We start from the raw sequence: 238,929 nt of genomic DNA on the forward strand, positions 1-238,929 counted from the left end.
AATTTGTCCAAGGCTACAAAACTGAGTGGGACTTAAAGCCAGATCTAGTCTAAATCTAGAGCTTCAAGCCTTTAATTACTTATTACACACTCTAATGGACCCTCAACTATTTCAAGGAGGAAGAAAGCTTCTGGAAGTAACTGATCAAAAGGTCAGCAGTTTTTCCTTGCCTCTTCCCTTCCCTCTCATACACTCTCTTGCCCTCCCCTACTTTCCTTCTGCCCTCTCCCCTCTCCAGTCCTCTCCTCTTCCTTTCTATAGGTCTCTCCTTCCCATCTTGCCACCTTCTCTTCGTTTCATTCACAAATATTTACCCAGTATTACTGTGCATTGTGCTAGTTACTTGGAACAAAATAGTGAGCAAACCAGATACAGTTCCTTCCTTCATGGAACTTAGAAGAACTTCCTTCTTGGTGGGGCCCAGGGAGTGAGGGATAGACATCCACTCCATTACACAAATGTAGGAATCACAGATTGAATTAAGAAGAAAAGGAACATGATATTATAGGGCTTAAGTTGTGGTCCTCTCCTGGTTGGATGGGTAGTGTCAGAGCTGGTTTCTGTGTGCACATGCTGTTTTCACTGAGATTTCAAGGATGAGGAGTGATTGCTGTGGGTAGAGGATGGGGAATGGGCAGAGAACAGTTTTTGTAAAGGAATTAAGGCAGGAAAACAGATGGCATGAACTGGGAAGGGCAGTGTGAATGGAGCAGAGGGGGATCAGTAGAAAACACTGAAGGCTGGAGAAGGAGCACAGCACCAGGTAAAGGCCAAGTTGAGAATTCTGGTCTTTATCCTAAGAGCCACAGAAATATATTAAATGGTTTTAAAGAGAGGAATGACATGATCCAATTTATGTTTATAAAAGATCATTCTGGCTGCAGGAGGATTATCAATTGTGTAGGAGAGTAGAGAGAATAGAAATAGAAGATCTGCTAGGAGTCGATTTCATGGTCCCAACAAGGGAAGCAAAGCAGGGTTGTCAGGCTGAGCACTACTGGCATTTGGGACTGGATGGGGGTGGGGGTGGGTCTCATGCCTTGCAGGATGTTTAGCAGCATCCCTGCCAGTAGCACCTCCACAGGTGTGACAATCAAAAATATCTATGGACATTGTCAAATGTCCCCTGGGGGACAAAATCACGCCCAGTTGAAAGCCACTGTTGAGTCCATGTGTTACAAATATCTTAAAGGTAAAAACCTGTAGACTTTGTTGATGGATTGATAAAGAGGGGTAGGAGAGAAGGAAGAATCCAGGATGGTCCTGGGTGTCTGATTATTACAGTCAGAGATGGTTGTGTCCTTTGCTGAGGTGGCATGAGGAAGGAGTGGAGCTCTGTGTTTCTGCCTTGAAGAATTTCTTTGCTGAAATGCGAGTGCCAAACATAGGCAGTGCTTAGTGCGAGTGCCAAACACAAAACTGGCTGACAAAATCCCACATTGCTGAGTCACAGGGAGAAGTGTCTTGGACAACAGTCAAGCTTTCTCCTCTAGTGCTTCTTAAGCTCTGGGCAATTTCTGTTGCTACTCCCTCACTAGTTGGCTTATTTGTATTTCCATCAAGCTCTCCATGCACCCCCCCCCCCAAAACACAATATACCTTTAACTACAACTTGAGCATTTTAAAGCCACCACTAGAGAAGAACGTGATGAGGCAAGTCCTGCCGCTGCTCCCAGAGTAAATGGTAGGTAGAGGATGTAAGGTGGGCAGGAAGTGTGGACTCTGGGAAACAAATACTAACCTTGGCTGCGATCAGCTATGACTCTGGGAATCTGAACTTGCCCTGTGCTAGAGAAAAGGAGGAACTGAACAGAATCAAATTGAAAAAGCAATCTTGTGGCTATCTTACTCCATGAAATCCCGACTGGGTTTTAGATGAAAACAGAGGTCTCCAGCTGGGTTTCTGGGAAATATCTGTGGCTGATATTCAGGAGAAGGTGCCCTGACCTCTGCACCATGCAGATCAGAGGAAGATGAGTGGCCTTTCTTTCTTAGTTGGGAAGGGGAAAGATAGACTATCCCAGAGAATGGACTGGAGAGATAAATAAGGAAAATGAGTTCCAGTTCTCACTGTGAAAGATTTACTGATATCGGTAGGGGCACAAAGCACAAACCTCACAGCATTCAAGAGAAAAAAGCTGAGAACTCTGGAGCCAGAAAGGGGTTAATCACAGCAGTATATCTTTCCGGTCACAGTGGTGCTGGCAGAATGTTGGGTGCTATTACCTGCTGTTACCATGACAGAGGCCTGAGTCCTTTAAAGCAGGGGACCCATGGCCAGAGCACCCCTTGCTGCATTTGTGGGTGGCACTATGTCACATGTGTTTGACAAACCATGTACTTAGTGAAAGACAAGATAATGTCAGAGGAAGACTTTGTAGCGGCTGATGAAAGGGGAAAACAGGGTTATTTTTAAGAAGTATGATAAAATACATTACAGTGTAACAAAAAGTTAGGTATTTATCCCTGTGGGTGGTACCTGGAGGTAGAGGGGCTTCACCGTGGAGGCTTGTGAGGTTGCTTGGGGCAATTTTGCAGAACTGGTATCTATGGACTCTAACACAGACATCATTTAAAGAATTCCAAGGGCCATTCATGGGCAAAAACAGGAGACAATTTGCATTGTGGCACAAATAGCATTTAAAATACACTTTAGGAGAGCATTTAGTACAAAAAATTTTGAAGACCGTGGTTTACCATCATTACATGTTCAGAATTTGAGTTTGAATAATCTCATCAAGTCTTAAGATCCTCTTCAAAAGCTTCAAGTCTCATCTGCATTAAATTCTCCATTGAAACTTCTCACAAAAGTAAAAGTTTTAAAGCACTAAAATCGGGCTTCCCTGGTAGTGCAGTTGTTATGAATCTGCCCGCCAATGCAGGAGACACGGGTTCGAGCCCTGGTCCGGGAAGATCCCACATGCTGTGGAGCAACTAAGCCCATGTGCCACAACTACTGAGCCTGCGCTCTAGAGCCTGCAAGCCACAACTACTCAAGCCCGAGTGCCACAACTACTGAAGCCCACACGCCTAGAGCCTGTGCTCCGCAATGAGAAGCCATTGCAATAAGTTCATGCACCGCGATGAAGAGCAACCCTCACTCACCACAACTAAAGAAAGCCTGCATGTAACAATGAAGACCTAACGCAGCCAAAAGTAAATAAATTAAAAAAAAATTTTTTTTAAAAAGCACTAAAATCCATCAGTACCTTCCATTTTATATCCTTTTATCTGACTTCCTTTCAATTTCCTTTGCCTTTAGGGTCTGTGTACTGTGTTCCCTTAGACTAGAGACAAAGAAATAATGCTTTCCAAAAAAACAACATGTACTGTGGCTATAAGTTTTTACTGGAAGAAACCTGACATGACCTGAGCATGTATAAAAACACCTCATTAATATCAATTTCTTATATATTAGATAGTATAAAATTATTCCAGTTGCATTCCTGAAAATTCACAGAAGAATGTTCTTATCAAGTAAGTGTATATGGGCAATAAAAACAGGTGATACTTAGAAGGAAGAAAACTATTTCTTACCACAAGGATCTCTAACTCTTTATCTTTAACCAGCAGAATCAGTTCAGTTTAGCTTCCTCAGGTTAATATTACTGACAATTACAGCTACAAAAACTACAACTACTGTGCCCTTTTACCTGTGGCTAACAGCAGTGTGTATCTAGATGTTCACATCTTATGCACACAAACACAAAGGCCTTGGAGATGGTTCACTGTAATGCAGAGCAGTACTACAGAGCTGTAGTTTCCTAGGACAGTAAATTTTCTTTCAACTTCTTTCTTCTGCCTTGCAAACTGGTTCATCTATACCATTTTTCTAGATTCCACATATAGGCATTAACATACGATATTTCTTTTTCTCTTTCTGACTTACTTCACTCTGTATGACAGTCTCTAGGTCCATCCATGTCTCTACAAATGACCCAATTTCGTTCCTTTTTATGGCTGAGTAATATTCCATTGTATATATGTACCACATCTTCTTTATCCATTTGTCTATCGATGGACATTTAGGTTGCTTCCATGTCCTGGCTATTGTAAATAGTGCTGCAATGAACATTGGGGTGCATGTGTCGTTTTAAACTATGGTTTTCTCAGGGTATATGCCCAGTAGTGAGATTGCTGGGTAATATGATAATTCTACTTTTAGTTTCTTAAGGAACCTCATATTGTTCACCATAGTGGCTGTATCAATTTACATTCCCACCAACAGTGCAAGAGGGTTCCCTTTTCTTCACACCCTCTTCAGCATTTGTTGTTTGTAGATTTTCTGATGATGCCCATTCTAACCAGTGTGTGGTGATACCTCATTGATTTGCATTTCTCTAATAATTAGTGATGTTGAGCAGCTTTTCATGTGCCTCTTGGCCATCTGTGTGTCTTCTTTGGAGAAATGTCTGTTTAGGTCTTCTGCCCATTTTTTGATTGGGTTGTTTGTTTCTTTAATATTGAGCTGCATGAGCTGTTTATATATTTTGGAGATTAATCCTTTGTCCCTTGATTCATTTGCAAATATTTTCTCCCATTCTGAGCATTGTCTTTTCGTCTTGTTTATAGTTTCCTTGGCTGTGCAAAAGCTTTTAAGTTTCACTAGGTCCCATTTGTTTATTTTTGTTTTTATTTCCATTACTCTAGGAAGTGGGTCAAAAAAGATCTTGCTGTGATTTATGTCAAAGAGTTTTCTTCCTATGTTTTCCTCTAAGAATTTGATAGTGTCCAGTCTTACATTTAGGTCTTTAATCTATTTTGAGTTTATTTTTGTGTATGGTGTTAAGGAGTGTTCTAATATCATTCTTTTACATGTAGCTGTCCAGTTTTCCCAGCAGCACTTATTGAAGAGACTGTCTTTTCTCCATTGTATATCCCTGTCTCCTTTGTCATAGATTAGGTAACCATAGGTGCATGAGTTTATCTCTGGGCTTTCTATCCTGCTCCATTGATCTATATTTCTGTTTTTGTGCCAGTACCATATTGTCTTGATTACTGTAGCTTTGTAGTATAGTCTGAAGTCAGGGAGTCTGATTCCTCCAGCTCCATTTTTTTCCCCTCAAGATTGCTTTGGCTATTCAGGTTCTTTTGTGTTCTTTTCTCTTCTCTAAATGTTTGATAGAATTCACCTGTGAAGCCATCTGGTCCTGGACTTTTGTTTGTTGGAAGATTTTTAATCACAGTTTCAATTTCATTACTTGTGATTGGTCTGTTCATATTTTCTATTTCTTCCTGGTTCAGTCTTGGAAGGTTGTACCTTTCTAAGAATATGTCCATTTTTTCCAGGTTGTCCATTTGATTGGCATAGAGTTGCTTGTAGTAGTCTCTTAGGATGCTTTGTATTTCTGTGATGTCTGTTGTAACTTCTCCTTTTTCATTTCTAATTTGATTGATTTGAGTCCTCTCCCTCTTTTTCTTGATGAGTCTGGCTAAAGGTTTATCAATTTTGTTTATCTTCTCAAAAAACCATCTTTTAGTTTTATTGATCTTTGCTATTGTTTTCTTAGTTTCTATTTCATTTATTTCTGCTCTGATCTTTATGATTTCTTTCCTTCTGCTAACTTTGGGTTTTGTTTGTTCTTCTTTCTCTAGTTCCTTTAGGTGTAAGTTTAGATTGTTTATTTGAGATTTTTCTTGTTTCTTGAGGTAGGATTGTATTGCTATAAACTTCCCTCATAGAGCTGCTTTTGCTGCATCCCATAGGTTATGGATTGTCGTGTTTTCATTGTCATTTGTCTCTAGGTATTTTTTGATTTCCTCTTTGATTTCTTCAGTGATCTCTTGGTTATTTAGCAATGTATTGTTTAGCCTCCATGTGTTTGTATTTTTTACGTTTTTTTCCCTGTAATTGCTTTCTAATCTCATAGCACTGTGGTCAGAAAAGATGCTTGATATGATTTCAATTTTCTTAAATTCACTGAGGCTTGATTTGTGACCTAAGATGTGATCTATCCTGGAGAATGTTCCGTGCACACTTAGAAGAAAGTGTAATCTGCTGTTTTTGGATGGAATGTCCTATAAATATCAATGAAATATATCTGGTCTATTGTGTCATTTAAAGCTTGTGTTTCCTTATTTTCTGTCTGGATGATCTGTCCATTGGTGTAAGTGAGGTGTTAAAGTCCCCCACTATTATGGTTATTATTGTTATTATATTATTATTACTATTGATTTCCTCTTTTATAGCTGTTAGCATTTGCCTTATGTATTGAGGTGCTCCTATGTTGGGTGCATATATATTTATAATTGTGATAGCTTCTTCTTGGATTGATCCCTTGATCATTATGTAGTGTCCTTCCTTGTCTCTTATAACATTCTTTATTTTAAAGTCTATTTTATCCAGCTTTCTTTTGATCTCCTTTTGCATGGAATATCTTTTTTCCATCCCCTCACTTTCAGTCTGAATGTGTCCCTAGGTCTGAAGTGGGTCTCTTATAGACAGCATATAGCTGGGTCCATTTGTATCCATTCAGTGAGCCTGTGTCCTTTGGTTGGAGCACTTAATCCATTCACAGTTAAGGTAATTATTGATATGTATGTTCCTATTACCATTTTCTTAATTGTTTGGGGTTTGTTTTTGTAGGTCCTTTTCTTCTCTTGTGTTTCCCAGTTAGAGAAGTTCCTTTAGCATTTGTTGTAGAGCTGGTTTGGTGGTGCTGAATTCTCTTAGCTTTTGCTTGTCTGTAAAGCTTTTGATTTCTCCATTGAATCTGAATGAGATGCTTGCTGGGTAGAGTAATCTTGATTCTAGACTCTTCCTTTCATCACTTTAAATATATCATGCTACTCCCTTCTGGCTTCTAGAGTTTCTGCTGAGAAATTAGCTGTTAACCTTATGGGAATTCCCATGTATGTTATTTGTCATTTTTCCCTTGTTGCTTTTAATAATTTTTCTTTTTTTATAAATTTATTTATATTTATTTTTGGCTGCCTTGTGTCTTCCTTGTTGGGTCTTCATTGCTGTGCACAGGCTTTCTCTAGTTGGGGTGAGCAGGGGCTACTCTTCATTGCAGTGCGCAGGCTTCTCATTGCAGTCGTTTCTCTTGTTGCAGAGCTTGGGCTGTAGGCACGCGGGCTTTGGTAGTTGTGGCATGCAGGCTCAGTAGTTGTGGCTCGCAGGCTCTAGAGCGCAGGCTCTAGTTGTGGCACACGGGCTTAGTTCCTCTGCGCATGTCAGATCTTCCCAGACCAGGGCTTGAACCCATGTCCCCTGCATTGGCAGGCAGATTCTCAACCACTGCACCACCAGGGAAGTCCCAATAATTTTTCCTTGTCTTTAATTTTTGTCAATTTGATTACTATGTGTCTCAGTGTGTTTCTCCTTGGGTTTATCCTGCCTGGGGCTCTTTGCACTTCCTGGACTTGGGTGGCTATTTCCTTGCCCATGTTAGGGAAGTTTTCGACTATAATCTCTTCAAATATTTTCTCGGGTCCTTTCTCTCTCTCTTCTCCTTCTGGGACCCCTATAATGTGAATGTTGGTGCATTTAATATTGTCCTAGAGGTCTCTTAGGTTGTCTTCATTTCTTTTCATTCTTTTTTCTTCATTCTGTTCTGTGGCAGTGAATTCCACCATTCTGTCTTCCAGGTCACTTATCCGTTCTTCTGCCTCAGTTATTCTGCTATTGATTCCTTCTAGTGTATTTTTCATTTCAGTTATTGTATTGTTTATCTCTGTTTGTTTGTTCTTTAATTTTTCTAGGTCTTGGTTAAACATTTCTTACATCTTCTCAATCTTTGCCTCCATTCTTTTTCTGAGCTCCTGGATCATCTTCACTATCATTGTTTTGAATTCTTTTTCTGGAAGGTTGCCTATCTTCACTTCATTTAGTTGTTTTCTGGAGTTTTATCTTGTTCCTTCATCTGGTACAAAGTCCTCTGCCTTTTCATTTTTTCTGTGTCTGTAAATGTGGTTTTCATTCCACAGGCTGCAGGATTGTAGTTCTTCTTGCTTCTGCTGTCTGCCCTCTGGTGGATGAGGCTATCTAAGAGGCTTGTGCAAGCTTCCTGATGGGAGGGACTGGTGGTGGGTAGAGCTGGCTGTTGCTCTGGTGGGCAGAGCTCAGTAAAACTTTAATCCACTTGTCTGCTGATGGGTGGGGCTGAGTTCTCTCCCTGTTGGTTGTTTGGCCTGAGGCGACCCAGCACTGGCGCCTACAGGCCCTTTGGTGGGGCTAATGGCGGACTCTGGGAGGGTTCAAAACAAGGTACTTCCCAGAACTTCTGCTGCCAGTGTCCTTGTCCCCTCGGTGAGCCACAGTTGCCCCCTGCCTCTGCAGGAGACCCTGCAACACTAGCAGGTAGGTCTGGTTCAGTCTCCTATGGCGTCACTGCTCCTTCCCCCTGGGTCTTGTTGCACACACTACTTTGTGTGTGCCCTCCAAGAGCGGAGTTTCTGTTTCCCCTAGACCTGTTGTAGTCCTGCAGTCAAATCCCGCTAACCTTGAAAGTCTGGGAATTGCTCCTCCTGTTGCCAGACCCCCAGGTTGGGAAACCTGACGTGGGGCTCAGAACCTTCACTCTAGTGGGTGGACTTCTGTGCTATAAGTGTTCTCCAGTCTGTGAGTCACCCACCCATCAGTTATGGGATTTGATTTTACTGTGATTGCGCCCCTCCTACCATCTCATCGTGGCTTCTCCTTTGTCTTTGGATGTGGGGTGTCTTTCTTGGTGAGTTCCAGTGTCTTCCTATTGATGACTGTTCAGCAGTTAGTTGTGATTCCGGTGCTCTCACAAGAGGGAGTGAGTTTCAACTTCTTTCTTTGAGGAATTAACATTTTACTTTATTGATTAGCTGGATCTTTCTAATCATTACAACAAAATGTTGCATTATTCATACTAATTAGGGGACGAGCCATTCCAAATAAAAGTTCTCAAATAATCCCTACACCTGGAATCACTAGTTTGGCCAATCAGAGGTTTTGCCTTGCTATGTTTAAATTCACAGGGTTAATTTGCATATCATTAATGTACTAAAGGCCTTCTAAACAGTTAATTTTCTAAAAAAGAGTTAAGTAAGACTCGTGTTTTAGCAAAAATGTGGTCTAATTTTTTTGTTTAGTATCTAATAATAACAAACATTTATTTAACATTCATTCTGTGCCAAGAACTAAGCATTTCTTATTTATTAACTAATTTAATGTTTCTTCAAACTCTGTAAGAGAGGCATTAAGTTTCTACCACCACATTTTACAGAAGAGGGAACTGTAAAATGTTCTTCTTTTTTCCATTGCACCAAGAGGGAAACACAGAGGGAACGTGCCCACATTCACATGGTTAATAAGGGGTTATTATAATTCATATGGTTTCATAATAAATTCATAAGTTAAATTATGAATTCATAAATTCGTATGTTAAAGCCCTAACCCTCAGTACATCAGAATGTGATCTTATTTGGAAAAAGGTTCATTGCAGTTGTAATTAGTTAAATTAAGAGGAGGTCATACTGGAGTAGGATGGGCCCATAATCCAATATGACCGGTGTCTTTATAAAGAGGGGAAATTTGGACACAGACATGCACCCAAGGAGAAGGGCATGTGAAGATGAAGGCCGCTATTTGTTGATACTTCTACACTCCATGGAGCACCAGATTGCCACCTAACCACCAGAAGCTAGAGGAGAGGCACAGAACCGATTCTCCCTCAGAGTCTTCAGAAGGAAACAACCCTGAGGCTTGTGCAACCTTGATCTGGGACTTACAGCCTCCAGAACTGTGAGAATAAATTTCCAGCGTTTAAGTCACTCAGTTTGTGGTATTTTGTTAATGGCAGCCCTAGCAAACTAATACAGGCATGGAGTCAGGATCAAACTCAGGCAGGAAGCCTCCAGGATGGGCATGCTTATCACCTCACTCTGCAGCTCCAAAAATAGAGCTAAGCAAAATAAAAACACTCCCTGCTCCTTCCTCCCCAAATAAACAGCACAGGAGGTACCAGCTTGGAAATCTATGCGACAAGTAAGACATTGACTACTCTTTTCAGATACACACAGTATCTGTTCTGTGTGCCCTGGAACCCCCTCTTTCCTGATTGAGGGGGCTGATGGAGTGAATGATCTGGCCAGACATTTTTCATAGACCTGCAGACTAAATTCACTAACCCACCTGCCTGACTCTAAGCATGTGCCCCTACTAGGGCTTCAAAATCCCCGTATTTAATAGATTTTTGAAAGCTGCATCATCATTCTGAGATTAGTAATATCCAGGTTTGTGCTGTTTCCTTTGGGTTAAAATTAAAAGGATGTGTCCTAAGGGTGACAGTAGAGACAGTGACCCTCCCCAGTAGTCATATTAAGTTAGTACAGACAGGAAAAGGAAATGGCTCTCCAGGTGGCTGGGCGACCTGGCCCTGGGCTATGGAAAGGAACCTTAGGAGAGCATGTTCTGGAACCTTGAGCAAGCACTGGCCCCGGGGGCCACAGGCTCTGAGGTAAGGGCAGCCTTTGGGTAGAGGGAGAGCTGCAACCAAGTCGGAGCCACGTGACTTGGGCCTGGGCATGGGTCCCTGCTGCCAGGGCACGGGGTGTGGGAGGTCAGGGTCTGGATCCGGTGTGGGCCCACGTGCCGGCAAACTGGAGACCACCATCCGTCGGGGTCAGGGAAAGGCTCTGAGGATTTTGAGCTTCATTTGTGCATTTTTTTTTTCCATTGCACCAAGAGAACACCAAGTCTTTACTACACGAATTCCTATGAAACAGCTCCAAGAAAAAACCCACACGTAAAAGAAAAAACAAAAACAAAACGAACAAAGCCACACACAGGGACGGGGTGGGGGAAGGCGAGTGGTGCCCCCCCTCTTCTGCGCCCGGGCCACTGGGGGCCGGTGAGGATCTGAGGGCCGCCGCACTTCCGCACTCGCTCGAGATGCTGAGCCGGGCCAGGGTCCCCCTCTGGCACCGCGGGGAGCCCTCCACGCCCTCATTATCTCTGGGTGACTTAGGGCCACCAAGCCTGCTCCCAATGCCCCAACGCTGTACGGCTGGGCTGGCTCGTCATGGGAGCACCTCTTGGCCAGCAGGCTGAACTTTGGTGCGACCGTCATCTGCGGTGTTTGAAGCTTTGCCCCAGCAAACCGGGAAGGCCGGCCCTGGGTCGGGGCTTACGGGGTGGGCGTCTAGCTACGATCTCCCACAAGGCGCGCGGGAGGCTGCGGCGGCGCGTTCCTTCTCGCGGAGAGTGGGGAAGCCAGCCTGGGCGCGGGGTCGGATCGCCCAGGAAGCCTTCTGCGCGCGGGTTGCTGGCACTTCTGGGAGAGACGGGGAGGGAGGGAGGGAGGAAGGGCGGGGCGACCGACCTTCGGAATCGCCTGCAAGAGCGGGCGCGAGCCGGGCCTGTGCTGCGCCGAGATGTCCGGAGGGTCAGCCAGGAGCCTGGGGAAGGGTGAGGCCTGCCTGCCGCGATTCGCGGCTACCCTCAGACGCGTGTCGGGGCCAGGGCCTGGGGGCTGGGCTGCTCCGGAGCGGAGCCACGCAGGAGGTCTTCCACCCGCGGGAAACTGACCAGGCCCGGGGGGGGCGGCGGGAGGCTGAGAGTTCCCGCTGCTGTTGGGGCTGTAACCGTCTCCGCTTCTCCCCGCAGGAAGCGCGCCCCCGGGGCAGGTCCCCGAGGGCCTGATTCGCGTCTACAGCATGAGGTTCTGCCCGTTCGCCAAGAGGACGCTCCTGGTCCTGAAGGCCAAGGGAATTGGGTGAGGATCGAGGCGCGGGCCGCTCCCGGAGCCAGCCAGGAACCAACGGCTGCGGGAAGAGCGGGCGGAAATCTTCGATAGGGTCTCCGCAGCTTCCTTTACTACAAAATACATCAGCCTTTTTTTTTTTGGGAGGGGGAGGACAGAGAAAGTTATGAACCCTATCCTCGGGGGGCGGGAGGAATGCCACAGACACCACCAGTCTAGGACATCCCGTTTAGATTAACCATTTTATGGATCAGAAAAGCTGAGGCTCCAGTAAAGTTAGTGGCATGCAGAGATCCCTCGAATGGTAATCACAGGCAGCTCTTTTAGCTCTGGCAGACCCCTGATTTCTGCTGTACTTCCTTCTCTATCACCCCGCTTCTTTCATGTCCTGTTTATATTGTTTGCTGTTATTCTGAGACTATAGTCCCTTCCTGAATAGTCGGTAATTTGCCCCCTTGAAGAGTCCAGACCTTGACCCTCCGCTGGACAGAGTGCTGAGTTAACTGTACTGTGAATATTCCTATAGATTGGGTTGTTGGTTGAGTGAAATAAAGTGTTTATGTCTAAAAATTCAGACTTTTGGGAAGCCTCACTGAAACTATTAAGGTGATTGACATATGGGTTATCCACAGGAAATATGCAAGTCATTGGCTTTTCCCTGAGCTGAATAGCCATTGAACCGCCTCCCTTCCAATGACCTTTGGAATCTGTTGAACAGACATTACCTGTAGTGTGGAAGTTTAAAACAAAGCCCCCATGACAAAGAAATTTTCCATGTATGTGCTTAGAATTTGTAAACTAATTTTAGTCTTCTTGGGGGAGAATTAAGCAGGCAATTCTTTTCTCTAAAAAAATAAGTAAGATATATTCTAAAGAAAAAAAACAAATTATCTTTGAATTAGTCATCACTTCAGTAGGATTTGCATCTTATTTTGGATGAAACAGATTGTGAACACATAGCAAAATATTCAACAGTAACATTTATCAAAACATTATTTTATCCAACTCTTGTAATGTTTACTGTATTAGTCAGGATTCTTTTATTGCATTTAAGAGATACCCATTTCAGTTGGATTGAAAAAAGACATATCTTCTGCTCATACAATTGAAAAGTCCAGGAGCAAGAGACAGCTGGATCTGGGGCCACAAAGTCCTGGGTTAGTGCCCTTCTGGAACTCTGGGTTGAAAACAACCATATCTTATTGGGACAGTTTCCCAAAGGAAAATTGCAGTGATTTTACATAAAAGTGTGTGTATGGAGGGTGAAGGGTGTAACAGCTGCCAGGCAGTGCGAACAACAGGGGTCTGCTATGTTTATGGATCAGTTTTGAGTCCCAGAAGGCTTTGATTAGAGAGGTACTAGATTTTACCACATGATAGAATTTACTAAAGCATGGATTTCTCTAAAAGGTGCATCTTCCGACTTGTTGCAGCAGATATGTTGCCTTGTTGGCTCACCATGCCAGGTTAGCAAAATGCATGTGTGTTCTGAGAACTTTCTTTATGACAAAAGCCCAGGATTTACCTTTTCTTTTCATACTATAAAATTTCAGAAATGTTGATAATTCCTTAGCAGGGAACGTCATTTTTCTTGCAGTGGCTTGTATCTGAAGTGTCCGGTAATCTGACAGCACATGAACCTTTTCGTACATACACACAGATACCAGTGTTCAATCTGGCTGTTCCTTTGTTTCCATGGGGGGAGGGATTGCATATTTAAATCCTCAGGATAATGCTGTTGTAGCTAGCTGCTGAGGTGGATGAGGAAATAGGAAACAAAAGGTGCTGAGTATATTATTTTTGAGTAGCTAATCTGTTCTGTTGAACACTCATCCAGTTTTGACAATGATATGGACCTGGCTTTAACAATTATATGAAACTTTCTTTTCTCTTATTTCCCCTAAAACCTCTTAGGCAAGATACAAGTTAGTTCTAAAAACAATCTTAGTATAGCCTGGACTTCACCTGTTTTTCACACTTAGTGTGATTTACCCATGAAACATTTTTTAAAAGTATCAAGGCATGGAGATTTAATCTGAAAGTTTATTTCGTGGATGGATTTTTTGGGTTCCCTAATATTCTTGAAAAAAGTGAGGAACTTTCTATTAAAATTAGCAAAGGAATTGAATTTTATCATGTTGATTCTCATACAATGGAGTGGTGGGGTGTGGAGAAACTCAATTAGTTGGCTCATATATTTTTACAATTAAGATACTTCTTAGTCCCAAATGGAGTATCTAATTGACAATCTTGAAGCATTTCCACTTATTTATTCAACAAATGTGTATTGAGTACCTATCTGAAAATGTTTATATTTCTTCATAGCATTTAAATCTACTTATAACTTTGCTGATTTACATGTTGGTTTATGAATATGACCAAGACACACAAGATCCCTGCTTTCATGGAGCTTACATTCTAGGGAGGTGACATAACAAACATAATTAAGTAAGCAAAGTAATTTCAGTTACATATTATCAGTACAATGAAGAAAGTAATTCAAGAAATATAAAAAAGGCCAGTGTGGGGTTTCCCTGGTGGCGCAGTGGTTGAGAGTCCGCCTGCCGATGCAGGGGACACGGGTTCGTGCCCCAGTCCGGGAAGATCCCACATGCCGCGGAGCGGCTAGGCCCGTGAGCCATGGCCGCTGAGCCTGCGCGTGTGGAGCCTGTGCTCCACAACGGGAGAGGCCACAGCAGTGAGAGGCCCGCGTACCGCAAAAAAAAAAAAAAGGCCAGTGTGGCCAGATCATAATGACCAAAGGAAAAGTCATAGGAAGCAGATGTGACAGGTAAGCAGGGGCCACATCAAGGGGTATAGAGTTTATCCTCATTGCAATGAGGAGCAAGCGAGGGGTTGTAAGTAAGCAGGAGGGTGGCCTCATCCAATTTACTTTTGTGTGTGGAGAATGGACCGTAGGGAGGTTACAGTGGAGGCAGAGGGGCTGGTGGGACTATTGTAGAGGTCCAGGTGGCAGATGACCTCCTAGATGAGGTGGCAGTGTTAAAGCTGAGAAGTGGATGAATCCAGAACGTGATTTGAAGGTCTAGCTGACAGGTCTTGCTGATCCATTTGATTTGAGGAAGAGGTGGCAGGGGGAAGGAATCAAGGCCAAGCTGACTCCGAAATTTCGGGTCTGACCAGCTAAGTGGATGATAAGACCAATGAGGCTTTATTCAGGAGTACAAGAAAAATGTTACTCTCTTCATTGTCTTCTATGTGTTTTTCAGGCATGAAGTCATTAACATCAACCTAAAAAATAAGCCTGAGTGGTTCTTCAAGAAGAATCCCTTCGGCCTGGTGCCAGTTCTGGAAAACAGTCAGGGTCAAGTGATCTACGAATCTGCCATCACTTGTGAGTACCTGGATGAAGCATATCCAGGAAAGAAGCTGTTGCCAGATGACCCCTATGAGAAAGCTTGCCAAAAGATGGTCTTTGAGTTGTTTTCTAAGGTGTGTGTTCAAGAAATTTCAGCTCCTATGTAACACCTTTGTTTTTTAAGCTAAATCACTGCTGTCACTGATGGTTCAGTGATTTGGGTGGGGAAGACAAACAGGATTATGCTCTTGTCCGCTTGGACATGTCCTACGAGCCCTTTCATGGTCCAGATCCTTTTTACTTCCCAAAGTTACACCTCTCCACTCTTCTCCTAACACTTTATATTCCTGTCATGCTGAATGATTTTATTTTTCCCAAACTTGCCACCTTCTTCTCAACTCTTGCTGGAAGACTCTTCCCCCTTCTCACTTTGCCTGGTTGTCTCCAACTCCTCTTTCCTGTACAGTCTGCGCTCCTGTATGTGCAGAACGTGAGGATGCTGAGGGCCCACTATACTATGCCATTTTATAAAGGACTTATGTATCAGTGGATTTTGGTATCTGCTGGGGGCCCTGGAACCAATCCTTCAAGGAACCAAGGGACAACAGCCTTTGCTCAGATACCTTTGTCTTCTAGAAGCTTGTCCGGGCTGGGTTAGTGCCCAGCTCTGTGTGCCCACGTGTGCTAACTTTCCCCTGTGGGGACTGCCACCTTCTTGCCTGTGTGTTGTACCAGGGCTGTGAGCTCCTTGAGGGTGAGGGCCGTGTCTCCATCACTGTTGGCCCACTGCCTAGGCTTGCGACCAGCCCTTCCTAGTTATGTGACGGTTAGCTAGTTGCTTATTAGTTTACCTCTGTGCCTCAGCTCATGTGTAAAATGAGTATAGTAATTGATCCCATCCCATTGATAAAAATCAGTTAATATAAAACACCTAGAGTCCAACAGATGGTAGATACTCAATGTTAGCTCTTGTTGTTCTAGCCACATTGTCTAGTTGTTGTGAGCATCTTCTGTGTGTTGGCAATAGCTCCTTGTGGACTAAGTAAATGGCATTCCTATAGGAGAACTGTCTGTGTCTTAATTAGCATCAAAGTTAAACATTTGCGTGAGTTCAAACAATTAGTATTAACACAGAAATGACCAACAGTAGACAATGCGAATAGCATGGTCAGGTTATATCTCTATAATTCTGTTACTTTTGTCAGGATATATCTCAGCACAGTAAGAAACATCGTATCTCTAGGGAAAGAAATGGTTAGAGAAATATCCAGAAGGTGAGACTTGTAGGGAGAATATTTTCTTAAAGGAGACATTGCAAAGGGAAGTCAATGGGGAAGGAAGAGGGAGTTGTCTGGCTTAGCAGAACGAGAGTGAAAGAATACTAGAGATGGTTGCCATCAAAGATGATGGACAGGGAATATGGCATTTACAAGAAAGATGCTGGAGAATTTTTAAAAATAGTAACGAGATTCATTGTACTGTCCAGAAAGAAAATGAGCTAACAGCTGGAGATGCCCACCATTACTTCCCTCACACTCAGGGAAGAGGTGGCCTTAAGCACTATTATGACACCACCCTCCTGGCCCCAGTTCAGCAAACCAGAAATGCCCCCACCTGCATCCACAGCCAAATCATCTTCTCTCCTGGGAACTTGGAAATGAGACACAGAGACCAAAACAATAAATGTTGAGGTTTTAGAGGTGTATGTATATATCATTGGAGACGGCAAATCAAAGTCACACAAAAAAAGAATTTTTAAGGAATCAGAAATTAAGAGCATTGCAAAGGGATTTGACATTTGGAAAATAACAAGGAGCAGACATTTAAGGAGAAGCAGAGATGAAAGACCAGGTAGGCCCAGATGGAAACGTGGAAGGAAGGGCTGCCTGCACACCTTCAGTTCCAGTGACGGCAAGCTGTACCCTGTGATGGATGGGCTTCCAGGACATTCTCCTGTATTTTTAAAAGTGCCTTTTTACTTCCACTGGACAAGTGGACTTTTGTCTCTTGCAGTGAGACAATACCAAAGACCGAGCATTAAAACACAAACACTTCCACCACAAGCATCAAAGCATCTGACAGGACACCTGTCAAGTCTTCAGGTCATCAACCACTTTGAACTGTCTTCTCATGCCCTCCCCAAGATAGAAATCAGGAAAATCCCCTTCCCAGCTCCCTTTGCAGCTGGGGCCAAGGTCTGGACCTAGACTCTTCCTCTCAGACACACACATGTTAGGGTTCAATTCAGAAATGAGCCATGTGGGGAAACAGGCTTGGTGTGGGGCACTGGTTCTACTGATGAGGGTGGCTGGTGGCAGAGCTCCTGGCTTTCAGGAGCTGCGGTGGTTGCCAGGTTGAATTCCAGAGTGGCATTGGTTACCTCAGAGTCCAACTTCTGGCAGTGGCACAGACTGTAGCATCTAGTGCTCGGTTCACTGGTGGTAGTGGGTGCTTCCCATCAGGTCAGTTCCCAGCATGATTCTGAAATGTTCCAGACGTGTTTGTTCAGCCTCTCAACAATTCTGTGAGCCACTCAGTGTCCTTTTAGGACATTTTTGACCCAAGCTCACCAATCGGCTTCTCTTATTTGCAGCTTATAAAATCCTGACCAGTACAGCATCTAAGGCCACAAAACTGTTTTTGAGATCAGTACCTGACCTCTGTGAGCAAAGGAATTGGTGTACTTTTGAAGTTTCTAGAACATCCTGACACTGGGTCTATGAGGGTTCTATGGCGCTTTTATATGGGGGGCTGGTATAGTTAGCGTCACACTGATAAACTAAGAAATTACTCTCTGTCTAGGTACCACCTTTGTTATTAAGCTTTCTTAGAAGGCAAAATAAGGAAGACTGCTCTGGCCTGAAAGAAGAATTGCATAAAGAATTCAGCAAGCTAGAGGAGGTAATTAATCCCTTCTCCTTGATTTTTATTGAAGTGATACATTGTATCTGCTGTCACCTTCTACTCTTTTCTTCATACTCCCATTTCCAAAATCACTTTAATTAGCAATAATACCAAATAGGAAATTTTAGTTTACAACAGATAGCAGCTGTAAGCTGTTGTGTTTAAGATACAAACCAAAACACCTAAAAATGGTTTGTCATGGGCTTGCTTTTAAAACATTTTATCGCACTGACATGAAAATATCACGGAAAAATTTCACCCACATTTCCAGTTTTTCACCTGTTATTTTTCCATGCTTGTTTTCAGTCCTTGAACATATATATTTTTTATATATATAAATTTATTTATTTTTGGCTGAGTCAGGTCTCTGCTGCTGTGCACGGGCTTTCTCTAGTTGCAGCGAGCAGGGGCTACTCTTCATTGCGGTGTGCGGGCTTCTCATTGCAGTGGTTTCTCTTGTTGCGGAGCACGGGCTCTAGGCACGCGGGCTCAGTAGTTGTGGCTCGTGGGCTGTAGAGCGCAGGCTCAGTAGTTGTGGCGCACGGACTTAGTTGCTCCGTGACATGTGGGATCTTCCCTTCCCGGACCAGGGCTTGAACCCGTGTCCCCTGCATTGGCAGGTGGATTCTTAACCACTTCACCACCACCCTTCACCCTGTGTATGACTCCTGTACAATTTATCCATTTTAGTCCTGATAGACAGTAAACATTTCCACTTTGGGGATGTAACAAATAGTGTTTCAGTGAACATTCTTATACCTATCTTTTGGTGAACATATGTTCACATTTCCAAGGAATATAATTACTGGATTATACAGTATGCATGAACTCAGCTTTAGTAGATACTGTTAAAACATGGTTGTACCAAATTATTGATACATTCCTATCAGCAGTAGATCCACACCCTTACTAAGTTTGTCTTGTTCATTTTAGCCATTCTGACGGATGTGAAGTGGTATGACATTTTGGGTTTAATTTGCATTTCCCTGATGACTAATGTAGTTGAGCACCTTTTCAAATGGTTATTGGCCATTTTGACCTCCTCTTTTGTGAAGTCCAAGTCTTGCCCAGTTTTCTGATGGGTTTTCTGCCTTTTTTCCTTTTGATTCCCAGGAGTTCTTTCTATATTCTGAATACCAGTCCTTTGTTGGATATATCTATTACAAAGATCATGCACTCTGTAGCTTGTTTTATTTTTCTCCATTTTCCAGTTTATTTTATTGACCGTTTTGCTTCATCCCAAACCAAGAGATTCTAAAGCTTAAACTAATCAGACAAAAAGCCAACTTGAATATGTCAGGGTTAAACCTGCTGCTCTCACTTTCTTAACTCTTGCCTTCATCATTTCTTTTGATGAATCTTACCAGATGCACAAATAACAAGTACTCTTATGCTGTTTAATGTTCAGGTTCTGACTAATAAGAAGACAACCTTCTTTGGTGGCAGTTCTCTTTCTATGATTGATTACCTCATCTGGCCCTGGTTTGAATGGCTGGTAGCCCTGGAGTTAAATGAGTAAGATATTTGAATATTTTGTGCTTAATTTAGGATAATGATAACTGAAATAGTATATACTAACCTTTTTTTATGAACAAAAATTAACATATCTCACTCAACTGGCATGAATGGGAGCAAGCACACAGGAGGAGACTTGGACGTGCCAGGGCATGTCCTATACCTACACTCACCATTTTTCATCCTTGGGGCCGGTAGGGGTGGGGAGTTCTGTGACATGTAGTAAAATGTTTTAAAAGTAATTACTCCTTCCCTCCTGGTTAAAAATCCATAAGGATGTGCATTTTCATAAGGATTTCAGGAAGGATTGTATGACCAATGCTACCTCCCATTTACCATCAAGAGTCCCACACTATTTTCCAAACTCAGTGTTTCAAAGTTTGGCAGCGACCTTGGCTTACTGCCAATTCTTCGAGCTTAGAGCTATTCAGGGTTACTTTTAGTCACAATCTGACCATAGAATAACAAATACATAACATTCTTGGTTGTCTTTCATGTTCTCACTTTAAAAAACTATCAGCCTCCGTTTGGACAAGTTCTCATGCTAACTGAGCAAGTCACTTCACTCTAGTCTTAGATTCCTCTTCACAAAACAAGGACCTCTACAATATCTTCCAAATCTCATATTCAACGATTACATGCATCTTAAATAAGTATTTTTAAAGAACTATTTTTAAAAGTTAGAGGAAAACAGTATGAAACTGCAGAGTGGTAATAATGATATATAGGAGAATTTGCAATGCCTTCCTACTTAGCCTTGCTCACACCTTCATTCTTTCCATCTCCCACAGGTATGTAAACCACACTCCAAATCTTAAGCTCTGGATGGAAGCCATGATGAAAGATCCTGCAGTATCATCCCTCTTCATTGATCCAAAAGCCTTTCGAGGTTTCTTAGATCTCTACTTGCAGAACAACCTCGAGGCCTGTGACTATGGGCTCTGAAGGGGACAGGATATATCGGATAATATATCGGTTCGCTAATATGAATAATAACATGCTTTTATTTTACCAAGTGCTCTCACGTCTCACTGGATCACCTTCTCTGATTTGACACTATGGCCTTACTGTGGGCTTTCCTCAAGTCCCTCCTGCAGAAATGTAAACACATTTCCTGTCTCAGGATGCTCAAAGGATGCTAAGGGTTCTATCACAGTCCATGCTGAAAACCTCTAAATCACCTCTAGTGAGAGCTGAACTTCAATCTGGATTTCTAACTGCCCATAGGACATTTCCACTTGGATACCGTGTTGTCATTTCAAGAGATGCCCTTTCAAGTTTGTCTTCTGGGTTCTAAGTTAAGAACCTTTCAATTCTCATTCTTTCCTTTCCATCACTGACTCAATTTTACACCTTTCTTCTTACTGTTGTTGCCACTGAAGTCCAGACCCACGTCACCTCAAAGCCAGGTGACTAGGTGGTCTCCTATTTGTTCTCCCAGTCTCCAGTCACTAACCCCTTCAAATCCTTCCTACCAAATCTTATGCTGGGCACACAGAAGGTGTCCCATATATGTAAGTGAATACTGGGAAGACCACCTCCATCAGTTCAGTATATAAGGCTGGATTTCATTCTACAGATGATTCAACTAAGATCCTGAGATTAAGTGAGGCCTTAAGACGCTGGCAGAAAGTTATGCGGAAACACACCCAGCACAGGGCTCTTATATCAGAACTAGGAGGCGGGCTGTCGACCTGCCCCAGTACAGTCTAGTTTCCTGTCCTTATTCTTAAACGTAAGAGCGCGTTAAGAGTCACCTAAGGCTCACCCCTGGATTTCCGATTCGGTAGGGTGGGCCGGGGAGTTCACATTTGAAATGAGTCTTCCGCCCCATGGTGATGCAGGCGACCAGGGGGCAGCACCCTGAGAGGCAGCTGAGAATTGGTTGACTTCACAAACGGCCTCCAGCCGTCCACCTCGGCCGCCACCAACGCCCAGGCTCCGGGCGGACCCATCTCTTCCGCCGTCCGCCTGCCCCACCCGGGGCAGGCTGCGGGCAGACTTCGGTCGGATGTAGACCAGGGGACTGAGGTGCCATGACCAGCCACTACCTGGCTTCCACTTTGGCCAGCCACAGACACCCAAGTGAGGACCCAAGACTCCGGGACCCAGGAGCCTGTAACGCGGCCGCCCATTGGCTCAGCTTGGCACTGCGAGGCCGGGGTACATACAAAGGCTTGGAAGATTGGCTGAAGCTCCGGGCGCTGCGGCCAATTGGCAGATAGGATCGCGTTCTAGGGGGCGGTTTCCGCCTGGGCCCCGCCTCTTCCTGCGGCTCTCTTTCTCCCCATCCGGTTCCGTCGGCCGCGCACCTGGAGGTGCCTCGGACTCGTCTCTCTTTTCACCTGCGCCGGGTGGGTTGTTGCTGCCTGCGTAGCATTTGAAGGGAAGAGGGGTTAGAGGTCAATTTTGAATTTTTCACGAATTTGGGAACCCAGAATAGGAGTGCCAACTTTTAATTTTGCGTAACCGTTTTAAAAGAAAGCTCAACTACTTCACCAAAGTTTCATCAGAGATTTTACCATCAAAAAAAAAAAAAAAAAAGCGCAAGGGCTATAATCTGAGAGTAAGGAACAGGTCTTTAAAGCGAATACCTTTAACTTAAAGGGGAAAAAAAAGTCATTAAATTGTTCTCGTTTTCTGATTTGACTGGAGACAAGTAAAGACGACCCCGTATCACTAATTGTCAGCCCTGCATTGGGCACCACTAATTTAGCTACATTATAGGGCACTGACAGACAGGGGCATTTGGTCCCCAGGAATGTTCTTTCTTGTCAGAACTATGGGTCTTCCCTGCAACATTCAAATAATAAAAATAATAGCTAACGGTTGCTACGTATTAAATGCTTCTCATCCATAGTCAGAATTACTTCAACCCAGACCATACAATGTGTTGGTACCATTAGCTCTGAATTAACAGATGAGAACATCAGGGCATAGAAAGTTGCTGTGATTTGTCCAGGGTCGACCAGTAAATGTTGAAGAGGTGATTTAAACCCAGCCTGAACTCTTTAACAGTCATTCAGACCATTCTTAAAATAAGCGTTTAAATATGCCCCTGCCTCAGACTCTTTATTCATCAACTTTTAAGTTTTGGAGATTGAGCTGAGAGAGGACTGTAGCCACTTTTTTGACACACCACTGTTGTTCCTGGGGTAGGACAGGAAGTGTTGATGTTCCTTTTCGAAACCCAAACAAATCGAAATTTGTTTGATTTTACAAGTGTTTCATTTTGGCTTATTTTAGGATCTTGAAAATCTGCCTTTGCTTATTCAAGTGTTATTATATAAGGTTGTTAATTTCTTTTCTTTGATCCCTTAAGCTATAAAATAGGGACAGGGAAGCAGAATCACGTACTTAAAAAGAAAGTCTCCTTTGACCCTGCTTTCCCCAGTGGGAAGATGCAGTTCCCCCACTGACAACTTTAGTAATCTTATTTAATGTCCCAAAGACATTAGAATACAGGATACTCTCTGATCCTAACTTCTTTGAAATAAGTCCTAAATCTAGACCCGTTTGAAAAAGAGCCTTTTTCCTCACTTGCCTAACTCTTTGAACTTGGTGAATAATAGTGGAACTCCCAGTAACACAATCTGTCATGTAAATTAGGCTTCTGAAATACTAAGAGGAATGTCCTCCAGGTTCTGCCACTATCAGAGATTGGTATGACAAAAAAAAAAATTTTTTTAATTGCAAAATGCACACCCCACTTCCTCTCCTCAAAACAGAGACTCAGGTAAATAAGAGTGAAGAGATTATTATTAATGTGGTGGCACTTTTTTCCTAGAAGGCTTAAGTCATCATCACCCAGGACTGAAGTTCTCCCCATTTTCAAAACAGATGCCGTCATATTTCAGGTAGCTGGAAACCAATTTGGAGTAGGTTTAATATAGCCTTATTACCATTTATTTCTTGAGTGACTCAGTATAATAGAGGTGTAAACATGATATACAAGGAACATTTGCAAAGAGGATTTCAAAGAGGTACTTACTGAGTTTTAGAGAGCAATAGGGTTAAGCTTAAAGGTCATAATTAAAATCTTTCTAGGGAAAGCATAGTGTTCAGTGGTAAGATTAAAAGCCACATTACTGAAAGGTAGCCTGCAGCATTCAACCCATTCAATTGGTATTAAACTGGTAACTGATGAAATAAGCATTCTGAGTTGAATTTTAATTCTAATGTGCTTGGCAAAGCCGAATTGCAGTGCACTTTATCTTTTTGGATATAAAATCAGAATGCACTATGCTATTAAAAATGTGTCCTTATTCACTAGTATTAATCATTAATTTTGAAGTACACTAAACTCTTACTATACTGAGGACGGCCACCTGAACAATTTCATTCGCTACATCAAAACCCTTCAAGTAGGTGCTTAGTGTTCTCATTTTACAGGTGAGGAAGTTGATGGTCAAAGAGGTTAGATAGCTTGCCTAAGTGCCAAAGCCAGGGTTTGAATATAGTGCCCAGTGAGAACTTTGACATAATATTGCTTCCATTCAGAGGAAGAACTTTCCATCCCTTTGTCCATTCTCCCCTGACTACATCAAATAGACTTGCATCATCTCAGAATGTGACTTCCCATATACAGGTATACAGCTGACCCTTGAACAACATGGGTTTGAACTGCAAGGGTCCACTTATGCATGGATTTTTTTCACTAAATATGTACCGCAGTACTATATGATCTGCAGTTGGTTGAATCTGCAGGTTCATAACCACGGATGCAGAGGGCTGACTGTAAAGTTATACTTGGATTTTCTTCTGTGTGGCGGACCAGCACCCTGAAACCCCTAGTTGTTAAGGGTCAGCCATACTTTTAATAAACAGTATTTTCCAACTCTCGGAGTTGCTTTTCTTGAAAAGGTGGGAATGAGGAGACACAACATGAAAGTACATTCTTTTCTGGCATGGTAGAAAGGTGGAGCCAGGAACCTTTTACTTTACAAATGGAATCCTTAGCTTAGCTATTGCTAATCCGGTCATTGTCAGTGTATACCAGGGATGGGCAAACTAAAGCCAGTGGGCTGAGTCTAGCCCACTGCTCATTATTGCACAGTTCAAGAACTAAGAATGGTTGCAAAAAAGCATCAAGTGAAGAATTATGATTTGTGACATGTGAAAATTACGTGGAACTCCTCAATGGTAAGAAATGTCCCTCCCGCCCTGATGCAGGATGCTCAGTAGTCGGGGAGGCTGTGCACGTGTGGGGGTCGGAGGTTAGTGGGAAACCTCTATATATTCGGCTAAATTTTGCTGTGAACCTAAAACTTCTCTAAAAAACAAAGCCTATTAAAATATATATGAAGTTCAAATTCAACGTTCATAAGTAATGTTTTATTGGAACACAGCCACACCCATTTATTTATATATTATCTACGGCTGTTTTCACCCTACAAGGATAGAGTTGAGTAGTTGAGACAAGATGGCTTGAGAAGCCTAAAACATTTACCGTCTTGGCCTTTACAGAAAAAGTTTTCCCATCTCTCGTATAGATGAAGATCCTGGTTAGAGTGCTGCCCCTGGAGTCAAACTTCCAGGCTTCATAGTACCCTTTGCACCTCTTACTAGATGTGAGGCTTTGGACAAGTGACCTAACCTTGCTAGCCTCAGTTTACCGAGGCAAGAATACAACCCTTATAGGACTCTTTTAAGGATTAAATGAGTTAATACACATAAAGCACCTAATCCATGTTAGTATAATTTATTTTGATTTTTGAGAATTTCACATTCCTCATACGGCCTTTCCTTTTAGAATCTGTTTATATTTTCTCTCAACTATTTGAAATATACTTTCTCTATGTGAGCGTTTTATTTGTCTGATCAGGAGGCAGCTCCTTGTCTACCAGAAGCTCTCACATGACATGGTTATGTTGATTGTTCCTATTTTACCCTCCAGTTTGTACTTTTTGATTAAAATTAGCTCCAGAAGAGTAGTTATCTTATTACTTCCTCTGTCTTCCAGATGCAGAACTGCCAGCATGGCAAGTCAAGAACCAGTTTGTCTTTTCCAATGCCAGGCTTCTTGGTGGCATATACGCATTTTCTTTCCAGAGGACATTTATTCATACATTTTGCCATTCCCCAGTTCTTAGAAAGTGACAACTTACCATATCTTACATAAAATCACTCTGAGTAACTTAGCAAAGAATGTAGTCGAGCGACTATTCTGAAGATTTTCAAAGATTCTTATTCAGCAGAAAAAAATGTAAACACAGTTAGCCAAGAATTTCTGGATAGGTTGGAATTCCAAAGACCAAAAGTTGCCCGTTCATAAGCTACATAATTAGGTTCTGGTACTTTAATAAAAGATATTTAGATTCAGCTAACATTTGTTGAGCAGCTATTATGTACTATATCTTTTTTGGGCTTCATGTCCTTTCCACACTGTTGCCAGCTTTAGAGGCCAAGTCAATGAGCCAGACTTCGGACTTTTAAAGTTCTTCAACCCTACTAAATGGTCACTTTGGGCAAATAATTTTCTTTTTCTTTTTTTTTTTTTTTTGGCCACGCTGCGCAGCTTGCGGGATCCTAGTTCCCTGACCAGGGTTAGAACCTGGGCCCCTGGCAGTGGAAGCACTGAGTCCTAACCACTGGACCACCAGGGCATTTCCTATTTTTCTGAGATTATTTTCTAACTTGTAAAATAGGAATAATAATAATAGCTGACTGAGTGGTTGTGGGAATCAAATAAGGTAACCCATGGAAATCATTTAGTCACTGTGAGTGAAACATAATACTTTTATTTCCTTCTTTACCTGTCAACCCCATAAAATGCATTTACAAGCAATTCCCATTTCAGCTCTATCCTGTAAAAATTAAAAGAATTGTATTTCCACCTGCTAAATTTTAGGATCTCAGCTTCTTAAGGTCAGAGCAAAAGATAGCTACCTCCTTTATCTCATGTAGATGGGCGTGCTATCCAAGTGGCCCCTGTATTGCTGGCTGTTCGCAATGTGTCCTTGGTAATTAAAAAGGGTCTTCTCTGAAATTTATACTGGGAGTTGGAAAGAGCTCACAAATTTGTCTTTGCCTCTAGGTATCTTGTTTCTGTTCATCACCAGTTTTTCATAGTTTGAGTAAAATCTCATAAATACGGCCAGAACTAGGGTGAGGCAATGAGGACACAAAATTTAAGGAGACACTTTTAGGGTCGTGCAAGATCTTAACACTAATACGTTTTTCTTCTTATCTGCTAGATCATGAAAAAGTTCGGCCTTATTTTGAAATAAAGTACTCATTATACACAGGGTATGGCCAATTGTCTTAGATAACACGAGAGGGAGGGTTTAGAATGGGAAAGAAAACGTTAGTGTTACCCTGGTCAATTTTTTATTAAACTCCTTTGAAATAAGTGGAGTTTAAATGCCCATTCTTCACGGATTCTTGATGCAGAGAAGAGACGGCACAGGTCGTTGTGAGTTCAAAGCAAGGTGTACTCTTCAGGTGTTTTTTGTTTGTTTTCTGTTGTTTGTTTTTTTTGCTTTTTGTTCTTTCCCCACTCCTGCTACGGCTTCCGAACCTGGGGCTATGTCTCTGCAGGTTGAATAATCCTAGCTGCCATCCTGGATCACTCCCCCTCTACCTCGCCAGTGACCTGTTGCTCCAAAGCTGAATATGGGGCAAGAGGGGAGAGCCGGAGCGCTGCTGTCCTTGGAGCCTGCAGTGGCGGCAGCAAGCCACACGGCCACAACTGTGAGTCTTGGTCGCTGCGCAGACTCCAGGAGAGCATGACTGACGATGCGGCCAGGACCTTGGGGAGAGGTGAGTCCTCTTGACAGCTGTCCGCGGGCTGGGGGCGCCCCGTGGCTGGATGTTGGCTCTGGTGAGGTGGCTGCCGGCCTTGGCCTCCAGACCAGCGTGGCGAGGAGGGACAGGGTTCCTCCGCACAAAAGGCATGTGCAAAAAAAAGGTGTCTTCTCTGGGACATGGGAGACGGAGCACCCGTGGCCCTCTTGGGGTCCTGGGGAGGCGAGTGAGCCCCTTTCCCCTCTGGGCTAATCCGCCTCCCTGTATCCCCCTCCGCCCGCAGGGAGCGCCCCCCCAGGGCCTGTCCCAGAGGGCCTGATCCGCCTCTACAGCATGAGGTTCTGCCCCTATGCGCACAGGACGCGCCTGGTCCTCCAGGCCAAAGGCATCAGGTGAGAAGCAGGTGCGCCCCCGTAGGCGCGTGGGAACGTCTGATATCTGGGGAGCCCTGGTCAGATTTCAGAGGCTCTCTGTGCCTTTCTTCTGAGGCAAAGTCAATAAGCGGTTAGCAAAGGACAGGTTCTTGAGAGTGCCATCCTGAAATGCAGAGACAGGCCTGTGCAGGAGACTTTTAGGGCAGCTCAGAGTAAACTGAATGATGGCTCAGTGAGCTGGTTCCTCCCCTAGAGCTTGTGAAGAAAGGCACCACGGAGGCTACCGGGGCCTTCTCTGACTGCTCTGTCCAGTGTAAACCCCACCCCACCCCAGGCGTCTTCAGGTCAATTCTGTTCTCTTCATTGCGCTTGCAATGTTTTCTTATTTGTTTATCCGTCTTTCCTTTACATCTCCCAGCCCCTCCCCCAACACACATAGAAACACACACTGACACACACACAAATGTAAGTTCTTGAAGGTAGGGACTTGTCTCTCCTATTCATGGGCCAGAAGAGAGCCTGGCACGTAGTAGGTGCTTAAAACTATTTTTTGAATGAATGAACAAATAGTTCCAAACAGTGAAATAGAAGGAACTGCTATCAAAGAGGTGTCCTGAGGTTTCCCACACACCTGATAAATAGGTACACACCCGTTCAGAAGGAATTTTGCAAGACGAGCTCCTGCAAAGGACATCTGGATTTGGAAGGCAGAGCAACTTTGCTGGAATGTGGACGGCTGGATGGACCAGCTCAAAGCCAAGGTGTTGAGAAGTGTTACTCCAGCCTCTTGACTCTGGCTTCGGAGAATCGGTAGTTCGGGAGTTTCGGATTCATGTTAAAGAGATGCAGAGACTAATACAGAGATGTTTTAAAGAAAATTATGTAATTCTGGTCTGTGGAGTTTCTACGGCTTATATTTCCAGGTTCTTCCTTCTTGCTCAATTCTACTTGGCCTTAAGGTTACTTTTTTTTTAAGAAAAATAACAATTGATGTTTTACCCCCAGTGATGAAGTGGCAGCTTAGGAACTGATGTAAATACTTCTTGGGGGCAGGGTTTCTCACCCTCGGCACTGTTGACATTCGGAGCTGGATAGTTCTTTGCTCTGTGTGTTTGGTGAGGGAGGAGCTGTCCTGTGCACTGCTGGATGTCTAACGGCATCCCTGGCCTCTATCCGTTAGATGGCAGTAGAATCCCCTCCCTCCAGTTGTGGCAAACGAAAAATGTCTCCAGATACCAGATTTGTACTTTCAAACTTTAAAATGTACTGAAATCTGTGGCGCCATGGTTAAGCTTGTGAGCTCTGAGTCAGACTGCCTGGCCTCCCATCTCGGCTGTACCACTTCTTAGTGGGTGATATTGGGCAGGAGATTCAACCACAGGGAGGCTTATTTCTCATAGGGGCTGTGTTAAATGTTTTCTTTGCCTCCCCTCCGTTGCTGCTCATCATGATTCCCCGATTCGCTGGGGAATCATGAGGAGCTAATGGGATAAGGCATCGAAAACATCCAGCACATCTTACTGCAGGAATGAAGACGATGTTGTTATGTATTTTTCTTTGTACAAACCTAAATTAAAAAAAAACTCATTGCAAATTTTAATTTTATAGATTGATTGCTTCTGCTTTCAAGATGAGTGTCTGCCTGCCTAAGCCTTTCATTTTTGTTCTGTCCTGTTTTCCCTTTGCTTTGCAAGACATGAAGTTATCAACATTAACCTGAGAAACAAGCCTGAATGGTACTTTACAAAGCACCCTTTTGGCAAAATTCCTGTCCTGGAGAACAGCAAATGTCAACTGATCTATGAATCTGTCATTGCTTGTGAGTACCTGGATGACGCTTATCCTGGAAGGAAGCTGTATCCATGTGACTCTTATGAGCGAGCTCGCCAAAAGATGTTATTGGACCTATTCTATAAGGTATATCCAATTTTTTTTTAAAGCCACTTACACTCTGTTTTACTTTGTATGTCTTTCCCAAACTCCAATCCATTTTAAAAGTCAAATCGTTGGTGAAATTGATATGTTTTAATACACATGTGTGCCTTAGGAGGATAACTGGTGTGGAATTATAGTAAAGCTGTGACCTCTGATATTAAAGGTTAAAGGCTTAGCCGATAGGTACTTTTCCATTTGAACTAGCAGTCTCAAGAGTTACGGTTATGGCATAGTTATGACTGTGTAACTTGAGACAGGAATATTGAAAGAATTGAAAACTGGTGATACTTTAAAGGAACCATTTCCAAGATCCCAGGTTAAAAAAAAAAAAAATTGGGATGTGAAAAAGGTAATGCACAGAAGGAGATTGGCCTTTATGGGGAACAAGAGTGCCAACCATCCAGGAAATGTGTAGAAGAGAGAAAAGGGGGCACCTGTTGATAGTGGGAGAGAATATGATGGAGAAATTTTACGACAGTTCTCTTTGAAAAGAAACAAAAATAACTCAATGATATTAATAGCTGATGTCTGTTGAGCACTTGGATGTGCCAAGCACTGTTCTAACTACCTTATAAAGGTTAACTCGTTTAATCCTCACCACTGCCCTTTAAAGTGGGTATTATTATTGCTCCATTCCTCAGATGAGAACATTGAGGCTTAGAGAGGGTAAGTGCCCTACCCAAGATTGTACAGCATGGAAATAGCTGACCAAGTAAGGAACACCGGAGAGCCCCCTCTAAAACACCTTGTTTACCAGGGTGCTGTGACAAGTGGATTCCTGAAACCACAGAGGTGGCCCTCAGAGGGAGCTGGGGAGCCTGGATGTGGGTGTTGGCCTGTTCAGCTGGAGTGACAAAGCTCTGGCTGCATTTTTAGGCAGAGCAGGAGCCCTCAGACTTCTCCACTAAGAACCTGTGTCCTCTGATCAGGTCCCACATTTGACCAAGGAGTGTCTGATAGCATCGAGATGTGGGAGAGAATGCGCTGATCTGAAGCTAGCCCTGCGTCAGGAGTTCTGCAACCTGGAAGAGGTACAAAACGGGTCCCCCTCCTAGCCAGATGCAGTGGAAGAAGTGATGCAGGTCCCCACCCTGGTCACCCTGGCACCCTCCACTTTCACAGATTTATTCTTTTCCTGCCAGACTTTGACAAGTTCAGTCACTAGGCATCTGATTTTAACTTGTGGGTACTTGCCCTCTGCTAACCTGCTCTGGAACTTTTCTTGAAAATCTGGCAAGGAGTGAGGGAGGGCATGTGATGAATTTCTTCCTTTCCCAGAATCACCACATTCCTTAAGTATCTCTGCACGGATCCTCTAGCTTCTGCCACTGAGTCCAAGGTCTATGTTGGTTAGAGATTGTGTTTGGCTGCTAGTAAAAGGGACCTAACCACTGTAAATTTGTCCTTTAAGGATTTATTCTTTCACACACACACACACACACACACACACACACACACACACACAGGTAAGGTAGTACAGGGCTGTTTTGATGCCTTCTTCATGAAGTTACCAGGGACTGAGGCCTTTTCTCTCTTCCTGTTCTGTTATTTTTGGTGCAAGGCTTGTATACTCAAAATAACAAGAGAGCTGCTAGAACTGCAGCCATCACATCCAAGTCCCAGGTCACAGAAAGGACAACAGAAAGGAAAAAAATGGCAAAAGGCCATACTACTTTAAAGGCTTTCCTGAAAGTCCTACCCCATGACTACTTAAATCTCATTGGCCAGAACTTAGTTGTAGAGTCATAAGTATCTGCAGGGGAGGCTGGGAAATTTAGTCTTTTAGCTGGGAACACCTTGCATAAAATCAGAGTTCTATAATCAAGAAAGAAGGGGAAAGTGTCTATGGGCAAGCAAGGAGCAACGACTGTTATCAGATCCTCCATTAATCTGGAAGTAATGGGGAATTCCCTGGTGGTCCAGTGGTCCAGTGGTTAGGACTCTGCACTCTCACTGCTGAGGGCCTGGGTTCAATCCCTGGTTGAGGAACTAAGATCCCACCAGCCCTGTGGCGAGGCCAAAAGAAAAAATCCAGCAGTAATAGGGCTACTTACCCTGTACATCTAGAATAACCTGGAAGGCGGTTCTTTGACTTCCTTTATCTTTGTTCCAGAAACTGATAAATTCCCCCTATGGGTGGGTTGTAATTCTTTTGGCAGCCAGAGAATGCTATTTTTATCCCCTAAAGGGAAGGCTGATTACTAATATGCTTCCATTTGACCTTTGTTAAGTGGAAGCAGTTCAGTTTATTTACAATGCCAGCTGCCTATCTTAGATTTATACAGTTGCAGTATTTCTGGATGATGAATCGTCATGTGTAAGAAATGTCAGCCTTGGGGCTTCCCTGGTGGCGCAGTGGTTGAGAGTCCGCCTGGTTCGTGCCCCGGTCCGGGAAGATCCCACATGCCGCGGAGCGGCTGGGCCCGTGAGCCATGGCCGCTGAGCCTGCGCGTCCGGAGCCTGTGCTCCGCAGCGGGAGAGGCCACAACAGTGAGAGGCCCGCGTACCGCACAAAAAAAAAAGAAAAGAAATGTCAGCCTTTGGTCCTGAGAACACAGACTGTGGTCTTGACTCCAAGGAGGCAACTAGGATGAGGTAGACTCTTGGATCCTAGACTTGGCTTTACTAGATTACAGAACCTTTGGTAAGGTTCTGGACCTCTCTGTGCCTTGGTTTCCACATTTATAGGGTGAGGGAGTGTTTTAAAACAGAGAGTTTCTGGGTTCTACAGAGGGACCACTGAGTAGGGGAGGTCTGGTGGGTGGTTCCAGGTCCTGCTTCAGCCACACCAGCCCTGCTCTTATCACCGGATTTAACAAGACATCCAATAAGCTCGAATTTGGAGAGGGAGGGGGACCTCTGCTTTCAAAAAGAAGCTTGAAAGCTCTTGCCCATAGAGAATGTTTAAGGTCTTTATTTCAAAGATCAGCTGAACTGATTTTATCATGTCTGGTTACCTTTTTACAGTTAATTGCTGGGCCAGGGAAAGGAGCTGGGAAACAAAACCCTTTAAACTCAGAGATAATTAAAAACACATTTTGAACTGTGTTCCTCCTACTCTGTGTTTGGATGATGGATGAAGTTTGAAAATTACAGATTGCTAAAGAAACGTATAATATTACGACGGAGGCACAGTCCTTTAGCTGGGTTCTTCCAGGGGAAGTGAACCTGTATTTTTGTGCCAGGCATGATGCTACAGGTGCTTTGAATACATCCTCTCATTTAATCTTGCCAACCCTGTCAGATCTAATAAATAGCATCAGTGAAAGCTACCTAAACCAGGGCTGGTTCAAGGACCACTGAGTATTCAGCATTGTTCTACCAGATTTGAATGTAGCTTTTGTCCCTAAAATGTTAGCAGGAATTATAACTACAACAAAGGCAGTATCAGAATCTGAAACATGCCCACTGAGCTTGAATTATTTGATTAATTCCTCTCAATACCAGTGTATTGACTCTAGGAGATTCTAGTGAAATTGAAACTTATCCGAATAATTCTAATAGAGATGGCCCCTCTCTATTAATAGAGATGACGTGTACAATTTTTTCCCATGGTTTTGTACAATCAGGATTTTCTGTGAGTTGAAAATATTTTAAATATCCTTGGGCTTTCTGAGTGATAAACAACTTAAGAGACCAGTGTATAATTTTCTGCCACGTTATCCTCAAGCAAACGGCTCAGTTTAACTTTTGCAGCCTTACACTGACATTTTCTTCTTTTGAAATAAATGCCCTGTTTGACTTTTAAATTTTTCTTTAAAAAAAAGTTTCATCGAAATTAAAGGCTTATTGTGCTTGTTATATAACCATATTTTTCTATGTCATTTTTACAATTCTTTGAGATACATTACTGCTGTTTTTCTTTCTAACCAGCAGGCTCCCCTCTTGCTTTCCTGTTCTGAACATTTTCCTGAGTTTTAAAAACTGCTGGGCTGCCCTTCTCTAACCACACGTTCTGTCTTCAAACCTATTTGCTAGTCTTTACTGAATCATTAATCTCAGCAGCGTAATTTTTTTAAGCTTTAGTTTTTTAATCTTTCTTACTGACTTTCATTTCAAAATAGCACCTGATCCCATCTTTCTTTTATCTTTGTGGATTGGAATGTTGGCAGAACCTCTCAGCTGTTCTTTTTTCGGGTGGCAGTGCCTTCATTCTAAATATTTTCATTATGGAAGTAGTCCAGTCAAGTCTAAGTTCAGTGAAGGACAGGATTCAGCCAGATTCCAGTCACTCCCCATCTCTTCCCAACCCTCCCAGTTATAGGCAACTACTAATTTACTTTCTTTCTCTATGGATTTACCTGTTTTGGACATTTCATATACATGGAATCATTTAACGTTAGCCTTCCATGTGCTTCTTTTACTCAGTGTAATGTTTTCAAGTTTCATCCTTTACTCCTTTTCATGGCTTAGTAGTATTTCGTTGTATGGATACACCAACCTTGTTTATCCACACATCAGTTGATGGATACTTGGGTTGTTTCCACTTTTTGGCTCTTATGAATAGTGTTGCTGTGAACATTCATTTATGAGATTTTGGCTCAGACATATGTTGTCAGTTCTCTTGGATTTGTTAGCTAATTCAGCATGTCCACCTACGTGCCATTTTTTGGTTGTAATCACCATTCCTCCACATTAGGGAACTGGTTATCTTCTAGTCACCGTGGCTACTTGAGCAGTTTTAGTGCTGCTAGTTTGGTAACTTAATTCATTGTCCAATTCTGACAGCTGCTTTTTAGGTAAACTAATATTTGCTGTATTTCTTTTAATAAACTTCCTCTATACCTTCTCCCACCATGTAAACAATAGAATAATAGTTCTTCTTGTTATTTAAAAATTAATTTTACTCATCTTTGATTATAAAGTAATACTTGTTCATTAGAGAAAGTTTGGAAAATACAGAAAAATATAGAAACTAAGAAAAGAAATTCATAATCCCACTACCCAGAAACAACCACTGTTATTATTTTTTCTCTCCTTTTCTTATGTATATTATTATGTAGTTGAAATTGTACTGTATATAGAACTTGGTTACCATTATGACATAAGAATTTTTCCCATATTTTAATAAACTCTATAAATGCTTATTTATGGGTATAAGGGTGTTTATTAGAGCAGCCTTATTTGTTATGGTGAAAAATTATAAACCTTAATGTACATTAGATAGGGAATGGTTAAATGAAGGCTTCCCTGTGGCGCAGTGGTTAAGAATCCGCCTGCCAATGCAGGGGCCACGGGTTCCAGCCCTGGTCCGGGAAGATACCACAAGCCGCGGAGCAACTAAGCCTGTGCGCCACAACTACTGAGCCTGCGCGCCTAGAGCCCGTGCTCTGCAACAAGAGAAGCCACCGCAATGAGAAGCCCGCGCACAGCAACAAAGACCTAACGCAGCCAAAAATAAAATAAATAAAATTTTAAAAATTTATATAAAAAAGGAATGAGGTAGATCCATGTGTACTGAGATGAAAAGATTGCCTAGAAATATTAAGTGAATTACACAGTAATACAAGTGATATGATCCAATTTTGTAGAAGAAAACAAAACTTAACTATATATGCATATATATATACATGTAAATAAACGCCTGGAAAAATGTCTGGAGAGACACACATCAGACTCCTACTGGTGACCGCTACTGGGAAGGGGATTAGCACTGGTGTGGGAAAGAAAAGTGGTTAAGAGCAGGGATCGGAAGGGAGAGTCTTTACCTTTTATGCTGCTTTCTGTGTTTGAATTTTTTTAAAATAATGAGAATGTATTTCTCTATTAGATGTGTAATTATTAAAGATGGAAAAAAATCACTTTTCATTCTGCATAATTTACCATATGTATAAGCCATAGTTATTTATCCAGCAACACTCATTAGAGTTATTTAGTTTGTTTCAGTTGCTTACTGATGTGAATGATGCTGCCAGGAACAGCAGCTTCTTTGCATAAAAATCCTTTTCTCTATTTTAGAATATGTCCTTAGGCTGCACTTCCAGGAGTGGAGTTACCAGATCAAAGGGTATGACCACTTTAGAGGCTGGAGCTGGATGTTGCTAAATTGCTTCCTCCAAGACATGTGCTGTATACCCCCCACCCTCAGTGTATGGAAAATGCCCTTTGTATCATCCCCTTTTCACTGTTGGGAGATTTCATTTAAAAAGATATTTGCCTGTTTTGAGAAACAATAGTTTCTCATCGTTGATTTAATGTATATTTCTTAGATTGCTAGTGAGGTGGTAGATTTTCCCCCAAAGTATTCCATCTCTTCGTGTTTTATTTATGAAAATGGTCTACTACCCATCTGTCAAGGTCTTACTGATTTTCCTTGTTGATTTATTTTTTTAGAGTTCCTTATATATAAAGGATATTGGCCTGTTTCTAAGGCACATTTTTTGGTTTTGTTTTAACTTTTTGTCTTTGTTTTGTACATATATAAATATAACATTATTGTTCTATAAGTCTTTCCTGTTGTGATTTCTTCTGATACTTTTATACATAGGACATCCTCTCCTCCTTCAGAGATTTGATATTCATTTATATTTTCATCCACCACCCATCACTTTAAAGATATTTGACTTGTCAAGACTTACCCAACTAGCTTTTCCCCCCTACTATCTTACAAATATATTTTGACAAAAGAATTAAGCCCGTGAAAAGGATTCCAGGATAGAATTTTCAGGGTGGTCCTTTGATCCCCCCAAATGTTGACAGGTTGCATTCCGAATCTTCACAGGGAGCACCAGGTCGTAAGTGGTGGTCAGTAGGAGCGGCGTGTTCTGCACAGACCCTACTTCTCAGGCTTCTTTCTAGAGAAGTGGCTTTATTTATACTCTAAGTTTGTTCTATACCCTTGGTTTGTTTTAAAGGGAATCAGTTCATCTTCGTTAGCTCAGCCTCAGCTATAGTATGTCAATGTAGCAGGGACCTGAAATTTGAAATCTTGAGAATCTCCCCCTTGTCTTATATGAACTTAAAAGATTTCTGCCCTGGAGTTGAGTACTTTGCTTCTGCTTCTGGATAAGGGCCTGCATTGCTGATGTACCAGCAAGTGGCTTTGTGTATTTTATTGGGGGAGGGGGGTCTGCTTCATTTTTTTTTTTAATAAATTGCTATTTTATTTTTAAAATTTATTATTTATTAATTTACTTATTTGTGGCTGCACTGGGTCTTTGTTGCTGCATGGGGGCTTTCTCTAGTTGCGGCGAGCAGGGGCTACTCTTCATTGCGGTGCGCGGGCTTCTCACTGCGGTGGCTTCTCTTGTTGCAGAGCACGGACTCTAGGCACGCGGGCTTCAGTAGTTGTGGCACGCGGGCTCAGTAGTTATGGTGCACGGGCTCAGTTGCTCCGCGGCATGTGGGATCTTCCCGGACCAGGGCTCGAACCCGTGTCCCCTGCATTGGCAGGCAGATTCTTAACCACTGTGCCACCAGGGAAGTCCCGGGTCTGCTTCTTAAGAACTATTTCCATCAAGAAAAACCTCTTTCTTTCTCCTCCAACCAGGACAGCAGCACCCGCTGAGAGCCACCAAGCTGTCCTGGTTAGAGGTCCGGGATTTGTCGGCTGTGGTGTAAATGACCACGTGCAGGGCAAGTGGCCAAGTCAAGGTCTAAAGTGCAGTTATTGAAGCTGCACTTGAGAGTCCAAGATTGTAGACTGAAGCTTTTTAGAATGCTTGGTTTGAGGAAGTCTGGGCTTTGCTTCTCTTTACAATCTTGCTCCTTAAAAAAATTTTGCAGATTTCCTTTTCCTCCTTGTTGAACCTCCTGGCGGGGAAGCCACGGCCAGTGAGCCTCACCACGATGGCCACGAGGGAGAGCCCTGCGCCGCGCACTTCTTCCTTCTACGTGCGCTCTAGCACGAACCTCCTTTCATCCACCTGGGGGAGCCCAAGAGGCCTTCGCAGTAGATGAGTGGCCCTTCCAGGCTTTTCAAGTTTGGGGTGGAAGTAGCGATACTCACGTCTCACCAAGCAGTCCCTCCCTCTTGATTTGCATGTTCACTCCTAACCCCTTGTCACATCTAAAAGCAAGAAAAGGATCTGTAGTCATTTTTCAGTGAAGTGGAGAACAGAAAAGTTTTAAAATTAGAGTTTTCTACTATTCCAGAGCATCAAATGGCTTTCCCTAAAATATCTCAATTCTTAACCTGAATTGAAGATGTGTGAACACTTTAAGGAAGCCTGAGGGCTTGAAGCTAGAGGCTCAGTTCCCTCCCCAGGCCATGCATGGCCTTGTGGGGATGTCTAGGGCCTTGGTGCAAAAGTGTCTTCTCTAAGCAGGCCATCTTGCCTTGCTTGACGATACCAAGGACAATAGTTCTGAGAGTGAGGGAGTCCATCATGAGAAAAGCTATTCAACATTAAGAATGGCCAATATCATTATATGTGGCAGGTGGGTGACAGGAATAACTCAAAACAGTTTTTTTAAATGACATTGGATATTAACATAAGCACTGCTAAGTGGGTCGAGATGTAACCACAGCTTCCTGTTTTGTTTCTGATGACAGAACACTTAGGAACGATAAGACATTGGACATTAAGACGGTCGGTTTATTTTTAATTCTGAGTATCTGAAAATTTGTCAGAGCAGATAATTGGCTGTGAACAGGGACTTAGTTTAAACTGAGAACACAGAAGAACTCTTTTGAGTCAAGTTGCCTGAAGACCTTCTTATCCATGGAATGAAATAGGAAGGAGAGAATTTTGAAAAGTTCCTTTGCCATGATTGTGTCACACTTCTTGGTTAGTTAGCTGCTCTGGCAGAGCCCCTGACAGAGAGACTGAGAAAGAGGAAAACTGAGGGGGAAGTTCTCACAGGGATGCTCAGAGCTGAGCCAGTCCTTGGATGTAGAGGGAAAGAGGCTTTCAGAGTTTGCTGATTCTAAGCTTTTTGCTGCTACATAAATTTTAAGAACAGGCAAAGAATTCACAAGAGACTTGGGGAAGCCTCTGTGATTAGAGTCATCATACATACATATCTGAAGTTGAATGACACAGGGTTGACGCTAGTCTGGGACTTAGGAGAATGATGTTTTTGTCTCAGCTCTGGCACTAACCAGAGAGCCCTCTTACTTCCCTGTGTTGGAGTTTCCTCCTCTGTAAGTGAGAGTCTCTTGTGCTTCCACGCAGGAGACAAGAATCAGCTCACCAGCATGTTTTCCTCTCCACTTGAACTGCCAGGAAACTCAAGTCAAATCCAAAGCTTTATTTATTAAAGAACTCTGCAGGAGCCTTGGCTTGATGTCTTGAGACCGTTTTCCTTCCTTATTTTGACCTTCTGTTCTAGCTTTTACTTTCCCTGATCTTAGCATGGTATTATTTTTCATATTTAATATTTTAGTGTACACGTTTTTGTACACTGCAACTCTAATCCTTTGTGTAATGAGCATAGTATAAATAAATGGAAAAATGGAAGGGGAGTCACACTAGAAGAATCCCAGTGGCCCTTCCAGTACTGAAGTTCTGTGATTCTAAGCAGACAAGTCATTTCACGTGTCCGGAAAGTCTCAGGTTTGCAGAGGAGGGAGCTCTCCTACTTAAGATCCTGAAGACCGTAATAAACCTCCAAGGAGGCCTGGCCAGGTTGTGCTCCTGGGTTACTGCAATGTGTCTGTAGGGGAGCCAGCACTTTGTGCTGGTTTATAGGAAGACTGCTTCTCTGTTGGGATTTTTAGACTTGCTCTGTATGAAATCTGGTGGAGAAATGCTTGTTTGAGGCAGGGCTCAAGAATCTACAGCTGTATCAAGAACTCCAAGGAATTTTAATGTCACACTTGGATTAAAGAAAGTCCGAGGGAACGTGTAAATGTATTTCAGGGGCGAGGGAGAGGCTGGCAGAAGATAATTGATGCCTCATTCATTTCATCCATATGCTTATCTTGACTTTTTATTGTACCAAGCACCTTGATAAGGCTTAAATTGCTTTATGAGTGTTTATATAAAAATTGATTGTACCTATAAGATCATATATATTCAAAGGCAGACTCCTACTCTGAGTAAATGAAAAACTTGAAAAATATATACTAAATAAACATCAATTACTAAGCAGCTATTCATTTTCAAAGTATCTCATCACTTTACCAAAGGACTCATCATGGGTTCTAGTAAATGTCCATATGTGGTCTGTTTCGACAAGGACTTTCTCAAGAGTACCTCTGCTATGTAAAGCAGAAGAGTTATATAGAAGTTCCAGAGTCCATCAGTTTAGATTCAGTTCTCGTTTGTGCCATGAAAGGCCAATAAGAAGCTGGAGGTATACGTTTCAAAGCCAGTGATAAAAGTTTGGGTGATTACTGTCTGTTCCTGAACATAAAGAAGGTTTGGGGCTTTCTGGAATCCATAAAAACTGAATAATTTGTTCCTTTCCCCTGTAAATCAGGACTTATTTACACATGACTGAAAATCGCCTCTGTTTTGAGTTTTCATTGGCCAGATTCTTCCGCTTTAGTACCATCTTGTGAGTTTCTTCGAACAAAGTGATGCCACCTAACATTTTTTCAGACTTTCAGGACACTAGTCAGGGGGGTCTCCTCTATGCCATACTGGGAGGTAATGAAGACATAGACTTTAGGGCACCAAGATTTGCTTTCTCCTCTGAGAAGGATGGCAGGTGGAGGATCCCATTGATCTTTTCTATTGGGGAAGGATTTGCTTTCTGTAGATGTAACCTCTGGGGGGGTCTCTGTGCTTTCTGATCACGAGAGCTCATGTATATTCATGCATGATTCCGTCACTCCTCACCATAACCTCTGAGGAGGGCACTAACATTACCACCATTATACAGATGAGAAAAATGAGGCTTGGAGGAGGAGGTGGGTAAGTTGCCCTGGGTTCCATGTTGAATGAGACGTAGAGCCCAAGGTAGGATCAGGTCTGCTGGTACCAGAGCTCATTCTTTTTTTTTTTTTGTACATTTATTTATTTATTTATTTTTGGCTGCATTGGGTCTTCGTTGCTGTGCATGGGCTTTCTATAGTTGCAGCGAGCCGGGGCTACTCTTCGTTGCGGCTTCTCATTGCGGTGGCTTCTCTTGTTGCGGAGCACGGCTCTAGGCACGCGGGATTCAGTAGTTGTGGCATGTGGGCTCAGTAGTTGTGGCTCACGGGCTTTAGAGCGCAGGCTCAGTAGTTGTGGAGCACAGGCTTAGTTGCTCTGCGGCATGTGGGATCTTCCTGGACCAGAGCTTGAACCCGTGTCCCCTGCATTGGCAGGCAGATTCTTAACCACTGCACTACCAGGGAAGTCCCCAGAACTCATTCTTAACTTCAGCCCTAGACTACATCATAGAGGCAACAAGCTGTCCTGGAGTACAAAGAATCAAGCCTGAGAAATAAGGACACAGTAATCTAGATCTACACCTACGGGGAAGTATTTAGTTGATTATGCTTTTCGTGGGTCAAAGAGAGTCTTTTGCTTGATTTAACTAGGTAACTAGCGTCATACGTTTCTCTGTGGGAAGACCTGGCCCAGCAAAACCTCTGCTAAGCACTGTTGCTTTTTAAATTCTCAAGTACCTTTCCCCCCCCACTGTCTTTGGCTATCTCTCCGTCAAGAGTTTATCTGTTTTCTTGATGATTCATCTATCCAGGTTGATTTGTCCCATTTGGGAATGCAAAATTTTATTTTAATGTAAAAAGTTGATAGTGTTGGGTGGCCAATCCATGTGAAGTTCAAAGAGCTCAAATAAACAAAGAAAATATGATAGAAAGAGAGTGTTGGGATTTGAGCGAGCCCATTAGATAGCCCTGCTCTTCCCTGCCTTAGTTTTGAATTGATTGAGAAACAAGGCAGAAGAGGAAGATGTGTGGAGACTGTGGTATCCCCTTTATTACAGATAAAGTGGACCCTGGAGAATGGGGTCACAACTGCAACAAGTGGGGTTCCTAATGTGGCCCCTCCCTCCCAGTAACAGGCAGTGATGGTCTCTAGGGGCAGGGCCCCCTCTCCAGGGGCTGAGCTCATCCCTGGAAAGCTTAGCACAGGGAGGAACCTGTTCTAGGCTGAGAAGGAGTGGCTGGGCTGGGCTGTCCTTCAAAATCCTCCAGTCAGATGAGCTGCACGAATGCCCCAGTGTTGAAAGGAGGGCAGGACTGAGCATGCCAGGAGTACGACCCTAAAGGAGGTGGAAGAAAACTCAGGAAAAGGGAAGACGCATTCACCTAACAAAATGGAAGGAGAATCAAAGTCTTGGTTCTCCTTCTTTGGGAATTAATTTGATATTTGTACTTAGTGTCTATAAATACATTAGTATATAGGTAAATTAACTTGCTTTTGCTCTGTTTAAACTTTCAGATTCTTGGCTATCAGAACACAGTCTTCTTCGGTGGTGACTGTATATCCATGATTGATTACCTCTTTTGGCCTTGGTTTGAGCGGCTGGATGTATATGGAATAGCTGAGTAAGACATTTAACTGTGTGGTTGTGGATTCCTAGGGTCGCCCTAGTGCTTGAAATGGTCTGTGTGCCATTTGTCCTTCTCTGGACATGTGACACATGTGAATGTGAAACACAGTCGGGTTTTAAACTATGTGTTTCCTTGTTCAAAATGCATCTGTGCTCTTATGCCACTAACTGTGGACCCAAACTTTACCCATATTTCTGCTGATAAGACTGTGTCCGAAAGCCTCCTGCCATGCTCCAGAGCCTGCTGTCCTCAACACCCACCCAGCACAGGCCGGTGGTGAACACAGAAGCAGGGGAAGGGTCTCAGTCACAGGGTTTTGGCACCTTGTCTGCAGCTTCCTCGGTGGCCCTGCACCTGGTCCTGCTGTGTCACCCAGCGGATCCTACACACCTTACTCCTCACACCTTTGTTCCCCAAGGAATCGTTCCCCAGATAGGCAGACCCTTCAAAAAATAAATGATTTTTAAAGTAATATATGCTTGATGTTATACAAACAAACAAAATGGCCAGCCATACGCCATGGGAGTGTAGGGATGTTTAAGGTAGAAGAAATGACCTGGTAGACTCAGGGAGGCTTCATAGGAGCCCTGGGCAGAACATGTGCTTTGTTCCCACGATGCTCACAGGAGAGGCTGAACTTGTGCTGGCTCTGCTCTCACGCCAGCCGGTTGCATGGTGGGTGCCGGCCACTCCGGTGTTTGGGAATCCAGTCCTGCAGAGGTAGAACCGCGTCTCCTTCATAATGCACACACTTGAGTCTTCCCAGGAGGCATCTCCTGTGCGTCTCACTTAGGGAAGTTCAGATATAACAAACTTGGATATTTAAAACTATGTCACACCATAAACTTTACAAAAACCTGTCCCTTCTGGGAACAGAGTGTTGAACCACATATTAGGAACCCTCACCTCTTCTCCTGGGTTTTACACTAACAAGTTTATTGCCTGGGCAAGTCACTTTACAGATCCTAGACCTAAACATCCTGATGGGTCTTTGAAAGGACCCAGTCAGCTCCATTATTTCAAGGTTTAATGATTGTTTTACTCATTGCTTTCCAAAAAAAGTGCTTTTGGAAACTACTTGTCTTTATTTTTTTCAAGCCTCCTAAAGTAAAATCTGAGAATGACAGAAGGACGTATCTTTCAGGGGGTTGTCTTTTTGTTGGCAAACAGTGAAGCTCAGATACCTTATTTCCCCAGAGCACTCAGTCCACAAGCATGTTAACCGCAGGGTTAAAAGCAACAACTTTTGCAATTCTAAAGCACACACAGCCATTCCAAGAATTAGATTTTCCTCCAGTAAGTGATTATGCTCAGTTGATAGTAAGGTAACTGAGATAACTTTATTGCCCCAGTAAATCCATTTCTTGTAGCTTGTAAGTCTAAAAAGTGATCCATGCCCCCTTTTGCCCTTTAGCCGTGCTAACGATTCTCTCCTGTCCTGCAGCTGTGTGAACCACACCCCCGCGCTCCGGCTCTGGATCGCAGCCATGAAGCAGGACCCCACAGTATGTGCTCTTCTCATAGATAAGAACATCTTCCTCGGCTTCTTGAATCTCTATTTTCAGAACAACCCCGATGCCTTTGACTATGGGCTAAGTTGCTGAGCCTTGCAGTCCACCCATTCACCACCCAGAATTCCCAAGCATGTCGTGATTCTGCACTAGCACTTGTTTGGGTGGGGCAGTCAATCTCTGTTCATTTTCTCTGAGGTTCCCAATAAACATGGAGACAGAATCATTTCTGATAATCATTTGTATGGCTCCTCTAGCCCACAGCGTCCAGTGATTCTCTAGAAATCTCAGTGCTAGATTGTCCAGGGACATTTTGAGAGCCTGTGTGCCTCCCAGTTCCACGGTTATCGACCCGGTTTGACCTCCAGGTTGTTGGTGTTGAGGTTCAAGGCCGCTCCATCACTGGTGCTTGTCACTACAGATGGCACACCCTCCACAACTTCCTGGGAAGAAAATGCTTGCAGTCCAAATACTCTCCCTTTGGCAAGTGAAAGCTGCAGTCCCTGTGGGTGTGCGCGAGTTTCATTCTCCCTCAAACTTTGGCTGTGGGCCCGGGAGGCACCGAGGGTCCTGTGACTGAAAGAATTCCAAAGCAGGAAATTAAACACCCATTATCACCCTGGACTACCGACGTCAGAATATCACCGGTGCTGTCAGGGCTCAGGATGGCTCACAAAATGTTCTATAGCCAACATCCTGCCTTAAAAAAGGACACACATCCCAAACCCAGTCAGAGGTAAAGGTCACTCTGTTGGATTTGCGTCACAGACGCTTTCAATTCATCCCAACACATGCCTCTGGTTGCCTGTTGTGTACCAAGCCTGGGCTGTGTGGGTGATAAAGATGACAAAGACAAAGGAGCCCCTGATCTCTCCAGTCATCTTGGTTGAGATTTTAAACGTAGAGCTTTTGGAGCTGCTTGTCTTGCAGTGGGAATGCTTCTCTTTTTTAAAAAATTATTTTTAATTGAAGTATAGTTGGTTTACAGTGTTGTGTTCATTTCAGGTGTACAGCAAAGTGATTCGGTTCTACATGTATATATTCTTTTTCAGATACTTTTCCATTATAGTTTATTACAAGATATTAAATATACTTCTCTGTTCTATACAGTAGCTTCTTGTTGTTTATCAGTTTTATACAGAGTAGTGTGTATCTGTTAATCCCAAACTCCTCCTTTCCCCTTTGGTAACCATAAGTTTGTTTTCTACGTCTGTGAGTCTGTTTGTGGGTTTTTTTGGTTTGTTTTTTTTAATTTTCCACGCCCCCTGCCTTGATTTGTGCCAAAATAAATGATGTTTCGCTTTTAAGATCAAAATCCATTAGTCCTTGATAATATGTAGGAAAACAATTGGCTTTGTACATTAACCTTGTATCCTGCAACCTTGCTATAGTTGTTTATTAGTTTCAGGAGCTTTTTTTTTTTCTTGAAGTATAGTTGATGTACAGTATTGTGTTAGTTTCAAGTGTAGAACAAATTGATTCTGTTTTATAAATATACATGTATATCCTTTTTCAGATTCTTTTCCTTTATAAGTTATTATAAGATATTGAATACAGTTCCCTGTGCTGTATGGTAGGTCCTTGTTGTTTATCTCTTTTATATAGAGTAGTGTCTGTTAATCCCAAACTCCTAATTTATCCCTTCTCCCCACTTTCCCCTTTGGTAACCATAAGTTTGTTTTCTACGTCTGTGAGTCTGTTTCTGTTTTGTAATTAAGTTCATTTGTACCATATTTTTAGATTCTACATATAAGTGGTATCATATGATATTTATCTTTGTCTGACTTCACTTAGTATGGTAATCTGTAGGTCCATCCATGTTGCTGCAAATGGCAATATTTCATTCTTTTTTATGGCTGAGTAATATTCCTGTGTGTGTGTGTGTGTGTGTGTGTGTGTGTGTGTGTGTGTGTGTATCTTCTTTATCCATTCCTCTGTTGATGGACACTTAGGTTGCTTCCATGTCTTGGCTATTATAAATAGTGCTGCTCTGAACATTGGGGTGCATGTATCTTTTCAAATTAGAGTTTTTGTTTTTCCAAGATAAATGCTCAGGAGTGGGGTTGCTGGATCATATGGTGACTCTATTTTTTTTTAAATTTATTTATTTTTGGCTGTGTTGGGTCTTTGTTGCTGCGTGCGGGCTTCCTCTATTTGTGGCGAGTGGGGGCTACTCTTTGTTGCAGTGCATGGGCTTCTCATTGTCGTGGCTTCTCTTGTTGCAGAGCATGGGCTCTAGGCGCGCAGGCTTCAGTACTTGTGGCACATGGGCTCAGTAGTTGTGTCTCATGGGCTCTAGAGCACAGGCTCAATAGTTGTGGCGCATGGGCTTAGTTGCTCCGTGGCATGTGGGCTCTTCCCGGACCAGGGATCAGACCCGTGTCCCTGCATTGGCAGGCGGATTCTCCACCACAGTGCCACCAGGGAAGCCCCTATTTTAGTTTTTGAAGGAACCTCCATTTGCTCTCCACAGTGGCTGCACCAGTTTACGGGAGTGCTTCTCTTGGCTGGATGTGGCACCTCGGCTGGCTCCGTCCAACAATGCCCACCACTGAAGATGATAAGGAGCCCCAAAGATGGCCAGGTGTGCCAGCAGGTGCCTTAGGAGTGGGACAGCTCTGTACAATGCCATTTTCTCTCAGGGTCTCAGGATCAGCCTGTGATCATTTGCTCTGTTCACGCGGGATCTTTTCCCAGCCTCCAGCCATGCTGAGACCAGGCAGCGGCAGGAGTGATGTTTGGACTTGTCAGTGCCCATGGAAGAGCTGTCTGCTGCTCCTGCCTCTGACTCAGCCCAAACCAGCCCCTCTCTCCCCATGTCTCAGCCTGGCCTGGCCTGGCCATCTGGTGCCTCTGGGTGGATTTTGACTCATGTAAATACTTACCAGTGTGACTCCGTGCCAGTTGGACAGAGCAAGCCTGCTTGGGGAAGTAGAGGGTCTGCCAGAACAGGCGCCACTTGGTGGGGCAGTCTCTGTACCATCTACTCAGGATGGGGCGCTCTGTTGCCATGGCACCCGAGCCAACAAAGAATGAGGTCTGCAAGTCACATTTCCCTAGGATCCTTGCTTGGCTTCTGTGGCCTCTCCTGGGACTCAGGGATTGATCATCTTTGCAGATGTAAATCCTGTGTGCTGGCCAGTGTTTGGCATGGGACTGAGACTGCTGTTGACTCAACAAATAAAGGCCTGTTTCTGGATGGCCAGAACCAAAGATGTTCTCTTCTGGGGCTCCACATGCTAATTCAGAAAGCTTGGAGAACCAGGAAATAAAGGATGGAGAAGAGTGTTCATGGAAAGTTTGCAGGCTGGCGGCCCACAGCCCAATTTGGGATTTGAAAGCCTTTCAGCCAGGCGTGCTCTGTGCAGTTGGCAAGGGTCACCTGCACTGCCTTACACTACTTCCTTATCTTTCCTTTATGTCACCTGTCAGCCACAGAGGAATTTGAATTGTCAACCTCTGGATGAAACTAGAAGCATTTAGCCTGGAGAAAAGAGGAAATTAAGTAAGGCCCCATGAGGAACTTTCAAAACAACTACTTCTTTTATGTGTGGGTGTTTAAAAAAATTACATCAGGGTTAACAAAAAATCAATGAAAGAGAAACAGGAGGTCTTCCATCATCCCATATCTCAGAGATAACCACTTTCAACAATTGGAGAATATCTTTTTTTTTTTTAAAAGGTCCTGGATGGCCAAGTCTTTTTTTTAAATTTATTTTTATTTTTTTAAATTTATTTATTTTTGGCTGAGTCGGGTCTTCGTTGCTGCGCGCGGGCTTTCTCTAGTTGCGGCGAGCAGGGGCTACTCTTCTTTGGGGTGCACGGGCTTCTCATTGCGGTGGTTTCTCTTGTTGCAGAGCACGGGCTCTAGGGCACACTTCAGTAGTTGCGGCACATGGGCTCAGTAGTTGTGGCGCATGGACTTAGTTGCTCCGTGGCATGTGGGATCTTCCCGGACCAGGGCTCGAACCCATGTCCCCTGCATTGGCAGGTGGACTCTCAACCACTGCGCCACCAGGGAAGCCCTTGGAGAATATCTTATAAAAGCATGTTCAACTATGGATTTAAGGTGAAATCTGTCCTCTATTAGAAAAAGAGAAAGATGGTTTAAACCACAGCATTGAAAGAGCCTCCTCGTCATAGATGATGATAACATCAGAACTGATGACTAGAGGCGGTCGTGTGGACCCCTTTCCTTGGTGGCTCTGGACTGGAGCGCATCTGGGCTGAGCCCAGTTACATCCTGGCACAGTGTGGGTGGGTTGGGATGGCCAGGACAGCTGGCAGTGGTTGTGATGGGTGCTGGGGATGCTGAGTAAATGGTACTTGAGTTCCCTTCTAGCTGTAAACTTCTCTGATCTCAGACAGCAGAGTGGCTGTGTTAGAGTGGATTAAACCTATCAACAAATGGTCAGGTCCAAGGTGGAGCATCTTCACTGCTGCAGGAACTGCCCTTGGGTACCTCCACATTGCTCCTTGGAGCTTTGGTGGTGAGGGCTGTGGTGGGGTGTCTCTTCTGTAACTTCTTACCTCACATCCCACCGGGTCCACATTTCCTTTGTCAAAGTCAATGATCATCTTGATGGAGGGGAGACATTGCTGCTCTGCCTTAGGCTCCCCTGTGGTTTATGTCAGCCTGGTTCCATTTATTATCAAAAGTCTACACAGACAATTAGACATCCAGCCCGAGGAGCTTCTCACTGATTAGCCTCCAGCCCCTTCCCCGCCTTACACACACACTGAGCACTGGGTCCACCCAGGAGCCCCATTTCCCGTTCATCCACCCCTGTGAGTCCCTGGAGGCCTGGGCATTTGGTCTTTGCGAACATTTTGCTCACATATGGCTTGTGCCAGAGCTCTTGAGCCTTTGCAAGTGCTGTTTCCTCCACTCTCGAATCTTCCTCAGAGGAGCCTCCTCGTGTTTTTCTTCAACCAGCTTTTTCTCTTGCAAAATTCAGATAAGAATTTTTCTTTGGGCAAAGAGGTGGTATACCATAGAGGATAAGAAGAGGGCTGTGTGGTCAGGTGTACCAGGTTCAGATTCTAGCTCTGCCGCTCATTAAATTCCATGGGCAAGATGCTTAATCACTCTGAGCCTTAGTTTCTTATCTGTAACATGGAACGACTAAGGACCTGTTTCATAGGGCCGTTGAAAAGTAATGGGGTCATCCATGTAAGGACTTAGCACCTTCCAGGGAAATGCTCAGTGAGTGGCCAACAACACTATAATCATGGCAACGCTTCTGAGGATGATTAGACATGAACTCTGCATTCATTCTCCCAACGCTTTGTGGAACAAGATGCCCTGCGTTGCACACAGCTTGATGCATGGTTTGGAGTTGTTTTCTGGTTGCTTCATGTGTGCAGGTTTAGACTCAAATGACCTGTGAACCCTTTGAAGCTGGGACTATTATTCCTTCCCCCACCCCCATTCCGTGCATCCCAAGCCTAGTTTAATATTGTGAATCTTGGAATCTTGCCATGTTGCTGATGATGGTAAAATAAATACCCTCTCCTGTGTTATGGAGGAGTACTCAGAATTCAGCTTCTCACGGGGCTTCCCTGGTGGCGCAGTGGTTGAGAGTCCACCTGCCGATGCAGGGGACACGGGTTCGTGCCCCGGTCCGGGAAGATCCCACATGCCACGGAGCGGCTGGGCCCGTGAGCCATGGCCGCTGAGCCAGCGCATCCGGAGCCTGTGCTCCGCAACGGGAGAGGCCACAACAGTGAGAGGCCCGCGTACTGCAAAAAAAAAAAAAAAAAAGAATTCAGCTTCTCTGCCCTCTCAGAGGATGTTATCATCTTACGAGGGTTAGTGTTAGGGATTTGAAATGCCTGCAGGCCTGCCCAGATACCAGGCAGCTTGGATGCTGCATGGAACACAAAACCACCCAGAACCGTGCTGCTCATGGAAAGGATGATTACACACATGCTCCCGACAAGAACTGTAGGATACGTTGCCCTGTCATTTCCTCCCAAAGATCCACCACAACCAAGAATCCCCTCGCAGACAGCAAGAGTCCCCAGCCCACTTAGTAGCAGACAGCCTTCCTCAGAGGGTGTGGTTGAACAGCAACGGTCAGCTCCCTGGCAGAGAGCAAGCAGGAGAGAGCCATTCACAGGCCTGTCAGCCAAGGAGGAAAAAGCAACTAAGGCAGGCTCTGTGCTGCCCACGCAGGGGAGTCTGAGCGTGGCACCCCTCTCCTGGCAGCGCAAGACTGGGGGCCTGGGAAGCAAGGATGTCTGTTAGCAGGGGTAGCCTTTGCTAAATCTGGGTGTATACTTCCAAAGCTGTGGAATATTTGGATTATACTCAGAGGTTTAGAAAATCTCTCAAAGGGGTGTGTGTGTGTGTGTGTGTGTGTGTGTGTGTGTGTGTGTGTGTGTGTGTTTCTGGGCATTTCTGCCAAAGGAGGAAAGTACCAGGATGAATACTGAGGAACCCTATAAATGATCAGAGCAGGAGGTATTTTAAAAATTCCATCCTGAAATAAGTGGTACTTGGCCATTCATGTGCTAAACAGAAAGAGTCCCTTTGGGGACTTTATCTGGGACACTGTTCTGATAATCTGCTGGCAGCAGGGGGTGGGGTACACACAGACTTCCCAGGTGCAGGGGCAGTGGGGGCTGCTAAGCCTGGAAGCTGGGGTAAGAGTTAGCTGGGGCTCTGCTGAGGAAGCACTGGAGGAAGCTCTAATCTAAAACTGGCTTTGGGTATGTGGAGGAGGGAAACTGGGGTAGAGTCAGAACAATAGAAAGCCTTCTGTTTACTGAGTGCTTGCCATATGTCAGGCAGTACTTTACATATACTAGTGATACCTCACAGCCTTTGAGGTAAGTGCTAATTACCCCCATTTTACAGATGGGTAAACTAAGGCTTAGAGATGCAGTAAAGTGCCCAGATGTCACATGGCAAGTAATAGGCAGAGCCGGGGTTTGAATGCAAGCAGTCGACTCCAGAGGCCCTGCTCTTAACCTCTGCACTCCTCTGCTCCACCCTCACACATACCCCTCTGCCTCCTGCCCTCCCCGGCCTTCCCCTTCTGCTTCCCTCTCTAGACTGGGAGCTCTCTCGAGGCAGGAACAGTGTCTCACTTGAACTTTGTTTTCCTAGCAGCTGGCACAGTGCCTGTCATATAGCAGTGACAGCCACTCAGTGTTTTGTGAAGGGGCAAATACGTGATTGGATGAAATAAGGGGTATATGGATGACATAGAAACCTGGACCCCTTCCAGGGAGCTCATTATTATGAGGCAGCCGTCACAGCAGTTTCCCCTATTTGCTGTCCAGAAGAGGCACCTGGTCTCCCGAGAAGCAGGGATGCCCTGCCTGGTACCCTCTCTCTGGCTCTATTGTTGCTATGGTAGCTGCTGATCTAAGCACTAGCTGTTCTGCAAAAGGACCAGGAAAGCAGAGGGGGCAGAGGGGCCAAGGAAAGATACCCCTTCCTATTCCCTCAAACTGGGGCCAGTGCTGAAGACTCCCTTTGGTTAGGTGTACAGACATTTCCTGAGCATTTGCCTGGCCCTAAGGTAGGTGTGGAGGTCCTGCAGGTCCCACACTGTGTGCTAAAGGAGCCCCCAGGGAAGACAGACTAATGTGTGATTGAGTGTGGCGGAGGAGGTACTAGAGGGACAGCCTCACTATCAGTGGGAGAACCACGAAGTAGGAGTTTGGCTGTAAGGGGCCCTCCTAAGAGCAAGGGTAGAGACCTCCCTCGTGGTCCAGTGGGTAAGACTCCACACTCCCAATGCAGGGGGCCCAGGTTCGATCCCTGATTGGGGAACTAGGTCCCACGTGCCACAACTAAGAAGTCTGCATGCCACAATGAAGACCCGGTGCAGCCAAAATAAAATAAATGAAAATAATAGATAAATAAATAAATATTAAAACATGGGAGAAATTTTTTTAAAAAAGAGCAAGGGTAATAATCGCTACCTTTTTTAAAAAAATAATTAATTAATTATTGGCTGTGTTGGGTCTTCATTGCTGTGCGCGGGCTTTCTCTAGTTGAGGCGAGCGGGGGCTACTCTTCCTTGTGGTGTGCGGGCTTCTCGTTGTGGTGACTTCTTTTGTTGCAGAGCACAGGCTTCTAGGCGCACAGGCTTCAGTAGTTGTAGCATGCAGACTCAGTAGTTGTGGCTCGCAGGCTCTAGGACGCAGGCTCAGTAGTTGTGGTGCACAGGCTTAGTTGCTCCGCGGCATGTGGGATCTTCCCGGACCAGGGCTCGAACCCATGTCCGCTGCACTGGCAGGCAGATTCTTAACCACTGCGCCACCAAGGAAGTTCCAACAACTGCTGTTTTTGTTGTTTATTATTCATCAAGCCCTAAGCTAAGTGCTTCACAGGTGCCCTTTACACTCAGTCTTCTCAATGGCTGTATGAGGTGGGCAGCATTATTCCCATTTTACAGGAGAAGAAACGAGGCAAAGCCATGACTCACAGAAATTATGTGACTTGCTAAGCAGGATGGTGGCACAGCTGGGATTTGAACACAGAGTCCAAGTTCTTAGCCCCTGTGCCATCTGCACTGTCTGGAATCTCAGTCTTATTGGTCTTTGCACGGTTTTGTCGTGGGAGAAGTCTGGGTCCCTCATGGGCAGAATTTCACACTGGGCTTCCAGTTTGAGTGGGCACATGGAGACGGGGCAGGGGGACCTCCCTTCCTTGTCTCTCTCTGGGTCACTGGACACTCAGGCTGAGCAATCTTGCTGCTTGAGGTCTTGTCTTGTCCTGGATGGGTGGGGCTTCAGTAGCTTCTATTCCTGGCTGATTACAAAATGCTGCAAGGAGGAAACAGATGTGTGGAGGGAGCTTCTTAGGAATCGTTCTGGTGGAAGCTGTGGCTATCAAGAGGGCCGAACGCCACCAACCTCCCTGGCCCTGAATCTGGCTCCGCTTAAGGTTTCTGCTGCTGCATCCGTTGGCCCTGATTCCTGGGGTGTCAGCAATCGCGGAGTATGTATGGGCTGATTCCTCATCTCTGGCTGGGAGATCTCGGGGCTGACCTGAAGTTCAACTCCTGGGGGGCTGACTCAGCACTAGCCATGCCTTTTGGGAGAGACCCAGGGCCAATATCTGCCTTTGGAGGCCCAGCCACTGTCCCAGGAGACTTTGGTCTAACACAGCTCAGTTCTCTGCAGGAATAGGTGAGCAATGAGGCCGGGGGTGGCTGTGTGAGTCATCTCTGGCCAGTTGGGAAGACAGGCCCAAGGGTGCCTTGTGAGAAGTGGCAGGAAGTGGGTCTTTGCTTTCTATTTCTATTTTAAACAAAGTTACCCTAAGAGAAACCTTACTGATCGGTGGGTTTTAAAGAAATAGAAAGGACTGAATTCTTCCCAACTCCCTACCCCGCCCCTGTCCTGAAAATCTCATCTCACACTTTTTTTTTAAGGTTTTCAACATATGTTTATTACATTGAAGCCTTCAGTGCTAGGATCAGGGGGTGACACAGGTCAACGGATGTGAGGATGCTGAGAACTCAGATGTCAGTCTCAGCTCTCTTAGGAGGAAAGAAGGAGGGGCAGCCTCCACCTGCCTAGGTCTCAGCACGTCTGAGCAGAAACCTCAAGTGTTCACAGCAGCCAGCAGCCGCAGCTCCAAAGCAGCTGTGTTGGTGCTGAGCTGAAGGGGTGGGTGGAAGACAGTCGCGGAAGTGCAGCTCAGCAGAGTTCCGGCCTTCTAAGTAGAGGGGCAACAGGAGGTGTTTCCCAGCCCAAATGAGAGGGAGGGGCCTGAGCTTCCCAGGGAACGGGCTGGGGCACAGCAGCTGTCCTCATGCCCCCTCCTCTGGGCCGGTCACCTTAACACTCCTCTTTGATGTGGTAGGTTGTGCCACCCCTGAGGCAGTGGGGCTTCCGGCAAGCCCTCTGGTGGGCCCTCCGAGAGCCAGCCTGGCTCTGGTCCCGGGGCCTTTGGGAACCAGAACCACAGCCTCCTGCGCAGGGAGGGCAAGGAGCAGAGCAGGAAACCAGGGAAGGAGTTGGGCCTTGGGGAGCGGGCATCAGAGAGCACTTGCAATCTCCTGAGATTGCCGCTTCTGCTGGGACATCACCTGGCTAGCCCGTGGAAGCCTAGAGGAAGACGTGTGGACCACTTATCCCGGAGGAGTCTGGAGCCCTCTCATCTTGCACTTTTATGACCTAACCTTTTCCCCTCGAAAAAAGAAGTAATACCTTTGAACACCTCTGAGGTTTATGTGGTTCCATTTTGCTGGGAGTTTGTTGTTGACAGTTTTATTTTCTGTTTTCTTTCCGGGGCTGTAGAGGAACACCAAAGGGATAGAAAATGCCACTCTCACCTCTAGAGCAGGGTTCTACATTGTGCAGGAGGAAATAAGCCAGCCCTGGGCTCAGATGAATTTAACACAGGCATTTGGTGACAGAACGACAATCGTGTTGATTAGATTTTCTTTGGGGAGGCTCTTCACATTTTCCTGTATATAAGGACAAAGTGTCTCACGTGAACTTTGTTTTCCTAGGAGCTGGCACAGTGCCTGACATATAGAAAGTGATAGCCACTCACCAAGTATTTTGTGAAGGGGCAAATACATGAATATGTGATTGGATGAATGACGGTATGAAGGGTGTATGCATGACACAGAAACTTACAGCTCAATCCCAAAGCTGGTCCGGCAGCTCACACACCCCTGTCGCCATGCAGGCCTCAGAGCCACATCGTTTCCCTTTCAATTACTTACCAGTCTTCATTGTTCTCTGGCTTATTTTGTGGCCATTGGTCTTGTCTTCCTAATAGATCCCGTTCACTGGGGACAAGAGCCCTCTCCTTGTCTTATATTTCTGTTCCCCACATAGCATCTGACCCAGGGTGGAACACAAGCTGTGTTGTTCAGTACTTGGTTAAAAATGGCTTTTCCTCACTCCAGAGTCATGATGATCGAATAAATCCCAGAATAAAGGGATTATTCTTATTGTTATGTTAAGATGCTTGGTGGTGAATCCATATATAGCCAGTTGGTGAGTACAGAATATAGCGATTACCAGGAGAGGATCACTTCAAAGCAGGTTTTACACACAGAGATGTTCACTGCAGTGTTGTTTAAACAGCAAAAAAAGTGGAGACACCTTAAGTGTCCCTCGGGGAAGGGTGGGTAAATTACGGTACATCTATCACACAGGGAGATAGCAAGCAGCTATTTTAAACAATAAGGTAGAGCCAAATGTTCCAAAAAGATGTCCAAGAAAAGTGAGATGGTATGGTGCAATTTATGTAAAAAAGAACTAAAGGGATGCAGCCACGCACGTGATACGTACATATATAGAAACATTTTGGAAGGAAAAACAAGATACTTCCTACTGATTAATGGGGGAATGGGCTGAGAATTCAGGAGTGGGAGCTTTTATCTGTTACTTAATTTTTCTGTGGTTGAATTTTTTTATCATGACTGTATTGGTTTTGTTTTTAAAAAGAACAGACACACAAGTTAGAAAAACAAGCTATCTTTGGATGGCAAGGAAAAATGTTAACTTTGAAAGATGTCCCTCCAGGGTAGAGGGAGGGGGCAAGTCCGGGGAGGGCAAAGTGGGGGGCCGTGGTGAGGTGAGCCGAAGGCCCACACTTCCGTTACTGCATGGCTCTTGGCTCTCTGCTTGTGGTCAAACCAAACAACTTTCCTGCTCTATCCCGTGAGGCGGAGACCAGACAGGGCATGAGGATGTTCTGAATCCCAGTCTGCCGAGTGACTTAAGTTAGAACTTCCAGGACAGTCATTCCCTGCTGCCACAGCTGCCACCAACCCCGCTCTGGAAGGGTGCTTGGTACACAGTACGTGCTACTTAAATGTTGCCTATGTCTACGGTGCTTTCCTGCCCTCACTCCATGGTTCTGGCTGAAATGCTTTGCCTGGTCAGTCCTGCTCATCTTTTAGAAACAGCATCTGGCAGCGCCCTACCGTGAGGCCTTCCCTAGTCCTCCAGTATCAGGGGTTCTTGGGCTTCCAGCATCACCTGGGAAACGCGGCAGAAAGCAGATTCCTGTTCCTGACTCCTAGAGATTCCACTGAAGTCTGCAGTGTGGCCCAGGAACCTGTGCCCCGGTGATACCCATGCGTGACCTGCTAGAAAGGAGCGCTCACCAGCTTTGCCTCCCCCATCCCCTCTCTGCTTCTCCTACCACTAGCGTTAAGTGTGGGTGTACTCACGGATGTCTGTGGTGTGGCAGGTGCCGCTTGGACCATAGATCCCAAGCAGGCTGGTCGGCTTCTACCAGGCCTTTCTCCCAACAGTTTTGCAGGTAAAGCAGTCCACTTGGGTTTTCTTTCACTTTCCATTTGGAAAGGAGGTGAAGAGCCATCCTCAGCCAGGGGTGTCATCAGTCACTTGGGGGCGCTTTAGAAATAGAGCCTTACCTGGTTGCCGTGTAGGTTCAAGGTGGGGTCTGGGCATTTGACCTAGCTCTCCATGGGATTCTGATGACACCCGTGATTACAAACAAACCAGTGCTGGCTGGTTTGATTACAAACCACGTTCTCAACCCAGGCTGTGCTTTTTTTTTTTGGTCATGCATCATGGCCTGCAGGATCTTAGTTCCTGAACGAGGGATTGAACTCGTGCCCCCCTGCAGTGGAAGTGCAGAGTACTAACCACTGGACTGCCAGGCTGTGCTTTGACAAGGCAGAGAGAGGGGCTGGGGCTTTTGAGGAGGAGGGGCCCTCGTTCAACCTAACCGACCTTGTGGCTTCAGGCCAGGCCTGCTCACTTCACTTGTCAAGAGGTGCAGCAAAAGTCCTGGGGCATTTGGTACAGCAAGTGAGCAGATGCTGGGTCATGTCAAGCATCCTCGGGAAGGAAAGAGATCCCTCGGAGAAAGTTGTCCTTACTGGAAAGGCCTAAGTGACCTAAAGGTCTAGAACTCTTCTGTTTAAAAGACATTCTCTTTTCTTCAAGCCAAAAGCTTCACATTACTCCCAGGGCCCACATTCTTTGCACACATCAGCTCTGTGAAATAAGGTTTTGTGTTGGAATCCACCCTATATAGCCTGCTTTCAAAGGCCCTTTCTGGAACTCTGCAGGCTGCCTCAAAGATGGGCCAGAAATATTCTGTTTTGCTATTTTTTAAATTTCCTGAAAGCATAAGAATAAAAAGGGAGTGAAAGCTTCCGTGTGTCAATAGGAAATCCACCCCCTCCTCAGCTCTGCCCTGGGAAGCTCACAGATTTCCTGAAGTTAAAAACAAACACTGTGACCAGTTTCTACTCCTTGCAAGAATTTAATTCTTCCTTTAACATAAATAAGGCAGCATGAAACACCAAGAGTCCCGCTGCTCTCTGCTTCAGATGCAGCTTTGGTGCATAAAAGATCCCCATTTCCCCGCTGAGTTGTTGTCTCTGTATAAACAAGAAGCCGGAAGGTAAGTTCTCAGTGAATTTTCTCCTGGAAGCAAAGGGGAAGCCGACGGAGACTCAGGCTTGGTCTTGGCTTCTGGAGGCTGCTCCTTGGTTGCTGGGGTCTCCTCAAAGCACATCAGATGAGGATGGGAAAGGAAAGGCATGGGTGACAATAAATAAGGAAATTCCCCCAAACTGCAAATGGGGCTTTGGGGTTACTGTTGGAGACCATGTGGGCCTGGGGAGGGGCAGACCCAGGTGCTGCCCAGTCTAACCCCAGCTCACATGGAAGGAAGCTTCCTACAGCTTCCTATGGGCTTCGATGCCCCATAACAGCTGAGCCTCCTACTGTGAATTAACCCTGTCAGGCAAACTGTCCGTCTTCTAGAACACTCTGAGGCTAGGTGAGAGCACTCCTGGGGTAGAGACAGGATCCTTTCTTCAGTTCATGGTGAGCCCAACACCCCTGAGGAATTGGGTACGTGTCTGGGAGGCACGGCCAGTTTCAACCATGGAAGGAGAGTGCTGGGGAAGGAGAAATCATTCTTGCTTCACCTTGGCCCTCTGCCAAGGTTACTGAGGCAATGCCAAGAGGGGAGCTCCCAAAGGGCAAGTGAAGCCATAATTGGAGGAGGGAGTGGCTTCCCAGTCCCTCTGAACCAGGCCTGGAGACCGAGGCCAGCTCTGACCGCCGGCTCTGGTGCCTGCCCAGGGGTCGCAGCCCAGCAGTGCCAAGGTGGCCTCTCTGAGGTCTGAGGGCTGTGCTTGTAGTCTGTCCTTACGTGTCCCAGTCAGCCAAGCCTCTGTCAGGCTCTTAGGGTGTTGGTCATCTGTGTGGCCAGGAAGGCCCATCCAGAAGGGAGGGCTCTGTGCAGTGAGGGAGCCCCACTGGAATGAACAGCCAAGGGGATTTTGGGGCCTGCATGTGGAGCTGGGTTTCCACAGCAATCTTGTTTCCAGGCACGCCCTGCTCTAGGATTGGAACCCTGAGGAAAACTCAGGGCCACAGCATCCCTCACCTCTCAGCTCTATGACCTTCTCTGAACTGGGCATCAGAGGCCAGACTGCAAACCAGACCCCAGGTAACAGGCTCTGCCCTTTGCCCCAGTGACCCTGTGCTCCTCTTTCTCTCTCATCGTCTATCTTCAGTGCCCCCCACCTCTCAACATACTGGTGGCCAGAGAGGCCAGCTGTGGAGAGAATAACGAGGGTGAGGGGCCCACATACCATGCTTGTACCCAGCGTAGTATGTGGCACCCACAGGGTTCAGGACATAGCATCCTGGGAGAAGGGGCAGAGAAAAGGGGGTGCACCCTGAGTGAGATGTGTAGCTGAAACAACGGCCAGCTTAAACTTCTGTCTGCCACCAAGTACCCACTTCTGTGTAACAGAGACATTAGCCACCTGGGGCCTTGAATATCTCTAGGGCTTTTCTCTAAATAGTATAAAAATGGCAGCCACAGCGGGGACCCCTACTGCACAGGCTGGGGATGGAACACTGCAAATTCCCACGCTGGTGCCCACTGCTTGGCTGCAGATGCCTGGGGGCAAGGGTTACTGGAAATCAGGGTGCAAGGTCTTAACACGGGTCCCTGTTAGCATTCCTGTAGATCTTTTGTTGATATTCAAGTAACGACTGGACCTGGGATATAAAAAGAATCACACCCAAATCGATGTTTGCATTGTGTGTAACTCAGCATCCACAGAGTTCTGTCATCATCTTGGCCATTGGTGGTGATCCAAAAGTAAGCTGCGAAGGATCAGTCCCCAAACCCAGACAACAGCTTCACCAGCAAGCCCCGATGGCATGAAAGCAAACCAGCTTTGGCTTGGAATTCTGTTTCCTCTGTGCTCTAGGGTCTGGCTCCCCCAGCAGGCTGAGCCACGGCGCCCTACAAAGCCTGTCGTTTTCCCAGGACAGGGCCTGCACATGGCCCCAGGGGTGTGGACATGTAGGATGCCTTGTGTCCTGGCCCTCTGGGTCGTGGATGCTCTACAAGATGACAGCTTTTGAGGGCAGGCTGCCATGGTCTGAGGGAATATGGAGGGAATACTCGCTAATGAGCGCTGGGGCATTCTTGAGCATCTCATAGAAGGAGTCCACTGTCTTCCGGTAGAGACTTCGCTGCAGGACGAAGGGCCGGAAGAGGTTGAGAGGCTCAGCCCTGCGTATGGCCTCAGGGAGCCCCATGGCCTCAGGCACCTTGCAATTGCCGATGAAAAAGTGATGGAGCTTCTTCTCCAGCAGGCTCTTCTCCAGGAAGCAGAGCAGCTCGTGCAGACGAGCATCGAGCTGCTCGGCCTTCCAGGCGGCTGGCCGCTGGGCAAGCAGGAGGTGTAGCAGGGCGGTCTTCAGGTGGTAGTTGCTGAGCCTGCTGGGGCCGGTCAGGCGGCTCTGTTTGGAGAGCAGGAAGGAGGCAATCTGCAAGCAGCTGAGGTGGCAGGCGCCCTCGGGCAGCGCCTTCGAGGTCATCCTAAGGAAGTGGCGCTCATAGACAGCGAAGGACAGGAGCCAATCTGTGCTGGATGGTGGGGTCCCCCCACAGGGCTCCCTGGTAAGATGGGAGACCAAGTACAGGTCGGAGTCATCATACTGGATCACAGGAATCAGGTTGAAGGGCATGAACTTCCCCGAGCGGAACCTGATCTTGAGGGACCCCGGGGTGTCCAGCTGGCCAAAGGCCAGGTCGAACTCGTACTTGTGGTTGATGCGGTGCCAGGCTCTGGTGAGGGCCGTCTGGAACCACTTCAGGACTCGCATCGTGTCCAGGTATGGGGAGTCTCCGACGCACAGCGGGTCTTTCGCCTCACTGCCTGGCCGCACCACGTTGTTCTTGCCGTGGAGGAGACACAGCATGTCTTCCCCGAGTTTGGTCTTGCCGCAGATACAGCCCAGTGTCTCGTCGTCGGCCCGGACCACCTTGATCTGGCCGTAGCCCTGGCGATCCAAGGGCACCGAGCGGCTGGAGCACCAGAGCTCTGGATGGAAGCGGTAGGGCTCCGGCGGCATGAAGGGCACAAAGAGGTCGCACAGCAGCGGCTTGTTCACCTGCCAGTTCTCATACATGCTGTCCACGCCGATGAAGTCCTCCACCTCCATGTCCGTGTCCCGGCTGCACAGGCTCCTCAGGGCTTCCAGCAAATCATCCACGAAGCCTTCCACAAACTCCCGGGTGCGGGGGGCGTCGGCCGGGGCCCCCCGGATGCAGCGTTCATAAAAGTGGTCGAGCGTGGCCTTGCTGGGCAGGGTGAGACCCCGGAGGGGGGCGCCCTCCAGGCCGGGCAGCTCGTCCTCGTCGGCACCCAGGCACTCGGGCGAGGGCGCGTCCTGGTGGTCCTGCCGCCACACCTCGATCACCAGGAAGAGGATCATGCAGAGGGTGCTCCACAGGTCCCAGGCGGCGCGGCTCTCGTTCTGCTGCTGGCCCTCCTCCGCTACGCGCTCCAGCGCCTCCTTCTCGGCCTCCTTCTCGGCCGCCAGCCGCGCCACCTCCTCCTCCAGGCGCAGCTGCTCCAGCTGCAGCTTCTCCTGGTGCGCCTGCATCTGGCGGATGATCTCCTCCTCGTTCTCGGGGACCGTGGCGTTCTCTCGCGGGAACAGCAGCGGGTGGTTGATGATGGCCGTCACCACCACCAGGCACACCCGGAAGAGCCCCAGCGCCATGGCTGCAGCTTTCCTGGGAACAGGGAGAGAGAGGCCGACGGTCACACTGGGCTCCCCTCGGTGCCGCTTCTTCCCTCGTGGTTCCCTCCCACTAACCTCCGCCCCGCCGAGCTGGTGGACGGACGCCTTACGGTTCTTCCCCGTCCCCACGCCCAGCCTAGCCTCAGGAACAAGAACCCCGAAGTCGCACAGCAGCGATCCTGGCTACGCAGCCGCAGTGGTGGACCTGTTTCGGTCCGCCCAGACAGCCCTCTTTCTGGCAGCAGCTCCCCACTTTCCCTGGGAACCAAACCTTTTCTACTCCCAGTCCTTATGGTCTGGGTGGGGATGAACCCACCCCCTGCTCAAGGGCTGAGCATGTAACCCAGGCCCACGGCTACTTCATGGTCCTCCTCACCAGCCACAGTGGTTGTGTCAGGGTGAGCTTATGACCCTATGCTGGCCACTGGGAGACAGAGGTAGGATTTGTTGGGACCGGTGGGGAGAAAGACTCACCCTGTTGCCTAGGGTTGCTGAGGGAACAGAGTACACCTGCTGGTGGCTCTCTGGCTGCCTCAAAGAGGGGATGAGAAAGATGCCAACATGGAGGAAAGCATATGCCCTGGACCCAGCTGTGCCTGAACCCATTACCTCTGGACTTCGTAGTCATATAAATCAATACATTCTATCTCTCTCTTTTTTTTTTTTTGGTCGCACCACGTGGCTTGTGGGATCTCGGTTCCCCAACCAGGGATTGAACCTGAGCCGTGGCACTGAAAGCCCACCAGGTCGGTCACCAGAGAACTCCCAATACATTCCCTTTTTATTTAAGTCAGCTTGAGTTGTTTTCCAACACTTGAAACCAAAATAGTCCTGTATAAGACATCCCCCCACCCAGTGAATGCCTTCCAGTGAATGCCTGCCTCAGTACGGTATAGCCTAGTGGTTAAGAACAGGAGGGTTGGGTTCCAAAGCCAGCCCTGTCACTCACTGGGTAGCTGTGTGACCTCGGGCATGTTAACTCACCCCTCTGAGCCCCAGTTTCCTTACTGTACAAAAGGAAAGCCAGAGCACCCAGAGGGTCATCGTGTTGATGGATGTGTTGATCCATGCAAACTGCCTACACAGCACAGTGAATGGTGCACAGCATACGTTCATTGAACAGTAAGTGAAGCAGTCTTGAGCCCTTATCTTTCCCCACTGTAAACCTCTCCTTCTGATCTGGAAGGCTCCACCCCAAATTCAGATATTGATCTCCTGGCTACTCCTGGGTCTTTTCCCAGAACAGTCTAGGAGACAACCAGAGTGACTGAATCATTGGCTTTCCTCTCGCGAGTCATCTGAACTTTAAATTTGACTTCTTAATTGTGAAAGGAAACACACCATTCCTCCAGGATAAATGGATTTTAGCTCTCAGGTGACTTCTGGGGAAGGACTAACCTCTTACAACACAGTACTTGCTATTCAGACTGCAGCTGCAGCATCTTCTGGGAGTTGGTTGGAAGTGCAGAATCTCGGGGCTTCCCTGGTAGCACAGCGGTTAAGAATCCGCCTGCCAGTGCAGGGGACACGGGTTCAAGCCCTAGTCCGGGAAGATCCCACATGCCGTGGAGCAACTAAGCCCGTGTGCCACAACTACTGAGCCTGCGCTCTACAGTCTGTGTGCCACAACTACTGAGGCCGCATGCCACAACTACTGAAGCCCGTGTGCCTAGAGCCCGTGCTCCGCAACAAGAGAAGCCACCGCAATGAGAAACCTGCGCGCCGCAACAAAGAGTAGTCCCTGCTCGCCACAACTAGAGAAAGCCAGCGCGCAGCAACAAAGACCCAACGCAGCCAAAATAGATAGACAAATAAATAAATTTATTAAAAAAAAGAAGTGCAGAATCTCTGCCCCACCCCAGACCTATTGAACCAGAATCTGCATTTTAATACCATCCACATTAAAGTCTGAGAAGCAGACTCACATGGTAAGTCTTATATTATACCCTCTTCTCCCTGGCTGGAATCTTGGGAAGTAACAGCTGGCCTTTTCCACATTTGCCCCACTTGCTTCCTGCCGGGGACCTCAGCTAGGAGAGCAAATGGCCAAAGGAGGTCATTGTTGGAGAACCAAGAGCCCACCCCCCCAATATATGCCAATACACCCCATTCCCTGACCTTGAATTTGCACCCTGAAAGCCACCTGTTCTGGTTCTTACCCTAATGGTGCCAAGAGGCAGGTATCTGTCATTAGGTAAGAGCACCTCTGTGGGTTCTACCCAGCAGTGCCAGGATGTACTGGTTTGGCCAGAAAGTTTGTTCAGGTTTTTCCAACGTTACGGAAAAACCCAAACGAACTCTCTGGCCAACCCAATAGATGTTGCCACACTTGGGCAAAGCCTGCTGCTCAGATGTGATCCCACCCTGTCAGTGAGAACCAAAAGGCTTGGCAGGGAGGAGGGAGGTCCAGCAGCAGCAGAGTTCAGTGTGCAGACACATTCAGGCCTCTGAGGTGAACTCTGAAGCCCTTATGTATTTCTACTAGAGGAGGAAATGGAGGACAGGAGAAAGTGGAGGAAGTCTCAGAGTGGAAGGGAGGTGGGGTGAGGAAAAAGAACGGGGGCAGCCTGCCAGCTTCTCTTCCCCAAGACAAGAAGCGGCTTGCTGGATAATTGAAGAAAGAGGTCAGCCCCAGATTGTACATTAGACAAATATCAGTGGACAGTTTGGCCAGGGTGGTCCAAGATAAAACTGTAAGGCCGGCTGATAAACGTGGATCAGAGTTTTAGGATAAAGGTATGGAGTACTAATAGTAGAATACTAGGCAGCAGCCAGTTAGGAGATAATTTGGGGGTTTTGAGGCCCTTCCGGGCCTCTGTACTATAGGCAGCCACATTTGGGCACAGCGGGCCCTGACAAGTCACAGCAAAAGTCTTTGGCAGCATCTGATTCCAGAGGTCAGTTTCCACACCAGCTCAGGGTAGGATGCTACCAGCTGGGAAGGGGTGCCGTCACCACGTCCTGTGACTGGGAAGTCCCCCTCCTCTCTACCTAACAGCTTCCACAGGGCTACCTGTATATGTCCTCATGTCTGCTGGAAGATGATGGGCTGTACTGGGGCAGGCAAGGTTCAAAACTAACCAAATGGAGCAATTGACACAGTGCATGAGGGGCTAAGAGGATGGACTCTGGAGGAGACAGACCGACTTAGCACCCAGCATGTGTACCTACTGGATATGTGACCTTGGACAAATCATTCAACTTCTCAGAACCTCAGTGTCATCATCTGTAAAATGGGAATAATTATACCTGCTGTTGTAAAGGAGATAATGCATAGAAAGCACTCAGCAAAATGCTTGCCCCTGAGCAAGTTTTCTTATAAAAGGGTAGCTGTGATGGGATGGGAATAGCAGATGAACTTGCCTGCAGGGGTTTGCGATGCAGTGGGCCACAGAGATGCCCCTACAAGGGACTCGGGCAGGAAGCAGGCAGCCACAGGAACACTGCAACAGCAGGGTTACCAACAAGACTCAACAGGAGCACAAGGGAAACAGGAAGGAGCCCAGGCTGTAGAAGCAGACAGGTCCAGGTTTGAACCGCGACCGCTCCTTGCTCAGGGGTCTTGGGTGAGTCACTTGGCTTCCCTGGGGCTCCACTGCTGTACCTGTGAGAGGGCGCTAACAGCAGGCCCTCCTTCATAGGAAGGGGAGGCTAAGCGAGACCATCCATCTCAGGTGCTGAGCACAGTGCCCGGCATAGGGTCAGCACCTTACAATACCAGCTCCTTCCCCCTTGGCGTCCATGGGCCTATTTTCTCACCTGTCAAGCACACCAGCCCTGCCCAACTCCCATGGGCCTGGAGGAACACATGCTCAAAAGTGCTCTGAAAGCACAAAATGTTCCCCTGGGACCGCTGTTCCTTGGCACGCCACTCCTTCCACCCTGCCCCCAAGCAAATGGGGAGAAGCCTTCGGAGCCTTGGGTCCTCCTGGAGGTGGAGTTCTCTCTGACTCACTCCCAGCTTGAACCGCCTCCACCCTCCCGTGGATGGGATGGGATCCCAGCTGTCATTTTGCTCCTGGTACCCTCTGTGCAGGCTGGCTCTGCCTGCGGCACCTAAGTGATGGCGAACAGGGCAGCGGCTGCTCAGTGCCCACGATGTGGGGCTGGGTTAGAAGCCTCCACTACTTCCCCTCCCCAAACCGAGTCACAAGAACCCTGCCCTAGGGGCTGCGGGGTCAGAAGAATGAGGGGAGAGAATCTGGACGTTTGGACTTTTGGAGACCACAGGGACAGGACAGTAGCTGAGAGCCTCTCACAAAACCGTGGATAGATGCATGCACGCGTACACACGCACACACACACGCACACACACTACTCACCAAAGGGCCCCTTTCCCCCAATTTCAAGTATGTCCACCTCTGCCTTGGCCCAAAGCTCTCACCTCTACAAGGCTGCCCCATACATGCAGTCTGAGACATCCAGTTGGGTTTGGCTTTGAAAACAAACCTGGGCCACTTGGAGGGCTTTTGTTGGTCTGCTTGGCCGGAAGCAGGCAGGAAACCTTCTGAGTTCCTCTCCACCCCTGCCCCGGCCCACAGAGCGTAGTGGCCCATGCAAGTCACGGCTAAACTTAGCCTGGCAAAGGGCCAGGGTCACAGGGCTGCAGGTGGTGGGCCCAGACCAATGGGTTACTCAGGCCCTTACTCTGAGCTTGGCCGGAAGCCCCAGACCCTGGGGGAGAAATCCAAGATGGCCCCTCCCTTCCACGGGTCCCTCATTGCCACGGCCCCCAGACCCCTATAGCACACCCACCACAGTTTAATCCAATAAATGCCACTGAGAGCTGGCTAACAGTGGGACTTCTCTGGCGGTTCAGTGGTTAAGACCCTGCGCTCTCAGTGCAGAGGGCACAGGTTCCATCCCTGGTCAGGGAACTAAAATCCCACATGCCACACAGCGCGGCCGGAAAAAAAAAAAAAAAGTTGGCTAATAGTGATACACTAACGTTTATCAAGCCCTCACTAGGATGTGCTGGCACTGCACACAGCGAGCCCTGTAACCTTCTAGGTGGTGGGTGTCACTCCTGTTTCACAGGTGGGTTAACCATAACCCAGGAGAAGTAATTTTCTAGCCCCACAACTAGAAAAGGCAAAGCTGGGCTGAGAAAGCCTGCTCTGACTGCCTCCGCCAAAGCCCAAGTTCTGTCCACTGTGTTATGTCTACAGAGCACCTAAAGTGTGCACGGAACACGCTGGGTGCCACAGGGCCCACGAAGATGAGCTGCCATGATCCTCAGCAGTAGAAACACCACAATCCACGTGGGAGGCAGACGGCCACCAAGTACCCTCACAGGACAGAACGAGCAATCGGCTACAACATCGCAGAGTTTCATTGCCGTTCTTTTGGGGACCCCTCCTTGTCTGTAGACCTTCCCTGTGCCCATCTGCTTGGCTCCACATCCATGCCCCTTCCTTCCAGACAATTCTTACAACAAACTGAGACCAGTAGGAGCCTGTGTCCAGGCCCACAACGTGTTCATCAACACCCCTCTGTCCTGTCACCCACCAGCCCCCTCCCGGGGCTGGCTGACCGTGGCCTCAGCAGCGGAGGTGCCCTTCCCAGCAGCCCGGCAGCCCCCCTGGGACAGTAGTTCTCCAAATGTGGTCGCGGTTCAGCATCACCAATATCACCTGGGGACTTGTTAGACGAGCAAATTTTCAGGTGCCGTCCCAGACCTGCTAATCAGAAATTCCAGGGGCGGGGCCAGCACCTCCAGGTGGTTCTAATGCCCACTCCAGCTTGCAAAACACCCCTTCCCACACCAGGCAGGCCTCCAGGGAGGAGGGGGGTGGGGCTCCAGTGACACTGCAGCCCAGATCCTGGCGCTCGCCAAGGGTTTGCCCCATGCCCAGACTGTCAGATGCAATTAGCTCTGCTAATTACCACAGCTAAAGTAGCTCAGGCCCTGGCGTCATCTTCAGAGCCGAAAGGAGAGGTGATGTGTCCTTACGAAATGGAATAAGGAGGTGCGCTGATGGCAGGGGAGGGCACTTGTAGCCCAGGCCCCGTTGGGTGACTTGAGTCCCTTTCTCATTGCTTAGGTTCTGGGCCTCCTGAGAAAGAAGGGGCTAAGGGAGACCCAAACCGTTGATAAGTTTGGGCTGAACCCCTCCCGTGTGCTTGGCCTTGTGCTGGAGTTTCACAGTCCTGGCTAATGACATACATGTTGTTTGGGGGAAATAAATCCACAAATTTAAGAAAGTCAGAGTTTACAGTGGTACTAATCTAAGCCCCATTTTACCAAGGCGTAACGAGGAGACACACTTGACTGAGAGATGGGTGAAGGTGGAAGTGGTCCAGGCAGGCTGGACATCATGCTGTAGACCCTCACAGACAGGAGAGGTTTAGTGAAAGGTGATGATGTTTTCATTAACAGCTGATAGGAAGCTAATTACTCTGCGTGTGTTTTGTCATTTAATTTTCAGAACACCGGTTAGGTAGTTGCAACACCCCTACCTTGTGAAGAGACTGATGGTCAGGGAGGTGCACTGGGTGGCCTCTAAGATTCCCTGGACTGCAGTTTGAGACGGAGTCTGCCCCCTTCTCTGTTCCACCTCCATCCCCCAGGGGCTGATGGGAAACTGAGTGAGCCCTGCCACCTCCCTGGCATCACTGTCAGTGGCAACCACCAAAATCATCAGGTTGACTGTCCCCCAAGTCTCCCAGGCCTTGGAGACACAGGACTGTAAGAAAAGAGAGATTGAGGGGACTTCCTGGAGGTCCAGGGGTTAAGACTCCGCGCTTCCAACGCAGGGGGCGTGGTTTCCATCCCTGGTTGGGGAACTAAGATCCCACATGCCACGCAGACAAAAAAAAAAAAAAAAGAAGAAGAAGGAAAAGAAAAGAGAGGTTGAATGCAGAGCACAGAGTTTGACCCTGAGTCTTGGTTTGGAGTGTGGGCCCCAGGAGCAGTTCGTCTGAGCCCTGGTGAGGCGCCCCTCCTGTGGTCCCGCCTGTCTCATCCCCGATTCCACACTTCTCTCTGGCAGAGCCCAGGCCGCGTGCTGGAGTCTGACCAGCTTTCCTGCTGTTGAACAACACCCGCCGTTCAGGCCCAGCTCAGGGACCCCTCCTCCAGGGGACCTGCCCTTCTCCAAACTCCTGCGGGTCAGGCCGCCTTCCTGCTCTTTACTGCGTTGGTTTACCCATGGGTCCCTGCCTTCCCACCCACGGTGCCAGCAGGGGCCCCCTCGAGGCACCAGGCATGAGGCTGGACACCTGCAGGCGCCCAGTGTGTCAGTGGGAGTTGGCTTATCCCATACTTGGGAGGAGACGGCCGGCTGTGCGAGTGATGGGTCTCCACACACTCCTTCCTCGTAGCCTCAGGGCCAGGGGACAGACAGGCTCGGCACAGACGGTTCCAGAAGGGCAGCTCTGCAGCCACTGTCTGCCACCCTTACAGGATGGGGCTTCCCTGCTGGAGAGGAGAGAGGCCCAGCTGGGGCAAGGCCAGAGAGCCACTCTCTTCATCTGCATCCCACACAGTGATGGGGGAGGCAGTTTAGGGGGGTGGGAGCGGGACGGCCTCAGGCGTGGGCAGAGAGGGAGGGGCGGGCAAGGAGAGGAAGTGAGGAAGGAGGAAGGAAGGGGACCAACAAAAATTAATTGAGCAAGTGGGTAGAAAGGGTGTGGTTCTGGGCCCCCAGGGCCTCCTCTTCTCAGTGCCTTTGCAGTGACCTCCTCCATCACCTTCCACCCCTCCCACTGGGCAGGACCTCTGTCATGGCCTCCAGCCTGTGTCACCTTCCTGGGACCTGCCACCCTCAGGGCCACTGGGCTCCTTCCCTTATCTCCTTTCCCCTTCCTGGGGGCAGGAGTGGCGGTGGGAGACATGCCTGGAGTAGGGGCGTGGAGAGGGGACACTTCCCCACCACAGATGAGCTTGGCTGCCGATGCCAGACAACTGGGCCGAACAGCCCTTCTCTAGGGGGAGCTACCGTACTGCGGTTCTGTGCACCCAAAATGGCATAATCTTTTTTGTTTCCCCCAAGAGAAGCCAGAAATCTGGATTTTATCAAAAATCCCAAGTTTACAATGTCTTCTACTCTTTCAAAAATTCTTTAAAACTCAGGTGAGCCAAATAAAATATGTCAGTGGGCCACCCAGAGCCTGCTGCCCCTCACCCGCCTCCTCTCCCTGCCCACTGCTGCCCCCCACTCCCCACCAAGCATCCCTCAAGGCGGCCCGTGACCCCGGGGCTTGCCTCACTCTTCCCCCTCATACCACCACCTGCTAGCACCCCTGCATCCAGGACTCCCCAAAATACCCCTCTGGCTTGACTTTTCACCCCAAGTCCAGGGCTGACTCTAACCCAGTGTCTCCCAGTCGGCCCTGGCGGCCACCTTCAGAATAATCCTAACCAGCCTGTGCTAGGGGCTTATACGTGCCTTCCCCACAGCCTCTCTAGGGACTAGAAGGAAAGAGAGAGACTGTGTGGCCTAATGGGTGTGCACCAAGGCCTGTGGTCCCTAGGACTGAGAGCTGGACCCCCACCAGCCCTCCCTAACCTGGGGAAACCCCAAGGGTCAAGACTGGGCCCTGATGGAGGTTGGGGAGCAGGGCAGAATGAGGGGGAGAGCAGAGACCCCGCCCCCATGCCAGAGAGGTGGACCTACTGATGGGCCCGTGGGAAAGTGCACACTGCGAGGAGAGTGGCCTTTCCACTGACATGAGCTCTGCTGTCGCCGCACGTGGCCACACTGGCCAGACTCACAGAGGATACCCAGTCATACCCGCCAAAGTGTGAAGTTTCCTCGAGGCCCACTCTCGGAAGAGGGAGGCGTTTCCAAAAAAGTCACCAGGATGCCAAACCCATCCTCTGGACTGGGGTCATGCAGCCAGCCAGCCCAGGTGCAGGAAGGACAGTGGGCTGGACTCCAGCCACGTGGGTGGGAGAGCCCACATCCTTCCTGTTTCCGCTCCTCTATCATAGCCCATGCATGTCCCTTGGTGGGCAAGGGATGGAAAAGGCAGGGAAGCCATCAATCTCCCAGGAAGGACAGGGCATCCTTCCTCCAAGCCATGCTGCCTGACTTCCCCACAGCAGAGGCCCTGACCCACAGGGAGTCATGGAAAATCACAGCATCTTAGGACAGACAGACAGACTGCGGCCTGGGGTCTCAGAGGCTAAGGGATGACAAGGAGGCCTGCAGGTCACAGAGATAAGGAAAGGCTCCCCTGGCAGCCCTGAGTCAGGGCACACACCTCCCCCGCTCTCATCCATATTCCCCAGGGCTCCTCTGGCAGTCACTGCAGTGGGTTGAATGGCAGCCCTCAAAAAGACAAGTCCACGTGCTAATACCTGGACCCTGCGGATGGGACTTTATTTGGAAGAAGGATCTTTACGGATGTAGTTAAATGAAGGCTCTTGAGATGAGACAGTTCTGGATTACCCTAAATTCAAAGACAAGTGTCCTTATAAAGAGACAGAAAAGGAGAGAACAGACAAAGAGGAGAAGGTGATGGAAGACAGAGGCAGAGGATGGAGTGATACTCCACAGCCCAGGAAGGTCTGGAGCCACAAGAAGCTGGGACAGGCAAGAGAGGATTCTTCCTTAGAGCGTTTGGAGGGAGTGTGGTCCTTCGAGTACCCTGATTTCAGACTTTTGGCCTCCCGAGCTATGAGATAGTACATTCCTGTTGTTTTAAGCCACCGCATTTATGGTCTTTGGTTATGGCAGCCCCAGGAGGCCAATGCAGTCTCAAAGCACAATGCACCCCCCTCCCCTCCCAGTTTGGCCACTGACATTCCCATTTCTGCTGGGCACCTCCAACCTCCCCAGCTGCCGCAGCCATCGCTGTGCACCAAAGCCTGGGGCTTCCACACCAATGGGACTCTCCCTTCTGGCCTGGTGTGGTCCTTTGGAATCAGCTCCTCTAAGCTCTCCCTAATTCCCAGACACCTCAGGTAGCCCTGGCCCTGGAGGTTTCCCTGCCCCACTTCAGGGAGTTCTTGTGTCCATGAGACACAGGCCTGAGCTTTAGTTCAGTCTGATGTTCAGGGCCTGGTCTCAACCAGCCTCAGGGGACCTCTCAGGTCACTCCCCTCCTGCCCAGGCCGCTTCAGATTATCTACTGTCTTCTGAACACCTCCTGGACTTACTTTCCCACCATTCCCTGCAATGTCCACGCCTAACCCTACCCAATGGTCCTCACAGCCAGCCCATTTCAGAAACTGCTTCCAAGATTCTTCCAGATCCCTCCTGAGGAATCCCTTCTGAGACAAATCCTTTCTTGAAAGGGATAGAAGAACAAGGGGAGGGAGACGGCCTATTTATTAAGCCCCTCCGAGTGCAGGCTAGTGTCTGGTGCCTCGTGTAGATGGTGTCTCCATAGATGCGCCCCTAGCAGGGACCCAACAAACACTTGCTCCTCAAGCCTTTATTCTTAGCTCATTTCACCTGTGCAGCCCCATTTCCCAGGCAGGAGCCCAAGGTGATGAGAGGTTGAGCAATTGCTCAAGGTCACACATGTAGGAAGAGAGCAGAGGAGAGCCAGACACCATGCCAGGCCCAAGGCTCCAGACCCTGCTGTCTGCCCGGTGGACCCCAGGCTATTCTTTCATCACAGCAAGCTGCTTGCCTGAGATCTGGTCTTATCCCACTGCCTTCCTTGGTTGGGCTCCTCTTGGGTCAAGGTGGGCCTGTTTGCCTTGACGCTCTGCAGAGCGCCTGGCAGAGACCAAATGCAGGGCTGCCTGCTTAGTGTGCTAAGGACAGGGCGGGTGACCTTGGGGACCCACCAGCTCACACACTGCACGTGGGAGACACCCGCTTTCTAAAGACGGCCTCTATAAACGCCTCCATTCTTAGGAAGGATGCATTTCCTACAGCAAGCGTGCACCCAAGGGCCTCCCTTGAACCCCAATTCCCTCATCAGGTTTCTAGACCTGAAATCACAGGGTGCGTTTTAACAATACGAGCGCAGTGCTAACCATTTCCCACAGCGAAGCCGCCCTCACGACTGTCAGACGTTGGCGTGGCTTGAACTAGTATTTCTTGTAAGTTCCCCTCTGCCCATGGGCCCCATGTCACTCACAAGAGCGGCTGCCCAGAGGGAAGAGGCACACCCACCTCAGGGCAGCCAGGCCAGGGCTCCCACACTTGTCCGCTGTCTCGCCCTTCACCCTGCGTTTTCTACACCCCAGGCCTCCAAGCACAGCAGCAAACACTCAGGACAAACCCCACTTTTGCTGCAGCAGGGGGCAGGGGAAGCAGGCTCCCAACGACGCCGCCAGCAAACTCGGCAAACTCGCGGGCTTAGGGGAGGGGACTTAGGGGGTGGAGCAGGAAGCCGAGAGTAAATACGAAGGACAACAAAGGGAAGACAGGGCCCTCGCTCGGCCACCCGCTCAGAGCTCAGCTGGGGATGCATGGGATCAAATAGCCTGTCAGTGCCCAGCAGCCCCCTTCCCTGTGAGCCCTGGATGGGAACAAAGAGAGCCCAGCTCAGGAAAACACCCCGGCGTCTCCGGCATGGGCGTGGGGGATGGGCCCCGGGGGCTTTTCTGTGGCCACAGAACAGCCGGGTCCCCCACTCCCTCCCTCCCCACCCAGCGCCTCTTACTCCTGTTACTCACGTGCCGGCTTAGAGGGATGCTGGCCCCTACATGGTGAAGTCCCAGGCTGCGTTCCCACCCTGGTCCCTGAGGCTTGGGTGTATCTGACACAATGCCTGGGCCCCAGCTGGGCTGGGAGAGGGGGAGAGAGATGGGGAAGAAGGGAAGTGCTCTGGGCCTCCTGCACACACACACACACACACACACACACACACACACGCACGCACACGAGTCATGCTCTGTGACTGCAAAGATCTAAAGACCCCTTTCATCTTAATAAAGGGGAACAGCAAGAGACACAAAGGCAAGTGGGAGGCCAACACAGCTGTAAAAAACTTAAGAGTTTTGTTTGGCCTCTTGGCTGTGCTCTCTGCTGCAGGGACCTGGGCTGAAAACAAAGCAGGCAGTCGGCCTGTCCTCCCTCACCAGAGCTGCATCGTCAGAGCAAACCAGTTCTCTTCCACCAGGGGAAGCTGGGGGCCTAGGCTGTAAGGCCAGGAACTGTTAGAAAAATGACCCCCAGAATCATCTATGAACACAGTCACCCGCCCTGTGAATTACACAAAACAACGACCTACAACCACATGGTTTTCCAGCCACAGGGATGGAGTGATGATGAGGTTGTGAGGATGCCCATGCTCTGTCCTGGCTTCTGCTCGAGGCTGCACATGGCACACAGTAGGTGTCCCAGAACCAACACACAGGTCAGGCTGGCGTAAGGTGCAAGCAGCCACCGATACTGCTGAGTTCACCTGGACATATTATACTCCCCTCCCAAGGCCGCCCAGAATGAAATAGCTCAAAGCTCTTCAGCCCAGAAGAGCCTAACACTTCGTAGAGGCTTAGCAGCAAAGGGGCCAAACTCTGGAATCAGAGGCCCAGAATTGAATCCTGGTTCTCCCACTTGCTGTGACAATAGCACCTACTTCATGGCATGGCAGTCACATGGTTGTGCTCTGGAAAGGACATTGTTATTGCCATTGGTATTGGTGACAAGGCCAGGTCTCCGTTTTGATTTGTTAAATCCTGCCGGGTGCATCTTAGGGACTCCTCTGGGCAGAGGAGGGTGGCCTGTATCCCTGCAGCAACTCCAGAAGCCTGGGGACAGGGTGAAGTTGTCTCCTCTACCTCCCCGTTTTCTTCTAAAGGCCCCCAGGGGCTGCCACAGAGGGAGAGCAGGAAGTTTGGCACCTGGGAAGTTCACAGCTCCCTCCTGCCCATCTGGCAGCGACACTGAAAGCTCCTCTACTGCACGTAGAAGGAGAAACCAGTGTTGGTCTCTGCTGGCTGGCATTAAAGGTGCAGGCGCTCCATGGATGCTTGCTTGCTGAATGAATGAATGAAGTCAGGACTGGGAAAAGAACCTCACTGCCTTTACTCCCAGGAGCAGGAATTTGAGATGGGAATGGAGCAGGGCAACCTGGATGAAGTAACTTCTAAGTTTTTTTTCTGGGAGGCACCCTGCCGTTAGAAAAGCAAAGCAAAGCACTAACAGTGGTAAATGACTCGGGAAATGTGAGCAAAAACCCAGACACACCCCTGGAGACAGACCACAGCCGCTTTAGCTCTGGACAGCCTTCAGCTAATTGCAGGCTGACTGATTCACCACCAGCGCTGACCATGATAATGACCCAGGAATGAACTCTGACACAAGTTATCTGACCCCCAGCTGCGTCTCTCCTTGACACCCACATCCTCGCTTGAGACCCCTGTAGAAATGGACGATAAATGGAGGATGACAGGGTTTGATGCAAAGCAGGTGAGAGAAGAAGCAGAGGAGCAACCCTTGGTAGAGTGACGATCAACTCCCCCTTTCTGGAGAATACCAGACGAGCCGCATGGCCCTGACACCCAGGGGAAGGTTTAGTAAATAGCAACCAATGCACTACATTTATTGAGATTTAAACATTGTGCAAAATGCTTTACATTGCTATATCATCCTCACAATAAACCTCTGAAGGAGTCACTATCCTCATAAGGAAACTGAGGCACAGAGAGGGGAGGCCATCCACTCAACATCACAGAGCCAGGATCTGAACCCAGGACTGCCCAACTTTCAAGCCTCCGATCTTCCCATGACACCATGTTGCTCAGTGACCCGTGAAACATCAGTCATGCACCTGTGGGCTTTCCTTCCCTGCACTGTTTAGGGAAAAGCAGGTGACAATTTAGGTGAAATATGGGCATGAAGCAGGGAGTCAGACTTAATGAACCTATGATGTTCCTTCCACCCAGAGATTCCGGGAGTGTGGCCTGGGATATTGGAGATGGCTTTTCCTGGGGAAGCCTCCTCTGCAATGGATTAGGAAAAAGGAGTGAGGTCTCTTCTAACCCTGGGTGGTGGGTTTGGGGGTGAGGCATCAGGAGGAAGAGGCATGGATGCATGGGGGCCTCCAGGGCAGCACACGGGGGTGGGACCCAGGCACCCCCACTCTCTTCCCCTCCAGCCCAGGCATGCCTGCCTCCTCAGTGACTCTGAAACAAAGTCTCAGCAAACAAAGGACCTTTTCATGAACTCCAGGCAGGTCCCCTGACTGCTACTAAGAAGGCTATTGAAACAGGTTCCCAGGAGAACAGTTAGGAGCACGTGGCTTTGCACCAACCAGCAGGGCCAAAATGATAACGCCCTCCCTTTGGTTTGATGCAGGTTGGTAGGAGACTCTCCTGCATCTGCTGCAGGAAAATAACCTGGAGGGAGAAAGTCCAGTTGGGCTTCAAGCGGAGCCCCTCCTCCTGGGCAGCAGAGTGCCCCACTGTGTTATTCACCTGGAAGTGAGCCAGTTAAATGTTGTGGGCTTTGAATTTTTTTCTTGGGACTTCCATCAGAGGATCTCAAAGTGCTCTGAATATGACCTGGTACTGGCCATTACTGTCCCCATTAAACAGACAGGGAAACTGAGCCCTGTCTGTCAATATCACAGAGCAGGAGGGGACCTGGGGTTGATGGTCTGCCTGTTGTCTTCTCACCTTTGACACTCAGACTTTGTGGGATTCTGTCCTTAGGCAGGACACTGTGAAAACGGCTGTCCTCTCTAACACCACTCACCAAATCTCTGGTACATCTCAGACACCCTCAAATTCCTGCATAAACTGCTGGGGAGGAAGGGATTCCACAGGTCTCATTTAGCCCACCTAGAATCCCATAGGGAATGCCAGAGCTGGGTGAGAGGTGAACTCTGAGACTTTGCTTCTATTTCCAGCTGGTACCTATGCCTGGGGCAGTGGATTCCGGACATTCCTCCTCTGAGTGCATTTGATCCGCAAGCTCTGAGGCCACAGGAGCCCCAGCAAGGGTGCACAATAAGTACATACTCGCTCCATCAATGAATGAAGGTTCTCTCTTAAGTCAGCCCCCACAGGAAGGACATGGGCAGCCTTGTTTCTCACTTTCCTTTGGGGGAGCGGGGGTTGGTGAAGAAGTGAAAGCACTTCTCTGATCTCTCCATCACTGCTCTGGCCCGCTCTTGCCCTACGCCCTTCACGGATTGATTCAGGCTGTAGAAGGGAGACCCAGAGCCATGGAAGCCACCAGAAGCCCCTTAGGAGTCATGCTTTTGCCCCAGTTGCAGTTCAGAGAACTAAACAAGATAGCATGCTGACAGCGGTGCTGTGCTCCCTCGGGGCAAATCCAAGGCCTTCCACCAACTGGCTCATAGCCCAGACCTGTGGCCTGCAGCCCCGCCCTCTTCCCCTGGCCCATCCTCTAAGAAACATACCTGTGGATGTAATGCCTTCTGAGCTCCTTCCCTCATCAACGTGCCTTACAGTTGGGTGGTTCCTGTTCCCCACCCCCCCAGCCTGACTTAAGGTGGAGGTGTTGCCTTGGGCAACAGTGACATCACCTGTGTGGTGTTCCGTTCTGCTGACGTCATGGGGTAGGCCAAGTGGGTGGAGGGGGACGCGCTATCTACAGGAAAACGTCACAGGTCCCAAACTGCTCGGGAGGATCCTATACACCTCTCGGGCACAACCAAATGATGCTCTTCTTGTCCCAGAAAACGTTCTCCCCTTTCTCTCCCCTCTGGATGCCTGTTTAGGCCATGCCTCAAACCTGACGTTCCCTCTTCAAGTGTCAGTCAAAAGGCTGGGACGGGCAGCTTTATCCTCAGCTCTGAATGAACCCCACGCAAGGGCACCAATGATCTCCTCCTCACCATCTGGGATAATCTGGGTCCCTGTGGCCTTGCCGTTTGCCCAGACCTCCGAGGAAGGAGCAGTGGCACTAATGGGGGAAGTGAGGGTCCCAATCTGGCAGAGAATGTAGATCCTCCACTGACCTCTACTGTCTTTAAAAGCTCATACTAGCCAGAGACTGGTCTGCACCAGGCACTGTGCTCAGTGTTTCATAAGCAGGCCCTATGAGCAGTTACCCACATTTTACCCGTGACAGAGCTGAGGCTTGGAGTAGTCAACACACTTGCCCAACTGCTGAGAACGCCCAACTCCTGAGCAGTGGAGCCAGGACTGAACCCAAGCCTTCCCTACTCCAAAGCCCATGTGAGTCCTACCTCCTTGGCTCTGCGGCACCTGGAGGCTGTGGCTTTCTAAAGATGAGCCATGAGGGGGCCTGGACAGAGACCAAGGAGAGCCCTTTAAATCCAAAGAGGCCAGCCGGGCAGGCCAGGTGGCTAAGGCAGCCAAAGCAAAGCACTCAGGACTGCTTCACCACGCCCATGCTCACACGGGGGCTGCAGTAAGTGGCCAGCCCCGGGCCTTCCACTTCCCGGAGCATCCGTGTTGACTGGGGACCATGTTTCTTTGCTCTGCTTGACTTCTTGTTGACCCATCCAGGTCACCTGACCACCCCCTTGATTTGAAATGCATGCAGCATTTACCCCTGTGGCCTGAACCTACAACCCTGAAATTTTATAGTAGTTATTTAACTTATGCAAAAGCAACTCAATGTAGTCAGGAGCTAATGCTTAGAAAGCACTAAATGAAATAAGTAAATAAAATAAAAACTGCTAAATTATGAAAGAGGACAGGGAGAAATCCTACCGGTACACTGCCTTTGAGGGACTGGCCAAGGAGATACACATAGCATACAGGAGTGCTAGTCTACCTGGCAGGTATCTCTCCACTGGTGAGGGAGCCACAGAAGTGAACAGAGCCCATGCTATTGGACCATCACTCCCCCTGCCCTCTCCCTCCCCTGATCTGAATCCAGCTTTGCCAAGCAGAAGCTGCCTTCTGATCTTTGGTTTCCCATGTGCCTTGCCCAGGACGCAAGAAGCAGGTATCGCTCAGGCTGCACGATAGTCACAAAGTCTCCTTGCAAGTTAATGCACTAGCAATTTTATTTGTACACTCACTTCGGGGAGCTCTCTTGAGATGACTCAGCAGCCCAAGTCCAAACCGTTCTGAAAACTGTGGAGATGGGGTTTCTAGAGGGCACAGCTAAGAGCCAGATTCTGGGACAGGTGACATGATTGCAGGTAAACACCACCCTTCTGGGAAATCAGCTAGGCACCAGCTGACCCTTTCCAGGAGACATCGTGACTTTCCCATTAGCTGAGAAGCCTATTTTGTTTAAAATATAGACAGTACGTAGTAAAACCCTCTGTTGCACCTAATTAAGTGCTGAAATGTATAGTGTGAAAAATAAATGACCATATATATGGAGCTGTGAAATGGAGTTTTGGAAAGTCTTCCTGGACGAGCCTGGGAAGGGCGTTTGCATGTGAATGGTACTGGACAGGGATGGGGCCTGTGGGGCTTGGAAGTGTCAGGACAGCGTGTTCAGATACTTCTCCCATCGTCCACTCGGACAGGCGTTCTCTGCCTAGCTCAGGGGACCTGCGTGGTGCCTTTCCTCTGCACCACACCCAGGCAGCACTTACTCATCACCCTCATGCCAGGCCCCAAACTGGATTTGCGACCTCATACTGCCTAGCGATTAAGAAGGAAAGCCATCTGAGGCTTGGGCCAGGCCACTCCATCAGCCCCCGAGGCCAGGCCTGCCTCTTTCTTTCCTTTCTTTTGGCTGCCAGGTGAGTTTTACGTCTTTTTTTCTTCTGAGCTGAGAGCAGGTACTACTTCCTTTGACAAAGAAAAAGAGCAACCGCCCTTCTCTCTTTTTCATGAGGGCCCCCCAACCAAACTAGCTTTTGAAGCTTAACCTGCTTCTTGCTCCGTGAATGCTCAGTGACTGGAACATTCTGAATACTCTACTTCTCTGTGCCCTAGTTTCCTTGACTATAAAATGGGGATACCAATACCTATGTCACTGGGCTACTGAGAAGATTAAATGAGTTAAGACAGACAAAGTGGTTTTGGAAAAAAAAAAAGCCTGGCAAATGTTAAGCCCTCACTAACTGTTGGTTATCAGGGCTGCTGTGTACAGTTGTATGGGTGGTACACTGCTCAAGAACACCCGGCTGCGGGGTGGTGAGGATGAACCCAGCTAGCGTGCTGCTTGCCCAGCTATGTGCCTTGGCTCTGTCCACCCAGATGAGGCCCCTTTTTCTAAATGGCACGGTGCCACCCTCTTGCCAAGAGGAAGCACCTTATTCTAATTCATGCAAAGGATGGAGCAGGCTTGCAGCAGCCTTGGAGGTTATCATCAGCTCTCGGCACTCTCACAGCTATGTTCCCCTCCACAGCAAGACAAGATTAGCCCCAGCCACAAGTACGGTTCTGCTCCTCAGGTGCCCAGCACACCTGGAGCACTTGCCCCTCCCTTAGGATGCTCGGGGGGGGGGGGGGTAAAGCCTTCCCCAGGATCCCCCAGGGGCTGCCCTCCTATTGAGGGGACTCTGCACCCCAAACATGGAGCCACAGTGTCTTGGACTCTGAAGGGACCTTCTTCGTAATTGTTGATGGCCACCTGTCTGCTGACAGTGATGGCAGCGCTTTACCTACTGAGGAGCTCTAGTTGTCGGCAAGTTCCCCCTTACTTCTAAGTAAATAAGATCTGCCTCCTGCTTCTCCCACCCAGTGAGTCTCTGAGGCCAGAAAGAGCAAGTCTCCTCTTTTCAAGGGACAATGTTGGAGATTCCTGAAGGCCAGAGCCCAGTCCCCCTAGGCTTCTCAAACCTGGGGGAAATATTGCCAGTTCATTCCCTTCTCCCTCACAAGAAGCACCTTCCAGACCCTCCATGGCATTCCATCCTCTCTCCTGTGGACAAGTGACAACAGGGCTGTGCACTCCAGACCCCCCCCGGATGTGCACCCTTTCCCTCAGTCAGAATCCCCCATCATCTTTCTCTTTATTGACCGCAGGGGGTCCAAGAAGGAAAAAATACAAAACCAGGTTCCTCCCAGATGATACCTTCTCAGGTGGGCAATTTTGCCAGAGGTCTCTACCAGAAGTTCCTCCCCTTTCTTGCCCTCAGATAAAAAGTTCACCCACACACCCTCATCTTCATTTCCCTCATGGGCACTGCAGGAGCCAGGAGGCGTTCTTGGTAAGGTGACAACTTCTGGGCTGACGGCATGAGGATAAAAGTTCAGATCCTTTGCCACCGGAAAGCTGGAGCTTGAAACTGCTGCATCTTTGAAGATTGCGGAGCTAGAGGATGGCGCTTGGACAAAAGCCTTTCCAGTGGAGAGTCAGTCTAACCACTTTATGGTACCCACAGTGGAAAATATGAGGGCAGGATGGCCGAGAGCAGCACACACAGGGAATTAGCAAACAATGAAAGCCACTTAGGCACGTAGGCTGGAATGAGGATTCAAATGCACAGCCTACTGCGTTATTAATAAGAGATGAACGGCAGCTATTCTACCTGTCTACCAGGCCATTGTCCAGGCTGACTTGGACCTGTGACTGCACCCAGCACAGATGTACTTTACCTGGCAGCCTCTCCAGGGTAGATCTGGTTTGTAAAAGGGAAGGGCCCTGGGTCAAACCCAAAAGAGGAACAAAGAAAAAAAGAACAGGACTCTGAAACCGATTTAGATCCAAAAGGATAGGGTCCAGGATCTGCCAGTGGCTGGTACTCTCCTAGTTTTTTTTTGGGGGGGGGGGAGGGGAGGGAGGGGTGGTGCTCAAACCAGTCAGAGGAGCAAAAGGCAAAGCGTGGTCCCTGAGAGGTTCAGTAAAATATTTTCCCTTCCTGGGAGGCAGCATTTTTGTTTTTAAAGAGAAAGAGCATTTTGAATGGGAAGCCCAACCCTGGGGAGTCTGAGTCCCTCCACCCGGCAGCCAGGAAGTTGGAAACTCTGGGAAGGGGTCTGGGGATGCTATCAGAGGTCAGGTGGCAGACTAGCTGCAGCACCAAGAGAAAGTTCTGCACGGCGTGGGGTCTCTTCCACTAATAGGCCCGAAAGAGGAAGCGGCGGGGGCTTTAATCGGCTCCAGCAACCTCATAGCTTCACTACGTTAAACCGAGAAAAAACAGGCTTCACACCTACTCTTCCAGGAAGGGAAGGAAGGAGGGAAGGGAGCGAAGGAGCAGGACGACTCGACCACTCTTTCAGCTCTAGCACTCTGCTCGCAAGGTCGAAAGTAATGGATCTTCGGGGCGGTAGACACAGCAACTTGGTCCCGCTTCCGGCACCGCGGCTCGGTGCGCGCGAAGAAGGAGCTGCCAGCCGCGCGGGGCTGCAACGAAGCGCCCACTGGGGTCTCCGCGGCCCAGGAGAGGCCCGAGCGGAGAGGCTGGGATGCAGGACCCCGCGCGGCGCGAGGAGGGAGAGGACAGCATCCCCGCTTTTGCTCGTAACCGGGTTCCCCAAGTCAGCCCAGAACTGGGAGGGCCGGGCGGGAACCCCGCTCCAATCCTCCTCCATCTCCGGCGCAGCTCCGCCTGGTCCCTCTTCTTCCTTCCAGCACTCGAGATGCCCGGGGAAGACGCAGAGCCTCGCGGCCGCGGGCCCAGTACTTACGTTCAGCTTTGGTCCCCGCTCTCCGGCTCCGGAGAGACCGCGCGAGACCCGGCTGCGTTCGCGGGTCCCGGGAGCCCCAAATCCGCTGTCTGGCGGCGGCTGCGGCTGAGCGTCCGGCCCGGTAATTAGAGGGACGGGGACGGCGATACCCCGGCCGGCTCCCGCCTTCTGGCCCCCATCAATAGGCTCTAAAGGGCTTCAGACTTACTCATTTCCTGGATGTCAAAGAAACTTTTCCTCCTTATAAGAACAAAACACCCGCCTCTACTCCCGACCGCGGAGGCTCCTTAAGGTGGACCATGAGGGTTAGGAGGGGCTGGACCCAGGGTCCGCCGCAGAGGTCTGCCCATCGACCACCCCAGAAACTGCAGAGGGGACAGCAGAACTGGAGGGTGATCGGGCGAGACGGAATCTGGCTACTGGAGTAATCTAGGGCGAATGGACAGGGAGTCGGGGGAAGGCGCCCTTAAAATTCGTTCTGGGCCGGCGGAAAGGAAGGGGTTAAGTTCCAGCACGCCTACAAGCGTTTTCCGCGGCGCGTTTTACAAGCTGTGGAATTCCAGGGGCCACCTATTTTGTTCTCTGGAGGGAAATATAAATCGAGACACAACGCCGGCCCTTTTCTCTTTTGCCGCTTGAGTGGATTAAAATAACTCACCAAATGCTATGATAAATGAATGCATCGTTGTCTTTTCCTTAGTAACCAGGCACAAAGGAGAGTCATGACTAAATGCTTTTATCTGTAGAGGGCGCTTTACTGTCTGAAGCCAGTTTACAGTTGGGATGTTAGACCCCTAATTTAGACCCGAGGAACAAGGCCAGGAGGGACAGCAGCACCCTGGTCATACTTGATGGGTTATGAAATCCATAACCTATTATCTTCTCTTTGTGACCTGGCCAAATTCCACAGCCAGTAAAAGTGGCTGGGAAGGGCTTGAATAAATCCTACCTAGCGGGAATCAAACGGCATTGAGGGTACATTGGGGGCAATTACGAGAACACACTGTCCGAATGAGTATCACCATTGCCACTGCAGTTTGGTTTTAGATCACCTTCTTCCTCTCCTCGGCAAGCCAGCCAAATAGCTTTAACAGTCGCCTGGAAGACATTAGGCTGGGTCTGAAAGATAAACAGGCAATGAGAACAAGTTCTAAAAATAGACCCCCTGGCCCTTGGCCCAGGTTACTCTTGTTTTCAAGCTTCTGCAGCTGCGCACAGCTCTTTCCTTACATCAGGGACAGTTATGGCAGAGTTTTGGGGGCTGGTGGGGAGGGGTGGGGAATAGGGTGATCTGGGCAAACATTCTTGAAAGGGCGATGTATTTCCAAAACGTCTGCTAGTTGGATAGGTGGGGTATTCACCCACCTACCCCAAAGCAGGTGGGGGAAATACCTGGGATGTGGGGACCCTGGACTGAGCACCACTAGCATGCCTTGTACTCCTTGGGGTAAGAAGTCAGGGTTATGCATGGTGGAACGCCAAGGTTCGTGCTTGAATGCCCTCTGGGATTGTCCCGTGTGCAAAGTTGTTTTAGCATTTTCTAACTGGCTGTGTATATTTGCTTATACAAGCAACATCTATTACTTTTGTTTTTCTTTCAAACCTGGTGATTTCACTCTCCATGACCTGATGGTCAGCTTCAGCTCCACTCTGTTCTCAGCACAAGGTCCACTGTCCTAACCAGGCCCATGGTCGTTCATGAACTGGCCCTTACTTATCTCCTCAAGCGCGTATCTCGTTCCATTTTCCACACCAAACTTCTTGTAGTTCTTGGAACTTGTGCTTCTCAGAATGTGATATGAGGTTTGTTTTCCCCCCTTGGATGTTCACATGGGCTCTATCTTCCTGCCTGCAGCCTTCACCCCACCTCTTCATCCAACCTGTCACCCCTGATGCACACACATTTTCTTTGCCTGGCTAATGTGTGCTCAGTCTTAAGGTCTGCTGAACAGGTGATTTCTCCTCTAGGAAGTCTTCCTTGAACCCGCACTCCTGATTTAGACACCGCCCCCCCCACCTGCCATGTAGTTTCCAGCACCCTGTGCTTATTCTAGAAAGGGTTTTTTTTGTTTGTTTGTTTTTGTTTTGTTTTGTTTTGTTTTTGCGATACGCAGGCCTCTCACTGTTGTGGCCTCTCCCGTTGCGGAGCACAGGCTCCAGACGCGCAGGCTCAGCGGCCATGGCTCACGGGCCCAGCCGCTCCGTGGCACGTGGGATCTTCCCAGACCAGGGTACGAACCCATGTCCCCTGCATCGGCAGGCGAACTCTCAACCACTGCGCCACCAGGGAAGCCCCAGAAATGGTTTTTAAAAGATAGGAAAGTACAAAGATTCAACTTCTGGGAACATGAAGGGAATTCAGGGAACCTCTGCTGAACACAAAAATGCTGAAAAAAAAATCAACAATTGAAAGAAAGAAAGGGGGATAGCTAGGTGTGAGACAGGAAGAAGGAACTCAAAGACAAATAGGGGTATTTGACATGAATATAAACACAAATGGCTGAGGACTGGGGTTGGTACCAACTCAAGCCCTGTATTCTAGAAAAGCAGAGATCTGAACTTGAGACCCCTGCCTAAAGCCGACACCCTGGGAAGGATCTTAGGAGTGCCACAGCAAGGAAGTCTGTGGTTTGTCTGGGGGCTCTGAATGAATTAAAAAATGTGTGCTGTAGGAACCGAAACCACTAGTCTGCCTCTGTCATGCTTAGGTGTGAGGTCCCAATCTATATTACCCATCCTGAAGTCAAGAAAGAATATAAAAGCTGGTTCCAAAGTGAGGAATCCCCTCAGTCCTGTCAGAAGTAGATGCAAAGCACAGTTGTTTTTTCTGATCTCTAACAGATAAAACAAATTCCATTGGAGATGAGTTTATAATAAGAATTAAAAACCCAACTAGGCAATGAACCACATGCGGGACTGGATCAGTAATAAACAGGAGATTAGCCCCTTAAGAACTTGAGGCAGTAGAACAATTTGAAAAAGACTGTAAAATAGTTACCTTCAACATAATTACAGAGACAGAATGATAGAACATAGCACTATGAAAAAATAGGCAAATTTGAAAAAGTACGAATACAATATGTAGAAATAAAAAGTTTAGTGATTTACATTTAAAAAACCCTCAATGGGTGGAATTCTTTTTTTTCTTAAGTCAGTAGTAATATATCAGTCAAAAATACAATAAAAATAACTCATTAAAAAGGGGAAAATAAAGTAACACACTAATCTCATTTATGAATACAGTTTTCACAATCCTAAATAAAATATTGACACAGAATCTCAGTAGCACATCAAAAGAATATTACATCACAAATAGATCAAAAAAGAAAAACTGAGATATCATCACCATAGATTAGAGCTATTAGAAAAAATTCATCATACAAATATAGATCAACACTTCTGTAGTATGATCAAAGTGAAGAGTGAAATTCAGTTCCAAAGCCAATATCATGCTCAATAGGAAAATACTAGAAGGCTTCATGTTAAAATTAGTGCAAGATAAGAATGTCCTCTTTTACCCCCACCCCCCTTCTTTTCAGATTTATCAATCAGGAATGTGTTAGGTTGCAAGGAATAGAATACCTGACTATAATTTTATGTGTGTCTAAGCCTACAAGAAATTAAACAAATAGGACTTTATTTTCCTCCGAGGAGAAGTCTATGTATAGGCTGCTTTAGTTCAATGCCTTCATAGTTTCAGGGCTGGTCAAAGGTTATGCACATTTACTCTTTTGCTATTTATGGCAAAATTGTCCTCCAGAGAAGTTTCACCAATTTAGCCTCTCATAAGTGCATGAGAATGTTTATTTCCCCACATCCTTTTCTGCATTGGCTATTTCCTAACTTTAATTAGTTTGCTTCTTTTATAGGTGAAAAAAGATATCTCAATGTCTTGATGTGCATTTCTTTAATTATCAATACAAATGAGGCTGAACAGAACATTATTACTGACCATTTTTATTTATTTGTAAATAATCAGTAATAACTTCACCTATTCTTCTGTTGGCTTCTTGTGTGTGTGTGTGTGTGTGTGAAAGTAAATGGAATTTTTTTTCATGATCTTTGGTGCTAGACGTGACTTCAAATTCCACAGTGAAAGGTGACTTGTGACCAACGCCGGACCAACTGCGGGACAGCCTCACACTGTACTTCACAGCCAGGAATGTTGGAAACAAAAAAACCAAACAAACATGGGGACAGATTTCCTGCTCACCCCAGCTGTGGTTATCCCAGTATATGGAATAAAATACATGGCAATGGGAGAGACAGGAAGCCAATGCTGGTCATGAAGGGTCTGATGGATGGAAAAAAAGAGCATTTTCCTTAATTTGGTCAATCCCTCACCATCCTGAATTCACCTTTGCATGCAATTTAGAGAGATAATAACAAGTTGGCTTATGGGGTTTTTTCTTTGGAACAGGCTGCTTTGCTGAGACCTCAAAGGTGTCCATTTTACAGGATGGATGATTTGCATTTGGCTATTTCTTTCCTCTAGGTTTGTGTAGGGAAACCACCTCCCACCCCTTCTTAGAATGTTGGTGCCAGCAGGGCCTTTGGAGACTTTTTACCAACAAAAATGAAACCCACAGAAGTTAGGTCACATACTCAAGTTCACATTATTGGTTAGTGACAGCATAATAATAGCTAAAACCTGTACTACGTGTTAGGTATTGCTCTAAGCGCTTTACATATAACAATTTGTTTAATTCTCATAATAACCCCATGTAATAGGATCATTAGCATTCCCATTTAACAGGTAAAGAAACTGAGGCCCAGAGAGGTGAAGTAACTTGCCCAAGGTCACACAGCTAATAAGCGGCAGAGTCAGGATTTGAACCAGGAACTTTGGCTCCAGAATCTTGCCTTCAACTACTATGCTATGTTGAAGTAAATCCCCTTCAAATGTACAAATACATTGAATTTCCCCAACAATGAGATTATAATAGTTAGAACATTTTTCAAACTTTTTTGAAAATACGTTCTACCCCAGAACCCAATATACTCTCACATACCAGTACATTGTAAGTGAAAGACAGTTTCCTTAGAAACAATCCTTATGCTTACTACATGTGATAGACCTTGGCGTATTCCCTCTTCTTTTTCTCTTTGCATCTCTTATCCTTTTTTGAAAACAAAACGCAGGCCACAACTTACTCATGAGTCATGATCCACAATTTGAAAAATATTCTTCTTTAAACTACTCTTCTAGTTCACATCTCTGTTATGAACGCTGTTAGTGGTTTGTACTTGCTAAGTTTCCATCCACACACACTACTTGGAGAGTGGGAAAGACTGTTAGATAATTCCTATCAAGCTTATTTCTGTTCAGGAGGTATTCATTTCTCTCCTTGTACTTAATGTCTAATGATGGTACACAGGGGGCTTTAAGACAAATCACTATGCCATTACCTTAGGAAAATCTTCATTCCCTCATTTGTTCATTCACTCATTCATTCATTCAATATATGAGCACCTACTATATGCCAGGCATTGTGCTAAATCAGGAGTTGGCAACTCTGGCTGGCAGGCCAACTCCAGAGCGCCACCTGTTTCTGTAAATAAGGTTTCCTTGGATCACAACCAAGCCCATTCATTTATGTGGCTGCTTTGTGCTTATGGCAGAGTCAAATAGCTGCTACAGAGACTGTGTGGCCTGTGAAGCCCAAAATGTCTCTTAATCTGGTCCTTTATAGAAATAGTTTGCATATTACGGTGCTAGATTCTAAAATACAATGGTATTTTAGGCTGGTCTCTACCATCCTGGATGTTTGAATTGTCCCGTTTATCTTAAACTGGGTTTCAAGCTTGTTTGGCGGGCTTGGAGGGGGAGGCTTCGAGGCTTTTTGCCTCCTTTGCATTACCTCAGAGAACACCTGTTCACAGTAGATGCTCAGCAGACATTTTTTTCTTATTGAAAATAACAAATTATAACAAAAATAACTTTTTTGTTTTTCGGTAGACCTGGCAGCAGATATGGAAATAAAGCAACCCATCTACAGGGTAGAAAAGAGTTTATTCCTTTAAGATAGCAAAGAGTTTCACTTTACAGATGCTTATCTTCGCTGTTATGAGAAGCAAATCGTAATTTTTATTGAGTACCTACTGTGCACGCAACCCTGTGGGTAAAAAAAAAAAGACTTGGTTCTTTGGCACTTGCATCAAAGATGGAAAGAGAAATGAGATACATGCATTTTATAGTAATACTTAATACTTCTGTTTGAGGACCTAGTGTATACTTGGAGATGATTTCATTTAACTACCTTAGAATCTTAAATGTTTGTGTTCCAACAGCTTTTAGCTAGTCACTAATCAATCCCAAGAGTAATTGCTGTGTGCCTGAGTGCATAAACTAATTGTATTTTTCCTTCCTTCCTCCCTCCCTCTCTTCCTTCCTTCCTTCTTTCTTTCCATTTTCCTTCCTCCCTTCCTTTACCAAACTTCCTGTTTTGAGTGTCTCTTATGGTTCAGCACCATAGATGTATTAAAGAAAAGAGTGGTCTTTCCAGTCTGGTGGGGGAGACATAGAAATAAACACATGATTATAACACAGCGCATTGGTAGAGGGATGCTCAGATTGTCTAGTAATACAGAGAAGGTGTGCCAAACAGGGGAAGACTTCCTGGAGGAGGTGACATTGAGTTGAGTCTTAAAAAAGCTCACTGGACAAAGGAGATATAGGATATTCCAGACAAGGCACCAGCATATGTAAAGACTAGAGGTATTTGACAATATGGTGTTTTCAGCAAATAGAACTCAATAGAAACAAGAGCATTGGCCCATCATCGAAAGGATTTGTGCTTTGATTTTTTGTGTGTGTGTGCCTACAATTCCCTCTCTTAACGTGACTATTAAAAATTCTATTTATTCACTTATTTACTTCTTCACTCATTTATTTAGTCAATTTATTTATTTGTTTGTTTGTTTATTTGTAGTAGGAACAGGTTGTGTGGATCTATTCAGTCTTTTTAACCAAGCTAACCGGTTAGTTGGTTGGTTTGTAGGACATCAGACTGCAACCTTGGCCTGGCCTCTTGGGCAAGAAGCACCCACTGAATAAGCTAGCCTATCCAGTCATACCCAGAAGGAATCTGACCAACGGGGAGAGGTGCAGTTGCTGTTAAGCCAATAAAATTCAAGGCACTTAAGATGACTGGGTTGTGACACTGTCTCCTTGTAGCAAGATCGATCGCCTGCAGTGGCAGATTGCCCGCTGCTTCCACCTCATGCCTGACCTTTCAATCTGCCTAATAAATCTGCCCGAGCTTTGTTGCCTCCTCTGGTATCAAGAGGGGAGTTTGTATGGAGACCCTTTGGGAATCGATGTCAAACGCTCAGCAAATGTTCTGCTAAGTTAGGTCTGCAGCAGGCTGGAAAAGGAGCAGATTAAAGGAATAAAATATGGCCCAAACAGTTTTGGAGAGCACTAGGCAGCTGGGACTTTGTTCTGTCATTTAAGGTGAGCGTGGGGTCGGCTGATGAATGATAACAATTTTCTGCAGCACGTGGTCTTTTAATCTTCCCAACAGCCTGTAGGAGAAGTGTTAGCTATGATGACTGGAGCAGTTTTTCCCATGTTGTTTTGGGGTCCCAAATGCAGTGTTTAGATTTCATGGATACTAAATCCAATGATATCACAATGCCTATGCAAACAGGACCTGTGTTTGTCTTATTTTGTCTTTGGGTTGTTTTTTTTTTGCGGGGTGGGCGTGGGGGGGATAAAGAGTGCAAACTTGCTGCTTAAACAAATACGGTGAATTTGTTAGGAGGATGCAAAATATCTGGCAGAACCCAAGAGAGCAGGTGTTACTGGACCCGCTCAGGGACTGCAACCAGGATGTGAAGAGGCATCAACAACCAAGGGAGCCCCTCCCCCAACCCTCCCTTCCTCTCTTGAGCCTGTGGATTCCCCTCCTTGTTCATTTATTCGACTCCCCCCAAATTCCTTCTAGAACCTCTCTGATCCATTAGAGGCATAGGTTTCTTTTAGGGCACAGTTGTTTTGCATTGCAGGCTGGAATTTCCATGTAGAGCCGCATGTCAGCGTTTCTGCTTTTCTGGAGTTTCACTTCACAGCCTCACTGGATGCTGTTGAAGAGGGGAGCACTGTGTACAGAAAATGCTGTTTTTATTACTGAGTCACAGCACATAGCTTATAAGTCCTAAGGAAGCTAAAAAAGAGGCACTTATATCCAGGTTTAAACCAGGAGCTTTGCATATGTATTACAGATCATGATCATATATTAAAGTTATCTGGCAGAACGAATGGGTGTGTCCTTGGCTCTCCCTGGTCCTTGAGTTTGTAGTTACTTCTCTGTCATTCTTCCAAAGGCTCCACCATTCACCCAGACCCTCATATCAACACGTGTCCACCGGTCCCTGATAGGGACCCCACCCTCCCTGTAGCAGGATTTTTGCATTCTTGCCTTGGTATCTGCCCAGTGCTGTTTCCCACACTTGAGATTCCTTCTCTTTTCTTCCATGTATCTAACTCATATATCATTTAAGGTCAAGTTCAAGACCCTCGTCTACCGTGTACCTTTCCCTTCTAATACCATCCTTCACAGGTCTTCCTTATTTCAGAACTCGTTCAGTAGCCACTCACTTAATAGTTATGTACTGAGGAGGAGTGATGGCCGTTTGTATTAGTTTGCTGGGGCTGCCATAATAAAGAACCATAGACTGAGTAGCTTAAACAACAGACCTTTATTTGCTTACAGCTCTGGAGGCTGGACATCCCAGAGCAAGGTGTCGGAGGGTTTGGTTTCTCCTCTCCGCTTGGCTTGCAGGTGGCCTTCTTCTCCCTGTGTCTTTCATCTGTGTGCCCACATCTCTGGTGTCTCTTTGTGTGCCCAAATTTCCTTTTCTTATAAGAACAGGAGTCAGATTTGGATTAGGGCCCACCCTAATGGCCTCATTTGTACTTATTTACCTCTTTAAAGGCCTTATTTCCAAATACAGTCACATTCTGAGGTACTGAGGGTTTGGGCTTCAACATAAGAATTTTAGGAGGACCCAGTTCAGCCTGTAACACCAGTGGAGACAGGGCTGAACTAGAGAAAAAGTGATCCTTGTTCTCTTGTTGTTTGGCAGCCTGGTAGAAAAGATGAAACTGAGCAGGATGCAACGGGGCCCTCCTGGGTACAAAAGCCTTTCCTGTCTCCTGTTTCTTATTTGTAGGAAAAAGGCTTCAGCCTCCTAGACCTTCCCTGAGTTCCAAAGGGCAGATTCAAACAGTTCCTAAGTAGGGGATGGAGGGAATGCAGAAACAAAGAAGAAACAATAATGTATGTCCCAACAAAGGATGTACATACAATGTATCTCTGCGTTCTTCTATGTGAACTAGGGCCTCCACCCAGGCGGAGGCTGGTAACTTCTGGCTGAACATAAGCAGGAGGAACCCAGACTGGTTGGAACCTGAAGGCTGATGACTGAGATTCCAGGAACACCACCTTTGTTACCTCACCACCAACCAATCAGAAGATGGTCACACCCTGTAGCCCACACCCCAAATTTTGCCTATACTTTTCCTCCCTCCCCCCACCCCCCACGGCCCCATTCTGGCTTTTTGAGCATAAGCTGGCGGTTCTCTTTGCTGGACCCTTGCAATAAACCTTTCTCTACTCCAAACTCCGACGTTTCAGTTTGTTTGGCTTCACTGTGCATCGGGCACACAAACTTGGGTTCGACAACAAGGACAGATATGAAACCACCATTTCCGTGAATACATAATTAATTACCATGTGGGATGATCCAAGAAGCAGAATTCGTGGCACTTGAAAAGGTAGTCTGGTGTTGGGGGCAGGTCAGGAAGGTCCCCTGAGGAAGTGAGATCTGAAGGGTGGATGGATGGGAGTTAGTCAGGTGAAGAGGGAGGGTCGAGTATTCCAGACAGAGAGATCAGCCTTTGTGAATGCCAAGCAGCAGGGAAGAACATGACACACACAAGGAATTGAAAGAAGCCATTGTGGCAAGGAGTGAGTGGTGGGAGAAGGCACCAGAAAGCTAACGGGGCCAGATTACACAAGATACTATGTCTTAACATCCTCATTTCAGTGCTCAGGCATCCTGCCTCAGACTGTTTAAAATGTGTTTGTGTGTGGAGGAGGGGTGGCAAGTATCTTTTGCTTCTCTTTATGATCCTTTAGTGGGGAGAGCCTTTTGACTCTGATGCCAAAAGCTCAGCTCCTCTGTACCACCAGCGCAGAATCAAATCTTGGAGACAGAGTTTTGGGTGAAGTAGAAAAGGAGAGCTATATTACTTTGCCAGGCAAGGGGAGACACAGCGGGTTCCTGCCTCGAAAAACTATATGTCCCAACCCAGGAGGATTTGATGAGGAGTTTTATGACAATACTTCCCAAGGGTGGGGTTGCTGACAAGATTAGGGTGTGTGCAGGGTCTCAGATGGTCGGGTCTCCTAATCTTGATGAGCGTTTTTGGTCCCTTTAATCTTGCCACAGGTGGTTTCCTGGCTGCTCCTCCCTTGATTAGCAACTGTTCAAATCTGCCCTTTGGAACTCAGGGAAGGTCATGGAGGCTAGAGTCTTGCCTACTAGAAATGGGGGACAAAAAGGCCTCCATGCCCGGGAGCCCCACAGGGCCCCGATCGGTTTCAAATCCTTTATAGTCTCCACAGCGTGCAGGAGAGGGCTGGGCATATAGTAGGTGCTCAGTAAATAAATTAAGTGGGTGTAATGAGAAATGAGATAGAAGCACTCTTATTTGTCGAAATAGGGGCTGACCCAATCTGGAGAGTGTTTCTCCCAAAGGCTCTAGAAGGTGAGGACTTTTGGTAGTATGATGCCACCTAGTGCTCCTTTTTATTACAACAGCAAAGGGGAGCAGGGTGATGGGCAGTCTTCTTCCATAATCTAGAAAACTGGAAATGAAGCATTTTCTTGCATCAGCATAAACTAATTTTTCCAGGTGCCCATCCTCTCATTCACTCATCCAGCCTTGTTGATGTCCACATCCATCTCTTTCCTGTGAGTCGAACATGTCACGTTCCTTTCTACCTCCAATGGTTCCCTGATTTCCCATGTTCCGTCTTTCTGTCCCCACATCATAAGTAATACTCGCAGGAATCAGAGTCTAGATTCCCTGAGCCACCCGTAGTGCTTGCTGTCAGGAGGGCCTGTTGTAAATAATACTATCACATCATGTTAGAATTAATTGTAGATTTTCCTTTCTCTCTTTTCCCCAAAGCCAGATTGTGAACGCAAAGGGGAGTGACTCTGCTTTAGTCACCTTTGTGGTTCCTGTGGCCAACCTTGTGCCTGCTAAAGTGTTTTCCGGACTGAACTGCTGTCACCCTGGCAGTCATCCACTTGTGAAACGTCCCTTAGGAAATGGGGAGACACATAGCCCCACAATTGACACCAGTAGAAGATATGTGTGGCCAGGGCCCTCTAGGTCTTTCTTTATGGCCATGTACCTTCAGGAGTGTTATGGAGTCTCTCTGGATCATGGTGGTCCCACAAACTGGTCCCGGTGTATAATCAAATTTTCTGTAAACACACAGAGCAGCCTGAGTCGTGTTTCCTGCTCCATCTTCGCCTCGTTTCTATTAGCTTGGCTTAAAGTTTGGTTCAACCTGCTTCTCCAGCTTCATCTGCCATCTCTTTCACCATTTTCCTGCACATTATGCCTCAGTCATATTTTTATTCTGTTTGTCCCAGATATACAGTCTCTGTTCATGAATGAGATATTGTACAAATGTTAATTTTCCCCAAATTAATTCATAAATGCAATGAAGTTCCAATTAATATTTCTCATGAGGAACCTGGAAAACATCCTGAAAATTATATGGGATAATAAAGATTTATGAAGAGCCAATGCAATTTTGACAGTGCAGGGATGAGAGTTCTGCCCTTTAACCATGATGACTGGCTACAAAACCATAGTAATAAAACCCTGTGGAACTGGCACAGGACTAAACCAGAGAGCTCGCAACAGATCCATTTATATTTGGGAACAGAGATGTTGAAAAATGGGCTCACTCCATTGAGAAAAATAAAATTGGATCCTTATCTCACACCACATACAAAGGTGAACTCCAGAAGGATTACAGAACCAAATGTGAAAATGTACAATTATTAAGCTAACAGAAGAAAATGATAGAGAATACCTTTATGACCTTGGGGTTGAGAGGAACTTAATAAATTATACTAAAAAAGCATAAAAAGATGAAGGACTATAAAATTAAAGATTATCGTTCTACAAAGGACATCACAAGCAACGTGTCCAGTCTTTGAAAGCAGATTAATATCTAGACTTTACAAAGACCTTTTGCAAACCAAACAGAAAAAGACAATAGAGAAATAGACAAAGGCTATAAATAGACAATTCACATAAGGGGACCCCAAGTGTCTTATGAATGTATGAAGAAATGCTCAATTTCACTCATAGTCAGAGAAATGCAAATTAAAACAAAAATGTGTCGACACGACTTCCATGATACCGACAGAAATTTAAAAATTGGCTAATCAGATGAGTCAGTATTTGTAGGGCACTGAGAACAGTATCTGGCACTTAGTAAACACTACCTGACTGTTTATGAATACATAAACTACCACATGCTGGCAAGGATGGGAGCTGGGGACAGAAACCCTTATACTACATGCTGGAGCGTGGTGTAGTGCAGCAGTTCTGGTGTGCCATCTGGCAGTACTTGGTGAAGTCAAGTACCCAGGGCTTCCACCAGGCTACTAGGTAACTTTATGCCATGGGAAAATACCGTCCACCACAGTGTGAATTTGAAGAATGCATACCCTCTGGATGGTCACAGCCTGTAGGTTCATGGCTTGACTAAGGGACAAAGCTTTTGTGGGAACAAAAGGACATGTCTTCCTCCAGCAGGGCACATGACGTGGGCAAGGGGGTAGGGTCTGTTTTTCTGCCCCCACTGGCCCTCTGGCTGGATGTCATTGTGCAGGACAAGTTGAATTTGATGGCCCTGTGCATCCCCTATGGTTTTAACAATTTCACTCATAGGCATATATTTCAGAGGAGTTTGTACACAGGCCCATGAAGGACCACTGCCAAGGATGACCATGGCTGCATTGTTTGTGGTATTGGAGAGGTGGAGTCAGCCTTGGTATCCAGCACTTGGAGGCTGGAAGTAAAAGGTGTGGATGTTCCACACGGAAAGCTATGCAGCAATAATTAGCTGGGATTACTGGGATTACAACTGAAACAGGGGTAGAGCCTTAAAAAGAATGTTGAGTGAAAACAGTAGAAAACAAGATGATCCCTGAAGTCCAATACCATTATTACAATTTTAAAAAATGCATTTATGGAAAATGCTATATATTTTTCAAAAATATATATCCAAGCACAGTAGCATGAATTCCTATGGGGGCTGAGGATGAAGCATGGGAGTAGGGGTGAGGAAAATGAGAAAAAAGAATACCAGAGAGGCATCTTTAAAGAGTTTAATTACTCCAACTCTGCACCTGAAGTCTAAACGGGGTGGAGGAGGAGGGAGAGGGAGGAGGCAAGGGAGGAGAAAGGGTCTTTAGACATGACCCCCAGATACAGGCAGATTTTCATGATGTGGCTCCACATACGACCTCTGCACCCTATTTCCCTCACCACTAGTGGCTGAACCCTTTGGGGGCAGGGTCTGTGTTTTCTCTACCTTAGTTTTCCTCGTGTCCTGCACACAGTAGCTGCGTCGTAAGGGTTGGAATTGACTCGAACTGGGATTATTTCCTGTTCCCGTGGCCGAGTCACTTTGTGACAGAGGGCAGAGGGAGGCTGCCAGTCTTTCCTTCATCCAGAACCCTCTGATCCACATCTCCTTCTAAGCGTCAGTCCTTGGTACTCCGTTATCTGCTTCCGGGTCGTGCCTTGCCTCTCCTTTCTCGGGTGTTTCTAACTTCTGCGAACACCCTGGGACTCCTCCCAGCGGCCCAGAGGCACCGCCCCTCATCTCCCTGGCCCCACCCTTTACGGGATATTTGCGTGCGACTCTGAGGAACACCGCCCCGGCGCCGGCCTCGGAGGCTCCACCCCTTTCGAACATTCGCTAGTGCCTCCAGAGGGCATGGCGGTTGCTCGGAGACCGGAGGACGCGCCGAGCGGCGGGTTTCCGCCCCCTGCAGGAGATAGAAATAACGTGGCGCCGTTTTAGACGCTGGGGGCGGTGCATAGCCTCTTCCTCAGACTCCGGCCCAGCTTGCGCGACCTCCACAGCGGCTTCTGAGGCGACCCGCAGAGCGCGTCAGGATGGCCGAGGTCAGAAGTCAGCGTCCCTCTTTCTGTCGCGTCTCGTTCGACCCCTCCCCGTCGTCTCACTTCTACTATCCCTTGTCACATCCAATGATTCCGAATATTCCCCCAGTCAACGTCCTGTCCCCAGCCGCAGCCTCATCCCCCTCCCCCTTTCCTGTTGGCTCTGGCTCCGTTATCTCTTGCCCCTCCTTCCATTGGGTGGAAACTGCCTCCTGCACACACACACCACTCTTAAACTGGCGCGGTGCTAAGTGCCGTAGGAAATTCATAAGTTTCCACACTCACACATGACAGGCCCCCACCCCTAGATTTTGAGCCATAAGGTGATACCACAAGAGAGATACACACAGAAATATTGATGTCTAGCTGACTGGGAGGACCTGAAGAAGGCTTCATAAATACCCAGTGTCACTCCTGTTCACTGACCCCTGACCACCTGTCATGCCACGATTCCCTATCATCTGATCGCCTGCTATGACACATCTTCATGAAGCTTTTCAGCCCATCGCCACTGCCCTGTGTTGTCACTGACCACTCTTTTACTATCTTAAGCCCTGCATTCACTTCCCCACTTTGTAGCGCACCCCAACTTGAGTCTCACTGATGAGAGGTTATTTCTGCAACCCTTTAGTGACCCCTTGCCTGTCCATTAGCACCCTCATTTACAACCTGGACAACCTCAGGCCCCTGTCATCACTTGCCAGTCACGGTCCTCCTCCATTATGGCCCTAATGCAAATCCTTCATCACCCCATCAGAGTCCTTCCCCATATTATCTTTCACATGGTCAGTCCCAGACAGGATCAGCTACGCAGTTTGTGGGGCTCAAGGAAAGATGAAAATGCAGAGCCTCTTGTTAAAAAAATTATTAAGAATTTCAGCAGAGCATTAAACCAAGGCTAGGGCACTTCTGAGCAAGGAGCCCCGTGCAACTGAATAGTTGACACACCCATGAAGCCAGCCCTGGTGCCAGCTTCTCTCACCACCATCATGCCCCCACCCCTGTTCCAGTTCCTTCCCTGGTCTCCTGTACACCATTCACATCCCCTCATCATTCCATCTCCTCCACATCTAGTCCCCCCCTTGCAAACTCCATCTTCCTGTGGTCAACCACTCTCTCCTTATCATACAGTCCCTCTCATACTCTCCATCTTCCTCCCTCCCCAGGCTCCATCACTGGCATCTCTCTCTTGTGTCCATCCTGCAGCCACACTTCTTATTTACGGTGCCCACACTCATTCATGTCTCTTTTCTTCCCATTTCCTCCTCCTGTTCCTTCTAGTTCTCCTTGAATTTTTCCGTTGTTTCCTTTTGAGTATTTTCTCCTTTTCTCCCCCACTAGTCATCTTTGTGTATTTCATTCTTCTTCATTTACCCTATGTAAGCCCCAGATACAAATACTATAAACTAGTTATTTCCCAGTCTCTCTTCCCTTTCACAATCTCCTGTCATTCCTTCATTTGTTTTATTTTTATTTTCAGTTGACCTCAGCCAAGTTTTCCTCACTTCTGCTTTCATAAGTTGGCATTTCCACTTTGGTCTCATTTTTCACTGCAGCTCTCTTTTCCTTTTTCCTTTTCCTTCCCTTCACTAATTGGTACTCCCAGCACCTAGAACATTGCCTGGCTAATCGTAAACACTCAGTAGATAGGTATCGTATGAAGGAGCATCACAGTTCCTTTCTGATCAATTCATGTTGAAATCATGCTTCTGAATTAGATAGCATTATATGCTGTAACAGTGTAGATACCAACTGGTTATTGGTCACAGCTAAAAGATTATTTTTGCTTTGCTTTTAATAGCAGTATATTTTAAAATGGCAACATAAACAAATCTCTTCTGTTCATAAAAGTTTCTTTCAAACTTTTCTTTCTTTGATATTTTTCCATTCCTGTGCTAAGTGCCAAGTGTACAGGGAAAACCTTTCCTGTGAACAAATCATTAGGCTAGTGATCAAGTGTTGACATTAATACCGTTTACAGGGATGGAACCTAGAACATTGCTGTGATAAATGTTTGTGTGTGTTTATGTTTAGCATCAACAAGGGGAAAGTACAGAGCAGCAGCACCATTCCTTAATATGATTTTTCCTCCTTTGTGGAATCGCTGTATCGTGATCTTTGCAATAATCTGCTTTTTAGTCAGGAAGAAAACCTGTGTTGAGTTTAACGTTAGTACTAATGCTGTTATACAAAATGTTATATAGATATGCTTGTGACTCCACATCTGTTTTAAGATGTGGACTCTGTTTTGTTTGCATATCATATTTAGAAGTGTAATCAAGAGTACAAGTGTTTTATTTTTTTAATAAATTTATTGTATTTATTTATTTTGGCTGCATTGGGTCTTCGTTGCTGCACGCGGGCTTTCTCTAGTTGTGGCGAGCGCGAGCTACTCTTCCTTGCGGTCCACGGGCTTCTTATTGCCATGGCTTCTCTTGTTGCAGAGCATGGGCTCTAGCCACATGGGCTTCAGTAGCTGTAGCACGTGGGCTCAGTAGTTGTGGCTCTTGGGCTCTAGAGCGCAGGCTCAGTAGTTGTGGTACACGGGCTCAGTTGCTCTGCGGCATGTGGGATCTTCCCGGACCAGGGATTGAACCTGTGTCCCCTGCATTGGCAGGCGGATTCTTAAGCTCTGTGCCACCAGGGAAGCCCCAGTACAAGTGTTTTTGAAAAGCAAGAATATGTAGACTTTCTCCATGTTGGGCAAGGCAGGCTTGACAAAGCAGAAGGTAAACTAGACTACTTACCCAAAATCTTCAGGGTGAGTTTGAATTTTACTTTATTATTGGGATTAGAGATTGTCTCAGTTAATTTCTTTGATTAGCAGTAGAGGTTTTGTTTGCTTTTTGTTTTTGTTTTAATTAATTTTTATTGGAGTATAGTTGATTTACAATGTTGTGTTAGTTTTGGGTGTACAGCAAAGTGAGTCGTTATACATATACATATATCCACTCTTTTTAGTTTCTTTTCCATTATAGGTCACTACAGAGTATTGAGTAGAATTCCCTGTGCTATACAGTAGGTCCTTATTAGTTATCTATTTTATATATAGTAGTGTGTATATGTCAATCCCAACCTCCCAATTTATCCCTCCTCACCCTCTTTACCCCCCTGGTAACCATAAGTTTGTTTTCTACATCTGTGACTCTATTTCTGTTTTGTAAATAGGTTCATTTGTACCATTTTTTTAGATTCCACATGTAAGTGCTATCATATGCTATTTGTCTTTCTCTGTCTGACTTAACTCAATATGATAATCTCCAGGTACCTCCATGTTGTTGCAAATGCCATTATTTCATTCTTTTTTATGGCTGAGTAGTATTCCATTGTATATATGTACCACATCTTGTTTATCCATTCCTCTGTTCATGGACATTTAGGTTGTGGAAGCATGTCCTGGCTGTTGTAATTGGTGCTGCAGTGAACACTGGGGTGCATGTATCTTTTCAAATTCTGGTTTTCTTCAGATATATGCCCAGGAGTGGAATTGCTGGATCATATGGTAGCTCTATTTTTAGTTTTTTTAAGAAACCTCCATACTGTTCTCCATAGTGGCTGTATCAATTTACATTCCCACCAACAGTGTTAGCAATAGAGTTTTTATGTTAAAGTCCTTTTTAGTGTAGAATATCAAAGCATAATGTTGCAAACAAAAATAAGACCTTTCAAACCTTATCAGTTCTTTGCTCAAAAGGCTAAGTGATTACCTGTGGCTTCCAGAATAATTCTCTCTGTATTCCCTAGAATGCCATTCGAGGCCTCCAGTCTGTCCCTAACTCCCTGTCTAGTCTCCTTCCTTCTCCCTGTCATATTTCTTGTACTTTAAGCTAACTTGAGCTTCTTAATCAATCTCAAATCCTAGATACCTGCTTGTCCCTGAGCCTTTGATGAAGCTTTGCCATGGGACAGGAATGCCCTTTCTCTTTACATCTACCTGTGAAAACTCCAGTCTCCCTTTTGTGCCTTCTTAAATGCCACTTCCTTTATGAAATTTGCTTTAATTCTTGCTGCTGGGAGTAATTCCGTCTTCCTATAGGTTCTTGTAGAACTCTGAATCCATTTTATGGCAGGTATCAAATTCTATACTTCCATTTTCTGCCCACATACCGCATCAGCTCTTCATGTATATATTTCCTATGGGAAGGCCGTGTAGTCCTTACTTTGATATCTCCTCCAGCCTCCATCATTCCAACTTACATACAGCAGATGTTCAATCAATATTTTCTGAGTAAATATATTAACCATACTCATTCTTTTTTAAATTATTATTGTGCTGTATGTAGTTTGAAGTAGGGCATCTGTAACATAGTGCCACAAACTGGATGGCTTAACAGCAGAAATTTATTATTTCACAGTTCTGGAGGCCACGAAGTCTGAAATCAAGGTGTCCACAGAGCCATGCTCTGAGACTGAGTAAAATGTTTCCTTGCTTCTTCCTAGCTTTTGGTGGTAGCCCGCAACCCTTAGCTTTCCTTGGCTTGCAGCTATACCAGCCTAATGTCTCCCTTCACTGGTCACATGGAGTTCTCGTGTGGGGGGTAGGGTGTGTCTGTATCCAAATGCCACACCCTTTTTTTTTTTTTTACACCCTTTCTTAATTGAGTTATAATTGACATGTAACATTGTATTAGTTTTAGGTGTACGACGTAATGATTTGATATATGTATACATTTCTCTTTCTCTTTTTCTTTTTTTTTGGCTGCGCAGCATGTGGGATCTTAATTCCCTGACCAGGGATTGAACCTGTGCCCCCTGCATTGGGAGCTTGGAGTCTTAACCACTGGACCGCCAGGAGAGTTACATATATGTGTACATTTCGAAGTGATTACCACAATAAGTTTAGTTAACATCCATCACACCACATAGTTACAAATTTTCCCCCTTTTTATAAAGACACCAGTCACATGGTATTAGGACCCACCCTACTCCAGTATGACCTTAACTTAACTAATTGTATATGTAATGACTCTATTTCCAAATAAGGTCACATTCACAGTTACTGGGGGTTAGGACTTCAACATATCTTTCTAGGTGACACAGTTCAACCATAACACTAGGGAAATAAGAATTCATATATAACCATATAGTCCTGGGTTATCATCTAAGTCATAGTCAGACTTGCTTGAATTACATCTGTATGTTTGGGCTTACATTTTAAATAATTTGCTGCCCAGCTAATCATGGAAAGCAAATGTGAAGGCCCATGACCATTGCCCAGGGGACATTTCAAAATTCCTGTGGAGATGACCTAGGCTAATTTTTTAAGGGGTAAAAATGATGGGATATTTTTAAAGAGAATATTCCATGTTCTGGATGGGTTCCACTGTAAGTGTGGTTTCATGGTATCTATATTATGTCTGACCTCAACATACCGTGGCTTCCATCTGCAGTCCTGGGGGCAGTAAGAAGCAGGCTTGGAATAATCATAATAGCTCTCGAAATTTATTGAGTACCTGCTGTTTGCCGGGCACTTGGCTAAGTGTTTAACATGAATTATCCCATTTAATCTAATCCTTAACACTATGTGGTAGAAAATATTACTGTCCCAGTGCTACGTATACATATATACAGGTATCGGGATGAACAAGGAGCCTTCCCATCATATAGCTTTAAATCGTCTGCTTGTCAGTGGCTTTTATTTTGCTTGTACGAAGGTCTTTTATTCACGAATAATAAGTCAGTCCTGAATAGTGATGGGGTAAATATTTCAATCTTTGCTTGTATGGAGGTCTTTTATTCACGAATAATAAGTCATTCCTGAATAGTGATGGGGTAAATATTTCAATCTTCATTCCCGTCTTTGCCCTTTTGAACAGGAAAAGAGTGAAAAACTAGTGCTGGAGGAAACTGCGTATGAAGAAATAGAAAGGGATTTTCAGGAGGTTCTCAGCGAACTTACAGGGGACAAAAGTTTGGAGAGATTTAGGGTTGAATATGAGAAGCTTCATGCTGTCATGAAAAAGTCTTATGACAATGAAAAGCGTTTGATGGCCAAGTGCAGAGAGCTGAATGCGGAGATCGTGGTTAATTCTGCGAAGGTCGCCACTGCCCTGAAGCTCTCTCAGGATGATCAGATCACCATCACATCCCTGAAGAAGGTCAGTGATCTTCTAGAAATGGAACCAATGGCGAGCTTTCATAAATGCATCCTGTACTTAAAACATCATCCTTTCATTATACTGGCAGCTCTAGGCTGGTAGTAAAAGAGTTATTAAGTAAAAGTTTACATGATTTATATATTCATTAAGCCTAGGGAATAATGTTAATTTTCAAAGAACTTAATTAGCTTGAGTGAATTTCACAATGCAGAAAATAAGGTAGAACCTTACTGGCTTGGTTTCTAAGAAATACTGTGTTCACAAAAACAATTGGCCATAAGTAAGTATAGTATTAGGAATATCAGTATGTCTTGTTTGACCCAAGATAAGTAATTAAATATCTTATGATGATAGCTTGTAAAAGATCTTTTCATGTTTCTACGTTTTCCAGTGTTTTAGGAGAGGTTACCTTGAGAATTTCCAGATGGTAGTTTTCATGATCTTTCCTCTTATCGCCCCTTTGCTTCTGCCTTGATCGTCCCATTTCCTCATAATGCAAGAACAGGGATTCAGTCTGGGAGGGATATTGAGGAAGTATGGCTTTTATTTACACTTTATTTTTTCATCCTCAAGTGTGTTGCATTATTTTGAAGGTAAAACACAAATGTTCCTTGTAGATTGCAGGGTGTTAAGAGGTTAAGATATTTTAATTTATAATTGAAACCCTAGTGCTGAGAAATAATTCGCAGTTTTTTTTAGATAATTCCCTTGATATCATGCAATTAAACATACCCCAATTCTAATGAAGTTCCAAGACTAGTGCAAAATGTAACTTACCTGTTTTCTTAGGAACCACTATTTTTAGTGTCTTTTTCTCTCTATTGTTATTTTCTTCTTCTCCTTGCAAAATACCAATATAAGAAGGCTTTAAATCATGTTATGATGAGAAAAGACCCCACTTTTTATTGTAAATTAAAAAACTGGAAATGGAAGTCATGAATAGATTAAAATATAATTGGTGAATTTGCTTTGGACAAGATTTCATATAATCATATTTCATTTAAATATCCTTCATTTGTTTTGCCAAAAATAGTACATATGGTTGCTACAGAAAAACATACCCCTTAAACTGACATTTTGTTTTGAATCACTAAATTATGTGCTGCAGTTACCCAAGAATCATCTCTCTCTCTCTCTAATGTAATAGCATGAATTTATTTAATTAAATAATTTCTTCCACTCATTTTATTCCTTGTCAACATAAAATAATATTTTCACCTTAAGCATATAGATTCTTACCTGTATAAAAGGACTCACATTGCACTTGATGAAAATTTGCAAGAAAATTAAGTGGCAGGGCAAAACTCAAGGCTGTTGCAACATTTACTGTCCTTCGTCCATGTACTCGAATGGCTGTAATTCACTTTTAAGTATTTCTGTTAATATTCCACTTTGTATTCAGAATAGTTTTGTTTTTCCCCTATAAGCATTTGATGAGAAGGCCTGGGCTTGGGTTTCTGGAAATGGGAATTATCAAGGCTGTTGTGTACAATTAGGTGACAGCCAAGACCTCATTTCTATGGATGGCTCTAAAGTTCACCTTGCCATCCAGGAGCTCACTTGGGGCCTGAGGGCAAAATATATTTTTAATATGGAACCTATCAAGAGCTTCAAATTTAGGACTTGGATCCAAGACCATTCCTTATGTGATAAAGCTTTTTTTTTTTTCCTATAAAATATCTGGACTTGGAAAGCACATAAGCTTTCATTTTCAATTTTGTAAACCTATCTTAACATCTTTACTAGAAATAATACCATTAGTTATAGCAGCCCCTGTAGTATGTAGCAGCCCTGTGGCCACATTTACCTACACAAGAGAAAATATCCTTTGCCAGTATCCCCTTTAAAACTGCTTTTCAGTATTGACTAACTCATGTTGAACAATGCAGTAAATCAATATACATTTAATACATAGTGTATAACATGTAATCTTCTTTCCCCATAAATAGCTTCTATAATGTAGTTGTTTTATTATTCTATTTATTCAATTTAGCTTGCATCTGGAACCTAGTTTGGTTTTTCTCACTGATATCCCATGACCCACCTAGGAAATTGAAAAGGCTTGGAAGATGGTGGACTCAGCCTATGACAAAGAGCAGAAGGCAAAGGAGACGATTCTTGCCCTGAAAGAGGAAATAGTGAACCTAAGCAAACTAGTCGAGCAAGGGTCTGGACTCTCCATGGACCAGGATAGCAAGTAGGTCATAGCCGTCTTGATTCATGTTGAACTTGCTTTTGCAGAGGCCTCCTTCTTCAACAGACAGCCTGGGGCTTGCCGGTACCATCTTGAATGTTCTTTGTGAATACAAGACTCTACTTTGTTGGGTTCCCAGAGACAGCTTTCTATCTATTGCCATTTTTTTCTTTTTAATACTCCCTTTCTCCATGCCCAAGAGCTTCTAATTCATGGTTATATCAAACTTCTGGCTCTATAAAATCAGTGCTACAGTTTTAAAATGAGTAAAGATTTTAACTTTATTTCTCTCAAACTTGTGTGGAATGGCTGACTTTCTACCCAGATTCCCAGCCCCTCCCATACACCCCCTGCCCCATGATTAGCCATATCACTGTCCTTCCTACCACCTCAGATTCTAGGCCAGAAAACAGTTGCTCTTCACACTTGTTACTCCTTCATCCCTTAACGTTTTGTCTTGTTGACTCAGTCTTCTAAACATCACTTCATTCTTCCCCTCCTCCTATCAGCAGCGGCTCCCCTGTTCTCTGCTGGATTTGGCAGTAGACTCCTAACTGTTCTCCCTGCCTTTGAGGAGACATCTCCCCTCTTTACCATCTTCCATACCAGACTTATTCTTCTAAAACATGTAGCTACATGCTTCCATCTCCAGCATATGCACCTTCGACAGCTACCCGTTTCCTAAGGATAAAGCCCAAAGTCTTGAACGTGTCTTACAGAGCCCTTTGTAGATCTGCCCCAGTCAGCCTTGCTAGACTCACGCCCAGCAGCACCATGCTTGCTCATGCCTCCATGTCTTTGGACATACTGTTTTCTATGCCAGGGATCCTTTTTCTTCCCTCTCCACTCAGTAAACAACTATTCATCCTTCAAGACCTATCTTAAACACCATCTTAACTTTATCACCGTCAGCATCTCTGTTCCAAACTCCTCCCAAGCCTCAGACCCAGTGACCAGGCAGAAGAGTCATTGTGTTCCCTGTTTCCATAGGACCCAACATCTCCCTCAAGTATGGCACTGATCACATGGTACTGAAATTATTTGAGCTTCTCTGCCCATTAAGCTGTAAACTCCTTGAGGGAAGACATCTATCTTTACCTTTCCTCCAGGAATCTAGCACTCTGTAGGGCATGCAAAACCTTGCATAAATTAATGAGCCAGGAATGAGCATACACTTCCTTAGGCATCCTTAACTAAATCTACCTGCTGTCTAGATTTCTTGTACTTTCTAGATACGTTTATCAAATGTTGAATAGGTAAAATAAACAGTAGATGTGGTGTTCATAATAATGGACTCTATTTTCTTATTAAAAGAAGTCATGCACAATCAGAGCAACTATTGAAGAACAACTGTTGAAGAGCATCATGAGGGAACTGATTTGGCTAGGAGGAGTTTTAATGAAAATCAGAACATGAGGAGGAGAACTGATGAAACAATCCAACTCAGAATTTTATCTTCAGCAGTGCGCTTAGGTGTAGCTGTCTGTCTTTACAGTAACCTTAGAATTTAAGGTCTTGTTTATGGAGAAGAGTTTGCGGTTTTGAAGGTTCTTAATTAAACAATTATATCAAAAGTGTTGGTCGATACATATTATCGAATTACTGTGTTTCCAACAGTCATTTGATGTCTGTCAGGTGCAAGTGTCTCAAATGCAAGTTCTCTGCTTTCTCAGCTCTAAAGTAGCTGCCTTGTTCTAGATGAATTCTGCTGCACAGGTCTTATCAGACATAGTTTTTCTACTTTCAGAATGAATACTACAGGGGTGTGGAAAGCAAGGAGTAGAAATCAGCCCCCCCAACTCTTCCACCCTAAATTTCACTCCTCAGAGATAACCAGTTATCAATTTGATGCCTATTTTTCTGGACTTCTATAAAAATGCCTATAGTACACACACACACACACACACACACACACACACAGACTGTAATTGCTTAAAAATAAGAAAAGGGGTCATATTATGCATATTATTATTGGAACATCCTCTTTTTCAGTTAAAAACTCAGAAACAGGGCTTCCCTGGTGGCGCAGTGGTTGGGAGTCCGCCTGCCGATGCAGGGGACGCGGGTTTGTGCCCCGGTCCGGGAAGATCCCACATGCCGCGGAGCGGCTGGGCCCGTGAGCCATGGCCGCTGAGCCTGCACGTCCGGAGCCTGTGCTCCGCAACAGGAGAGGCCACAACAGTGAGAGGCCTGCGTACCGCAAAAAAAACAACAAAAAAAACAACAAAAAACCCTCAGAAACAGCTCCCAAATCAGGGCATAAAGATCTTTCTCTTTCACACCTGAATAGTGTTGATCCTTGACCATAAGTCTTTCCCATGAAAACGAGCTCAGAGGATGATAAGAAGGCTCCCTGAGCAGATGGCCATTTCGTCTGACTCCCATGTTCTTCTATTTTAGTATCCGAGATTTGCTGAAGTTCAAAGAAGAAGTGACAAAAGAGCGAGACCAACTCTTCTCAGAGGTGGTGAAATTACGAGAGGCCTTAGCTCAGACCACTGAACAGCAACAAGAAATGGAGCGGTCCAGGGAAGAGGCCGAGCAGACCATCAGTCAGGTCTGCTCTGACACGGAGAGCAAGACAAGGACCATTACCTTCTAGGAGGAGGTTTTGTCCTTCTCCAGGCTCCCTTCCGGTCTTGTTCCTTTCTCAGATTTATGACCCTCCCTCCCCCCCACCCCCCCCTTGCCCCTGGCCCGGTCACCAAATGAAGCATCCATTGTTTTGCTTATTTCTCTGGTTTGTTTTTGCAAGAGCAGTTTTACCTGAGTCATTCTCTGTCTGAGAAGTTACCAAGATAGGGCACTGCTTACATTTCTGGCCCAAGAAGGTGTCCCCTGTGACAGCCAGGGCGCCCTGCATCTGGGGATGGTGAAAGCAGTTCCCCTGGCCTTTCTCCTGTGTAAGGAAGTCATCTAGCTGAATCCTTCTGAATACTTTTCTATAAAGCCAGAAGTCAAATAGATGGTATACAAGCGCAGGCTTGAGGAGAAAAACAGGAGACTCCTTTGATCATGAGATAGGAGAAGGACTTTTCATAGAATTTGGCTGTCATGATAAAACTGTAGTACTTTGTTTAGCAATATCCAGGACTCATGGAAAATACACTTTCCTATTTAGGGTAGCTGGCTACATTTTATTTAGTTTCTGTTGATGGAGAGTTAGATGAATTCTTTCCATGTTTGACTTCCCTAGAATTCTGGGCTTCCAGTATTTAACTGGATTTTATACCTTTCTTTGTGGATTTGTTCCCACCTTCAGGGTGGCTGTTTGGTGCCAAGGCTCTGAAAAATAATACAGAATATTCTTGAAAAGTTTGAACATTGAAGTTCAAAGATGACTCTCCTGCAGGAGAAATACTACTTCAGAGTCATTGCCCTGAAAATATCTGAGAGCGGGAGAAGTTCAGCTGGTTGAGACCCGTCCTGAGGGGCTCATCTCCTGCACCCCAACCCCCATCGTCCTTTCCGTGCCTGTAGTTCCAACAAGAAATCCAGCAACATCAGAACGAAGCTTTGCGGGAGACTCGGAAGAAGGAAAAACTAGAGAAAGAGCTCAAGCAGATTCAGACGGACATGGACACCAGGCAGACAGAAATCAAGGCCCTGCAGCAGTACGTGCAGAAGAGCAAGGAGGAGCTTCAGAAGCTGGAGCAGCAGCTGAAGGAACAGAAGGTAGGCTGGGCAGGGCTGCACCACGGGGCCTGGCCAGACAAGAACGGGGATTTTTGAATTTTCTTTGGAAAGCAGCAAACTCCCTTCACTGCAGATGTTGGTGGATGTTGGTAACACAGCACATAGCACTGTACTGTGTTTGGTCTTTGAATGGCTCTTATAGGTAGATATGCTCTACCTATACTCTACCCCCAGCCCCCTCCTGCCATGCTCCAACAGGTTAATCTCTTTTTATCCTTTTATTGATGTGTAACATACACATAGAAAAGTGTATAAGTCACAAGTATACAGCTTGATGAATTTTCTCCCCTTGAACACGTCTTGGTTACCCGCGCCCAGCCTGAGAAATAGCACCCCGGGAGACTCCTTGTGCCCCTTCCCAGTCACTCTCTCCCCAGAGGTCAGCGCTCTTCTGAATTCTAAGCAGAGGTTAGTTTTGCCTGCTTTTGTACTTTACAGAAATTAAATTATATAGGATGTACTCTTTTGTGTTTAATATCTTTCTCCTCATATCCTGTTTTTGAGATTCACTTATGTTGTTGCCACATAGTTATAGAACCACAGTATCCAATAGGGTAGCCACTAGCCACATACAGCTATTTACATTTAAATTATTTGAAATTAAATAAAATTAAAAATTCAGTCCCTCAATTGCACCAGCACCATTTCAAGTGCTCCATAGCTACATGGGGCTAGTAGATACCGTATTGGACAGTGCACGTAGAGAACATTTAGTTCATTGCAGGAAGTTCTATTGGACAGAGCTCAGAAGACCATTCACTCTCATTGCTCTAAGCATTCCAGCCTGTGAATATAGCGTGATTTATATTTAACAGGTTTAATTTTCAAGTTTGGGAAACCACAGACTGTCTTTATGCGTTTTAAATATTTAAAAAACATTTCCTCTGTAATAACAGTTTAAGGTAACACAAATGCTAGTCTGTCTTTTCTAATTTCTTAAAGAAGAACCATTTCATCTAATTGAAAAAAATCATTTCTTGAAAACATGTTCTCTTAGGAAGTTTCCAAAGTATTTTTAAGCCATACATCATTTTTCTACTTAAAAAATTAGATAGTAGAACACATTTGTCAATTGCTTTATTAATTTTATATAAAGCCAGAAATCAAATAGATAATATGCAGTGTGCAACATCCATGAAAAAAACATGTGGCTTTCTTTGAGCCTGAAATTTGAGAGCTTTTTGGTTATCACGTTAAAACTATAGTACTTTGTTTAGCAACATCCAGGACCCATGGAAAATTTTATTTAGTCCCTATTGATGGGAAGTTGGATAGATTCTTTCTGTGTTTAACTTTTGCTTGAGTGGAAGTTATATATTGGAGTAAGTGTCTTCTAAGCCATCTTCTCTCTTTTTTTTGATACCCCTCCATCTCCCTAATATTTTCCCAATAGAAATGACTTCCCAAAATATAATCCTCTGTTTTTATAAAACCTTGTCTTCTCTGAATAGTCAAGTTGGGAAGGGGAAAATCCAACTGACACTGAAGTCAGGGAGGTAGAAATCATTCCACTACTACTCCACAGTTTTGACTTAAGTTGGATGAAGGGGAATTGTTTTGTGTTGGTGTTAGTGAATGGTTCTGTTCATGAAAATGTTGTAGGCATGCTAATGCAGGATTTGCTTCTGAAGATATAGCTTCTGAGCCCCACAGCCGATAAAGCTCGTTTGGATCTCTAGCTCATTTGCAATGATTATAGCAATTGTTGTGTACGCTAAGCCTGCCAAATGGCAAACAGGCATTAAAATATTTATCCACCACCTGTGAACAAGACTTCCCAAGGTGCCCAGAAAACAAAATGTGTTCTCTGTGTTATTCATTAGAAGGCATCATTTCCCCCAGCCATTTAACATTCATCATATTTGAGTGCCTTCATGCTTTCACTGGGGAGAAAGAACAATTTCTGCGAAGACAAAAAAAGTGTGGTTGCCGTGCTTGTCCCAGGAGGTCTGCATGGCCTCCTGCGTGGATGTGCAGCTACTGTAATCAGATTCAAAAGCGTTAACCAGCTCATTCTGCATCTTTCAGATACTGAATGAGAGAGCTGCAAAGGAGCTGGAGCAGTTTCAGATGAGAAATGCTAAACTTCAGCAAGAAAACGAACAGCATAGTTTGATCTGTGAGCAGCTATCCCAGGAAAACCAGCAGAAGGCGTTGGAGCTCAAAGTAAACACCAAGTGACATATCTGTTCCCTAGCATGTCCTCCTTCATTCCCTATTAATATGAATTGGCTGATGCTGTTCTAGCCTTTGGTTGGATAACGTGGATTAGCCTTGGTCCTTCAGAGGCAGGTGTAAACCTACAGTGATTGCTTTATGCCCGGAAGCAGTTTGATAACTTCCATTCTTATAACATTGCTAAGCTGATTATTAATCATATGACTATGCAAATACTTTCCAAAGTGAGCTCAGATGTTCACCTCTGTAATTTAGCCTTGCAAGTAACCAGTTGCCCAGAGCTAGAAACCATTTACACATGTGAGTGGCAAAGAAGTGAGATTGTATTTCACTACTTGTATGGAGTGAGAGGGGTGGGGGACGGACTGGTACTATTTGATATCTACGCTTAGGACTGCAGAATCATGATTTTCACTTCTGTCCAATGTAAATTTCAAGATAGGTCTCCTATTCTCCCTGCCCTGATTAAAGAGTGCTTGCAAATTAAGTTTGGATAACCGTTTTATACTTGGATACATATTGTCTGCCTACATGCTTAGCAGCGCGGCTTTATGTTTATCACCAATTCTGAAAAATCCATAAGCCCTACTCTAGTCATGTTAGAATACTGGGCATAAAATGAGTGACTAATCAGGAAAATACATTGATTCGAGTAGTAAATCTTAACAGTTTTTGCATCACAGCACCTTTTGAGAATCTGATGAAAGCGTGTGTGTGCGTGCACATACACACGCACGCACACTTATTTGCACATCTTGTGTCTTGTTTTGCGTGCAGTCTTAGAGGTTTACAGGATTTTTCTGAAGTCTAACCATGGGGTCTGGATTAATTTTTCTAACCATGGGGTCTGGATTAATAACTACTGAATTAGAACATCTTATTGTTTTAATTGAAAGGGGCCTTAGATGAACTAATTTGGACCTGGTAGGATCTGAGGCTGAGGAACATTTAAGCAGTCCAGAAATGTTTGACTCAAAACCGTTCTTTATGAGAATGCTCCAAGTTAAAGCAGAAATGAAATGACTACTGAAGGCAAAATAATGTATTAGCCCCTAAGGTGAAATTAAAGGAAAAATACTTATGCCAATAATTCTCTCCTTTGATGACATGCATGGGGCACCTTGAAAGATGGAATATTTTTGTTATCAGATCCTAAACCTATGGGATTCTGCTTCTAGCAGTGATCTGAGGATAACGTGCCCAGCTAAGTGAAGCCTCTTCATTGTCAAGAACTAGGAATAATTGCTACTCTTTATTTGCAGTAGGATCACTAGTTGCTTTCCCAGTCATTTCTAAGAATGGCACATTTTTTTAAAAATGAATTTTAAAAAAATTCATAAAACTTGAAATCCATAGACAAAAATCTGGTGCTTTACTTTGCTGGAATTGCTGTTTTGATACCTTTTGACATCGTGTAGACTTGCTTATTAATGCTACCCTGTCCACCTGTCCATATATACAGTCATTGACTAACATACTCTGAGGAAGGAGGGCCCCTTTTCTAACGTTATGTAATTGCACTACAGTGGACATGTGGATCCGAAAGACTCAATATTTTATAGCATGTTAATAACCTCTAAGAGAGATCACTTTGTGAGTCTATGAAAGTTGCTAATCACTACAGCATTTGTACACAAATTTCACACATTTATGATACAACTCAGCGTTCTTATCTTGTTTGATTCAACAATTCCATGGTATCTTGAGGTATCAGGTTTAATCAGTCTTTTCATTGTTTTTAGCTCATATAGCCATATATTTTATTATGGCTTATATAGACTTTTTCAGTTTCTCTCAAAAACCAAACTGTGTGTTTTGATTTAATCCCACAGAACAGCTTTACACTGACATAGGAACAGTGTCCTTTTATTGGTTGTGAGTTTACCATCATCCAGTCACCGGCTCTTTATTGACTGAGTGTCCCTGGTTAATCCTCTCTCAATAATCATAGGCCAAAGAGGAAGAAGTCCATCAGTTGCGCCTTGAGATTGGGAAGCTCAACAAAATCAGAGAACAAATCCATAAGAAATTGCACCAGATTGAAAGTCAAAAGGGAGAAGTGGAACAGCACAAGGAAACCCTGAAAAATCAGATCTTGGGATTAGAGAGAGGTAAGCCAAGAATCATTTTGTGCTTTGTTTTATTAGTTTATGAGCGTTTCATTGGTAACCAATGTCATCTGGCAACTCCATGCATGCAAACACAAACCATGCCAAATGAATTCAGTAAAATAACATTCAAAACGGTAAGTAGATAATATGGAGGAGACATGGTTTTGAATACCTTGAACTTTCTTACCTTAAAAAACTCTTCAACAGGTTATACTGAGCCCAAAGTATTTTTCAGTATTTGTCAATGGAGTAAATAGCATCTATAATCTTAGGTCTGGGTTCTACATGTCTTTTCCTTCAGTCTTCTTTTTTCACCGAAGATGCGGGATAAATTCAAATGAATATTCCGCATGAGCAGTATTTGAGACAATAGTATACCCAGAATCAGTGAGACAAAAATTAATGGCTTCTAACTCCTTTCCTCTGTTAGTACTTTACCATATGGGAAACACTTGTTTTAGCCAACTATCACATTGACCTGTGAAGGGAAAATTTAAGTGCCACAGGAGGCTGTGTAGTACAGAAACATCATTAAGGATACAAACTCTCGAGTCAAATCTACCTGGGTTCAGATCCCACCTCTATCACATTTAGCTGTTGGGGATGAAATGGCTAACATATAGAAAGCTCTTGGGACAGTGCCTAGCACACAGTAAGTGCTTACTAAATGTCATCTATTGGGACTTTCCTGGCGGTCCAGTGGTTAAGACTCTGTGCATCCACTGCAGGGGGTGTGGGTTCGATCCCTGGTCGGGGATGCATGCCGTGCAGTGCGACCAAAAAAAAAAAAAAAAGTCATCTATTGTTATCCAGATATATTACCACTTATAAAAGTAGTAAGAGAATACTATCTCATTCTGAAAAAGAATATAATTAAAAATAGGATATGTTAGTTAAATATGGTGTGGTAGAAACAGCTCAGAGACTTGGAGACAGAGGATCAGGGTTTGAATTCTGACTGCACCAGAAAATGTGGGGTAGGAACACCTCATTGACCTCAGCTGTAAATTACTGACTGAGATAACATACATAGAAGCATAAAAATGTACAGTGCCTCCCTAAAAGTTAAGTAAAATCTAAATGTCTAGATAAGATTATTAGAAATATTTGTCACGTCTTTGAGAAGTGCAGATATTTTTCCTCCTAAGACATCGGAAATAATCTTTTACTGAGGCACAGTTGCAGCTGATATTGATAATTTCTCCATTTATTTATTCATTCAATAAATTGAGTACACACTATGTGCAGGCATTATGCTAGGCATTGGGTGCATGGAGGTTCCTGCCCTCAGGATGCTTACAGTCTAGCATGAGTTTACAATCTAATGTCTTCCATGACAGATATGAAAAAAAAAATAGAACTAGTAGAGCATGTTTTGTAACTGGCTTAGTGAATTTCAGAAAACACTCCATATTAAAATTTCTGTATTTTTGCTGGTGATAGTTCTAAGCTTTGAAAAAAAATTTTATCCATTAAGTATTGAACCCAATCCTTCATCCCTAAATCATGTTTACAGAAGTCATCGTGCTTTCTCTTCTGGTTATTTTACAGATATCGTTAACATCATTATTTCTTCTTACGGAGCACTTCCTTTTGTTGTGCCCTATCAAAGAGTGACATAATGGTTAGGAGCATGATTTCCTACCACATATGTTATGATTTCCTACCACAAAATCCAAGAAATGAACTGAAAAATTGCCAGAACTAACAAGAGTTCAACAGGGTGCAGGTTATAAAATAAATATATGGATATCAATAGCTTTCTTTCCTACAAAGAACCAGTTACAATATATGATGGAAAACCCCCCTTTCACAATAGCAACTAAAGTAATAAAATATCTATGAATAAAGTTACCAAGATATCTGTAAGACATATATATATAAAACACTACAGAATTCTTTTGAGGGATATAAAAGACTTGAAAAATGGACAGATACACCAAGTTTCTGGATGAGAAAACTCGATATGATAAAGATATAAATCTGTCCAAATTAATCTACACGTTTAATATTTCCAAAAAAAATTTCAGTGAGTTATGTTGCTTGGGACTTGAAAACTGATTCTAAGTTTCCTCCAGAAGAATAAACTTGTGACAATAGCTATAAAATTCTGGAAAAGAAGAGTGAGAAGGGAACATTTGCCTTACCAGGTGAAATGTATTATAACACTTCAGTAATCAAATAGTTTAGTGAAAATGCCTGAATAAACAGATCAATGGAGATCAGAAAGGCCACAAAAAGACCCACGGTTATCATCTAAGATAAAGGTGTCATTTCATACCAGTGTGCAGTATGGATTATTAAGAAAATGGTAGTATGACAATAAACTACTTTTTGGGAAAAAAGTTAAGGTCAAATGTAGGAACAATAAAGCCAAAATGCAGAGATTTAATGAAATTAAAGGTAATTTTTTTTTTTTAACAGCAAAAGACTATATATGAAGGCAAATTGTCTAAAATATTGCCAAAGAGTTAGTATCCTTATTATATATAAGGAGCTCTTACAAATTCATAAAAAGGTAAACAATTCATGAGAAAAATGAGCAAAGAGCCAGTGTGGACAATTTGAAAAACAGAAAAACAAATAAATGATTATTAAACAGGAAAAGTAGTCTACTTCACTACTAATCAAAGAAATGTAAATTAAATATGGACATACTGGTTTAGAAAAATCTATCAGGTTGTCAAAGATCAAAGAGAGTGATAATAACAGTGGTGGTTTGGGTGTGGATTTAAACTGCTATTAATTTTTGGAGAGAATTCGGCAGTAGGGGAGAAATGTTTTTAAAAAGAAAATCACTTTTGATCCAGGGCTTCCTCTCCTAGAGGAACAAATGAACAGGAACTTTCATAGGATTATTGCTTATAATTGCAAAAAAATTAAAAAAGAAGAAGCAACTTAAATGTTAAGATGGGGATTGGCTAAATAAATTATACATTTTTATACAGTGAAATATGAAGTCATTAGAAATTCTGATGTAGATATACATTTATAATATAGAGAGGTATTTATTTTATGTTTGTTAATTATAAAACAAGTTACAAAACTGTATGTGTGGTATGATTCCCTCTTGGTGTATGTGGTGTATAAATATTCATATTTATATACACATGTATATTTGCATAGGAAAAAGTCAGAAAAGAGACACATCAAAATCCTAAGTAGATTCTGATTTAGAAAATTTTCCCTTCTGTTTATTTTTATTTCCAATTTCTTCCTGTATTTCTAATTACTTGTATAATAAAAAAGATTTAAAAAGCAAGGACTTTTTGAAGTCAGAGAGACCAAACTCCCAATCTCAGCCCTGCCACCTCTTGGCTGTGCACCCTTGGCATATAGGCCTTTAAGCCTCAGGGACAGGAAGACCTACCTCACTGAGTTATAATGAAGATCACGGAACACTCAACGAAAAGTAGTTTTATAGCTACAGAGGCACGAACCCGTGTCCCCTGCATCGGCAGGCAGACCCTCAGCCACTGCGCCACCAGGGAAGCCCCTATAAAGCAGTTTTATGTCACTTTGGCTTTGGCAGATTCTTTCTTAGGTTTTCTTTATATTTATTATTGTTTTTCTCCCTGGTGATGTAGAGGTGGAGGCTTCCAAGAAACAAGCAGAACTTGATAAGAAAGCAGTGGATGAGCTTCTGAGAGAAAGGGACCTATTGAATAAGGTGAGTTTGTTACACTAACACTGGTAAATAAATGTCTTTCTTTAGTGCTATAATATCTGCCTATAACTGGTTGCAGGGGAGAGAAAACTCTGAGGCAAACAAAAGTAGATTAGAATTAATAATAGTGCTCAATTTTCCTCTAAGCAGCTATCCACATTCCACCATTCACTGGCTGTGAATTGAAACCGCATTATCACCTATGAGCACAAAGGGACTTCGGAGAATTATCATATAAACCAGCAGGGGATTTCAGGGTGTCTTGTGGTTTCTGTTTTTATTGCTGGTGTGTTATTTGGCATCTTAGCAGTTGATCAGAATTTCTGATTTTAATAAATTTATTTATTGCTTGATTTTTGGCTGTGTTGGGTCTTCGTTGCTGCGCGCGGGCTTTTCTCTAGTTGCGGCGAGTGGGGGGCTGCTCTTGGTTGCGGTGCGCGGGCTTCTCATTGCGGTGGCTTCTCTTGTTGCGGAGCACAGGCTCTAGGCACACGGGCTTCAGTAGTTGTGGCACGTAGGCTCAGTAGTCGTGGCTCGCAGGCTCTAGAGTACAGGCTCAGTAGTTGTGGCGCACGGGCTTAGTTGCTCCGCGGCATGTGGAATTTTCCTGGACCAGGGCTCGAACTTGTGTCCCCTGCATTGGCAGGCGGATTCTTAACCACTGCATCACCAGGGAAGTCCAAAATTTCTGATTTTAATATCTATAATCTGCAACTTGTGCTAATCCAGAAAATACAAGTGAGTGCTAATAAAATTTAACTTCTAGGTGTTTGAAGGATGGCTGGTTGGCCATATAAAGAGTCTCTAACCTTTCCACCATCTTTTCAGGAGTGTTGTAGGTTTTCGTTTTTGTCTTTGGCCCTTTTTTCTCCTAGTCTTTGAGCTCAATATGGTCCAAAGCTGAGGGAGGGGTTGGGGGAGCTTGAGGCCTGGAAATCCTCCATTCAAGGCAGACCACTCCCCCTTTCCCCTCCTTGCCCCTTCCAGAGGATTCCTTTGATTGACAGTCACTCTTAGGAGATTAACTACTTTCAAGGATTTAGGGTAAACATTCCTGCTCAAGGATTTCCTCCAGGGAGGAAAAAGCGATGGGCCAGGTATAGAGTGGGCAGGCTGCTTCCGGAGCAGACAGCCTGATGGCTTTTGGCCAAGATAGCTTCATCTCATCAAAGTAGATACAGCCTATATTTGTTCATTCCGAATTTTTATTACTTCTTTAAGTTTCCCAGAATTGAATAAATGTTAACAAAGTATTGAATAGATTACTCTCTAGCTTAAAGTAGACTATTTAGGGAATCTCAGGAAATAGTATAAGATTAGATATCTTTACATGCTGAGCACTCCTTAAGAAAGTCATCAATTTTTTTTGCATGATCCTAGTAACTGTTTCTTTATTCTATAAATTTATATATGTAAATAATGTTGGATTTAGATTTTTAAATTTATTTGTAACACATACAATATTTAATCCATTTATATTTTATATATTCTGATAAACAACCTATAGGTTTTCTGCCACAATAGGACACCTAACACATTAATTTTATACTTATTTTGTTTGATCTGACTACGTCAACTCCTTCTTTAGGGCAGGGTACTTTTTTAACTTTTTTTTTCCCGGGCCGTTGCATCCTTAATGCCTGGCACAGCACCTGCCCCTCTGCAGGTATGCAGTCAGCCTTTACTGATAATACATTCTTTCCCCACTGACTTGAAATGCCACCATTGAGTGAGTGAGTGACATAGTTTTGACAGGCGGCAATGTTAATATATTTGGTTCTTTCAGTGTCATGTTGAAGTGGCTTTATCTTTCATAGAGCAAATGTTTAATTCAATACTTGAAAGTAAAGTTGACCTTTTCCATTTTCTACATTGTCATCCGACCAAGGTTTAATGTTCATTTTTTTTTTAACCTGTTTATGCCAGTGGTTTTCAGACCTGGCTGAAGGTCTGTATTGGTTAGAGATTTGTGAAGGAATTATGAGGCACCTCATGGAACCCAAGGATACAGCTGGGCCTCAGGAACAGATAGGAACCTGGCCTAACACTCTTGGGATGCACAGAAAGCTCTCTACTTCCACCACTAGACTTCCAGCTGAGTTTTTGCTTCATTTCTGTCTTTTAGTGAGGATCGTCTCTCTCTGTTTCCCTGTCCATATGGCAGAAAAAAGCTATCACCAGCAGCTCTCAAGTTTACATCTTCTACTGAGTTACAAAACTCTGGAGGCCCTATTTCAAAAGTCACGGGATCCATTCAGCTGTGGCTAGAGAAACAGACAAGCTCTGCTCCATCATGAGCATGGCTGCCAGAGTTGCACTCTATTAACTCTGTGTTTCAGAGGAACAACCTGGCTCCTTGGGCAGCCAACCCAAGGCATTTCTATTATAGCATCAGAAACCAGCAGGGCAGCTTTTTAAAAAAATTTAGGTGCATAACAGCTCCACTGAACTAGAGTCTCTGGAGTTGGAACATCTGTGTTTTTTAAAAAAACAGGTTAATTCTTTTTTACTGTTGTAAAATACATACAAAACAAAATTTGCCATTAGTGACATTTAGTACATTCACAGTGTTGTGCAAACATCATGAGTCTAGTTCCACAATATTTCCATCACCCCAAAAGGAAACCCTGTACCTGTGAGTACCTGTGAGGTGGTCACTCCCCACTTTCCCCTCCTCCCACCCTTGGAAATTATGAATCTGGTTTCTGTTTCTGTGGATTTGACCATTCTGCATATTTATATAACTGGAATCATATAATATGTGACTTTTTATGTCTGGCATCTTTCACTCAGAATAATGTCTTCAAGCTACAACCATGTTGTATCGTGTACTTCATTCCTTTTTTTTTTTAATTTTTATTTATTTATTTTTGGCTGCATTGGGTCTTTCTTGCTGTGCACAGGCTTTCTCTAGTTGCAGCGAGCAGGGGCTACTCTTCGTTGCAGTGCACGGGCTTCTCATCGTGGTGGCTTCTCTTGTTGCAGAGCATGGGCTCTAGGCGCGTGGGCTTCAGTAGTCGTAGCATGCGGGATTCAGTAGTTGTGGCTCACAGGCTTAGTTCCTCCGTGGCATGTGGGATCTTCCTGGACCAGGGCTTGAACCCATGTCCCCTGCATTGGCAGGAGGATTCTTAGCCACTGTGCCACCAGGGAAGCCCTTCATTCCTTTTTATGGTTGAATAATATTCCACTGTGTGGATATAACACATGTTGTTTATTTAGTCATCAGTCGATGGACATTTGGGTTATTTTCCCCTTTTGGCTTTTGTGAATAGTGATACTATGAACATTCACATACAAGTTTTTGTTTGAACACCTGTTTTCTATTCTTCTGAGTGATATTGTTGGAGTGTATGTTAATTCTGGGTATCTGTATTTTTAATAAGTTGGTTTTATTTTATTTTGTAGTCAAAGCCTGTGTTACATGATTAGATTCAGCTGTTCTAACTTCACAAGAAAAAGACAAGAGCTGGGACAGAGGTTGGCTTTGGGGTCAGCTAGCTCTGGATTCAAATCCTAACTCCACTGTTGTATGAACTTGTAGGCAAGTAGCTTAACTTCTCATTCTCAGTTTCCTACCCCTAATATGCGAGCGATATAGTGCCCACTTCCTGAGGATGTTGTCTCTTAGTGCATTTATAGGTATGTCTATAGTGCTCTGTGCAGAATTAACATAACAAGCTCTAAATAAGCTGTAAAAAATATGATTATTTTTATTCATCTCCCAAACAATGCATCTAATTATTTTAGGATTAAGACAGGGAGTAAATTTAACCAAAAATCTCCCAACATTTTGAGTAATGGGGCTGGTGTGTTGTCCTTATTTTTAGAATATGCTTAAGACGGTCAGTGCAACCCAGAAACAGATAGACCTGGTGAAGCTCCACGAACAAGCCAGGAGAAACCTGGAGGAAGAAATCCAGAACTATAAAGAAGAGGCTCAGAAGCAGAGAAAGATTATCTTTCAACTGGAAAAGGAGCGAGATCGGTACATCAGTGAAGCCAGTGACCTTACCCAAAAGGTAAGCCACTCCTCCATGGTGTGGGTCAAGCACTGGCACATTCTTTCTGACTGTCACATTTCTGATTGCCACACACTGTTGCAAAGATGAATTATTCAGATTTCAGCTTGTGGTTCACATGCAGATTTAAGATAGTGGGAAATAAGCTTTGCTAGGAAATCAGCTACTTCCCATTTAGAGTAAATAAATGCTGAGCAGATATTTGCAGAATGTAAACTCGGAGGAGCACAAATGCATATGGTCAGTCCAGCCCTGGCAGGACATATCTTCCTTGTAAAAGACCCCCAGGGATCCTCGTACCCCTGATTGGGAGCCATTGTAAAACAGCATATTTCTCTTGCGACTTTATCATTTAAGAACCTCCACTGATTGATTTACTGACTCTGAGGGGACTAGCTGTCAGTTCAGGCACTCATATTCTCTATCTTGGCTGGCCTTGTTAGCCTCTGTATCAGTCAGATTAAGTTGTAACAAATAATCCTCAAGTCTCAGTAGTTTATAGCAACAGAGATCTATGTTTTACTCACATTATTGGTCTTTGAGAGTCAACTGTAGGCCTGCTTCACGTCCTGTTTATTTCAGACTGACTCTGTTGGGATGTGCTGGCCTCTTACAGAGGGAAAACAGTGTAATAGTGGACCTTTGATATGCTCTCAGAACTTCTGCTGGCAAAGGAAGGGTACAGGGTCTGTCCACTCATATTTCATTGATCAAAGCAAGTTACATGATTAAGCCTGATATCCCCAAGCAGGAGTGTGATCCTACTAAGGGAGGGACCCTACCTGGTGAGACAGCCAGTATATCTGAACATATAATCTGTTGCAGCCTCCTACTTCTCCTTCCCAAGAGTCAGTTTTTCTCCACTCCTGTCTGCCATCAAGTTGTTAAAAATTCCAACCTGATCTTATTATTACTCCCAGCCTTACAAACCTCTGTCATCTCTCAGCAACCTGGGGCAGTGCTTCCTAACATTCTTTGCATCACAGTATCATAGAAAATTCTATATCTACAGTATGTGGGAATGAGAGAGATGAGAATGTGCAGGGCTGGAGGGGACTAACCCAGGGATGCTAGCTACCCAGGGATGCTAGCTGCCCAGGTCCCACCTGGCCATCCTGTGGGTGGTACATACCTGTATTTTGGTACATACCTGTAACCCATGCAAGACACAGCCATTGGTATATTCTGACTTATGCAACAGAGTCTAAGCTCTTCGTTCTCCCTGGAAAGGCCTTTCTTCCCTTCTCTGCATAGAAAATTCTTATTCAATACCCAGCTCACATGCTCATTTCTGGGGTCAAGCCTGTTTTGACTCCCTAGGCAGAACTAGTCACTTCCTACTTTATTGGTTTGTTGATGTCTCTGGAATGGTACTTATCATCTTCTAGTGTAATTATTTGTACCTTTGTCTTCCCTACTTTATAGTGAGTTCTTGGGAGCAAGGACTTTATCTCATTCTTTTTTTCATTTCCAGCATGCTGGTAAATAGTAGGTGCTGAAAAAGTGTTTGTTGAACAAATAGATGATGATGAGTGACAAAAAGAATACTGCCACTGATTTTAACATAGGATTGTATATTTCTCTCTGTTTCATTGTAAAGGAGAGATACTGGTACCAAGTTTTGCTGGTAACAGTTTTTCACAGTTTCTGATGTTTAACTGCACAAGGTTACATAATGTCTTACCTAAACAATTTAAGCACGAGTTCTTAAAATGTTCTTTATCGACTATAATTTTTCTCTCTTACTTAACCCCTGACAGCATATATCAGTTGCTACAGCAACTTGTGTCACCTCTGGACTTCTTATTAGAAACATATATGTCTTTTTAACACCTTCCCATATTTCTTTCTTTCTTTACTGTCACACACACACACACACACACACACACACACACACACACACACACACACACACACACACACACACACACACACACACACCTCATTCCCAGAAACAGAAAGTTCCCTTTCGTGCATTCTGTTTATAGGGAGTTGAGGAATAATACCAGGGGTGGGGAAGATGTCATGAAACTGATATTTTGATCTACTTCTTAAGTGAGTTGTTCCAAGTTTATCCTTTTGACCCAGCAATTTCTTTTGTAAAAACTGAATATATGAAAAAACAATAATGCAGAGATTTTTATAAAAGAATATTCTTCAAAATAAATTGTGCAAATTTGCTATGTAACATTAAAATCATGTTTTTGAAAAATATTTTTTAAATGGGGAACATGGTCACAGTATGAATCTGATAAAAACAAAATGCAAAATAACAAAAGTTATTAATATGGTTTGACCTAACTTTCATCTGTGTGCAGATGGGTGGTGGTGAGGATTAAATGAGGTAATATCTATAAAGCATTTAGAATGATCTCTGGCAGATAGTAAATGCTATGAAACATCTCATAAATAAGCAAGTAAATAAATAAATAAATTTGTTGATGAACAGCCCAGAATTTTTGTTCAAAGTGGCATTTGAATGTAGCTATTTTCAACTTCTTGTTAAATGTCAATAAGGTACAGACATAGATGAAAAGTTTTAACAGTCTCAAACACTAAGGCCAAAATAAAGCCTGATGCTAAAATAGAAGAAAGAGACTGGATGAGAACTTTAAAGCCAATAGAGGTGAATTGAGGAAAATCTACCTGGACCTCAACTCACAGTCCCTTGAATTTGCTTGCAATTGGGAAGGGGAGGAGTGGTGGTGAGCAGGAAATGGGGGGAGATAGGAGAGGATGAGAGAGGAGAGCAGACAACACCAACAGCGAGGCAGTAGGCTGGGCTCTTCTGGAAGAGATGACCAGTTCTCAGAGCAGGAATGACCAAGGAATTGCTAAGAATGGGATGTCCGAAGGTTGGTTTTAAGTTCTTTACTGTGCTCTGTACCTGAAACCTTTGGTGACAGTCTGCTGCATCAACCCAGTGGCTGGATTGTGCTTTGTGGGGTCAGGGATGGGGTGGTGAGGGATGTGAGGTAACACATCTCAGAAAAGGGACAGTATGTGCCAGAGAAAAGTGCCAATTGAGAATCCGGAATTCTATGGAAACAGGAAATCAAAGCCACAGTGAATAGGAGAAATATAATTCCTCTAAGAATTTTTGGAGATACTAGGTGGGATGTTGGTCTTCCTAGCACACAGAATGAAGATTCTAGATGTTCCGTTGTGGTTAAGAACACAGTGACCCTGACAGGACAGAGGACTATCATCTGGGTTATAAGTCCAAGATGACATTACCTCTATGATAAAGCAGAGATGAAACAGAAAGGAAGTGATGGATAAAATAAGGAACAGTTGTAAAGAGACTAAAATACACACAAACCCCAAACCAAACAAAAGCAAGCAATAGCAGATTTAAAATCCACATTGAAGTTAGTAAAGAACAGAATTGATGTGGAAAATAGTCAGTGAAGTGGAGTGCAAACTTGAGTAGTTCTCCTAGAATGCAGGTGGAAAGAAAAGATAAAAATGATTGAAGAGAAGATAAGAGATAAGAAGGACAGGGAATATAAACCAATCTACAGATTGTTGGCCTCTGATGGAGGAACTGAGCCCCAAGTCAAAGATGTAACGGAACATATTTTCTGGAAATGAAGAAAGAACTGTACATGCAGATTGAGCATGTGTCAGGCAAAATCAGTGACAGGAGAATCTTACAGAGACTTGCTCTGGGAGAAAGTTGTGTGTGTATTGTTTCACACACAGTGATGCAGAAAAGTACTCTCTGAGAATTAGGCAAAAAGAAAAAGCAGAAGCTTACTTGCCTTTTTTTTTAAAAAAGGAAAAAGAGTGGAAGGTAACACACCACCATGTGAATACTACTTATCGCTGAGTGGTAGGGATACAGATTGTTTTAATTTCCCTCTTTTGTGCTTTTTGTATTTTTCAAATTTTCTGAAGTGAATATGCATTACTTTAGTATCTTGACCAAAAGAAAGAAAAAATATTAAAAAAAACTTTGCCTTTCAGTCAGGGACCAATAAAATCCTACGTTTCCCAAGGAGCTTTATTAAAAATGTTTTCTAACCCATCTGTACTTGTCTCCCCTCTCTGGCAGTTGAAGAAATCTGATGTTATTACCGTCTTTGCATTTCTGTGTCTGCCTCATGCTACTTACAAGTTTCCTTAAGGGCAAATCTCCTTCAATTTTGAGCTCTTCGTGTTACTTATTCACTAAATAGGTACTCAAATATATTTTGAAAGAGTGTATGGAAAGCATAATTAGACATCTGAATCAACTAGTCAAAGATTTAACTTTAGGTATCTATATTAAATTCTTCTTCAGTAATCTATTTATCACTATGGGTCTGCCTTCCTTTAAATTCATTTGAAATAGGTTGCCATAATGGACAATGCTATCTAAATTATCTTTGGCAATTTTAGCTGTGAGTGACTTCTGGCCTGATGTCCTCTTCCTTCTGGGCTGCAAAAACAGTGTCAACATTCGCTTTCTAGCTCTTTTCATTTAGAGAAAAAAAAGTGACATCTAAGATGCTGAAAGCCCTACATTACATTTTATTAATTTAACTTGGCATTTGCAAATGAGAAAGAAGATCCTGTTTTTGTGCCAGAATTGGATGGCTCAGAATCCCAAACCCTTTCTTTATGTGTTTGTCTCAGTCAACATGTGCCACAATATCGTTGCATAATAAATAAACACCAAATCTCACTGGCATGCAAAAACAAGCCCTTATTTCTCGCTTACACACCTGCAGTTGACTAGCATCAGCTGTTGTAGGCTGAGCTTGCCTGGGCTTGGCCTGGGCTGTGGGTTGGGTCCAGATTTGCTCTACATGTTTCTCATCCTCCAGAATACATGGTATTCTCATGGAGAAAGAAAGGAACGCCAAGGACAGACCCAACCATGCAAGCACATTTCACGATTCTCTACTAGCCAAATGTCCTCTGACACCCCATTGGCTATGGCAAGTTACATGTCCAGGCCCACCCTCAACAACAAGGGCAAGAGGTGCTGGGAGCAAATATTCACGGAACCGTAAAACAATCTACTACAATGTTGCAGCGCTTTTTTTTTTTTTTTTACATCTTTATTGGAGTATAATTGCTTTACAATGGTGTGTTAGTTTCTGCTTTATAACAAAGTGAATAAGTTATACATATACATATGTTCCCATATCTCTTCCCTCTTGCGTCCGCCTCCCACCCTGTCTATCCCACCCCTCTAGGTGGTCACAAAGCACCAAGCTGATCTCCCTGTGCTATGCGGCTGCTTCCCACTAGCTCTCTATTTTGGTAGTGTATATATGTCCATGCCACTCTCTCGCTCTGTCACAGCTTACCCTTCCCCCTCCCCATATCTTCAAGTCCATTCTCTAGTAGGTCTGTGTCTTTATTCCTGTCTTATCTTCATGGTTTTTCCTCTGCTGCACTGTAAATTTTATTATTCAGGTAAATTGAGAGGCACCAGGAAGAGCATCAGAAGTTGTGGTCCACCATATTTACTTCTTTTGTAGACTTTTATAAATTCTAGGTAAAATCATTTCCAGTTAATTATTAAATCCGGGGAACATTTTGCACATTATGCATTTGGCTCATTTTAGGACCCCTCCTTTTTCTTCTGGCTATCACCTCCATGCTGGAGCTTCCAAACCCGATGAGAACCCCACGATTAACCTGCAGTTTAAGATCCAGCAGCTGGCCATTTCTGGACTCAAAGTGAATCGTCTGGATATGTATGGAGAGAAGTACAAACCCTTTAAGGGCATAAAATACATGATCAAAGCTGGCAAGTTCCAAGTTCGAACCTGAAGGGAGAGTTCTGCAAAGGGAACAGTCATGAACACTTTTTCATTGCTTACTTGTCTAAAAGTAAAAACTGTCAGCCCTCTCCTAGGTCACTGCCCACTCTGGACCACCTGCTCCTGTTTTCCCGTAGTTTCAGTGCCCTGGAGCTAACGAAGGGAGGCCAGGCCACCAGGGAGGCCTGTGCAGAACCCACACACCAGCAGCACCAAGTCAGTTCTCAAAGCAGAGGCGTGCGATGCAGGGGGAGGTACTTGATGCCGTATGTAACTACTTGTGACATGGTTACCACAGGAAAAGACCAGCATTTGTTACTTGCTTGCCTTTAATTATCTGTAAGCCAAGGAAAGACGTCTTTAGTTTTTTTTTAAAATTAATTTATTTTTGGTTATATGCCAAAATATAACAGCTTATATAACAGACAGCTTATATGCCAAAAAGCGTTTTTCACAATGAATCCCTAACTACAAGTTTCTTAGCTGTCTGTTTATTTGCCTATAACAGTGTCAGGCAAAGCTCTTCTAGACAGAGGTTCCAAGAAATGAATAATGATGTGCTTGCAAGGACTTGGAAGTAAGTGAGGATAGCAAAAGTTGATCAAAGAGATATTGTTCACTGAATACGTACTTCATCATAAAATGAAACTTCTGTTTCTTCAATATTAATTTGAAGTTTTTTATACAGAGCATCTTTAATAGGGTAGAACCCTGGAGAGAGCCTTCAAGGGGACATACACAAATTTTAACCTTTTTGTGTTATAATAAAAGAAGTATACTGTGGATCACTTATTTCCCTGCAGGAGAACAGGATTTGATCCATAGAAGAAATCAAATTGATTTGTTAAGTGCTCATATTATATAATATCACGTAATGTTAACCTATCATGATAATCTGTTAACATTTATTAAATGATTAAACTATGATATGCCTGGTACTTCTATGATGGCATAAATATATTTTTTCTCACTTATATCCTCATAATAGCCCTCTGAGGCAGATATTATATCCCTTATTTTGTACCATAACATGTTATTAAAAGCAGATAGAAAAATAGATATGCCTCTCTAAATTTGAGATAGAGGATAAAATAAGAAAGCAAGAAAAACAGAGAAGACTTAAAATTTCACATGCCTGGGCATATGGTTTTATTTCTTTGTTTCTTTTTGAGAGTGAGTTTTCCAGTTTCATTATGGAGGTGAAGGCGTTGTCAGCATTGAAACCATTGATATCAAGTCAGAAAAACTTATTTGAGTTTATTGTACTGATATTTCATCAAATGCAAGCTAGAGGATTCCGAATTCAATGGCCCGCTTTCTCATCCTGCCTAAGTCCATATGAGTATGGCTGCAGATTTCCAGCACGCGTTATTGATTTTTATCTTGCTTGTTTCTATTGGCAGCTTGTTTTAACAGAAAAAGAAAAGGTAGTAGGTTATAAACTGAGATTGTACCCTGATAGTGCACCGTAAGCACTTTCGGGGCTCCTCTGAAGCAGGCCTCCACGTGCTAGGATCTCCAACCCTCTGGCTATAATAAAACTTTCTATATTTGGTTGTGATTTAGCTCATGAGTTGGTTTGAGGTATCTAAAGTGTAATCAATTAATTAAGCTGCAGCCCCATAGCTGGCATTCTACATTCTCTGTTATATCCTTTTAAACTGGGGACATTATGCTGATTAAGGGTTTTGCCTCTATTTAACACTCCACATATTTTATGAATTTTCAGGATTTGAACCTCTATGTGACATTGGTTTGAATGATTTCCATCAAAACAAATTGAACCCCAACACTTAGAACTGAATTGCTTTGTGAATTGTCTTTTCCCTTTGTTTCAATACTTTTACAATTTTCGTTGTCATTTAAATGAAATACCCTTGATCTTCTTGGTATCATGATGGGTTCCTATTACTCCCAGCTTTAAGAATCCGGAAGCAAGTTTGATTTTGTGCATTGTTGTCTGCAGAAAGATGGACCCTGCTAGCTGGGTGCCCAAAAAAGAAATGTCCTTGTCTGCATCCTTTCTCTGGAGCGTGATTCTGTCTGTGCGAAGGATTATTCTTGCTGTAATATCTCCCAAAGTGATTGAACAAGTAATTTTTTTTCTTTTCTCTGATGTGCTGCTTGATATTCTGAATGCTGATGATGCTCTTCAAAGTATTTTCAATCTATTCATTTCACCGACCCCAACGAGGGTGGTCATGTCCATAGAAAGGCTAAATTTTGGGCTGAGATAGTCCCTTTCTTTTAAAAAATCAAACAAGTAGCAGATCCAGGAATGGATACCTTATTTAGGTTTCACATTTGTTCTTAACTTATACATTTTAGTTCCTAGTGGTAGTACATTAAAAGGCCACCTGCTACTCATTTTTAAGGATTCTAAAGGTACAGATCAAAAAAAATGATGGAGGAAGGAGTGGGATTTCTTTTCATTTCAGATCTGTCCATGTGCCTCTTCTCCAGACCTCCTCTTCTCAGATTTTCTAATTTTGTTCCTTCCAGCCCCCCAACCAATGATGCAAGCCATTCATCACGGAGTCTGTATACATTCTTACCTTGGGCCATTTTCTTTCCACACAAAGTGAGTGATAGCAATTAATAATAATAAAACAGCAAAATCATATAAAAATACTTTGTACAACTCTGGTTGCATACATTTAAAAGATTGGTTGAAATAGATAATTTTCTTGAAAATAGGTACACACATCGAGGCTTGACTCAAGGAGAAGTAGAAACCATAGAAAGATTAATAACCGTGGAAGCCACCAAAAAGGCTGAGAGAGAATTAGCTGCAGCATTGTCACTGGGGACCTAATTATTTTAGAATTGAGTTCCTTCACACTTTTAAGAATCAGATAATTCTCAGGCTATATAAATTTTTGTGTGTGTGTGAATTTAGAAAAATGTACTGTATATTCTTTGGGGTAATATTGATTGGCATTACTATACTGATGTAACTCCTGCCTTCTGCTGTGATAATGAACAAAGACTGCAGGCCGAGGAGAGAGCTTGGGGTGAGTCCTTGGCTGGGGTGATTGAGGAACAAGAAGGAAGAGGTGGTTCTCACAAATTATGTAAATACCACATATTAACTTCTTAGATAAGATGTGAATGACCATCCTATTAACTTCCCAGTGTTTAATTCTGTCATAACACCCTATGCGTATCTCAGATTATTGGTTGTATCCGTTCCTTGATTATCCATTTTATGGTGGAGTCACTCACTAGAGGTGAACTTGAGGGTAGGGAATGCATCTTATTCTTCTTTACATCACTAGTGCTTTTACAGTGCCTGTCATAGATGGGTCCTCAATGCATGTTCAGTGAGTGAATGAATAAGTAGGTGAGTGGATGAATGAGTGAACAGAAGGGTACTCTGCTCACTTTATGAAACTAGCAGAAATCTTGATATTGAAATAGAAACAAAAAGAAAGCTATAGACTTAGGTCACTTATGAATAGCTATGCAGCATCCTAAATTCTAGCAAACCAAATTCAACGGTACATGAAAAGAATCATCTAGTATAACCAAAGAGGGTTTATCCTGCAACTGCAAGGATAGTTTTCTACTAAGAAAACTATTGCTGGCGGTATGGAAATGTAAAGTGTTACAGCCATTTTGGAAAGCAGTCTAGCAATATCTATTAAAGTTAAAAATATATATGTCTTTTGAGCCAGATAGTCCACTCCTGGGAATCCATCTCAATAGAAGTAAAAAGACAAGTGCATAACGACACATGTATAAAATGTTTATTGCAGCATGGCTCAGAGTGGCAAAAAAGTGGAAACCAAGTGAATGCCCATCAGAGGGGAGGAGCTGAGTATATGATGGTTCATCCACACTGTAGGGCATTATGTCCCCTTCAAAGAGAATGAATTAGAGCTAATCCACCTGATTTCCACGAAGTATTACTAAGTGATAAAAATCAAGGTGCATAAAGGTATATAAGAGGATCCCATTTTGCTAAAAAATAAAGACCAAACTCAAAAAGCAAAAGGAAAACAAACAAATCCCTGTATCTGTATATTCACTAGTTGAACAGCTGTGAACTATATTACTTCTTTTGAGTTCAGTTTCCTTGTTTGTGAAAGTGGGGTGATGATAATGCACATCTCATAGGATTTTTGTGAAGATTAAATGAGTTAATACATGTAAAATTCTCGGTATATAGAAAGTACCTGAGAAATATTAGCTATTGTTATGATGATGTTATAATGATGACTTTAGTAGACCTAAATAGAATATGCAGAATTCAAAGAAAATTTGGAAGAACACATAGTAGATTATTAACCTGGTTACTTTATGTATCAATGAGGGATTGATGTGGGTTGAAGGAAGAAGGAAGGTCCAAGTAAATAAGGAAAAGGAAATAAAGGTATATTTTCCATTTATGCATTTATTTAGAACTGTGGCACATGGGACTATGTATAAAGAAATAAAATACTTGTAAAAGGAAATATTTATTACTAAGTATATCAAATCAGTAGACCCAATAATGCAGTGCAAAATAATATATGCTAAAAAGACATTTACTAAAATTTAATCCCATCCCTCCTTAAATATAAGCCTAAGAAAACTTTGAAAGGTGTTTATTTAAAGATATAAAGGAAAATATATTAAACACCAGCCATCATTAACTCTGATGGGAAAACATTAGAAGAGGGTTTCTTGAAGTATATTTTCTGGAATACTAACTCCACAAGTGGAGTAAAAGAATTCCCTCGTGCAGTGGTTTGGGAACATGACGCTCACAGATAGTCCACACCTGATTCACAGTATCGGCATGGCAAAAGGCCTAAGTCCTTTTTGACCTTTAGGTTCTAGGTAAAGTGCCTCTTCTTTAGAGGAAACCCTTCTTTCCTTCTCTGTCATATTGCTCTGCTTATTTCTTTCAACTGTAATCATTAATTAAGAGAACTCCACTGAAATGCAGTGAAATATTCTTAAGAATTTTCTCCTGTGTGTTCTAACTGTTGTTAGATCATAAGCTCCATTGATTTAATCAGTCTTCCTGCTAAATTTTTTTTTTCTTAAGGAATTTTTGAAGAAGTTTGTCCTTAGAAAATAAATTTCTGTGGCCATTGCAGCTGAGAGTCATGATTACCTTATTTCTACTGTATGGATTGCTTGTTGAGAGGTATAGGCTCATGGTAGAATTTCAGGCCTCAGTTCTTCATACTTGCAAAAAGGAGGCAGTTATTCTTTTTTTTTTTTTTAATTTTTGGCTGTGTTGGGTCTTCATTGCTGCACGTGGGCTTTCTCTAGTTGCAATGGGCAGGGGCTACTCTTCGTTGCGGTGCACGGGCTTCCTATTGTGGTGGCTTCTCTTGTTGCAGAGCACAGGCTCTAAGCACGTGGGCTTCAGTAATTGTGGCACACGTGCTCAGTAGTTGTGGCGCACAGGCTTAATTGCTCCGCGGCATGTGGGATCTTCCTGGACCAGGGATTGAACCCGTGTCCCCTGCATTGGCAGGCGGATTCTTAACCACTGCGCCACCAGGGAAGTCCCGAGGCAGTAATTCTTGCATCTCATCTTGCCTAGAAGTGTTTCATGCACAATAGAACACATATTTTTATGAAGTCCTTTGGGTTTCCCTGATGGAGTGAGTTTGACATTGGCAAGACAGTGTTATGACCGCTATCAGTGTTCAAAGGCCACTTTTCTTTCTCGTGGTCAACCTTATAAAGCCATGAGTATGGCCAAACAGCTAAGTTATCTCTTATCCTTCCTAGTGCTTTGTGTTAAGATCTGTTTAAGCCTGTGCTTCTTTTTTTTTCTTTCCTTTTTTGGTGGGTGGGGTGGTCAAGAGAGGTTTTCAGAATTGAAGGAATTTCTTTACTTTCTTTTCCCTCTTGTGATCACAGAATAGCTGCGCTAAGCCTTCATGCTTGAGCAGAACTCCGGCATAGATAAAGTATATGTTTGCCCCTCATCAGCTGGGCTGAATGTCTGTGTTGTACTGCAGTGATTATAGCCACAGTCACATTTTCTGATTGCTGGCATTTCTACGAGCTACCCTTTGATAAAAAAATCTCTGTTTGTCCTGAACCGATAACCACAGATGGGCTATTCAACCATCTTTATTACTTCTTTCTCCTCCAGGTCCTCATGAACATGGAAGGCATAAAAGTCCGTGAAATGCAGATTTTTGACTACAGGAAAAAAATCGCTGAATCAGAGACTAAATTAAAACAGCAACAGAACCTGTATGAAGTTGTGCGGTCAGACAGGAATCTGTATAGCAAAAATCTGGTTGAAGCTCAGGTAAAGAATATATTTATGTCTTTACATTTTGATTCTTCCCCATCCTGGGTTTAAAGCAGTTTCTGTTATCCTAATGGCAGGATTTAAAATAGATGCAGAAAGAAATATCGTGGAATTCACCTGAAAGAGAAGATCAGTTTATGCAGAACTGTCAGATTGTTTGAAATGGAAATAACGAAACTTGATTGGATGTGAAGATCATGGTGCTGGTTTTAATTATTATGTAGAATTGCCATTCTCCTCTTTCTAATTTTTGAAACTGCTAATAGCTACCATGACTCAGAGGGGAGCAGTATACACTTGTCATTTAATTGCAGAGCTTTGCTTTGTAATCTTTTAGTTAAAAATGCTTGTTGTGATTCCAATTCCTCTCTTGTACAGTGAAGAATAAAGTGTGTGTGTGTGTGTGTGTATGACATACTCATTATGTATACTTTATCTCATGAGAATATTTGGAGAGTTAATGCTATAAAGTACTTTGAGGTTGATGGGCACAAGATACAAAGGAATAGCCCAGTTGAGACCATTGTTTTGAGTGAGTCTCCCTTAAAAGCTCTTGAATGTGTTTGGAACTTCCATAGGCATGGTGATGTCTATTTAATTCACTTTCAAACATTTCTCCTTTTATTCTGTTAGGATGAAATAATGGAAATGAATAGAAAATTAAAGATTATGACTCATCAGGTAGATCAATTGAAAGAAGAAATCTCAGCCAAGGAGTCAGCACTTGCGAAGCTACATCTGGAACAACAGCACATAGAAAAGGAGAAGGAAACGTTGAAGGTACACACCTTATAATAAAAGCAATGAACCAATAGTCAATCGATTGGACCTATTGGGGCCAGGCTCCATGCTCATGGAGGGGAGTAAGGGGGCAGGAAAAACAACCAAAGCACCTGGAGGATGACCTCCACCACCTCCAGGTCAGTCTTCCCTAGAGGAGTGCTCTCAGGTAGAATGGGGAGGGGCCGGTGCAGATGCAGAGCACCTAGTTTACCTGTGATGGCTATCATGGCATCAGTGCAAGAGAACTTAGCAGGTCCCAGGAAGTCCTGGAACTTTCAGGCTGACCACAATCTCTTTGCATTTACAGCCCAAGTCCAGCACTTTGCCTGTACTCAACCCTCCCAAACTCCTCCCTGGGGCTTCTGTAAGGCAATGCTGGCAGGACCCTTTGTCCCTCTGTCCTAATCCTTGTTTACTTCATGTGCATGTGCCTTTGCTGCCCTCAGCATCATTAACTACCAGGTGTCAAGCTTTGTCCTCACTTGATTTGCCCTCACCTAGGTTCATTGTTCACCTTACTTCTGTGAATCTAAGAACTTTGCAGCCACTCCTCTAGAGAATCACCTTTGTCTTCACACGTATTACTAAGATATATACTTTTAAATCTACTAATTTAGAACATTCTATGTCTACTAATATAATATAAAGACTCTTCTCCAAAATACATGCCAAATAATTATACCATATCAAATCCTTGAACTAAATGTTTTACTGTACACATTCACTAAACCTAATGTATTTTCCTTTTCCTATCCAATCCAGTAGATTTCCCTTCTAATCCATTTGACCAAAGAATTAAAAAAGGAACTTCTAAGAGAATAATGCCACTTTTATTTTTTGCATATGTTTATGAGCCACTTGCAGGAACTTTCTACAAACAATGAGACTGGTTACCTCAGTTTCTGCATATAATTAACTTCAGAGATAGTTCCTATCTTGAAAACGTGTATCTCGTGTTGGACAGGTTTAATGCCAAATTTCCTTGATTCCATGATGCCATAGATTGACCTATGCACTCTCAGTTTAATAATAGGTTTTGTCAACTTAATGATAGGTCTTCATGGAAACAGAACTACTACATTAAATTAAGATACGTGAGGTTTGAGAAAGATTAAAATGTAACAAAAGTGCCTTTACAATAGAGATATGTTAATTGATTTATTTACCTAAAACTGTCATCTCCCCACTCTAGTTCATGACAGAAAAAAACAGAAAATTCTGTACTAAAGTTTATTTACATATAAAGAAACATAAATATATTTTCTAAAATTTGAAAATATCCTGTGTCTTTGTCCTTATTTTCCTTGTTTGAAAACAGTTTTATAGAAGGCAGTATGTTTCTATACCACCCTGGAGTCTATAGTGGGATGGGGTTTATTTATTATGGGCTGAATCAGAAGAATCTTATCGTAAACGTTGCTTCACCCACGGGCCTCATGGACCCACGTTAGCAAGGCTTCAGTGTAACTTGACTTGGTACATCATCTCTTCGTTTCAGAGGATGACATTGATCCTCATCTCTTACTTTCCCAAGTAATGCTCTTCTCAAAAGATTAACTATTGCTGCATAATGGGGTCCAAGGTAGACAAAATCCTGCTTTAGAATAAGTAATGTCCTATGCAAAAAAGCAGTTACTCCTGATTCCTTAGTTTGACTTTGGTTAATATTGGTTTCAATTACACTCTCCATCATTAGACATCTACACACATAGCTCCAAAGAAGCATCATAATAAAATAAAGGATAATAGGGTCCTGTTTTTTGGTCCTGGGCCAGCAGAGTTGGCAGCTTGTGAATAAGAGAGATGATTAAAGGGCTTCTGCTCTAGAGAGTCTGCTGTAAATGAGGAATCCTAGGTCTGGATAGCTTTGGGTCATCGATTATAGGAAGATGGTTGCTTTGGACTTGCTGTGAAACTAGGATGCCTTTTCCTCAGGTTTTCCCATTAAGGCAAGAATTAGGAACAGAAAAAGGCTGCCTCCTTGATTTATTATTTGAGGTTATCCAAGGGGAACTTGCAGTGGTGCTTTGACTGGATAATTTTGGCCTATCATTAAGCCCATTTGACATTCTTTAGAAAAATGTGACAGCTTGAACGTTGAGTTTCATTTAGCCTCTTGACTTTTTTAGCCTCAAAGATGAATCACGTTTACAGAGGTCTCTGGATTTCAAGCATCTGAGGTTCGCGAACCAAAACCCTGGAGGGGAGGGCTGATTTTCTAGTAACTTTGCTCCATGAGAGACATGTAGTTTATTATTATGAGTTCTACAAAGCTATGTGGCTACATAATCCCTCCCGGAAGGGCAAGCCCTAGCCTGTTTGGTAGACCATGAGATGCCTTTTGACAGGACAACCCAATTTACTGCTTCTCCAACTCGACAGACAATCGTCCGTAATAGGTCATCCCCATCCTCATTCATCTCCCTCAAAAGAAAAGTCTTGCTTCTTCCATGTTTCTTTTTCCTTTTCAGTTGCTACCAGGCTCTCCTGACTCCTCAGGATTCTAGACATTGTCAGCACGTGATGGTTATGACAGAATGTCAGTAGATCTTTGTAGATGTTGCTGCATCTGCGTTCATCTGCCCATTGTGTCCCCGTCTTGTTTCATCAGCACTAAAGGGGCCGTCTCATGTGGAGTGTCTGCCTTCCAGTCCTAACAAGCTCTCGATTCTGTTTGTCACCTCCCAATCATCCCACGTCAATCTGACAGCACTTTGACTCTTGGTGAATAATTCAGCAGCAAATTCTCTATGTCCAGAGCTCAGCATCACATTAGCAACTGGCTTCAGGGCACCATATCCTTGTACTTAGTCGACTCTCTAGAGTGACACGGATGGGAACTGTTGGAGGGGAGTGGGGGAGACAGAGAGAAAGCCTAATTATTCTCATGGCCAGAAGACTTTAGGTGGTCCTATTTGTTCTGCTAGAAATAAACAGATGGTTTCTGTGAAACCCAGTGAATGTTGGGATCCTGTATGAATGGGTGAAACTCCCTCAAGTATGATTCTTGAGATATGACTTATGCCTGCAGCAAGATTGGATGATATATATTCTGTAAACACCTGTCACAAAACTGTAAAATTGTAGAGGCAGTGACTAAAGAGTGTGTCCTGACATTGTGTTACAACTTCATACCTTGGGTCCCACCTAGAACATTACTTGATGAGCTTTTGTGTGCACAGTAGTTGTTACCATCTTTCCTGGATGAGACAGCTCAGAGTTACAGCTGCTAAATGCATTAGACCTAAGGTATTTTGTTGATGTTAACATTTGCTGCCAACGTCTAATGGCGCATCTTGTTTACAGCCCATAAATTTATGACATAAGGAGACCACTCAGAATTTTGATATATTATGAAAAAAAACACCCAGCAATGCCAAACACATGAATGGTTTTACATTTCAGACAGATACTTTTACACACCATTGATTGCATTTTTTTTTTTTTTTTTTTTGCGGTACGCGGGCCTCTCACTGTTGTGGCCTCTCCCGTTGCGGAGCACAGGCTCCGGACGCGCAGACTCAACAGCCATGGCTCACGGGCCCAGCCGCTCCGCGGCATGTGGGATCTTCCCAGACCGGGGCATGAACCCGTGTCCCCTGCATCAGCAGGCGGACTCTCAACCACTGCGCCACCAGGGAAGCCCTGATTGCATTTTAATATAACAGCCATTTCATTTTGTTCTGCTGATGGATTCTGATCAGCTCTCGGCACTTAGGAACAGGGAAGTGAATGTCACACATCTGGGAAAATAAAAGTTTTATTAAAGAAAGCATGAGCCAAACGGGTATTTTATTGCTGTCTTTGCTGTCACCTTAAATGATTATAGAAGTAGAAAGGCTGGTTCTTCACTCTCTTTCCTAACAGGCAATCCCCCAAAGTGGTAAATACTAGCCCAGATCTTTTCTCACTAAGTATTTCCTTTTGCTTATCCCTGGACCAAAATATATTTCATGAATGAACAAACAAAACATCATAAAGGAAACTCTGGGTTTTATAGTAGCTAGCTGCATTTAGTTTGTGACATTACAGGTCTTTTGCTAGGTGCATGGTATCTTGTACTGTTTGGATAAGTCTGAGCTATTCAATTAATGACTCTTGGTCTTCTTGGATTAGAGGCAGGCTGCAACTAGAGTTGGGTTGGTTCGCAGGCACTCACTTGGCAAATATTCGGTGTTCTGTCATCCCAATGACATTTCTGGGTGGATGGAGGTGGGGGACCCAATACATTCTTGAAGGAGAAAATTATTACTTTTTCATTTTCACTTGTTGACCTGCAGGCCATTGAAAAGTTGGAGCCTTTTTTTAAAAAAAAAATTTATTTATTTGGCTGTGCCAGGTCTTAGTTGCGGCACATGGGATCTTTTAGTTATGGCATGTGAGATCTTTAGTTGCAGCATGAAAACTCTTAGTTGCGGCATGTGGAATCTAGTTCCTAGACCAGGGATTGAGCCCAGATCCCTTGCATTGGGAGCGTGGAGTCTTAGCCACTGGACCACCAGGGAAGTCCAAAAAGTTGGAGCCTTAATATTGTCTTGTCATCTCCCTTGTGATTTCAGGCATGGATGAAAGCAGAATTCTTCCTGCATTTTTCCTTCTTGTGTTGACCTGGTTGTGATACCACCTGTCCTTCCTGTATGGGCTTGGAGGCTCTCGAAGACTTATTCTTCTTTCCTTTACTATGATTAACTTTGTGGCTCCCCGTTGCATACTGTCCACAGCACATGGCATACAGGGCCCTTCTCAGGTTGGCTCAGCTGTTTTACCAGCCTTACCTCCTGCTATTCCCTACCTAATACTCTAACTCAGCCACATTGGATGCTCTGCTGTCTGGTCAACACACCAGGTACTTTATAGTTTACATGCCTTTGTTCACACAAGCCTGACCATTGACTGCTCTCTCCCCAGCACATACCTCTCCATTTTAGAAATAACTGTCAACTGCGAAAACCCTGACTGATTTTTCCCTCTAAACCCCAGGAAGAAATATGAACTCTTTCCTGTTCTCCCATGTCCTTCTTCACACAGTAGAGAGCATTTCCACACCGTAGTGTAGTTGGTTATATTTGTCATCTTCGATGGGTGGCGAATCCGTCATGTCTTACTCATTTTCTGTATTTGACTTGGAACTATTGTGTGGTGATAGCAAAGGGGGCAAAAGCTTTGGAATCAAAAGATCTAGGATGGCATTTCAACTCTGCTACTTATTAGCTGTGTGACCTTGGTCAAGTTGATTTGTTTTTCTTTGTCTCTGTAATTGCATTTGTGAAATGGGGATAAGAGTACTGAGGCAAAATACCTAATATCATGCCAGGGATATTGTAAGCCACAAATATACTTGTGGAATTGAAGCAAATGTGTCCTTTGATGAGGGGAATTTTCCTTCTGAAAATGACCAGTTCATAGCATGCTTTCCCCATCACTCTTAGGATTTCCATGTAGCCTCAGGAGCCTCAAGATCTGAGTTCTCCCAGGAAGCCTTGCCAACAACTGCAGTCCTCTGACCTCCTGTAGCATCAATTCACTGTCTGTGTGATAATACAGATCCTGGAACATTATTGCCTGGACTTGTTAATATTTGCATAATACTTATATATCTTATCTTCTCATCTAGATTGTAATCGTCTTAAGAGTAAGATCTATATATCTTTTTATACTATAACATCTCTTCTGTTCCATCAAGATGTTTTATATGATAGACCCTTGGTTGCTATCTTTATTAATTTAAGTGTTGCTTGTAATAGGCTTTATCTCTGCAGTTGATACGCTGGTGGTGTTAGGACTGTTATAGGAGCTGGTACATACAGAGCTGCCCTCACCCAACCCCCCACCATGCTGCTCCCCACATCCTTCTCGGTACTATTTGTGAATTTTCCCCATGTTTAGCTGGTAAGAGAACTGCTGCTGAATACCAATGAGGTCCCTGCTATACTTATATAGAAAAATGATGGAAATCCCTCAAGGGCATAACTCATAGAATAAAACATGATCACCTTAATGTGCACTGTTGTTTCTTTACAGGCTGTGTGTGTGTGTGTGTGTGTGTGTGTGTGTGTGTGTATGAAGCTTGCTTTGCTTGTGAGGATGATCAAACCATGCTAAATGAAACATCACAGGGAAGTATAAGAAGCACACTGTCCATCTAAATCTGGGCCCTGCCGTCCTGGTTTGTGCTGTTACAGAGCGAAATTGGTCTTTCACTCTTTGTCAGGCTGAGCTGCAGAAGCTGAGACAACAAGCATTGGAGACCAAACACTTCATTGAAAAGCAGGAAGCCGAAGAGAGAAAACTCCTGCGAATCATTGCCGAGGCTGATGGGGAGAGGCTGAGACAGAAGAAGGAGTTAGACCAGGTAAGAACATCTCCTCACCAGACCTGCAGACCTTATCAGCAGACACAACTGTTTGATGCAACTCTTCACAAAGCCTCATTCTTTTCTAAGCTCTTCCCTTCAGTCTATCAGAAGAACAGCCCCAGAGGCCCACCTTCTGTTGATTAATTATGAAATATTCATTCATTTATTCAGCTCCTGTTTATGAGCACTTACTATGTGTCAGCCACTCCTCTAGGCTCTGGGGAATACACTGACCAACAAGAAAATAAGGTCCCTGTCCTCAGGGAGCTTACATTCCAGCATAATATAATTGCCCGTGTATAATTACAATGAATAATTACATAATTTGGAGGTTAGAAACTTAAATGCTTTCAGAGATCGGCAGGTTAAGAAAAAGAGACATTGGCTAATGCAAGACAGTAAGGAATAGTAGAACTTGGCAAGAGTTAGCCCTAAAGGCCTTCAAATTTAAACATTTATAATGTGTTGGAGAAAACCAACCAAGCAAACAGGCATGGGCCAAGGATTATTGTATTATTATCATTATGGATTATTTGTTGTACTCTTTCCGACAAGGCTACCAACTGTCATGGGAGGAGTCCAGTGTTGGTTGCCTAGCAGACTATTTCCAGGGCCTCACCCACTGGGTGCTAGCACATGTGGCCATTGGATGGGTGTTCATTGACAGACTGAATGCTGCTGCCATGATGAAACGTGGGACTTTTTGTCCCCTGGTGGCCGTGCCCTTCCCTACCTTTCTAGGTCATCAGTGAGAGAGATATCCTTGGGTCACAGCTAGTCCGGCGCAATGATGAGTTGGCTTTGCTCTACGAGAAGATCAAGATCCAGCAGTCCGTGCTGAATAAAGGCGAGAGCCAGTACAACCAGAGGTTGGAGGACATGAGAATCCTCAAACTTGAGATCAAGAAGCTTCGCTGGGAAAAGGGGATTCTTGCCAGGAGTGTGGCTAATGTTGATGAACTCAGGTAATAGAAGACCCCCTGGGAGCTGAGCACACAGCACTCTGTGGGGAGCTCCTGAAATGACCTTGTGTTCCTCCTGTTGGTCATTGAAGGTCTTTATCAAGTTGCATAAAATAATTTTTTTTATGTTGAAATGATTAGCAGATAATGAGAACAACTTTTCCATAATCCAGAATCTATATCGTGCCCATTCTATGTCACAAAAAATGAACTGGTTTCCTTTCAGGGGAACATAAGCAAGTGCAAAAGGATTTTTTGAAAACTTTATTCTGGATTTAGAAAAAGAAATTTCAAGTCAAATCATAACCACAAATTAGTTACAACTCAGAAAAAAATTCCCCCAGTGAGATTTTTAGCATTTCTTTAATAAGGCAGTATGCAAGAAATGGAGCATCAATATTTAAATTGAATCCTGGTAACGTCTGCACGTCTTTTTCTTGGAATTACATGCAGAATGAAAAGAGGGGAAAAATTTAATTTTACACTGTTTGAAAACTGTGTTTCCTTAGAAGGCGGCCAGATTTTACATCTCACTCTTGATTTATCTTCTGCGGCTTTCATTTGAGCTTAGTGTGCCTTCCCTTTGCTTTAAATCTTACAGTATACAAGATATACTTTCCCTTTGGGAAAACATCACCATATTCCATATAGGCAATTGCAGGAAACCACATAATAGGTCTGGTGTTTTCACAGTAGCTATCTTATTCTCCACAGACTTGTAGATGAACAGTATCCTTGCCCACCTTGGGACAAGGACACAGTTTGGATCTACTTCTTAAATTAATTGAATTAGATAGTTTTGGTATTTAAATGCAGTGAATATGTTCAGGAAGAGCAAGGGAAGTTGCCGCCATCTTGGATAGATCAATACTCTATTTTTTCTTTTAAAGAGTTGCTCATATTTCAGACAATGAAAGTAGTACAGATACATTGTAGAAAACATGGGGCATGCAGAAAATTTATGAAGATGCGATTAGAAAATCTCTCATAAGTTACTATCCAGAGATGCTACCATTGACATTTTGGAGACAAATGGGTTCATTCTAAGTAGCTATTGAATGATCTCCAGGACCATCACTAAACTTGCCAGCCATGTGTTATTTTTATTATATATGCAAAGGACCAAATTCTACCCATTCTCAGTCAACATTGCTGGTTTGTTGATAATAGATTTTACCTTTCTTTATAATGGGAAGACAATAAAAATATTGGAGGCAAGCAGGCATGAATTCCAATCTCAGACTTGTCACCTACAAGCTGTGTGACCTTGGGCAAATCACTTATCTGAACTTAAGGCTTGCAGTTAAAATTAAACACGAAAAGGAACGTAATATGCCTAGCACAGAGTCTGGTACAAAAGAAGCCATCAATAATAGTAGCTAACTTGCCCTTCGCTACTGATGACACTCTAGAAAATCGTAGTGTTAAAAATATGGTTTTAATTCTAAGCAGCTTGAGCTCCCTGTTGAGTGAACATTATGCAGTTAATTCTAATGGTTTGTCTTGCTAATGAGGGGAAGTTGTATTATTGGTTTAAATGAAGCAATTAAGTAAAAGAGATGGCTTAGTATTAGTAATCTGCGCACACGCAGCAGATGAGGACAGATAATAATATCCTCTTGCCCGTGTCAACACGAGTGCTTGCCTCTTCTCCACCTCCCAGCAGAGCTTCTCTTTCAATCGGGTGGCAGCCAGCTCACTGGATACTGTGGATGGCTGTAGCACGTTACCTATTAACTAGAGATTCCTACAGATTTTAGAAGTATGTTTGAGCCAGAGCTAGTTCTTCGGGACTTTTTCAGCCATCTGTGTAGTTGCGGAACATGAGAGAAAAGATCACTTCTAATTTGGTGTTTTTCAATGCTGGCTACACATTAGAATTACCAGCAGGACTTAAAAAATCTATGAAACCCAAGCTGCATGCTAGACCAATTAAAGCAGAATCCCTTTGGGGGTTGGGTCCAGGCAAAGGTATGTTGTTAAAGTTCCCCAGGTGATTCCAGTATGCCATCAGGGTGGTGATGCGCTGCCCTAATTGATGTCAGGTTCTCACCTGAGCCTCAGTCTCTTGCATTCAGATGCCATACCTCATGGTGGAATGTGGCTTGTTTTCTGCTACTGTAGGAGACGTTTAGACACATTGAACAATATATTGAAATCCTCATAATTTACCTCCTCCCTCTTCTTTCCATATACTTCTAAAATTCCTTGGGTATCCAGAATCATAATTCTGAAGCTCTGGTACTTTTTTTGTAAAGCTAAAGCTGAAGTTTGCACTCTGCAAGAATTGATATCATCTGTGTCTTGCGCAGATTAGGAGGCTAGTCTCAGTGGTCCTGAAGTCTCTCTGATCCCAGCTTTTTGTATAAGATGGAGTGGGCATGTAAAGGATATTCAAATGGGTGGAGAACTTCTTTGCAAAAGAAAGTTTGTCTTATTCAGGCAGGAGCTTTTTCACACGCAAAGGGAATTCCTGAAGGAGAGGACAAGATGCCGAGCCCTGGAGGAGGAACTGGAGAACCCCATGAATGTGCACAGATGGAGAAAGCTCGAGGTAACATTCGGGGGAACCTTCCTCCCACCCCCAAACCTCCTTCTAACCTGCTTGTCTTCTTACCTAAAGCACAATAAGAAGCATGTTTTTATTTCATACTATGCCATTGTCACCTAAAATCCAAGGCTAGATCAAATGTAAATTGGATTGTTCCAGATTTGGGTTTTGTTTTTAAAAGTCTTGGACAAAATCCTTTCTGCCTAAAGAAGACCCAGTGAAAGCTGTGAACTGGCCTCACCAATTGACATTGATTATTATTATTTTTTGTTGTTATTTAAGCAGTGTTTGGTCAACCAGCTATTTTGCGGCTACGGGTTTGTCTTGGATGGTTAATTGACTTCAGCTGCGCTGGCTACCAGCGTCTTCGCCATCTTTCAGTTGGCCTTTGCACCCTTTTATTTCCCAAAGAAAATAGGGCTTTTGTGAACTTGCCCTCTTTTCAAAGAACTAGCATTGTGTTAGTCAAACTCCTTCTTTTAGGATCTGGGAACACAGCCAAAGTCCCATTGGTAGGTGATGGATAATAAACCTCATATTTTATTTTATGACCTCCTGATAGACATTTCCACCGGCAGATAACAGTAACAGACAAGCTCTGCTTATTTAAGAAAAAGATGCCCATCTCGTTTAGTTGTACCCAGCAATGTGGGTGCCAGAAGGGGCTTTGACTAAGTGAACAATTAGGGTGTTGGGAGAATAGAAGTATGTGATATAAGAAAGAGCAGGGCAAGGGGGAAAAACAGCCAAGTAGGTTTTTGTTTTCTATTTTCACTTTTTCCTTTAAATGAAGAAAGCATTAAGGATAATGCATTATAAATTGTTATGTAAACATGAGGCCTGAGTTTTAACGACATCCAGTCTTGCCAAGTGAATGTGTGCCAAATCTACTTCCAAAATATGGATATCGGTTGGCACTGCCTAGTATTTCTTAAGCAAAGTCATAGTCAATGGAATATCTCCCCCCACCTCTTTTGGACCCTCATTTATTCCTCTTCAGATGCCAAGAGTGGAGTAGCTTACTAAATAACAATAACATGGATGTGCTTGGGGAAGTGGAGCTGAAAATTTAATTTAATTTAATTAATTTATTTTTGTGGTAGCTTTGATTGTTCCACTTTTTTTTTAAATTGGAGTACAGTTGATTAACAATGTTGTGTTAGTTTCAGGTGTACAGCAAAGTGATTCAGTTATACATATACATGTATCTATACTTTTTCTAAGGAGCTGAAAATTTTAAATTCATTTACTGTCACATTAGTTTATTCCATGTGTTTTCAAGCAGATCTTTAAAGTTTCCAATTCCATGTCAATGTCTATTAAAAAAATTAGAAAAGAGACTCTGGGAGGTAGTTGAAAATATTTAGCTGCTAGATTAATTCAGAATGTCAGTACAGTTGAAAGTAAAGCTTTGGTTCAACGTCTAGAGGACAAATTATCAATATATAACTGTAGATCTTGTTTGAATTGTACACAGATAGCTATTGAAGGCCCATCAGAGCCTTACAGATTGATAATGCCGTTTGAGAGCTAAATGCCATGGTCCTGTTCTGCTGCCAATTATTAGCAGATGTCCACATCCTAGAAACTTTCCCCATCATAGGCTGTAATGAATCTTCTTGTTGACAATTATGAAAGGAGAATCCTGAAAACGAATGAATTAGGGAACCCTGTCTCATTCCTATGGAAACAGAAATGATGGTAGGGAAAACCTCAGAGCATAGTAATTAAGAAGCCCAGGCTTTGGAGCCAGGCATATCTGGGCTTGAATCCAGCTCTGACCTTTATCGGTGTGGGTAAATGACCTCCTCTGAGCCTCAGTTGCCTTATCTGTAAAAGGGGAAGATAATACTGTCTAGTAGGGCTGTCATGTGACTAAAATTTGATAATGTATGAAAAACACTTAGCATAGTGTCCAGATGGTGGCAGAGAACCAGGTATCTGGCCCAGGAGCTACCATTATTGCCGCTGTTGTTATTATTTCCCCTGGTGGAATAAACATACTCACTTTCCATTTATTGGCTAACTAGAGCCAAACATCAGTCTGTTTTGATGACTGTCTCATCTGTTGTACTATTTATTTTTATTTTTTTGGTTCTAATTCTTTCTGTATTGGGTCTACATCTTTGCAATAGATTTTAACAGAACAATAATTATTTTACACATAGGGACCTCAGTGCTTTGAAACTGATAATTTCAGCTGCTTTATTTTGCTCCCCTCGAGTAGGCCAGTGACCCCAGTACCTTTGAGCTGATACAGAAAATTCATACCCTGCAGAAGCGTCTCATCAGCAAGACAGAAGAGGTGGTTGAAAAAGAGCTGCTCCTTCAGGTAGCATTTCCATTGTCTGTACTCATCGAACAAGTATATTTTCTTAGCACCATCATCTCCAGGACAGTGTTTTCAGAATTAGTTATTTGGCAGTGTTGCATGCCCCATTTTTAACTGTAGATGGCAACAGGGACTCACACACAGAGAACAAACAATCTGATTAATTGGTCTTTTATGCTGCCATCACTGATATTTCAAGAATTCTAGAAAATTAAGTTCTAGGCTACAGTTACTGCATTGGGTAATGTGAGCTCCCCGCTGCTCTGCAGTTTTATTTGTTAGATTCTTTTAAATACTTTTCTTCATATCTTCATATAATGTGAAATGCCATGATTTTGACTTTGAAAACTAGCTTTCACATAGAGCGCAAATGTCCTCTTGAAGGTTTGTGAGAGTGAAATGGAAGGAAAGGTATCTTTTTGAGGATTTTATGCAGTAAGTTATTCTGGAGCAATTAACAATGGTAACAGCCTTGTGGGCCTGTATCTTTGCAAGTGCCAGTTGTCACCACCATCATTTCCTTCATCACCATTATCATCATCGTGCCAGATACTGTGCTGGTGGCTTTATCTCCTTGTCTCAATTCCTCTTCACAGTTCTGGGGTTGGGGGTTGTCATCCCCAATCAGCGGATGAGGATGATGAACCTCAGGAGTTTGGTGTCGATACAGAATATAAGCTCTGGTGTTAGGTGGCCTGGGTTGGAATCCTGCCTCTGCCAATCTGTAGCTGTGTGAGGTTAACTTCTCTGCACCTGAGGTTCTTGATCTGTATTATGGGACAATATAGAACCTATGAAAAGGGATGTTGTTGGGACATTAAGCGTGTGCAAGACTAATGGCTCAGGATCTCCATCTTTGACATGATACCTTGTCCTATTTCGTGCACTCACACAGATGCTCCTGGGCTGCCTGGGTCCTAACTCCCCAGATGTGGGGAGAGAGCTCCTATACTTTGCTCCTGGCCAATATCCCTGATTTCTGAGGGCACTCCAGTGTGGGGAAAGCCTGTGATTCTCCCCGGTAATAAAATTAACCAGCACTTGGTAGAGAATTCTAGAATATAAGGCTACTTGTTCCCAGTAGTGTAACCATTTAACTTCAGTAGCTCCCTACGAAACTGAGTAATTCAGTGAAAGGAAGAGCATGGCTTCACTCTACAGCCAGCACAGAAACTAGCATGTAATTGGGCCAAAAGAATTCATTTATCCCCCTTCATTTTAGCTGCCCTCAGTCATAGTCTCAGGTTTCATCACTCTCATTCAATCCCCACACGGGGAAAGCATGACACCTCAATGTCCTCGGTCACCGTTTATCATGTACCAACAACAGTAGTTCCCTCTTTTGCCTGGGCCCTCCGTGTGGCTGGCCTCATGGAAGGTCTGTATCTCTGTTCATTATTTTCTCTACAGTCAATGAAATCTGAACATGGGATGTGTGTTGGATGAAATTAAGAAATTAGTGTTGATTATATAAGGTGTAGTAGGAGTGTTATGGTTATGTTTTGTAAAAAGAAAAAAAAAGCCTTTTTATAAGAGAGATGCATTGAAGTATTTACAGATGAAATGATACATAGTCTGGGGTTTATTTTAGAATTTTCCAGCAAAGAAATGAAGAAAGGGGGAAGGGATCGGAGACACATGGTTATGGAGATGGAGGATGGATGAAATAAAATTGGCAAAATGTTAAAAATAAAAGGCATGTTGAAAGGAGGATTGAAAGAGCTTAGCATTATGCTTAGCAAATAAATGACCAATTATTCTTATATTTCTAATTCCAAAGCCCATAATATTAACCATACATTGGGTTCATTCTGTTCTTTTTCTACCTGGTTAAGGTTGGTGCTCAGCTCATTAATGTTCAGCCTGCTTTTCTAATATAACTAAGCATTTACAGGTACAAAATGTCCTTGAAAAACTTTCATTTCTTCCCGCAGGTTTTGAAATGTGGTATTTTCATTTTCATCTAGTCCTAAATATTTTCTATTTTCAAAATTATTTCTATTTTGAGAGTAAGTCTTAAAAAATATCCACTGTTTCTCCTATGATAATTAAAAGTACAAATTTAAATTTCTAAAAATATAGGTATTTAAGTTATCTTTTAGTTATTGATTCCTCACTTTTTGCATTGTGATCTGTATTATAGTGATTCTTTGGAATTCATTGAGACTTGTTTTGTGACCAGCTAAATAGTCAGTTTTATTTATTTATTTTTTAACCAGCTTTTAGTTTTATTGATCTTTGCTATTGTTTTCTTTGTTTCTATTTCATTTATTTCTGCTCTGATATTTATGATTTCTTTCCTTCTGCTAACTTTGGATTTTGTTTGTTCTTCTTTCTCTAGTTCCTTTAGGTTTAAGGTTAGATTGTTGGAGATTTTTCTTGTTTCCTGAGGTAGGCTTGTATAGCTCTAAACTTCCCTCTTAGAACTGCTTTTGCTGCATCCCATAGGTTTTGGATCGTGGCGTTTTCATTGTCATTTGTCTCTAGGTATTTTTTGATTTCCTCTTTGATTTCTTCAGTGATCTCTTGGTTATTTAGTAATATATTGTTTAGCTTCCATGTGTTAGTGTTTTTTACGTTTTTTTCCCTGTAATTGATTTCTAATCTCATAGCACTGTGGTCAGAAAAGATGCTTGATATGATTTCAGTTTTCTTAAATTTACTGAGGCTTGATTTGTGACCCAAGATATGACTTATCCTGGAGAATGTTCCATGCGCACTTGAGAAGAAAGTGTAATCTGCTGTTTTTGGATGGAATGTCCTATAAATATCAGTAAACTGTATCTGGTCTGTTGTGTCATTTAAAGCTTGTGTTTCTTTATTAATTTTCTGTTTGGATGATCTGTCCATTGGTGTAAGTGAGGTGTTAAGGTCCCCCAGTATTATTGTGTTACTGTGGATTTCCTCTTTTATAGCTGTTAGCAGTTGCCTTATGTATTGAGGTGCTCCTATGTTGGGTGCATATATATTTATAATTGTTATATCTTCTTCTTGGATTGATCCCTTGATCATTATGTAGTGTCCTTCCTTGTCTCTTGTAACATTCTTTATTTTAAAGTCTATTTTATCTGATATGAGTATTGCTACTCCAGGTATCTTTTGACTTACATTTGCATGGAATATCTTTTTCCATCCCCTCACTTTCAGTCTGAATGTGTCCCTAGGTCTGAAGTGGGTCTCTTGTAGACAGCATATATATGGGTCTTGTTTTTATATCCATTCAGCAAGCCTGTGTCTTTTGGTTGGAGCATTTAATTCATTCACATTTAAGGTAATTATCTATATGTATGCTCCTATGACCATTTTCTTAATTGTTTTGGGTTTGTTTTTGTAGGTCCTTTTCTTCTCTTGTGTTTCCCACTTAGAGAAGTTCCTTTAGCATTTGTTGTAGAGCTGGTTTGGTGGTGCTGAATTCTCTTAGCTTTTGCTTGTCTGTAAAGCTTTTGATTTCTCCATCGAATCTGAATGAAATCCTTGCCGGGTAGAGTAATCTTGGTTGTAGGTTCTTCCCTTTCATCACTTTAAGTATATCATGCCACTCCCTTCTGGCTTGTAGAGTTTCTGCTGAGAAATCAGCTGTTAACCTTATGGGAGTTCCCTTGTATGTTATTTTTCATTTTTCCCTTGCTGCTTTCCATAATTTTTCTTTGTCTTTAATTTTTGCCAATTTGATTACTATGTGTCTTGGCGTGTTTCTCCTTGGGTTTATCCTGTATGGGACTCTCTGAGCTTCCTGGACTTGGGTGGCTATTTCCTTTCCCATGTTAGGGAAGTTTTTGACTATAATCTCTTCAAATATTTTCTCCGGTCCTTTCTCTCTCTCTTCTCATTCTGGGACCTGTATCATGTGAATGTTGTTGTGTTTAATGTTGTCCCAGAGGTCTCTTAGGCTGTCTTCATTTCTTTTCATTCTTTTTTCTTTATTCTGTTCCGCAGCAGTGAATTCCACCATTCTGTCTTCTGGGTCACTTATCCGTTCTTCTGCCTTAGTTATTCTGCTATTGATTCCTTCTAGTGTATTTTTCATTTCAGTTATTGTGTTGTTCATCTCCGTTTGTTTGTTCTTTAATTCTTCTAGATCTTTGTTAAACATTTCTTGCATCTTCTCGATCTTTGCCTCCATTCATTTTTCGAGGTCCTGGATCATCTTCACTATCATTATTCTGAATTCTTTTTCTGGAAGGTTGCCTATCTCCACTTCATTTAGTTGTTTTTCTGGGGTTTTATCTTGTTCCTTCATCTGGTACATAGCCCTCTGCCTTTTCATCTTGTCTGTCTTTCTGTGAATGTGGTTTTTGTTCCACAGGCTGCAGAATTGTAGTTCTTCTTGCTTCTGCTGATAGTCAGTTTTTATAACCAATGCCTAGGTGCTTGAAAAAGATATGTATTCTCCAAATGTTCAAGATTCAGGAGTCTATATGATGTTCGTCAGACCAACCTTGTTAATTGCATTGTCCAAATCTATACCTTTCCTAATTTTTTTGTCTACCTAATTACAGAAAAAAAGTTTGGAGATTTGTCTATTTTTCCTTGTAGTTTTTGGCCTTAAGTACATTTTAGATTATGTTCACAAGGTGAGTAAAAGGTTATAGTTAACACTTCTTCCTGTTGAATTGTTCCTTTAATATTATGAAAGAACCCTCCTTAATCCTTAATGCTTTTACTTATAAAATTGTGTGATATTAATATAGCTTTACCAGTTTTTTTGGCATCATTTTTCTGTACTTTTAAACTTTTGGTGTCCTTATATTTCAATGAGTCTCTTGTAATAAAAAAAAAACCTAATCTGATATCTTTGTTTTTTGACTTGTGTGTTTAGTCTATTTATATTTATTGATAATTTTAGGGTTATTTCTACTTCTTATTTTCTATTTACCCTGATATATTTTTTTTAATGCTCAAAAATAGTGTGTTCCTGCTTTCTCTTGGACTGAGTTTTCTTTATTCCCTCTTTTTCCCTCCACCACTCACTTCTCTCTCCTCATTACTCCCTATTCTCCTTTTCCTGGTGTATTTATTTATTTTTGCTGAATAGTACCAGCGCTCAGTGTAATTCTGTCTCTCTCTGATTTCCTTAAAAATTTAACATGCATAGTTGACATCAAGTCTAAACAAATGTAAAGTTGATCAATATCCTTATCCTTCTTGCAAACAGTGCAGGGACTTGGAATGTTTTAACTCCAGTTACCTCCTACAGTCTTCCCAGTATTAGTCATCATCATCAGTATTTTATAGAGTCTATGAATTATTTATTCAGATTCACCAGAATATTTACCAGTTCCTTTGTTTTCTGTTTCTTCACCTCTCCAGTTTCTTACCTCTAGGTTCCATCTCCTTCTTCTTGAAGTGCATCCTTTCATAGTTCTTAAAATGACAAATTTTTCAATGACTAACACTCTCTTTTGCTTGTCTGAAAATGTATTTATTTTGGCCTTACTTGTAAATGGTTAAGTTGAAACCCTGTTTTCTACTTGTACTTTGAAGATGTTAGTCCTCTGTGTTAGCTTTTAATGATGCTATTGAGGAGTCTGCTGTCAGTCTAATTATTATTGCTCCTTTTTAAGTATCCTGCCCTTTCTTTGTTTGATTGTTAGAGTTTCTCTTTGTCCTTCATGTTCTGGAATTTCAGCACAATGCATTTGGTATGAATTTAGTTTTAATTACTATGCTTAGGACTCATTGTGTTTCCTGAATCTGAGGATTCCTGTTGTTAAAAAATAAAATTCAACTGAGTAAATTTTAAAGATATTATTGAATTTTTCCAACAATTCATGAATTGGGCAACATTCCATCTAGCAATTAGAAAGGAACTCTAAAGAGCTGTACAAAATGGAAAACTTTTATAGGCAGAAGGAGGCAGGACAAGGAAGTTACTAGCAAAGAGTGAGTTGTCTCAGGCAAGGTCACCTTCCTTTGGGGTACAGCAGGGGTCTGTCAGGCAGATTTCCTCACTGACCAGGAATGACCAGTGCTGACTGGGTAATTTCAAACTGACCAGTTGAGATTACATTTCTAGGAAAGGCTGAAATTGCAATTGGGTTAGGCATTAAGTCTCAGTTTGTTGATGTGGGCTTAACACAAGTGACTGCATTTTGGGCCTTTTGTCTCTTTTTTTAACACTGTGTCTTTGAATAATCTCTCCTTTATCTTTCTATTTTCACTCCTTCTGGAACTCTTATTAGATGTATGTTGGACTTTGTCCCATTCTTTTTTTCTTATCTACTGACCTCTTTGATATTTTTCTTCTCTTTATTTATTGTGTTACATTTTCTCAGCTTTATCTTCTTGTTCACTAAGTCTCTCTTGAGGTGTGCTTATCTGCTAATAGCCAATCCATCGAGATTTTATTTTCAATAATTTAATTTTTATTTTCTTTTTCACATATGACTGGTCTTTGTTGATAGTGTCTTGATCTTTTATGTTTTTATTCCTTTCTTTATGTCTTCAATTAATTGAAACATTTATTTTAGAGTCTTTATCTGATTGTTCTATTATTTGAAGGTCTTGGAGGTCTTTCCTATTGTTTACTGTGACTGCTGACTTTCATTCATGGTGGACTTTTTCCGTTTGTGTTGGATTTTGGATTACGAACTCATTTTCAGAAAGGCTTTATTTATGGAACTTGGAAATGGTCCAGGTTAAGGGTATGTCCTTTCATTTGTTTCTGTCGGATGCTGTAAGAGATATCACTTGCTTAGGATAATTTTTTATGTTAAATTCTCATTTTGGGGCTTTCTAGACTACCTGGTTGATGTATATTAGAACTCTAAACTCTTATGATAGAAGACCCATGGATACAAATTCTCAGGGTAGGCATTTTTTTCCCCATGCAGAACCCAGGAGAGAGAGTTGGATTTCCTTGTGGTCTTCCTGTCCCAGTGGGTGAATTTCTCTTTGTTGTCTCTTTACACTGAGGCTGTAACTCTTTTAAGTTCCTAACTTTATGTGGAGGAGTCTCAGTACTATCTACCCACTTCATGCAGGCTCACTACCTCATCTTTTATCCTCTTATGGCCGTTAAACTCCAAGCCCCTTGTTCAGCGAGTCCAGCCATTTGTCCCAGTCACAGCCCCCAAGGGAGCGCTGCAGTTTCTATTTACTGCTCTAATATGCAGTTCACCCTTTGATTTTGACATTTGAGGATCAAACTACTTGCAAACTCCATTTTGTGATTAAAAGGATGTGTTGTTTTGTTGAGCAAGTCTAATGCTTTGTGGACTTTAGTTTTCAGGTTATTTAGTATGCCATAATGCCATAAACAGAAATTTCTTGTTTATTCTAATCCGTAGTTTTCTCATCCATAAACTGGGACAATAAGTACCCACCCACAGAATTGAGTGGAAGTGCACATACAGGTTGATCAGAGTGTTTAGTTATCATTAACATTATGGTGATGATTGTTAATATTATTAACCAAAAAGCATGTTTTTCCAGGTCACCAAAGTTTAATGTCCTGCTCCACTCCCCTTTGTCCAGTTTCTCATTTCACCTTTCTTTTGGATGGTTGGGCTGCCCTGGGTCTGCTGTGAGTTTTCTTCCAGAGCTTGCGCATCTGCTGACAAGCAAGCCTTGGTATCTTGGTGAAACACCGGGTGCTCCACGGGGTTTGACAGTTTCTCAATTTCATCTGTTTTATTAAATTATTAGAGAAGTTCTCTAAACTCACAACAGAACATTTTGCAATTAGGAAGATTTTTGGTGGAATTCTTAGTATCAGAACATTTTTAAAATGATTGTTTAATCTGTTACATGGTGCTGAAGAGCCCCTATCATTTCCCAGCAGCAGATGTAATGGAAGTTTATTTGCCCCCAATAGACTGTGAGTTCTTTGAGGAAAGGCACTTGTTAATTAATCCTTCTAACCCCAATGCCTGATACAGAACCAGGCATATAATAAGTGCTCAGTAAAGATGGACAGGCTCTTTGCCTGGGCAACTCCTGTTCACCCTTTAGACCTGAGACTAAATGCTCGCTCCTCAGGGGTCCCTCTTAGGTCTCTAGGTTAGGTTTCTTGGTACACGTTCCCATACCTTGACTTTGCTTTCCTACCACTGTCACACTTGTAATTAATGAAATACTTGCAATTGTGTGCTTAGTGACTTTCCTGCTAGACCATAAGCTTCACAAAGGCAGTTCCCATGTCTATCGCAATGATTATTTCATCCCTCGCAAATATTTATTTAGTGACTGATTAAATGTTGCAAGAACGGTGGTCCTTCAATAAGTGATGTGTCCCACAGTCATTTGAGCTCTGTCTTTGAGCTCTGAGAGGTTATGGGAATTATTGTTCCTGTTGCCTCTGCATTTGTGTTATTAACTTCTAACTTTGCAGGAGCCTGGAATTTACTGTGGTTTACAATGTTGTGTTAGTTTCTGCTATATAACAAAGTGAATCAGCTATATGTATACATATATCCCCATGTCCCCTCCCTCTTGTGTCTCCCTCCCACCCTCCCTATCCCACACGGAGCTGATCTCCCTGTGCTATGCGGCTGCTTCCCACTAGTTACCTATTTTACATTTGGTAGTGTATATGTGTCAATGCCACTCTCTCACTTTGTCCCAGCTTTCCCTCCCCGCCGCCCCATGTCCTCAAGTCCATTCTCTATGTCTGTGTCTTTATTCCTGTCCTGCCCCTAGGTTCTTCAGAACCTTTTTTTTTTTTTTTTTAGATTCCATATATATGTGTTAGCATACGGTATTTGTCTTTCTCTTTCTTACTTACTTCACTCTGTATGACAGACTGTAGGTCCTTCCGCCTCACTACAAATAACTCAATTTCATTTCTTTTTATGGCTGAGTAGTATGGAAAGCTGCTGCTTCTTGGCATCTGGGTCCTGCCCTTTCAAGGTGAACTTTCTCTTCTAATTTAATTTTATGACTGGATGCAAGTTGGTTTACTTAACTGTAAAATGGCTTGAATGATAAGAGGGTTTGGATGGATCTGTGCAAATTATTAGCTGTGCAGGGAGAGCAAACCTCATAGAGCACATTTTTAGATAATCCTTTGGTAGGATCTTCATTTTTCTTGATCTTCTGATTGTCTTACATTTATTGAATGTTTACAAAGGGTTAGACCTTGTTCTAAATGCTTTGTGTATGTATTATGTCATTTAATCATTGTCGCACCCCAATGAGATAAGAGCTATTATCTTTCCCTTCACAGGCAGGAAACATGAGGCACAGAAAAGTTTAGAGACTTGTCCCCAAGGCCATACATCTGGCATTTGGTGGAGTTTTGAGTCTAACTGTGGCAGTCTGGCTCCATGGAAAACTAGGTCACTGATTTGATTCATCTGCAGACCACATTGGTCATTAATGGGGAAAGGTCTCATTTCTCACTGCATCTAGAGCCTTGTCACTCTAAGCGTGGTCCTAGGACCAGTGGCATTGACATCACCTGACAGCTTTTAAAAATGCAGAATCTCAGGACCTCCCCGGGCCTTAATAAATCATAACCAGCATTATAACAAAATGCCTAGGCATTCAGGATACTGGTTCAGACAGAGAAGCACTGAGGCCCCTTTCTTAGCTCCAAAGCAAGAGCCATGGTTCAGGAAGGAACCCCACGACTCTTGGTTACTACATGCATGGCCTTGCCTAGTTATCTAATCTTCTTATACTTTGGTCTCCTTCTCTGAAACTTGGAGCTCATCATCTTGTCAGCATCCTTTTGTTGTTGTGAAGATGAAGGGAAAGAACTGCATAGAGCACTTAGCAGATGCCAGGGGGCATGAGAATTGGCCAGTGCTCAAGAAATATTGTTATAGCTCCTCCTCCATATTTGTGGGTTCCATATCCATGGATTCAACCGACTGCAGATCAAAAATATTTTTAAAAATTCCAGAAAGTTCCAAAAAGCAAAAGTTGAATTTGCCACATGCTGGCAACTATTTATGTAGCATTCACATTGTATTAGGTGTTATAAGTAATCTAGAGACTAAAGTATATGGGAGGATGTGTGTAGGTTAGGTGCAAATACTGTGGCATTTTATATAAGGGAATTGAGCATCCGTGGATTTTGGTATCTGTGTGGGGTCCTGGAACCAACCTCCCATGGATACCGAGGGATGACTGTATTTCTGGGTTGGAGCATACTAACCTGACACTTCGGTCCTCAGCTCTTGAATTCCAAGGACTGAGATCTGGGAGGAAACTGACAAATGAGTGCACCCAGGGTTTGAGGCATGTTTTAGGACCCCATAAACTCTTGAAGGCTACTGATGTTAGTATGAAAAGTCTAGAATGTTTCTTTGTTAATAGAGGCATGAGGATCCTTGATCCTGTTTGATAGTAGCCTGGATGCATTTGGCAGAAGCTGCGGAGAGTTTTGAAGAGTGGAGGAAAATGACAGTAACAGTTCACAATTACTGCCTGCTGCGAGCACGCGCAGCAACTCTGTGCTAAAACATTTTGCTTTCATTGTATCCATAGGAAACCCAGTTGAGGTTGAGGCTGTTATTGTTTCCATTTTACAGAGGAGGAAACTGAGGCTTGGAAACAAAACTTGCCCAAGATTTTATGGCTAAGAAATTTCAGAGCTACAATTATAAACCAGGGTTTAGTAAGCTATGGCCTGCAGTGGGCCATATCTGGCTCACCGCCTGTTTTTATATGGCCCACAGTAAGGATAGTATTTATATATTTAAGGGATTAGAAAAAAATCAAAAGAATAATATCTTGTGACATGTAAAAATGATATGAAATTCAAATTTCAGTGTCCACAAATCAAGCTTTCTTGGTGCACAGCCACGCTTATCCACTCATCTATTGTACATGACTCCTTTTATGTTGCAGCAGCAGAGTTGAGTAGTTGTGACAGAGACTGTGTGGCCCACAAAGTCCATAGGACTTACTGTCTGGCCTTTTATAGGAAGGGTTTCCTGCCTCCTCTTTGAAACCTTTGTCACTGAAATCCAGAACAGAGCCTCTCACCACTGTTCTATGTTGCCTCCCCATAAAGCCACTAAGCATCCCATTTCCATGACCACTTTCTCTCCCAAATTCCAAAGTAATTATTAATGCACTGCCTTAAGATATGGAAGGTGAATTCTAACATCATGTCCCAGCTGCTGGTGGTGTGATGGACACCAACCGCAATTCTTGCCCATTGTGTTCGAGGATAGCTAAGTGACCATGCTCCCCAAACAGAGCTGAAGTGGTTGAAGATGTTCCCTCCCTAGAGAGACAGAGGGACTGAAAGGCACAGTGTAAGCTGAAGCTGTTGACTAGAAGCCCATCTGCAGGCTTTTGTTCTGGTCTAAAATCAAAGGGAAGAAGAATGAGGTGAGAGGGGGATTACCTCCTGGAGAGCCTTGCTGTCCTCACCAGAGAATATATAATGTGTTGGGACTGGTGGCTGCTGCTACCCTGCCACCTCTTCCAGGAATCCCAGAGGATTCCTGCTGTCCTGCACATGCTCTTCCATGTCAGGGAGGATGGAAGGAGCAATTGGAGATGGGTTGTTCAGAAAACAAGCTGCTAATGCTGGCCCGAAACAGAGATGCACACACATCCGTGTGGGCTGCCTGCGGGGCACCATATACCTCTATCCACCTGGTCTGTCTTAGTCAGCCTCAGTGTGAGCGCTTAGAGAGGGCGGCACCTCACTCATGATCTTAGAGCACCACAGCAACCATTAGTGTCTGATGGGCACATTATCAAAGTGCCTTCCATGTATTGTATCTCAGTCGTTCCCAAATGTTCGACTGGGGATTGGGAAACTCTGTATGTTTCCAAACAAATATTCTTTGGTTTGTAATGAAAGAGCACAATGTGTAGCATAAAGCCAATTTTACTTTTTAGTTTTGGGGACCTCTCTTTTTCCCTTGTCCTTCTTTCTTGCCTTTGGAGATGTAGGATGTTATTTTTTGAAATGGCATTCTCTTATTTTTTTGTGCATTCCTTTCTTTTTTTAAATTAATTTTTATTGGAGTATAGTTACTTTACAATGTTGTGTTAGTTTCTACTGTACAGCAAGATGAATCAGCTATACATATACATATATCCCCTCTGTTTTGGATTTCCTTCCCATTTAGGTCACCGCAGTGCGTTAAGTAGAGTTCCCTGTACTATACAGTATGTTCTCATTAGTTATCTATTTTATACATAGTATCAATAGTGTATCTATGTCAATCCCAATCTCCCAATTCCTCCCACCCCCCTCATTCCCCCTTGGTACCCATAGCATTCCCACAGCTGACTGGTGGGCTAGACCTTTGATTTGGTTAGGAAGGGTTTTGTTCATGTTATGTGATTTGAAACAAGTGGTTTTGAAAGGGGCTGTCTTGATCGACTTCCTTCTCCTCACCCCTGTTTTCATCTCAGTATTGAGTTAGAGTTGAGGCATTTTAAAGTGTCAGAAATCCAGGGCAAAGCAGGCCTGATTCCAGAGGTTTCATTATCAAAGAACAGACAGACAGTAAGTCTAAGGTAGATACGGAGGCTCTTCCCTCTCCTCATGGGAACACCTTCTATACCCACGAGAAGAAAGGAACTTCTGCTCAACTTCCCACCCATTTCTCCAGCCCCTTCCAAGACTCCTTTCCCTCCCCACCCTCATCCCCCCAAGACCAGAAAGGGAGTCATTGTTCATCTGATTGGTCACAGCCTGAAACTTGGGCCACTGTTGCTGATGGGCCAGGTCATCATATGTTAAATAGCTCCTGCCCCTGTGCTGAAGCTCTCTTGCTCTTCCAGTTTCTGTGTCAGAGGTCAGCAGGCCAGGGCAAGATCCACCATGTCCACCGTCTACCCTAAATGCTCTGTATCTTCGATTAGGTGGATAGGCCTCATTGGGTCTGTTCTGCCTGACCACTTAAGATATGAGAGAGAGAGAGAGAGAGAGAGAGAGAGAGAGAATGAAATCTCTTGGTCCCAACAATTATCCAGCCCAATGGACAAGAGAAGCCTTTCATGGCAGGTGGTGTGGGTGATATCAGATAGAAAAGCATAGTGATTAAGAGCTCAGACTCTTGAGCAAATCAGATGTGTGAGCCCAAGGTTACTCATAATACTGTGTGACCCCAACCAAGTTACTTTACTTCCCTAAGCCTCGGTTCTTGATTTGTAAAATACAGATTATAATAATACCTTTCATATGAGGTTTTTGTGTAGATTAATCAAGATCATTTGTATCAAGCACATAGCCTCATGCTTGCACTGAATGAATGTTAGCTGCTATTATCATAGATTGCACATTGGATGTAGATTTTAGAAGGATTCCCAAACTAGTAGCTTGTAAGTGGCTTAGTATAACAACTCAGCATTTCATAGGCAAACTCACTTTTGGGAATAATTACATAGACCCACACATTCTTAGGGAAGCCTCTCACGTTCTCTCTGTGGTGACTGGAGCATTAACTGATGTGCTCATGAAATAGGTTCTGAGATGACATTGGTATCAGATAGCTTTTGCTGTATAACAAACCAATCCAAAACGTAGTGGCTTAAAACAAAGTCATTTATTAGATTTTGATCCTATCAGTTGGTGATTTAGGCTGGGCTCAGCCAGCCAGTTTTTCTGTTGGGCTTGTCTGGACTCACTTGTGTTTCTGCAGGCAGCTGGCAGGCTGCTAGGGGCTGGTTGACTTAGACAGTATGTAATTCACACGTATGGTGCTTGTGCTGGCACTTGGCTGGAGTGATGGGAGTGACAGACCGCATGTGTCCACTAGGCTAGCCCAGGTTTATTCTCCTGATGTCAGTCTCAGGGTTTCCAAGAGCAGCAAGAAAGGACAAGCCCCGACATGCAAGTGCTTTTTGAGCCTCCGTTTGTGTCATGCTTGCTAATGTTCCATTGACCAAAGCAAGTAACATGGCCAAGCCCAGAGTGAATGTGGAAGAGGACTAAGATCGTGAGACATGCAGCCATTATTGCAACAGTAATACCACAGTCTCCTTTCTTCTGTGGATCTGAGGGGAAGTACTTTGCACTTAAGCATTCAAGTGGTATAAGATCTCTTTTTTTTAATCCTTTGTCAGATATGGTATTTTAATATGCTTGGCATCTGGTCGCTCTCCTTGGATTTTGTTGCTGACATGTTTTTCTTTTCTTTAATCTTTTATTCTCTTTATTTGGGAAATTATAGTTTGCTGCATAGTTCTTTTTATAGGAGAAACAGCTGTGATGTCATAACTGAGCACATTTCCTTAGGGATATGCATTTATCCCCATGCGTTTGGAAACATGACCCATAATCCACTTGTTTATTTCTGTTTTGGTCTCTGACTTCATATTGAATAAGAGCAAATATGTGAAGCAAAAATATGTAAGTTGATAAATTAACCTTTTAAAAATGTTATTTACTATTTTCTTTTGATTTCTAGTTTATTGAGCTCTAATAGATGAGGGAATGTTTAAAAAAATTCTTTCTTTTATAAGGGCCAGTTTGAATAGAGTTTCACAACGTGGGGTTTTGGTGTCAGAAACTATTCAAGTTTTTTTTTTTTTTTGTGAGAGCAGTGTTTAAACAGGATATTTTTAATGCAAAAACAGATAGCAGTAATATGGCTAGTAACTGAAAATGGAACTAAATAGATTACTTAGAGTTCAAACAAAACATTCTCAATAAAGAATTTCTCAGTGGAACATTTAGGTTCTTATTCAATCTGTGCATAATTATATCTTACTCCCCAAACGAAACAGATTTCCAGTGATAAATGTTTCTGGACAGCAGCAAGATTCAATTCAGTTCATTTCAAGATGCAGATTTATTTGTGAAATTAGAAGAAAATAGTTGCCAACGATAACCTGGGGGAGTCCTATTTTTAGCTGCTATGTTTCACCCAGAAATATCTCAGAGATAGAGGTGCTTCTCACAAGGATGAGAAAAAACTGCAGCTGGAGCAGAAATTAATTTGTATTTGTAGTTCAGACACCTACTGAATCCTTAATTTGGTTTTTTTTTATGATTTTAGGGGAATTTATAGAATCGTTTAGATTGGAAGAAATCTCCAGTTGGTCATCAAGTTCCCTCTCCTTATAATGGCAGCACTGATTTTATTATCCTTAAAGCAGCTCTGATAGATCGGTGTCAAGTCTGGCTCATGTTTCATGCATTTAAAAATGTGTATTCCCTACCCTGAGTATATTTAATGTGTAGGAAACAGACCGGGAGCTGCCTATATGCCCAGGAGACCTCTTCTGAGTTCCTGACACACAGTCTTCTCTGAAACAGATGCCAGATATGTAGCATATTAAGCATTATATTGATGCCATCAAATCCAGTTTGCTTCAGGCCTCTGACAGCTGGAAACATTTTTCCCAATGTGTACAGGGACCCAGGTGTGCTCTCTGCTCTGACATAATAACAGAAGGTCATTCCATCTTGGATCCTTTTGTCCTGCATACCTCCAGGGACCTGCCCTTTCCCCCCCACCTCACCCCACCCTGCCACCCCAGTTAAGAAAGCCTCCTTGGAAGACCAATTATGAACCAAAAGGTGTTTTGGGGTATCTCTAATATCTGCAGAAGTTTGTGAGACACAAAGAAATCAAGATGTGATCCTTACCTGCAAGAAATTTATATTTGAGAAGATTCCTGAGGTATATCTGGGAAGAAATGAGACTGGTCTCTGAGCAGTGTGTGAAAATCCAGATCATTACTTTATGGTTCCACTTAGTGAAGGATACCCAATTATGCATAATCACTTATACTGGATACTGACAAAAGTGAGCGCCCAGTTATGCAGTATAGATGCTGTCTAGGACAGTATATAGTATGGTGTTTGCTGTTTAAAACAGCTGTAAGTGCCAAGGGGTAAGAGCAGGGGAGAGTAATAAGAACTGGCTCCCTCAAGGGCAAAGAAGATGTGATTGGGCTGGACTTTGGTGTGTTAAGGTGACTCATCCAGCCATTACCTAAAAATATGAGTTGAGGAAGGATGGGATAGTGGTTGAGAGTGCAGACCTAGTGTTTGAGTCCTCGTTTTACCAGTGGCTGACTTTATGACCTTGGGTAAACAACTCACCCTCTCACAGCCCCAGTGACTCCAGTTGTAAAGTGGCGAGAGTAATAGTACCTGGTTGTTCGTGCTGTCGTGAGGATGAAATGAGGTAGCTCATTCAAACTGCCCACGACAGAGCTGGACATGCGGGGTGGTAAGAGCTCACTGCGTGTGATGTTGGTGCTTCTGGGGTGGAAGAGGCACTGTGGAGACACAAGGGTGGGGTAATGGAAGGAGTTCCCAAAGGAGGCATATTTGGAAACAAGTGCAAAGGGCACTTTAGGCCGAGGGAAGATGGAGAGTCAAAGTTCTGGGATAGGGGTGAGTACATTTGGGGTGTGGAGATGGGTCTGAATAGCAGGGATGCATAACTGGCTAATTTGTGTTGGGGAGTGCCTTGGATAAGTTGGGTGGGGACCAATTATATGGTCTTAGAGACCAAGTACCAGCATTAAACGTGCTCCAGCAGACAACTATGGACTCTAATCATGATAATGACCACAATTCTCATGGCAACAGTGATGGGTTTTGAATGCCTGTTGTATTATTGTGTGTCCAGTCCTATGATGGGTCCTGTATTTTATGTATTATTTTTAATCCTCACAATAATTCCTGTTGCTATGCATTAGGCCAATTTTACAAACAAGGAAACTGAGGCTCAGAGTGATCAAGCAATATGGTCAAGGTCACAGAGCTAACCAGTGGCAGACTTGGGGCTCAAACCCATTCAGTCTGGTGTGAGAGGTGAACCCCGTATTCTAGCCCAGGTTGGTTGGCCTGCCAGGCCTACTTTCTATAGGATATTAACCAGTCAGGGGTGTGACACAGTAAAAGTGATGAGAAGGAAAGACAGAAAGTCCCCAGTCAGGGACTGGGGCTGAAGGAGCCATTAAGAGATGGTTGTAATTTAGGCCCAGGTTACAGAGGATATTGGCAAGGGACAGGTACTAGGGTTGAGGAGAAAGGAGTAAATGCATGAAATCTTTAAAAGGATCAATTTATAGGACTTGGCAATTGAACGTCTGTGCAGGACAAAGGAGAAGAGTCAAAGGTGGCTTTCAGTTTTCCATCCTGTCAGTGACAACTGCCAGGTTGGTGCAGCAGATCACTGCCTTGGGGCCTGTTGACTACATCACACCCACCCTGCTCCTACTCTCCCACCATTTTCCCCCCTCCCCACCCACATACAGAGCTGCCCAGGCTGAAACTTGGACCATGAGACTCTAAATCTTGAACAGAAGGTGAAAATAAAACAGGAAAGAAACCCCATGTCACATAAGGGCTGCAGTTATCATTACAGAAAAATGAGGGACTCCAGTAATTCTTTCCTCCCCACTTTCACTCTTCCTAACTGTGCCTCTGGTGGGCACCGGCAGTTTGGGTGAAAGAAATCTTTCCCTCACTATGTAGTCCAGTTGGTTACTGCTGGCATATTGGGAAGCTGTTGATTTTTGCATGCTTATTTGTATCCAACCCACCACACTAAATAGCTTCTCAGTATATTTTCTGGGCTTTTTAGGTATATAATCATACCTTCTCTAAGAAGTGATGATTTTCTTCTTCCTTTCCAATAATTATTCAATTTGTTTTTGTTTCCTGACTCATCACTTTGTTTACAATATCGATATTTAAAAAAATTAGTTGGAGTAACAAAAATAATGTTGATTTTTTTGAGCATCTGTAGGAAGGATGGATTGTAATCAAGAGGCTAAAGATAGAGTGAATGGCCAGGAGGCTACTGCAGTAGAATCATGATGTTATGATGCCCAAGGAAATTGAAAGGAAGGCAATAGTCACAAGAGAAAATGGGCTGGCCTTGTTATTGTGGCCCGGGCACAAAAGATGACTTTCGGGCCTCAAATCCAAAGTTTGGTAATCTAGAAGTCACCGGGAACTTGACTCCGTTGTTAATAGAGTTTGAAGTTTACTGCAATCAATTCATCTGAAAAGAAGTGAGAAGATAGAAATTAATTAGAAGTCTCAGGTTATAAACTGCTCCAGGAATGTAGATTTAAAAGAAATTAGCCAGTATTTTAATTTTCTTCAATATTGCCATGGCCTGATTCTTAATCTACCTAGAGGCAAAACATCACATACTAATTACAATTTATAAGTGTTTTTTCCAGTTGACAAAGCCGTTTTCCATATATTGTCTCATTTGGTCTCCAACAACTCTGTGAGATAGATGACGAGAGAAGTATCTAACATTTGCCCAGCAAGTTACAGTTTGCAAAATCCTCCCACCTACACGACCTCATTGAATACTCAACACTCACTGGTTTCTAATGTGCACCCAAAAGGTTTATCTAATGGTGGTTTTCTACATGCAGACTTCTCTTTTCTGTCTTTGAAAATGAAATTCCCCACGGAGAATGTCCTTCCTTGCCTTGTCCACATGCTGAACCTCTCTTCATTTCTCAAAACCCTGTTCAAGGAGGACATTATCTTTGCTCCTTCGTCACAAGAGAGAGGTAATGGACAGAGGTGGAGTGGAGGGAAGCTGAGCAAAGGAGCTCAGGAAGGGAGGACCCAGCCCTGTGGCCCTTGGGGGAGGCATATGGAGAGGATGGTTGACAAGAAGTCCCCTTGGCAGTGCTGAGGGTTATGGAAACTTTGGTGTGGCCTTATCATCTTTGGCTTTCCCCCAAAGTAGAGGCAGTGGAGAAGGTTGTGTGAGGGTGTGTAGTGTGCTGTTTAGAGGATGCCATTTCATAAGCAAACACACATACATGCATCTAGAGGCTCCCATTCTGCAGCTCCTGTTACTTCCTTTGATTTTAGGAGAAGGAAAGGGAAAGCTCCTTTGATTGCTTGCAGGATCTTTCAGTGAAATGTGTCCAGTTTTTCAATGGAACTCAGAAGGCATCTCGTAGAGGCCGAGAGAGGAGAGAGTTTCAAAGAGGTGGGTAGGTCATCACTGTTGGCATCTTCCAAGAGTAGGACAGAGGGGAGGATGTGGCCACAAGGAAGCCGCCCACTGATGCCCTTTTAGAGTCCAGTTCTGCGAGGTTGTTGGGCACAGAAGCCTGGCCACCAGGGGCCCAGAAGGGAAGAGACGGTGAGAGAATGGAGGAGGTAGACTTGGGTTACTTGTGTAAGACATTTGGCTGTGAAGGATTGGGGAAAATGTTTTTTAAAACATACATGTAAACTATTATAAAAAACTCAAAAACATACATATAAACGGTTACAAAAGATTCAAAGAATTTAGAAACATAGAATAAACCATGCAAGACCCCTGTCCCTTTTCGTTGCATCCCTGAGTGTAATGGAGTGACATGTGCTCTTTCAATCCTTGGTAAACATTTGAGAGAGAAAGGGTGAGATTAATGTGAATGTCAGGCATGAGTGCAGAGAGTAAGCCCAGAAGAAGGAGAGGAGGAGATTCAAGGTAGGCATGATATGTGTGTGTGTGTGTGTGTGGGGTGTAGTATGTGTGATTTTATGTGCGTGGGTGTATGTCTACATATGTTTATTCATCCACACGTACTGGGAGAGAGGATGAAGGTGTCCAGCTCATCATTCAACATGGACAGGAAGGAAGAGAGCCTTTATTAGCACTGATGTCTTATGATGAAGATTGGGGTCTCTTAAGACACCTCTGTGTGTTCAGATCAAGGCATCTGCTGGGAGGGAGTGTGACCAAGGTGAAATTGGAGTCCCGAGGAAGGAGGTCGGGAGAGGCTGCTGAGGAGGTGACATCTGGGTGTTCACAAGACATGAAAGTGAGGATTGCTGAGGAGAGGGAGGGAACATGTCACCGTGCACAGCTGGACTTAGTAATGGCCCCACTCCGCACATCCGTTCTGCAGTTCCCTCCAGCAGCACTGGTGGCCTGGGAGCTGAGAAACTGGACAGTCGGACAGAGGTCGTACTGAGAGTGTGCACGGCAGGCGTGACAGAAGGTTGAGGAGGAGGGAGTTGAGAGTGTAGAGGGCACTTGGAAGTATTTGACTGTGGGGCAGGAGTTGGGGAAGCAAAACAGTAAAACCAGGAGGAGGCCAATGGGCTGAGTGGAGTGGGAAGGTTGAATGACTGTAGGTCCCAGGGAGGGCAGAGAGTGAAGGAGTGAGAGAAATAATAGGTTAGGAGTCTGCATTCAGAGAGGGGAACATGGAACTGGAGCATTTTAAAGCCTGCTCTTGGATTAATGGCATTCATATTAAACTGGCTATAGAATTTCAGGTATACTATTTCAACTGGATAACAGCAAAAAAAAAAAAAAAAGCCAGTGCCTATAGTGGTATATCAGACTCTATTTCCTGAATTTGTTTATGAAAATTTCCTTGTTATTGAAGCATCCCTTAGTGTCATTTCTGAAAATCATTATGTCTCCCAATGGTATGTATTTGGAGAAGTCTCGATTCGTCTTTAACGTAGACTATTACAGATGCTCTCTGACTTGTGAAATCCTTCCATTCTGCAAGGTCTGATACATCCTGAATTTATCCTAAGTAAAAAATGACTCAAGTACATTTTTGTACCACCCTTCACCTTTTCTTTATAAAATCTGATTTTTTCAGATGTTTACCTACTCATGTTGACCCTTAGAATAGCTTTGACTGGTTTGGACACGACACCAAATATAAACTTAATTTTTTTTCCCCACAGCCTTTCCTTTTTTCTGCCTGCTTGAGAGGGTTCTGGCTTTGCCCTCTCACTGTCAGGCCCTCCTCTGCACTTGGAGGGAGGTGTCTGTCCTTATCTGAGTAGTTCTCTTGGCTTTTGAGATACATAATCATGGTAACAGTGAAGGATGGATAGACGGGCAGCACATGAACGAAGTTTTTCTAGGAATTGTGAAGTCAAGGATGTGGGAATAGCTGCAGATTATGAGGGAAGGAGGATTTTAAGAACTGATGTAGATAATATAGCCCCTTTATAGTAGTTGATACCAAGGAAGTACTGAAGTTAGTCTGAAATTACTTTTTTTAGTAGCTTTCTTTGACCATGGTCCTTCTCTGTGACTGGACCACATAGGTCTTAGTATCAATAGGGCTGCACTAGAATCATCACTTTCCAGTCAAGAATAGACCACAGTAAAAAGAGAGTAACCCCATGACCATTGAAATAACATGTGCTGATACAGTGATGATCCACGGGACAACAGAAACATTAGAAGACTGACAACAAAATGTCATTGTTATGGCTGTTGTTTTTCATGTTACCTTCTCACCTTATGGTCTTCTTTTGCAAATGAATCTATTTTGTATCACAAAACTTAATACAAAATTTTCCACTTCCTTAAAATTTTATTAAGTGCTTTGTAGAACAATTTGCGTAAGGTCTAATTTTCCAAGTTGGCGGCTGCGCAGCAAAATGACCTCATATTTTTTCATCTAGTTTCATGCCATTATTTATATAAAGATGTGGTTGATTTGCATTCAGATTAGGCAAATGTGAAAAGTGAGCATGTTATTTTCTTCTGTAATTTTAGATTTAAAACAACATTGTTTTTCTGTTTCATTGCTGTCCAGTAAAAATGTAATGTGAGCGTTATCTGTAACTGTAAATTTTCTAGTAGTCCCAATAACAAGGGAAAATGAATCGGGTGAGATGAATTTTAATGGTGTGTATTGTTCACTCTTTATCCAAATATTTATCCACAATATCATTTTAACATGAAATGAAGTTTAAAAGTTGTCAGTGTGATATTTTACATTTTGGGGATGCTATGTCTAGAGTATCAAGTATGTATTCCACATTTACAGCACGTATCAATTCAGACTACCCATATTTCAAGTGCTTGATAAGCCACTTATGGCGAGTGACTGGCATAGATCTGTCTTACAGCCACGATTACTGGAATATCAGCTTGGCTGTTAAATTCTTTCTGATTTGGCTGAGTATGTTTATATATTCTGAATTTGAGTGGCAGAGAATTATTTAGTCATTTAGATGAATTATTCATTCATTCTTTTCATTCATTCATTCACTCATTTTTGTTGATTCATTCATTCATTCGAGTCAAACTTTATATCCTAAATTTTAAGAAATATTGCACATGTTATAGAATAAAAGTGAATTTCTATATATTCTTGGAAGGTGGGGTAAGCCCCCCTTTTTTTCATTTGGGGAAAAATATTAACGCAGAAAAATAGAGTGTAATAAAACAAAAGAACTCACTACCCATCCAGAATGGTAAAGACTAATGTTTTGTCACATTTTTTAAAGAGGGTTATTATAAAAGGTTTATTACTCAAACAGTGAGGCTTTCTGGGGAGATAAGAGTGGCTGTCAAGGACATCCAAAAATCGCTTGAGAAAGAGCAGGGGCAGGAAACTTGGTTGGGGTTTTTATGGTGGTTGGTGGTGAGGCTGGGATGCGTGTTTGTTTTTGATTAAAAAATAGAGTAGATCTTTCAGATCGGGTAAATGCCTCTTTGTACCCCTTCAAAGTCTGATTTTTTTCCCCTGCCTTTCCTAGAGGCAACAACTATCATGAATTTGATGTTTATTCCTTCAGTATGTTTTTATGCTTTTACTGCAAATGATGCATCTACAAACAACATAGAGAATTACTTATATTTATACACGTGGTAATATAGTACAGGTATTATTATTCATTTTGTTCTTTTTGCCCTACTCAGCATTATATATATATTCTTAACATCTTTATTGGAGTATAATTGCTTTACAATGGTGTGTTAGTTTCTGCTGTATAACAAAGTGAATCAGCTATACATATACATATATCCCCATATCTCCTCCCTCTTGCGTCTCCCTCCCACCCCTCTAGGTGGTCACAAAGCACCGAGCTGATCTCCCTGTGCTATGCGGCTGCTTCCCACTAGCTAGCTATTTTACATTTGGTAGTGCATATATATCCATGCCACTCTCTCCCTTTGTCCCAGATTACCCTTGCTCCTCCCTGTGTCCTCAAGTCCATTCTCTACGTCTGTGTCTTTATTCCTGTTCTGCCCCTGTCATACAGAGTGAAGTTAAGTCAGAAAGAGAAAAACAAATACCATATGCTAACACATATACGTGGAATTTAAAAAAAAAAAAAAGGTTCTGAAGAATCAACATTATATTTTGAGAAATATTCATGAAGATACACATAGATGCTACAGGTAATTCTGTTGTATATTTCACCATATTTATCTACTATATTTTTACTATGTTTATTTTTTTACAATGCATATTTAGTTTTCCCCCCAAACTTTCACTACTGTGAACCTATTTCAGTGGGTTTTCTTGCACAAGTCTCCTTGTACACATAGATGGACATCCCTCTAGATTATGTACCTAGAGGTTGGGGAAGAACTTTCTAAGTGTAATGTCAAAGGCAGAAATCACAAAAGAAAAGAGTGATAGCTTTGTCTACATAAAGAGTTTGAAACATCATCAGTATAGCAGAAAACACTTTAACAATGGAAGGGCAAAAAAAGAAAAAAAAACATTTGCAACAAATATGGCAGAGAAAGGATCAATATGTTTAGTATATAAAGAACTTTTACAAATCAATTTGGAAAAGATGATCACCTCAGTGAATAATTTGATAGAGACCATAAGCAAGTAATTCACAAAGGAAGAAATATGAATGGCTAATAAACATATAACAGTATGATTAACATTATTAGTAATCAGAGGAATGAAAATTAAAAGAATAACTATCCTTTTTCCTATCAGATTAGCGAAGTTGACAAAAGATTGATTATACCTAGTCCTACTGAGAATGTATGGGGTAATAGATACTTTTGTATACTGTAGGTGGAGTTTGAATTGATGTAAACTTTCTAGAAGTGACTTTGGTAGTATGTATTAAAGGTCTTATAATGTGCAAACTCTGACTCAGAATTTGTACTTTTTAAGAAATTAATTCAGAGAAAATAAGTCAGTTGTGTATAAATGTTGTACTGAACATGCTTATTGTAGTGTTATTTATACCATGTATAAATTTAAAGATGGACCAATGATGAATAATGTATCATGAACTGAAGAATATGATTAAATCAACCCAAGGTTAAACAACACTGTGATAACGCCAAGGATGCAGTTAGTTGGAAGAAATTGGAAAGTCCTCCTACGGAAGTTACTCCTAACAAGGTTGAGCAGGGTCTTGAAGGATGAGAAGGTGTTTGACCAAGGGTGGAGGTGGGAGTAGGGAAAGGGCTTTCTGGAGAAATGAGTGGCCGGTACAAAGGCAAGAAAGCTTAAAAGAGTCTGGTGGATCAGGGAGTGACAATGACTTAGCATGATGGGCTCACAGGAAACATGAAAGGGAGCAGAGTAAAGATGGAGTGCTCTCTACTCTGAGCCCATCCTGTGATGTCATGGATCTATTTTTGCTTGGAAGCTTTTTAGATTTAATCACAAAATCTAAGTTACTTGGAGTTATTTCAACTTGAGTATGTAATTCCATCAGAGTATTTCTTGTTTTAAAATTGAATTTGGCTTACGCAAAGCTATGCACTTTCTGAAATATTTTCCAAGTTAGCAAGATTTCCCTGAGCTACCTCTCATTGGCGACGTTGCATGTTTTAGTAACTTCGTTGTGTAGGGTTTTTTATGCAGCAGTTATCACTGTCGATGAACAGCCACACAGCTGCTCTGTTCTCCCCTGATCCCTCACTCCCTCTGGTTTGGCTGAGAGTGGTGGAGGGAGTTTGACAACAGACTGGAAGAAGCCAAGAATGTGCTGCTCCAGGTCTGGAGTCACACTGGCCTGGGTTAGAATCCTGTCTCTATAATTCATAGGTGTGTGATCTTGTGCAGGTTACTTAGCCTCACTGAGCCTCAGTTTCCTCATCTGTGAAATGGAGTTGATATATGAGGACTACATGGATAATGTCTGTAAAGTGTTTTTCAGATCTTGTGGTATGTGCTCAATAAATGTTAGCTATTATAATTACTATTTTATGAATAATTGGAATCATCCTGCCTTTTCCTATTAATCCCCAATGGATCATTCATATGATAGGCCTAATTAATTTTTTTATGGTTCTAGAATTTTCCTTGTATCTCCTACCTCAGTGAGAGAAAGCTGGAAGTTCGTTGTCTGACCTCTTTACCCCAGGCTTTAAGGAGAAGAGTATAGGAAGCCTTGGGATCTCCTTCTAATTTAGACAATTTAGACAGGGCCTGAGGAAGGAGCCACTTTTAGGACCAAAAAATATGTGCTTGATTAAAGCATCCCCCTAGGCTGTCTCTCTCTAGAACCCCAATATTCATGCAGCCTAGTTCAGCCACCCCTGAACAAATCACCAAGATGCAAGGGTCCCAGAGAGAGAGAGAGATCCAGGGGAAAGAAACATATGGACCCAGCCAGGCAGCCTTTGCAGATGAACCCCTTGAGCCCTTGGGAAATGATGGACCAATATTAGTTATGGAATCTCAGGGGCCTTCCTTTTTAGGGTTGTCTTTCTCTGATTCTTATGGTATCATTTGTGCCTGTCCAGAATTGCTCTTATCACAACACATTGTAGAGTCACTTCTCTGTCTCTCTCATTAGACTCTAAATCCCTTGAGAACCACACAGTCTACAAGGACGAGTATGGTCTTTTGGAATTAGGTTAGCTTCATAGCTGTAGCACTAGTGAGCTTGGTCACCTACTTAACCTATTTCCCCATCTGTAAAGTGAAGATCTCTACTCATTGAAAGAATTGTTATAAGGATTGGATATAATTTGTGAAAAGTGACTGGCATAGAGTAGTTGCTTAAAATGGTAGCTGGTGATGATGAGAACAATCACAGCAGCAGTGGTGATGTCACTGGAGTATAGCACAGTGCCTGGGGTATCCATGAGCACATGTTGAATGGATAGATAGACGAATGGTTGGGTGAATGGGTGTCAAACAAATGTATGTTTATTTATTTATTATTATTATTTTTAATATTTTAAATTGATTTACAATGTGTTTCAGATATACAGCAAAGTGATTCAGTTACACATATATATCTATCTACCTATCTATCTTTTTCAGATTCTTTTCCCTTATAGGTTATTACAAAATATTGAGTCTAGTTCTCTGTGCTACACAGTAGGTCCTTGTTGGTTGTTTATTTTATATATAGTAGTGTGTATATGTTAATCCCAAACTCCTAATTTATCCCTCTCCCTCCTTTCCCATTTGGTAACCATAAGTTTGTTTTCTGTGTCTGTGAGTCCATTACTGTTTTGTATGTAAGTTCATTTGTATCATGATTTTTTAGATTTCACATATAAGCAATATCATATGGTATTTGTCTTTCTCTGTCTGATTTACTTCACTTAGTATGATAATCTCTAGGTCCATCCATGTTGCTGAAAATGGCATCATTTTATTCTTTTTTATGGCTGAGTAATATTCCAGTGTGTGTGTGTGTGTGTGTGTGTGTGTGTGTGTGTGTGTCTGTGTGTGTGTGTGTCTGTGTCTGTGTGTATACACACCACATCTTTATCCATTCATCTGTCGATGGACATTTAGGTTGCTTCCATGTCTTGGCTATTGGAATTTACTTTTAAATAGACAAGTAAGCAATGAGTGGATTGGTTTCAACCCTTGTCCTTGTTGACCTCAACCATATTTGATACTGTCAAACACATTCTACACTTTCTTCTGCCTTTATCTCAGGGCTCACAAGCTTGCTGATTCTCCTCCCTTGCTGACTGTCCCTTCTCTCTTCTTTCTTGGCTCTTTTTCTTCTTTTCTTCTTCCCTAAATGGTAACCAATCTCCAAGGCATATCTTTGAATATTGCTTTTACTGCTTTCTCCCTTGAGGATCTTGTTCTTTATTAAGGCTTCAATTTTCACCTTTATGTAGATACAGTCCTAGTGGCTAATCTACACTCTCCTGTATTTGGATTCATATTTCTTAATACTTGTTGGTCAAAAGGATGTCCTATTGACTCACCCCTTAAAATTGAACTCGCCATCTTCCTGAAGCCAGCTCTGTCCTTGCCTTGTGTGTGCACGTTGATGGTGTGGCGGCTTTTCCAGGTACCAAGAGGCTTCAAATACCAGAGTCATGTCTGACTCCTCCATCCTCTTCCCACCATGTCAGTTGCTGAGTCATGTAAATTCCATCTCCACATGCTCTTGCATCTGTTTCTAACCTTATATTTTTGCTCCCAGCCACTATCTTGATTTAGGTTCTCATTTCTACTATCTTAGACCTGTGTTCTTCAAAGTGGAGCACTTAAGACAATCCACTGAGTGTTGGAAGAAAATATTAGAATTTATACATACATACATGCATACATATATATATATATATATATATTAATCTCAGTCTTTAAAATGTTCTATTTTATATATATTCAATATCTTGTAAATAATTTATTAGTGTAGTACATATATACAATATATAAGAATATATTAATATTATTACTACAGTAATAATATATTATCCACCAAGAAACCGTCATTGGTTTCTACTGCCTGTTATGTTGAAAACAAATTCATCCGCCTGTTACTCAAGACACATGCAATCCTCCTTTCTAGTCTAGGAAGTCTGCAGTCTTCTGTGTTCTCACTCCTTACCTTTATATCTTTGTTTGTATTTTTCTCTTCTTTTACTCTCCACTTGCTGTAAGAAGTAGTACATGTGTTACATAAGAGCAAAATGGATATATCTCAGTCTTTGAAATGTTCTATTTAATATAGGTTCAGATCTTGGTTCTTCCACTTTCTAGTTGTTTCATTTGGCTAAGGCACTGACACTTCAGAGCTGCGACGTCCTCTGGATAACTGGAATAATAACCATCAGTTCTCAGGTTTGTTGTGATGAGTTATTGAAATAACACATGTGTTGAGCTTAGCATCATGCCTGGCACATCCATAATACCTGTTCTATAAATGAGAGCTGCTGCTACTGCTTCTGATACTCTTTTTCAAGTTTTCTTTTGTCCAGTTATCCCAAATTGTGAGATTGTGCAGGAAAGTGTATGTTGTCATAATATAAATATGTTCAATAATGAGCTTGACATTTATATGACTATTACTACTCAGACCTCCTAACCAGCATCATGTAACTGACTCCTGTCCATCTTGACATTGTTGGTCTCATTTTTCAGTAGGATTGTCCAATGTTATTAATACCCAACAGGAAGTGCAAATACAATGCAAAGCAGTTGTAAAGTGAAAATGCAAACTTTGCAAAAGATGTCAGGTCTCATGAAGTCAACACAAGTGATATTAGAAAAATGATGGAATCATATACAAAGGCAATGACAAATCAGCATCCGGTGGAAAAAGAGAAAATTGAACAAGTAAAGTATAGGTACCTCAAAAAAGAATGTTTTAAATATCAAAGGATTAAGAGGGAATTTGGGAGAAATTGATGAGGGCTTTGAATATTTCTGCTGAAGGAAGTCTTTTAAAAATAATTGGTCTGAGTACTTAACTAAGATACAAAAAGCATTAACCATGAAAGGAATTATGGGTAAATCTTACTACATTAAAATTAAGAATGCTCCTCAAAAAAAGTCAAAGAAAGCAAGTCACAAACTTTATATAGCTTTATCTATCAGAATATATAAAGAATTTCAAGTCAACAAGAAAAAGACAACTCAGTAGAAAAACAGGAAAATGATGTATGTGAATAGGCATTTCTCAGAAGAGGAAACATGAATGATGAATGAACTTGAAAAAAAATGTTCAGCCTTATTTTATAAGCAGAGAAATGAAATATACAACCTCACTGAGGCACAATTTTGCAGTTTCTAGAGGGATGAAAGTTGTTTGTTTATCTATTGCTCTGTTATAAATTACCACCAATTTCACGGCTTAACACAATATACATTATTTTGTAATTTCAGTGAATCAGGAGTATGGGTATGGCTTAGCTGGGTCCTCTGCTGAGGAATGCCTGACAACACCAAGTAATGGCAAAGATGCAGATCAGTTTTTATACAACACTTTGGAAAATAATTTTACATTGTCTTACAAAGTTGAACATTCATGTATCTTTAAGATGCAGCAATTCCACTTTTAGGTCTATGTGCTGGGAAGACTTGTACTTGTGAGCTAGGGAACATGCACAAGAATGTTCATAGCAACATTGCTGGTAAAAACAAAGCCCTAGAAACAATCCAAATGCCTGCCAACCAGAGAATGAGTAAACTGTAGAATTCTCATCCAATAGAATATCAAGTGAACTACATGAGCAGAAACATAAAATGACATCAGTAAATCTAGAATCATCATGGTGAATAAAACAAGCAAGTCAAAGAAAAGTAGGTACACTTGGATATATTTTTATAAAGCTCAAAGCAAAGCAAAATTAAATAATAGGTATATGATAAAACTATATGAAAAAATCTAGGGAATGATGATAATGGGATTCAGAATGGTGCTTACCTTGGCTAATGGTGACAGTTGTGTAGGCACAGGGATGGGACAGAGAAAGGGGTATACAGATTTAGGTATTGATAATGTTCTATTTCATAAGTTGGGGGATGGATTAATCACAAGCATTCATTTTGTTATTATGCTTTGTAGTTGTATATGGTATAGATACTCTTTTGTGTGGTTGTTAAATAATAAAAATTTAAGAAAATGGTGTATTGCAAAAGTCAGATATATGAAGTCAAATTGTACTATAAAATAATGTTAGTTGTGTTAAAAAACCAATTATTTAAATTGATTTTTTGTTCTAGTAAGTAGTATATTATTACAATTAAAATATAAAAATTTAAGTAGGACAAGATAACCTTTTTATGAGTTTTAGATAAGTTTTTCAAGGAAAAAAATCTCATTCAAACTTTTTTCCTTATTATTTACTATGAAAAATGATCACATTTCAAGTGGATTGACTTCAAGTGGCTTTAGCTATTAAATTTGTCCTTTGATAGTGAGGCCCTTTTCTAATTCATGAATACAAATATTATTGCTGCTACTAATACTCCCATGAAGTTCTAAATGAACTGTTTCCCTCTCTATGGCCCACCAATGGCTCTCATCTCTACCTCTGAACCTACTCACACACTGCACACCACTCCTACCACCTCTCTGTGGACCTGGCGTTACTCTGTCTTGCTCTATGACTTATTATTTGTTTTTCCTCAACTGAATAGTAAGCTCTTTGAAGTTTTTTACCTTACTTGTCTTTGTATGTATGAAACTGGGACAATCACATGCATGGTATTGGTACTAAATAAAAACTTAGTTGACTTGCAGTTTTCTAGACCTGTTTCATTACAAGCTTAAACTCAACACTATCATTATTTAACATGTGCAAATTCTTCATATACATTAAGTTGCTAGATAAGGTACAAAGGTAAAACAAGCCAACAGTCATGGTAATGAAGTTCAGGCTCCTCTAGACAATTATATACTTTGTACAGGACTTCATAAACATATACTTGCATTTGGAAATAAAATCCCTTGTGAAAAGATCTCTCAAGAAAGTTTGTGTTAAAAAAAGAAGAAAAAAGAAAGTTTGTGTTGCTTGTATCAGAAAGCGCCAGAAGTATTTTCTATTGTCACAAAAATGGTGAAGGTTAGTGCATGCAGATTTCTCGTATGCCTCATAAAACACTTAATCATCTACATCTGAAGCCTAGAACCACGGTGTAACCAAGTAGTTCCTTGCTCATAAGGAAGTCAGCCGTATAATTCTGTTTTATCCCCAAATCCAGCGTCTCCCATCCTCTCCAGGGGCCTTTACTACTTCATGACGTTATAAACAAGATAGGTCCAGAGTTCAGTCTAGCTGAAATTTTTGTTATAAAGCTAATAAACAAGAAAGCCGCAAGGTATCAGCTGTTATTTTTTCCTTTTCTAAAGCTAGATAGAAATGTAATATGTTTACGCAGTTTCTAATTTATTTTCCTACTAATGAAAACAGGCATTCCTAGATAAGTTAGGCAATGTTCTGGAGTCGCCTTTATAGAGAGAGGGAAGCAATTTTGTTTAAACATTTAAATCTTAGTCTTTTGTCTTTAGTCTATTGTTAAGAATTATGGATGGGGGTGGGAGGATAGAAAAAGACTAAAACCAAGCAAAGAGGCAAAAGTGTATTACATTTATTTTTAATTATGGAAAAGAGTTATGTGTGCAATTAGAATTTCTGTGTTTAAGGAGGCTGTTGAAAAAGCCAGCATATTATTTAGTTGAGGACTATAGTTTAAGAGTTACGCTTGCATTTTCATACTTACATGTATCAGTATGTATGTGCACATACAAGTAGAGTTTTCAGAGCCAATTAAGTGAATACATTTGAATTAAAAAAGGCATTTGAAACAACCTGAACTATCAGAAAACCACTATAAACATATAACTAAAAGATCAAGTGACTTCCTCAGTTATAAACAGTATACACAATGAAAAAGTTTAGCTCAAATCTGTGAAACTTATAGTACTGGCTCACTGGGGTGAATTATATACAAGCTCTGTTAACAGGAAGATTGTACCCAATGGTCTAATTCAAGTAAAAGTTCAACATAAATATATCTTACCTCTATTGATGTGTCCTACTAAAGTATGATGGGCATAGTTTGCTGACAACATAATTGCAAGCAACAAAATTACTGAGCACCTAGGATGAGTAGAGAACAATAGTAGCTGCAAGGGAGCTATGGAATGATCCATTGTGGTTCTGACCTTAAAGGCTCATAATTCAATTGGAGAGAAAGAATGGACTCATAAAGATTAAATACTGAAGTAACACAAATGGCATCTGTTGACATTTTGGAAATGAGATTTTCTGTATATCCTGTGAAGTAGGCTTTCTCAGAAGTAGTGGTTATGGGATTTAAAAAAAATCAACTTCATCTTGAACCCATTAGGTGAGCAAGAGTGAAGGCAAGACTGTGTCTCTCTCCTTAGAGTGTGTGATATCCAAGCATCTGAGTGGGTGACTTTCACCCTGGCGGGTGTAGATAAGTGTGTGTATTTAGATCAGGAGGAAAGCTGCCTGTTTCACATGAGGTAGTTAGCCCACAGGGTGAGGTAATTATTCCTAATGCTCGTGCAAGCAAATTGATGCATCCAGGGTGAGCAGAATCAATGCATTGTCATTTGCCAAGCTCAGATTCAGATGAAAACAGAATAAATTAGTTCCTCTTAGTCAGTTATTGCCTCAGGTAGGTGAGCTGAGGAAGAAGAGTGTTAGGGTGCCCATTGAATGTGAACTACCTTCTGTTTTCAGCTGAAGAGGCAAATCAGAAGACACAGAATAGAAACAGACAGTGAATATAAAATTGTAGCTCAGTGGGGAAAGGAGTTCTGTGAACAACTCAATTTCTTCCTCTGAATTGTACCCAGAATAACACTGACTCTTATTTGCATAGACTGTTCAGAATGTAGACTTTTAATTTACTGTCAGATTAAATACAAATACCTAAAGTCTGAGTGGTTCCATATCTGGAGCTTCCAATATGGGGTTACAGACTGTTACCATGTAATGACAGCATTATTTGAAGCTAATACTGTAATTAATTTTTTACCAATGTACTCAGCCAGTATTGACAATGAGCCGTGCTGTTATCCAGCATAACTTGGCAGAGTCTCTTGCAGCAAAAGAATCCATAACCATGTCTGACGGTCTGTCCAACTGAGAGACTGGGCTGTCTAGGCAGAGAACGTCATTTCAAGGATGGACGTAGTACGGTTAATGCTATGCTCAGCCAAAGAGAGGGCTAGTCTTTTGGTGTTAATAGCCCAGTACAACTGTTCATAAAATAATTTAAAGAGTGAGGCATGCTACAAAGTAATATTGATGTGCATTATGCACAAGCTCTGAATAAATAAAGAAGTGCCGACCTGAAGATGCTATCTTTTGTTGGTGGGGAAATAATAAACTATTTGTGATTTTCTTATGATATTTCATTGACATATGGTTCTTCTAACCCAGTGACAAATTAATTGACTTGGTTTAAAAAGAAATGGATGCAGCTTAGTGAAGAAGGACACGATATGTATTACAAGGCAGCTGGTTCTGCCACTGCTGGCTTATGAAGACGATATACGTGTCTCTGTTGCATTAGATTCTCTTTATAATAGAATTGCATGCTTTGTCTCTAAATGGGGTTATTATACACACCATTGCACAATGTTTGAAGAGCTTAGTTGGCCCTTGTAGAGGGTTAGGAGAGAAATAAATTGGAAAACAATCGTACTTAAGACCTTCAATCCGTCAAGCACTCCATGTTTATCAAAATTACTAGCACATTCTCCCCAAATACAAATCTGTGTGATACACACGGGTAGAATGTTAATGCTGACCAGCTTTCACTTTGCTTTTATCAAAAGCTAGGTTTTTTATTGTAAGCATAGACCCAAGTTCACGCATGTTGAAGCCTGCCAGTGCATTTCAACCAGAACACTCCATTTCCTCTCCCACTGTCTTCATCCCTGAAGTTTCATTTGGTATTCTTTCCATCCACCATGAATGCACATGCATCACTTCTCCTGGGTTATTTCACCCTAAGAACTTTTTGACTTTGAATACTCAGGCAGTTTTCATGGTTATTCACTCAGTTTCTTCATTTTCCCCTCCACACTTGTGGGCCCTGACTGTTCACTCAGTTATTCTTTAGAATAAATCCATTTCAATTCATTTTATAGCCTTGATAAAACTCCAGGAAGTTACAGAAGAAGACAGGATAAGTGGCAACATTGTCCACTCTGTCTGTATATGGAGATTGCACGTCCTGTTAGAGGACACAGCAAGGCTCATTCAGATGGGGTGGGTCAGCAGAAGTGGGAGCTGAGTTGGGCTCTTATCTCTGATACCCTCTCACCTGGCTTTGAACCTGACTCCATTCTTCTATTGATGTTATCATGTAGCCTTTAAGAATTATGTAGCTCAATTTGATCCAGATTCTTTCAGGGTTGTAACACATCTTCAAGCCCCAGAGGAGGTGTTGCATGGGAAAAGTGATCCTTGAGTATATCATGACAAGGTTTTTGGCTTGTCGCAGAATTGGACGCATCACTCATTCCTGTTGACCTTGGGATTCTTATCTGTGAGATGAGGTAAAGAGATTTGCTTCTTCCAGTCTTTTCTGTTGACTCTTTCCTCCCTCCCTACCAGGAGCAATTGAAAAGAATTATGCCTGTGAAACATTGAATGGTTCTCAGAGAAAGATGGCCTTTTCGGTTTAAGACATTATCGTATCCCAAACCAGATGCTTCCTCCTCATCATTGGGAGATTCTTTACTTTTCAAGTCGACTCGTACTCTGGGTATAGAGAAAGATGAGATGACAGAAATGGACAAAACAGTTTCATGGGCTTCCCCACATATTTATTACCCTCTCCAAATTGAATCTTGAAGCCTTGTCAGAAGTGTTATTTTTCCAACAGAGCAGGCATTAAGTGGCTAGAGAAAATAAACTCACTTCCTGATATCTTTCTCATTGCTTGCTACATCCATTTACTAGGAATATTATATTGTAAGGTGTGACAGGAGGTGTTGTACAGCAAAGGAGAATCACCACTTTGGAATTTTATTTGTCCAAGTTTTCTTCTTTTGCATGGACTTTTGGGTTTCCGTGTCATTTCTGGAATTATTTCTTAAATGGTGAGTATTATTATTATTTTTTAACATCTTTATTGGAGTATAATTGCTTGACAATGGTGTGTTAGTTTCTGCTGTATAACAAAGTGAATCAGCTATACGTATACATATATCCCCATATCCCCTCTCTCTTGCGTCTCCCTCCCACCCTCCCTATCCCACCCCTCTAGGTGGTCACAAAGAACCGAGTTGATCTCCCTGTGCTATGCGGGTGCTTCCCACTAGCTATCTATTTTACATTTGGTGGTGTATATATGTCCATTCCACTCTCTCACTTCGTCCCAGCTTACCCGTCCCCCTTCCCATATCCTCAAATCCATTCTCTACGTCTGTGTCTTTATTCCTGACCTGCCCCTATGTTCTTCAGAACCTTTTTTTTTTTTTTTTTTAGATTCCATATATATGTGTAGCATACAGTATTTGTTTTTCTCTTTCTGACTTACTTCACTCAGTATGGCAGACTCTAGGTCCATCCACCTCACTACAAATAACTCAATTTCGTTTCTTTTTATGGCTGAGTAATATTCCATTGTATATATGTGCCACATCTTCTTTATCCATTCATCTGTCAATGGGCACTTAGGTTGCTTCCATGTTCTGGCTGTTGTAAATAGAGCTGCAATGAATATTGTGGTACATGACTCTTTTTGAATTATGGTTTTCTCAGGGTATATGCCCAGTAGTGGGATTGCTGTGTCATATGTTAGTTCTATTTTTAGTTTTTTAAGGAGCTTCCATACTGTTCTCCAAAGTGGCTGTATCAATTTACATTCCCACCAACAGTGTAGGAGGGTGCCCTCACCAGCATTTGTTGTTTGTACATTTTCTGATGATGCCCATTCTAACTGGTGTGAGTTGATGCCTCATTGTAGTTTTGATTTGCATTTCCCAATTAATTAGTGATGCCGAGCAGCTTTTCATGTGCTTCTTGGCCATATGTATGTCTTCTTTGGAGAAACCTCTATTTAGGTCTTCTGCCCATTTTTTGATTGGGTTGTTTGTTTTTTAAATATTGAGCTGCATGAGCTGTTTATATATTTTGGCGGTTAATCCTTTGTCCATTGATTCATTTGCAAATATTTTCTCCCATTCTGAGGGTTGTCTTTTCATCTTGTTTGTAGTTTCCTTTGCTTTGCAAAAGCTTTTAAGTTTCATTAGGTCCCATTTGTTTATTTTTCTTTTTATTTCCATTACTCTAGGAGGTGGATCAGAAAAGATCTTGCTGTGATTTATGTCAAACAGTGTTATTCCTATGTTTTCCCCTAAGAGTTTTATAGTGTCAGGTCTTACATTTAGGTCTCTAATCCATTTTGAGTTTATTTTGGTGTATAGTGTTAGGGAGTGTTCTAATTTCATTCCTTTACATATAGCTGTCCAGTTTTCCCAGCACTACTTATTGAAAAGACTGTCTTTTCTCCATTGTATATCCTTGCCTCCTTTGTCATAGATTAGTTGACCATAGGTGCATGGGTTTATCTCTGGGCTTTCTATCCTGTTGCTTTGATCTATGTTTCTGTTTTTGTGCCAGTACCGTATTGTCTTGATTACTGTAGCTTTGTAGTATAGTCTGAAGTCATGGAGTCTGATTCCTCCAGCTCCGTTTTTTTTCCCTCAAGGCTGCTTTGGCTATTCGGGGTCTTTTGTGTCTCCATACAAATTTTAAGATTTTTTGTTTTAGTTCCATAAAAAATGCCATTGGTAATTTGATAGGGATTGCATTGAATCTGTAGATTGCTTTGGGTAGTACAGTCATTTTCACAATATTGATTCTTCCAATCCAAGAACATGGTATATCTCTTCATCTGTTGGTATCATCTTTAATTTCTTTTATCAGTGTCTTATAGTTTTCTGCATACAGGTCTTTTGTCTCCTTAGGTAGGTTTATTTCTAGGTATTTTATTCTTTTTGTAGCAGTGGTAAATGGGAGTGTTTCCTTAATTTCTCTTTCAGATTTTTCATCATTAGTATATAGGAATGCAAGAGATTTCTGTGCATTAATTTTGTATCCTGCAACTTTACCAAATTCATTGGTTAGCTCTAGTAGTTTTCTGGTGGCATCTTTAGGATTCTATATGTATAGTATCATGTCATCTGCAAACAGTGACAGTTTTACTTCTTCTTTTCCAATTTATGTTCCTTTTATTTCTTTTTCTTTTCTGATTGCTGTGGCTAGGACTTCCAAGACTATGTTGAATAATAGTGGTGAGAGTGGACAACCTTGTCTTTTCACCATTGAGAATGATGTTTGCTGTGGGCTTGTTGTATATGGCCTCTATTATGTTGAGGTAGGTTCCCTCCATGCCCACTTCCTGCAGAGTTTTTATCATAAATCGTTGTTAAATTTTGTCCAAAGATTTTTCTGCATCTATTGAGATGATCATATGGTTTATATTCTTCAATTTGTTAATATGGTGTATCACATTGATCAATTTGCGCATATCGAAGGATCCTTACATCCCTGGGATAAACCCCACTTGATCATGGTGTATGATCCTTTTAATGTGTTGTTGGATTCTCTTTGCTAGTATTTTGTTGAGTATTTTTGCATCTATGTTAATCAGTGATATTGGCCTGTAGTTTTCTTTCTTTGTGACATCTTGTCTGGTTTGGTATCAGAGTGATGGTGGCCTTGTAGAATGAGATTGGGAGTGTTCTCCACTCTGGTATATTTTGGAAGAGTTTGAGAAGGATAGGTGTTAACTCTGTAAAGCCATCTGTTCCTGGGCTTTTGTTTGTTGGAAGATTTTTAATCACAGTTTTATTTTCAGTGATTGGGATTGGTCTGTTTATATTTTCTATTTCTTCCTAGTTCAGTTTTGGAAGGTTGTGCTTTTCTAAGAATTTGTCCATTTCTTCCAGGTTGTCCATTTTATTGGAATATAGCTGCTTGTAGTAATCTCTCATGATCCGTTGTATTTCTGCAGTGTCAGTTGTTACTTCTCTTTTTTCATTTCTAATTTTGTTGATTTGAGTCTTCTCCCTTTTTTTCTTGATGAGTCTGTCTAATGGTATATCAATTTTGTGTATTTTCTCAAAAACCAGCTTTTAGTTTTATTGATCTTTGCTATCATTTCCTACAATTATTTTTCATTTATTTCTGATCTGATCTATATGATTTCTTTCCTTCTGCTAACTTTGGGGGTTTTTTTGTTGTTGTTCTTCCTCTTTCCCTAATTACTTTTGTTGTAAGGTTAGATTGTTTATTTGAGATTTTTCTTTTTTCTTGAGGTAGGCTTGTATTGCTATAAACTTCCCTCTTAGAATTGCTTTTGCTGCATCCTGTAGGTTTTGGGTCGTCGTGTTTGTTTTCATTGTCATTTGTTTCTAGCTATTTTTTGATTTCCTCTTTGATGTCTTCATTGATCTCTTTGTTATTTAGTAGTGTATTGTGTAGCCTCCCTGGGTTTGTATTTTTTACAGTTTGTTTTCCTGTAATTGATATCTAGTCTTATAGCTTTGTGGTCAGAAAAGATACTTGATATGATTTCAATTTTCTTAAATTTACCAAGGCTTGATTTGTGACCCAAAATATGATCTATCCTGGAGAATGTTCCATGAGCACTTGAGAAGAAAGTGTATTCTGTTGTTTTTGGATGGAATGTCCTATAAATATCAGTTAAGTCCATCTTGTTTAATGTATCATTTAAAGCTTGTGTTTCCTTATTTATTTTCATTTTGGGTGATCTGTCCATCGGTGAAAGTGGGGTGTTATAGTCCCCTACTATTATCGTGTTGCTGTCGATTTCCTCTTTTATGGCTGTTGGCATTTGGCTTATGTATTGAGGTGCTCCTATGTTGGGTGCATAACTATTTACATATGTTATATCTTCTTCTTGGATTGATCCCTTGATCATTCTGTACTGTCCTTCTTTGTCTTTTGTAATAGTCTTTATTTTAAAGTCTATTTTGTCTGATATGAAAATTGCTACTCCACCTTTCTTTTGGTTTCCATTGGCGTGGAATATCTGTTTCCATCCCCTCACTTTCAGTCTGTATGTGTCCCTAGGTCTGAAGTGCGTCTCTTGTAGACAGCATATATATGGGTCTTGTTTTTGTATCCATTCAGCCAGTGTATGTCTTTTGGTTGGCGCATTTAATCCATTTACATTTAAGGTAATTATTGATATGTATGTTCTTATGACCATTTTCTTAATTGTTTTGGGTTTGTTATTGTAGGTCTTTTCCTTCTCTTGTGTTTCCTGCCTAGAGAAGTTCCTTTAGCATTTGTTGTAGAGCTGGTTTGGTGGTGCTGAATTCTCTTAGCTTTTGCTTGTCTGTAAAGGTTTTAATTTCTCCATCGAATCTGAATGAGATCCTTTTGGGTAGAGTAATCTTGGTTGTAGGTTTTTCCCTTTCATCACTTTAAATGTCCTGCCAGTCCCTTCTGGCTCGTAGAGTTTCTGCTGAAAGATCAGCTGTTAACCTCATGGGGATTCCCTTGTATATTATTTGTTGCTTTTACCTTGCTACTTTTAATATTTTTTCTTTGTATTTAATTTTTGATAGTTTGATTAATATGTGTCATGGCATGTATCTTGTTGGATTTATCCTGTATGGGACTCTCTGCACTTCCTGGACTTGATTGACTACTTCCTTTCCCATAATAGGGAAGTTTTCAACTATAATCTCTTCATATATTTTCTCAGTCCCTTTCTTTTTCTCTTCTTCTTCTGGGACCCCTGTAATTCAAATGTTGGTGCATTTAATGTTGTCCCAGCTGTCTCTGAGACTGTCCTCAATTCTTTTCATTCTTTTTTCTTTATTCTGCTCTGAGGTGGTTATTTCCACTATTTTATCTTCCAGGTCAGTTATCCATTCTTCTGCCTCAGTTATTCTGCTATAGATTCTTTCTAGAGAATTTTTAATTTCATGTACTTTGTTGTTCATCATTGTTTGCTCTTTAGTTCTTCTAGGTCCTTGTTAAACGCTTCTTGTATTTTCTCCATTCTATTTCCAAGATTTTGGATCATCTTTACTATCATTACTCTGCATTCTTTTTCGGGGAGACTGCCTATTTCCTCTTCATTTGTTTGGTCTGGTGGGTTTTTACCTTGCTACTTCATGTGCTATGTATTTCTCTGTCTTCTCATTTTGCTTAACTTACTGTGTTTGTGGTCTCCTTTTCTCAGGCTGCAGGTCCCTAGTTCCCCTTATATTTGGTGTCTGCCCCCAGTGGGTAAGTTTGGTTCAGTGGATTGTGTAGGCTTCCTGGTGGAGGGGGACTGGTGCCTGTGTTCTGGTTGATGAGGCTGGATCTTGTCTTTCTGGTGGGCAAGACTGTGTCCGGTTGTGTATTTTGGGGTTTCTGTGAACTTATTATGATTTTAGGCAGCCTGTCTGGTAGCGGGTGGGGTTGTGTTCCTGTCTTGCTAGTTTAGCATGGAGTGTCGAGCACTGGAGCTTGCTGGTCATTGAGTGGAGCTGGGTCTTAGCGTTGAGATGGAAATCTCTAGGAGAGCTCTTGTTGACTGTAATTACGAGGGACCGGGAGGTCTCTGGTGGACCAATGTCCTGAACTCAACTCTCCCACCTCAGAGGCTCAGGCCTGACATCAGCTGGAGCACCAAGACCCTGTCAGCTACATGGCTCAGAAGAAAAGGGAGAAAAGAAAAAAAAAGAAAGAAAGAAAAAAGTAAAATAAAGTTATTAAAAATATATATATATTATGAAAATAAAAAAGTAATTAAAAAAAGAGAGCAACCAAACCAATAAACACATCTACCAATGATAACAAGTGCTAAAAACTATACTAAAAAAAAATGGACAGACAGAACCATAGGACAAATGGTAAAAACAAACGTATACAGACAAAATCAGAGAAAGAAACATACACACAATCACAAAATAAGAAAAAGGAAAAAGTATATATATATATATAAGCATATTTTATGTATATATATAAAAAAGGAAGAGAGCAACCAAATCAGTAAACAAACCTACCAATGATAATCTCTAAGTACTAAACTAAGATAAACATAAAACTAGAAACAAATTAGATGCAGAAAGCAAACCCCAAGTCTACAGTTGCTCCCGAAGTCCACCACCTCAGTTTTGGGATGACTCGTTGTCTATTCAGGTATTCCACAGATGCAGAGTACATCAAGTTGGTTGTGGATATTTAATCTGCTGCTCCTGAGGCTGCTGGGAGAGATTTCCCTTTCTCTTCCTTGTTTGCACAGCTCCTGGGGATTCAGCTTTGGTTTTGGCCCCTCCTCTGTGTAGGTCGCCCTCTGGCGTCTGTTCTTCACTCAGACAGGAGGGGGTTAAAGGAGCAGCTGCTTAGGGGGTTCTGGCTCACTCAGGCTGGGGGGAGGGAGGGGGTATGGTATGCAGGGCGAGCTTGCGGCGGCAGAGGCTGGCATGATGCTGCACCAGCCTGATATGCGCTGTGTGTTCTCCCGTGGAAGTTGCTCCTGGATCACGGGACCCTGGCAGTGGCGGGCTGCACAGGCTCCCAGGAGGGGAGGTGTGGATAGTGACCTGTGCTTGCACACAGGCTTGTTGGTGGCTGCAGCAGCCTTAGCGTTTCGTGCCCATCTCTGGCGTCCACACTGATAGCTGTGGCTCACGCCCGTCTCTGTAGCTTGTTTAGGCGGTGCTCTGAATCCCCTCTCCTTACGCACTCCGAAACAGTGGTCTCTTGCCTCTTAGGCAGGTCCAGACTTTTTCCCACTCCCTCCCAGTTAGCTGTGGTGCACTAGCCCCCTTCAGGTTGTGTTCATGGAGCCAACCCCAGTCCTCTCCCTGGGATCTGATCTCTGAAGCCCGAGCCTCAGCTCCCAGCCCCCACCCACCCCGGCGGGTGAACAGACAAGCCTCTCAGGCTGATGAGTGCTGGTCGGCACCGATCCTCTGTGTGGGAATCTCTGCGCTTTGCCCTCTGCTCCCCTGTTGTTGTGCTCTCCTCCATCACTCCATAGCTTTGCCCCACCCCCGCTACCCCCCATCTCTGCCAGTGAAGGGGCTTCCTAGTGTGTGGAAACTTTTCCTTCTTCACAGCTCCCTCCCAGAGGTGCAGGTCCCGTCCCTATTCTTTTGTCTCTGTTTTTCCTTTTTTCTTTTGCCCTACCCAGGTACGTGGGGAGTTTCTTGCCTTTTGGGAAGTCTGAGGTCTTCTGCCAGCGTTCAGTAGATGTTCTGTAGGAGCTGTTCCACATGTAGATGTATTTTTGATGTATTTGTGGGGAGGAAGGTGATCTCCATGTCTTACTCCTCCGCCATCTTGAAGGTCCTCTCGTGAGTATTATCTTGATACTTGTTTCTCCAGAAACTTATCCCATCTAATTTTTAATTTGCATACACTCTTTTGAAAGTAGAGCCATGTTATTTGTTATAAATTTTCTGTAATTCGGCTAGGGAAAACTAAAACAAATGGTAACAATGACTGGTTAATGAATTTTCTTTTACCTATTTTTTAGATGACATTTATGTTCTCTGGCAAAAACAGATTATTTGATGACAATGGTAAGATTAGTTAGCTCTAGGTAAAAATTAGTTTCCAGTTGATTGGATGTTTATTTAATGAGAGGGCATGTACTTATATTTTTTTCCTTAAACATAATTAATTACCTTAAGGAAGTAAATGTAAAAGTACAGAGACAAATGAGTAGACACACTAGTCTTTTTTTGTTTTTTATTTTTATACATTTATTTTATTTATTTTTGACTGTGTTGGGTCTTTGCTGCGCATGGGCTTTCTCTAGTTGTGGCAAGCGGGGGCTGCTCTTCATTGCAGCGCACGGGCTTCTCATTGCGGTGGCTTCTCTTGTTGCGGAGCACGGGCTCTAGGCACATGGGCTTCAGTAGTTATGGCACACGGGCTCAGTAGTTGTGGCTCGTGGGCTCTAGAGTGCAGGCTCAGTAGTTGTGGCTCACAGGCTTAGTTGCTCCGCGGCATGTGGGATCTTCCCAGACCAGGGCTCAAACCCGTGTCCCCTGCACTGGCAGGCAGATTCTTAACCACTGTGCCACCAGGGAAGCCCGACACGCTAGTCTTTATCAGTGCTTGTTCAGATGACTGCAGTGCAGAGAAATGGGAATCCAGAATTGAGATGCCTTAGAAATAAGTCTTGGCTCATGTGTAGTATCTTTAGTTCAAGGATCTGAAAATACATTACAAGCAATTAAACTTCAGGGTAGAAATGGGAATTCTGTATTGCTTATTGGTTTAAATAAGTCATAGAATTATGATTTGCTTTGGGATCCTAGGAAGTCCTTTCTTTTAGTTCTACAAATTTGTATATCTTAGGTTTCCTGGATTTTTACCTACTCCCTCAAATCAGTTCCAGATCTCAGTTCTTCTCATGCCATGTTTCTTAAAAGACTCACTTCTTTTTTACTTCTGACTTATTCTTCAGTCTCTGTGACCTTTACCCCCACACGTTACTCCAGCCTTTCTGACCAAGGTTGCTTGGTCCTCACAGCCCACCCCAGAGGCTGTTTTCAGTCCTTCTCCTGTTTCTTCTCTTTAACCCCTTTGATGTCACTGATGATTCACATCTTTCCTTCCTTTTTAAACGTCTGCCTTTTCTTGGTTTGGGGTAAATTATTCTCCCTCATTCTCTTTCTCTGGGTCTCTCATACTTACCTACCCCTTATATGCTAGTTTTCTCAAAAATCGGGTTGCCTTGGCCCTCCCTGTAAGCCATCCCAGTAGACAGATCCACTCCCATGGCTCTGGATGTGATCCATCTCTAGTTCCAACATGCTCCTCAATTCTCAAGTCTGAGACCTTATTTTCAACTTCTCTTCTAGATAGTCCCACAGGGCCTCAAGCTTAACATTTCAGGAACCCACTGATCATCAGCAGAGAATGTAGTAACAGTTCCCTTCCCCTCTCCCTATATCCTCCCCTCTCCTAGTCTGTCTGCCTCCAATGCCAACACCTCCACCCCCCGAGGTGTCCACAGTAGCAACCTTGAAGTCCTCTGGGCTCCTGTTCCTTCCTTCCTCCCTTGTCTGGTCATTCACCAAATCTCCCTGATTCTGCCTCAGAAATGTCTTCACATCTACCTACTTTCCATTCTAGCGGCCTTGGGTCCAGCTTTCTTCATCTTCTGCTTGTACTGGTCCCCTGAGCAGTCCCCTCATTCTGTTCTCTGCTTTCCTGCTGGAGTTATTCCTCTGAAGACAAACCCAGGCATGGCTCATCCTTGGCTCCCAGTTGCTTAAAGAATGTGGTCCCAAACCACATCGCATGTGCCAACCTACGCACCCAGCATTTTCTCTCCGTGTACCTGCCTCGTGTATGTACCTGCTGAGCTGGACTCACCTCTCTCCTGTTCTCATCACTGAACGTTGGCCTAAAAAGCCCTTTTTTTCTCTCTCTGCTTGGGGAAAACTCCTACTCATTCTTCAAGGGACAGTTTAAGTGACATTTTTGTGAACTCTCCCCCAACTCCTCCAAACAGTTTGTCACTCCCTGCTTTTACTGGCCACAACACTTTTTAGAAATCTTCTGTCACATCCTTGTCTCTCAGTCATGTGACATAAGTTTAGGAAGAGAGGGACTGTCTCTTCCTCATTTGTCTTATTATTTGTATCCAAATGCTAGCACATCCTGGGCCCTTGATCAGGGTTGGGATATCACAACTTTTTAAAGTTGAAATATGATTGATGTAGAATATTGTGTTAGTTTCAGGTGTGCTACATAGTGATTTGACATTTACATATATTATGAAATGATCACAACACTAAGTCTAGTAATCATCTGTCCCCACACAAAGTTATTACAATATTATTGACCATTTTCCTTATGCTGTATGTTATATCCCCATGGCTTATTTATTTTATAACTGGTGGTTCATACCTCTTAATCCCCTTCAGCTATTTCTTCCTCCCCCTACCCGCCTCCCCTCTGGCAAGCACCTATTTGTCCTTTGTATCTGAGTCTGTTTTATTTTGTTTTTTAGATTCTACATTTAAGTGAGATCATACGGTATTTGTCTTTCTCTATCTGGCTTATTTCACAAAGCATAATACTGTCTAGATCCATCCATGTTGTTGCATATTGCAAGATTTCAATTTTTTATGGCTGAGTAATATCACTTTGTATACATATACTACATATTCTTTATCCATCGTCTATCAATGGACACTTAGGTTGCTTCCATATCTTGGCTATTATAAATAATGCAGCAATGAACATTGGTGTGCATGTATCTTTTTGAATTAGTGTTTTTGTTTTCTTCAGGCAAAAACCCGTAAGTGAAATTCCTGGATCATATGGTAGTTCTATTTTTAATTTTTTGAGGAACCTCCACACTCTTTTCCAACTTACAAATTGGCCACACCAATTTACAGTCCCACTACAGTGCACAAGTACTCCCTTTTCTCCACAAACTCGCCAACACTTTTTATAGTCTTTTTTGATGCTAACCATTCTGATAGGTGTGAGGTGGTATCTCATTGTGGTTTTGATTTGCATTTCCCTAATGATTTGTTACGTTGAGCATCTTATCATAATGTCTGTTGGCCGTCTGTATGTCGTTTTTGGAAAAATGCCTATTCAGGTCCTCTGTCTGTTTTTTAATAGAGTTGTTTGGGGGTTTTTTTTGATTTGTGTTGTATGAGTTCTTTGTATATTTTGGATATGAACCCCTTGCTGATTATATTGTTTGCAAATATCTTCTCCCATTGAGTAGGTTGCCTTTTCATTTTGTTGATAGTTTCCTTCCCTAAAAGCTTTTTAGTTTTATACATGTTCTATTTGTTTTTTTGTTTTGGTTTTGTAGCCCTTGTCTGAGGAAACAGATCCAAAAAGATATTGTAAAGACTGATGTCAAAGAGTTTACTGCCTATGTTTTCTTCTAGGAGTTTTTATGGCTTCAGGCCTTGCATTTAAGTCTTTAATCCATTTTAGTTTATTTTTGTATATAGTGTGATAAATTAGTTGGTTTTTTTTCAACTTTTTAAAAAAATCATTTATTTTTAATTTATTTTTTATGTGGTTAAGCATACAATTTATTTTTTCTATGTTCTTATTTTTTAATATTTTAAGTTTATTTATTTTTGGCTGCATTGGGTCTTCGTTGCTGCGTGTGGGCTTTCTCTAGTTGTGGTGAGCAGTGGCTACTCTTCATTGCAGTGCATGGGCTTCTCATTGCAGTGGCCTCTCTTGTTGTGGAGCATGGGCTCTAGGTGCATGGGCTTCAGTAGTTGTGGCTCGTGGGCTATAGAGCGCAGGCTCAGTAGTTGCGGCACATGGGCTTAGTTGCTCCACAGCATGTGGGACCCTCCTGGACCGGGGCTCAAACCTGTGTCCCCTGCGTTGGCAGACAGATTCTCAACCACTGCACCACCAGGGAAGTCCGATAAATGAGTTTAGTTTGATTCTTTTGCATGTGCCTGTCCAATTTTCCCCACACTATTTATCGAAGAGGCTGTCTTTTCCCCATTGTATATTTTTGCCTCCTTTGTCATAGATTAATTGACCATATTGACCATATCATAATAATGATCCCATTATTTCTGGGATCGCAATTCTGTTCCATTGATTTATGTGTCTGTTTTTGTGCCAGTACCATATTGTTTTGATTACTGCAGTTTTGCAGCATAGTTTGAAATCAGGGAGCATAATACCTCCAGCTTTGTTCTTCTTTCTCAAGATTGCTTTAGCTGTTGGGGGTCTTTTGTGTTTCCATACAAATTTTAAAAATTATTTGTTCTAGTTCTGTGAAGAATGCCTTTGGTATTTTGATAGAGATTGCATTGAATCTGTTGATTGCCTGGGGAAGTATGGTCATTTTTACAATATTAATTCTTTCAATCTATTAGTATGATATATCCTTCCATTTGTTTGTGCCACCTTCATTTTCTTTCATCAGTGTCATATAGTTTTCAGAGTATAAGTCTTTAACCTCTTTGGTTAGACTTATTCCTAGACTTATTCCTAGATATTTTATTCTTCTTGATGCCATTCTAAATGGGATTGTTTCCTTAATTTCTCTTTCTGATATTTTGTTATTAGTGTATAGACATGCAGCATATTTCTGTATATTAATTTTGTATCCTACAACTTTACTGAATTTCTTTATTAGTTCTAGTAGTTTTTTGGTAGCATCTTAAGGGTTTTCTGTATATGTAGTATCATGTCATCTGCAAACAGTCAGGTTTTACTTCTTCCTTTCCAATTTGGATTTCTTTTACTTCTTTTTCTTGTCTAATTGCTGTAGCTAGGACTTCCAATACTATGATGAATAAAAGTGGCAAGAATGGGCATTCTTGTCTTGTTTCTGATCTTAGAGGAAATGCTTTCAGCTTTTCATCAAGTTTGCTTTGGGTTTGTCACTTACGGCCTTTATGATGAAGTATATTCCCACCATATTCACTTTGTTGAGGTTTTTGTAATAAACAGATGTTGAATGTCAAAAGCTTTTTCTGCATTATTGAAAAGATCATATGATTTTTATTCTACAATTTGTTAATGTGGTGTATCACATCGATTGATTTGTGCGTAATGAACCATCTTTGTATCCCTGGGATAAATCCCACTTGATCATGGTATCAAGGTGATGCTGGCCTTGTAGAATGAGTTCAGAAGTGTTCCTTCCTCGAGGAACCAAGATGGTGGAGTAGAAGGACGTGCTCTCACTCCCTCTTGTGATAACACCAGAATAACAACTAGCTGCTGGACAGTCATCGACAGGAAGACACTGGAAGTCACCAAAAAAGATACCGCACGTCCAAAGACAAAGTAGAAGCCACAATGAGATGGTAGGAGGGGCACAATCACAGTAAAATCAAATCCCATAACTGCTGGGTGGGTGACTCACAGACTGGAGAACACTTATACCACAGAAGTCCACCCACTGGAATGAAGGTTCTGAAGGTTCTGAGCCCCACGTCATGCTTCCCAACATGGCGGTCTGGCAGCGGAAGGAGGAATTCCTAAAGAGTCAGACTTTGAAGCCTAGTGGGAATTGATTGCAGAACTTCGACAGGATTGGAGAAAACAGAGACTCTACTCTTGGAGGGCACACACAAAGTAGTGTGTGCATCGGGACCCAGGGGAAGGAGCAGTGACCCCAGGGGAGACTGAACCAGACCTACCTGCTAGCGTTGGAGGACTTCCTGCAGAGGCGGGGGGTGGCTGTGGCTCACCGTGGGGACAAGGACACTGGCAACAGAAGTTCTGGGAGGTACTCCTTGGAGTGAGCCCTCCCAGAGTCTGTCATTAGCCCCACCAAAGAGCCCAGGTGGGCTCCAGTGTTGGGTTGTCTCAGGCCAAACAACCAACAGGGAGGGAACCCAGCCCCACCCATCAACATTCAAGCGGATTAAAGTTTTACTGAGTTCTGCCCACCAGAGCAACAGCCAGCTCTACCTACCACCAGTCCCTCCCATCAGGAAACTTAAACAAGCCTCTTAGATAGCCTTATCCACCAGAGGGCAGACAGCAGAAACAAGAAGAACTACAGTCCTGCAGCCTGTGGAACAAAAACCACATTCACAGAAAGACAGACAAGATGAAAAGGCAGAGGGCTATGTACCAGATGAAGGAACAAGATAAAACCCCAGAAAAACAGCTAAATGAAGTGGAGATAGGCAACCTTCCCGAAAAAGAATTCAGAATAATGATAGTGAAGATGAACCAGGACCCTGGAAAAAGAATGGAGGCAAAGATCGAGAAGATGCAAGAAATGTTTAACAAAGACCTAGAAGAATTAAAGAACAAACAAACAGAGATGAACAATACAATAACTGAAATGAAAACTACAGTAGAAGGAATCAATAGCAGAATAACTGAGGCAGAAAAACGGATAAGTGACCTGAAAGACAGAATGCTGGAATTTACTTCTGTGGAACAGAGTGAAGAAAAAAGAATGAAAAGAAATGAAGACAGCCTAAGAGACCTCTGGGACAACATTAAACGCAACAACATTCGCATTATAGGGGTTCCAGAAGGAGAAGAGAGAGAGCAAGGACCAGAGAAAATATTTGAAGAGATTATTGTCGAAAACTTCCCTAACATGGGAAAGGAAATAGCCACCCAAGTCCAGGAAGCTCAGAGAGTCCCATGTAGGATAAAGCCAAGGAGAAACACACCGACACACATAGTAATCAAATTGGCAAAAATTAAAGACAAAGAAAAATTATGGAAAGCAGCAAGGGAAAAACGAAAAATAACATACAAGGGAACTCCCATAAGGTTAACAGCTGATTTCTCAGCAGAAACTCTACAAGCCAGAAGGGAGTGGCATGATATACTTAAAGTGATGAAAGGGAAGAACCTACAACCAAGATTACTCTACCCGGCAAGGATTTCATTCAGATTCCATAGAGAAATCAAAAGCTTTACAGACAAGCAAAAGCTAAGAGAATTCAGCACCACCAAACCAGCTCTACAACAAATGCTAAAGGAACTTCTCTAAGTGGGAAACACAAGAGAAGAAAAGGACCTACAAAAACAAACCCAAAACAATTAAGAAAATGGTCATAGGAACATACATATAGATAATAACCTTAAATGTGAATGAATTAAATGCTCCAACCAAAAGACACAGGCTTGCTGAATGGACATAAAAACAAGACCCATATATATGCTATCTACAAGAGACCCACTTCAGACCTAGGGACACATTCAGACTGAAAGCGAGGGGATGGAAAAAGATATTCCATGCAAATGTAAGTCAAAAGATACCTGGAGTAGCAATACTCATATCAGATAAAATAGACTTTAGAATAAAGAATATTACAAGAGACAAGGAAGGACACTACATAATGATCAAGGGATCAATCCAAGAAGAAGATATAACAATTATAAATATATATGCACCCAACATAGGAGCACCTCATTACATAAGGCAACTGCTAACAGCTATAAAAGAGGAAATCCACAGTAACAGAGTAATACTGGGGGACCTTAACACCTCACTTACACCAATGGACAGATCATCCAAACAGAAAATTAATAAAGAAGCCCAAGCTTTAAATGACACAATAGACCAGATACATTTAATTGATATTTATAGGACATTCCATCCAAAAGAGCAGATTACACTTTCTTCTCAAGTGTGCACGGAACACTCTCCAGATGGGTCACATCTTGGGTCACAAATCAAGACTCAGTAAATTTAAGAAAATTGATATCATATCAAGCATCTTTTCTGACCACAACACTATGAGATTAGATATCAATTACAAGGAAAAAAAATGTAGAAAACACAAACACATGGAGGCTAAACAATATGTTACTAAATAACCAAGAGATCACTGAAGAAATCAAAGAGGAAATCAAAAAATACCTAGAGACAAATGACAATGAAAACGCCACGATCCAAAATGTATGGGATGCAGCAAGAGCAGTTCTAAGAGGGAATTTACAGCAATACAAGCCTACCTCAAGAAACAAGAAAAATCTCAAATAAACAATCTAACCTTACACCTAAAGGAACTAGAGAAAGAAGGACAAACAAAATCCAAAGTTAGCGGAAGGAAAGAAATCATAAAGATCAGAGCAGAAATAAATGAAATAGAGACAAAGAAAACAATAGCAAAGATCAATAAAACTAAAGAAGAAGATAAACAAAATTGATAAACCACTAGCCAGACTCATCAAGAAAAAGAGGGAGGGGACTCAAATCAATAAAATTAGAAATGAAAAAGGAGAAGTTACAACAGACACCGCAGAATACAAAGCATCCTAAGAGACTACTACAAGCAACTCTATGCCAATAAAATGGACAACCTGGAAGAAATGAACAAATTCTTAGAAAGGTATAACCTTCCAAGATTGAACCAGGAAGAAATAGAAAATATGAATAGACCAATCACAAGTAATGAAATTGAAACTGTGATTAAAAATCTTCCAACAAACAAAAGTCCAGGAACAGATGGCTTCACAGGTGAACTCTATCAAACATCTAGAGAAGAGCTAACACCCATCCTTCTCAAACTGTTCCAAAATATTGCAGAGGAAGGAACACTCCCAAACTTATTCTACAAGGCCACCATCACTCTGATACCAAAACCAGACAAAGATACTACAAAAAAGAAAATTACAGACCAATATCACTGATGAATATAGATGCAAAAATTCTCTACAAAATACTAGCAAAGAGAATCCAACAACACATTAAAAGGATCATACACCATGATCAGGTGGGATTTATCCCAGGGATGCAAGGATTCTTCAATATACGCAAATCGATCAATGTGATACACAATATTAACAAATTGAAGAATAAAAACCATATGATCATCTCAATAGATGCAGAAAAAACTTTTGACAAAATCCAACATCCATTTATGATAAAAATTGTGCAGGAAGTGGGCATAGAGGGAACCTACCTCAACATAATAAAGGCCATATATGACAAACCCACAGCAAACATCATTCTCAATGGTGAAAAACTGAAAGCATTTCCTCTAAGATGAGGAACAAGACAAGGATGTCCACTCTCACCACTATTATTCAACATAGTTTTTGAAGTCCTAGCCACGGCAATCAGAGAAGAAATAGAAATAAAAGGAATACAAATTGGAAAAGAAAAAGTAAAACTGTCACTGTTTGCAGATGACATGATACTATACATAGAGAATCCTAAAAATGCCACCAGAAAACTACTAGAGCTAATCAATGAATTTGGTAAAGTTGCAGGATACAAAATTAATGCACAGAAATCTCTTGCATTCCTATACACCAATGATGAAAAATCTGAAAGAGAAATTAAGCAAACACTCCCATTTACCATTGCAACAAAAAGAATAAAATACCTAGAAATAAACCTACCTAAGGAGACAAAAGACCTGTATGCAGAAAACTATAAGACACTGATGAAAGAAATTAAAGATGATACAAACGGATGGAGACATATACCATGTTCTTGGATTGGAAAAATCAGTATTGTGAAAATGAGTATACTACCCAAAGCAATCTACAGATTCAATGCAATCCCTATCAAATTACCAATGGCATTTTTTACGGAACTAGAACAAAAAATCTTAAAATTTGTATGGAGACACAAAAAACCCCGAATAGCCGAAGCAGTCTTGAGGGAAAAAAACGGAGCTGGAGGAATCAGACTCCATGACTTCAGACTATACTACAGTGCTACAATAATCAAGACAGTATGGTACTGGCACAAAAACAGAATCATAGATCCATGGAGCAAGATAGGAAGCCCAGAGATAAACCCACACACCTATGATCAACTAATCTATGACAAAGGAGGCAAGGATATGCAATGGAGAAAAGACAGTCTCTTCAATAAGTGGTGGTGGGAAAACTGGACAGCTACATGTAAAAGAATGAAATTAGAACACTCCCTAACACCATACACAAAAATAAACTCAAAATGGATTAGAGACCTAAATGTAAGACCAGAGATTATAAAACTCTTTGAGGAAAGCATAGGAAGAACACTCTTTGACATAAATTACAGCAAGATCTTTTTTGATCCACCTCCTGGAGTAATGGAAATAAAAACAAAAATAAACAAATGGGACCTAATGAAACTTAAAAGCTTTTGCACAGCAAAGGAAGCTATAAACAAGACGAAAAGATAACCCTCAGAATGGGAGAAAATATTTGCAAACGAATCAATGGGCAAAGTACTAACCTCCAAAATATATAAACAGCTCTTGCAGCTCAATATTAAAGAAAGAAACAACCCAATCCAAAAATGGGCAGAAGACCTAAATAGACATTTCTCCAAAGAAGACATACAGATGGCCGAAAAGCACGTGAAAAGCTGCTCAACGTCACTAATTATTAGAGAAATGCAAATCAAAACTACAATGATGTATCACCTCATACCAGTTAAAATGGGCATCATCAGAAAATGTACAAACAACAAATGCTGGAGAGGGTGTGGAGAAAAGGGAATCCTCTTGCACTGTTGGTGGGAATGTAAATTGATACAGCCACTATGGAGAACAGTATGGAGGTTCCTTAAAAAACTAAAAATAAAACTACCATATTATCCAGCAATCCCACTACTGGGTATATACCCAGAGAAGACCATAATTCAAAACGACACATGCACCCCAATTTTCATTGCAGCACTATTTACAATAGCCAGGTCATAGAAGCCACCTAAATGCCCATTGACAGATGAATGGATAAAGAAGATGTGGCACATATATACAATGGAATATTACTCAGCCATAAAAAGGAACGAAATTGAGTCATTTGTTGAGACGTGGATGGATCTAGAGACTGTCATACAGAGTGAAGTAATTCAGAAGGAGAAAAACAAATATCGTATATTAACACGTATATGTGGAACCTAGAAAAACAGTACAGATGAACCGGTTTGCAGGGCAGAAGTTGAGACACAGATGTAGAGAACAAACGTATGGACACCAAGGGGGGAAAGCCGCAGGGGGGTGGGGATGGTGGTGTGCTGAGTTGGGCGATTGGGATTGACATGTATACACTGATGTGTATAAAATTGATGACTAATAAGAACCTGCTGTATAAAAACATAAATAAAATTTAAAAATTAAAAAAAAAAGAAGTGTTCCTTCTTCCACAGATTTTTGGAGTAGCTTGATAGTAATAAGTATCAACTTTTCTTTAAATGTTTGGTAGAATTCACCTGTGAAGCCATCTGATCTTGGACTTTGTTAGATATTTTTTATTACCGATTAAATTTCATTAATTGGTCTGTTCATATTTTCTATTTCTTCTGTCATGATTCAGTTTTGGAGATTGTATGTTTCTAGGAATTTATCCATTTCTTCTAGGTTGTCCATTTTACTGGCGTCTAATTGTTCGTAGTAATCTCTTATGATCCTTTGTATTTTGGTGGTGTTGGTTGTAACTTTTCTTTCATTTCTGATTTTTTGTTTATTTGGGTCCTCTCTCTCTCTCTCGTCAAAGGTGGCCCTGCTCACTCCCTTTGGTGAGGTTAACCCCAACCCTAGCCCTGCCCTGTTGTGCTTTGATGACGTTTCCACTTCCAGTGATGCACTTCGTGCTGAGTCATTTCTGGCTGATGCATCTCCACTTCCAGTTACACCACTTGCCACGCCCCCCCCCCCCACGTGACCGTGAATGAAAGAACCAGATAACAGGGAAACTTCAGGGTGAGAGAATATAAGCAGGAAAAGCTGACCATAGTGCACTGCCATGGCAACTTATCGCTGTGGTCCCTTCTGTGAGGTTATCATCTGCCTGCCTTGTGACGTTGAGCAACATCTGTCTGGCATATCTGACAGCATCATATGATGGCTGGACAACACTCCCATTACCCTGCGCATGGATACCCTCTGGGACAACCAACAGGTGAACCAGCAGATGGCTGTCCTTGCTCTGATTCTTTATTATTTCTCTATTTCATTTATTTCTTCTCTGATCATTATTATTCTTTTCTGCCCCCTAACTTTCAGTCTGTGTGTGTCTTTCGATCTGAAGTGAGTCTCTTGTAGGCAGCATACATTTGGGTTTTGTTTTTGTATTCATTCATCTACTCTATGTCTTTTGATTGGAGCAGTTAGTCCATTTACATTTAATTATTGATATTTTGTTAATTTCTTTTTTAAAGTTTTTTGTTCCTTTCTTTTTCTTTTGCTCTCTTCCCGTGTGATTTGATGACTGTCTGTAGTGTTACGGTTGAATGCCTTTCGCTTTTTGTGTGTGTGTATCTATTATTATATATTTATATATATATATATGTGATATATATATGTGATTATTTTAAGTTGCTGATCTCTTAAGTTTGAATGCATTCTAATCAGCCTACATTTTCATTCCCCACCTACCATGGTTAATGTTTTTGATGTCATATTTTACATCATTTTGTTTTGTGTATCTCTTAACTACGTATTGTGATACAGATGATTTTACTACTTTTAGCTTACAGCCTTCCTACTAGCTTTATACATTGTTGACTTAACTACCTTCACTGTATGTTTAGCTTTACTAGTGAGATCTTTCCTTTCATAATTTTCATATTTCTAGTTGTATCCTTTTCTTTTACACCTAGAAAAATTCCTTTAACATTTCTTTTAAAGCCCGTTTAATGGTGCTAAACTCTTTTAGCTTTTGCTTATCTGTAAAACTCTTTATCTCTCCTTCAAATCTAAATGATAACCTTGCTGGGTAGAGAATTTTGGGCTGTAAGTTTTTTCCTTTCATCGCTTTGAATATATTGTGTCTCTCCCTTCTGGCCTGCAAAGTTTCTTCTGAAAAGCCAGCTGATAATCTTACGGGAATTCCCATGTATGTAACTAGTTGCTTTTCTCTTGATTTTTAATATTCTCTCTTTATCTTTAATTTTTGCCATTTTAATTACAGTGTGTCTTGGTGTGGTCTTCTTTGGGTTGATTCTGTTTGAGACTACTCTCTGTGCTTCCTGGACCTGGATGTCTTATCTTTCCAAGGTTAGGGAAGTTTTCAGCTATTATTTCTTCAGATATTTTCTGTGCCCCTTTCTCTCTCTCTTCTCCTTCTGGGATCCCTATAATGCAAATGTTATTACACTTGATGTTATACCAGAGGTCTCTTAAACTATCCTTATTTTTTTTTTAATTCTTCTTTCTGTTCAGCTTTGTAATTTCCACTACTCTATCTTCTGGTTTATAGTTCCTCTGTACCATCTAATCTACTGTTGATTCCTTCTAGTGTATTGTTAATTTCAGTTATTGTATTCTTTAGCTGTGTTTGGTTCTTCTTTATATTCTCTAACTCTTCATTGAAATTCTTACTGTGTTCATACATTCTTCTCCCAAGTTCAGTGAGCATCTTTATGATTATTACCTTGAGCCCTCTGTTGGATAGATTGCTTATCTCCACTTCTTTTAGTTCTTTTTCTGAGGTTATGTCTTCTTCCTTCATTTGTAATATATTACTCTGTCTCCTCATTTTGCCAATTCTCTGTGTTCATTTCTATGTGTTAGGTACATCAGTTACATTTTCCAATCTTGGGGAAGTTGCCTTATGTAGGAGATATCCTTTAGGGCCCAGCAACACACTCCCCTCTGGTCACCAGAGCTGTATGCTCTAGTGGTGCCCCCTTTGTGGACTGCATGTGTCCTTCTATTGTGGCAGGGCTGACTACTGTGGGCATGTTGGTAGGTGGAGCTGGCCCCTGGCCAGGCTGGCTGGGAGGCCATTCCTCATGCAGTTGTTGCAAGTCCACTGGAGGGCAGGGTAGGCTTCGCATGTGGTTTGCCACACAACCTGGGGGTTGCAAGGCTGCTGCTGGCCTGCTGGTGGGCAGTGCCGGGTCCCTATGTGGTTTGATGCTTGATTGAATGAATCTACGTGTGAATGTAATCAGTGTGGAGCTGGGAAGGACCTTAGGATGATCCCAAATCATCCTGACCATGCTGTTGAAGGCACTTCCCTTGTCTTGATGCGGTTATTTATCTCCACTTGTGGTTATACTCTCCACCAGGAAAAGGAGAAACTGTATGTGGAACTAAAGCACATCCTGGCCCGGCAGCCTGGGCCTGAGGCTGCAGAGCAGCTACAGATCTACCGCCACACGCTGCGGGAGAAGACCAAGCAGCTTAAAGTAAGTGGTAGCCTCTGCTCCTTCCTGGCTGAAGGACAGACACACTCTGGGGAATACCCATGGACAAGTCTACTGGCTCAGTACAAGGAGCCAGTCTCCCAAATGCTGTCCTCCTTTGATATCAGCTTTTTTAGTGTTCCAGTCCTGGGAGGCACAGGGCAAGCCTTAAAGCTACCCCTCCGCTCCTAAGCTAATAGACTCCCACAAAGCAGGGAGATGAACAAGTGGAGAAAGAGCTGGGGAGAGGATGATGGCAATGGGATAGAAATTTGGGGGACAAGGTTTGTATAGATTATCTCAAGATGATTTAGCGGATTCGGATGGTGGGAAAGAACAGAGGGAATATTTTAACACCACTGCCCACTGAAGCAGATCATTGTGTCAAAGCAGGTTTTTACTATTCATTCCGCCTGAAATACATGTCCACAAAACACAGGCTACTCCCCAGTCCCCAGGAACCTTGCTTCATGACCATCTATGAAATAAGCCATGAAAGGGAAGTAAAATCATTTTAGGATTCTGTTAGTGTAAGTTCCCTTCTAAGTGACATAAGAACATTAGCTGGGGAGATGGAATGTTTTAGTATTATATGTGCCTTTTTAAAGTTTTCTCAAAAACTGTGTGTTCCCACTATATCCTCAGCTTTACCTCCTAAAAAGTACTTAGATATTCTTGGCATGTTAGGGAAGCCTTATACACACACATGCACAGAATGTAGCGCATGGCAGCTGAATTCTGGCACTTTCCTGTGCAGTGATGGTAATAATCATTGCCTTTCTGCCTGGGCTAAAATAGATGCCATGCTACTAATACAGTACTAAACCTTTCACAAATACAATGTTGTGAAATCACATCCTTTTACTTAAAGAGAGCAGATGAAACAGAAACGTAATGAGAGCATTAATTTTCAACTTATCACTGTTAAGCATTCATTTTACATGAGTATCCTGAGACATAATTTGAGTTTTGTAGGAGGCATAATCTTTTGATTATTTTCATCCTTTTAAACAATTGAATATATCAAATAAAATAAAAACTTATTTTCTCAGGGTTGGGTGTAAATTAGAAAAGCACATGTCTTTACACTACTCTCAGATAGGCATACTTAGCGCTGGGTTGTATTCAGTGGTTCATAGCAGACTTTTGTTACTTTAAGCCTTTATCTGAGGGTATCCAGATTTTTGCTCTGAATGACATGTGACCCCTGGTGGAAGATTCAGGGGTGGATAATACCAAGCCTGTCCACCAGTTTGTCCTCATTATCTGGGCTCTTTTAGGAAATTCCACATTCATTGTTTGGAAATAAGGTCTTTGTTCCTAAGAGTTTAACTATTTTTTTTTTTAACATCTTTATTGGAGTAAAATTGCTTTACAAGGGTGTGTTAATTTCTGCTGTATAACAAAGTGAATCAGCTATACATATACATATATCCCCATATCTCCTCCCTCTTGCGTCTCCCTCCCACCCTCCCTATCCCACCCCTCTAGGTGGTCACAAAGCACCGAGCTGATCTCCCTGTGCTATGCAGTTGCTTCCCACTAGCTATCTATTTTACGTTTGGTAGTGTATATATGTCCATGCCACTCTCTCGCTTCATCCCAACTTAACCTTCCCCCTCCCATGCCCTCAAGTCCATTCTCTACGTCTGCGTCTTTATTCCTATCCTGACCCTAGGTTCATCAGAACCTTTTTTTTTTTTTAAGATTCCATATATATGTGTTAGCATACGGTATTTGTTTTTCTCTTTCTGACTTACTTCACTCTGTATGACAGACTCTAGGTCCATCCACCTCACTGCAAATAACTCAGTTTTGTTTCTTTTTATGGCTGAAGACAGTTTTTCTTCCAACGTGAAAAGCATATTCTTTAGCTCGTGATAACATCGTCAGAATCCTTTTCACAGCAGTTAAGAGGAAATAGTTCAGAAGCAGACGAACACTCGAAAGATAAACATCTGCCTTTTATGCAAATTTTTTAAAAATGCAGAACTAGACGAAAACCAAATCAAATCTATTGCATGCCCCTTAGGACAGTAGCCTCCCTTTTTTCCCCTTGGTTTTTGTTGGGGGTACCCCTCGTTTTAGTGTGCTCTACACATCCGTTTAGGTGAGTAAATTCCCTCTTTCCCTGTCCAGCCTGAAACCAGTAGCATCTGCTGAACACAACAGTGCAAGAGGCAGGTAATTAGGTTTCCTATTAGAGCCCCTCGCATGCAGTACACTCTCCCTGCAGATATCATAGCCCCCTGCTTCTTAGAGGTAAGTCCCAGTGCTGGAATAAAGAGAGAACCTGTGAATAGTCCCAAAGGGCACAGTAAAGAGGTGATTGACATTCAGCAGAACAACAACCTTGGAAAACATATAAATTGAATACCTACTGAGTGGTGGTGGGGGCAGGGTGATTCTGAGTAATTTTTACAGTAATCCTCAGATGAATCACGCTCTCTTGCAATGACTTTTCTGACTGCTTTATTTAAAAAAGGCTTTAAAAGCAATTTTATGCTGTACGTCTGGGAGTTTTTCTGTTTCGACTCACAGTATTCTTGAACCACATTACACCATTCATACGTGAGCCTGTTTACATGTGCCTGATAGTTCTCCTTTAAAGCAGGGGAATGAGGTTCCATTGTTTGCCACTGGATTATGAGTCTTCAGCCCTCCGTCAGATTTTTACCCAGATACAGACCTTGAACTGGTAGAAGTGTGCAGATTAACTGTTAAACCTGGGCATGGTTTTGTATCTCTAGCCTCACTGAGGTAAGTGGCCGCAGATTAAAAAGATTTTTCAGAGAAGGATATTGTCTCACCGCGCATCTTCTGTTAATGCTGCTTTATTTGTCACGCTAGGTTTTGTCTTCAGAACTGAATATGTATGAATCACAGAGCCAAGAATATAAGTATGAGATCGAGAAGCTTAGCAATGAACTGCTGAACTTAAAGAAGAAATACCTTGCTCAGAAACGTAAAGAATACATTCAGAAGTAAGAATTAGTCAAATGTTCTAGTTCTGTTGTGCCTGTTAACTGCTGATAAGAAAATAATTGAAGACAGTCACAGAGTCACAGACTTCACTGGGGTAAACTAAGTCAGGGGTGAGCAAATTACTTTCTACAGGTCCCTCAGTGGGCTGGTGTTAGAGCAAGACGGGCGTCTCCTTTGATACTGAGACCCCTCCTTAGGACCCTAACAGGGATTCATTAATATCAGCTCACTGGTGGACCTTGTGTGGAGCAGAGGAAACCTAGTGTGATTTTTTCCCCCACACAGTTCTCACGGTTTGGAGATAATCATTCCATAACTATGTCTGCAGAGGAGGTTCACGATTAGCCTTGTATGGGCTGAAGCATATTCACACTTAAAACCACTGTAATTATGAGCAGTTCACGAGTAATTTTCACCTGTGTTTTAGATAAACTGTCTCTGAATCATTTCTGTGTCTAGTACCTGACTTCAGTATCTGCTGTAGGGTATCAGCATGAGCATTCTTCTAGGAGATGATAATGCAGATATCAGGTGAATATTTTGGGTTTCAGGATGCCTACATGTTGAAGAGTAAATGTTCTCTTCACTTTGTTATTGTTTGCCTAATCCTGGGGTGAGTGAGTGGGCCCAGATGAATCAGCAGGTTTGAACCTTGGCTGTGTGCATTGCCCAAATCATCTTGTTCATTCTGTAGAGGCTCACATTGTGAGTTGAAAGTCAGGCTTGGTATTTCATCCACATGGGCGTTTCAAGGACATGGTGAAACAGGGTTTGGACGCATGCATCAATAATCCATTAGTGGCAAACAGCTACTTAAAGTAGCTGGATGCGAATTCATTTGCCAGTAAAAATCTATCCTTTTTGTATATCAGAATATTCCCCCATTCCACATTTAGATGCCAGTTCCTTGGTAGAGTAAAATATTGCTAAAAACTATAGCTAATTTAGGTGGGTCTGGCTTAATGTGTGGGTCTAGCAACTATCTGATGCAGAATCACTGGTGAGATTTATTAAACATGCAGGTTCCTAGGCCCCATTTCCAGATATTTGGATTCAGCAGGTTCTGGATGGGCCTCAAAAATCTGCAGTTTAATTGCTCTCTAGGTGAATTCCATGCACACTGATGTTTGAGAACCACCGATGTTAATGATGTGAATTGAATGAATGTTGGAGTATAAACACTAGTTTTCTTTTAGGGCACCAAAGTTGTGCTTATCAAATGTCATGTCTAGTTTCCACGTGAGGCAGTTGTCTAGCTCTGTGGCCTTCAGACTTTCTGAGTGTGCACTCTTATCAGTAAAACAATTTTGAACTTGCAGCCCCCCTGATATATACGCATATAGTTTTTAAAATTAAAAAAATACTATTTTGGAATAGTTTTTTACCTCCAATATATTTTAATTTATAAAGTACACACAAATACTATTGTCACTTTGTGAGTAATTATTAGTAAAGAAAGATTTTTAATTTTCAAAGATAAAATATTGAATCTCTAATATCTTCTTGCCACTTGACAACAGGTCATCCCACTCATCTTGTAGAGTTCACACACTCCATTTTGGAGACCAGTGGTCCAGTTGAAACAGTTATAAACAGCTGGCTTGGCTAAACAGTTAATTGCCTTCCTAGGGCTAATTAACTCACCTGCCTTGGCCCTGGGATTTGGCCTAGTTTCCATTGACCTTATTGATCCCCCGGCCAGGCACACACAGTTTTTTGGACACAGGGAGCATGCTGACAGAGGGACACCCCTCTGATAGCTCATTCCCTCCCAATGGCCCATCCACTAGAATTGCACTGCCCCCGGGCAGTATGCCACTTGTGGCTATTTAAATTAAAGTGAATTGCAATTCAATCAAATTAGAAATTTAGTTCCTTAATTGCACTAGTCACATTTCACCTACTTAGTAGCCATGTGTGGCTAGTGGATGCCTCATTGGGCAGCTCAGAAACAGAGCTTTTCCACCATCATGGAAAGTTCTGTCAGATAGCACTGCTCTAGACTCTGCCTTTGCCTTGAATCCTCATTCCTTGTGGCCAATCTGACCTGGCTAGGGCATCATTTGGTCGTTCCATTTAGTTGGGATCCATAAACTGGAGGGAGACAGAGAGTTATGAGTTCATGGGAGAACAGGGAAAAGAAAAAAAAAAGATTAAGGAGCTGAAGGAAAATATGCCCAGGCAAGAACAAAAGTGCTGAGATGGTTTAGACTGGAAGGAAGAAGGCTGAAGGGAGTCATTAAGATGGTCTATAAATGCATTAAAAAGATCATATAAAGGAGACATTATTCCCATTAGTCAACTTAGATCAGGCCAGAAGCATTAAGCTTAAGTTCCTTCAGAGAGGAAATTTTAGGTTATTTAAGGCAAGAGAGGGCAGGGGGAGGGGGGCACTGCCTGCAGCTAGCAACAGTCAGGAGGTAGACAAATTGTCAGAGTACTTGAAGGAATCTTCTTTGGTGGGCCCACTCAAGGCTAAAGCTTTTGTCCTGTTTATGGAGGATGGCTTTTATAATAATGAAATCAATTCTGCTAAGGGACAGCTGGATTGATTAACACATTCTCTGCAGGTTCTTTTCAAATGGAATAATTTAGAATAATCTCTGTGGCTATTCTCCTCACACATACTCTTTATAAAATAGCAACTCATATCATTTTTACCTTTTTGCCTTTTTTTTTTTCACTTTTCTCAAACCCTGTTTTTATCATGCTCCAGTCCTGACCTGCACCCCTACCCACCTGCCCTGTCTAGAGTCTGCAGTACAATTCAGATTCTTTTGCAAAAGGTAGAATTCTCTTCCCTGAAGTAAATCACTTTTATTAGCCAAATCTAATTGGTTTTAGTCTTAGTAGTTTGCTCAGTTTTTATTTTTAAAAAGGGACTCCAAAGGTGTTTTCCAAAAGACCCTAATTATTCAATAGGTAATTTTTATAAATTTAAGATACCTCTGCAGGAAACCTGAATGTGTGTGTGTGTGTGTGTGTGTGTGTGTGTGTGTGCGCGTGTGTGTGTATATGTGTGGGTATTTAAAGAAGATCTGCATAGAAGATACATTGTAGATTTTAGATTAGAACTTCCTTTATCTATTGCCAAATGTACCATCTTATTTATCTTTCCCAGCTTTTCTCGTATCTTAAACTATTTCTAATAATAACTGCTGCTCATCTAAAGTTATAGGAAAATTTGTATTTTATAAATGTCCAAGTTTGATGAAGATACCTTGTGTGTGTGATAAATATTTATGTTTCCACTGAAACTTTGGATTATAAAAGTTGATAAATGATGAATTAGTCATTATAATTGAGCCAAGAGAAAGATTCTTCTGACTGATCTTTGGAACTAAACAAATGCTTTATAAAATAGGAAGATGATTACAAGTCAGGAGCCTCCAGTCCACAGGGTCTGAGCTATTATGAGGCCTTCTGTCAGTATTTAGATCAACATTAGGAAAGCACATTTAATTGTGTCTTTCCCTAATTCTATGTGTTATCAGTAACACCTAATTAGATTTAAACCACCACCTTGTCTCAAACTGGAAGCTTTGATCAAAGCAGTTTTCAGTGGCTAATTCACCCTAAGAACTGTCAAACATAGAAGAGGAAAAAGATGGTAAGAAGTTAACTTTCACCTCCTCTCTTATAGGAACAAGGACAGAATAGGTACGGAGAATGCCTTCTCAGTGGCCAAACTAACTGGCCCTCGTTTTGCGGGGGGTGGATTTCCCCTCAGCAAGTCATCCAAGATGAAGTCCTAACTCCGAGCTGCTGGCTGGGTCCAGTTGAACAGCTCACGAAATTCACTCTGGAACATTTTGGAGGAATCTCTTTGAAATCCCTTGGATCACAGACATTTAGGGAAATCAGTCCTCAGATTCCAGGATGGAAAGAAACGCAGAACTATTATAGTCATGTACATATAAGAGTGATGACGTTCTACATAGTCCACATGGATATTAACAGAATGTAATTATATCTGTTCAATTAGGCCAACCCATTCCATGAAGCAGATCTTTTGTTACTACCACATTGATTTATTTTGAAATGCACCACATCTAGATACTCTGTATGGATGAAAGTTTGGATCCTAATGTCTATTATAGACATCAATGCATAGGTTTTATATTTTTAAAAAAATTTTTTGAAATGCAATGCATTCTTATTAATAAGAATCTATTATAATTATTCCTCATTAACAAGTCATTGATGAGATGAGAAAGAAGGACACACTCTCGAGTATTTAAAAAGTGTTCTGAGAGTGATTTCTATGTGGAAGTTCTTTTCAGGCCTGGGGTATGACAATCTATTCCAAAGAGACATACTAATAAATGCTTCATCATAAAAAATAAAAAGAACCTTTGTAGAGATTTTGATCTTTGCTTTGGTAGAGTACGTAATTAAAGTTTAAAACTACTGTGAGAAATGTTTAACCCAAGGATGTGATTCAGAGGAACCAAGACTGTAAAATGAGGGGTTTGGGCTGGTATCCATTGAAGGTCTATCCTTTCTAGACCTCACACTTGGAGAACAGAGTTACATGGGACAGAGATCTGTTTGCCTTCCAGGCTGCAGGCCAGCATTTTGAGCCGCTGAATCCATTGTATTTTCTTTGTGTTGAAGCCACAGTTATGTGGGCATCAGTTCAAAGTTCCCTTGTTTAAAGTGTCCAGTCAGTAATATTATGTGGGACTCTCTGGCCATCTCTCCCCCAATAACTTGACCTCTGTAATTTTTTAAAAATAATTGAGGAGTAAGTAGCTTATGGATAAGTAAGGCCAGTATAAGTAGATCATTCCATTTGTGCTGCAGAACTGAGGTTCCCATTGAGAGGAGCAGGAGACTTAATGGCCCCAAGATGTTTGTTTAGATTATCCAGAGAGGTGGGAGTTTAGAGGGATCTAAAATCATATTCCGCTGTCCCTCTCAGTTCACCTCCAGAAGCAGACCCAATGCAATGATGGCCATGAAAGCGATTGATTCTGAAATGATCCCAGGAAACATCCTAAGAGTTGGGAAAGTAGGACAGGGAAGGGAAGGAGACCAACCTAAGGGTCAATGTCAAGTTCCATGGTGGGAGACTTTGGCTGGACCTTTCAGGGAGCTCTGGAGACAATGTAATCACATCTCAGAGTGTCCCCATCAGGGTGAGGGAACTGGGATATTTATATCCCCCATGCTTCCGGTCACTGGCCAAGGACTGCTCTGGAAGGGTCTTTCTGGTCTTCCCTGTAGGCAAACCAGCTCTCAAAGAGACAGCGGTTGCTGACTGTTGGAAGCAGAAGTGGTTAAGGGCTGGGGGAACTGAGTCAGGCAGTGTCATCCTCTGTTGCTTCTCTCACATGATCACAGTCGAGAGCTGCAGATGGAAATCAACCTCCAGTGTAGCTGGTGACCCTGTGGTGAGGTGTGATCATCAGCAATTTGTGTACCATGCGGGAGCATGAGAATGGTTATATACACAAGAGAATTTGCTTAGAAAACCTTAAACCTGAAGAATCACAGTGGGGCCATTTCCAGTTTTGAAAATCACTGATGCTGTATTCCCTCAGAGCCAACCACATTCTGTTTAGACAGAAGACTTTTACAGGTAAGGTGAGGCAAGACAGTTATGACATGTGCAGCACTGGAGGGTTTCCCATCCATTCAGGAACATTTTGAAGTATAGTCATAGCCAACTTCCTTCTGAGCCCTTGGGTGGCTTTGTGAGAGGTTCACTTCTCTAGAGAAATGGGGTCTGTGATTCTTGATCTATTGCAGTATGGCAAAGACTCTGGAGACAGATGCCAGGTTCAAATCCTGGCTCGTCATAACAATTGAGTTGTTTTGAGGATTAAATGAGTTAATGTATGTAAGCTTAGAACAATGTCAGGCCCATAGTAATTGTTCAATAAATACCTGCTATTACTATTACATGAGATACCTTATGTTTTGAAATTTGAGAATCAAAGTTGTTACATAATACTTTATTATATCAACTATAAAGATGATTCTTATCCTCGTTTAGCGGGTGAGTGACATTAAAATGTCTGGATGAAGCTAGATTTGCTAATGTAATTTATAGTTTAGTATCTTGCAGAAATGCCATATTGGGGAACCTCATGAAAACTTCTGTATATTTTTCTTATAACTGTGATCTGGGGACAGATCCTTCACTTTCAGGAGTTGGAGCTTCCAGAGGGAAAGACCCTGGTGGCCTCTGGCTACCATTTTCTTCTTGTTTCTCTCCATGTAATGGAGAAGGGTGGTCAGCCTCTGCTGATGACCTCTGACCTTGGTCCCATGAGCCGAGATCGCACAGGCTCTGGGAGCTGATGCAGCAGCTCTATCAGCTCAATACACTTATGTTCAAACGGAGGAAGAGTAGATTAAGGCTTAGAAAAGGTGGAAGATACTGCTGCTGCCTCTCATTTACTGCACATCCTGACAGCCCAGGGTATTAAAAGCAATAACTATTTAGGTGCAGGTGTTGCCACTGTAGCCACAGTACAAAAATGAGCTATTAAAAACACTGAGATTTGCAGATCATTAAAGATAACTGTGAACTCACGGTGGGTTTAAGGTGCTTTTAAAATCACATATTTGAGCTGCATTGTAAAGCAACATTAGGAGATTATACAGTAGCATCATCTTACCCCAGGGTTTTGAGCGTTTCAGAAAGGAGTCCTGTTGCTAAACCAGCCATTGACTCTCAACTGGGCTGATGGGGAGCTGGTATGGTTTCTCTGTTGATAGAGAGACACATGATAAAGGGGACTCCCTGGTCATTATTTGCTGATCATAGCTTCTCAGCGACTGCTCTTAGGCCAGGTTTTTATTGTGCTTACCTCTGAAGAAGTTGCTCAGAGCAAAGGTTTGTTGCTGTGATAAGCCATAGGGATGGAGGTTGTCACGCTAGGAGGAGATGGCAGCAACTCTCCTTGTCGTGGGCTGTAATTTTGCTATAAAAATTTATCCAGGGTTGATAATTATTGTTTGATTTCCCTGCTTGCTCAACCAGATTCTGAAGTTTGACCTAGGCCAAGATACCCATCAGAAAATACTATATCATGACTTTAGAGCAGAATGGCATTTCAGAGCCCGGACAATTTGAGGAAAGATATTCTCTGTCTTAAACATAATCAGTTGTATGGAGACCTAGTTGTAATAGAAGCAAAGGGAGGGCATTTTAAAATAGTAAAATAGTTAAAAAATATATCTCACGGGCTTCCCTGGTGGCGCAGTGGTTGAGAGTCCGCCTGCCAATGCAGGGGACACGGGTTCGTGCCCTGGTCTGGGAGGATCCCACATGCCGCGGAGCGGCTGGGCCCGTGAGCCAAGGCCGCTGAGCCTGCGCGTCCAGAGCCTGTGCTCCGCAACGGGAGAGGCCACAACAGTGAGAGGCCCGCGTACCAAAAAAAAAAAAAAAAAAAATATATATATATATATCACTATTTTCTTTGTAGTAGATAGGAAGTATTTTTATGGCATTATCCATTTTTAACTTCTAATTCAATGCTGTTTTAGTATACCATTTCTCATATCTATTATTTAAAAGTTCCATTAGGGTTTTGAGATCCATTAGAATTTTATAACAGTATGAAATGTGATGTCAACAGGGTACGATTTTTCTTTTTTATAATTAAAAATAGATTTTTTCCCCTATTTTAAAGTACCTAATTGAACTACAGATAGAAAATTAGAAAATACCAATAAGCAAAAAGAAAGAGGACATCAATAATCCCACCATCTATTGATAACTATTGTTTTCCTGGGCTAATGCACGTCTCATCCGCTGTACCAGTTGTTCATGCCCACCATCTGTTCTGACTGGTTGGTGCTTGTAATTCCCAATTGTTAAATATTTTGTATATCACCTTTGAAATACTACTGTTTTATAATTTTGAGTGTATCTTTCTGGACATTTAAAATAAGTATATATAGATATATTTTGTTTTTTAAAAATCAAAGATGTAATTGAGATATAATTCACATATAGTGAAAGCATGGATTTTAAGTGTACAGTTTGGTAAGTTTTGACAAATGCATATGCCCAAGTAACCACTACCACAATCACTACCACAACTGCAACCCCTGCCCTCCACCACCGCCAAGAATGCCATTATGCCCCTTGGCAGTCAATATTCACAGCCCCCATCCAGCCTAAGCAACAATGGATCTGTTTTTCATCTTATATTAGTTATGTCTTTCTTAGATTTCATATAAATGGAATCATACAGTAGGCACTCTTTTGCACCTGGCTTTTTTTCATGTAGTTTAATGTTTTTTTGAGATTCACCAATGTTGTTGTTTATATCAGTAATTAATTCATTTTTATTGCTGAGTAATATGCCATTATATCAACAACACAATTTGTCTATTGGTTTACCTGTTGATGGGAATTCAGGTTGTTTCCAGTGTTTAGCTATTAGGAATAAAGTTGCTATGAATGTTCATGTACAAGTCTTTATGTAGACAGATATTATCATTTCCAGGAATGGAATTGTTGGATCAATTCAAGGGTATGTATACACTTAATTTGATGAGAAACTGCCAAACTGTTGGACCATTTTACATTCCTACCAACAATGTGTGTGAATTCCAGTTACTCTAATCTTTTTCAGTATTGTCAGTATTTTTTTAAGCCATTCTATTGGATATATAGTGGTATCTCATTGTGGTTTAAATTTGTATTCCCCGATGACTAATAATGTTAAACATTTTTTTTTTTTTTGCGGTACGCGGGCCTCTCACTGTTGTGGCCTCTCCCGTTGCGGAGCACAGGCTCTGGACGCGCAGGCTCAGCGGCCATGGCTCACGGGCCCAGCCGCTCCGCGGCATGTGGGATCCTCCCGGACTGGGACACGGGTTCGTGTCCTGCATCGGCAGGCCACCACTGCGCCACCAGGGAAGCCCTGTTAAACATTTTTTTCATGTGCTTTCTGTCATTCATATGTGAACTGTCTTCAGATCTTTTGACCATTAAAAAAAATCTTTTTATTAGGTTGTAAACGTTCTTTGTGCCTTCTGGATACAAAACCTTTGTCAGATATATGCATTGCAAATATTTCCACTTGGCTTCTGGCTTACCTTTTCATTTTCTTAATAGTGTATTTTGAAGAGCAGACCTTTTAAATTTTACTGAGGTCCAATTTATCCTTATTTTTCTTATGTAGTTTGTACTTTTCTTGTCCTAAGTAATTTTTGCCTACTCTGAAATAGTAATGATTTTATATCTGTTTTCATCTAGAAGTTTTATTATCGTTTTAGTTTTTATGTTATATTTATGGTCCATTTAGAGTTAATTTTATGTGTGGTGTGAGGTTAGAGTAGAGATTCATTTTTGTTCCATATGGATATCCAGTTGTTCAGCACCATTTGCTGAAAAGACTGTCATTTTCCAGTGAATTACCTTGGCATATTTATAGAAAATCAGTGGACTTTATTTGAACAGTTCTATTTATGGACTTTGTTCTGTTCTGTAACTCTATACCTATCTATTTTGATGACAATAACTTTGTCTTGAAATTTAATGGTACAAGGTCTTCAACTTTTTTCTTCTTCTATAGAAATCTTTTAATTGTTCTAGGTTTTATCCATATTTATATACAGCTTAGAATCAACTTATCAATTTCTACAAAAAAGCCTGCTGGAAATTTGGTTGGGATTGCACTGAATCTAGAGATCAATTTGGGAAGAACTGTCATTTTGACAAAATTGAGGTTTTTAATCCATGAACATGGCACATATCCCCATTTATTTAGATTTAAAAATTTTTTCTCAGCAACATTTTATAGTTTTCAGTGTACAGATATTGCACATATTCTGTTAAATTTTTGCCTAAGTATTTTGCAATTTCTGATGTTATTGTAAATGGTATTTTACCTCTTATTTTCTGTTTGTTATTAGTATATGGAAATACAACTGATTTTTGTATATTTTGTATCTGATGACGTTGCTAAATTCATTTATTTTACAGTTTTTTGGAATTACTTAGGATTTTCTGTAAACATAAACATGTTTTCTACAAATAAAGACAGTTTTTCTTTGTTTCCAATCAGTATGCTTTTTATTATTTGTTTGTTTCTTTGTTCGTAATCACCATACTTGCACTGGCTAGGACTTCAAATAATTGTTAAAGTGGTGCTTTGTTCTTGACGTTAGGAGGAAGGTTTGAGTCTTTCATCATGAGGTATGATGTTAGTGGCAGGATTTTCATAGTTGCCTTTTATTAGGTTGAGGAAATTCCCCTCTATTGTCTGTTTACTAAGTTTTTAATCATGCATAGATACTGTTTCATCAATGCCTTTTCTGCATGTATTGAGTTAATCATATTTTTTTCTCATTTGTTTTGTTAACATGGTGAATTACCTTGCTTTTCAAATGTTCAACCAACTTTGTATTCTTTGTATAGACCCCACTTGGTCATTTTTATACATATTATCATTATTATATGTTGTTGAATTAGATTTGCTAACTTTCTGTTAATGACTTTTACAGCTATATTCATCAGGGTTATTGGTCTGTAGTTTTCTTATAATATCTTTGTCTGGTTTTGGTTTCAAGGTTTTGCTGGCCTCACAAACTGAACTGGGAAATGATCCTTCTCCACTATTTCCTGAAATACTTTGTGTAGGATTGGTATTATTTCTTCCTTAAATACATGATATAATTTTCCATTAAAGTTACCTGAAATTACAATTTTTCTTGTGGGAAGGTTTTAAATAGATATAGGGTTATTTGAATTTTATGTTTCATCTTGTATTTTGGGTTTTTTTTTAATTTATTTTTTTATACAGAAGGTTCTTATTAGTTATCCATTTTATGCATATTAGTGTATATGTCAATCCCAATCTCCCAATTCATCACACCATCACCAACCCTCCTTCCACTTTCCCCCCTTGGTGTCCCTACGTTTGTTCTCTACATCTGTGTCTCAATTTCTGCCCTGCAAACCGGTTCACCTGTACCATTTTTCTAGGTTCCACATATATGCGTTAATATACGATATTTGTTTTTCTCTTTCTGACTGACTTCACTCTGTATGACAGTCTCTAGGTTCATCCACGTCTCTACAAATGACCTAATTTCATTGCTTTTTATGGCTGAGTAATATCCTATTGTATATATACCACAACTTCTTTATCCATTCGTCTGTCGATGGGCATTTAGGGTGCTTCCATGACCTGTCTATTGTAAATAGTGCTGCAATGAACATTGGGGTGCACGTGTCTTTTTTTTTTTTTTTTTTTTGCGGAACTAGGGCCTCTCACTGCTGTGGCCTCTCCCGCTGCCGAACACAGGCTCCGGATGCGCAGGCGCAGAAGTCACAGCCCATGGGCCCAGCCGCTCCGCGACATGTGGGACCCTCCCGGACCGGGGCATGAACCCACGACCCCTGCACTGGCAGGCGGACTCTCAACCACTGCACCACCAGGAAGCCCGCATGTGTCTTTTTTAATTATGGTTTTCTCTGGGTATATGCTCAGTAGTGGGATTGCTGGGTCATATGGTAATTCTATTTTTAGTTTTTTAAGGAACCTCCATACTGTTCTCCATAGTGGCTGTTTCAATTTACATTCCCACCAACAGTGCAAGAGGATTCCCTTTTCTTCACACCCTCTCCAGCATTTGTTGTTTGTGATTTTCTGATGAGACCCATTCTAACCGGTGTGAGGTGATATCTCATTGTAGTTTTGATTTGCATTTCTCTAATAATTAGTGATGTTGAGCATTCTTTCATGTGTTTGTTGGCAATCTGTATATCTTCTTTGGAGAAATGTCTATTTAGGTCTTCTGCCCATTTTTGGATTGGGTTGTTTGTTTCTTTACTACTGAGCTGCATGAGCTGTTTATATATTTTGGAGATTAATCCTTTGTCCGTTGATTCATTTGCAAATATTTTCTCCCATTCTGAGGGTTGTCTTTTCGTCTTGTTTATGGTTTCCTTTGCTGTGCAAAAGCTTTTAAGTTCCATTAGGTCCCATTTGTTTATTTTTGTTTTTATTTCCATTACTCCAGGAGGTGGATCAAAAAAGATCTTGCTGTGATTTATGTCAAAGAGTGTTCTTCCTATGTTTTCCTGTAAGAGTTTTATAGTGTCCGGTCTTACATTTAGGTCTTTAATCCATTTTTAGTTTATTTTTGTGTATGGTGTTAGGGAGTGTTCTAATTTCGTTCTTTTACATGTAGCTGTTCAGCTTTCCCAGCACTACTTATTGAAGAGACTGTCTTTTCTCCATTGTATATCCTTGCCTCCTTTGTCATAGATTAGTTGACCATAGGTGCATGGGTTTATCTCTGGGCTTTCTAATCTGTTCCTTTGATCTATATTTCTGTTTTGTGCCAGTACCATATTGTCTTGATTACTGTAGCTTTGTAGTATAGTCTGAAGTCAGGGAGTCTGACTCCTCCAGCTCCGTTTTTTTCCCTCAAGACTGCTTTGTCTATTCAGGGTCTTTTGTGTCTCCATACAAATTTTAAGATTTTTGTTCTAGTTCTGTAAAAAAATGCCATTGGTAATTTGATAGGGATTGCATTGAATCTGTAGATTGCTTTGGGTAGTATACTCATTTTCACAATATTGATTCTTCCAATCCAAGAACATGGTATATCTCTCCATCTGTTGGTATCATCTTTAATTTCTTTCATCAGTGTCTTATAGTTTTCTGCATACGGGTCTTTTGGCTCCTTAGGTAGGTTTATTTCTATGTATTTTATTCTTTTTGTTGCAGTGGTAAATGGGAGTGTTTGCTTAATTTCTCTTTCAGATTTTTCATCATTAGTGTATAGGAATGCAAGAGATTTCTGTGCATTAATTTTGTATCCTGTAACTTTACCAAATTCATTGATTAGCTCCAGTAGTTTTCTGTTGGCATGTATAGGATTCTCTGTGTATAGTATCATGTCATCTGCAAACAGTGACAGTTTTACTTTTTCTTTTCCAATTTGTATTCCTTTTATTTCTTTTTCTTCTCTGATTGCCGTGGCTAGGACTTCCAAAACTATGTTGAATAATAGTGGTGAGAGTGGACATCCTTGTCTTGTTCCCGATCTTAGAGGAAATGCTTTCAGTTTTTCACCATTGAGAATGATGTTTGCCATGGGTTTGTCATATATGGCCTTTATTATGTTGAGGTAGGTTCCCTCTATACCCACTTCCTGAAGAGTTTTTATCATAAATATGTGTTGAATTTTGTCCAAAGCTTTTTCTGCATTTATTGAGATGATCATATGGTTTTTATTCTTCAGTTTGTTAATATGGTGTATCACATTGATTGATTTGTGTATATTGAAGAATCCTTGCATCCCTGGGATAAATCCCATTTGATCATGGTGTATGATCCTTTTAATGTGTTGTTGGATTCTGTTTGCTAGTATTTTGTTGAGGATTTTTGCATCTATATTCATCAGTGATATTGGTCTGTAATTTTCTTTTTTTGTAGTATATTTGTCTGGTTTTGGTATCAGGGTCATGGTGGCCTCGTTGAACGAGTTTGGGAGTGTTCCTTCCTCTGCAATATTTTGGAAGAGTTTGAGAAGGATGGGTGTTAGCTCTTCTCTAAATGTTTGATAGAATTCACCTGTGAAGCCATCTGTTCCTGGACTTTTTTTGTTGGAAGATTTTTAATCACAGTTTCAATTTCATTACTTGTGATTGGTCTATTCATATTTTCTATTTCTTCCTGGTTCAGTTGTGGAAGGTTATACCCTTCTAAGAATTTGTCCATTTCTTCCATGTTGTCCATTTTATTGTTATAGACTTGCTTGTAGTAGTCTCTTGGGATGCTTTGTATTTCTGCAGTGTCTGTTGTAACTTCTCCTTTTTCATTTCTAATTTTATTGATTTGAGTCCCCTCCCTATTTTTCTTGATGAGTCTGGCTAATGGTTTATTAATTTTGGTGTATCTCTTCAGAGAACCAGCTTTTAGTTTTATTGATCTTTGCTATTGTTTTCTTTGTTTCTATTTCATTTATTTCTGCTCTGATCTTTATGATTTCTTTCCTTCTGCTAACTCTGGGTTTTGTTTGTTCTTCTTTCTCTAGTTCCTTTAGGTGTAAGGTTAGGTTGTTTATTTGAGATTTTTCTTGTTTCTTGAGGTAGGCTTGTATAGCTATAAAGTTCCCTCTTAGAACTGCTTTTACTGCATCCCATAGGTTTTGGATCCTCGTGTTTTCATTGTCATTTGTCTCTAGGTATGTTTTGATTTCCTCTTTGATTTCTTCAGTGATCTCTTGGTTATTTAGTAATGTATTGTTTAGCCTCCATGTGTTTGTGTTTTTTACAGTTTTTTCCCCTGTAATTGATTTCTAATCTCATAGCGTTGTGGTCAGAAAAGATGCTTGATATGATTTCAATTTTCTTAAATTTACTGAGGCTTGATTTGTGCCCCAAGATGTGACCTATCCTGGAGAATGTTCTGTGCACACTTGAGAAGAAAGTGTAATCTGCTGTTTTTGGATGGAATGTACCATAAATATCAATTAAATCTATCTGGTCTATTGTGTCATTTAAAGCTTATGTTTCCTTATTAATTTTCTGTTTGGAAGATCTGTCCATTGGTGTAAGTGAGGTGTTAACGTCCCCCAGTATTATTGTGTTACTGTGGATTTCCTCTTTTATAGCTGTTAGCACTTGCCTTATGTATTGAGGTGCCCCTATGTTGGATACATATTTATTTTTTATTATATATTTTTTTCAGATCATGTCATCCCTGTAGTTTTTGGGTTTTATTTTGCTAAAACATATATAAAATATAACTTTTCATTTAAACCATTTTAAGTGTACAAATCAGTGGCATTAATTACATTTCCAATGTTGTGCAACCATCACTCCTATCTATTTCTAAAACTATTTCATCAATTAAAGCAGATACTCTGTACCCATTAAGCAATAACTCCCCATTTCCCTCCTTCCCCCCATCCCTGGTAACCCCCAATCTACCGTCCAGCTCTACTAACTTGTCTATTTTAGAATATTTTATATTTGTGGAGTCATACAATATTGTCCTTTTGTGTCTGGCTTATTGCATTTAGCATGATGTTTTGAAAAGTCATCCATGTTGTTAGCATGCTTCAGAGCTTCATTTTATAGATGAATAATATTCAATAGTATGCATATACTACATTTTGTTTACACATTCATCTCTTGGTGGGAACTTGAATTGTTTCCACCTTTTACCTGTTGTGAATAATGCTGCAATGAACATTCATGAACAAGTATATGTTTGTGTCCTTGTTTTCTTTTTTTTTCATCATTATTGGAGTACAATTGCTTTACAATGGTGTGTTAGTTTCTGCTTTATAACAAAGTGAATCAGTTATATATATACATATGTTCCCATATCTCTTCCCTCTTGCGTCTCCCTCCCTCCCACCCTCCCCATCCCACCCCTCTAGGTGGTCACAAAGCACCAAGCTGATCTCCCTGTGCTATGTGGCTGCTTCCCACTAGCTATCTATTTTATGTTTGGTAGTGTATATATGTCCATGCCACTCCCTCATTTTGTCACAGCTTACCCTTTCCCCTCCCCATATCCTCAAGTCCATTCTCCAGTAGGTCTGTGTCTTTATTCCCATCTTACCCCTAGGTTCTTCATGACATTATTTTTTCTTAGATTCCATATATATGTGTTAGTATATGGTATTTGTCTTTCTCTTTCTGACTTACTTCACTTTGTATGACAGACTCTAGGTCCATCCACCTCACTACAAATAACTCAGTTGCGTTTCTTTTTATGGCTGAGTAATATTCCATTGTATATATGTGCCACATCTTCTTTATCCATTCACCCAATGATGGACACTTAGGTTGCTTCCATCTCCTGGCTATTGTGAATAGAGCTGCAATGAACATTTTGGTACATGACTCTTTTTGAATTATGGTTTTCTCAGGGTTTTCATTTTGGATGATCTGTCCATTGGTGAAAGTGGGATGTTAAAGTCCCCTACTATGAATGTGTTACTGTCGATTTCCCCTTTTATGGCTGTTAGTATTTGCTTTATGTATTGAGGTGCTCCTAGGTTGGGTGCATAAATATTTACAATTGTTATATGTTCTTCTTGGATCGATCCCTTTATCATTATGTAGTGTCCTTCTTTGTCTCTTCTTAAAGTCTTTATTTTAAAGTCTGTTTTGTCTGATATGAGAATTGCTACTCCAGCTTTCTTTTGGTTTCCATTTGCATGGAATATCTTCTTCCATCCCCTTACTTTCAGTCTCTATGTGTCTCTAGGTCTGAAGTGGGTCTCTTGTAGACAGCATATATATGGGTCTTGTTTTTGTATCCATTCAGCCAATCTGTGTCTTTTGGTGGGAGCATTTAGTCCATTTACTTTTAAGGTAATTATCGATATGTATGTTCCTATTCCCATTTTCTTAATTGTTTTGGGTTCTTTATTATAGGTCTTTTCCTTCTCTTGTGTTTCTTGCCTGGAGAAGTTCCTTTAGCATTTGTTGTAATGCTGGTTTTGTGGTGCTGAACTCTCTCAGCTTTTGCTTGTCTGTAAAGGTTTTTATTTCTCCATCAAATCTGAATGAGATTCTTGCTGGGTAGAGTAATCTTGGTTGCAGGTTTTTCTCCTTCATCACTTTAAATATGTCCTGCCAGTCCCTTCTGGCTTGCAGAGTTTCTGCTGAAAGGTTAGCTGTTAACCTTATGGGGATTCCCTTGTGTGTTATTTGTTGTTTTTCCCTTGCTGCTTTTAATATGTTTTCTTTGTATTTAATTTTTGACAGTTTGATTAATATGTGTCTTGGCCTATTTCTCCTTGGATTTATCCTGTATGGGACTCTCTGTGCTTCCTGGACTTGATTAACTATTTCCTTTCCCATAATAGGGAAGTTTTCAACTATAATCTCTTCAAATATTTTCTCAGTCCCTTTCTTTTTCTCTTCTTCTTCTGGAACCCCTATAATTCGAATGTTGGTTCGTTTAATGTTGTCCCAGAGGTCTCTGAGACTGTCCTCAGTTCTTTTTATTCTTTTTTCTTTATTCTGCTCTGCAGTAGTTATTTCCACTATTTTATCTTCCAGGTCACTTATCCATTCTTCTGCCTCAGTTATTCTGCTATTGATCCCATCTAGAGTATTTTTAATTTCATTTATTGTGTTGTTCATCATTGCTTGTTTCATCTTTAGTTCTTCTAGATCCTTGTTAAATGTTTCTTGCATTTTGTCTATTCTATTTCCAAGATTTTGGATCATCTTTACTATCACTATTCTGAATTCTTTTTCAGGTAGACTGCCTATTTCCTCTTCATTTGTTAGGTCTGGTGGGTTTTTATCTTGCTCCTTCATCTGCTGTGTGTTTTTCTGTCTTCTCATTTTGCTTATCTTACTGTGTTTGGGGTCTCCTTTTTGCAGGCTGCAGGTTCGTAGTTCCCGTTATATTTGGTGTCTGTCCCCAGTGGCTAAGGTTGGTTCAGTGGGTTGTGTAGGCTTCCTGGTAGAGGGGACTAGTGCCTGTGTTCTGGTGGATGAGAATGGATCTTGTCTTTCTGGTGGGCAAGTCCACGTCTGTTGGTGTGTTTTGGGGTGTCTAGGACTTATTATGATTTTAGGCAGCCTTTCTGCTAATGGGTGGGGTTGTGTTCCTGTCTTGCTAGTTGTTTGGCATAGGGTGTCCAGCACTGTAGCTTGCTGGTCGTTGAGTGAAGCTGGCTGCTGGTGTTGAGATGGAGATCTCTGGGAGATTTTCGCCATTTGATATTATGTGGAGCTGGGAGGTGTCTTGTGGACCAGTGTCCTGAAGTTGGCTCTCCCACCTCAGAGGCACAGCACTGACTCCTGGCTGCAGCACCAAGAGCCTTTCATCCACTTGGCTCAGAATAAAAAGGAGAAAAAGTAGAAAGAAAGAATTAGTAGAAGTAGAAAGAAAGGAGGGACGGCGGGAGGGAGGAAGGAAGGAAGGAGGGAAGGAAGGAAAAATAGAAAGAAGATAAAGTAAAATAAAATAAGATAAAATAAAGTTATTAAAATAAAAAATAATTATTAAGAAAAAAATAAAAAAAAAACGGATGGATAGAACCCTACGAGTAATGGTGGAAGCAAACCTATACAGACAAAATCTCACACAGAAGCATACACATACTCACAAAAAGAGGAAAAGGGGGAAAAAGTCATAAATCTTGCTCTCGAAGTCCACCTCCTCAATTTGGGATGATTCGTTGTCTTTTCAGGTATTCCACAGATGCAGGTACATCAAGTTGATTGTGGAGCTTTAATTCGCTGCTCCTGAGGCTGCTGGGAGAGATTTCCCTTTCTCTTCTTTGTTCTCACAGCTCCTAGGGGCTCAGCTTTGGATTTGGCCCCGCCTCTGCGTGTAGGTCGCCTGAGACCGTCTGTTCCCGCTCAGACAGGAAGGGGTTAAAGGAGCAGCTGCTTCGGGGACTCTGGCTCACTCAGGCCGCGGGGGGGGGGGGGGGGGGGGGCGGGGGAGGGAGGGGCACGGAGTGCGGGGCGAGCCTGCGTCGTCAGAGGCGGCGTGACTTTGCACCAGCCTGAGGCGCGCTGTGCGTTTTCCCGGGGAAGTTGTCCCTGGATCACAGGACCCTGGCAGTGGCGGGCTGCACAGGCTCCCGGGAGGGGAGGTGTGGATAGTGACCTGTGCTCGCACACAGGCTTCTCGGTGGCGGCAGCAACAGCCTTAGCGTCTTATGCCTGTCTCTGGGGTCCGCGCTTTTAGCCGCGGCTCGCGCCCGTCTCTGGAGCTCCTTTAAGCAGCGCTCTTAATCCCCTCTCCTCGTGCACCAGGAAACAAAGAGAGAAGAAAAAGTCTCTTGCCTCTTCGACAGGTCCAGCCTTTTTCCCGGACTCCCTCCCGGCTAGCCGTGGCGCACTAACCCCTGCAGGCTGTGTTCACGCCGCCAACCCCAGTCCTCTCCCTGCGCTCCGACCGACCGAAGCCCGAGCCTCAGCTCCCAGCCCCGCCCGCCCCAGCAGGTGAGCAGACAAGCCTCTCGGCCTGGTGAGTGCCGGTCGGCACCGATCCTCTGTGCGGGAATCTCTCCGCTTTGCCCTCCGCACCCCTGTTGCTGTGCTCTCCTCCGCAGCTCCGAAGCTTTCCCCCTCTGCCTCCTGCAGTCTCCGCCCGTGAAGGGGCTTCCTAGTGAGTGCAAACCTTTCCTCCTTCACAGCTCCCTCCCACTGGTGCAGGTCCCGGCCCTATCCTTTTGTCTCTGTTTATTCTTTTTTCTTTTGCCCTACCCAGGTACGTGGGGACTTTCTTGCCTTTTGGGAGGTCTGAGGTCTTTTGCCAGCATTCAGTAGGTGTTCTGTAGGAGTTGTTCCACGTGTAGATGTATTTCTGGTGTATCTGTGGGGAGGAAGGTGATCTCCACATCTTACTCTTCCGCCATCTTCCCGGAAGCCCCTGCTGCTTTCTTTTCTGTTTTCTGGTATATAATATTTCTGATTACGAGTCTGCAAATATTCTTATCTTTGTTCACCTGAATATAATTTGTGTTTTACTTTACAAAATTTGTCTTTAGAACTGATTTTGGGGATTTTATTATGATACTTTGGTGTGATTTTCTTTTTAATGTTTATCCTGCTTGGGGGTCTTTGAGATTTGGGGGTATATAGGCTTATAGTTTCCATAAAATTTGGAAAAAAAATTGACCATTATTTTTTCAAAATTTTTTGTGCACTCTCTTTCTGGGGTTTCTATTACTTTCATGTTGGACAGTTTGATAGTATCTTACAGGCATTGATTTCTCTTAATTTTCAGTCTTTTTTTGTTTTGTGATTCTTTGAAATGGAAACTTTGGATAGTTTCTATTGCTGTGTCTTAAAGTTTCACTAATATTTCCTTGTGCAGTGTTTACTCTGTGGTTAACCCCCATTCAGTAAATTTATTATTTCAGGTTTCATATTTTGCACGTTTAGAAGTTTCATTTGGTTGCTTTTGTATCTTCCATCTCTCTCCTCTTTATGTTCATGGATTCTTTACATACATGAGCTGTTTTTGTTTTTACCATAGCTGTTTTGAAATCCCTATCTACTAATTACATCATCTCTGTAATTTATAGCTATTTCTACTGACTGAACTTTCTTCTGGTTTGGGTCACATTTTCCTGCATCTTTAAAAATCTGGTAATTTTCTATTGGATGTTAGATATTGTGAGTATCACACTGTTGAGTGTCTAGGTTTTGTTGTCTTCCTTTAATGAGTGTGCAGGTTTGTTTTGGTAGATAGTTAAATTCCTTGTGAATTACCTTAGAGTCTTATTCAAAAATTTTTAAAAATTTAAGCTAATTTTTAGACTTACAGAAAAGGTGCAAGAACAGTACAAAGAGTTCATTGACAGGCTTCACCCAGATGAACCAACTGCTATCATTTTGCTACATTGGCTTTATTCATTTATCTTTTGTTTTCTGAACCCATTTAAGAGTAAACTGTAGAGATGATGCTTCTTTACTCCTAAATGCTTCAGAGTGTATTTCCTAAAGACAAGGAACCCGGTTACATAACTCTAATAAAATCAACCTCAGAAAATTAGCACTCTATAATAGTATTTTCTAATCAGAGACTTTATTGAGATTTTACACCTTATCCCATTTATGTTCTTTATAGAAAATGAAAATCCAATACCATATCTTACATTCAGTTGTTGTATATCTTTAGACCCTTTACATATGGAATGGATCATGAGTCTTTCTTTGTATTTCATGGCACTGAAGGTTATTTTTTAAACTCAATTTGATTTTTTTCAGTGTTTTCTTGTGGTTACATTTAGGTCATACAATTTTGGCAGAAATATCACAGAGATGATGCTGAGTTCTTCTCCCTGCATCATACCAGGAGATAGATGGTCATTCCCCTTCTGATTATAAGTTTAATATTTTGCTTAAGGTGGTATTGCCATGTTTCTCCACTGTAAATTTATTCCCCAACCCATTGAAACTAATAAATATCTAGTAGGTAAATAATTTGAGACTATGTCAAAATTCTTTCCTCCTTAAACTTTACCCACTAGTTTTAGCACTAATGATGATTCTTTCCTGAATCAACAGCAGTTATTATATTTTGCCAAATGGTGATTTTCTTATTCTGTCATTCCTTCTCCATTTATTAACTGGCTTTTTACTGGAAGAAAGAATGTTTCCTCTCTCCCTCCCTCGTCCTCCTATGAGGACGATCCCATAGAGTAGGACAGACCAATGATGCAGGAGAGATCTAATAAAACTTGCTGAAACAGCACATTCTTGAGAAAGTGAGGAGATGAGATCCAGAACTCAAGAAGAGAGGTTGACATTCTATAAAAGTGGGGACACTTCTCACCTCTTAATGGGAGGGAAGTGAAGATAGGCAAAGCTCCAAGTAGATTTCTAAATTTGTTGGTGGGGAGATTATGGCTTCTACATTCTCAGTTATTTATGAAACAAGCCATGAGTTAAAATTAGAAGGCAAGGGGTGAGAAAGGCTGGTAAAAAGGGAGCATACTCACACTAGGAGACTTGCCAGTCCATTACAGTAGAAAGGGAAGGTTCAAGGGAGATGAGAGTGTTTGCAGGGAAACAATAGTAATTGTAGGCCATGAAATCTCACCCACATAAGGTGGGGAAGGAAGAAAAGAGATGAATAGTGACAAAGTAGCAGAGTCTAAGTTTTGAAGGGCTCAGTGATGTTGGAAAACTGTGGCATTGGTTACTCTAGAGCATATTATCTGGAAGAATAGGAAGCAGAATATTCAAAATCAAGATTTCAAGACTATAAATAATTGGAATAATTAATTGTAAGTGGAGTAATTGGATGGTGACTTGAGGTGGAAGGGAGAAAAAGTTGTGGGAAGCGAGGATCTCAAGGAACAAGAGCCCAGCACGTTGTGTGGGTCATCCACACAGTTGCTGACATCATGAGAAGCAATGAGAGGAGTAGGTAGGCTTGCAAAAGACACAATGAGGGGCTTCTCTGGTGGTGCAGTGGTTGAGAGTCCGCCTGCCGATGCAGGGGACGCGGGTTCGTGCCCCGGTCCAGGAAGATCCCACATGCCGCGGAGCGGCTGGGCCCGTGAGCCATGTCCGCTGAGAAGAGAAGGTTTTAGAGAAGTGAATTCCAGCTTGTGTTCTGTGGTTTGGATCGGCTGGCAGAGGTGTTTCATTTGGCTTACATGATATTTAAAATTATTTTCTGATTTGGTTGTCAACTTTCAAAAACTGGAAAATTTCAAATACAAATCCACATTTCATGCTTCACTTGGAAATTTGAGAGCTCTGGCAGCATTGGATCTTCATTTATCTATGACAAAGTCGCATGGTGCCAAGTCATTGCCTGTCCCCTTGGATGAGCTGCTCTCTGGTTCCCCAGAGTCCCACATAGCCTACCTACTGTGACTTTTGACTACTGTAGCTGTTTGAGCCCAACACTCTTGCTGGGAGGGATAAAATTGCTCTCTCTAGCTATTTGAGGGGTTGCTAAGTTAGAAGGGGAGTTGATGTATTCCAGGTTGTAAGGGATAACCTCCAGCAAATGGAAGGCAGAATGATCTACACATGTTTGCAGTCTGTCAGTCCAACAGGTTGCCTCAAATACCGTGACCTTCTTTACATCTGAAGTGTTAAAGCAAAGTGGGGAAGATCATGTATTGGGCTATCAGAGAATGTGTGCACTGGAGAAAGCTCAGAGCGGACATGTTGGAAGAAGCACTCCCAACTCAAATATTATGAGACTCTGTTTTCCTGAAGAATTAATAAACTTGATGGAATGGTAATTCTACTCAAAGAAGTAATCATACTTTATGACTGATTACACAGAAACACACATGAAAGCTCCAAATTAAAAAAACATGGGAAGCAAAGACTACAGTGCCTGACCTCAAGTATGCAAGCTACTGGGGATGGTGAGAAGTGGACAGAGATGTAGGGAGAAAATTGGGTGATGGGAGAAGGTAACTGGACCACCAGCAGCTTGTGTTTTGTATTAGATGGAGAGAGAGAGGGGTAAGGGCAGTGGGGGAATGATCCAGGGAAAGGAGCAGCGTATGCTTATTACTAGGCAAACGGCATGCCTGGGTTTTGTTTTCGGATTGAACAGCCTGGGCTTGAAATGAAAGCCAGGTGTGGTATAAATCATTTGTATACTCTCATCTGAACACAGCCTGCAAAAGATGGTGTCTCAACTTTTTTGTTGTGGGATCATATGTAGACTGAGGGCAGTGGGGTTTTTAGTTTAGGTGGTTAAATCCTCAAGTGCTAGCTGTCTAGTTTGTTACCATCAGAGATTGTTCCAGCTCTGCCCTGAGTTGCAGGGTCCACTTTGGCCGCCCTCCTGGTGTTACCCATATTTGTGTTGTTACAGACAATTAAGTGGTTTGGTCTAAGGCTGTTTATGATCACAGATGTGAAGATTTGCCTGAGGATGCCTTTGGCCTCTCTGACTCTTTTCAGCCATGAGGAGGCCTGGGGAAATCATTCAGAAATTAATTTGGGACATTGTGTTACCAAATCAAGACAGGTAGAGCACACCTGTCCATAAGGTGGGCTATTACCCTAACAGTGATGGAGACATTAATCTCCTTGGCATCAGTGATGTTTGCAATGAGAAAGGAATGCTTGTATTAATGCCTGTATTAATTAACATGTCAAATGACAGTTTTGTTCACACCTTGTTGATTTTGCTAAGGAAGAAGGAAAAGAACAATTTTGTGCAGTTGTCTAAAGATTTGGAACAGGAATCTTGGCTCTTGTCCTTACCAGGTTTTAGGATCAAATAAGAAAAGGAGAGAACTATTCCACTTGTGCTTGGTAGCTTAATAGGAAAACAAAGTTAATGACTTTTATCTTATTTTGGCTCAGATGCCTACCTGAGATATGATTTGAAATGAGTTTCCTATTCTCACCTTCCCTTGTTGAAGTCCTGGAGATTTATCAATATCTCACAACAGCCAAGAACACTGCTCAGTACAGTTTGACACCGGCACTGCTTTGTTCTCCAAAGAGCCATCACACATCTTTTTAACTTCTATAGATTTAAACAGGATTTATCCTTCATAAACCCAAGTGTGTATCCAAAGCCTCTTGTTATTGTTAAGAACAACAACAAAAAGCTGTACTCTCAATAAGCCAGTTTTGTTTTCTGTAAACCTCTAAAGAAAGATTTGTACTTTACTCAGTCTGGGCATTAGAAGAAATAAACCTGGTTTGGCCAGCGCCCCTCCCAGAAACAGCATCTGAGAACAGGCCCTGGGGCCCTGTAACTTTCCAAGCACTAATAGGAAGGACTCGGCAAAGTAGGGAGAGTCAATTTGTCACCGCTTCTTCTTTTTTAAAGTAGGCAGCAACTTATGTTTATGTTTGTCTTTCTGGAACATTGGTGTGTCATTGCTGTTATTTAGTCAAAGACGTTTTTACTATTTCCTTATGAGATTTATAACCACAGGGTTTATTTCCCTACTGATGTTTAGTGTTACATTTTAGAATTATGCCCACCTGACGCTTCAGGAAATTTCCTCTGAAGAGGTTGTATTTAAGCCAGAAATGGCCAGGTTTGTCCAGAACCCACTGTTCAGCCGCTACTTTCTATGCAGTAGAAGGATTCTTGAAGTTAAATTGATTTTACACTTTCGGAGTTAACTCTACCTTCTATTTTCCTTTTTCTCACTTGGCATTCCTTTCCATTGCCTGCATATTAATATAGTTGATGCAGAAAATGTGGTACCCGAGCATTGCACAAGCTTATCACACATGTGATGCCTACAAATGGGCATTGTACCTGCAGACACACTTGGGGCATTGCTGAGAAGGACACATGGGGTCAAGGAAGGAAGTATGGGATGGAGTCCAGATAGACTTGGGTTAAACTCTGGTTCTTCCAGTTACTAGTTTTATTAATTGATTTCCTACCTTCTAAAATGTGTAGGATTGTTGTAAAAGGACTACTTGAAATAATATATATAAATCATAGGAGATGAATAGGAAATGTTAGCTTATTTGTGATTGATAGCTGTTTTTCTTTGGAAATATATCAGATTCAGGGTCCATGTGAATATTATGAAGCTTGGTGTTCAGTCATTTAACAGTTTCCCATCTGAGAAGCATCAATATCCTCTAGAAATTGTATTCCTTATTTGATCGGTAATCCTACCTCCTCTAACTTGAGTCTGGGTATAAAAGTTTAAAATACTTTTGACTGACATATGTGTGTATTTCCATATCTGTGTGACAAAGGACTCCATGAAAAGTACTGTCCTATACCCAGGCACTTTGATCCTCTTTGAAATATTACGGTCTAAGTTTAAGCTATTTCAAAGGTCTAATAATTTCCACTTTTATTCCCAACATAGAAATAACTCTTTATGCAGCCCCCAGCCCCAGCTGGAACATTTCTGCCGCTGTTCCCGGGAAGGACACATCCCTTTCATACTCAGTGTGGACAGTCACTGATGGTATCAGGAGACCACCCCCTCATGTGGATGATAGACTATGTACTGGCTTTTACTTAGCTGCTAATGAGCAATGGCCCTGTGGCTGGCACAAATGTGGCCAGCCACGACAGGGCTATTGTGAGAAGGCAAAAACGCTTTTATCCTCCAGGGCCTTGGATGCCGCCTTCAGGTTCTGCTAAGAAGAAACTGACTGTTGGGCCAGCATCTCACGAGCAGCCCAAGACTCAGGAAAGACGTGATAGGCTAGCGTGGTTGAGCAGCACTATTATTATTGAAAGACATAGCTATTGTCTTTCAACAGGATGGTCCACCTGTTCTCTCTTTAATAGCAAAGTTGACTTGGGAAACCAGTTTAAGTCCCCAAAATGTTGCTTGGTATGTATAAAATCAGAGTAATGAGATTGAGAGGTTTCTATCATGATTTTTTTCCTTTTTAAAATTACACAAGCAATACATTTTTATTACAGAAAGATTAGAAAACATGATATAAAGAAAAAAAGAGCCACACACACCATTTAGAGATAACCATTGTTAATATTTTGATGCATAACCTTCCATACATTTTGTTTTTTTCGCCGCGTTGGCTCTTCATTGCTGCACACGGGCTTTCTCTAGTTGTGGCGAGAGGGGGCTACTCTTTGTTGCAGTGTTCAGGCTTCTCATTGTGTTGGCTTCTCTTGTTGTGGAGCACGGGCTCTAGGTGCGCGGGCTCTAGAGCGCAGGCTCAGTAGTTGTGGCGCACAGGCTTAGTTGCTCAGCGGTATGTGGGATCTTCCTGGACCAGGGCTTGAAACTGTGTCCCCTGCATTGGCAGGCAGATTCTTAACCACCGCACCACCAGGGACGTCCCTTCCATACATTTTTTTGTTTGTTTGTTTGTTTGTTTTTTGCGGTACGCGGGCCTCTCTCTGTTGTGGTCTCTCCCGTTGTGGAGCACAGGCTCCAGATGCGCAGGCTTAGTGGCCACGGCTCACGGGCCCAGCCACTCCGCAGCATGTGGGATCTTCCCAGACCGGGGCACGAACCCGTGTCCCCTGCATCGGCAGGCGGACTCTCAACCACTGCGCCACCAGGGAAGCCCCATTTTTTTTTTAACATCTTTATTGGAGTATAATTGCTTTACAATGGTGTGTCAGTTTCTGCTTTATAACAAAGTGAATCAGTTATACATATACGTATGTCCCCATATCTCTTCCCTCTTGCGTCTCCCTCCCTCCCACCCTCCCTATCTCACCCCTCTAGGTGGTGACAAAGCATGGAGCTGATCTCCCTGTGCGATGCGGCTGCTTCCCACTAGCTAGCTATTTTACATTTGGTAGTGTATATATGTCCATGCCATTCTCTCACTTTCTCCCAGCTTACCCTTCCCCCTCCCCATATCCTCAAGTCCATTCTCTAGTAGGTCTGCATCTTTATTCCTGTCTTGCCTCTAGGTTCTTCATGACCATTTTAAAAAATTTTTTAGATTCCATATATATGTGTTAGCATACGGTATTTGTTTTTCTCTTTCTGACTTACTTCACTCCGTATGACAGACTCTAGGTCCAGCCACCTCACTACAAATAACTCAATTTCATTCCTTTTTATGGCTGAGTAATATTCCATTGTATATATGTACCACATCTTCTTTATCCATTCATCTGCTGATGCCTTCCATACATTTTTATGCCTCCTTATTGAGACTTGCAGACTCTGGGGCTTGATGATAATTCATTCTTTTAGAAACTTAAGGTCCTACAAGAGTAATTGTATTCAGATTTTATTTTGAGCAGGGGCAAGAAGGGGAAGATCCTGTTCCTGTAAAACCAACTCTTTGGCCAGATACGTGGATGGATAGATAGATGCATGGGTGGATGAAAGGGTGGATGTGTTGCAGGAAGGGGGACCCCTCCAGGGCCTGAGAGTGGGCTCTTGATAACACTCAGAAGTGAATTGTCCGAGGAGACACACATACTGACGAAGCAAGAGACTTTATTGGGAAGGGGTGCTCAGGTGGAGAGCAGCAGGGTAAAGGAACCCAGGAGAACCACTCTTCCACGTGGCTCGCAGTCTCAGGTTTTATGGTTATGAGGTTAGTTTCCGGGTTGTCTCTGGTCAATCATCTTGCTTGGCCCGTGTTTGGTCTGACTTGGGGTCCTTCCTGGTGGCACACACATCTCTCAGCCAAGACAGATTCCAGTGAGAAAGATTCTGGGAGGTTGTAGGACAAATGGACTGGCATCTCCTTCCTCCTTCTGACCTCTCCTGAATTCTCCTGGTTAGTTTTTGGTGGCAGCACCACGTTCCTTATCGGAACCTCTTGTTGCGAGACAACTTACGCAAGTGGCTATCATCATGCCTGGCCTAGGCGGGCGGTTTCTGTCAACATTTCCCTAACAGGTGGGTGGATGGATGGGTGGAAGAAAAGATGGTTAGATTAATGGATTATTTGGAATGAAGACACCTTAATTTACCCAGTAGAGTGCATTTTGAATTTGGATAACTTTCTTTGGGTGGGCGGGATTTTGTTTGCCAGCATCCTGTCCTTGGGGGAACCCCCTACTCAATGTGCTATGGTTAACTGTTAAAGATGCTGTATGTATGCCCTCTCTCTCTAGATACTATAGCCACATATGACCCAGTCTGAGCAAATCATATTCTTGCAACCCCTTAGATACAGCGATTGGTCCAGGGGTGGGCATGTGATCCAAACTGTGGTAATCAGAGTTATTCCTGGAATCTAGGAGAAAACATCTCTTTATACTGAGGTAGCTCAATGGGGAAGATGGACAACAGGGGCAGCCTGATGTCTTCTTGCTGGCCATGTGGCAGAGAGCTTGTCTGAGAGCTGGGACCAGCAGTGCAGAGATAGACATAGGGAGAGAGGAAGAGGGAGGGGGAGAGGTTAAGGGAGAGGGAGAGGGACGCAGACACACACACAGACACACACACACACACACAAAGGTAGGTGAGAACATCCTCTCACCAATGAGCTGACACCGTTTGAGCCCTTGGACCCAGACAACTTTAAAATTCCCAGTTATGTAAGCCAGCTAAATTTTTCACTTTGGCTTAAGCTAGTTTAAGCTTGTTTTTGGTCAAATATAACCAAAAGTCATAACTACTTCTCCAGCTCCTCGGGGACAGGGGTCCTGTCTCACCTAGTCTCTAAACACACAGCCTAACTTACTCTCTTCTTTTTTTATGCTGCGGGGGTAACTTTTCTTCATTTCATTCTGCCTCGAAGAGCTTCCAGCTCTGCATTCACTGTGGTGAAGGGCCTGTATCCTCCTGGGAAAAGAGGAGTGCAGAGCACCCTTTAGGCGACCAACATAAGGTGGAGCCCATGACTCCTCTGACAGCCAATGGGGTCAGACGCGTAGGGCAGGCCCGGTTTTGATTAATATGCCTATAAAATGGAATTCTGGGACTGACCTCCATTCAACTCAAGCAACACAAAGATAATTGACCTTTGGAAACTGCCTTTGGCAGTCTTTTATTATTTTTATAGGAAAGTCCTGCAAACTAATTACATCTCACAATGGGCCTTTTATGGTGCTATTAGTTTAGTGCAGATTTCAGAGAAATTAGTCCCCGGGGAGCCTGAAATTCTAGGAAAAAAAGCTCTCCATGGACTTATTTGACTTTTGGATTAGCAGGAAAGATGGATTGGTGGCCTGATATTCTCTATAGTAACTTCTGGCATTTTGAGCCATCTGACGAAGGTACCACGTTCCCATATGGGCCCCTGGTGTCCACCTCAAGCAAAAGGAAAAATATAAATTTAAAAAAGGACAAGCTGGCTCTTTTAAGACTTCAGTCTACAAATCAAAGAGGGTTTATTCCTCCCTCAGTCTGAGGTTAAAGAAGAATGGGGTGAGAAAATTGAAACAGCACTTCTGTTTAAAGGTCTGGGTTTTCCCGAATATGAAATTACAGATGTCTGTCTCAGATTCTCATGTTGGCTTCTGCACCTGTCACCCTGACCGTAATTATTTGTAGAGTGACAGTTCTGGGGCCACTGTCACAGGGTCAGGCTGTAGGTCTGGGCTGCAAGAGAGGAGGTATCATCTCAGCAAAATCACCCTGCCCCCAAGCCAGGGATCAAGTGCTTGGCTACCCATGCCCTGCGGAGTAGAGTGGGGGAAGGAGAGAAGCTAGATGGTGACAAGGGGACCAAGGCTTGGCAGGGCGCCCTTCCATTTCCTGATTTCTGGCCCCAGCTCATCCTTAGGACGCGGAAGGGGCCACAGAGCAGGTCCACGCGGGGCAGAGTGCCTGAGTGGCTCGTGCACCAGAGCTGCTTCCCCATCAGCCCAATATTGACCCTTGAAGCCCCCAGCCCTGCCTGTGCTTGTGTCGTGTGGTCGCCAGCCAGGCTGCACTGGGAGCTCACAGTGCTCTGTGCCCTTTCTGTCCTGAGGACTTGCGCTGTGTCCTTACACTTCTTTTCCTTTCAGTTACTGTTTGCTCTGGCTCTGACCTTGTTGGTGCCTGTTCACACGTCCCGGGCATACCTAGCCAGGGCTTTCTCCTGCAAGCACCTGTGACTGTCTGCTTGGGGGCTTCCTCTAGCTGTAGGAGGAGCGTGCTTAGCCTGAGCAGGTGGGGGGGGGCTGACACGCTTGGAGTTATCTCCCGTGGGACCAACCATCAACTATTCATGTGAAGGTGCTGATGGGCTAATACCCCAGTCCCCTAACCCCTAGGGTGGGACAGCTCCAAGGTTTGTTCTGCATGGTCTCCAGGAGTTCCCTGTGCAATTTAGCCCCAATTGCCCCCAGTGGTAAACTTCCTATTAACACGCCCTGTATTCACTTCCTTCCTCTTCTGCCTCAGTTTCCCAGCCCCTACTGCTACTTCTGAGTCGCCTCCCAGAGCCTTGTCTCAGAGCCCACTTGGGGGCTGGCAACCTAAGCCAGATCTCTTTCCTATCTTGGCCCCGAGTCTCTCATTGTGGGTCTAAGGTCCGAGGAGGCTCGTCCTGTGCTGTTGTAGGCTCTTCTTGCTCTCTTCCTTACCTTAAACTCATAGGACTTCTCAGGGCATATCTGTTTCGGGATCCTCTGAGCAACGACTTAGACCCTCCCCAGGCGCATGTGGCTGGTATTCCTCTGGTTTTGGCCCAGTCCTTGAGTGGAAGAAATGGAGTCTCATTTTGAAGGGAGAAGAAAGCAAGCAAGCAAGGAAGGAAGGAGGCAAGGAAGGAGGGAAGGAAGGAAGGAGGGAGGGAGGGAGAGAAAGCCTCCCTCTTGAGGGAGGGCAGGAGAGGGTAGTGAAAGGACCACGCCTCGGGCACGATACGTTCGGATGTGTGTCTAGAGAAGGAGCAGAGCCCCGAGGAGCTGTGCCCACCACCCACGGGGGCTGCCCTGTGTTCTTTGGATCAGTTTCTGGTCCTTGAACCCTCCAGTGGACCGGCTTTATTAGCAAGTGGTGCAGGGCCCCCTCTCTTCCGCCAATTAACTGCTCCCTTTGGAAACAGTGGCGTCTTGCTTACGAAGCAGAAAGCTCTGGCCGCAAGCAGTGCTTGTGTGGCGTGGGGCAAGTTGTCTAATCTCTCACCATAGTTCATTGTCCTCGTCTGAAAAACGAGGCTGATCGTGTCCACCTCCTAGGGTAGCTGGGGGCAGTAAATAAGAGAACGTGACAAAGTGCTTAGTGGAATGCGTGGCACACAGTAAGCGCTCAGTATCACTAGCTGTTATTATTAACCCGGCATGTACTGCCTGGTTTCGTTCACTGTCTTTTGATGTTTTATCTCCCTGAAGGCAGGAGGCACACGGTGGCATCTTTCTCTCTCATGGAGTGTACAGTATGTGTATAAAGGAGGTGTGTAAAAAGATACGTGGGTAGGGAGCAGGTAGCTTAACATCCTGGCTGACACTTGCTCTTCTTGACCTTTCAGGCATGGGGCCACCTGGGGGTCAGGACGCACGTGAAGAGGCAGTTCTAGTTGTGGCTAGGGTTCAGTCTCATCCTTGCATTCCTAGGGATGCAGCCTCGCTATGATGAAGCTGTTTTATTGGTGGCCCTCCTTCGTCATGCTCAAAACCTAAAGACAGTGCAGGGGCTGGTGCCCCAGGAAAGGCCAGGGCAGCAGTGGGGTATTTTGCACTCTGAGGTGCAAAAATGTTGAAGCTGAACGAGTCACTTAAATAACGGCGTTATCTGCTGCTTCCCCTTCAGTGTTCCAGACAGATAAAGACAAAATAGCCGAGGTAGTTGTGGAGATGGAGTGTCGCTGGCAAACGGTCTGAGCCCAAAGACCATTTCCGGAGACAGATGGAGGGGAGGCTCTGGTAATTTTTCTTGAATCATGTTTCAGGTGGCACAGGAGTGCCACCAATTCAGCAGGAGTGCCGCTCGGAGGGTCCAGGACCACCTGAACTCTGAAAACATGAAAGCCCAGTGAAGCTCATCGGTGACAATGAAAGGAAACTTCCCCAAATAGCCCGGCGTAGGGGTGGACTGGCGAGGGAGCTTGAGGGTCACCCCTGGGGAACTCCACCACACAGCGCTGGGTGCCAAATGCTGATGGGAAATTACTGGTGAATCTGGGCTTGGCTTGATTCCAGGGCCTGGGGAAGCGAGTACCGCAGCTCCGGGTGGGATCAGCTGAGCCTGGGAGGCTTCCTTGTTCATAATTTGGTTTGTTCAGGGGTATCAAGGCACTGGCTTCCAGGAACTGGGCGCTGTGGCATTTGAATGTGCTGGCAGTGTCCTTGGGCCCAGTGCCAGCTCCATGGTGGAGGAAACCATTGGGGGCTTCCCTTCACTCGCTTTCCACCTGCTAATGAAGGAAGTAATGGGCTCTGAAGGTAAAATGACAACAGCTTATGGAACACTTTGCAGCCATTAAAAACCATGTTGTAGAAAACTTTCTAATAACTTGGGGTAAGATTCACGATACATTGCTAAGGGGAAAAAGCAGACTACGAAACAGCATGTAAGCATGCCCCATGTGTGTTTTAAAAAATTACATATACACACACATATGCCAAAAAAATGAATGAAGAGTCAGCTAAAATATGTCATTTACAAGTTTTTTTCACCTTTAAATCTTTCTACAGTTTCCAAATTTTCTACAGTTGGTGTGTATTTCTTTTGCAATGAGCAAAAGAGATACTAAAATCATATCTTACGTTCAAGTAGTATTTATAGTTTTCAACGTTTTTTGTATACATGCTTTAGTTTGATCCTCATAACAGTTCTGAAAATTAGGTAGAACAGAGATTCCCATTTTACAGATGAGGAAACTGAGGCCCTGAGTAAATCAGGGACTTGAGTAACATGTTGCCTGGCTTGTAAGTCCCTGAGCTGGGGCTAGAATCCAAGACTTGTGTAGTCTGGTTTTAGTGTTCTTTCCACTGTATATTAGGAGTTTTGGGGATAAGCCAGTGGACAGTATCTGCCACCTCATAATTGAGATCCTAACTCGTGTCACTTACTTAGGACTCCTACTCTGATCCTGCCAGTGAGACCAGGTTCCTGTGTTATGTGCTCTCAGAACCGAGCCCATTCTTTTCTATGCTGTCCAATGCGGTAGTTACTAGTCACCTGCAGCTATTTAAATTTGCATTTAAGATAATAGAAATTAGATAAAATTAAACATTCGGTTCTTCAGTCACATTAGTCACATTCTAAGTGCATGGCAGCCACATGTGCCTGTGCCGTGTCCACCTATATCCATCATCACGGAAAGATCTGGGCAGGCTGTTTCGGATTGCTCATCTCCCTTCATGATGATATGTTGATTTGTTCAGTTATTACTGGATTCATGTCTGGTCCCTACACAAAATTGTAAAGTTCATGAGGGCAAGCATTGCATCTGACTTGCCTCCCTCCGTATCCCCAATGTCTCATCCAGTCTTGATACACAGAATTTGCTTAGTAAATATCTGGGAAATGCTTTCCGCTGCTTTAGGACAAAGTCCACATGCCTCAGTGTGGCTTCAGGCTGCATAATCAGTCTGGCCCCCTCACCAAGCTCCCTGCAAACACTCTCTTCCTGGTCTCCAGCCACCCAGTTCCCCAGATCCCTTTCAATTCCTTGCATATCACATTTCCTCTTGCCACTGAGCTTCCACAGCGCTGCTCCCTCTGTCTGTAGCACCCTTCCCCTACCTCAGCTTCTCTTGGATGACTTTCTCATCCTTCAAGTCCAAGGGTTAAAGATTAAAGGTCTCTTCCTCCAGGCAGCCTTCCCTGGTTCCCTGAGTCTGGTTTAGTGGCTCCTCCTCCATGCTCTCATAGCACCCTGTAGTTCCACCCGCCCTTGGCATACTGTAATGTAATGGCCTCTTAATATCTGTATCTCTCCAGCTAGATCATAAGCCCCATGGGGCAGAAGCTCTGTCTCTTTTACTCATCATCTTGTCCCCATGTGCCTAAATTAGTGCCTGGCAAAAAAAAAGTAGTCAATCAGTCAAAAAATGTTTACTGGGAACTCCCTATGTGTCAGGACCATGTCGGGCACTGGGCATACATTAGTGGACAAGAGAGACAAGGTTCTGACCTTTAGGGACTTCCGCAGTCTTTAGAGCTTTGCAGAATGTTTGTTGAATGAATAAAGGACTAAAGCTGTGTCTGATGAGATTGGTCTGTCTCGGGAGGTGGTGATTTCTCTGACCCTGGAGCTATGGGAGCAAAGTCAGGGAAAATATAGGAGGGGCCTCCGCACTAACTGGACTGCAGTCACTAGGTCAGTAGTTTCCATGACGGCGTACGGGGGAGACTGGGAGAGGCATCTCCCGAGGGATATGTACTTAAATAACTTGGAGTCTTTCTGAGATTTTACCCTCACCCCCAGAATTACTGCTAGAGTGTTCCTGGCAGTAATAGCACTGCTTATTGCATATTAGTACATGTCATTTAGAACACCACCTGTTCTAAAGGCTTTACACATAAACTCATCTCATCTTAAAAGCTCTGCCAGGGTAGCACAATTCCCACCCCCAGTTCACAGAAGAGGACACAGAAATGTAAAGCAACTTGTCCAAGGCCACCCGGCTAATGAATGCTGGAGCCAGGACTGGAACCCAGGCAGTGCGTCTTCTGATATGTGCTCTTAATCGCTGAGCTAAACCTGAAGAAAAGATCAAGAGCCACTCAGGTGGAGAGCTGGCTCTGAACTCAGAGAGTCCCTTCATCTCTGAGGCTCCTGCTCTTAGCTTACATTGATTGGGAGACCCAATGGCTACCCATGAATCTATTCAAGAATGTTCCAAAGCAGGACACAACCCAGTGCTCCATTTGGTGGCCCAGACTGTGTGAGACCACGCGGGATGGAGGAGCAAGGAGAGGGGTGGGTGCTCTGGGACAGGCAGGGTGAGGGCACATGAGGACCTGATGTAAAGTTGGTCCAGAGCTTGGGGCTGGACACAAAGTGAGTTTCCCTGAATTTTCTAGAAAGGACTTGAGCCTATCCTTGTTAATTCATCATGGAGTTATTGAGCACCTACTGTGTTCCAGGCACTGTGCTGGCTGCCTAGGGTATACTGTGAGCAGAACACACTCAGTCCTTGCCCTTGTGGAATCTGATGAGGTAAATCGACAGCAATCAGTTTATTAAACAAATGAGCAAATAACCACAAAGGGAGATAGATGATCTAAAGGAAAGAACGTGTCTCTTTGGGAACATGTAATGGAAGGATTTGGCCCAGGCTGGCTGTGGGTGGGGGAGGAGGCCAGGGGAAGCCTCTCTTCCAGGTACTGTTTAAGCTGAGATATGGGCGTTGAGCTGAAGTTACTCGGTTAAAGGGGATGGCCAAAGGGATTCCAGGTAGATGGTTCAGCACATGCGAAGGTCCCATGGTAGGAAAGGGCACGAGGTTCTTCCAGGGAGTGAAAGAAGGCCATCATGGCTAGAATGTAGAGCAAAGCAGGAAGGTAGCTCAGGCTGAGCTGGAGAGAGATTGGGGCCAGAACATGCAGGGACTGTATGGATGGTGACCATACACCTCAGTTTGCTGGGGACAGTCCTGGTTTGCTTCTGTTTCTGTAGAAAATTAGGAATAGGGTCTCCCTTTCCTCCCAACACTGTCTTGGTTTGGGTGACAGAGTATACAGTCACCCCCTCAGGCCACATTAAGGATTTCATTCTTATTCTGAAATATGGGAAGTCGCTAAAGTGTTTTCAGCAGATAAGGTCCTCCCCTGACAGTATCAGGTTCAAGTTTCCCAGGTGAGAGTATGTGGCTGCAGTGAGAACGGACCAGGGATGGGGGCCAAGTGTGCAGGGCAGAAAGCCAGTTAGGAGGCAACTTCTGTAGTGATGGGGGAAGAGTTGTCTTTTATTACCAATGGTGAGGACTACTCCCTTCAACTTCACCCCCACCCCAAGGAAGTTCCAGAACTCAAGTTTAAAGGAGTTAAACCTTTGGCTGGGAACACTCTGGCGTCTCATTACCAGGTGACCTTGGGTCATGCAACATCTGAATGGGTGGGAGACCTAGTGGGATTTCCCGAAAGGCCAAGGACTTCATGCCTGTTCAGGAAAAAGCACACATAGGTCTCCCCAAATGTCACCCATAGGCCAGCAAGCGCAAGGCTGAGGGCTGTTCATCAGAGTCATCCCTCCAAGGCACCAGCTGTAGGGATAGTATCCCAGCCAGGGCTTGCTTGAGGGATACTGTTGACAGAGGAGATTCTGCTTGTGGCCACTCATTTTCCTAGAGCCTGCCTTGGATTTCAAGGTACCAGGGGTACCAGAGTTTGAGAGGGATGCTCCAAAACCCAGTCCTCTGTGGTT

General features: G+C 42.8%; 4 protein-coding genes and 1 long non-coding RNA gene across 12 annotated transcripts; 3 read left to right on the top strand and 2 right to left on the bottom strand.

The window, feature by feature from the left end:
• Window positions 1-11,239: 11,239 nt before the first annotated feature.
• Window positions 11,240-20,424, top strand: GSTO1 (glutathione S-transferase omega 1). 3 transcript variants are annotated; one of them, XM_004265876.4, is made up of 6 exons: window positions 11,240-11,380; window positions 11,579-11,687; window positions 14,906-15,128; window positions 17,797-17,895; window positions 19,307-19,413; window positions 20,205-20,424. In XM_004265876.4, exons 1-6 carry the CDS (start codon window positions 11,347-11,349, stop codon window positions 20,356-20,358), a joined length of 726 nt encoding a protein of 241 aa, XP_004265924.1. In that variant the 5' UTR covers window positions 11,240-11,346; the 3' UTR covers window positions 20,359-20,424. The 3 variants fall into 3 exon arrangements, with proteins under 3 accessions (XP_004265924.1, XP_033276967.1, XP_033276968.1); XM_033421076.2 differs by having other exon boundaries at window positions 11,332-11,476; XM_033421077.2 differs by lacking the exon at window positions 19,307-19,413 and having other exon boundaries at window positions 11,332-11,476.
• A 40-nt stretch (window positions 20,425-20,464) lies between these two features.
• On the top strand, window positions 20,465-43,593 carry LOC101276413 (glutathione S-transferase omega-2). Of its 3 annotated transcripts, XM_033421078.2 has the most exons (8): window positions 21,779-23,270; window positions 24,470-24,555; window positions 26,953-27,174; window positions 27,443-27,551; window positions 29,228-29,450; window positions 30,398-30,499; window positions 41,747-41,853; window positions 43,304-43,593. In XM_033421078.2, exons 3-8 carry the CDS (start codon window positions 27,141-27,143, stop codon window positions 43,461-43,463), a joined length of 735 nt encoding a protein of 244 aa, XP_033276969.1. In that variant the 5' UTR covers window positions 21,779-23,270; window positions 24,470-24,555; window positions 26,953-27,140; the 3' UTR covers window positions 43,464-43,593. The 3 variants fall into 3 exon arrangements, with proteins under 3 accessions (XP_004265921.1, XP_033276969.1, XP_049552816.1); XM_004265873.4 differs by lacking the exons at window positions 21,779-23,270; window positions 24,470-24,555 and adding an exon at window positions 20,465-21,767; XM_049696859.1 differs by lacking the exon at window positions 21,779-23,270 and having other exon boundaries at window positions 23,278-24,555.
• Window positions 43,594-56,578: 12,985 nt separating this feature from the next.
• ITPRIP (inositol 1,4,5-trisphosphate receptor interacting protein) lies at window positions 56,579-81,290 on the bottom strand. 4 transcript variants are annotated; one of them, XM_012531625.3, is made up of 2 exons: window positions 80,791-81,290; window positions 56,579-60,393 (listed from the first exon to the last, which is right to left on the bottom strand). In XM_012531625.3, exon 2 carries the CDS (start codon window positions 60,378-60,380, stop codon window positions 58,710-58,712), a length of 1,671 nt encoding a protein of 556 aa, XP_012387079.1. In that variant the 5' UTR covers window positions 60,381-60,393; window positions 80,791-81,290; the 3' UTR covers window positions 56,579-58,709. The 4 variants fall into 4 exon arrangements, with proteins under 4 accessions (XP_012387079.1, XP_033276965.1, XP_033276963.1 ...); XM_033421074.2 differs by lacking the exon at window positions 80,791-81,290 and adding an exon at window positions 71,477-76,977; XM_033421072.2 differs by lacking the exon at window positions 80,791-81,290 and adding an exon at window positions 64,786-68,488.
• Window positions 81,291-88,546: 7,256 nt separating this feature from the next.
• On the bottom strand, window positions 88,547-94,507 carry LOC125960976 (uncharacterized). The gene is made up of 3 exons (XR_007471234.1): window positions 94,428-94,507; window positions 92,223-92,295; window positions 88,547-91,667 (listed from the first exon to the last, which is right to left on the bottom strand). It is a non-coding gene; the product is annotated as an uncharacterized LOC125960976 (long non-coding RNA).
• Window positions 94,508-94,894: 387 nt separating this feature from the next.
• On the top strand, window positions 94,895-211,683 carry CFAP58 (cilia and flagella associated protein 58). The gene is made up of 18 exons (XM_049696823.1): window positions 94,895-95,026; window positions 100,840-101,121; window positions 103,170-103,318; window positions 105,716-105,872; window positions 106,796-106,990; window positions 109,040-109,177; window positions 111,141-111,300; window positions 114,888-114,970; window positions 118,798-118,989; window positions 130,852-131,013; window positions 131,650-131,796; window positions 138,011-138,151; window positions 138,896-139,119; window positions 141,559-141,670; window positions 143,895-143,999; window positions 199,737-199,856; window positions 202,704-202,837; window positions 206,482-211,683. The coding sequence occupies exons 1-18, from the start codon at window positions 95,018-95,020 to the stop codon at window positions 206,591-206,593; spliced, it is 2,622 nt and encodes an 873-aa protein (XP_049552780.1). The 5' UTR covers window positions 94,895-95,017; the 3' UTR covers window positions 206,594-211,683.
• The last annotated feature ends 27,246 nt before the right edge of the window (window positions 211,684-238,929 follow it).

The sequence above is a fragment of the Orcinus orca genome, chromosome 14 (genome assembly GCF_937001465.1).
Source record: "Orcinus orca chromosome 14, mOrcOrc1.1, whole genome shotgun sequence".
NCBI classification, from domain to species: Eukaryota; Metazoa; Chordata; class Mammalia; order Artiodactyla; family Delphinidae; genus Orcinus; species Orcinus orca.

What these genes read in the sequence shown, in the direction of transcription:
- GSTO1 (XM_033421076.2), top strand. Translation starts at nt 11,347, where the DNA reads ATGTCCGGAGGGTCAGCCAGGAGCCTGGGGAAGGGTGAGGCCTGCCTG. An exon ending in GGAGCGGAGCCACGCAGGAG is followed by an intron (nt 11,477 to 11,578) that starts GTCTTCCACCCG and finishes TTCTCCCCGCAG; the next exon opens with GAAGCGCGCCCCCGGGGCAG. An exon ending in TCTTTGAGTTGTTTTCTAAG is followed by an intron (nt 15,129 to 17,796) that starts GTGTGTGTTCAA and finishes CTCTCTGTCTAG; the next exon opens with GTACCACCTTTGTTATTAAG.
- LOC101276413 (XM_004265873.4), top strand. Translation starts at nt 27,141, where the DNA reads ATGACTGACGATGCGGCCAGGACCTTGGGGAGAG. An exon ending in TATTGGACCTATTCTATAAG is followed by an intron (nt 29,451 to 30,397) that starts GTATATCCAATT and finishes TCCTCTGATCAG; the next exon opens with GTCCCACATTTGACCAAGGA. An exon ending in AGTTCTGCAACCTGGAAGAG is followed by an intron (nt 30,500 to 41,746) that starts GTACAAAACGGG and finishes TTAAACTTTCAG; the next exon opens with ATTCTTGGCTATCAGAACAC.
- ITPRIP (XM_012531625.3), bottom strand. Translation starts at nt 60,380, where the DNA reads ATGGCGCTGGGGCTCTTCCGGGTGTGCCTGGTGGTGGTGACGGCCATC.
- CFAP58 (XM_049696823.1), top strand. An exon ending in AGAAGGCGTTGGAGCTCAAA is followed by an intron (nt 109,178 to 111,140) that starts GTAAACACCAAG and finishes CAATAATCATAG; the next exon opens with GCCAAAGAGGAAGAAGTCCA. An exon ending in CCAGTGACCTTACCCAAAAG is followed by an intron (nt 118,990 to 130,851) that starts GTAAGCCACTCC and finishes TTTCTCCTCCAG; the next exon opens with GTCCTCATGAACATGGAAGG.